Below are 279,772 nucleotides of genomic sequence, written 5' to 3' on the forward strand. Positions count from 1 at the left end.
TTGGAAGGAATGATGCTAAAGCTGAAACTCCAGTACTCTGGCCACCTCATGCGAAGAGTTGACTCATTGGAAAAGACTCTGATGCTGGGAGGGATTGGGGGCAGGAGGAGAAGGGGACGACTGAGGATGAGATGGCTGGATGGCATCACGGACTCGATGGACGTGAGTCTGAGTGAACTCCGGGAGATGGTGATGGACAGGGAGGCCTGGCGTGCTGTGATTCATGGGGTCACAAAGAGTCGGACACAACTGAGCAACTGAACTGACCTGGGGGGCTCATCTTCTAGTGTCATGTTTTTGCCTTTTCTACTGTTCATAGGGTTCTCAAGGCAAGAGTACTGGAGTGGTTTGCTATTCCCTTCTCCAGGGGGCAACAAAGGATGAGATGGTTGGATGGCATCACTGACTCAATGCACATTAGTTTGAGCAGTCCACGGGGTCACAAAGAATCAGACACAACTTAGCAACTGAACAGCATACATGCAGTATGTAACAGTATATCTGTGACATTAAGATTTTATTGGGGTGTGGAGTAATAATGAAAAATAAAAGGTTGAGACATTCTGGACTAGAAAGATAAAGCAACCTAGGTCCTGCCCTTGTGAAGCCTACATTCTATCTAAGGAAACTGTATTTTGAAGTCATGCATGATCTGCCTTCCCTACCTCACGAACTGCAAGCCACCCCCCACATCTCTGACCCTCCAGTCTTGTTTTTTTTTTTTGACCCTCCAGTCTCGCACTGTCCTAGTCAATTGCTGTTCTGATTATTCACTATCTCTTCCTATGGAAAAATTTAATTTCCTGTCCCGCTAATGTCAGCCTCGGCCACATAACCTGATTTGATTTGGTTGGTGAAATGTGAGTGGAAGGGACGTGAGCCATTCCCAAGCTTTAAGTATCAGCTTGTAGTTTAACCCCCCAACTTTTTCCTCCACGATGAGCCCAACATATTCTAGACAGGGGCTACTTCTTTGGTCTAGATTCTAGAATGAAGAGGACATGGAGCAGAGCCAAAACATGGCACGTGTCCACAGTGGACACAGAGCTTGAACAAAAAGTACAACTTGGCTTTTGTGAGCCCCTGAGATTTTGGAGATTGGTTGTTAACCTCATCATAACTCACCAATAGATGACTAATGGACGTACTGATGTATCCTGCTTTTTCTTCACCTCCAGACCTCCTCTAGGCTTAGGACACTTTCCTTCTTGGTTCCTGGCCTTTCCTGCTGTTAGTTTAGATGCCTCTTTCTCTATTAAGTCAGAGTTCCTCCCTTCCCCTCCCCAGCAAAAAAATACCAGGCTGAGTGTCTCCAGTGGGCAGATTAATGGCCCCCTGTAAAGTACGTCCATGTCTTAATTCCCAAAACGTATAAATATGTTATGGCAAAAGGGACGTTGCAGATGTGACTAAGGATTATAACAAAAGAAGATTATCTTAAATTAACCAGCTGTGCCTGAGTATAAACATAATGATCTTTAAAACATGGAAGAAGAAAGCAACAGAGTCAGAGATGCCATGTCAGAAGCAGAAGTCAGAAGGACTGAATTGCTGGCTTTGAAGATGGAGGAAGGAATGCAGGCAGTCTCTAGAAGCTAGAAAAGGTGAGGAAACAGATTCTTCCCTTGAGTCTCTACTAAGGAAGAAAGCCCTGCCAAGACCTTGATTTAGACCCAATGAGACCCACTTCAAACTTCTGACCTCCAAGACTATAAGAGAGTAAATTTGTGTTGCCTTTAGGCACTAAGTTTCTAGTAATTTGCTATAGCAGTGTCCTTCTCTAGTTATGAACCCCAATAGCACAGTAGTTCCCTAAGCATGATACTGATGTTGACTTGAACTGTCTCTTCACTTTCCATCACACCATCATTCTGGAATGAACAAACAACCAGGACTAATGAGGAACAGCGATGGGTGGCAAAGAAGTATAAACCTAAGGCTGGACGCTCCTACTTTCTGGTTTGCTTAAATCAGCTCTCCTGGGCAAGGCACTAAACGTTTATGATCCTCAGTATCCTCATCTTTAAGAATGGAGAAGCTGAAGAGAAGCACAAAGAATTTTCCCTAGGTAAAAGAGCATTTTCTAAGTTGAAAGTGTATACAAATGTTCATTTGTTTTTTTTTTTAATCTGATGCTGTTTATTTTAAAGATGGATGGGACTGAGAAAATGGAAGACAGCCCTACTGACATCCAGTCAGCCATGTTCCCAGCCAAACATGAACAGTGCTCAGAACAAGACACTGGCAAAGTCACTCTGGTCAGCCCCCAGATTCCCAAACACCCCAACACACTCTGACACGCATTCCTCCTTTCTGAGAAATTGCTGCTATTTCAGCCAGTAACAAATCAAGCCCCATTAAATCTCCTTTTAGATGACAATCACTTAAGTACTCAGTCACCCAGTTGCCCCTGCTTCTTGACAGCATTCAGCAAAGGGTGACCCACTCCAGTGTTCTGGCCTGGAAAACTTCATGGACAGAGGAGCCTGGCAGGCCACAGCCCATGGGATTGCAAACAGAAGGGCGCAACTAAGTGTACACACACACACACACACATACAAACCCAGAGGAGGCCCCTGGTCTTTAACATGCCTTTGAATCATTGAATACAAACCCTGGAAGAAGCCCCTTTCATCTCCCCTGCTGGGACACTCCCGAGGACACCTTCTCCTTGGCTACAGCAAGTTCGGTAAACCTAAATTTGGGAGTCTGTGTTTTGTTTATATGTTTTGACTTCAGGTGTGGTCTTTGGTCCATTGGAAGCTCTTCATAATTAATTTTAAATTCACAGACAAGCAAACAGATTAGGAGACCCATCACGGTCCTGCAATTAGCTACAAAAATGAGATCAAACTTGTCTTGTGTTTGTTTTCATATCACCATGAACTTGGGCTATTTGATTACTGAACACGTCAACTCACCAGATCTGTCTGGCACCCAGGCTCCTATTTCTCATTGTGGCTAGAACCTTCCAGTAGCTTTTAGTCACTGGAGAAAACCTGCCGTATTTTTTTCAAATAATGCTTAGTCCTGGGCCAAAGCCAGATATTCTGATGAGAGTTAATTGTTCTTTATCTGCATGAGAGGAAACAGGTGTGTGTTCCCCGCTGCCATCTGATTTCTTCCGTTGAGATCTAGAAGCAGACACTCCATCAGCTGCCCCAGCAGGAAATTACCCTTCTGTAGAAGGTAAACAAGAGGGTTTGCTTTATTTTTAGTCAGAATATTGGACCTAAAAAACATTTCCAATCACTTGTTTTTTTTAAAAATCTGATTATTTGAGTAATATTCCCGTTGTGAAAAATACAGAAAGGTGTAAAGAAGAGGGTAAACAAGTAAGTCTTCATATTTGGGCCGTTTCCTTCCAGTCTTTTTTTGTTGTTGTTGTGTATGTGTGTGTACATGGAGTGATCCAGAAGTGGAGAAAAAACAGCTTATAGTGGAATTTACAGCCTATATACAATTTTCAATTTTAATCATATTTCTAAAATATTTATTACATGCTCATTATAAAAATTATAAGCAATACCGTGTGTGTGTGTGTGTGTGTGTGTGTGTGTGTGTGTGTTGCTCAGTCATGTCCAACTCTTTGCAACCCCATGGACTATAGCCTATTAAACAATTCTGTCTGTGAGATTTTCCAGGCAAGAATACTGGAATGGGTGGCCATTCCCTTCTCCAGGGCATCTTCCAGACCCAGGGACTGAACCCAGGTCTCCTGCATTGCAGGAGGATTCTTTACCATCTGAGCCACCAGGGAAGCTCAAAGCAATACCATAGGCAGAGCAAAAAGCTCTAGTACACTTTTAGCACTTTGCCATCCAGCCACTTCCCAAGGATAACTCCTCTTAAATTAGGAAGGAATGGTTTCTACTGCTCAATTGTAAACACTCAGTAATGAGGATTTAGGGGTGGGTAAGGGTAGGTGTGGCACTTGTATTTATTTATTTTATTTTATTTTGGCCACAGCATGTGGCATGCAGAATCTTAAGTTTCTCCGCGAGGGATCGAACCCAAGCCCCCTGTGAGGGAAGCACAGAGTCTCAACCACCAGACCGCCAGGGAAGTCTCAGTGTGGCAGTTTCAGAATGGATTCTTCTCATTCCTCTTGTGGCAGACAGACCATAAGTTGACCAATGATTTCCTGTCTCCTGGTGCCCATGCCTTTGTGTAATTCTCTCCTCGTGAGTACAGATGGGATCCATGACCTGCTTCTAACAAATAGAATATGGCAAATGTAACAGGATGTCCATCCCTTGATTTGATTACATGATAAGGCAAAGATGGTTGGGTGTGTCAGCCGCATGATTACATTACATTATATGAGATTCCAATTTAGCAGACTGGATTCTCCTTGTTGTCTTGATGAGGTGAGTGTCTGTACTGAGGAAGCCCATGTGTTAACAGACAGTGTGTAACTCACGTAACCTTTATGACCCGATGGCAGCCTCCCAGCTAACAGCCAGCAAAAAGCCAGGTCCTAGATAATACAACTGCAAGGAAATGAATCCTGCTCCCAGCTTGCACAGACTTGGAAGCAGATTCTTCCCCAGTCAAGCCTCCCAATTAGCCTGGCCAACATCTTGATTATAGCCTTGTAAGACCCAGATCAGAGCGCAACTAATGTCCTGACCCACAGACATTTGGGGATAATAAATGCATATTGTCTGAAGGTGCTAGAATTGTGGTAATTTGTTACACAGTGATAGGAGAGAAATACACCTCATCTATGCATTTCCAGATCATAGGGCTAGGACTCCTTGGTTGCAAGCAACAGGTACCAGTTCAAACTGGTAAAAGGAAAATCTAAATGTTCACCCACTTGATGCCAAGAGCCGATGCCCTGGAAAAGACCATGATGCTGGGAAAGATTGAAGGCAAAAGGAGAACTGGGCAGCAGAGGATGAAATGATTTGATGGCATCACCAACACAATGGACATGAATTTGAGCAAACTCTGGGAGATAGTGAAGGACAGTGGAGCCTGGCATGCTGCAGTCCATGGGGTCCCAAAGAGTCAGACATGACTTAGTGACTATACCACCACCACCATTAACACAGCCAATAAATTTAGCACTGTGCAAGGATATTATTTAATATCCAGTCCATATAGACATGTTTATAATAGTCCGAAACATGTTCTTTGTAAGCTGTTTAAAATTTTTTCCTGATTCAGAATCCAAAATCCAATGCAACCTTGCACAGAATTTCCCCAATCCCTTTAATCTGGAACAGCCCCCTGTCCTGTCCTCTCCTTTGGTCCTTCTTGCATTGATATCTTGAAGAGAGTGGTATGGTTTTCTTGTCGAAGGACCTACAACATAGATGTATGTTTCTTCCCAGTTGGATTCAGGTTTAACATTTCAGGGAGGAATTCTTAAGCAGATGATGTCAGGTCAATATATCAGTTCAGGAGGCACCAAATGTCAGTGATGCTAAGTTTGATCACTTAGTTAAAATGTTTCCTGACAGGTCTATCATAAAAGCATATTTTGCCTTTTTTGTTGTTGTTAATAGGTATTTGGTGGAGTGATACGTTAGACCATGCAAAGATCTTATTCACCAACAAACTTTCAATAGTTATAGAATGCACCAGCAAAAAGAAAAGACAAAGCAAAAAAGAATGTGCTGGCAATCCTTACCTGAATTATTATATTAGTGGTTACAAAATGGCGATTTTTATTAATATATCACCATTTTTCATACCATTGTGTGCTGATCTTTTTCTTTCCCACACTTTTTAAAATACTATTATTGTATACTTATGAATTCCTTTTTCTAAAAAGGTATTAAAATCCAATGTTGTCATTCTTGTTGATATTTAAACTACCCCAGGTTTGGCCAGTGGGAGCCCCTCCAAGCCAATTCCCATGTCCTTTCCACCTGTCCCCTTCATCTTGGAGCACATCTTTGCTTTGCAGCATGCCAAGATGTTCCAGTCTAACACAGAACATTCCCTGCCCTTGACCTGAAATCAGTCATTTCTGCAAAAAGCGTTCCTTTTTGAGGAGAATGATAGAAACCAAGATCTCAACATTAAGACCTCTGAGACAATTTTTCAAGTTGCTAACCCTAATGGCAGGAAGCAAAGAGGAACTAAACAGCCTCTTGATGAAGGTGAAAAGGCTGGCTTAAACCTCAACTCTTAGCTCTTAGAAAGCTAAGATCATGGCATCTGGTCCCATCACTTTATGGCAAATAGGGGAAAGAATGAAAAGAGTGACAAACTTTATTTTCCTGGGCTCCAAAGTCACTGCGGACAGTGACTGCAGCCATGAAATTAAAAGATGTTTGCTCCTTGGAAGAACAGCTATGACAAACCTAGACAGCACATTAAAAAACAGAGACATCACTTTACTGACAAAGGTCCATATAGTCAAAGCTATGGTGTTTCCAATAGTCATGTATGGATGTGAGAGTTGGACCATAAAGAAGGCTGAACACCAATTCAGTGCTTTCGAATTGCGATGCTGGAGAAGACACTTGAAAGTCCCTCAGACTGCAAAAAGATTAAACTAGTCAATTCTAAAGGAAGTCAACTCTGAATATTCACTAGAAGAACTGATGCTGAAGCTGAAGCTCCAATGCTTTGGCCACCTGATGTGAAGAGCTGACTCGCTGTGGAAAAAGACTGATGCTGGAAAAGATGGAAACTCAATGGACATGAGTTTGAGTAAGCTCTGGGAAATGGTGAAGGGAAGCCTGGGTTACTGCAGTCCATGGGGTTGCAAAGACACAGACACAACTTAGTGACTGAGCAACAACAACCACATAATATTTCCAGCAATGATTATATTATCATTTAACTATTCCATTAATACTGGACACTTTGAAGAGAAAAAATCTTTCACTATTTAAAATAACACTGCGATGAAACAACTTGGACACAAATACATTTTTTGAACTAAGAATGAGTGACTGAGGACATACCCCAGAGGGGAGTCATTGGGTTAGAGGGAGTGGCACTTTTCAGATTCGCTTTGCAAATTGCCCAAGTGCCCTCCAGAGAGACAGTGGCCAGCTTGCCGCCCGCCAGCAGTGGATCAGATTTTTAGTGCACTCTCACCTGCAGCAAGTGTTAGACTAGGAAAGCGGGGGACTTCCCTGATGGTCCAGTGGTTAGGACTTGCCCTTCCAAAGCAGGGGGTGCAGGTTCGGCCCCTGGTTGGGGAGTGAAGGTCCCATGTGCCTCTCAGTCAAAAAACCAAAACATAAAACATCTTTCCAAATTCAATAGAGACTTTAAAAATGGTCCTCATAAAAAAGATATATATCTAAAAAAGAGAGAGCAGTTCTTTAAATCTGATGGAGAGCATGGTATCTCATTGGTTTTCTATTCATTGATTACTGGTTAGGCTGAATATAATCCGGTAGGATATTTTTCATGTTTATTATTTGAATGCGTTGTATAAAATCAGGCCATTTTAATAGGAAGAGCTGACTCATTAGAAAAGACCCTGATGCTGGGAAAGATTGAAGGCAGGAGGAGAAGGGGGTGACAGAGGACAGGATGGTTGGGTGGCATCATCAGCTCAATGGATATGAGTTTGAGCAAGCTCTGGGAGATGGTGAAGGACAGGGAAGCCTGACGTGCTGCAGTCCATGGGGTCGCAAAGAGGTGGACACAACTGAGTGACTGGACAACAAGTCATCCAGCAATAGGCCAGCTGCTTCCAACCAAGCCTCTATAGACAGAAAGGCTTTGATCACATGCAACATAGTGTACCTTTAATGCCACCATTGTTTCAGAACTTCTGTAGTGGTCTAGTGGTTAAGACTCTGTGATTCCACAGCAAGGGGCATGGCTTTGATTCTGGGTCGGGGAGCTAATATCCTGCATGCTATGCAGTGCAGCCCAACATTCCTTTAAAATGTGGATTAAAGACCTAAATGTGAGACTGGATACTATAAAACTCCTAGATGAAAACATAGGCAGAACACCCTCTGGCATAAATCACAGCAGTATCTTTTTTTGGTCAATCTCCCAGAATAATGGAAATAAAAACAAAAATAAACAAATGGGACCTACTTAAAAGCTTTTGCACATCAAAGTAAACAATAAACAAAATGAAAAGTCAGCCCACAGATTGGGAAAAAACATTTGCAAATGATGTGACTGACAGTGGATTAGTCTCTAAAATTTACAAACAGCTCATGACACTTACCAGCATCAAAACAGACAACCCACTCAAGAAATGAGCAGAAGACCCAAATAAACATTTCTCCAAAGAAGATGTACATATGGCCAACAGGCACATGAAAAGATGTTCAACATTGCTAATTGTTACAGAAATCCAAATCAAAACTACAATGAGATATCACCTCACACCAGCCAGAATAGCTATCATCAAAAAAATATCCACAAACAATAAATGCTGGAGAGGGCATGGAGAGAAGGGAACCCTCCTACACTGTTGGTGGGAATGTAAAATGGTACAGCCACTATGGAGAGCAGTATGGAGATTCTTTAAAAAGCTAAAACTAGAGCTATCATATGCCCCTGCAATCCCACTCCTGGGCATATATCCAGGGAGAAATATGATCTGAAGGATACACGCATTCCAACGTTCATTGGAGCACTGTTTACAATAGCCAAGACATGGAAGCAACCTAAATGTCCATCAACAGAGGAATGGATAAAGATGTGGTACGTATTTACAATGGAATATTACTCAGCTATTAATAAGAATGAAATCATGCCATTTGCAGCAACATGGATGGACTTAGAGAGTGTCATACTGAGGGAAATAAGTCAGACAGAGTAGGAGAATTATCATATAACATCCCTTATATGTAAATCCAAAAAGAAATTATGTAAATGAACTTGCTTACAAAATAGAAACAGACTTGCACACTTGGAGAATGAACTTACAGTTTCTGGAGGGGGAGGATGGGGGGAAAGGATACTTAGGGAGTTTGGAACGGACATGTATACATTGCTGTATTTTAAATGGATAACTAACAAGGACTTACTGTACAGCAAAAAGCCCAAGACAACCCACCACTGTTTCAAAGTAGTGAAGGAGTGTAAACAATAATTCAAGATATCTGCAGCAATTAATACAATATCAAAATATCTGTGAATCTCGTTGGCAACAGATTCACAGGTATAAATTTGTGGTTGGTTGTCTATTTTCATAATTAAAGGAAAAGGCTAAATTTAATTCAAAAATAAATGATGTAACTTTCCCCATTTAAGTCCATGGGTCCCCTGAATTCTATGCATAGACCTCTCAAGGGTCCAACAGCGGTTAACAACTTCCGCGTGGATGGAAGGACCCCAGATCCCTGGGCCCCTGCTAAGGCCACCTGATGACCACCCACTTGCTTTGAGTGAATGATAAATGAATTCTTTTCCTATTGGGCCACTGAGATTTGGAAGTTGTCTGTTACAGCAGCTAGCATTGCTTGTTCTGGTGGTGGTTTAGTTGCTAAATTGTGTCCAACTCTTTGCAACCCCATGGACTGTAGCTCGCCGGGCTCATCTCTCCATGAGATTCTCCAGGCAAGAATCCTGGCATGGGTTGCCATTTCCTTCTCTGGGGGATCTTCCCCACCCAGGGGTCAAGCCCAGGTCTCCTGCATCACAAGCAGATTCTTGACTGACTGAGCCACCAGGGAAGCTAGCATTCAGTTCAGTTCAGTTCAGTCGCTCAGTCGTGTCCGACTCTTTGCGACCCCATGAACCACAGCACGCCAGGCCTCCCTGTCCATCACCAATTCCTGGAGTCCACCCAAACCCATGTCCATTGAGTTGGTGATGCCATCCAACCATCTCATCCTCTGTCATCCCCTTCTCCTCCTGCCCTCAATCTTTCCCAGCATCAGGGTCTTCTCAAATGAGTCAGCTCTTGGCATCAGGTGGCCAAAGTATTGGAATTTCAGCTTCAACATCAGTCCTTCCAATGAACACCCAGGACTGATCTCCTTTAGGATGGACTAGTTGGATCTCCTTGCAGTCCAAGGGACTTCTCAAGAGTCTTTGAACACCGCAGTTTAAAAGCATCAATTCCTCGGCACTCAGCTTTCTTTATAGTACAACTCTCACATCCATACATGACCACTGGAAAAACCATAGCCTTGACTAGACAGACCTTTGTTAACAAAGTAATGTCTCTGCTTTTTAATATGCTCTCTAGGTTGGTCATAACTTTCCTTCCAAGGAGTAAGCGTCCTTTAATTTTATGGCTGCAATCACTATCTGCAGTGATTTTGGAGCCCAGAAAAATAAAGTCAACCATGGTTTCCACTGTTTCCCCATTTATTTTCCATGAAGTGATGGGACCAGATGCCATATCGTAGTTTTCTGAATGATGAGCTTTAAGCCAACTTTTTCACTCTCCTCTTTCACTTTCATCAAGAGGCTTTTTAGTTCCTCTTCACTTTCTGCCATAAGGGTGGTGTCATCTGCATATCTGAGGTGCTTGAAACTTCTCCCGGCAATGTTGATTCCAGCTCGTGCTTCTGCCAGCCCAGCGTTTCTCATGATGTACTCTGCATATAAGTTAAATAAGCAGGGCAACAATATACAGCCTTGACGTACTCCTTTTCCTATTTGGAACCAGTCTGTTGTTCCATGTCCAGTTCTAACTGTCACTTCCTGACCTGCATACAGGTTTCTCAAGAGGCACTTATTCTAACTACCACAGAAATCAAGCCTTAGATTCAAGAAGTTTAATGAACCTCAGAAAGATGTGCCGGGATGAGAACCTGGCGGTCGTATGTGGGGGCCAGTCATTTAATGCCCCCCCACCCCATTATCTTCCTGGCTGTGACCCTGGGAGTATGAGGCCTGGGTGTGTGGCTTTGTGCCCATCGTGATCTTTCTGAGCTTCAGATAGGTTAGCCTTCTGTTCTCTTAATAAACTAATATAAGACTAAGACAAAACGGTACTTGGAAATGTGTTGGAGAAATAAAAAGCACAAGTTCAAGGTTAGAGTAAAAAATAATATCATTAAGACCATTCCTCCAGAAACAAGTCGTGGGAATTCTGGGCCTGCAACTCAGGCACACCTGGCTCTGCCACTTACTCAGCGAGTCACTAGGACTCTCTGAGCCTCTGTATTCTCATCTGTAAAATGGAGACCCAGCCCCCGCAGTGAGTGCAAAGATTAGATGAGATGGTGTAGGCGACTGGATCTGATTCTGCCTGGCATACAGCAGGCCATGGGTATCCTCCAGTGTCTCTTGTTCACTGGGAAAACCCCAGGGCTTGGAGATAGGAAGGCTTGGAGCAGTTTCGCCAGGCCACCTGATGAAAAGAGGGCATCTTCGCAAGCTCCGCTTCCTCACTCAGTCTATGTGGACTGCTATTTTCTGCCAAGGCTTAATTAAATCCTGGAGCAGTGAGCACAGATAATTAACGGTGAGGCTCGTTGGGCGTGACTTTGGTTAATGTCTATGACTGTGGAAGATCCTAGTCATGGGCAATTAGTATTTATCATATAATTAGAGAATGTTCAGTTGGCAGGAAGAGGGTGAGCAGCTTGTCTGTCTGCGGTGGCAGATGGAGGCATGGGCCTCGCCTGGGCATAGCAGGCCGGAAACGGGCCGGACTGGGGCAGGAGTCCTGGGAGAGGCTGTGGCCAAGCTGCTGTCTGTGCATGGAGGCCACACAGACAGTTCAAACCCTGAGCAGCTCTGCCTTCAGCTGGCAGCTTTCAGCTCAGGGTGTCAACAGTAGAAGCTGGATGGGATGCATATGAACTTTGAACTTTGAGTTACGATAAAGTGGAAAAAATTATATACTGTTTAAAATTTACATTGCATTTATTTACATTCTGAATAGGTAATACAGTCACACAACATTAAAATGTATGAAAAGACCAACTGCAGAAACCTTCTTCCCCCAGCCCCTATCTGCCCAGTCTCCACCCATCCACACCAAGGGTGACACTGGTCTCTACTGATCCTTGGATTCTGATCCTGGGATTTCTTTTCCAATGTGGTGCTTTGCATGTATAAGTGAATCCAAATACTCTCTTCCCATTTGAAAAAATGTTAGCATATAAATATATTGTTTTGATTCTTGCTTTTTTTTTTTAACACTAAAACTTTTCTTTGGGGCAGTGAAACTGCTCTGTGTGACACTGTAATGGTAGATAAGTGTCACTAGAAACACGTCCAAACCATGGAACGTACTGTAGACTCTGGTTGATGATGATGTATCAGTGTAAGCTCATCAACTGTAATAAACATACTGCTCTGTGTGGGTATGGATGGTGGAGGAGACTGTAGACTACGGGAAATATCTGTCCCTTTGGCGCAGTTTTGCTATAAACCTAGAACTGCTCAGTGGCACCCCACTCCAGTACTCTTGCCTGGAAAGTCCCATGGACGGAGGAGCCTGGTAGGCTGCAGTCCATGGGGTCGCGAAGAGTCGGACAAGACTGAGCAATTTCACTTTAACTTTTCACTTTCATGCATTGGAGAAGGAAATGGCAACCCACTCCAGTGTTCTTGCCTAGAGAATCCCAGGGATGGGGGAGCCTGGTGGGCTGCCATCTATGGGGTTGCACAGAGTCGGACACAACTGAAGCAACTCAGCGGCAGCAGCAGCTCTAAAATATAGTTTATTACATTTTTTTAACTGCTTTTTATTTTTAAGCTGCATAGAATTCTACTGGGCATGCTGTATCAAAGGATTGGTTATTGTTCAATTGCTAAGTTGTATCCAACTCTCTGTGACCCCACAGACTGCAGCACACAAGGCTTCCATGTCCTTCACTACCTCCCAGAGTTTGCTCAAACTCATGTCCACTGAATCAAAGATGTCATCCAACCATCTCATCCTCTGTTGCTACCTTCTCCTCCTGCCTTCAATCTTTCCCAGCATCAGGGTCATTTCTAATGAGTCAGCTCTTCACATCAGGTAGCCAAAGCACTGGGTCTTTGTGCTTTGATCAGCATCAGTCCTTCCAATGAATATTCAGGGTTGATTTCCTTTAGGATTGACAGGTTTGTTATCCAAGAGACTCTCAAGAGTCTTCTCCAGCACCACAGTTCGAAAGCATCAATTCTTCGATGCTCAGCCTTCTTTATGCTTCAACTCTCACATCCATACGTGACTACTGGAGAAACCATAGCTTTGACTATACAGACCTTTGTCAGCAAAGTGACATCTCTGCTTCTTAATATACTGTCTAGGTTTGTCACAGCTTTTTTCCGAGGAGCAAGTGTCTTTTAATTTCATGGTTGCGGTCACTACCCGCAGTGATTTGCAGACTGCGCCTGCAGACATGAAAGCACCAAAGGATAGAGAAGGGAAAATAGCGAGTACTTAGTAAAATGTGCTGGATAGACAAGTATCTCTTGAAGCAAGAGTTCAAAAGAAAGACACGAAATTTGGGAGGACTGACCAGATTCCAGCTCTTAAAAATAAATTTCAAAAACAAAACAAAACAAAAAAAACCCACAAAACACAAGACAACCCAGGAAAACACCAAGCATTGGCAAGGATGTAGAGAAATCAGAACATTTTGTGCACTGTTGGTAGTATTTAAAATGGTCCTATTGCTACTAAAATAGATGACTGTATGATCCAACAACCCCACTTCAGGTATATATTCAAAAGAATTGAAAGCAGGGACTCAGATATTGTTTGTGTGTTCATTGCTGTATGTTGCCAGCAGTATTATTCACAATAGCTAAGAAATGGAAGCAACCCAGATGTCCATCAGCGCATGAGTGGATAAGCAAAATGTGGTATAAAAATACAAGCAATATTATTCAGCCTTAAAACAGAAACTCTGACACATGCCGCAGCTTGACTGTATACTTAAATGAAACAAGCCAGTCACAAGAGATAAATACTGTATGATTTTACTTACATATGGTATCTTAAATCATCAAATTCTTAAATACAGAAAGTAGAATGGTGGTTGCCAAGGGCTGGGGGAGGAGGGAGATGAGAGAGGAATGGTGAGTTGATGTTCAATGGATATAAATTAGATTTGCAGGATGAAAAAGATCTGGAGATCTGTTTCGTAACAATGTAAATATACTTAATACTACTGAACTGTATTAAAAACAGTTAAGATGGTAAAATTTACATGTTTTTCACCACAATAAAATTGTATTAACATACACTTAAAACTAACACAACATTGTAAATCAACTATAATAAAAAGTTAGTTTTGAAAAAATGTTTTAATGCATTAAAAAAGAAAGAGAGAAGTGTCTGGGATATCTTTAAAACATTCACTCTCTCTAAATTAAGGCTTCCCAGGTGGTGCTAGTGGGAAGGTATCTGCTGTCAATGCAGAAGAAAAAAGAGATGCAGGTTCAATCCCTGATTCAGGAAGATCCCCTGGAGAAGGGAATGGCAACCCACTCCAGCATTCTTCCCTGGAGAATCCCATGGACAGAGAAGCCTGGAGATCTATAGTCGATGGGGTCACAAAAAGTCGGACACGACTGAGCAACTGAACACACACATCCCTCTCTAACTTAGCTGCTCCATTTCTTAGCAAGTGGGAGGAGGACCTATACAATTATTAAAGGGTCAACAGTTCAAGGAAGGCTTAGCATAAAATTGAAAATGTGAGAAATGAAGGCATAGTTAAGAAATGGTGACATTCCCAATCCATGGAAAAATACTGCAGACTTTTAAAACAATGCACAAGAAAAAATGCTGACCGAGAATTTGTGAACATGAACAAAGCAAAGTCACAACTAATTAAAAGAAGAGGAATCAAAATGCTATGTGCCATGCTATGTCAAACCAAAAATGACGGCGGTGCAGTGGGAAAGAATCTGCCTGCCAATGCAAGAGTTTGATCCCTGGATCAGGAAGATCCCTTGGAGGAGGAAATAGCAACCCAGTATTCTTCAGTATTCTTGCCTGGAAAATCCCATGTACAGAGGAGCCTGGCGGGCTACAACCCATGAGGTTGCAGAGTCGGACACGACTGGGTGACTGAGCACGCTTGCACGCCCACAGTCTCTCTCTCTCTCTCTCTCACACACACACACACACACACACATGCACAAACATGGGAAATGACAGCAGAAGGCACACAGCATAACCCCTATAAGGGGTAACAAGAAAATGTTTTTCTTCCTTTTCTCTTGGCTTCCCTCAGTTTTCAAAAGTTGGTATACAAGTTTTTATCATGACTAACTCCCCATTTGTGGATAAACAAACTGCAGTACCTTCAGACGATGGAATGTTATTCATCACTAATGAGAAACGCCTCATTAGCCCCTCAGATGACAAGGAGGAGTCTGAAAGTCAGATGCTGAGTGAAAGGAGCCAGTCTGAAAAGGTCACAACTTTTTTGCTTGTATGATTCCAACTACACGACTTTCTAGAAAGGGCAAAAAATGATGGCGACAATAAAAAAAAAAAAGAGCAGCTGCCAGGGGTTAGGAAGGTGGGGGAGAAGGACTAGATGAGGGGCACAGGATATGTTTAGGGCAGGGAAATGATTCTGTATAACCCTGTGATGGTGGCTCCACGTCATTATACATTTGTCCAAAACCCCAGAATGTGCAACACGAGTCAGCTCTGCGGGGAGGTGCTGCTGAACAGGTGCAAGAGTTTCAGTTCGGGAGATGGACAGTAGGGATGGTTGCACAAGAATGTGAAAGTACTTTATGTCATGGAACTGGGCACTTGAAAATGGTTAGAATGGTCAGGACTTCCCTGGTGGTCCAGCGGTTAGGCCTCTGAGGCTGCAGTGGGCACAGGTTCGATTCCTGGTCAGGAAACTGTGATCCCACATGCTGCGCAGTGCGGCCAAACTAAATACTTTTAAAAAAAGGAACAGTAAATTCTATGTTTTGTGTATTTTACCACAACTGAAAAAAATCGTGAACACTGCAAACTCTGGACTTTAGGAATAGTAGTAACTCACTGATTTTAACTCACATGTCACACGAAGTCAAGGGGTATGTAGGGGAGCCTGTGGGGTCTGGAGTCAGGGGCTTAACAGGAACTCTCTGTACTTTCTGCTCAATTTTTCTATAAACTGAAAATTGCTTAAAAAAAAAACTATTTATTAAAAAAAAAATCCTCACTTTGCTTTAGCCTGGATTTTGTCAACAGCCGTCTCGCAGGCTGTGTGTCTTCCCAGTGGGTCTGGACAGGCTCGTGCTGGGAGAGCAGGGTCAGCAATAAATCACTCCTTGGGTCAGAGAGGCAACTAGTCTCAGCCTGGCCTTGAGAGCAGACATTTGTCATCCTGGTGGGACACTGCTATCTCCAGGGACACTCAAGGGATGGGGGACATTTGCGAGCGTCCCCCGCCCTGGGGAGGTCAGCGCTCAGACAGGGTCTGATCTGAGCTGGCGGGGTGGGGGGCATGTTCCCAGATATCGGGCCCAGGGGTGGAGGGACAGAGACCATGAACCCACCACTCCCCTCACTGAGGTTCCAATTCCAGCCTCCAGACCTCCAACACCTCATCTGCAAACAGGACAATAACCATCTTTTGCTCTTGCCCCTGCCAAATCTCCCACAGTCTGTGGGGTGCTTGGAGGGGTCCAGCCCTGTGCCGGATGCTACAAAGGTCCTTCCCCTGCTCCACAGGGGAGAAGGCAGGGGCCACAGAGAAGGCTAACACTCTGCTTCAGGGCACAACTCCCTCCTGATTCTGTGAGACTGGGCATGGGAGCACTGATGCACTCTGAGCATTGGCTGGAGTGATTTCCAGAGGTTTAAGGTCACCTTGAACCTTCTTCCAGAAAGATCCTGTATCCAACAGCCCTGAGATTAAGGCTGCTTTTTTTTTTTCCCTGCTCTGTGTTTATTGTTTTTAAATAATTTACCATTGTTTAAGTAATTGCATTTATTGTTGTAAATAATTTACAAGAAAATGAATCAATGTTCTGGGTGGAACATTTAGACTATACAGACACACGGGAGAGAAGAAAATTAACTCGAGTCACACCACCCAGAAATTCTGCTCTGTACATTGTGAAGGACACCTTTTATGTTCCTTTACGTCATTTGGCTCTTTACTCACTCATTAAATAAACTCTTATTACCACGTTCTGGTTGTCAGGTAGAGTCCTAGGCTCTGGGAACACAATATAAAAAACAAAACTGGGGGACTTCCCTGGTGGTCTAGCGGTTAAGAATGTACCTGCCAATCCAGGGGATCTGGGGTTCAATCCCTGGTCTGGGAGGATCCCACTTGCCTTGGGGGCAACTAAGCCTGCAAGCTGCAACTACTGAAGCCCTCGAGCCTATAGCCCGTGCTCCCCAATGAGGGAAGCCACAGAGAACAGAAGCCCTCACATCACTGTTACCAAGTGCGAGCTCACTCTGCTCGCCTCACTACAGGCCAATGAATCCGAGAGACAAGGGGCCGAGCCAAGGAAGAGACTTTAATCGGGAAGCCGGCAGACCAAGAAGATGGCAGGCTAGCACCTCAAAATAACCATCTTATTGGGGTCTGGATGCCAGGTTCTTTTATAGAGCAGAGAGAAAGAGGCAATGAGAAACTAAAGTCAAAAGGCAGAATAGACAGGGAGATGTGGTGGGGAATAAAGTGAAAGGGTCTTCAGTCTGGTGAAACATCTCCAAGGGAATGTCCAGCCTTCAGAAGGGGTGTGTGAATCTCTCCTATTCACAGGTGGGCAGGGACAAACCTCTCTCCACGAGCTAAACAAAGGCACTTTAGCTTACAGTCAAGCAGAGGGGCAGGGTCCCCCAGGCAAGCCACTGGGTCTGCTTATAATAATAAAAGCAAGTCAGAGAAACAGTTTCCAACACGGAGTCAGAATTGGTTTCCTCCCTGCAACACGAGGACTACAGAGTAGCCCCCGCTTGCCCCGACTAGAAAGACCCAGGCAGCCGAAAATGAGCTGGAAAAAGAAATTTTTAAAAATAAAATAGACTTTGGTTCCTGACCTCAAGGAGATTTAAATGAAGACACACACCACACCACACACACACGCACACGCACACACACACACATGCACACACACTCAGTTTGGTTTGGCTTTGACTAGCTTTCAGCATAATGATAATCAAGAACAGGATGTCTTGGGACCTTTTTCCCCCCAGTTAATGTATTACGAAAATTATGAACACTTTCCCATGTGACTAAATATAGTTTCAAAGAATCATCTAAATGGCTACACAGTGTTCTATTCTGCAAATGTTACCATCATTAATTTCACCAATCTATTGTTGAACATTTCGTGCTTCAGTGAAAACCTGATCACCGCACCTTTGTGCGCAGCCATGGTTCTTTCTTTAGGCTAACTACATAGAAGAGGACCAGCTGGGGCAAAAGTCACATCATTATTTATTACCTGAGTCTCCTCCAGAACACAAAACTGCCTTCCCCTCTTTTGCTTGGACAAATGCCCTCCTGCAGCACCGAGCACCGTCAAGTACTCTGAGTCATCTCTCTTTTTTTTTTTTTTTTCACTTTTTGATGTAATTTTAAATTTACAGACAGATTAAAAGAATGGTGCAAAGAAATTCCCCCTTACCCAGATTTACCGCATTTGTTCATCTTCTCCCTTTTTCTCTGAACAATTTGAGAGTATCATGACCATTTACCCCCATATATTTCACTGTGTGTTTCCTAATAACCTCCTACATGGAGAAACCTCCTACTGGACAATGATAAAAATCAGTAATTTACCCTTGATACAATGCGGTGCTGTGCTTTTTCACTCAGTCGTGTTTGGCCCTTTGTGACCCCATGGACCGTACCCTGCCAAGCTCCTCTGTCCATAAGGATTCTCCAGGCAAGAACACTGCAGTGGGTTGCCATGCCCTCCTCCAGGCGATCTCCCCAACCCAAAGACAGAACCCAGGTCTCCCACAATGCAGGCAGATTCTTTACCATCTGAGCCATTTCTAATCCATAATCCATATTCAAAATCTACCAATTATTCTAATAATATCCCTCCCATCCAGGGTCGATCCAAATGCAGGATTGATTGTACATTCGGTTTAGTCGTCACGTCTCTGGTCACCTGTTATCTGGACCACCATACGTTTAAAAAAAATCAGTCAACTTATTCTTTTATTTATATAATTTTTGGTTGCTCTAAGCGGGGGCTACTTTTCGTTGTGGTGCAAGGGCTTCTCACTGAGGTGGCTTCTCTTGTTGTGGAGCACAGGGTCTAGAGTGTCAGCTTAGTGTTGTGGCTCACGGGCTTAGTTGCCCCAAGGCACAGTGGATCTTCCCAGACCAGGGATCGAGCCCTTGTCCCCCACACTGGCAGGCAGATTCCTAACCACTGGACCACCATGGAAGCACACATCATATATTTTTAATACTTTTGCCAACATGACAGGTCCAACTAGGCCCCTGCTGTAATTTTCACGAATTTGATTTCTGGTGATGCTGCACACTTCTGGTGTGAGTTGTTGGTTTGTCCTTTTCCTTTCATGCACTGAGTGGTGGTGTCGCTATGCCTAGGGGTGTCCTCTCTCTCTCATGGATTTAAATGAATGCTTTAGGAATCAGACATAATCTTTCACAAGCAGCCCCTGGCCTGGAGAAAGGGTAGACCTACCACCTCCAGCTCCTCCCAGCGCCCTATCCCTGGGTTAGCCTTTGGCCAGGGTTTTGAAATAGTGCAGTTGTCTGATCGGAGCAAGGACACTCCATCCATCCTTCTAAACTCGGGAGGACGAATGTGATTCCTGTTTGGGTTGGACATTTCCTGTGGGATCTGACCCTCCGCCAGGCTGGGCTCTGTTTCTGAGAGGCCACCTGCTAAGCCTCATCTGCCCCCAGGGTTGCTATTGATCAATGGTTCCTGGAAACCCAGGCTGCTCTTTGTCCTGGGAGGAAGAACTGTGCGCATTGGAAAGCCCCCCAGGGCGCGCAGCAGAGACTGCACCCTGACCAGCACGGGGCTGCCCCTGCCCAAGATGGACAAGCCCTTAACCCAGCTGAGCCCTTTCCTCTTCTGGGAAGAGCGTGAATGCCAAGGTTCATGGACTCTGAGACATCAGCCAGGGCACCACTGCCACTGCCAGCACCACTCCAGGGTACCTCGGCACTTACAAACGTTACTTTGTATGTGTGTGGTATGTGTGCTGTGCTAAGTTGCTTCAGTTGTCTTAGACTCTTTGTGACCCCATGGACTGTAGCCCTCCAGGCTCCTCTGTCCATGGGATTCTCCAGGCAAGAATACTGAAGTGAGTTGCCATGCCCTCCCCAGGGGATCTTCCCAACCCAGGGATCGAATCCTAGTTTCTTATGTCTCCTGCATCGGCAGGTGGGTTCTTTATCACTAGCCACCTGGGAAGCCCTACTTTATATACAGATTTTATTAAACCAGTTATCTCTCTTTTGAGGAGTCATAAAAAATAAACAATAAGAAAAAGAAACTTCAGTATTCATGATCTGACTCTTCCGAACCACATTGTCCCCCTTCTTTCATGTAGTGATTTTTTTAATAAGGGAAATTTTAAACACATAAAATTTTAAGGAAATAGGATAATGAATCTCCAGGCAATTGTCATCATCTCTGGTCTCACCCACAGTCCCCTCCTGGATTAGTACACAATTGAATTCAAGACAGCATATAATTTTCTCTGTGAACAGTTCAGTTTTTGTCTGCAGAAGATAAGGCCCTTTTGTTTTCAACATCATCCTAATATCATATCATACTTAAAAAATAACAATGACTTCTTAATGCCTTGAATATATCAAGTCAGTGATAAATGTTATTTTTCTACAGTTGGTTTGTTCCAGTCAGGACCCAAAAGAAGCTTACATATTCATGTCTCTATTTTGTTGACCCATCTCTTACAAGTCTCTCTGTTATCCCATCCTCACTTCCCCCCTTACATTTGTTTGTGCAAGAAACTAGGTCTCTGAGATTTTGCATTTTTCTGATTACATTTCATAGTGTCATTGAACATCCCTCTCTCCCTTATAAGTCCAGAAAATTGACAGTTAGAGGGTTGTTTTTTTTTTTTAACACTCCAAAGAAAGGCTGTCTCTCAGGTGCCTCTCTTGGTCAATGTGAATTTCTCTTAAAGGGGGTTTGGAAAGCATTAGAAATGACTAAAGATGTCGGGACGGTAGGGTGAAGACCCCACTCGGGGTAAGCCATTTGGGGTGGGACAGGTCCCCCTCTGGCCTCACTGCTCCTCCCTGGTGTGGACTTTCTGGAATCATATGGGTGAGAAGTCCTCCCGGGTGCATCTCTGATGGGGAGCGATGAGCTTGACCCCGGCTCCTCCAGCCTGAGACCTGAAGACAGCTGATTGACCTGGTGCGAGATGATCCCAGCCCCCCGTGCAGCTGCTGACACACCCTGAGCACGGTGCCCAGGAGCGGCGGCTGGGAAGCCTGCCTCTTTGCAGATGTCCCGGTGGTGGTTTGAGCCACCTGCCTCCTGGTAACGTTTACTGGAACATTTATTCCCAAGACTCTGAGTATTGCTCCTTCCTTAACTAACCCAAAGAGGGCACCAGTGGGTCTTCTTGTGCACAAGTCACAGCTCCTAGAAACAGTTCCAGAAGGTTCCAAAGCTTTCTCCCCTTTCATTTTCTTTTCTTCTTTTTCCTTTTCCCCTTCCTTCTCACCTCCCACCTTCTTCCTATTCTGTTTTTCTCTCTCCTCTTTTAAAAACTTAATTTTTATTGGAGTACAGTTTATTTACAATGTGCTAGAGTCTGCTGCACAGCAAAGTGAATCAGTTATACACACGTATACATTGTTTTATATTCTTTTCCCATATAGGCCATTACAGAGTGTTGAGTAGCAGTCCCTGTACATTAAGTTCTCATTAGCTATCTAGCCCCTATTTTATATACAACAGTATGTATAAATTAATCCCAACCTCCCAGTTTATCACTCCCCCCATCCCCCTTTAATAATCAACTCAGTCATTTCTCAGTGCGCTAGAGGGAGCTGGTATTTAACAAACCCTGCCGTGCAGGGGGATCGCGCGAGGCTGAGTTGCGTGAAGCAGAGCCTTAATACCCACAGAACACGGATAGGAGGCGGGATAAGTTCAAGTCCTGCTCTGTCATCTCCTGGAAGACCTCCTTTTCATCCTCCAACGGTCCTACATCCTGACTGCCACTTAGCCCCTGTGTGAACTTGGGCAAGTGGCCTGACCTCTCTGAGCTTTCCTCATGAGGACTGTGTATCAGTCTCTCAGTCCTGTAAAACTCTTGCAAGCCCCTGGAATGTAGCCCACCAGGCTCCTCTGTCCACGGGATTCTCCAGGCAAGAATACTGGAGTGGGTTGCCATGCCCTCCTCCAGGGCATCTTCCCGACCCAGGGATCGAACCCAGTTCTTCTGCACTGCAGGCAGATTCTTCACCCTCTGAGCCGCCAGGGAAGCCCCAGGAGTACTGTAAGGCAGATAGCAGATCCCCACATCACAAGATTAAATAAGGTAACGCTCTGAGCACAGAGTCCGATGTATAGAAAGTGCTCCGCAGCTTTACAATTTATAAAGACAGAAACGGGCTCAGAACCTGTTTTCCCTCTCAGGTCTGAGGGTCTGGGAAACGCTAGTCTGTTCGTGCTTGCAACCTGTGAACGTTCATGGCTGGGGGTGTAGTTTTATTGTGGGTTGAAGCTGTATTTCCCCTGTAGAGCAACCTCTTCCTCCTGAGGTGACGCAGACCCAACGGGCCCCTGGGAGGTGGCGCTGACATTCTGCTGAAGGCAGGATTATCTCAGGGTCTGCTCTCCTCGTGGCCCCATAGGCCACACTGAGTCCCCCCTTCCCCCTGTACCCCCACTCCAGCCCTTTCAGCAGCGGAGGGAGGGCTTCTCTGTCGAGGCCCCACCCCGAGTGTCTGAAGGAACCTGGGGGTTTCCAGGCAGGCTCGGAGCACCTGGGCGGGGGTCTTCATGGGCTCCTGCGGGTGGGGAGGAGGACATGAGTCGGGGTAACAGAAGTGAGAGCAAGCAGGCCTGAGAGCCCAGCCCAGACTCGAATAAAGCGAGGGGAACCGGTCTATGTGGCAGGACCGATGCTTCACTCGGGGTCACGGCTAGTGGGTTCTGATGTTTTCATTAGCGTAGGAGGTACGGGGCTCAGGAGGCCCTTATCACGCCTCCAGAGGAACCTTTCTCCCAGTCTCTGTTGGGCTGGGACCTTCTGAGCCCACCCCACAGGCGAGGTTTGAGGCAGCTTGGAAGAAAGGGTCTTAACTCCAGATTCTGGAGTCTCCCGTAAACCCAGAGCAGCCTGTCCGCAGGATTCCAGCTTCTCGGGTACTGCTGACCGATCAACTGGGGCTGGGCTTGGAGAGACCTTACCCTGCTTGAGGCGGGTAGCTGGGGAAGGTAGTTGGGGGGCAGGAAGGATGCTCATCTTTATACAACAGGAATATCTTCTCCATTAGAAAAAGATGACAATGGAGGAGAGTTCATCCTCCCTTCTTCCTTCCAATGGAAGAAATAGTGGCTGAGAATTTTCCATCACAGAGGAAAGCTCTGAATCCTTAAGTTGAGGAAGCACTGCGAGTCTTGAGCAGGGTTAAAATAAATGATCCTACAACTAGAAACACCGCAGAGAAACTTCAGAATCCTAAAGCAGAAGAAAAGAGCTTAGAAGCTCAAAGAGAAAAGACAAACTGCTTACAAAGGAACAACAGACTGTTAACCATAGCAACGGAATCTAGAAGATAATGAAATGCTATTTTAACAATAGTTTGAAGTGATGGGGGAAAAACAAGCATTAATTTAAGAATGAGAGATACAGAGATTGAGAACGCTATAAGAAGGAATCTTGATCATATCAGTTGAGAAACCTGGATACATTTAAACAAATATTCACTGTAGGAAACAACAATCACAAAAATGATTCATTTGAGGAAGCTAAAAAATAGAAATATTGATCAATGAAGACACTTAAGACAACACATAGGGCAGAATCGGAGGGAAAACACTTGAAGGTCTTTTTATTATTTGGAATAAAAGATAAATTCTGGCTAGCCTTAGACTTTATTTAAATCAAGTGGGTTAAAACCTTAAGAGTAACCACTGGGGAAGGAAAATAGGATGCATAACTTTGTTCTGGTAGAAGAACAAAGCAGAAAAAGAAAATTTGATCAATCCAATGAAAGACACAAAGGAAAGAAAAAAGATGAAATAGTCAGGTAAATAGACCATTGGAAATAAAGCATTATATATAAATCTAAACCATCACTAGTCTCAATAAATGTAAATGAACTAAACTGCAGTTTAAAGGGTAAGGACTGCATTTCAGGAAAATCCACTTCCTGCTGATAACAAGAACTCAGACTCCTTTTAACCTCACAGACTCAGACCCCGACTTCAAGATACTCGTCATTTGTCACAAACCATTTTTTTCTTTTCAACATTTAAAGTGCTTTTATCATCTTCCAACAATAAGGTATGTTTAGATCATTTATACAGATGAGGAAATCAAGTCTGTGATAAATTGCATAACATCCCAGTTTTCTCAGCTAGAATGTGATAGGATTTCAACCCAGGTCAAGAGGACTCCAAGCTTAATGGCCCTTTAAAGCCCTAAATCCGTACTCCCTTCTTCTTTACCCTGTTCAAATGTCTCCCTTGGGTCCCTTACGGTTACAGACCATCCATTAGAGTTACTACAGTAATGTCTGTACAGGCCACTGATCTTCTTGGTCTCCTGTGCTAGAACAACATTGTCTTAATTCTTGTCCTTTTATATTTTCATACTAGGTAAGACTCATTTCTCTTTTCAACTTATTAAACCATATTTTTACATTTATTTTCCCATGTTAACTTTAAAATAATTATGCCAAAAGTTAAAGACACAGAACTTTACTGGTATTTCATTCAATTCATTCACTACTCACATTTTAAAAATAATTTCCCTCATTCAGTATTCTTAAATGACATTTATTCTCCACAGATTCTGCAATAACCTTCTAAGGAGTTCCCATTCCCACAGAGATTCACTGAACTTGGGTTTTCTAAGTAATTAAATTGTATGTTCTTCAGATAATGCTACTGTGTCTATTCCTTTCTGGGAATTATACCTCTTATTACTGTTTATGTTTTTTGGATTGGTCAGAACCTCCAAAACACTGTCAGATAACAATGGTGACTGCAGTAGACCCTGTTGAATCACTTACCCCAACCTCCATTCTCTGCTTCCTATTTGATTATAGAACCCTAACGTTTAGCTGAATACATTGCTTCTCAGCATTCCTTGCAGCTACATGGGACTGTGTGTCTAAATTCTGATCAATGAGATGCCAGCATACGTGTTGTGTGTAACTCCTTCACAGTCCCTGTCTTCTGCTCCCTTCTATCTGCTCTTGACTGGAAATGTTGATGTGATGGCTGGCACTCTGGCTGCCATCTTGGGCCACTTGGCAGACAGAATAATGACCTTTAAAGATGTCCATGTCCTAATCCTTAGAACTTGTGAATTTGTTAGTTACATGGCAGAAAGAGTTTTGCTGGTATGACTAAGTTAAAGATCTTGAGATGGGAAGATTATTCTGGCTTATCAAGATGGATTTAATCAGAATCACCAGGGTCCTTATGAAGAAAAAAAGAAGGCAGGAGAGTCAGAACGAGAAAAAGCAGTGTGAAGATGACAAGTTGGAATGATGCAGCTATGATCCAAATGCCTCTAGAAGCTGGAAGAGGCAAGGAAATGGGTTCTCACATAAAGGCTTCAGAGGGAAGGTAGCCCTGCTGACACACTGATTTGTGCCCAGTGAGACCTGCTAGGACTTCCGACCTCCAGAACTACAAGGTCATAAATTTGTGTTGATTTAAGCCTCTGAGTTTGACGCATTTTGTTAAAGCAGCAATAAGAGACTCGTGCAGACCTAAGGCTGGAAGGCAAGCACCAAGATGCTGGAAAATATAGCAGAAATTTTGTTCCCTAATTCCAGGGGAGTTGCCCTGGATTTCCTACCTCCAGGCTTCTTTTGCCTGACAAAAAAATTCTTTTCTTGTATAAGACATTATTTTTCAGGTCTTTGTTAATTTGCAAGCATATTACTTGATAGAGGGATAGAGACCACTTCATTTTAATCTTGATTTTAATGAGAATTACTTTAGTCAATCATCATAAAATATGATACAAGCATGTAAATTAAACTGCTTATTCTTTATTGTGTTAAGACAATTTCCTTATACTTTTAATTTTTAGTTTCTAAAATAAAGACTAATTTTTATTGAATGCTCTTGAGGTATCCACTAAAATATTGTACAGTATACTTTTTCTTGTATGTATTTAATACTGATATACTTTATAGATTTCAATTTTTGAGATAAATCCTACTTGGTTATCTCATAATATTCTTTTAATGTATAATTGAATCGTAACTACTGAGAGATGTCGACATTTATTCCAGACATTGATGTTGTTTTTGTTGTTTAGTTGCTAAGTTGTGTCAGACTATTTTGTGACCCCATGGACTAGTCCACTAGACTCCCTGTCCAGGGGATTTCCCAGGCAAAAATACTGGAGTGGGTTGCCATTTCCTCCTCCAGGAGATCTTCCCTACTGAGGGATCAAACTCGCTTTCCTGCATGGCAGGTGGATTCTTTACCACTGAGCACCAGGGAAACCCCCCAGACATCAAAATGATCAGCTAAAAAATCTACTATAAAGGGGGGAGGAAAAGTGAATATATTTCTCTAGATTCTTGACCAGTCTATAGATTTTGCTTTGTCTACTTCAGATATCATCTAGGGTTATGTTAGGGCTTCCCTGGTGGCTCAGAGGTTAAAGTGTCTGCCTGCAATGCAGGAGACCTGGGTTCGATCCCTGGGTCGGGAAGATGGCCTTGTAAAATAAACTCTCTATTCTTCAATGTTTCCAGCAAGTGTACATATTCCTTGGGATTTTGTTCTTTGACAGTTTGGAAGAATTCATCCATAAGAACATCTACAGTGAAAGCATTTTTATTTATTTATTTATTTAATTTTTATTTTTACTTAATTTTACTTTACAATACTGTATTGGTTTTGCCATACATTGACATGAATCCGCCACAGGTGTACATGAGTTCCCAATCCTGAACCCCCCTCCCACCTCCCACCCCATATCATCTCTCTGGATCATCCCCGTGCGCCAGCCCCAAGCATCCTGTATCCTGTATCGAACATAGACTGGCGATTCGTTTCTTACATGCTAGTATACATGTTTCAGTGCCATTCTCCCAAATCATCCCACCCTCTCCCTCTCCCTCAGAGTCCAAAAGTCCGTTCTATACATCTGTGTTTCTTTTGCTGTCTCACATACAGGGTTATCATTACCATCTTTCTAAATTCCATATATATGTGTTAGTATACTGTATTGGTGTTTTTCTTTCTGGCTTACCTCACTCCGTATAATCGGCTCCAGTTTCATCCGTATCATTAGAACTGATTCAAATGTATTCTTTTTAATGGCTGAGTAATACTCCATTGTGTATATGTACCACAGCTTTCTTATCCATTCATCTGCTGATGGACATCTAGGTTGTTTCCATGTCCTGGCTATTATAAACAGTGCTGCAATGAACATTGGGGTACACGTGTCTCTTTCAATTCTGCTTTCCTTGGTGTGTATGCCCAGCAGTGGGATTCCTGCGTAGTATGGCAGTTCTATTTCTAGTTCCAGTTTTTAAAGGAATCTCCACACTGTTCTCCATAGTGGCTGTACTAGTTTGCATTCCCACCAACAGTGTAAGAGGGTTCCCTTTTCTCCACACCCTCTCCAGCATTTATTGCTTGCAGATTTTAGATCGCAGCCATTCTGACTGGTGTGAAATGTGAAATTGTGGTCTTGATTTGCATTTCTCTGATAATGAGTGATGTTGAGCATCTTTTCATGTGTTTGTTAGCCATCCGTATGTCTTCTTTGGAGAAATGTCTATTTAGTTCTTTGGCCCATTTTTTGATTGGGTCATTTATTTTTCTGGAATTGAGCTGCATAAGTTGCTTGTATATTTTTGAGATTAGTTGTTTGTCAGTTGCTTCATTTGCTATTATTTTCTCCCATTCAGAAGGCTGTCTTTTCACCTTGCTTATAGTTTCCTTTGTTGTGCAGAAGCTTTTACTTTTAATTAGATCCCATTTGTTTAATTTTGCTTTTATTTCCAGTATTCTGGGAGGTGGATCATAGAGGATCCTGCTGTGATTTATGTCGGAGAGTGTTTTGCCTATGTTCTCCTCTAGGAGTTTTATAGGTTCTGGTCTTACGTTTAGATCTTTAGTCCATTTTGAGTTTTTTTGTTTGTTTTTTTTTTAAAATAATAACTTCGCCAGTTTCTTTCCTCTCCACGAGTCCACTCAGGTTGCCTTTTTCTCGAGTGGAGTCCTGAATTGGGGTACAAGCTTTATCACTGATTGCCTGTGTTTGTTCCTTCATTCACTCATTCTATCACCACCTTTTAACACTAACGGGGCTTCCCAGTTGGCACTAATGGCAAAGAACCCACCTGCCAGTGCAGGAGATGTAAGAGACACGGGTTCAATCCCTGGGTCAGGAAGATCCCTGGAGGAGGGCATGGCAACCCACACCAGTATTCTTGCCTGGAGAATCCCATGGACAGATGAACCTGGTGGGCTACAGTCCATGGGGTTGCAAAGAGTTGGACATGACTGAAGTGACTTCACACAGGCACGCATGCACATGCTGAGTGCTGGAGATAGAATTATGGGCAAAATAAACAGAATCTCTGCCCTCAAGGCCGTCACAGTCTTCAGGGGGTGAGAGACCGCAAACAGGCTAAGAAATGAGACAAGAAAATGCAAATGAAGACAGTTCCCTGGTGGTGCAGTGGTTAGGACTCTGTGTTTCTACTGCAGGGGGTCTGGGTTCCGTCTCTGGTTAGGGGGACTAAGATCCTGTAACCCATGTAGTAAGGCCAAAAAAAAGAAGAAAGAAAGAAATGCAAATGATTATTAAAAAGAAGAAATGAAAGAAAGAGAGAGAGAAAGGATGGAAGGAAAGAAGAAAGAAAGAAGCAAAGGGGCTGAGACTATGAATAGGGGAAGGCCTGTTTCTGGATAGGAGTTGAGGATAACCTCTTGGGCAAACACTGTGCCCAGACACCCTCAGATCCCATCTGCTGGTCTGTGGCCCATCCCTGTGCATGGACACTGCTTCTCAAGGCTTCCACAAGCTTTTTTTTAAGGAAATGCCTTTGGGTTATTGAAATGGAAAGGGTCTGGGGTTTACGTTCCTCCCCCAGGGGACTCAACCTGAGACTGTAGGAGCAGAAAGCCAGACCCCTTGCCTGGAGTCAAGGGAAACTCTGCTGGGTAAACAGCTCTGCTACGTGTCACTCCAAGAAGAAGCCACTGTTACAAGCCAAAGGGTGTAATTTACTCTCCAGGGGCCCCCGTGGGGTCAGGCCTGAGATCACACGCTCACTCAGCATCTCCCCTTTGCCCGGCCTGTATCCCCAGCTCCATTCAGTCTCCTTTCCCCACTCCAGCATTGCTTGGTTAATTGCTCACCCGTGCCGTCCCATCTCAGGGCTTGCTCTCTGTGAACCTGAATTATGACAGCCCCTGTGAGCAGATGATTCTGAAGCCAAGACATAAGGTGTGAGAAGCAGCTGATCCCGGCGAGACAGCAGTGAGTGGTGGCATGTATTGAGATCTTAATTCCCTGCCCAGGAATCGAACCTGGGTAGCCTGGATGAGAACCAGGAATCCTAGCCACCAGACCAGCAAGGGCTAGAGGCTAGAAGCAATTTTTTCCAGGATCTTTGCCCCCAGTGAAGAATGCATTTATCATGGAGGCAGAAATTGCAAATGCAGGTACAAAGTTTATTATTAGAGACACAATGTAGCAACAAGTGGGAGAGCACACACAGAAATGGTTTCTTAGGTAACATAGAAGCAAGGCAGAGACACACACCTGGAGAGAAAGGCTGTGGGTGTCCCCCCTAGTGAGGAGGAGCTCAGTAAAGGGGTGGTTAACTCATTTATGTGTCAGTTCTTCCAGGTCTTTGCTTATTTTAGGCCAATTTTCTTTTAGGCCTAAAGGTAAGCTTATTTTTTTTCCCACACCTGACCTACCTTGCGGCCCTCAGCTAAGATGGATCTTGAAGTGAAGGCTTCTGGGAGGAGCAAGATTCATTATTGTTACAGTGAAAAGGAAAAAAGAGGAACGAATTTTTTTTTTCTTTCCCTTTCCTGAGAACAAAGAAAGCAAAGAGAATAGTGAGCAGGCCTGATCATTCCCAGCTTTTATTGTAACTGTTGCTAATCTGTAGTTTGTAACTACGTTTGCCTCTCTGCCCCCTAACTCTGCACAAGTGACATTTCACACCTATTGTGGTTTGACTCTATGTTAATTACAGCCTGTATCTGGTGTTCACCTTTAATGCACTCTCTTTGCAAACCAACCCTTGTAGTTTTTCTCTTTTTGCTTTACAGAAAGAAGACCCCAGGGCTACCAAACTGCCAGACTCAACTACTGGACTATCTGACGCCAGCCTTTGACTGTTTTTGAGACAATGCAAGCAGAAGAAAGAATGCAAGACCCTTTCTTCCTTCTCACTGAGCCCTGACTGCAAGCCCTCATCTTATATAAGCCCCTAGACCTCTCATGGAAGTAGGAAACAGTTCTTGAGGCACAATCCTCTCCCCTCCATGAGCTGAGGATTAAAGCCACCTTTCTATTTCCTCCAAACTCTGTTTCCGTATTTTTCTATTCTGCTTTGGTGAGCAGAAAACACCAAGATTTTGGCCAGCAACATTATGGCCTGGCATTATTCCTTGAGGAATAATGCCACAAGGATCCTTTCTGTGTAGTGTCTCCCTTGTCCCAGAAGAAGAGGGAGCAGAGATCTCTTGATCTTTTACTCAAACAGGGTTTTGCCTCTCTTTGTCCTTGCCATAACTGTTACCTTGACTAATTACCATGACTATTACCTTAAGGTGTTTACAAGAGACAAACACTGGCTACATACCCTGTTTCTGTTGTTACTTCCATTTCGAAAGGCAAGCAGAAGGCTGATTGCAAATGCCTTAACTGGAGCCTGCCTATCTCTTCTCTCAGGAAATGTTACAGTTATTAAGTATCCAGCCTGAAGGCACTTCTTCATGCCCCATGAAATGCAAACAGGAGGCCAATTTGTAACCTGGAATGCATCTATCTCCTGCCTCATAGTCAGTTAGGGAAAGAAAACAGAGAGGGAGGGGATGAGAAAGGCTGAACTGTGGGAGGGGGAAGGGACTAGCATGTGCAAAGGCCCTGAGGTAGGAAGAGGCTTGCTAAATCTGAGGCTTGAAAATGAGATTTGTTTGAGAAATGGTGGGCGGGAAGACAGGGCACCGTCCTGTACCAGTATCCTTAGAGCTTATCTTGTAGGTGGTGGGAGCTGAGGAAGAATTCTGAGCCAGGAAGAGGCAGGATGAGGGTGGTGTGCTATGCTGTGAACCTGAGAGCTGAGCAGGCAGCGCAAGCGTGGAGGATATCAAGACTGGGGAAGGAGATCATAGGGGCGAGTGGGGGTGGCAATGCTTTTGGCACAAAGTTATGTGGGCCTGAACTTGGTGGCTGGGGGGAGGAGAGGGGAGAAGATTACAAAGAGTGATTAGGAGATAAAATGGAAGAGGCTCAGGAACTTGAGTAGTATAATGGGAAAAGTTGCGATTGCAAAAATAATACATGAAGATGCAGTTTTACAGAAATGACTCCAATGAACAGGAAGTGAAGGCTTAGGAATAAAGCATTCTTGAATTTGAACTCAGGCAGGGAGGTTCACCTCTCTGGGCGACAGTTTCAGCATCTGTGAGAGGAAGGTGTACCTGGGCCCTGATGACTGTTGGGAGGAATAGATGAGAAACACAGGGTTCATCATGTTTCTGCTCTCTCATCCTTTCAAACTGGAAGGGCAGAACTAGAAAGACGTTCCTGGAGCTGCCTTTCAGCTCCAACATTCTGTTTTTCTAATCTGACAAACCAGGAGCTGAGAGTACAAAAGCCATGTGTTTAAAGAAGTGTGCTTTCCAGGTAAGGAGGGCACGATTGCCGTCAAAGGCGTTAAGTGGTTTCTGAATGGCTGCAGTGTGATTAAATTCACCACTTAACCAAATTGCTTTCTCTTGCCTTGATGGATGCAATTGCTCTGAGATGAAGGAGCTTAATGTGCAAAGCTCCGCTTGCCTGCATAACTAATGAATTAACTATTCCTCTCCCTGCAGCCTCCTGCCTGCTGGCACCCAGGCTGTTTGCTTGCCCCTAGCTGGTCCCCTGGACAGAGGTCTCTGGTGTTGTAGACCACCACGAGGATGATCTCATTGTGTGAAGTCCTGGCCCCCCAGTTAGCATGTTCTCCCTAGAGCTGACAGGGTTCAGGGAAGTCTTTCAGGAAAGAGGCAGCAAGGTAGGGTAAGAAGAATACTTATAGTTGAGCTCTGGAGCCAGTGCCCCCACTTACTAGTGTGGGACCTCCAGCAAGTGACTTAATCATAGGGAGAGCTCCAACTTCTAAGCATGTACATGCACCAGGAGCCTTGCTGGGTGCCTTCCCGCACTCGCATATTACACTTCTTTCTCGAGGCTCTCAGCAGCTCCAAAGGTAGAGGGTCCGTTGATCTCCACCCAGTGTTAGCGCAACAGCAGAGCCTCAGGAAATGATCTGTGTCAAATGGTGACAGTAAGAAAGAATGCATAGCTGAGGAGATGACTGGGTTCACGGCTTTCCTGGTGGTTCAGATGGTAAAAGAATCCACCTTCAATGCAGGAGACTCAGATTCTGTCCTTGGGTTGGGAAGATCCCCTGGAGAAGGGAATGGCTAGCTACCCCAGTATTCTTGTCTGGAGAATTCTATGGATAGAGAGGCCTAGTGGGCTATAATCCTTGGGATTGCAAAGAGCCAGACGTGACTGAACAAGTAACAGTTTCACTTTTTTCACGTTGGGTGGATAGATGGATGAAAGAAGGGATGGAGGATAAATAGATGAGTGGGAAGGTTAATGGATTTGACAGATGGTAAGAAGAAAGGATGAATAGGTAGAGAGGGAAAGGATGGATGGGTAGATGGATCGAAGGATACATGATGGTGGGCTGGAAGGATGGACGGAAGGAAGAAAAATAAAAGGAGGGGTGGAAGGAGGAAAGAACTGAAAGATGGATGGATGCCTGTAAACTGGCCCTCCCAGGGAGGGAGGTCAGTCCCTAATTTTTTTGTCCGGAGTCATTCAACATGTGCCTAAAAGTGACCAGGAGTCCTGAACTCTCCCTGGAAAACAATGGGTTAGACTAGTTGATCCCTGAGGTCTTCATTTTAGTTCTTTCCCTTGTGACATTAATTCTTAAGAGAAGAGGAGATATGATAATAGTCAACACAGTTGGAAAGAACACTCACTCACAAACATCATTTCATACGAGCCCCAAACAACCTGTAGCAACTTCAGGGCAGCTGTGTTATTATCTTCCCCATTTGACAGACGGAAACACTGAGGCTCAGAATAGTTGCACCTGGTATTTAGAATGTATACTGAGGTCAGGTGGCCAAGATTATTAATTAACCTCCCTGTGCTTCTGCTTCCTCATTCAAAAAATAAGGAGAAGTGCATGGCAAGATAGAAGACAAGAGGAGAAGGGGACAACAGAGAATGAGATGGTTGGATGGCATCACTGACTCAATGGACTTAAGTTTGAGCAAGCTCCAGAGACAGTGAAGGACAGGGAAGCCTGATGTGCTGCAGTTCATGGGGTTGCAAAGAGTCAAACATGACTTAGCAATTGAACAACACCAATGGTAAAGATTTATAAAATTATTTATTCATTCATACTCACTTATAAGGAAACCACCATGTGCTGTGACATGTTCTAGGCACCAAGGAAGCAGCGGGGAACAAAAATCCCCAACCTCTACCCTGATGGAGCTAGTATTCTGATGGAGGGAGAAAACAACATATGACAAAGGAGAGTAAGTTACAGAGGATTACAGAAGCAAAATGTTTGGAATCCCTGGAGTGTTTAGAAGGCTTCACAGTGGAGGTTGTTGACCTTTGGGCTGAGTCTTAAAGAAAAAATAGGAGTTTGTCATGTAGACAAAGGAAAGTTAGCTTTGTAGACACAGAGAGGAACCCCAGGCATAGAAGTGGGGAGGGCTTGGATTAGAGCCAGATTTGAAGGGCCTTGCATCCCTTCTTGGCAGACACAAGGAAGTCCATGAAAGACCTTGAGCAAGGGAGTGACATGATAAAGCATAGCTTTCAGGAGAGAGGGCAGCCTGGAGGGTGGGCTCAGGTGTGGAGAAGATGACATGGTCCCTGGCCAGGAGGGGGTTGAAGGCACAGGTGTGAATGAGACCATCAAGAAGGGTGTCAACCGCCAAGCTAAGAAGGACCCAAGGGGATGCCAGCCTGGAGAGAGGATGAGGTGGACGAATGGTCAAAGGAGGTGGGTCCTCTGCTGCCTCGAGACCTGGTCCCGCTGGTCTCAGCCTGGGGTCCACACCCTCTCGCTCCTTCTCGGTGAGTCAGTTCAACCTTCCTCTCTTCCTGGAATCCAGAAAGCATCGGGCTTAGCCTCCATCCCTGCAGAGACCTCCCCCATTCCCCAGCATCCAGCTTCAGCCTGGACCACCAGGAGACCAGAGAGGGGAACTCATTACAAGGAAGGGTCTCATCACCCTGGTGGGGTGCGTCCATCTCCTTCCCTCTCCTGCTGGCCTGCCCTGACGAGGCCCTGCCCTTGCTAACCAAGGCATCTCAACCCCCTTGGGCCTTTGAAGATTCCTGAGCCCCAGAGTGGGAATTCTCCACGTTCAAAAAGAAATGAGATTCATTTTTTATTTACAGTTTGAAAAAGTCAAAAAGTGCTTGTTTTACTTTCTAAATCAAATAACCCAGAAAGATAGAAAAGAAATTTAAATTCTTTACAGTCCTATTCCCCGGAAAGTCACAGTTACCATCTTGCTGCGCATCCTTCCAGAATGTTTTCACTGATAGGCCCATGTGGACGCCCACACACACCTTTTTTTGTGTGTGTGAAACAATAACAGCAGCACAGCACACAGTCTGTTCTGTGAACTGCTTGTTATTTTTCAGTTACATCGTGAAACTAGTCAGCACACCTAGATCTCCAGCAGCGTTGTTTCTCAAGGGAAGACTATTCTGTGTTGGGAAAGGGCCTTGACTGAATCTCATCCCCGCTGACAGATATTTAGGGTCACCCCCAAGACACTTTTCCCATATAAATAAAGCTCTGTGTACATCCTTGCTCATAAAGCTTTGAGCAATAAAACGGGACTGTTCAAACTTGGGGGTTAATATGGCCTCTCTGACTCAGGTCATGAAGGAAATTGATTTTGATTTTCACAGTCGGTGGGGATTAAATGAACAATGGTTGCCAGGCAACCTGTGAGAGGGGGGCCTCAGAGAGGAGGCCAGAGCAAATGGTAGCCTCCACCCCCACCCCTCTCAGGCTCTGTTTCTAGGTAATAAGCCCCCTCTCACACTGCCCAGAGAATCCTCTGTGGCTCAATGGTAAAGAATCCACCTGTTAATGCAGGAGACTCCAGAGATATGGGTTTGATCTCTGAGTTGGGAAGATCTGGAGAAGGAAAAGACTACCCTCTCTAGCATTCTTGCCTGGAAAATCCCACGGACAGAGGAGCCTGGTGCACTACAGTCCATGGGGTTGCAAAAGTTGGATATGACTTAGTGATTAAACCACCATCCACCACCCACACTGCCCGGAGCCCCCATCCACGGTCCCTTCCCCACCTTTCCCTCCCGTTGCCATGGTGTTAACCTTGAACCTGAAGCTATTATCAGGGTCCTCCTGGCTGTGGTTCTGGGGAAGGGATGGAGCAGCCACCTGCAGGGGTGGGAGAGATGGTGCAACTTCCTACTGGATGAGATTCACTCTCGCAGGGTAAGGTGGGGCTGGTCTTTCTCTCCAGAACAGCCCGGGTGCTAGAAAGTTGCCCTAGTCACAGCCACCAGATGGCCTGGTTCTGTACCCCTCAATAAAAAGTTAGTCACATAGTCGTGTCCAACTCTTAGCGATCCCATGGTCTGTAACCTGCCGGGCTCCTCTGTCCGTGGACTTCTCTGGGCAAGAGTACTGGAGTGGGTTGCCATTTCCTTCTCCAGGGTACTTCCTGACCCACGGATTGAACCCGGGTCTCCTGCACTGCAGGCAGATTCTTTACCAACTGAGCTATCAGGGAAGTACATACCCCTCAAAAGAGTCCCCAGTAATTCTCACCTGCATGTGCAGACCTCCTTAGGCTGAATAAGCCAACCTGTACGAACCATAGGACATTGCAAAAGGTCCAGTGAATGGCTTCTGAGGCCAGGTCAAAATTAGAAGCCAGCTGCATGTCAGGAGGACATTCAAGCAGCTCTGTGAGAGACCTAGGGAGTGAGGAACTGAGGCCTCCCATCAACACGCGTGCATGTGTGGTAAGTCGCTTCAGTCGTGTCCGACCCTTTGCAACTCTATGGACCATAGCCCAACGAGCTCCTCTGTCCATGGGGATTCTCCAGGCAAGAATACTGGAGTGGGTTGCTGTGCCCTCCTCCAGGGGATCTCCCTGACCCAGGGACTGAACCTGCATCTCTTGCGCCTCCTGGATTGGCAGGTGGGTCCTTTACCACTAGTGCCACCTGGGAAGCTCCTCCTCCCAACAGCCAGCATCAATGTTCCATCTGTGTGAAGGAGCCACCTTGTAAGCGGATCCTCCAGCGCCTGTCAAGTCTTCGGATAAATCTTCTGACCTGGTTGCCATCTTGTCTGCAACCTCAAGAGAGACCCTGGGCCAGAACTATTCTGGGATTCCTAGCCCTTAGACACTGTGAGACAATAAATGTTTATTGTTGTTTGAAGCCACTACATGTTGAACTAATTAGTTACACAGTAATAAAAGACTAATACTAACAAATCAGTCAATCCTAAAGAAAATCAACCCTGAATATTCTTTGGAAGGACTAATACTGAAGCTGAATCTCCAATAATTTGGTCACCTGATGCAAAGAGCTGACTCATTGGAAAAGACCTTGATGCTGGGAAAGATAGAAGGCAAAAGGAGATGCGGGTGACAGATGATGAGATGGTTAGAGAGTGTCACCAACTCAATGGATACAAACTTCAGCAAACTCCAGGAGATGGTGGAAGACAGAGGAGCCTGGAGTGCCACAGTCCATAGGGTTGCAGAGAGTTGGACATGACTTCCCGACTGAACAACAAAAACTCAGAATTCCTTAGGGAAACTGCTGTAGTCCAGGGACTGTAAGTGTCTGGGTCATCCTGGAAAAATCTTTAAAACAAAGTTTTTACATCAGAATTCAGGAATGGCACCCAAGAGACACTAACCTTGGTAGATGTATTAGAGAGAATTCTTTCTGTTACAAAAGACGGAAACTTGGGACTTCCCTGGAAGTTCAATGGGTAAGGCTCTGTGTTCCTAGTGCAGGGGTCCTGGGTTTGATCCCTGGCCAGGGAACTAGATCCCACAAGATTCCACGTGCTGCTACTAAGACCCAACACAGTCACATACATAAATACATTTTTTTAATATAGAAAATTAACTGAGTTTATGCAAATAGAAAATGTAAGTGAGGACTTATCATTAGATGGCGTGACTTGGAAGAATGGAGTAGTTAGCCGTAGGCATGGTGGGATTTGGGTTTACACACGTCCAGGCTCCCACAAGTGCCAGGGCGTGAGTGGAGAGTGGGCTGATGGTCAGGGAACCAGAATCTCCAGTCAGCATCCTCTGGACTCAGAAAACGATGGCACGTTGGTGTCAGAGGCCCCTCTCCAAGGTCAGGAGAATGGAGGTCTTCTCCAACATACCTGTGGGCTGTCCCCACCTATTCCTTAAATCTCCATGTTCTCAAGCTTCCACTGTCCATCTCCCGGGCTCACTCCACCTCTCCCCCTTAGCATCAGTACCTCCTGTGTCCAGCATCTCTGGACATCTCCACCCAGCCCAGGGTCACTGGCCCTTATCCTTGCCATGACCAACACTTCCCTCATTTACCCCAAGCCTTTTGGATTGCAGCAAAAGGCAACACCATCCACCCGGCCATCTGAGTCTGAATCATCACTTCTTCCCCACCTCCTCCTTCTCCCTCCATCCCCGCCCCATCCGATCTGTCCACACTCTGCCCCACTGCCTCCATCCTGCTCCAAGCCATCACTTCTTCCCTCCCAGATTACCATAACCATCTCCCAGCTCGTCTCCCCGCTGCCCGTTGTACCTCCCTGCCTCTCCCCTCTCCCTGCCACACAGCACTCTGCCACTTCCTACTTCTGCCTCATCACTTGGCCAGAGCTATGTACTCCACCTGACATCTACGTATTTATTTTTGGCTGTGCTGGGTCTTCCTTGCTTTATGGGCTTTTCTCCAGTTGCACCGAGCGGGGGCTACTGTCTAGTTGTGATACGTGAGCTTCTCATTGCGGCGGCTTTTCTTGTTGTAGAGCATGGGCTCTAGGGTGCTCGGCCTTCAGGAGCTGTGACTTCTGGGCTCGAGAGCACAGGCCTAAATAGTTGCGGCATGCATGGGCTTAGTTGCTCCACATCATGTGGCATCCTCCCAGGTCAGGGATTGAACCCATGTCTCCTGCGTCGGCAGGGCTTCCCAGGTAGTGCTAGTGGTAAAGAACCCTCCTGCCAATGCAGGAGACACAGAAGATGTGGGTTCGATCCCTGGGTCAGGAAGATCCCCTAAAGAAGAGAATGGCAGCCCACTCCAGTATTCTTGCTTGGAGAATCCCATGGACAGAGGAGCCTGGTGGGCTGCAGTCCATTGGATCACATAGAATCAGACATGACTGAAGCAGCTTAGCACACTCCTGCACTGGCAGGCGGATTCTTTACCACTGAGCCACTAGGAAAGCCTCTATTTATTTTTAAAATATTTTTAATCTATTTGGCTGCATCGGGTCTTAGTTGCAGCATGTGGGATCTTTAGTTGTGGCATTCAAACTCTTGGTGGCAGCATGTGGGATCTAGTTCCCTGACCAGGGATCGAACCCGGCCCCACTGAATTGAAAACTTGGAGTCTTAGCTGCTGGACCACCAAGGAAGTCCCTCCACCTGAAATTTAATTCCCCACTCTCATCTGTCAATGGCACTCCCCCTTATTCTTTAGATCTCTGCTCTGGAGTCCCCTCCTCCAAGAAGTCCTCCTGGATGCCCCAGAGTTCATCATTCCCTCCTAGGTGCTGTTGCTGAATCTACCACAGGCTGGTTTTTAGAGTGGTTATGAACACAGTGTCCTGAGTCAGAAATGGGATGTTAGCCCCGCTACTCAGCAGCTGTAGGATGGCCTGGGCAGGGACAGAGTAGGGCTGGCAGCCAGGGGAAGCCCTGATGATGGAAAAAGATGGTGTTACCTACTTTAGGCAACAGACAGGGAGAGAAGTGCAAGTAGGCTGTGGGCAGAGAGTAAGTCTGGCCCAGAACGGAGGGGTGAGGAATGGAACTGATACTTGTGGGGCACCTGTCTGTGCCAGGCACTGGGCTAGACTATTTACATTACCTCCCTTAATCTTTGCGATAGGAAGTGAGTATTATCACGCACATTATTTACATTTAGAAAGTGAAGCTCAGAGAGTTTTTGACTTGATGGAGACAGAATCCAAACTCCACGTCCAAACTCCAAACGCTTTCAGCTCTGACACACGAAGTCTGTGTAGACCTAGCTGAAGTGTCCTGGGTTTCTCAGGAGGGTAGCAAAGTGAGAGTTTAATCAGCCTGGCCCACTGTGGAATATCCCTTCCCCTGTGTTTGATGATAGAATTCTAGTAATACAACCCAAGATGGCCCTGAATTTGAAGTTTCCTCTTCCCAGCTGTGGAATCAGTTCAACCACTTACCTCTAGGTCAAAACAGGACAGCTTCCCCGATCCAGAGCCTAGTCTCCACATCATACTTTGAATTTATCCTGTATTTGCAACGTGAAGTCCCAGTTGATCCTGCCCTCCCCGCCACCTCCAGTTGGTGCAACATAAACATTGTCAAGGCCAACAGCTTACAGCTCCTGGTGTTGAGTGAAGGGTGTGACACGGGGTGGGGTGTACTCTTCCCTTTCTGGGGATAATTTCCTTCTGTTTCTCTGCTCAGCTCAACAACCAGCCACCTTTAGCCTCCCCAGCTAATTAACCCTGCACTTTTCATCAGCCCTGATTAGATTCATCTAAGCCAGTCCAAGCAACAGGAAGTCGAGCTTGGACTCCAGCTGAGAGGAAGTGGCTGACTCAAGGGGGGAAGAAGGAACACAGAGTTTTCGGCAGCAGGAGAGGCAGAGAGAAATCAGTGGACTCCCTTGGAAGCCACACGGGCCAAATTTAATCATTTAATAAATATTTAGTGAGCACCTACTGTGTACCACCTCTGTTCTTGACGTGACAGCGAACAAAACACACGAGGTCCCTACCTGTCCTCACGGCACTGACAGTCTAGATAAACACATAGAAAACATTGTTTGGTGCTGATAATTGCTATGATGAAAAATAATGTCTGACCCACCTTCCTGTTCAAGTCTCATGGAGCTCTGAAGCCTGTTCTCACCCTGTCTCTGACTTCTCCTGCAGGCAAAAGCCCTCAACCTTCCCTTTTCCACTCCTCTTGACCATGGCCCATCACCTGCTTAGCATGGTGCTGACTCTTTGTTATTATTCTTTTACAGAAAAGGAAGCTGAGCTGCACAGTGAGAGGGTGATGGAGCTGGGATTAGAGACCAGATCTCCAGGCCACCCCAGTTCCATGCGCCTCACCCACAGAGAGGGGATAGAGCTAATAGGTGAAGGGGAGGCTCTGTGTTTGGCTGACATAGCAGGAGCCACGCAGGTGTCTGGTGGCTCACACACCCTGGACACACAGGTCATGTCCACAGGAAGTGTCCTTATTGTACTGTTCTCACTGAGGATCTGAGGGTGACTGGGAGTCAGGGGTGCGGGCCCCGGAATTTCATATTTAGACAGAGTTGAGTGGAATAGTTGAATTCAGGTATCTGCAGGTCAAATGCCCTCATCTTGAAGTCACAGATCCTCCAGCCTGCATTTATCCAACTGCTCTCAGTGGATTCTCTCTAATGTGAAAGCGCACAAACGCAAAACGGAAACCAGAGGAGCTGCTTTGTTCAAAGCATGGCCACTGTCCACCAGCCCTGACCCGCGACACTTCTGTGCAGCCAGGGCCTCAACAGAGTGCAGTTTCAGAACCACTGAGCTCATCCAAACTCTTCTTTGGAGAAATGGGTAACTCGAGGCCAGACGGTGGACTAGGGGCAGAAAATTAAGGAGCTCACTTGAGATTGGCCCCAAGGAATAGGATGGGAATGGCTTCCCTTTTGGCCACACTGCCCTGCTTCTAAACATAGGGAAGTGAGTAGAGCACTCTATCAAGGACAAGAGTTACCTGGATGAGAAGAAATGCCTGGGTTTCAGGCTCCCAGACCAATTCACTCTGGGTTTGGTTTGTGTCTGTCAGGATGAGCCAGGTTATGCTGCAATAACAAACATCCCCCAAATCTCTGCTCAAAACATCAAAAGTTTATTTCTCTCTAATACACAAAAATCCACTGCCAGTCTGGGCAACTCTGGGGTCACTGTCCCCTGTGAAGCGACTCAGCAATTAAGTCGCTTTAATCTTCGGGCACTTCCTTCTCAACACTCGACTGCAGGGTTGGTGGGGGCTGGGAAGAAAATAGGGAGACTGGCCCTGAACTGCTTTCATTCAGAAGTAAAATTTAATGTCCCTTCTGCTCACATTTCATTGGCCAAAGAAAGTCACATGGTCACACAATTCAAGAAGGGAGACTGGGATCATAGAAGGATGATAGCGTACATCCAGAAATGGTTGGTGAGCCCTAAACCTGCCAACCACTGTTTCCAGATCAACAAAAAATAGGCAGAATAATATCTACCATCATTCCTTCACTCACTCATTCATACATCTATGTGTTCAATCCACTGACTTTTATTGTGCAAAGTGCTGGTGAAACAGAGATACAAGGTTGGAACTCAGGTCTCCTGGCTCCTAAGCCAGGTCTTCACCCTCCTCCTAGTCATGCTCTCTGCCAACCTGGCTCACATTTTGGTCTCAGTCTGGCTTCTCCCTAAAGCAGAGCCTGAGACAAGGATTTGGGGAGAGGAAATTTACTTGAGAAGTGAGCCTGGGAGGCTACAGTGAGGGAGTGAGAAAGAGACAAGGCAGGAAGGACTCCAACACATGTCCATGTGATAGCTAGTCATCGGCGTGGGCTCCATCCCACCAGCGATTCTCTGAGGACCTGCATAAAGGGCACCTCGGAACTGTCCTGAGTTGGAGGAGGCTGGGGCTTGGTCCCACTGACTGCCATTCCCCCCTGCAGAGGGAGGGCTGTTTCTGGGGTAGTGAACCCCCAATTCACTGGGGACAGCGCTGCTGCTGAGGTCCGATCGGGGCTGCAGTGACAAGGTTCAGGGCACCAACAGCAGCCACTATAGATGCTGACGGAAAAGCCATGCCTATCATGAAGCCATATGGAAACCCAACACAAACAGCCTTGCATTGGCCAAACAATGGGGGAGAGCACAGCTCAGGCCAGCTGCTGAGATATTTTCTTCTAACCTCCTTTCCCAATTTGGAAGGAGGTAACTCCTCCACATGAAAACAACCAGGAGAAACAGCAGCACTGTGGTGCCAACTGGCTCGGGCACAGGGACAAGACGGCGGGCAGCCACAGGTGCCCTGTATTTCAGGCTGGCTTGGACACAGCCTGTCCAGGAGTCAGGAAGATGTGAGTAGGACACACAAGGGCCCAGAAACAGGTCTATTAGGGCACTTCCCGTGGTTAGCATGTCTGGGAGTCAGAAGACACCGCCCCTGTGTTTGAAGCCTCCAGCTCCTTTGAGAGCCTTCTATGGGGAGAGTCCATGTGGTCCAGGCAGTAGAGCTCCAGCCTTGGGAGCAGATGCTCCAGGTTCAAGTCTTGAGACCACCATTAACCACACACTCGCCGAGACAGATGGACAGATCAGAAGATTGTGTGTGAAGCACCCTGTTGAGAGCAACAGTGGGAGTTGCCATTGATCCTTGCCAGAGCAAGGCTCAGTTTCCACTCTACAGAGGAGGCGCTTGAGATCAGAGGCAAGTTCCAGGTCTTGTCCTTCAGAGCAGGCATCCCTAAGTCCCTCTGAATCCAAAGTTCTTCTGATCCCGTGGTTCTGGAACAAGCTCAAAGGCAGCTCTCCAGGTGGGGACATCTCAGGAAGACCCCTGCACTGGCGACATAACCCCAGGATAAGGTTAGGCAGGTGTGGTGATCACATGACCAGGCCGTGTTCCTGGAAAAGTGCAGAAAACTCGAGGGGTCTCAGAAAGAGTCAGGGAGTGAAGGTCAGGGCCATGGAGAGCAAAAGAAGTCTTATTCTTGGGCTGGTCTTGGTTTTCCCATCAAGGTGGTCTTTGGGGCCCATGGGAGTCCATGATCTTATTGTTGATGAGGTCTGAGGTCAGTAGGGCAGGAGATTCAGGGGAGGAGTTGACCAAGAGGAGTTGACCTTTGGATTTGATGGGTAGGGGGAGGGAAGACATCTTTGTGCCCAGGGCTCCAGAGAAACTAGAGGAAATGGAAAGAGCCCAGGCCCATTTCAGCAGCGCAGGCCCGCCAGCTCTGTCTTCTCACTTCCACCACATCTGGATTTCGAGAAGTGGGCTTTCCTGGCATGCCATCCTGCTCACATCCTACGACCCTCTCACCCAGCTCAGCACCTACCTTCCATACAACTGTGTAGGAGCGAAGGGGCGTGCTGTGTGGTGGGACAAGGCTGGCGGAGAAGGGAGCCACAGGTCCACCCTGAATGTTTCTCAGAGACCTCCACCTGTCCCGGGGCTGCTGGGGGGGCCCCCCAGAGCCACATGCCTCAATCCTGAGCACTTAATCCTGTGCTTTGGAGCCAGGCAGCAGGCCTCAGGTCTATGAACCCATGCTTGTTTTTGTGGTTGCTGTTGCTTAATCACTGCAGTCGTGTCCAATTCTGTGCAGTCCTATGGATTGTAGTCCACCAGGCTCCTCTGTCTATGGGGTTTTCTAGGCAAGAATCCTGGAGTGGGTTTCCAATTCCTTCTCCAGGGGATCTTCCCGACCCAGGGATTGAACCCAAGTCTCCTGCATTGCAGGCAGATTCTTTACCACTGAGCCAAGGCAATGTGTTTGTGGAGCCTTATACAAAAGACATAAAGTTGTGAAAGACTGATGCTGGAGTCGGGGACCAGGGAAAGGAGGAGGTGACCTTCCCTGGGGAAGGGTCTTAACTCTCAGATCAGGTCATATTTGGATGAGCCAGAGATCCAGTGATGACTCACAGCTGTCCAGTACGACCCCTAGCACACAAAATCTTCATCCTTTCTCTGTCTCCTTTTCCTCATCCTGTACAGAGAATAATAACAGTACCTTCCTCCAAAGGCTGTTGTGGGATGAATGAACAAATACACGTGACGTGCATAAAACAGTGTTTGGCATGTAATAAATTCTCAATGGATGTTAGTTGTTTTTTGATGGTTGTTATGATGATTAATAACACATTCATTCAAGTCCAGAGCCTTATAGGTATTTGATTTGTGTTGGATGAATGATTGAAATAAATGTAAATGGATAAAATGTTAGCAGCAAATGACATCAAAGATTGAAATAGACACTGATTTGGTCTGATTACTTATTATGATCCGGTATCCATGGAAACTGCTGAATAGTGAGGCTCAGAATAGAGGGTTTTGCTCTGTACTGAATACACCAAGGTACACGTGTGGCTTCTGCACTTTGCAACCCACAAAAGGGGCAGATTCCTTACCCGCCTTGCTCATCTCTCTCCTTACCAAACAGTAAACTCTTCCACAGCAAGGACCACAACTCATGGGCACTCCAAATCTAAGTGCTGACATGGTTGCTGGAACACAGTACTGCTTATGAATTTGTGTTAAATGAATGAATGAATGTTGCCTGATTAACTCAGAAAATGACAGGACTAAACCTTGAACAAAGGATTTCAGATCCTGGCCCTGGAAGGGGCTGGGAAAGGTAGGGGTTAATTGCTACCCCTTGAATTGTATTAGATTAGATGTTAGAATGATTCCAGTTACTGAAACTGGGGTAGGCTGTGTTTCAGTTCAATTCCAAAGTGATGAAGAGCTTGGACTTTGGAGTCCATCAAATCTAGGAGGAAATATTGTCTCAGCCATGCCCCAGCTTTGTAAAACTTAAGCAAGTTATTTAATTTCTCTGGGACTCAGTTTCACCATCTATAAACTAGGCTTGAAGATACTTGCTTCTCAGGGATGCTGTGCAAAGCCACTGGTCCCCTTGGGAAGGGAATCATATCTTTTTTTTTTTTCTCCCCTTTAAAATTGTTTTATTCAATACAAATTATGTCAGTAGTATAAGTGGTTAAAAGAAGCAAGCTTTGAGTGAATTGGTCAATTTGCCCAATAGGCTATTTGGCAAATGATTCTTAGCAAGTTGATTTTTGGCAAAGCAGAACTAGTGTTCTCATACTCCTGTGACCATCTCCACCAGGGGTGGGGGTGATGACACTTGATTATAGATCCCATGAAGGAGAAAGCAAATCTGCTTTCTCAAGGGATTTGGAACCACTTATGGTGTGTGTGATGGCAGAATTCTTTGCAGAGTGTGGTGCACACGTGAGGATCGTAAAGATGGCTGGAGTAGCAGAGAGAACCCGAGGCTGAAGCCTGGCTGAAGCAAGCTGCCCAGCCAACGGGCACAGGACTCAGCAAAGGAAAAACCCGGAACCCCAGGGGGAGCTTCATCCGCAAGGCCATGAACTCAGGAGGCGGACAGCCTGGTTTCAGGGCCTGCCTCTGCCTCTGCCTCTCTCTACGGTCTGTGACCCTGGCAGTGACTTCACCTCACTAGGCCCTGGTGCCCTTCCCTTGTTGATGAGGTGGTGTGACAGCGAGTACTTGATGGGGCTGGGGTTGGGACAAGCCTGTGAAGTACTCAGTCCCCCCTGGTCCTGGGGCACAGCAGCACCCAGCAAGTGTGGCAGGCTCCCCCTGCCCAGCTCCCCACAACTGCTCCCTCTCCCACCTGGTCTGGGGGAGCAGGGAGTCCTCCTGTCTCAGCCGGTCCAGTCTTAGTTTGCACAGTGTGTGGAGAGAACACACCAGAAGGACAGCAAGGGAAGGGGGAGCAGGGTGACCCCCCCTTACCGAGGCGGTCGCTATTGTTATCGTGACCCCCATTTCACAGGTGGGGTCACGGAGGCCCTGCTGGCACCGGGCTTCACATCCAGGCCCATTTGTGCTCAAAGCCGGTGCTTGTTCGGCTCAACCAGGATCCCTCTTTTGTTCTGCCTCCAAATGCAGTGTGGGTCCCCCTGGGCCTGGAGGAGAACACACGGACAGAAGCCAAGTGGGTGCTCGGCCCCGCCTAGTACCCCCTCCCTACCCCACCCTGACTCATCCCCTGCTCCTTCCACCCCCCAACTATGACCTCTTGCCCCGGGGTGCTCTCCTGGGGTGGTGTTCCTGTCAGCCTCTCCAGGACACTGGGACGGGGGTGGGAATCACTGGCTTGGCCTGCGTCTTCTCAGCACAGATAACAGCAGCATTAGGTAATTGCATTTGGCCCTTATCTCCCTCTCACTCTTTATTACTTCCCCAGGGAGGTGCTGTAACCATGGCCTCTCTGCCGATTAAGCCAGTCTCCAGGCTGCGAGTACAAGCCAAGGGACCACTGTCAGGGAGGGGAGATGACATCTTCAGGTGGTAGGGACACCCTGTCCCTCGGGTCAGGACGTGCTGACAGGCCCTGGGTGACTACTGGGAGCATGGCCAGAGCCCTGCCAAAGAAGCGCTGGATCCAGAGGAGGAAGTGTGCATCGTGCCGTGGGTTCTGCCCCGGGCTTTGCTGTGTGACTTCAAGCACAGCATTTAACCTCTCTGAGCTCTAGGTTTTTCATGGGTCAAATGGGACAATAACTCTTTCCTACACGATAATCAAGCCATCTTGGAACTGGAAGACCTCGTGTATTCCATGTATTCTCAGTGCGTTCCGGATTCTTGTGGCAGCTTCTTCCTTTAAAACAGCTTTATTGACATGCATATTTAAACTGTACGGTTTGGTAAGTTTTGACATGTGTGTACCCCCAGGAAGCCATCACTTCAGTAAGATGAACATATCCATTTCCTCCCCGCATCTCCTCTCAGCCCTTTGTGACCCCTCCTTCCCCTCCCCACCTCCACATCCCAGGCAACCCACCACTCATCTGCCTCTTATCACTAGAGATTCATTTGCATGTCCTAGAATTTTATAGAAACGGAATTATACACTATGCACTTTTTTGGGTCTGGCTTCTATTTTGAGATTCATCCATATTGTGTATTTCAACAGTTCATTTCTTTTTATTGCTAAGTCATACCCCATTAATGGATCAGCTACGACACTTTTCTTCATTTATCTGTTGATAGATACTTGAGTTGTTTCCAGTTTGGGGTGATTACAAATAGAGCTGCTATGAATATTCATCTATGAGTGTTGGATGCTTTCGTTCCTCTTGGGTAAATACCTAGGAGTGGAATGGCTAGTCATATGGTAGATGTTTGTTTAATTTTTCAAGAAATGACAAATTGTTTTCCAAAGCCGTCGTACCATTTTACATTCCCAAAAGCAGTGTATGAGTTCAGGTTCTTCCACATCTTCACAAACACTTGGCGCAATCAGTCTTTTTAATTTTAGGTGTTCCAGAAGGCATGTGGTGGCATCTTACTGCAGTAAGATGTTCCCAGAGAAACACCCAGGTTCCCAGGCCCCCTGCCAAAGGCCAAGTTCTCTTTCTTAGTTGGGAGGTGAGGCATGGCGTGGAGACCCCGGGAGTTCTCTGTTTGCGCCTTTCATTCTTCCCTTCTGCCAGTGAAGAGGCTGTGGGGGACGTTAGGTGACCTCCCAAGTACCTTGGGATTCCGGAAAAATGCATTTGAGACCAAACTCTCATCTTTGATAAAGTTCTCTGGCCTCTCAGTATCATTGCCCTGTGTCCAGTTGGGCATTTATTATTTATTGGCATTCAATGCCTCAGGAATAAGATCTCTTGCTGGGATTCCAGGTTGAGGTGGTGGAGTAGCTTGAACCACCTGGCCTGGACCCAAGAGGTCTGGGTTTGTGGTGGGCTTGTGGCTTCTTCAGAGTACCCTCGTCATGGGTATGAGAGCAGCTGAAGGCGTCTGATGCTCTCCAAGCAGGGAGGCTTCCTGGTTCAAGGCCAAGTTAGTAGGCTTTTGCCCCTGAGACCTGTCCAGGTACAGATCTTCTCCAGAAGAGCTGGCAGGTGTGGAACAAAATTCATTGTTTACATTTCAGCCCAAATGCTTCTCACCAAGGGCCTTCCACTTGAAAGAAAGCTGAGATGTTGTTAACGTCACCTGGAAATAAGAGTGGAAGAACGGGAGGTTTCAAATGTCCTTCTAAGGTGCAGGGGGCCATAGGAAGCAGACTTGTGCACACAGAGAGGGAAGGAAAGGCTGGGATGAATTGAGAGAGTAGCATGTTCATCACCCTATGTCAAATTGGTTAGCTGGGCAGAATTTGCTATATGACTCAGGGACCTCAATCTGGGGCTCTGTGACAACCTAGAGGGGTGGGATGGGGTGGGAGGGAGCTTCAAGAAGGAGGGGACACATGTATATCTATGACTGATTCGTGCTGACATATGGCAGAAACCAACACAATATTGTAAAGCAATTATCCTCCAATTAAAAATAAATAAATTTAAAAAATATGATACAGTAGCTATCACAGACTGAACCCTCCCATTATTCTTAGCAATCGGAAGTGAGGCCACCCACAAAAAAACTGTCTTGAGTTTCATGTGTGAAATGTCCTAGATTTTCTTGGTTATTTTAAAGAGCTTGGGAGGAATGGGAGACATAGCCAGTGACTCAGGAGCCACCATTTCAGCAAAGAAAGCGATTGCTCAGAAAATCAAGTCCAAAGCCCTCTCTCCATCATTTCAACCATTTATAGAGGGAAAAATGGAGGCCCAGACAGGGGGGTGGGCCTTCCTCACCCAGTCATTATGAGAAAGCGCTTGGACAATGTCTCTTAAAATGAGGCAAGATGTGGGAGTGCACTAGTCCCATGAAGTAAGGAGGGCCCTTAACCACAAAAATATCATTGCCAGGGACTTGACGGAGTGTGCACGTGAATCCCCTACCATCCAGCTTCTCGGAGCTGGAAAATGTCTGACTATTCAGAAATGAGACTCCATGAGACAAAGCAACTACATCAATTAAGAAAGAAAACAGAAATTCTAATTATTCCATGGTTGTCTAAAAATTTCAAGTTTGAACAAGCTTGGGGAAAAAAACTTTAAAAAGTATGACCCCCTGCGGCGTGTCAAACAAAAATCCTTAACCAGTGTCCTGGGTTCCCTGGAGGGAGTTGACTCTTCAGGACCATAGACAGCGGCCAGGAAGCTGCCCTTGTTACAGTATTCCTCTAAGAAAACTCCTGGGCTTCCCTGGTAGCTCAGACGGTAAAGCGTCTGCCTGCAGTGCAGGAGACCCGGGTTCGATCTCTGGGGAGAAAGAAATGGCAACCCACTCCAGTGCTCTTCCCTGGAAAATTCTGTGGACTGAGGAGCCTGGTAGGCTACAGTCCATGGGGTTGCAAAGAGTCGGACATGACTGAGCAACTTCACTTAAAGAAAACACCTTTCATCCACAGCAGTAGCGCAAATCAGAGTTTGTAGAGCATCATTCGAATTCAAGTGCCTCTACATGAAGAGTCGGGACAAGCATATTCACAGGGTGGCATACTCGCAAGAGCCCCAGGAGGTAGGAATGATCATCAACACACCCATTTTAGAGATGGGAAGACGGAGGCACTCCAGACATCTATGGGGTTCTTACAGCTCCCAGGCCACCCAGACATCTCTCCCCAACCAATATTCCACCTTGTGAGAAATTCCACCATCATCTAGTATTTGAGTTAAACTATTTTTCATCTCTATAAACACACACACAGGTCATGTTCCTATGACTGTAATGTTGAGGGTGATTTGAAGTAATGTCTTTCTCTTCCATAGGTTTGAAATCCAGTTGAGCAGAGATATATTTGCCTATGAAGTTAATTCTCTGGCTAATGTGGTAGCTGATAATGGTCAAAATAGCGGTGCCTACAGTAAGGGCTAAAAGATCTTCCTGGAGTGGAAGGTGTTGAGAGGAGGTGATCTGAGTCTGAAAGTCTGGGAAAAACAAGCAAGAGCAGAAGGCATTCTTGGCAACAGCGCAGGGGAGCATGTGACACAGGGGAGGTGGAGAGGCGTCAGGGCAGTATTAGGGCAGTGCGGCAGACGGGGGTGGGAGCAGAATAATAAAAGAGAAGCCAAAGAAATATGAGGGGACCTTTCTGAGGGTGCGAATTCCTTCCTTTTCTGGAAGGTGAAACTTCAGCATACCATCAATATTCTTAGTTCCTGTCTTCCTTGAGTGATACATCGTCCCTCCCCTGGGGGTGTCCCATCACCCCACTTCCATGCATCCCCCAAACTGTAGAGTATGCTCGGCTGCCAGAGCAGAGTCTTTGGCACCTCCTCTCAGGGAGTGAAGGTTGGGGAGCAGAGCTTTGAGTGCAGGGGGAAAAGCACAGAAGTGGAATCCAGCTGGAGAAGGACTGGAGAAGTGTTGACGGCTTGTGGTCTCTGAGTGAACAGCCTCTGCTACTTGAATCTGGAAAAGCTCTGGGCAGCAAAGAAGTGGCTCGAGTGGCCTGCAGGCCCCAGCCAGCTAGGTGCTCCTTGGGCATCTATCCAGGCCAGTGTTCCCAGGAGCCCCTCTGCTGGAGCCCCCTGTTCCCAGCTGAGCTGCCTGGGGAGCGGCAGGGCCTGATGCTGGGGCATCTGCTCACCACCTGCCTGTCTCTGGAGGGCAGAATCAGCACCACTCATGTCTCCAGTGCCCCCACTGCCAACACTCCTTTTCCGGGCCCCCACTTTGTAGAGCTTTAGATGCAGCTGTGGGGAGATTGAGAAACTCAGTCACCTGATGGAAGACGTCCCAAAATTACAATGACAGGCTGAGTGACTTGGCACTTATTGCGGGCAGACCCTGTGTCAAAACACCCAGCATACAGCAACTCTGTGAGCCTCGCAAGAGCCCCAGGAGGTAGGAATGATCATCAACACACCCATTTTACAGATGAGAAGACAGAGGCACTCCAGACATTGAGCTGCCCAGCCCTGCTGATGCCGAAGCTTGAAGGACGTGGCTCATTTACTCAATCAAATACAAAATGGAACCACACGAACCAAGTGCTCCCCCAGAGGATAGAGCCCGAGGCCAAGAGCTATGACAGCCACCTGGAGTCCCTAGGAACTGTGCTGGGGCTTTCCCTCTTGTTTTCAGCAATCCCAAGACACTCCAGACCCAGGTAGCACTGATAGATGTTGGTGGATGAATTCTCTCAGTTTGTTTCAGAAAAATCATGCCAAAAATTATTTTGGCCATTTTGTAGAATAGGAACAAGAGCTCAGCAAAGTTAAGTGACTTTTGCAACGTGACACAGGAGAAACAGGCAGAGCCAGGATTCAAACCCAGGCAGGACTCTGAAGTATAGTCCTTTCAACCATCCTAAGCAACTTCTGGAAGTTGGTCAGGAGCTCTAGGGACCAGGATCACCCCCAAATCACCTGAAGACTCTTTCCTGAAAAGCCCTAGAGGTCAACCTTTTGGGGGCCTATAGAATTGAGAAGTTGGGCATCTCCGATCTCGAGGCATCACCCTAAAAAAACATCCTGCTTGGAGTCAGGTGCTGCAGGGGCTCCCTGTGGCAGCATGGTTGCAGAAAGGATGTGGGTTACGGGGAAGCCCTCTAGGGTCTCAGTTTGGCCCAGGCAAGGTCCTTCTTTTCAACTTCCTCTGTGTGCCTTGAGCCCCCAGGGCTTGGCCCCCATGGTGCCCTGCCCTTGCCTTGCCCACCACCCTCTTGGGCTGGAGCCCACCAAACCCCTCGTTCACCTATGAGGCCTGTAAACCACTTTATTAGATCAAAACTAACATCTGCCACAGAAGAAAAGCAAAACCTTAATTAGAGGCCGCTGGAGATGTTTGCAGAGACAGATGGGAGAGGATCTAATGAAATCACCTTGTACCAGCCCCTGTGCAGACCTCACAGATAAAACACCATTGCCCAGCAACGGAGCTTTGCTACCTGGAGGCCCGATAAGGGGCTTGGAGGAGCTGCGTGCTTGGAAAATATGATTTTGTAAGCAGGGCCCAGGGTATGTTGACTCTGCCCAATGCGCTGCACCCCCCATAAGATGAGCAGCTGCCACTTTCCCTGGGGTGCAGGCAGGAAGCTGCTCCTAAGGACCCCCTGGCAGGGACTCCCAGGTGCACGTGTCCCGAGCTCCAGCCAGAGGAACAGTCGGTCACTCCCTGGGATCTGGTGTTTAACAAAGGGGACATTTCGGAGCACCTGGGGCGGATAGTGGCAACAGCTTTCTCTTCCTTCCCTGATGCCTGGTTCAGAAGCATCTCTGTAGGCACCTTGGGATGAAGCGGAGGGTTAGGGCTGCCAGGAGCCTGTGAGGCTTGGCAGGCACATCAGCACAATGCCTGGTAGCCTCTGGGCAACTCCCACCTTCTGCTGCACATCTTCTCCCAGGGACTCCCACTTTCCCCCAAGTAAAAGTCAAAATCCTCACCAAGGTTCCCTAGGCCCTGCATGAACTGGCTCAACACTCTTTCTCATCCTCAACTACTCTCTGCCTCAGTCACTTCCTTCCAGCCGCCTTGGCCTCTTTGATCTGCCTCAAACCTACCAGGTGTACTCCTGCCCCAGGGCCTTTGCACTGGCTATTCATTCTGCCTAGAATGTTCTCCCAGATATCCACAAGGCTCTCTCCCTTGAAGTCCTCAATCAAGTTACCATCTCAATGGGGCCTACCCTCCCACCCAGCTTTTCCTAAGCCCCTTCCTCTGCTCTGCTTCTTCATTTTCCCCAGCATCACTACTTTCTAATCTACTGTATAATGTGCTTATTTACATTTTATTGTTTTGTAACTATTTAAAAAAATTGAAGCATAGTTGATTTACAATGCTGGGTTAGTTCAGGTGTACAGCAAAGTGATTCAACTATTCATCAATCTATATCTGTTTATTTTTAGATTATTTTCCATTATAAGCTATTATAAGATATTGACTATAACTCCTAGTGCTATACAGTAGTTCCTTGCTATTTATCTACTTTATATAGAATGAGAAACACTAGAGATATCGTCAAGAAAATTGGATCAATCAAGGGAACATTTCATGCAAGGATGAGCACAGTAAAGGACAGAAACAGTAAGGACCTAACAGAAGCAGAAGAGATTAGGAAGAGGTGGCAAGAATACACAGAAGAACTATACAAAAAAGGTCTTAATGACCCAGATAACCATGGTGGTCACTTACCTAGAGCCAAACATCCTGGAGTGTGAAGTCAAGTGGACTTTAGGAAGCATTACTACAAATAAAGCTGGCTGAGGTGATAGAATTCCAGCTGAGTTATTTAAAATCCTAAGAGATGATGCTGTGAAAGTGCTACAGTCAATATGCCAGCAAATTTAGAAAACTCAGCAGTGGCCACAGGACTGGAAAAGGTCAGTTTTCATTCCAATCCCGAAGAAGAGCAATGCCAAAGAATGCTCAAACTATCGTACAATCATGTTCATTTCACATGCACAAGGTAATCCTCAAAATCCTTCAAGCTAGGCTTCAGCAGTACTTGAACCGAGAATTTCCAGATGTACAAGATGGGTTTATAAAAGGGAGAGGAACCAGAAATCAAACTGCCATCATTCACGGATCGCGGAGAAAGGAAGGGAGTTCGAGAAAAGCATCTGTTTCTGATTCGTTGACTACACTAAAACCTTTGACTGTGTGGATCACAACAAACTGTGGAAAATTCCTAAAGAGATGGGAGTACCAGACCACTTTACCTGTCTCCTGACAAGTCTACACGCAGGTCAAGAAGCAACAGTTAGAACCAGACATGGAAGAACTGACTGGTTCCAAATTGGAAAAGGAGTACAACAAGGCTGTATACTGTCACCCTGCTTATTTAGCTTATATGCAGAGTACATCATGCAAAATTCTAGATGAATCCCAAGCTGGAATCAAGATTGCTGGGAGAAATACCAACAGCCTCAGATAGGCAGATGATACCATTCTAACGGCAGAAAGCAAAGAGGAACTAAAGAGCCGCTTGATGAGGGTGAAGGAGGAGAGTGAAAAAGTTGGCTTAAAACTCAACATTCAAGAAACTAAGATCATGACATCCAATCCCATCACTTCACTGCAAATAGTAGGGGGGGAAATGTAAGTGGTGACAGGTTTTATTTTCTTGGACTCCAAAATCACTGTAGTGACCACAGTCATGAAATTAAAAGATGCTTGATGATCGGAAGAAAAGCTATGACAAACCTAGGCAGTGTATTAAAAGCAGAGACATCACTTTGCCAACAAAAGTCCATATAGTCAAAGCTATGGTCATGTATGAATGTCAGACCATAAAGAAGACTGAATGCCAAAGAACTGATGCTTTCAAATTGTGTGCTGGAGAAGACTTTTGAGAGTCTCTTGGCCAGCAAAGAGATTAAACTAGGCAATCCTAAAGGAAATCAACCCTGAATATTCATTGGAAGGACTGATGCTGAAGCTGAAGCTCTAGTACTTTGGCCACCTGATGTGAAGGACTGACTCATTGGAGAAGACCCTGATGCTGGGAAAGATTGAAGGCAAAAGGAGAAGGGAATGTCAGAGGATAAGATGGTTAGATAGCATCACCGACTCAATGGATATGAGTTTGAGCAACCTCCAGGAGATAGTGCAGAGGAGCCTGGCGTGCTCCATGGGGTTGCAACCAGTCAGACGTGACTTAACAACTGAACAGGTCACATCCAGGTCCTTAGCTGCAAGGGGATCTGGGAAATGTAGTTTTTAGTTTTCCTACCTCTACCCCCCCAACCCCTAGCCGAGAGGGTTGGAATGGAAATTGAACAGTCTAATCCACAGTGCTCGCCATATGCTCACAAGGTAAAGAGTTCCTGACTTTGCTTTGCCCCCTGCCTCTTGCTATCAGTGAGCTATATTACAGCTCCCACCACCCACTCAGCTCACTGCTTCATCTAACATACAAAACCAAGGCAGTATATATACTTAGCTATAATCATAACACATTCTGTGCGTGGATCAAAATTTGGCAGCAAATCTGGGAAACTGTCATGGGAAGCCACGAGCAGTGGGTAGATTGAGAAATACTGGTTCCCTGGTGCTCCAACATGAGCCTAAGATGGGCTGCTAAGCCCACCTTCAGAGCAGATCCCCCTCCTCTCTGATTCCCTCTTACTGCATAACTGATGGAGAGTTAACCACATCTTGGCTTTCTGTCCCAGGTCTTTGCATTTCAGCAGGAGTGATTCACAGAGAGAAGATTTGTCTAGGGGAAAAGACGAAGACTTGACCATGGGCATCCGATGAGAGATATTTGCTTTAACCAGAAGCAGTTCCAGAAAATCAAGACAAGAGGCGCTCAGGAGCACTGATCTGATTAGAAATCAGATTGCTGGCTAGAGAACTTGTTCGAAGATTTAGATATAAAGCCATGACCTGCTTTTTATGGAGATTGCATGTATAGACTTGGAGCAATAAAAAAGAGCCTTTCTCCACGCTTCATCCACTGGAAAAACATCAATCGCCTCTCTCAAACCTGAGAAGCCTTAGAAAGCCTGGAGGAAGTACTTTGGGGTGGGGGTTGCTGAAGACCAGTTAAATATAAGGCTGCTGAAGGGCATAAGGCATGGCAAAGGGAGGGTGGGTGGCACAAGACAGATGGCTGGTCCCCACACTCTACCATTTCCTAGCTGTGTGACCTTGGAAGAGTTCCTCTATCTCTCTGAGCTTCAGCTTCTGCATATGAGAAGCAGAGATGTTGATATCTTAGCCACAGGTTTATTGCAAACATGAAATAAAATGACATGCATAAAACCCTATAGCAGATGTCAGTGTCCCACCTCTGAGCCACTTTGGAGGCTACCTGTAGACAATTCCCATACATGCCAACAGCTTCCAGTGTTTCTCTGCCTGAAGGTATTCTTTGGCAGTGGTGGTTTGCCTGGGCCTTTCTTAGAGCAAATAGGAAGTCAGCATCTCCAGGAGAGGCCCTCGGTGAGGGAAAGGAATCAACAGGTAATATCCCAACATCCTCGCCCCAGTGGAAAAATCCTGGGGTATGCCCTACACAGTTTCTCAAGAAGTCCCAGCTAGACTGAGTCTCTACTGCACTCAGCGGTAACTTGCTTATCAATACCGATTTCATTGTCTTTGTTTTTTTTTTTTTTTCTTTTCCTTGTCTCACTTTCCTTCTCCCTTATTGATGAAATCATTTCCAAATAATGCATTCTCAGATTGTGGTCTTAGGGTCTGCTTTTGGGGAAACCCAAACAAAGACGAGCATCAAACCCAGTGCCTGGCTCCTTAAAAGGGACCCATCACCAGCACCCTACAGGGTTCCTCCTAAGAACCACAGCCCAGAAATTATTTGAGTGGTTATTTTCTCAATCCTCCCAATGGAAGTGCATAATTCATATCATTCTAGATGTATGCAAGAGACACTAATTCATGAGGAATGCCTTAGGGTATTTGGGTTCCTCCTGCTGCTGCTGCTAAGTCACTTCAGTTGTGTCTGACTCTGTGCGACCCCATAGATGGCCTCCCACCAGGCTCTCCCATCCCTGGGCTCCATTCTGTTGTTAAAACTCCATCTGTAGGGCTGCTGTGTAAAACTCTTAGAACAGTGCCTGGTTCTAAATTTTCAGCAATGGTGAGGTGTTGGCATCACCCCCATGGGTTTGTTGGTAGAGAATGCAAATTGTCCTCCAGTATCCCAGCTTCCTTTAGTAATCAGAACCTGTGGCTGCCAAGTCTCCCTGAAAACTAGGTGTGTCCATGTGCCCAAGTCCTAGCCAAAGGATTGTGAGAAGTGATACAGGCAGGGTCTGCATCAGAACCTTACAAAGAAGCTGCTTGGCCTCCATCTACCCTTTGCCTGCTTTGAGATGGCAGAGAAATAATGGCAACTGGAACAGCTGTCTTGATATCAAAATGTATGTTGAGGATAACAGAGCCACCCCGCAAATCCTAACTGTTCACTTCAGGGCTGTTGTGGGAGGGATAAATAAGACCCCATCTTATTTCATAGTATTTTAGGGTTTTTCCTTCCAGTCGCTTCTCCTCACTTAACCGACCAGCCCAAAGACAAACATGGGGTCAACGGATGTGAATTTTTGTCTTCTTTCAATTACCCATTGTGTTGACCATGTGCCCAGCACTGTGCAGGAAACTGAAATCACAAGATGAGCAGTATGCAGACCAAACCCCAAGGAATTCAACATGTAATTAGATAGAAGGATCGAGAGACAAAAAAAAAAAAAAAAAAATGCCAGCCTTCTGTGATAAACGCTCACACAAGTGTTGTGGAGGCAGAGAGGAGGGAGCAATTACTTCAGGTCCTAAAAAGGATGGAAGCATTTGCCAGGCTATAGGGGAGGGAGTGGGATGGTAATGGGAGGCATTCCAGGGAGTGGTAACAGCATGTGAGGAATCATGAGAGATGGTGGTGGTGCGGGCAAACATGGACATTGGAGCGAAACAAGCTCTAGGTCCAACTTTATCATTCACTGGCCGTATAGCACCCTGGAAGCTCATGCTAATATCCTGGGTCAGTTTGCATGTCTGCAAAGAAGAATAAAAAAGTCCTGCTCTAATTTAGGCTTAGGGGTACTGTAAGGGCTCAATGATGGAACGTTTTGAAGAGCTTATAAAGAATGGTGCAAATGCTAATTACTGGCATCGTCACTTGTAAAGCCTAGTTTGGGACATTTTTGCAGGTTGGTTATGCTCAGCTTCAGGGAGGCAAATAGGCTCTGGGAGAACTAGTGCTCCGAGGAAGGTGGCAGGGGCTCTGAAACTTCCCAAGAGAAAAACCCACTTTTTGGAGAGTGGTTCAACTTTCTTCATGGCTTTTGGGCAATGCACATCAAGTATCCTAAAATGTCCATTTTCTTTGACCAAGAAGCTCTATTACATAAAATGAAACAAAAGAATTGCAGACGCTACAGAGGTTCCTGCACAAGGTTGCATGCCGCAAACCTCTGCACCACGTTCAGGATGACCTATATCTGAAGGGCCTGAGGTCCTTAGGCTTTCAGAGTGTTCAGCCGACGTTTTCCACTGGGAATTGCCCTTCACCAATGGAACAGACTAAACAGAGACTATAGAACATACACTTTGTTTATTTTTGGCATTATTATTTCCAATGGCTGAGTAACTTTCCATTATGTAAACATATCACATCTTCTTTATCCATTCATCTGTCAGTGGACATTTATTTCCATGTCTCGGCTATTTTAAATAGTGCTGCTATGAACACAGGAAGGTATGTATCTTTTCAAATTATATAATTTTGCCTGGGTATATGCCTAGGAGCTGGGTTGCTGGATCATATGGCAACTCTATGTTTTAGTTTTTTGAAGAACTCTCCAGAGTGGCTGCACCAATTTACATTCCCATCAGCAGTCATAGATCAAAAGTTTGTTAAAATTTATTTGTATTGGAGTATAGTTGCTTTACAATGTTGCATTAGTTTCTGTTGCACAACAAATTGAATCAGTTGTACATATGCACATATCCCCTCTTTTTTTAGGTTTCCCTCCCATTTAGGTCACCACAGAGCACTGAGTAGAAGTCCCTGTGCTACACAGTAGGTTCTTATTTGTTATGTATTTTATACACAGTAGTTATCTACTTTATACACAGTAGTGTATAGAACCCTGAGAAGGGAATGGCAACCCACTCCAGTATTCTTGCCTGGAGAATTCCATAGACAGAGGAGCCTTGCAGGCTACAGTCCATGGGATCGCAAAGAGGTGGACACAACTGAGTGACTAACACTTACTTATTTAGTGTAGAGAACATATACTTTAAAATGATCAATACTGCCTGGGTCGTGGGAGCACCAGTGATGTTCTGTATTTGTGTGCATTTCCAAGTTTTTGAGACAGACTCCACATTACTGGTCAGCTCTGGTTTCCAGGCCATTTGCCCTCTGTCTCCCTCCGATTCCTCCCTCTGGGCATTTGGACCTGCGGTCCTTCTACCTGGAGCCCTCTGCCCCGGAACACGAAACCCTTCCCCCACCAACTTCAGGGCTTTGCTGAAATGTCACTTCTTTGGTGAGGCCTCCTTAGATCCACCTTATTTAAATATAAGCTAACTCCTCCCTCAGCTCACAGTCCCCACTTCCCTGCTTCATTTTTGTCCATAGCATTTGTTCCCACCTGACACACTTTGCATACCTACAACAGCTGCTGCTGCTGCTGCTAAGTCGATTCAGTTGTGTCCGACTCTGCGCGACCCCATGGACTGCAGCCCCCCAGGCTCCTCCGGCCATTGGAGTCTCCAGGCAAGAACACTGGAATGGGTTGCCATTTCATTCTCCAATGCATGAAAGTGAAAAGTGAAAGTGAAGTCGCTCAGTCTTCTCTAAGGTGTTCTAAGCATGTGTGTGCTAGTCTATGTGTTTGTGCACAGAGTCTTTGCAACCCCAGGGACTGTAGCTCACCAGGCTCTAAGCGTGTAGTAGGTGACTAACAAGTAGTAGTTAAATGGATGACTAAATGCATGAACAGGACCATTTCAGTTTCTTCTGGTTTCTGCCAGGTTCTCCTTTGGGGTGGGAGTGGGCATAGGCGTGGGGCAAGTGGTGGGAAGTAGCAGCAGCAGATGGAAGGGGAGGGTTACAGGAAGAAGAAGGGGCTCTTAAATGATGTCACACTGAAGGCCAGATACCAGCTTCTCTATATTGGCGGGGGGGTGGGGGGTGGGGAGGGACAGGTGGCAAAGGGCTCTCAGTGTGGCCCTCAGGTTGAGAGCAATATTTGCGGCAAGAACATAAGGGCCCCAGGGCAGAGAGAACTAAACCAGGAAACTAGCCTTACACACAAAGCATCCGGGTTTTGAGAACACTCAAGAAAAGGTAGCAGCTTCCGCGGTGGCTCAGTGGTAAAGCATCTGCCTGCAATGCAGGAAATACAGGAGACTCGGGTTCAATCCCTGGGTCGGGAAGATCCCCTGGAGGAGGGCATGGCAACCCACTCCAGTATTCTTGCGTGAAGAATCCCATGGAAGAGGAACCTGGTGGGCTACAGTCCATGGGGTTACAAAAAGTCGGGCACAACTGAGCAGGCACACAAGAGCATACACACAAGAGAAGATAAGAGCTGTTCTCAAACACACAAATGGGTAACCAGCCCCAAGAAGGTGACCCTAGGAGGTTGCACTGGGTCTCCTGAGTAGAAGTTACAAGGGCTCCTATTTTGTTTTGGTGTCAAGAACTGTTCCCTTCTCCGCCCTTGCACCCTCCATGAGTGCTGTCCACCAACGGCCAGAGTCCAGGCTTCACTTGTTCCTGGGATGAACTTTTAATCAGTGCCTTCAACAGTTACCAATTAAGTGGATTTACTCTGTGTCAAGGGTCCTGCTCAGGACTTTGAAAGCAATGAAGACTAAACATTATTCAAATAAATAAATACATATACAACTAGAAACTGTGAAAGTACAAACTGGGTTGCCAGAGAGAGATCTAATTCAGACAAGGGGTCAGGGACCTCTAGGGGACCTCCTAGATTTTTGAGGGAGCCCAGAATGGTGAGCACGCCTCCAGCCAGTGAGATGGAGAAAGGGAGCCCCCCTCCAAAGGCCCTCAGAAGCAAGGAGTGACGTGTTAGAATTGGTGGGGACCTCAGCGCACTTTGGAGGAACAGGAGGTCCAGAGACTTGAAGTGACTTGCCCACGGACACACAGCAGGTCGGTGGAGCCGTCGAGAGTTGGACTATCAGCTGAATCTCCTGTGCCACCTCCTGAAGTCACGTGTCCGCCTGGGTGCCTCACCCAAGAACTGTGTGCAATGGGGGCCACCCGCAACGGGGACAGGGGTGAGGGGGTGGGAGTGGAGGTTGGGGGGGGCGGGGCGAGCTGCTGCCAGACCCCCGGAGAGATGGGGAAAGGGGTAGGGGCGGATCCGATGACGTCATTTCCGGGGTCAGGGTATATAAGCGGGGCGCGAGCATGCCCCAGTGCTGCAGTGCCCGAGCCCAGTGCGGAGGGCGGGTCGACAGACAGACGCACACGGAGACCTTGCACCACCAAACCCCATCCCCGCGCCGGTGTCGCCGCAGCCCGCCCGGAGCGAGCAGTCCAGCCGGCCCTCGCCCGAGCGCGCGCCGTGGCCGGCCCCAGACCGCCAGCTGCTCGGCGCCCCGGCTTCGCCATGCGCTCCGCCGCGGTCCTGGCGCTTCTGCTCTGCGCGGGGCAAGGTGAGCGAGCGCGGGCCCTTGGGGGAGAGGGTCCTGGACGCCCCTGACGGCCCTGAGGTCCAGGCACCGCGCCGCGCCGCGTGCCCCTTCATGCCTTCCCTCCGGCGCGGCGAGTTTTCAGCGCCACGGACAGCGCCCCGCCTCCCACCTGACCCCGCAGAGTGGCCTCAGCGCAGAACCCGCAGACCTGACTCTGACTCCGACTCTCGACCCCGCGGGACAGGGCTCCCTATCGCCCCCACCCCACGTCTGGGCTGCTTTGTGGCCAGCGCCGGCTCTGCGCTGTGGCTGGCCAAGGTCATCTGGGGAGATGGGAGGACCGCTGTTGGCTCCCCTTTCTCTCCCTTCTTCCTCCTGCTCCCCACCGTCTGTCTGCCCTTGACTTCTACCCCTCCCAGTCCTCCTCCTCCATCTCTTCCGCTCACCTCACCCTCTTTTCCATCACCTCTGGGGTCTCTCTGCCTCAGCCTTACCCTACTTCAGTCCCACCCAGCCACTGGCCTGTTTTCATAGCTCTTGGCTTCTGCCCCCACAGCCCCTCCAGAGCATAGCTTTCACAAAGGGAAGGGTTAAGGCTCTCAGTGCAGCCTGTGGGAGCCACCCCCATGAGGGTAGCAGTTGGGAAGGGAAATAAAATCAGCTCCGCATCTCATTTGAGTAGGGATGGTCTTAGGGAGGAGCGTTGGGGTGAACAGGCCCCTGATGAACCCAGTCTGGAAGGACTGGGTTCTCCCTTCAGAGCAGAAGAGTGACCCCCGCTCTCTTTTTCTTCCTAGTCATTGCCCTGCCTGTGAACAGCCCCATGAATAAAGGGGACACTGAGGTAAGAAGGGGGATGGGGATGCCCCAGGATGGGGGGGCAGAAGACCCCAGTGGACCCCTCACAGCCAGTTCTTGGGCAGCTGCAGGAGTCTGGCATCAATCCAGGAGCCAGCACTGCGGCTGCTGAGCCTGGGGACAGCTTGCAAAAGAAGATATCAAAGTCTGCTAGATTTTCCTGCTTGCCTGCTGCGGGGCCGTCCCTGGCCTCCTGTGAATTGGGTGTGCAACCTGGTGGGACCTGTGTCCTACCCACTGGGCCCAGGAGCCAGGCCCACTGTCTTGAACACTCCAAATCTTGTAGGCCTACCACAGGCTGGTGGGGGTGACTGCTCTGAGGTTGTGGTTGTCCACTGTCCTGCGAGAACAGTCTTCATCTGCCTGGCTCTGGCCTCCCCCTTTGCTCTTCCCCAAGGCTCTGCCAGCAATACACCTACCCCATCCCACAGTTGCTAAAGCCTTGGCTCTCTCAAAGGTCCACAACGAAAACATTCTTGATCATGGCTCCAGCACCCAGGCCAGCTGGGGCTTCTGGTGGAGGTCACCCAGGAAAGGACTTGGAAGACATTGATGGGGGCTTCTGTAGCTAGCAAGAGACACTGTGTTGGGCATATACCCAAAATTGATTCAAGTCTGAGTTGGGGCTGTTTTTCCAGCTTCTGATGTTCACAGATATCTTCAGTTGTGAATTAGAGAAATTCTACTCCCTGCCTTTTTAGGAACTATTTTCTTTAGAGAGGCTATAGTTGAAACCCAAAGCATCAAAGAGATTTCAACCTCAATGTGCTCATTTAAAATTTCCTATTCACTAGTTACAGACAGACCTAAATTGAAAAATCCGCTGCCACTCATTGTAGCTGTGTCATCTTGAGACAAATCCCTTGAATTATCTGAGCTTTCCCTTTTCTTGCTATAATGACATTTCCTTTGAGGGAAGTTGTAAGGAATGAAAAGAAGAAAAGTCACTCAGTTGTGTCTGACTCTTTGCGACCCCATGGACTATACAGTCCACGGAATTCTCCAGGCCAGAATACTGGAGTGGGTAGCCTTTCCCTTCTCCAGGGGATCTTCCGAACCTAGGGATCGAACCCAGGTCTCCTGCATTGCAGGCAGGTTCTTTACCAGCTGAGCCACCAGGGAAGCCCTGGTAAGGAATAGGACTCCTGCGAATTGCTGACACATAGTTGGTCCTCAGTAAATAAGCATTTTTAGTCCTAGCCTAGAGCTTCCTTTCCTGACCTCCCCATCATTCTTGGGACCCATACCCAATTCGTCTCTCCCAGAATCTGTCCTCATGGACTTGTGGTTATCTGATATTCCCAGTGCAAGGTTTGTGGTTGCAGGAAGGGGGCAGGCTTTAAGCCGTTCCTTGCCAGGCTCCTTATGGGAGACACTTAGGCCATCATATTGTTTGCAGCAGCCTAGGTCAGAGACACCAGAGCAGCTGGTGAAGACCCGTGTGTTCTATCTAGGATGCCATGACTACCGTAGAGCCTGTCTGCCAGTTTGCTATCCTGGATCCTTGAACGGGTTGCCTTGGCATCCCATAGACATAGCCTTCCACCCCCTCACTCCTCACTGTGTTGCCTGATGCTTGTCTGACACTTCCTGCTCCTCTGCCCAGCTCTAGGCAGCTGAAGCAGGCTGGAAATTGCGAATCCATCCCTGACTGTGTGTGGCACTCCATGCGTTACAGAGTATTTTCCCATCTGTGCCCCATCACCCTGGGAGGGGAGTCAGATCTTCTCACTCACATTTTATAGAGGAGGAAATTGAGGCTCAGAGAGGTCAAGTCACTTGCCCAAGATCACACAGCTAGGATGTCACCCTACAGTTGGCACCATCTTCAGATATCATCCATTTATCAGATGTCTGATTATCCACAGCACCTTGCTGGGCCCTGGACACGATTTTCAGAGAAATGGCTGCTGTAGGCTTGGGATGGGCACCCAAATGTAGTAGATGTATGCCCACATTCAGCCAGGGAATTCAGCCGGTGAATATGGAGCCAGGCTGTGAGGCTGTCACTCCCTGCCTGGGACAACCCCGTAGATATTTAGAGACAGTTTTCCAAGTCTTGTTTCCAGTAGGAAAGAGCCAGGAAAGGCATTTTGTTCTCCTCTGGGTGGTCCAGAAAGGCTTCCTGGCAATAGCTGACCTTTGGGGCATCTGCAAGACTGAAGTACTTTTGTGGGACTACATCTCTAATGCCCAGGAGCAGCTTCCCCATCTGTAGAGAAACACTTGGGGTGAGAGGGTGCGGGGTACCCACCCCCACCTTAGAGGGGCTCCTGCTGGCCAAGTGGTTGGCGTGCCTGGCACCTGGTAAGCACTGTATGTGGATTTTTAGTATTACTGCTATTATTGTCCAGCTTAGGAAGCACAGCTGTGCCCCTGAGCTAGGCATCCATGGAGTCCTGAAAACAAAAGTGAGCATCCTCATGTCCTCCTTAGAAATTTGCCTTGGAACTTCCAGGGGCTGAGCCCCACACCCAAACCAGCCCCAACTGGCCCCATTCTGTTCCCAGGTGATGAAGTGTATCGTCGAGGTCATCTCTGACACACTCTCCAAGCCCAGCCCCATGCCGGTCAGCAAGGAGTGTTTTGAGACGCTCCGAGGAGGTATGGGCCAAGCTCGGGATGAGGGGCTGCTGCCTGCTGGGCTGGGAGGCAAGGACATGGGTGTGTGGCTTTTGATGGAAATCAACAATTCAGTAGTCACTGACCAAGTGCCCACCTCAGCCAGGTCTGTGCTGAGCTCTGAGTGGTACTGAGAGATGAAGCGCGAACAGCCCTGTGTGCCTGGAGCTTACAGTCTAGCAGAGGGGAGTGATATGAACAGTTAACTAGAATTCTGGGAAGAATGAAACCAGGGCTGGGAACAGCAAGCCCCCAGAATGTGAGCTCCCTGTGGGTGAAGATTTTGTGTGCTAAATCCCCAGTGTTGAGGACAACCACTGGCACCTGGTAGGTGCCCCTGTGTGATGAATAAAGGAATACTGGGGGTGGATGAGCATGAGAAGGGAAAAGCTTTTGCAAGGAGGCAGTCAGTGTTGGCTGGATCCAACATTAGCATTAGGGTTGGGATTTAAGAGAAAAGTGGGAAACCAATAGGTAGAAAAATGAAAAAGAGGGTACTCCAGGTGAAGTAGACAGCTCAAGCAAAGGCATGGAGATGGGAAAACAGGTTGTGTTTAGAGACACTCCTGTATCACTGCAGGAGATGCCATCTTTTGGCAGAAGTCTAGGTGCAGGGACAGTGGCTGACCTTCCTGATACAATAGCAAACTTGGAAAGGAAGTCGTTTCAGAAGTGTTATCTCCAGACCCAATCTTGCTGCTACCACCAGGGTTTTGAGTTTCCAGAATAAGTTCCTTGTGCTCAGCTGAAAATATTGATGGCAATCTCTTTCTCGGCTGTCTTCTGGAAACCACCCGTAACGACTCCCCTTCATTGCAGATGAACGGATCCTCTCAATCCTGCGACATCAGAATTTGCTGAAAGAGCTCCAAGACCTCGCTCTCCAAGGTATTTTCCAACCACTGCACATGAATCTGGGTGAATTCCAGTAACTGAGAGTCAGAAAAATCATGATGGAAGGTTGAGCAAGGTCTTGTTTCTGATCCTCACTTACCACCTTTTCGTTATAGGGTGGTAAGGTTGGGTCCTCTGTGCCACTTGGCCCAGTCTATCATTCATGCACTTACAGAGATCAAGGCCCAGAGAGGTTGAGTAACCTGACCAAGATCACACAATAAGTTAAGGACATCCCAAGACCAGATGCAGCTCTTCTAAAAACCTGTAGTCTCTGGAGTTCAGCCATGTTAGAGGGGGCACTTTCAAGACTAGGTTACAGAGAGGACTTCTATTCTGTTTAATGGGAAAGAAATTGGTCTCCAGGAGAGAGGAGGGGCCCCTTTCCCCTTGTGAGCTTCCGCTCAAAGGGGAGATGGGAGAAGCAGGATCTTGCTTGCCCCAAAACACAGCCAAGACTTCCAGTGTGCTCTCAGAGTGAGGTGTGTCTTTCTCCAAGAGGTTAACAAAAATCCACTGATGCTCTTGGGAATGGAGTGATTTTTGTGAGGTAGTGAGCTCCTTATCACTGAGGATATTCAAGCAGAGCCCAGATAGGATACTGGGAGTGGAGGGTTAGGCTGATGTCATCCCATGGAGTTAGCTACTTTGCCCAGCCTCAGGCTCCTTCCTGGGTTCCTGTGAGGCATAGAAGGCCTCCTGGAAAATTGGAAGAAATGGGTCCTGACCCTGCACCTCCTGTTTACTTGGGGGTTTACTTGGCTGTTTATGTGGGGGTGGGGGCATGGGCACCCTTGTGCCTCTCTCTGAGAATGGGCCCTCGAGCAGGAGTCTCGTATCTCCCAGCAAAGGAAGTAAAGGCTCATCTTCAGGGCTTGGCTTGGATGGGGTGGGCTGGGGCACAAGGCTGCACAGGCACAGAGAAGGCCCCTATTCTGAGGCCTCTGGGGCAGACTGGGCCACATGTACGAATGGAAAGCAATTTGGGGGAAGAGGTGAGTGAAAATAATCACAGCTGGAAGGCTCCCTGAGGCCCTCCCCAAGTTAGCACACTGTTGTTCCTCTCCCTCACTTGTCCTGGAGGAGATATCCACTGCATGTGGTTGCTAGGATACAATATGGTAATTTTTAAATTAATTATTGAATGACATTATATTTAAATAATTAAATGTAATGTCAATGAAGACTATGATAGGAAGATGTGTCCCAAAACATCTGTTTACACATATACACACACGTATGTGTATTCAGTATAAACGGTGTCCAGTATACAGGTACATTGTTGTTCTCTGTTAAAAGAGGATGACATAGATCTACATGTCTGTCCATCCATCCACCCATCTACCTATCCACCCACTCCCTCTTCTGCATCCTCATAATGCCTTCTGCACACCTCTGTCCTAGCATTTACGATGCAGCTACCCTGTTTTATGGATGAGCACCCAAGTCTTGGATTGCCCAGGTCACCCAAGGTCACAGGGCAAAGGATTAACCAGGAGGTGTGAAGCTTGCTCGGCCAGGGGCCAGATCTGGGCATAATCCCTGGTCCACAGCCACTATGTCAGGCACCTCTGGCCACCCCAGAAATTCCCATCATAGGGAAACCAGCACTGGCTGCAGAGTTGGCCTGGCCAGGGCCACCGTCAAGAACCAGAGGTGGGTGGAGACAGTCAGAGGAGGCAGCGCAGCCTGGGTTGATGCAGACAGGTGTTCTGCCTGGGCTTATGGGGGTCCATGAGGGCAGGTGTTGCCTGAATCAAGAGCCGCCACTAGGGGACAAGCAGTCACTGTTACCTCCTACTACAGGGTCCTTTAGCCCAGAGGTCCCTAATCTCTGGGCTGCACAGCAGGAAGTGAGCAGCGGGTGAGCGAGTGAAGCTTCACCTGTATTTACAGCTGCTCCCCATCGCTCATGTTACCGTCCGAGCTCCACCTCCTGTCAGATCAGTGGCGGCATTTGATCCTCCTTAAAGCTCGAACCCTACTGAGCTTGAATCATCCCCAAACCATCCTCCCGTCGACCCGATCTATGGAAACATTGTCTTCCACGAAATCAATCCTTGGTGCCGAAAAGGTTGGGGACCACTGACCTAGCTACCAGCCAGGTCCTAAGGGTCCCCCACTCCCTGCTCCTGCCCCTGGAGCCCTCGACTCTGAGTCTTCACTACTCTGTGAGGCAGCAGGCAGGGCGTGTTCTTACCTCGCAGGTGAGAAGCAGAGAGGTGGTGGGGTCGTGTGATGGGCCCTAGCTGGGAGAGGGCAGCCAGCCTTCCCCACCACCCCCACCAGCTCCTGCCCCCTCATTCTCTCACTGGGCAGGCCCAGAACAGGACGTGCCCAGTTTTACGAATGAGGAAACAGAGGCCTCCATTCTCACAGCCAGCCGTGCGGGGCTCAGACCAAATGGGACGCTGTTCTCGTCTTCTTATCCAGGAGCCAGGGAGCGGACGCAGCAGCAGAAGCAGCGCAGCAGTTATGAGGATGGACCCTCAGAGGGGCTCGAGAAGCCAGACGACCAGGCCGAGCCGAAAGGTCAGTGCCAACCCGTCTGGCCAGAGACCAGGGGCGGGAGAATGAAGAGAACAGAAGTTACAATAGACCGAGGCTCCCGAGCAGTCAGAAGCCCCTCCTTTGGGTCCTGTAAGGAAGCTGTTATTGCCTTCTCTTTCCGAATGGGGAAACTGAGACCCAGGGAGGTTGAAGTACCTTTCCAAGGCATAACTGGAGATGGAACGTCTCACTCCGCAGCCCTTGATGGGTCCCATCTGCCCACCCCAGGTGCTGGCACTCTCGGGCAGGAGGCCTGGCAGGTGGGCAGCTTCAACTCTTCCCAGTGGCCACTGAGGCAGGGCCCCTGCCCCCAGTGCCTGTCCTCTGGGGAATTTAGTGGTGCCCTGGCATAGCCTAGGGGCAGCAAGATCCCAGAGGAGTAGGTTTAAAATACTAGCTGAATCTGGATCTTTTTTTTTTTTTTTTTTTTTGCCCGCGTCTGGTCTTTGTTGCTGCGTGCGGGCTTTCTCCAGGTGGGGTCAGTGGCGGCCTCTCTCAAGTTGCCGTGTGCAGTAGTTTTAGTGCGTGGACTTAGTTGCATCACAGCATGTGGGATCTTCTTGGACCAGGGATTGAACCCCTGTTCCCTGCACTGGTAGGCAGTTTCTTAACCACTGGACCACCAGGAAAGTCCTGGATCATCCTTCTTGAGAACAGAGAGCTTTTAGGGGTCACAGAGATCATGGCTTAGGTCAGAGGGATGCTCTGTTAAACTCACCTTTCTGTCTAGAAACAGTCACACACTTATCCTCACAGCCCTGCTCTTTGCACGTGGAAGGTGAGTGAACAGGGCCAGTTCCTAGAAGCAGGGACCTCAGCGGTCATCCGTTGGGGCTGAGAGGGGAAACCTGCCAATGTGCCCTCACATGGGCCAGGGCTGTCACCCTAGTGGCTGCTTGAGGCTCGGCAGGGACTCACACATTTTGGTTCCATGGAAACGAGTGTCTGGCTGACTCTGATTATCTGCCATGGGCTGTAGGAGGGGGAATAGTGTAGCATTCATTGGGGAGACAGCCACATGTCAGTGCAAAGGGCACCCTGTACTTGGCATTCGGAGGTTTGGGTTCAAGGCTCAGCTCTGCCATCTGTGAGCACAGACAAGTCACCCTACCTTTCTAAGGATTAGTTTGAGTTTCTGTAAAGTGGGCATGGGAGGACTTCCACCTGGAGTCCTGGAGTCAAATGGTGGAATGTACTTGGTAGTGACTTGTTTGACAGTAATCATTTCTAGCAATGGGAGGGATTTTTACTAGATGAAAAGCTGTCTTAAAAGCAGGTACAAGTAAATACCTTTAAATGAAAGCTGACAAATACTAAGGAATAGAATACTTTCACAGGACGCTCAAGATAGAATGCTTGCAGAAGGGAGAAGGAAGTCACAGTAATGGTGCCCATTACACAGAGAGGTTAACTTGCCCAAGATCAGACCGCAGTTCAACTGCTGTCTTAATTTTAAATTCAGGGCTCTATCTTCTGGGGTCATTTTCAAGGGGTCATCACATCCTCCTTCGAGAAGCAGAATTACAAAGAAAGAAACACAGTCCCGTTGTGCTGAGGTCAAACCCATACGTGGAGAGGGCAACCCTAATTCTCTTATGTGTGTTTTGGGTTGGGGTTGCTGGAAGCCTAGGGATACAGTGACTAAGATCTGAAATTGGGCCCCGGGGAGATCCGATGTGCAGCCTGGTCCTCAGGGCCTGACTTTGCTCTGTTGTTTCTGTAGAGGGGATGGAAGAGGTGTCCTCCAAGGATGCTGCAGAAAAAAGAGACGATTCTAAAGAGGTGGAGAAGAGTGATGAAGACTCGGACGGAGACAGGCCTCAGGCCTCCCCAGAGCTTGGGCCGGGGTTCAAGGTTGAGGAGGACAAGCAGGCCCCTGGGGAGGAGGAGGAGGAGGCCCCCTCCAATGCCCACCCCCTAGCCAGCCTCCCCAGCCCGAAACACCCAGGCCCACAGGCCAAGGAGGACAGCGAGGGCCCCTCCCAAGGTCCAGCCGGCAGGGAGAAGGGCCTGAGAGCAGAGCAAGGGAGGCAGACAGAGAGAGAAGAGGAGGAGGAGAAGGGGGAGGAGGCCGAGGCTGGAGAGAAGGCCGTCCCGGAGGAAGAAAGCCCCACCACCGCAGCATTTAAACCACCCCCAAGCCTCGGCAACAAGGAGACGCAGAGGGGTGAGACTGTGTATGATGTCTGAGACTTCAGCGGATGCGTTGGGGAGAGGGGGATGGGTGGAGGGAGGTGCCCTGATCCATAATCTCATTCTGCCTTCTCAACAACCCTGAAAGGTAGGTATTATTCCCATCTGCCAGATGGGAAACCAAGGCTCAGAGAGGTTAAGTAATCTGCCCATGGTCACACAGCTGATTTGTAGTACACGCAGAGATTCCATCCCCAGGTTTGTCTGGTTCCAAAACCCTGCACCTCCCACTAGTCCACATAGCCCCTCTCCACCCCCAGGAGGGGAGAGGGGCTTTGCAGGGTGAGTGGGTGGGATTTGGGAACTGAGGGGCAGCATGATGGCAGGGAACAGGCTGGTCTGGGGACACTGCTAGCTTCAACCAGGGCTTAGGAAAAGGTCCTGGCTCCTCTTGAGGGCCTGATCAGGGTCTTTCCTTCCTCCCCAGCTGGGCCATCCCTGGGTTGGGTCTCCTGGGATGAGAGGGCTAAAGGAAGAGATGACTTGGAGCTTTAGAGGGTCTTGTAAAGCATGGTGTCGAGGTGGCCTTTCCCTCCAAGGGGTGTCTGTTGTGAGAGGCTGAGCTGGATCTGGTGTACGGGGTCTATGGTCGCAACAGTGGCCACAGAGAGACCTAAGGGAGCGGCAGGGACCCAGAAAGGTGGCAGCCACTCCCTTATTCTCCCGCTCTTGTCTACCAGCTGCTCCAGGTTGGCCCGAGGCTCTGGCCGTGGATGGAGCCAGGAAGATGGGGGCTGAGGAGGCCAAGTCCCGTGAGGGGAAGGGGGAGTGGGCACACTCCCGGCAGGAGGAAGAGGAGATGGCAGGGGCCCAAGTCCTCTTCCGAGGTGGGAAGAGCGGGGAGCCCAAGCAGGAGGAGCAGCTCTCCAAGGAGTGGGAGGACGCCAAGCGATGGAGCAAGATGGACCAGCTGGCCAAGGAGCTGACGGCCGAGAAGCGGCTGGAGGGGGAGGAAGAAGAGGAAGACCCTGACCGCTCAATGAGGCTCTCCTTCCAGGCCCGGGGCTACGGCTTCAGGGGCCCCGGGCTGCAGCTGCGGCGAGGCTGGAGGCCAAACTCCCGGGAGGACAGCGTGGAGGCCGGCCTGCCCCTCCAGGTGCGCGGCTACCCAGAGGAGAAGAAGGAGGAGGAGGGCAGTGCCAACCGCAGGCCAGAGGTTGGTATGGGGTGGGAGCCAGCCCTGGGCCCTGCTGTGGGGCAGCTGCACCCAGACGTGCTGCCCTACATCACAGAGGAGACACTGTCCCCTTGGAGTCGGGACTGGAGAGGCGCCTGGACAGGGGGCGCTCAGGAGACTGGGAAGGCCAAGGAGAAAGGGCGTGTCGGGGAGGGGGCACCCAGGAAAGCTGGCAGACAGGCAGACAGGAGACAAAAACATTCAGATCAGCACACAGAAGCTGAAGAGCTGGCGAGTAAAGCAGATCCCAGAGGCCCTGGGAGGGACCTTTGTCCGAAAGGCGTAGGGAGCCTCTGCAGGTTTGGAAGCGGGACAAGAATGGATGGATGTTGCTTGGAGTTTTAAATAGAGAGAGTCTGGAAACTAAAGGACCTGGCGGGGGCTGACCTGGGAGGGCCACTTGCTGCCTGGGGGAATCCAGGCTCGGGGTACCACTGGCCTTGCGAGCTGGGAGGGCAGAACAGGAGGGGGCATCAAGGGACAGGTGGTGTCTGGGGAGGCCCTACCATTGGTCCAGCTGTGTCCTCCTGACCTCCAGGCAGTCCAACCACACCCTCTTCCCAGGTTCAGTCCCTGCTTCCCACCCCAATGGCAAAGTGGGGAGGGTCTGGTGGTGGCTGGTGGGGGAGGCATGGGCGTGTGCCAGAAGACCCGGGGTCTACCTCCTCCTAGCTGGGTGACCTTGGGCAGGTCGCTCCCCTTCTCTGAGCCTCATCGGTTCCCTCATTTGTGAAATGGGGGTAAGAAGTCCTCTCTGCCCACCTCATTATCATGATCAGAACGCACGCGAGCTTTGAAACCCTAGCCGTGCCCAGGCTACTTGGGAAACTCAGAGGGGTGTGGAGACATGTTACCATGGGAGGGTATGGGATGGGACTTTGGGGCAGGCTGGCAACACCACCTTGGAGCTGGGGGAGGCCTTGTGGGGGTGGTCCATGGTTCAGGCTTTAGTTCTCAGAGGAGCATCAGGGCCTTATGGGGGCTGGGACGTATCCAAAGCCCTGGCCCCAGTGCTCTTCTCTGCCCACCCAGAAGACAATACGGCCCTTTCCTCAGGTCCCCAACCCATTCTCTGGGCCTGAGACTGGGTCTCAGCAGTCTGAGGGAGAAGATGACTCCTTGGCAGCTGGCGCTGAGAGTTCATCTGCCTGTGTCCCCAGGGGCTGAGGGGACAGGGCTTTGGGAAGCAGCTGCTTGCCTCCCAGCCCTCCCCAAGGCTGGTACCTTTCATCACTGCCTTCCCCACCCACAGAAGCTGGGGAGAGCCAGGGGCCCTGAGGGACTGACTGGCTTCCCTTCTCCATGGGCAGAGGGGCCCTTGGACCACAGGCAGGAGAAATAGGGACCTGAGTCCTGAGGACTGGACAGGGCAGGGCCCTCCAACTCAGCCCAAAGGTCTTAGAAAAAATGACCCCAGAATCATAGAACTCCTGCCTGGTGGGTTACTCCAAGATGGGAGCCACTAGGGCCCCCATTTCATTGGCAACCATTATCTGTCTCTTCTCACTGGGCCTCAGGCAGGGACTCCTGGAAAACCACCCCTCTCGGTCAAAGCTGGGGTCTGGCTGACTCCTGCTGTGACTCTGAGGGCATGCTCCTGTGGGCGTCAGTCCCAGAGAGTCCCCGGCTGCCCTGGACCACCCTGGTAGCCAGAGCTTGGGGACCCAGTGACGGGGACAGAGGATGGAGGCCCCGTCCAGGCAGTGCTCACATCCCTACCCTGCCCCTCAGGTAGGGAGGCCTGCAGCAGACAGGACACCCAGGCATGGCCTCACCCTGGAAGCCACTGTCACAGCCTTAGCCTGGGGTTGGGGGACTTGAAGCAGCTCTGAAAGGCACCAGAGGCTTGGTTTCCCACATGCCTGCCCAGAGCCGTTGAGGAGGAGGTGGGCCTGAATAAGAGTCCACCAGGGAAAGTATGGGGTCAGGGCACACACTCCTGCAGGCCAGCTTCTCAGAGCGGTGCAGCAGGGCAGCTTCACTGTCCCCATGAAATAGATGAGGCTCAGAGAGGCAAAGCCACACATCCAAGGTCACACAGCTGGGCCAGGAGCCACCAGGCTGACTGTGCACTCCACACTCCAGCGCCCGGGTGACTCTGGGGGTTCTCTCCTAGGACCAGGAGCTGGAGAGCTTGTCAGCCATCGAGGCGGAGCTGGAGAAGGTGTCCAACCAGCTGGAGGAGCTGCGGCGGGGCTGAGGCGACAACTGGCCCCAGTAGCCAGGGCCCCAAGAAACCCCGTGGTCCCGGCTCTGTTGTCCCCCCTGCGGGTCCTGGCCAGACGGCCCTGGGCACTGCTTCCGGGAGGGAGGCTGCCCCCAGCCTGCCCAAGCCCAGCCCACCCCATTGCCCCCATGCTCTTTTCCTCCTGCTCCTGACCCCTGCCCCAGTGCGCCCCGCTGCAGGGCAGACCCCTTGCCTTTCAACGATTATCCTGTCTCTGAACACAGGCAGCCTTCTCAAAGTTTCCTAGAACCACTGGGCCTAACTGCAATAAGTACTGACCTTTAGGTGAAAGCTGAGGACTCCTGACTATATTGTGTATGACATTTATCTAAGGGAAATAAATCTGCTCTGGGCTCTTTCCTGTTTCTCTGAACTTGCCCCATCTTGACTCAAAGTAGGGTGGGATGGATGGATTCAGGCAGAAGGACAAGGGGAGGTTCAGTCCCCCTGGGGTGACTCTGGGCCAGTTTCCAGCCCGGTGATTGGGGAGCAAGAGACACTGCTGCTTGGGACATCAGTTTCCTCATCTGTGAAGTAGGGGTGCTGACACCTGCCCCAAAGTGCGTATGGGATTAAATAACACTTCCCCCATCTCCCCAGCCACACGTGAGCCAGGCCAGGCAGGGACGGGGCTGGTTTGGGAAACAGCCTCTGCTCTGTGCTGGATAGATCCTGACAGTCCCAGGTTAGTACCCGCCAGCAAGGCCACAGGCCCAGCCAGCTCTGGACTTCCTGACTCAGGCCTCTGAGCTGCAGGCCCCCTCTCGGCACAAATCTGTCATCTCCTCTGACCTGAACATGCACAGGGCTCTGGGGCATTTGAAGTTCTTGAACTTAACAGTTCACTATAGCACTGTAGTCTTGGTCTCAGCTTGGAGAACAAGGAAACAGGCTCAGAGGATGAGTTGAGTCATCAAAGTCTCAGCAAGAGTGATGCCCCAGACATGTAAACACGGGGCTGTAGAATTATGAATCAGAACAGACAGGCTATTCTGCTGGACCGGAGTGGACTAGCTGAATATCAGGGCCAATTGTTCAGTCATTCATCAAACACTTGTGAGCCGCTGCCTTGAGCCTGGCAGGCCTGGGCACACAGAAATGACCTGGACAAGCCCTGACTTCAAGAAATCCACTGCCTGCAGAACGTGGGTTTTGACATCAGACTGCAGTTGGAATCCCCAGCCTAGCTAGAGAGCTTGGATGAGCATTTCTGGTGCTCTTGCAGCCTCAGTTTCCTCATCTACAAAATTGGGATAATACTTTTTAGCTTCTCACCAGATCATGGCAAGGATTCGAGGGGTCTAGAGAGCCTGGACCAAAAAACCATTGCAGTGATGACACAAGTCGTTTGAGGGGGTCTTGGCAAGTCTGGGCCTCTCCTAACCTGGTGAGCGGGCCCACTGCTGTTGACACCCATCCGTGAAGCACAGAGGGACTCTCCAACGAGCTGGTACCATGAGGTGTTTATTCACATTTCAATGAGACAGGTTTATAAATCCCCCCACAACTCTGACAGTTATCGAAATGACAAACACGACACTAAATGTATTCCACTAGTCAACGGTCACAACATCCACCTCCAGGAACAGTTAACAAATAGAACACGGGACACCTCGTCCCTGAAATACCCCTTCCTGGAGACGGGCCACCTGTGCCATCATCACATGGGGCAAACATGCAGCCGAATCAAAAGAGCCAGTGGTTCTTGGTTTTTACAGAAGCGATGATTTTATAGACAGTATGTATAGATTCATATAAACGTTATATACATACATATGTACACAAATGAAGTACAAGCCAGCTTGGGGTTCTGACAAGCATGGCTCATGAACGGGATCAAAACAAGTAGCGTTTGTCAGAAAGCACAGGTGTTACCACTGAAATTGGAGCTGCCAGTGTCTTGGGAGAAGCTTTCCCAAAGAAAGCCTGCTGCAGAGAACTGGGATCCACACCAGAAGCCTAGGTGGGTTCGGCTGTGGGAAGGAGACAGTGCCTTCCAAGTCACCAGATTGTGGACAACTGGATGTAGAGCGAAATTGCGACCATTTCCGGAAAAGGCCCCAGGTGGCCTGGGTGGGACCTGGTGGTGGAAACCGGAAGGAAGAGGGCCTGGTGCTTCCATGCCAACAGGCAGCTCTCCAGTGAACTGTGTGTCGGGGGAGGGCCATTCCGAGGCGGGGCACCAAGCCTGTGTTGCAGAAGGTATGACTGATGGGAGAACCACCTTTCTGGAGGCCTCTGTTGCAGCATCTTAGACTCAGGCTCTGGCCTGGGTAGGACTATGCCTGCAGCACAGGGCGTGGCCAGGCTCCCCAAGGGCGTGGACAAGCTCCCTGAGGAGGCAGAAGCCCAGAACCTTCAAGGCTGGATGCACTCCTCTGTCTCGTGGTAAGCCATGTGCAGGGGGTGTGTTCCTTCAGGACACTCTGCTCAGGGTCTCTGGAGCATGGGGGCCCTTGAGCCATGGCCCAGGAAGGGAGAGGAGCTATCGGGGGTCCCACCGGGTGAAGGGTCAGTTTCTAGCAGGAGAAGAGAGGGCAGATGCAAACCCCAGGGACACCAGAGGAGCCATTCAGTGGGTTCTCTGTGGATAGTGTGATTCCCTGAGCCAAGGCCCAGGCCCCCCAACAAGGACAATACATACAGTCTCCCTTGGTCTCAGAGGGGCCACCTGGCAGACAACAGCTGCTCTTCCCAGCTGGCTTGAAAACTACAGCTTCCTGCCAGGATCCTTCAATCTGCCATAAACCGTATTTGGCAGTCCTCTGGATAGAAAAGAATCCTTTCTCAAGGTTGTTTTCTCCCTCACTGATGAGATTAACTTAAACAATGCCCCCACATAACTCCTTGGGAGACAAACCTAGACAGCATATTAAAAAGCAGAGACATTACTTTGCCAACAGAGGTCTGTATAGTCAAAGCTATGGTTTTTCCAGTAGTTACATATGGATGTGAGAGTTGGAACATAAAGAAGGCTGAGCACTGAAGGACTGATGCTTTTGAACTGTGGTGTTGGAGAAGACTCTTGAGAGTCCCTTGGACTGCAAGATAAAACCAGTCAGTTCTAAAGGAGATCAGTCCTGAATATTCACTGGAAGGACTGATGCTGAAGCTAAAGCTCCAATACTTTGGCCACCTGATGCGAAGAACTAACTCCTTGGAAAAGACCCTGGTGCTGGGAAAGATTGAAAGCAGGAGAAAGGGACGACAGAGGATGAGATGGTTGGATGGCATCACTGATTTGATGGACATGAGAGTTTGAGCAAGCTCCGGGAGATGGTGAAGAACAGGGAGGCCTGGCGTGCTGCAGTCCATGGGATTGCAAAGAGTTGGACACGAATGAGCGACTGAACAACAAACTCCTCGGGAACTCCAGCTGTGTCCGCCTCCTGCAAGTGATACTGCGGGACCTCTCGCCCAACCCTATTCACCCCCGCTACCCCGCCTCCTTCCGCAAACTCAGACACCTTCATGCCAATGGCAACTCCTGCCCCCAGGCTCTCTTGGGGAAGACGGACAGACATCCAGCACCCCCACTCAGTTGGGGCTTGAGCGCGTCAAACCACATTACACTATAACCTGCTAGTAGAACTCGGCCTGTGGCCACTGCTCCAGGCTGCCCAGGGTAGAGACCTTGCAAGCGACCCTCTGAACCTACCCGAGGCCTCAGGCAAAACGTGGTCCTGCACTTGCTCCTGAAGCCCTTTGAGTCAAGAGGGCCTTCAGCAACCCCGGCTATGGACCACACCCAGAGAGATGCCACAGGGCCAAGGCCCCAGCAAGCCCATCGACTAGCAAACAAGCTGGGAAGGAGAGTCCCACCACCCCTGGTTTACCAGCAGGTGTGTGCGCTCATCAGAGCAGTCCCTCCCCACGGCCCTTGAAGGCTCTGAGACTGATCAGAGGTGGCAGCACAAGCCGTGGCGAAGGAGAGGCTGCAAAGGCAGAGAGCATTCTCGAGGGGTTTGTCTTCCCCTGACAGGAAGCCCCAAGGCCAGGGACACTGAGGCTTGGGGGAGGCCAGCTTCATGGCGTGTGTCCTGGGACCCAGTCAGTGTGCATCTGGTGACACTGAGTGGGGGGGGTCGCTTGGTGAGGCCTCATTGCGGCCCACAGCCCCTCTCCTTGTCTCTGCTCCCTGATGCAGATCCCTTCACCCCTGCAGAGTCAGCGGCCCACAGCCCCTCTCCTAGTCTCTGCTCCCTGATGCAGATCCCTTCACCCCTGCAGAGTCAGCGGCCCACAGCCCCTCTCCTAGTCTCTGCTCCCTGATGCAGATCCCTTCACCCCTGCAGAGTCAGCGGCCCACAGCCCCTCTCCTAGTCTCTGCTCCCTGATGCAGATCCCTTCACCCCTGCAGAGTCAGCGGCCCACAGCCCCTCTCCTAGTCTCTGCTCCCTGATGCAGATCCCTTCACCCCCTGCAGAGTCAGCGGCCCACAGCCCCTCTCCTAGTCTCTGCTCCCTGATGCAGATCCCTTCACCCCTGCAGAGTCAGCGGCCCACAGCCCCTCTCCTATTCTCTGCTCCCTGATGCAGATTCCTTCACCCTTGCAGAGTCAGCTACTCTTTGTTGGACGGGGTTCGCCAGCTGGGGAGAGGCCCGCACACGCTCTCGAGTGGACCGGTCCCTTCTCCACTGCTGTGCGGCTCCTGGGCCTTTATGAAGCGGACCCCCATCCTTGGTTTCCACTCCTGGGAAAGGCGGTAGTCACCCTGCTGGCCACCCGCATCGAGGCTGGTGGAAAGCGCCACGTCACTGGGAAAGTTCCTCAGTATCTGGGCCCTGGACGCTAACATGTGAGACCCTGTGGGGGAGGCATCAGTTAATCTGGACATGACATGACCAGGGGCCCCACCAGGCACAGGGGGTCACCCTGCACTCCTGACCTGTCCTAAGGCGATCGGGACTGGAATTTTATTCCAAAAGGTAAAGTTGTTTTATTAAAAGACGGCAGGAGGACAGAAACTTTCAGCAACGTTTTGTAAACACGTGTGAAATGCAGTTTGATTTCAGTAGTTTATTTTGGAGACAAAGCAGTGCAAGAGGCCGGCCACGCTTTCCTGCTTCCCCTGGAGCTCGGGGGCCAGACGAGGAAAGGCGACGCACAGACATTATAATCGGGGTTCAACACTCAAGTCGTGTAAACACGGTTGTCGGCGGGCCCTTGGTTTCTAGGACAAGCCGGCCAGTTCTGAGGGCAGCACCCCTCACCCCAGCCCTTCCTCTCCTAGAGGCAGGTGACCCCCACGTCCCCGCTGACCAGGCCTGAAAATGCCTCCGAACGCCAGGCTCAGCAGCTTCTTTCGTGGCACCCTCTCTGGGCCTCGCAGGATGGCCCAGAGGCCTGTTCCCCTCCCTCTGAGTGCCTGATATCTGAAGACACACGCTCATGCTTCAGGGGGTCTGCTGTTTTCCACCAGTGGTCCCACTGACAGAGGGCTGACCAGGCCCCTCACTGGTCCCCTTGGGCCGCCTGGACTGAGGGACTGGACTGATTAGCCGGTGGTCGGTTGGTCTGCTGCCATCAGGGGCTGGGGGACTCAGACGGGAGAAGCAGGTAATGTTTTCTCACCTCTGGGGCTGCAGCCTGCTCTCACCTGGCTGGCTCAGTGCTTGGGGTGGGCAGTGAACACGGGAGGGGTGTGGATCAGGCCTTCTGCGCAGGTATGGAGCAACCGGCAGCCTCGTCTGGCCTGGGAAGAGGGCCCCCCAGTCGCCTGGATGCCAAGGGGAGGCTCATCTGGGTGGGCTTCACAGAGGGACAGGCTGCGCTGCAGGGGTACGGCGCCGAGCCTGCCCTTGACTTCTCGGTCGTGAGTGCCCAGCGACTCTCGGAATGATTTGCCCAAAGTCACAGCACAAATCCTTGGCACAGGCAGGATCAGCCCAGAGGCTCTCGGCCGGGCAGCCTCCTCCCAGGTCCGGGGAGCGGCGGCCCCTGGTCAGGGAAGGGCGGACCCTTTGCATGGCGGCACAGGACATGTGTTGACAGGCCCAGTGGACTCCGGGGAGCGGGACGTGGAAAGAGGCAGCCAGCCTGGGGCTGTGGCCTTCCCGGAGAAGCATCCTCCTCCCTGCCTTTCACGAGCGGCAGCAGGTGGATCACAGACCTGCTGCATGGACTTCCCTAAGGAAAGGGAAACTGAGGCCTCTGGCTTCCTCGGGGTCACGCATTTGGGAGGGGTGGCTGCACGCCTGACGGAGCTTGAGGCCATCAGTAAGAGAAACGGGCTGGGCCGGGAGGGAAGAGACAGGGAACCGTTTACTCTCTCTGCTCAGCCACCAATGACCTGACCCGGGACGGCCTGCTCCAGGGTCCCCGAGGCCCGGCCCACAGCAGCCATTGAGAAAGACAGATGTGGGCGTACCCAGGCACTCACACACACATACACACACACAACCACACACACGCACGCCCCACCTCACATTCAGACCTAGTGTTGAAAACACAGCGTGTGTAAACTCGGTGAAGACATCTGCACAGCAGGAACCAGGAGGGATCGTCCCTTTGCCGCGAGGCTGGACCACTTGAGGTTCCTTTCCATCCCCACCCCCACCCCTCATTTAGATCATGACATCAGAAAATCAGGTTAAAAATTAAGAAAAAAAGAAGTAGAAGGAGAAGAATCAGATGGTTGGGAATCCTTAGTAGTAGCGTCACCGTCGTCAGGAGCTGCTCGCCCAGCGGCCGCACTCTGCGGCCTGCGCCGTCTCTCTGGGTCCCGGGCTCCGAGGCTACTGGGAGGAGGCCTTAGTGGCCAGCGAGGCCACGCAGTGCTGCTGGAAGCTGGGCGACACGCCGGCGGTACAGCCGAGTCTCTGGTGCGGCAGCTTGGCGGTGCTGCCGGCGCCCACACCACCCACTTCGGCCTCGGGAGTCCAGGGCGGCTCCTGGCCCATCATGCTGCTGCAGCAGCCGGGGCTGGCGCTGCACGTCCTCTCGGCCGCCAGGCCGCCCGCCTGCTCCGCCAGGAGCCTGCTGTGCCTTAGCGGGGCCACGTCCCCCGTGCCCGCCGCGCCCGCGCTCTGGCCCTGCAGCACGCTGGCGATGTGGTTCAGGAGGTCGGTGAAGAACTCGCTCACACCCTCGTAGCCTGCGGATGGGAGAGACAGACGGCAGGCTTAGCCAGGTGGGTGGGGGTGGGAGGTGCGCTCAGGGGCTCCTGGGACCCGGGGTGGGGTTGGGGGGAGCTGGTGGAGCACACACAGCCCAGACCCCAAGTGTGTGTGGCCCCAAGGGCCAATCCTTGAATTCTGGCTGCACCCCCGGGGTATGAGCATCTATAGAGAGGAGGCTGATGAGAAAGCACCCTGCACCCTGTCCCTCTCGGTACAGCTTCAGGGTCTCATTTGATTACCCTCCCTACGTGGTCTGGTGGGCTTCCCAGATGCCGCACATGGTCAAGAATCCGAGTGCCAAAGCAGGAAAAGAAGACATGTGAGTTCGACCCCTGGGTTGGGAAGATCCCCTGGAGAAGGAAATGGCAACCCATTCCGGTACTGTTGCCTGGGAAATCCCATGGACAGAGGAGCCTGGTGGGCTACAGTCCACAGGGTCGCAAAAGAGTCAGACACGACTGAGTGATGGAGCACATGTGGTTTGATGCCCTTGAGTGGGGATGTGGGGTGGCTGCAGGGGCAGGACCAAAGGCCCACTCCTCCAGGTCTGAATCATAAACGCCTCTTGTCTCCACGTGGCCTGGCCCCAGCTTCCTCGTGTGTAAACTGAGGATTCGGGTTTGGGGGCTCCTGTTGGGCCAGAAGGGGCTGGAACATGAGTGAGACCTGATCAACAGCAGCTGCTCCTGGAACTGAGCCCCTTCCACCTCCCCTCCCCCAAGCACCTGCAAGGAGGCCCCCAGTGCTGCGTCCTGACCCGCGAAGCCGAGGGACAGAGATTGGGCAGCCCGGACAAGGCCATCGAATGGACACCGCTTCCCTCACAAGCGGGCCTGGGTCTCCTGAACAGAAACTGCCAGGGGCCTGCATTTCCCATCACAGACTCAATTGTGATTGTCAGCAAACAGTCCTCGGAGCCTCCCACCAAGCACGTTTCAGATCTAGGGCGAGGATTTTGCCGACTTTTGAAAACGGCTTCAAAAGAAATTCAATGAGGGGTGGGTGCCCCACACCATGCCTGCTCAAATCAATTCGCAGGGATGCGAACCAGGCACACAGCTGCAAGAACAATGATCGGGACAGGAAGTATGTCCTCAAATGGGACGGTGTGCCTGCATCGGGAGGGGCCGCAGGGACCACCCTCTGGATGTGACCCCGTCACTGACACCAGGCCCGGTGCTGAGAGGCACTGACCCCTCCCTCACACGGCCTCTGGGATGGGCTTCACAGCTATTGGTACAAGCAGTGGGGGGTTCAGACATGCACTATCGCGTACAGCAATGGCTGCCCAGGGGCCGGTCGGATGGGGCTGCCTCATTGCCCATGCTCTTATATGTTCAGCAAACAATGCTGTGGTTTTGAGGGAGCCCGAGGCTGAGAGGGACAAGCGGAGGTGCCCAGAGTAAAAACAAGAGTGGGCAAGATAGCTGGCATGCACCATACTTGCCCTGCTCAACGTGTTCTCACTTAATCATCACAACCCTCTGTCCCCATTTTACAGATGAGGAAGTGGAGGCACAGAGTTAAGTGACCAGCCCTGAACACCCAAGAGCCATCAGCAGGTGGATACGTGTCCACTGGAGGGCGAATGGGGTGACAGCATCCACGGCTGGGGTCCATCCAGGCTAAGTGCTGCCCCTGGCCACGTGCTTCACAATCCTTCCTCGTGGCATCCTTGGAAGGGTATGTTCCAGGGAGTGGGGCCCGAGGGTTGGCCCCATCCTACAGATAGGGATATTCATTGGAGGGACTAATGCTGAAGCTGAAGCTCCAGTACTTTGCCACCTGATGCGAAGAGCCAACTCACTGGAAAAGACCCTGATGCTGGGAAAGACTGAAGGCAGGAGGAGAAGGGGGTGACAGAGGATGAGGTGGTTGGATGGCATCACTAGCTTGATGGATGTGAGTTTGAGCAAGCTCCAGGAGTTAGTGATGGACAGGGAAGCCTGGTGTGCTACAATCCATGGGGTCGCAAAGAGTCGGACACGACTGAGCGACTGAACAAGAGCAATAGAAACACTCAGCACTGGATCTGCAGGCCCTTTGGTGCCAGCTGTGCCTTGAACACGCGTGATGCGGGGGCCCCCGGGGGTGAACAGCAGGGCAGCCTGTAGCCCCTCGGGGGCCATCAGCAGACATGCTGCTGGGTTTCCAGGGTCAGGAGGCAAGCAGGGAGGAGAGCTGAGACCCGCTGATGGGCCGCCAGGGAACATCAGCTGTTCCCTCAGCAACGACTCTGCCGTCCCCAGACGAGGCCTGGCCCATGGCCCCATGCAGCCTGGGGAGGGTGGGCTGGGGCATGAAGAGCTCCGTGGGGCTGAGTGCTGTGCACACATCATCTCCCCTGCGAGGAGGGGAGTGTTCTTCCCACTGCGCACGAGCGAACACTGAGGCTGCCTGGTCAGGAGGCTCGTCTCGTCAGGGGGCAGAGCCAGGATTTGAACCCACAACTCAAGCAGAAAAGCACGAAGCCTCAGGTCAGGCCCCCAGATCCAGCCCTGCTACTGGGACATGACCTAGGACGTGTCGTCCAACCTCCTGGCTCCATTCACATCAGTAAATGGAGATCCTAACAGTCCTCTGCACGTTGTGTGGCTGTGAGGATGAGATGAGGTGCTGGGGACAAAGGTCCCCAGGCAGGCTGGGCACCAAAGGCGGACACGACTGTCCAACCTGCAGGCTGGCTGGCAGGGGCACTGTAGGACACCCACAGTCTGAGGCACAGGGTGAACAAACCAGGACCAGTGGGCACCCCAGACCCAGGCTCATAAATCGAGCAGGGAGAGAGCCGGGCCCCAGGCAGCTGTCTCCTGGACACCGCCTGCCCTGGGGCCCTGGGCTGCACGCCCTCCCCGGAGCCTTCCTCCACGTGGGCCAGGCGCCCTTCCATAGTCTCTGGGGGGCTCAGCCTTGTCACTCAGGCCTGGCCTGCTGTGCAGGGGGGGGGTGGGGGGGTGCTTGCTCATGGCTTCCTGTCCATGCCGGTCCACTGTCACTGTCCCTCCTCTGAACACCCGGGAGGCCTGGCCCGAGTTGCACAGGCCCTGGTGGGGTGGGCAGACTCAGGACTCAGCACAGACCCACAGCTCAGTGGTTTGTGAGTTCTTCTCTGTCCCTCCTTCTAGAACCTCCATCCCAACAGCGCGGTGCTGCCCCGCCCTGCCCCCCGAGTCCATTAACCTGGCGACCTTTTTGCCTTCATCCCCTCCATCTCCTCCCTGGTTTAGATCCTCCGATTTGTTATAATTGTTCCCCTGACGCAGCCGCAGTTCCCTTGTGTTCTCTCATTCTCACCTGCATTCATCAAAAACCTACCTCTCCATCCAGGCTGCACCTAGGGTGACTACAGAAAAACAGGCCACTGTCCCACAGGATCCCAATATTCACAAACAGCCCTCAGATGGCTGCCCCACCTTGCTCGGAGTGAATGGCCATGTGCTGGGCTCCCCTCTGACCTCTGACCTCTCTGCTGAACAGGAAACCTCGGGCCACAGGGCCCCTCTGCAGGCCCTTGCGTGGCTCCCTCTCTCCCTGCCAGCCCTGCCCCCACGCTTGCTTCCCAGAGGAGCCCCTGTCCTCTGAAGGCAGGACCCCAGCCGCCGTGCGCACGCCACCCAGTGTCTGCAGCAGCTGGGACATGCAGGGGGCCTCAGATAAACCGCATGGCTGAGGGAGCCAGGGGCCTGCCCTGAGCCCGGGCTTCCCTGGCTGTGAACGGCGGTGCTGGCTGGGCCCGGCCTGCATGCCCTCCATGCAGGGGACACATGTCAAGCACCCAGTCTGGTGGCCCGTGAGCGCACCCCACACATGGGGGATCCCGGCCCCTGCAAACCCCAGGGGAGCAGTCCCCTCCGGCAAGCCAGGCTCTCACACTCAGGAATGGCTTCCTGCCTTCTTAACAGTCCACTGAGCAGGGCTGCTGCCCTACCTCCAGGGCGGGCGCTTGACAGAGGTGAGAGCCGAGGCCTCGAGACAGGGACGACCGCTGAGAAGTAACTGCCCAGGCTGCTTCGGGCTGGGGCTGCCAAGTGTCACTCTGTCCCTGACCTGCTGTGAGGAGTCGCCCAGCCTCAGCACATGCCTCTGTGAAGGAGCCCAGCCCAGGACCGCCCCCTGCCCCACAGTCATCACTGTGGCTAATGGTCCCGCTGAGGGGTCTCTGTGATGACTCCTATGGAGCCATCGCTGAGTGGGGATCAGAGGGGTGCTGGGCAGAGCCTGGTCATGCCAGCAGGCCCAGACGGCCTGGCATGTGCTTCCCGCCTCAAGGCTGCAGCAGACAGCATGCAGCAGGCCCCCCAGCCGGCCGGATCTGAGTGTGTCCCCCACACGGTGGCTCAGGGCGGGGAAGGAGCAAGGCCTTGCCACCACCCTGCAGTGTGACCTGGGACAATTTCTCCCTCCCTTCCTTCGTGGAAACTGGGCTTTGTAGTCCCTCCAGAATCCTCCCAGCTCTTTAAGTAAATCTACAAGGGCCCAAGAGGTCAGCTGAGATTTGGCCAAGAAAGGCTACTGCTGATGGCCCAGGGTCAGGAGAGTTCAGTCGCTCAGTCGTGTCTGACTCTTTGGGTCGGGAGAAGCGGGGTAAAGGACACGCGTTGAGGAGCGGGCCCACTGTGGGCGCTGTAAATCCACTGGCAGGTGGGCGAAGGCTCAGCGGGCGCTGCTCCGACCCCAGGCCCCGGACAGTGAGGGATGGGGTCGGTCAGGCCGGCTACCCTGCCCCGCCACCCACCCACCAGTCTCCAGGCGGGGGAGGGCAGCCCCGGCCGCGCCGCTCACCAGGGAAGGCATTGATGTCGATGACGGCATGCTGCCCCGTCTGGTTGTTGATGATGATGTCGATCCCGAAGAGAGACACGCCCAGCGCCTGCCGCAGGGCCCGCGACAGCTCCCGGATGACCTCGTCGCTCGGCCGCTCGAACACGCCCTCGATCTTGTCCAGCTGCCAACACATACACACCACACACACAGCCAGGAGTCAGACCTCGGGCAGGGAGACGCGACACTAGCCCATAGAGACCCCCGCTGCGGTGCCACGAGGCTGGGTCTTATTTCCAGGCAAGAGGCAGGACAGACCCACTAGAGTCAGCCCAAGGATGGCCATTTCCAAGTCCTGCCACTGGCTGGGCAGGCACTGGGGCAGGTATGGCATCTGTGACCCCTAGTCCTCATGCCCACCGGGGAGACGGGCATCATTACCAGCATTTTACAGAGAGGAGCTGACGCTCAGGGTCAAGGTTGATTCACGGCCACACAGCTTAGGGCTGCATTTGGACCCAGGGATTTAGCCTGTAAAAGCCATGAGCTTCCCAGGTGGCACTAGTGGTAAAGAACCCGCCTGCCAGTGTAGGAGACATGAGAGACACGTGTTCGATCCCTGGGTTGGGAAGATGCCCTGGAGGAGGGCATGGCAACCAACTCCAGTATTCTTGCCTGGAGAATCCCCAGGAACACAGGAGCCTGGTGGGCTACGGTCCATGGGGTTGCAGAGAGTCAGACACAACTGAAGTGACTTAGTACACAGGTATTGAGCCTGTAAAAGACAAGGCTCTTAGCAGGAAGGAAGGAGAGGGAGAGTCTGCTATGACCCCAGGAAGACTCTGTGGTTCAGGACACCTAAGAGCTGCACCTTGAAGAAGGGAAGACTGCAGTGGCTGGGCCAAGGGACCCAGGTGAGAGCACAGTGGAAGCAAAGGTGCGAGGCAACCATCCGTGGAAGAGAGCTGGGAGTGGCTGGAAAAGTCGGGGAGGATGTGGGCAGTGGGGGGAGCTTTTGTTAGCATCACTGCACTGGCCCATTGTTGGCAGAACCTCAAGGCTGTGAGGCGGTGGGTTCCATGGACCAGCCTTCATTTACTAGCTGGTACTGGGTGGGGAGAGGTTTGGACACAGGGCTCCTGGGTAGGACTCGTTGTTCTCCCCTTCCAGACAAGTTGCTAACCTTGGTGTTTCCACCCTAACTCCCCATGCTCAGCAAGCTTCTCCAGAGTCTACTCGGCCACTCCTGCCCAGCTCCTGGGTCTGAGCTCAGCCTTTGGCGACGCAGAGCTGGGGGGCTGGCCCTGGGACCCCACCATGACACTGCTCACGTTCTGCTCTAATCACAGCTGGCCTGGGACAGGCAAGTCTTCATGGGCTCAAGCTTGGCCCCTGGAAGGAAGCAGCACATCACCCTGGGAAGGACTGAGGTAGATGGCTCTGGATTTGAATCCGGACTGTGACTTCCTAGCTCTGTGGTCTTAGAGAGAAGTGCTTGGCCTCTCTGCACCTCAGTCTGCCCATCTGCCAATCAGGGCCATCGAGGCCTCCACCCCAGACAGCTGGGAGGAGTCACAAGGTCGTCTAAGCGGTGGGGACAGCACAGGTCTGGCTGCAGGAGCTGCCTCACCTGCATTTAAGGCACAGATGGCAGCGTGTCAGCCCTAGGTCAGCCAGAATAGGGCTCATACGTGGTACTCAGTAGATACCAGCATCCTAAGGCTGCTGGGATGGGGTCAAAGGGGAAGCACAGGGGCTGATCCACCAGAAATAAAAAAAAGAAGCTGGGTCAAAAAGTTAAATGGAGAATTATCACACGGCCCAGCAGTTCCACCCTAGGTGCGTAACTTGTACACCAGTGTTCACAGCTGCATTATTCACAACAGGCAAAAGGCAGCAACAACCCGAATGTCCATCAACAGATGACTGGATAAACAGAATGGGTTACCCAGACTGTTCTGCCACCCTTTCCTACAATGTGGAGGAACCTTGAAAATATTAGGCCAGGTGAAAAAAGCCAGATGCAATAGGTCACCTTCTGTATGATTCCCTTAAAAGGAAAAGTCCAGAAGAGGTAAATCCATAGAGACAAAAAGCAGATTAGTGGTTGTCAGGGGCCAGGAGGGGGCGGGGGGGGGGCGGGGTGAGGAGGGAGGCTCAGTGGGTATGGGATTCTCTTTCGGGTGATGAAAATGCCTGAAAGGAAAATCGTCTCTGGAACTAGACAAAAGGTGGTGGTTGTACAACGCTGTGAATGTGCTTACTACCATTGAACTGTCCACACTAAAATAACTAACCAGAGAGAAACTTCCTGGCAGTCCAGTGGTTAAGACTCCATGCTCCCAATTTCAGGGGGCCCAGGTTCAATCCCTTGTCAGGGAACTAGATTCCACATGCTGCAGTGAAGATCTGGTGCAGCCAAGTAAATAAATATTTTAAAAAACCCACAAACAATTGTATGTTATATGACTTTCACCTGGATTTAAAAAAAAAGAAGTGAGGCTGGGTCAGCCAGGCTGGGACAGAGCCTGGACAGCACCCACAGGACACGTGGCCCTCACCCCTGGCACAGGAAGCCAAGTGGCCGATGGGGAGCTTCCAGACATGCACAGAGCAGGGAGCCCACCCCTGGGCACCATGATTCTCTACCATGAGAGCCGTCTGTCCCAGCTCTGCAGGTTCCCCTGCCCATGGCCCTGCTGCCTCGGCGTCCCACCCTGGGGAGCCACGTTCTAGGGGGCAGCATCAGCCTAGCTGTGACAGGCACTTGCCCGCTTGGCACCTGCTGAGGTCGCCCCGTGCGTGCCTCCCACTCGTGTTCAGTGGTGCAGGCTCAGCAGCTCAGCCACTGGTCCTGGGGATGCCTGGCACTGCCCAGTCTCCGCCACATGCTCTGAGCTGTAATGGTCCCTGCCAGGTCCTGCTTTCTCGCCTCGGTAAACAGAATACTAAAAACACTGCTGCTGAGGGACTGTGGTGAGGATCCACAAAGCTCCTGAGTCAGGCCCGCGGCACAGGCCCGGCAGCAAGGGGACCCGTGGCCGCTGCTCCGTCACAAAAGCCACATGACCGACTGTTTATAAAAGCGCGTTCTCAGCTCAGCGAAGGGACCTCAGACATCCTTTTGCAGCCCTCTGCCTCTCTGCGACGAGGAGGCGACAGAGGTGCTGAGGTGAACCCCTGGGGACCCCCATCAGCGACACTGACTGAGCCTGACATGGTGTGGGGTGCTTTCATCCAGGGACTCCCTGAGTCCCAGGACCATTCTAGGGGCATGTTGGGGAAACAGGCTCAGAAAGATGACTCGACTCGCCACAGCTGGAAGGCTGTGGAGCTTCTGACTCCAGGCTGTCTCATTCAGTGTTGCTCTCAACTAGGAGCCCGTACTGGTGTGGGGGCCTGCCAGGCGGGTGGGAGCGGTGTCCACCCTTGGGGGCATCTGGCCAGGGAGGGAGGCAGGGCTCCCTGCACCTGCATGAGGCCACAAAGGGGACTGGAGGGACCCCACGGGGCGGGAGGATGCTAAAGGCTCATCTGGACACCCGTACCTGGGAACGCACGTGTCTGTGCAGGAGGGCCCACCATCCCGAATGGAAAGGGGATGGCCGACTGCGTTTCCCTTTCCTCGTTTATGTGTTACCAGCCCTGGAGGACCCCCACACAGCAGTCACGAGCTGAGGGGAAGGGAGAGATGACAGCAGGGCTGGAAGGTAGAGAGAAGGCCTTGCGAAAGGTCTCCAGGCTGACTTTTCCCATGTAGCAGATGGAGACACGGGCTGAGTCACAGGCGGGTGATAAACCAGGAAGACAACTTTGCTTCCAGCCCTCACGGTGACCCTCTGGCCTCTGTTAACAACCCAGTGGTGATGAGGGCCACACTGTGCTGGGGGGTGGGGGGGGGGGGGTGGGCGGCAGGGACAGATTCTCCGTGAGGCTGTGGAATGCTGACCCCCTCCAAGAGTCACTGGCTAAATAAGGTCTGGGAGCCTTGCAGGGAGGAACCCTGAGGTTTCTGAGCTTTCATGAGACCAGGACATTCTTTCGCACAGAATACCTATCTCAGTCTTAGAATATGCACGCCAGGCGCCGAGGGGTTCTCTTTAGAATCTGGTTGTTCTCTAAGCGTCCCTGACCACAGGGCTTATTCCCGGGTTACGTCTATCAACATCCCGAGGGAGGGTGGTGCTCACTCCAGGTCCCTGCCGTGCCTGTGCTCCGTTGAACCTTCGGTACACGGCTGGCTCCTCAAAGGAACCAGGAACAAACGAGAAATGGGACCGGTGGCCTGGGTCGGGGGACAGTGGGTCATGGGCAAGCACAGGCCCTAGCATGGAACAGAGGGGAATGAGGCCCAGAGGCAGGGGTCCGCTGCAGAGGAGACAGGGGCGAACCCTTCCAGAACGGCCGGGAGGGCTGTGGCATACGGGAGCTGGAGACCAGGCGGAGGGCTCGGTTCAGAGGCAGTGGCGGCAGAGGCCACCGGCTCTGGGGACATGGAAGAACAGCAGGGCATGGCGCAGTGTTGATTTCTCAAGTGCCAGGGAGGTAAGAAACCCTGAATTCCTGCAAGACCCAGCTTTGAAATCAGACTAATCTGGGGTCAGCTCTCATCTGTGTCCTTGCATGAGGAGCCCTGTGGGTTTAGACAAGTTATCTAACCTGGCTGAGCGTAGCTCTCCCCTCAGGAAAGCAGGGACATCTGTCCACCCCTGCAAGGCTGTTTCAGGCCAGAGGATGGAGCCTGATGCCCAGCACCATTGACAGAACGGCAGCCCAGAGCCCACTCCCCACCGTGAGCCACCCCGGCAGCTGCAGCAGTACACAGCAGGAGCTCAGCAAGCGCCTACTGGACTCATACGGACAAGGAAAGAAAAAAGGGAAACTGACGCGCTGCTGTCTCTTGCCTCCTTTTTTTTTTTTTTTTTTTTTGAGTAAATCAGGACAAGGCAGCTTAGAAAGCAGGTCTTCAAATTCCTCACAACTGGGGGGCTTCCTCACATGGGAGAAGTTAGACAACCGTCCGCCTGAGTGAGGGGTGAGCGGGCACGGCTGTGACGGCTGCTGCCACGGAGGCGCAAAGCAAGCAAGGAAGAGGGGGTCTCTGGAGCCCCCGGGGGTCCCCGGCCTGGCGGGGAAGGTCCTGCCACCCTGCCCCGCTGGAGAGCCAACGTCACCCCACCCCCAGGCTCAGCGGGAGGGACATACCGCGGTCAGGACCGATGAGGACTCTGGCTTCGACACATTGTGGCTGTTGAAGAAGATGGACTCTCGGTCTGAAACGCAAAGACGGGAAGGAGCCAGGGTTAGAAGCTCGAGGCAGAGACAGCAATTCCAGCATCTGACACCAGGGGGCAGCACCACCCCAGCCACAGGCCGTGGTGCCTTAGGGCTCAGGGTCCAGCAGCAGCCACCTGGGCCCCCTCCCACCCCGAAGAGACAGGACACCATGGAACTACACGCGCCGAGTCAGGGCTCCTGTTTCAATTTTTCTTCCCATATAACAACGAATGGCTTGATGAGCCCACCTCCCCTCCACTCTCATCTTACAGTATCATACCTGGTTTTCCCCAATACCTAGGCCCCTTCCCCAGAGTGTCCAGCGCATCTTATAGACGTGGCACCAGAAAGGGGGGCTGAGTGAGAAAGGGGAAATGCTGCATATGCGAACATCAAAGGCCCAGAGAAAAGAGGTCGACTGATGCCACTTAATCCAGCATCCCCAACCCCTCCTGGTTCTGCCCATGGAATGCCTTTTCAGGCACGTTTAGGCTGCCACAGGGCATGTGAATGTTTAAAACACAAAGGGTTCTGCTGTTTCCCAGTTATTTAGGGGAAAAAAATAGGAAATCAGAACTTGGGCTTTGGTAGGATCCATCCAAGAGAGCATAGAGAATAATTTCTGCCTGGCTTTGGAAACAGGCACAGCCACCTGAAGTCCCCTCCACATCTTCCTGCACATCTCTCCCAGCTCCCACTGCCCCCGGGGCCCCCTCAGTCCCATGGAGAGGCAGAGTAATCATCTCAATCCCAGGACTATTAGAGTGATGAGCAGTAGGGTTGTTCATTCATGCCCTGCAGAGTAGAGGCACACCAGTTGGTCAGAAACATGCTCTCTAGCACGTGGAAGTGTGCAAATGCACGGATCACAAAACCAGGAGCCTCAGGGCTGAGAGTCCTGGTAAAGACCATCATCACACTAGGACCCCACCCCACCTCACCCCGAGAAGGACACGGGCCACAAGCCCCCACGTGGCCCCAGCAGCCTCTGCTTTGGTCCTTCCGGGTGAGGCGTTGCGGCTCCCGTTCCCCCAGGACACACTGCTCAGCCCTGAGACCCAGGACAGGAACGGCCCCGCTGGGCGCCGCTGAGTGCCGGGGGCTGAACTGCGGGGGCACCTGCTCTGGCTGCAACGCCCCCACCGCCAGCTCCAGGGTTACAGCGCCGCAACAATCATGCATGAGGAAGTGATTCGGGCGGAGGCCAAGCAGGCAGGCGCTGAGATGTACCTGGCATCTTTCCCGCTAGCGGGGCACGCAGGCCCCTTGCCGCCCCGGTGTGCCCGACAGTCCTCCTACCGCTCCGACCAGAGCCAGTCCAGACGGGGGGCACGAGAGACGGTCCTGGGGAGGAGCCTGGGGAAAATAAACACCCTGCAGGACTTGCGCCAAGCAGCCACACTGACCTCTACTCTTGAGCGCCGACAAACAAGAAGATTGAGCCTTCGGGGGTAGCAAGCCCCATGGGCCAGAGGTAAGAGCAGGGCTTAAGCAGCTGGGATGGGCCTTCCAGACTCTGCAGGCACTGCCCACCTTCTCAGCCTGTAGCCCAGCCTGGCCCCGCTGAGCTCAGGGCGCCTCCCACCCACCAGGTGGGACCCAAGGGCAATGGCCAGAGTGGCAGAGTAGGCCTGGGGAGAGAAGGGCCACCCAGAGCAAGTGGACACAGCCAGTTCAGGGAGGCTTGGAAGCCACAGAGAACAACGTGGATGCTTAGCTATGCAAGAAAGGGAAAGAACTGGGTGCTCAGAGGGGTGTACCCAGCGCCGACTGAACTGGACAGACCATGTCACCCGGCAGCTTCTTGGGGCAAGATCCGAAGTGGACCATTTCAAAGGGGACTTGTTTCTCCTCCTGGCTAACTCTGAACTGGGGGCTCCAGCCAGAGGACTGTTCAGCAGGGTGATGGGAGCTGCCCTTCGCTCAGAACCCTCCCCACGTGCAGCTTGAGCAGCCCAGGTGGAGAGGGAGCAGCTTCCAGCCATTTGGTGATCCAGGAAGATTGTGGAAGCCGAGACATGTCAGGCAGGATTGGAGCATCCCATGGCGCCAGCTTCTCGGGCAGCTTCAAGATCCCCTGCTGATAAACCTGGCTGGGCCTTTGCACCTTGATCACAGGAGTACCCTGGACGTGGGGAGCTCGTCCCTTCTCTGTTCCTGGGCTAGTCCCGCGACACATAGAGCCCAGCGAAGAACCACCACGAATGTCCACAGGAGAGGGGAGACAATAAGTGGAATATGGGTGTCTTTGTGCCCAATTTACAGATGAGGAAAACAGGTTCAAGAGAGGAAGAGTAGGGCACACGTCTAGCCCCCAAATATCCCCGCGACTCTAGTGCAGCTGTGAACTGCGGCCACACCTTCTTAGCTTAATTTGCTTCATCTTCACATGTCTCCTTGGGGGAGGGGGCGGGCAGCATGTCACGGCGCCACAGACAGTGGTCCACACCTCCTCCCAGACCTCCAGCCCCGGCTGCCCTGCTCGAGTGGTCCCCTCATCCAGCGGTGTCCCAGGACCCCCCGCTTCCTCCGGGGCCCCTCATCTGTGCACAGTTCATCCTTTCACGACTTCTTCCCTGGGCAGTTTCTCCCACTAGAATCTAAGTGGGACACCTGGCTGACTATCCAGTCCCCTGCTGGATCCTCACTCCTGCACAGGGCTGGGAACGAGGCAGGTTCAAGGAAATACAGCCTCTGCTACACCTGCAGGGCTCTCGATGATGAAAGATCACCAGATCTGGCCCCGCCATCTGCGACTGTAAACAGAGGTTTATTGGAACGCAGCCCCGCCCATTCACTTACGTGTTGTCTACAGGGGCTCTTAGGCAACATGACTGATGACGCAGCTAGAAATACTTCTTCTGGACTTTTCCAGCAAAAAAGCCTGGTGACCCCTGCCCTATATGGTCATCGGTATCCTTCCTTTATGTACATACCCCCAGGGGAAAAAAGGCCCAGGAAGCGGAGGCAACAAAGGCGCTGTGTCTGAAGGGGAAAAGAAACGGAAATATTTCTCCCACTGTACTGGGGGGAGGGGGACGGGGGCGGGGGGAGGCGGCACAGAGAAACATGGCCAGGGGTTGGCACAGGCCAGCCTCAACTCTCTCGGTAAAAACGTCACTTTGGTTCCAGCCAAGGCAACTGCGAGATGTTGGCTGTCTGACCTGACTTCAGAGGTGCTAACAGATGCAAACCGAAAGGACACCTGAAAACCAAAAGAACACAGCTGTGGAGGGAGAGGTGGTATCCTCATAATGACTGCAGGTCAAAAGAACCCCACTCTAGGAGCCCCCACCTCCCTGCGCGGACGGGGAGCCTGGAGGGCCTGCCATGCAGGACAGCAGGGACCAGAGAGATGGGAGAGGGCTGGAAACAGCCAGAGGCCCAAAGCCCCCTGCTCAGCTGGTCCAGCTTAAAGGGCCACTGGTACATTGTGCTTTTCATCTGTTAAGAGAACACACGTGTGAAAAGGACAAAACCCAGACCAGCTGGATGGCCTGATGCCCTGAAGATGGTGGCCACGGAATCAGCTTTGGGGATGGAGGGATGGACACACAGAAAGCCACTCAGCTTCCCTGAGCATAGTAAACACTCCTCCGCTAGCCCTGTGTTTCTCCACTGATCTGCTCAGTCCCGGTCAACGCATTTGGGCTTTCCCAGGGGCTCAGCGGTAAAGAACCAGCCTGCAATGCAGAAGTCACAGGAGATGCAGGTTCGATCCCTGGGTCGGGAAGATCCCCTGGCAACCCACTACAGTATTCTTGCCTGGGAAATCTCGTGGACGGAGAAGCCTGGCTACAGTCCCTAGGGTTGCAAAGAGTCACATATGACTGAGCACGCAGCCTGCGTATTACGGTAAACTGGCAGCCCAGAATGGCCACGAGAAGACACAGATGTGGAGCCCTCGTTCTGAGACAGCACTCAGAGCTCACGGCCTGCCACTGGTGGTTCCCAGACGGAAACTAGCCAGCCCTTAGCAACCAGGGGAAAGGGGGGGACAACTGTTGCATGGAAAGGAAGGAAACCAGGTGGTATGTTTCTTTAAGAGATGGAGTGATTTAGGGTAAAATAAGAAAAAAGGGAAACAATTGCATAAGGTAAACTTATTCTTCCCTTAATACATTTGCTGTAGATTTAAACATATTCTCAAAAACCAGGAAATAATATAAAGAGGATTAAAAAATATTGGCCTTATCCTGCCCACAACTGCTAACAATGTTTCTTGCTAATATACAGTCACATACAGAAAGACCCTTCCCGACACTGGTCCCCCACCCCCAATCATTCCATCACCCCAGTGCGTGGGAGCAGGGACTGGTATGTGGACGCCCTAAAAGCCCCGCCCAGCAGGGAGAGCCGCCTGCACTCAGAAGGTCAGGGGAGAGAGACACACGTTTCCGAAGCGTCTGCTCTCTGGGCTGTGTTAACGGGAAGAATGGCTGAGAGGGGACGGGAACAGCTGGACTTGATCCAAGAGGGGTGGCTTGCAGCCACGAGGAGCGGACGGTGACAGGCAGTCCCGGGCGGAGGGATTTCAGACGGACACGTCTGTCTGCTCAGCAGCCCGGGACCGCGTCTGCTGACGGCGGGTTTTCCGTGCAGAGAGAAGCGCACAGTGACTGAGAGCAAACCAGGGGTGACCCATGTCCTCCGTCCAGGAGATCACCAGGCTTATTCCAGAGACGCTGCCCCTGTTCCAAAGGTTCCTGGAACTGGCCTTGAGGAAGCCTCCAGAACCACTAGAGCAGTCTTTTGAGCGGCCCCAATACCACCAAATCCTTAAGTGTCAGTTTTTGCGATAGCCAAGGATCACCCGGAGCTGGTGAGCAGCTGAAGAAAAGCTGAGGGCCTGGAGCCCCTTGGCCTCCTGAGAGGACACCCTCAGATGGGGCAGCTCCCTGCAAATGCCACCACTGTGTGACAGCTGAGGGACACTTGGGGCCATCATTCACTGGTCCAGAATATGCTCACCAATATGGTCCCCACCCATGTCCACTCCTGACCCGCCCGGGGCCCACAGCTGGCAAGTCCCGTGCCCCCAGCATAACTCCTAACAGAGCTCGCGTCCACCTCAGCGGCTGCAGAGGCAGCAGGTGACTCAGTGTTTCCCAGCTGGAAAAAGGAGACACGGTAAAGCGGCCAGTGCTCTGGCCCTCAAAACACCGGGCCCCCTCCCTTCCCGGCTGCCCTGAAGAGCCCGTCACCCAGTCCAGCGTGTTCTTGGTGAGCCTCCTTATCATGAGCGGCCCCGGGAAGCGGCCTGGGTACAGAAAGCTCTCAAGTTCTTCCCCGAGCTTATGGTAGCTGAGGTGCACAGAGCCCCTTCGACGGACCTGGTTGGGACACGGGTTTCCCACTCATGCTCCAACAACTCTTCACCTACTGGACACAACTCTGCCAACCTTCAGATCACCTCTCCTCCCTCCAGACATAACCCAGGGCGACCAGGGTCAGTGCCGAAGGACAGGAGGCCGGTGCCGTGTCCCAGCCGCGCCCCTGAGCACAGGCATCCCGGACAGTGTGAGGCCCACTTACCTGACGTGCCCGCGGAGAAGTTCTTCAGTGAGGGCCTCTGGACCACGGTGTAGGACTCACCAACCACAAATACCTTGTACAGGACAGCATTGTGGTTGATGAAATTCTGGACCACGCAGGGCGGCTGGATGGCGCTCAGGCCCTCCTGGTTGAACACGATGGCCATCTGGGGAGAGAGAGGGCCAAGGGCTTGGTCAGAGTCTACCGCCTCCTCGGCCTTATCACTGTCCAAAGCATCACCTCCAAGGGCCATCCCAGCCCGGTGCACGAGGCCTCCCCAGGAAGAGTCTCAACCCAGAGTGAGTGGGGTGGGCCTCGAGCAGAACACCTGGGCATCCATCCACTCCTGCTGTGGGGGGTTTGGAAATCCTGCACTGTCAGGCCTGCCATGTACAGTTGAGCTGGCTGTGCACTGCACAATCCCACTACTCACACTGCATCCATGGAACGGGTCCCCCTGGGCTGTGTACTACTCACCCCTTAGGACCTCTTTGTAGAGATCCCTCTACAAAGACTTTGGCGGTGGGAGGTGGGCTACCGAGGGGGTGCGGGCAAGAAGCGGAGGACAAGGGATCAGGGGTTGGGAGGCCTTGGGTTCAAAGCCTGTACAATGACAACAGCTGCCTCTTGAGAACTCATGACATGCCTGGCCCTGGTATGATCACTTTACCTGAGTCACCTGGTATCATCCTCACATCCTGCCCCGAGGTGGGCATGGACATCATGCCCCTTTTACAGATGAGGAAACTGAGGCCCTGAGGCACTTAGAGGCTGCTGGCAAGTGACAGAGCCCAGAAAGGGATGGAGTCCAGCAGCCCCCAGCCCCAGACACATTACACACGAGCTCTTAAGGAATGGGAACATTCCACTCTTGGGTCCTGACTCCTCTTGGAACAAAGGCCTCCAACAGAAGGATCTGGCAGGGGACAGAGGTCAAGGTGGGTGGGGGAGGGGAGGGGCGATTGGACAAAACCTCCCTGTGTTGGGCTGAGGCTGGGTCTGCCCAGGGCCCACCACAGCCAGCAGCCAGTGCTGGGGCCATGATGAATGTTTCATCCAGGCCTCGGGGCCACAGCAAAGAGCCACCAGCTGCCCAGGGCTACTGCCCAGGGAGGGGATAACAGGCCTGAACAGCTGGCTGCCCACACTAGCTGTCGCCTCTCAACAAACTGTCACAGAGCACCACCCCAACATGCCTGGTGCCCAGCTGGGTGGGGCAGGGGTAGAGATCCAGGCCACATGGGGAAACAAATGTGTGTGTATATACCATAGTGAAACAAGTGTGTGCGTGTGTATGCGCGCACACGTGCGCACCACAGTGAATAGCTCCCTAGCCTGCCGATGAGAGTGGAGAGCCAGATGTGAGCTCAAGTCCCGTACCTGGCACTTGCTGCGCAAGCCATTTAAGCTCCATTTTTATCCCCTGTAAAATAGCATCAGGAGCCACCACGGGGTAGCTTTGGGGGTCCTCTGAGCTTTGGGCTCAATATTTTTTTTTAAGGAGTATTTCACTGTGGAACAAACTCAAGCGCTTACACCAAAACAATAAATCAAATCATGAACATAAACTAAAAACAAAACGTCCTGATTTTGGTTGACTGAGCTAGGGGCTGAGCAATCAGAAGCAGGGCTCAGCAGGCTGGGGTCCGGGTGAGGACCCCAATCGGAAAGCCCCCTTTCCAGTGTAAAGCTAACCATGTGCACAGAGGTGTCCTCCGTCCTCACTGCACTCAACATCCCCAAGCACCCCTGAGGTGGGATGGAGCCTGGCCCCCTCTGGGCTCATGCCACGGAGGGCGCCCCACCAGAGGGGGCAGTCCTCGGATGCTGCCAGCCTCCCAGGAACCTGCAGCACTCCAGACCCCAATCTTGGAGCTCTGTTCTTGACACCCACCCAGCAGAGGAACCCCCTCCTCCCAGAAAGAGCACACAGTGGGCTGGGGAGCCCCAGGGATGGGGAAAGGGGAGAAGGGGCCATGGCACATGTGTACATCTACGAGCCAGACCCGGAGAGCTGAACTGAGGGGTGAAACACCTTAAGTCAAGCTGACCCCATGGAGTCAAGACTCTCCTGAAGGAAGCAGACCCCTGCCCCTTCTGCAAAGACCTAGCAGGCTGCAGGGAAACTGGCTACACCGCTTCAGTCACTTCAGTTATGTGTGACTCTTGGACTGTAGCCTGCCAGGCTCCTCTGCCCATGGGATTTTTCAGGCAAGAATACTGGAGTGGGCTGCCATTTCCTCCTCCAGGAGATCTTCCCTAAGCAGGGATTGAGCTCCTGTCTCCTGCATGGCAGGCAGATTCTTTACTACTGAGCTACTTGGGAAGCCGCTGCTGCTGCTGCTGCTGCTGCTGCTGCTGCTGCTGCTGCTGCTGCTGCTGCTGCTGCTGCTAACTACAATGCATCAAATATTGCCTGGCCCAGAGCCCAGGGCAGCACAGCAGTACTGGCAACTCCCTTACCCTTCATATCAGCCATCACATCCCCAGTTACAAGTGCAGGACAGAAACTCAGAGAGGCTGGATCATCTGCCCAAAGTCACATAGCTGGCAGTGCACACAGCCAGACCCGGTCCCAGGTAGGAGTGACTCTAAAGCTGTTGTGTCAACAGCAGAAGCAGTTCCCTCCCAGCAGGCTGACCTGCTCTGCATTTGAATGGTCTACTCACACTAATGACTGCAGTTGCCCTTCTGTCCTGAACAACCCCAAGGCACTGACCAACAGAGGGATTGTCCAGTGGTGTGATGGGTCAGGCGGAAGGCTGGGGGTCCGGTGCTGGCGAGAGGACTGTGGGTTCCAGGGCCATGGTCTGGCTGCTCTGAAGCCTTCCTGTCCCCCCACCCCTGGGTCTGGCCCAGGAGCAAGTCCCAGGCACGGAGCCCAGGCAGGCCCAGACGGGGAGGCTCCACGAGGGCTCCAGACCTCAGGAGACAGCCGACCTCGGCCGCAGGCAGGGATTTCCTGCCCCCACCTTCCTGCCCACAAGCAAAGGGACCCCTCGGCTTCGTCACAGCATATACCACACCACTCGGACACATATTCTGTTTAGAGTCGTTTCCCCATAGATACACGCCAGGGACAAAGACACGACCTAAATCTACAAGCCGCTGCTGGGTTTGTCCACGTTTCGTCATAAGGTCATGGGGGAGCATTTCTGATGGTGGGGCTGCCCAGGATAGGCTCTCCCACAGGGTCTTCCAGGAGGGTCAAACAACTACCGCCCACGCGCCTCACAAAGGGGTCCCCAGGCTGGGCTGTGCCCCTGGAGGCAACGTCCCAGACGTGACTCCCCAAGACGGTGACAGACTCAGCCGAACCCCTGCTTGGCCACCGGCTCCACTTGCCCCGAGAAGGCCTCCTCCGCCCGGCCTCCCACACCATACCCGCTGGCACTCTCTGCCTCTGGGACCCTGTCTTCCCCACTGGGGCAGGACTCTCATCTCAGGCGTCTTTCCCTCAGCACCCAAGGTGAATGGCCACTGGGTGAGTACAAGAATGAACGTGAGGGTGGGGGGATCACATGCACAGCAGGTCGAGAGCCCCTTCCTCCTCCCACCCCCTTCCCCGATTCAGCAGGACCTGCAGACTTAGGGGCAGTGACGGGATCTTTTTTGGGGTTGGGGGGCGGGCAGGCCTGTGCCCGGCCCAGAGCAGGAAGTGACCGACACTGATGGGCCAGAGGAAGGTCAGATGGTGGTGTGGCTCGCATGGGCTCAAAGAGGGCAGGCACGCCCATCCCAGACTTGGAGCAGGAGAGGCCCAAGGTGCAGGTGGAGACAGGGTACCGAGCCACCAGCTGGTGCGGTGGGATCTAGCAGCAGGGCTGTCAGGCTCCCAGAGAGACACTGTGAGCTGAAAGGAGCGGGGTGGAGCGGGGAGGCAGGGGCAGGGGAGCCAGGGGGCTGGAGGGGGACGGGGCTATCAAGTCGTCAACTCCTCCACTCACCTCATGAGAGTTGGTGCCATGAGCCACTCTGGTTTTGCAAACTGTGGGTGGGGGAGAGAAAAACAGGAGTTAGCAAGGTTACTCACCTACAAAGCCCAGCCTGGCAGATACAGAGAGAAACTCTCAAAACCTCCTGCGGCCCCTGGGCTAGGGAGGGGGCTCGTGGGGAGCTGAGGAGACAGGCTGACTCCACCAGGGCCAGCATCTGCCCTCAGGGGCTCTAGATGGTCACCATCAGGCCAGGCCCTTACCACCCAGGGACCGGGGCTGTGCCCTCCCCAGGCGGCCGAGGCCTCCCTCCACCCCCAGGAGTTCAGGTGCTCACTGAATGGGAAGGCCAGGCCGTTCTCCTCCAGGAGTCGCATGGTGTCATCCCCGCACAGGCTCGTGAGCTCCATGAAGGGCGGCGAGCAGATCCTGTCGTCTGGGGACGGAGGAGAAGCCCGCGTCAGCACTGTCTGCTCCGTGGGGCCCCTCAACACCCCTGCCCACCCCATCCAGCAGCCCACACCCCGAAGTCACCCGTGGGCGTGCAGACACACACGCGCACACGTGCCCCAGGAACGAGGGCACAGTCATTAACTACTGTCAACAGCATTCCCATAAGGACGGGACCGACGCGTGATAACAGCAAAGCCTAAAGATCAAAGAAAAGTGAAAACCAGACTGACTCAACTCTACCTCCTCAGTCCGCACTTGGGCTTGTGAGCACGCACACACACAGCGCTTGACAACAGGATGCTGTTTTGTGACTCGAATTTGCACTCCATCAACTATGAACACTTTCCGGGGGCAGTGAAGACGCCCCTCCATACACAGTACTGGCTTAATGATCATCGGAGGATGACGCCAGCCCTTCAGCTCTTAGCCTAAAGCCCGCACCGCTGAAGGCTTTGCATACATCACATCTGCAGTCTGCAAATAATCCTATGGGGACGGGAGGGCCAGGGGCGGAAGAGATGCTGAGGCTGGGTAGGGATTGAAGAGGGGCTCGCTGTCACACAGGGACCCCTCTCCTAGAGCCTCTCGTGCCTAACAGAGGGGCTTCTGCCACCGCCGTCACATGGATGGGCCACGGACAAGCACACACTCCCGACCTCCCCTGGCTGCCAGACTCCAGCCCCGCCCAGCCCCCACCCAGATCCCCTGCCTCTGCTTTCCTAAGTCCTCAGTCTCAGGGGGCTGCCCGCCTTCTCTGCACATCCACCCGGTGGGTTCCTGGCATGTTCAGTTTTCTGATAACCTCTGGAAGATGGGTGTGCTCTGTCAGGACGATCCTGGAGCCAGGGGCACCAAGTGAAGGTAGAAAAAACCATCCGTGGGGAAACAAAATGCATTCTGAATCTCTGCGGATTGCTAAATCGCACCACTGGCTTATTATTACTACTCTGTCTACCTCCGTCCCCAGTCAGGGCACCGGCTCCTCAGGAGGTAAGACCACCCTGTATTTCTGGGCACAGGGGCCGGGAAAGGCTGAGCATTAGTGAGATGGGGGGTGACCCCACACACACACACCCACAAACTTGGAAACCAAACAACAAAGCAGCTTGTCTCCAACAGCTTCTAGCTACTTGGCTGGCTAGCAGGTCAGTACATTAAAACATTAAAACCAAGGTACGATCCAGCTTCACATATCTCATAAAAAGCAAGTGCCAAGAATTACACAGGGTATATTAAACGTGCTTTCATTTCCCTCCTCGCCCCCCACCAGCAAAGTCCAAAGTCCAAACAGGCACAGAGTGACTGCAGATTTTGGGGTGGGCAGAGTTTCTCGGGGACCCAGGGAAGGGAGGAGGCCTGGTGGACGGCAAGGTGGGCCCTCTGCTTGGAGCACTCATATTCCTCACAGAGGCTGAAACAGAGGCAGTCCTTGCCTAAGGTCACTGGACAGTCACATCCAGGGTAGGACAAGGAGCTGGGCTCACACGGCAGGTCAGGAAGAGAGAAGCCAGGAAAATCAGAGCATCGAGGGAGGGAGTGGGTGGGGTGTCCTGGCTCTTAGCTCTAAGCCATTATCTAAATGGGGCCCTGTTTCTGCACCCCCTGCCCAGAGTCAGAGCCGGGGTGGAAACACTGGTGAGGGGCTGGCAGGCAGGGAGGGAGGCAGTGATCTGTGCAAAGGCTCCCTGCTGTATACCCTCTAGCCAGGCCCTAACGGGGTGTGAGACTCCAGGCCAAACAAACTGAAGGGTGTGGCAGCAGACGGGCTTGCGGCAGCACCCAGCTGGTCTGGCAGGGGACCCATCCTGGCCCCAGCCCTCCCACGGGAAGGCTCAGAGATCCCTGGAGGCAAACAGACGGCGTCCTGTTAAGAGCTTCCAGATTTTTTGGAGCAGGTGAATCCTTTATCATTTGTTGTTTAGTCACTAAGTCATGTATAACTCTTTGCAACCCCATGGACTACAGCACGCCAGGTTTTCCTGTCCATCACCATCTCCCGGAGCTTGCTCAAACTCATGTCCCTTGAGTCAGGGATGCCACCTAACCATCTCATCCTCTCTCGCCCTCTTCTCCTCTTGCCCTCCATCTTTCCCAGCATCAGGATCTTTTCCAATGAACTGACTCATTGCGTCAGGTGGCCAAAGAATTGAAGCTTCAGCATCAGTCCTTCCAATGAACAGTCAGGGCTGACTTCCTTTAGGATGGACTGGTTGGATCTCCTTACCGTCCAAGGGACTCTCAAGGGTCTTCTCCAGCACCACAGTTCAAAAGCATCAATTCTTCGGCGCTCAGCCTCCTTTATGGTCCAACTCTCACATCCATACATGACCACTGGAAAAACTATAGCTTTGACTATACGGACCTTTGTCGGCAAAGTGATGTCTCTGCTTTTTAGTACGCTGTCTAGGCTTTTATTATAGATTCGCCTTCAATGCCCTCCCCACCCCAGGTCATCAAAGCTTTCCACCTAATGTCACGGCTAACGGCCAACAGTCAAGAAACCCCACTTGTTAACATGCCAGAACTGTTCCACGTAGTCTGCAAAACAATCATTTACCTTCATGAGAGCCCCATAAGGAGGTGCTGTCACTCCCATTTTAAAGATATGGGAAATGAGGCACAGAGAGGTGAAGTTCCCTGTCCAGAGTCACACAGTGAGTAAGGGGTGTGGTTGGGGGGCTCATCCCTGGGCAGCTGGATCCCAAGTTCAGGCTACTGACCACGGCCTCCCTAGCAGAAAAGTGCCTGCTCCTATTAACAGAATAAAAGGACAAAACTCACACAATCCTATCAATAGATGCAGCAAAAGCATTTCAGCTAAAACTATAAAACACTTGGAAGAACACACAGGTGTAGGTCTTTATGACCTTGGATTAGACATGGTTTCTTAGACACCAGAAGCACAAGCAACCAAAGTAAAAAATAGACACATTTGACATTGTCAAAATTTAAAACTTCTGTGCTTTGAAGGACACTATCAAGAAAACAACTCAAAGAACGGAGGAAAATATTTGGAAATCATGTATCTGCCAAGAGTCTAGTATCCAAAATACATGAAAAACTGTTAACAACCAAACAATAAAGAAGACCAGTAACCCAAGTTAAAAATGGGCCAAGGGCCCCAAATGGACAGTTCTCAAAATAAAGACACACAAAAGGCCAGCAAACACAGGGAGGAATGCTCAACACCATGCGGCATCAGAGAAATGGAGATTAAAACCACACGTGCGAGGCTGGCTACAACCAAATAAGACAGACAGTAACAAGTGTCCTGCCACTTGCTGGTGGGGACGTGAGATGGCCCAGCTGCTCTGAGAAACACTCTGGCAGTTCTCCACACAGTTAAACATAGTACCAGCAGTCCACACCTAGCTGTTTCCAAGAGGACGGAAACACATGTCCACACAAAAGCCTGTCTGGGAATATTCACAGCAGTGTTATTCATAACAGCCAGAAAGTGGCAGCAACCCAAGTGTCCATCAACTGATGAGCTGGTAAACACAAGGCGCTATAGCCACACAATGGAATATTATTCAGGCATAAAAAGGAATGAAGTTCTCATGCATGCTACAACATAGATGAACCCTGAAAACATCATGCTGAGTTGAAGGAAGCCAGTTAGAAAAGCCACAGAATACATGACTTCATTTATCTGAAACGTCCCGAACAGGCAGCTCCGTTGAGACGGAAAGGAGACGGGCAGCTGCCAAGGCCTGGGGGGCAGGTGGAATGGGGAGTGACTGCAGGCGGGTCCATTTCTTTTTGGAGTGATGAAAATGCTCTGGGATTAGATAGTTGTGATGGTTGCACAACTTTCTGAATATATTCAAAACTACTGAACTGTATCTACACTTAAAAAAGGTGGATTTTATGGTATGTAATTATACCAATTGGAAAAAAAAAAAAAAGGAAAACACCCCAGCGGCACCAGCTGAGATCCATCAGGTGCGAACACTTGACCTGTTCAAGAAACTGGGCTAAAGAAATGCTTTAGGTATAGCGTCTCCTTCAGTTTTCCAGCAAACCTGCAGAGTCCCGTCCCCCACCACCGACCCCGCTGAGTGCCGGGTGAATCAGAGGAGGATGAAGGCAGCGTTCCCCCAGAGATGTTTGGGGTCCAGATGAAATACAGAGACGAGACATTCCTAATGAACGGGCCGCAGTGAGCATTAGACCAGACACTCGCACCTTTCCGGAATCTCAGGCTCTGGTGTCAGAGGTGGTAGCAGGGCCCAGCAGAGATGACAAAGGACTGAGTGCCTCAAGAAAGGGGGGCCCATGCACGGCGCCACATTCTTCTTCCCTTATCCTAACTTGAAGCTGGCTGACCACACCCTGAGCAGCAGGCGTGACCAGCTGCTGACCCCACGCCCTCTCCAGGGTGGGCCCAGGACTGGAGACCATCCAGGTCATGCTGCCTGAAAGGCCCACAGTTCAAGCTTGGTCACCCTCCGATGCGTCAGGCTTGAGGGAAGGCAGTCCTGAGCCCCACAGGGCAGAGGCTGGAAGGGACCCATGTCCCTTGCTGGGCTGCCAGCTGCTCCACGCCCAGGGCTTGTCCCAACTTGACTCACAGACTGTAGACCATGATGACTGTAGCTTGACCCAATTTCTGGTGGCTTATAGCTAAAATCATCCTGTGACACCTGTGAGATTGCAGTAAATTAGGAGCTACAACTGTTCCTATTTTGGTCCTCAACCACCAGTCACCAACGACAACAACAAAAATGTGTCTTGTTCTAGAAGCCCAAGATCCAGCTCCAGGAACACGAGGCGTGCTGCTTCGTGGAGCCCACGCTCCAGGTGCAGGGACCAGGCCACAGCCAGACGGAGGAGTAGAATGGACAGCCCGACAGGGCTGGCGGGTGACCTGGGGATCATGAGGGGCTGTCTGTGGAGGTGGGGTGTGCCCAGGAAGTGCCTTGCGGAGCCCAGACACGGCATGACGAGCAGGCAGGCTGGGCATCTGGGGCACGCGTACTCCCGGCAGACAGAATGGCCGCTGCAAAGGCCCTGCTTGAGGACACGGTGTTCCCCGGGTGCACACACTGACCCAGCCTTGGAGAGGAGGATGGTGACATCTGTGTAGCCTGTGGACTCAGATGTCACCTGAGTGGGAGGACTGAGGAAGGGGCCAAACCCTGCAGCAGTTGAGCCAGCGTCTTGGTGGCACGGGACACATTGGCCCTGTCCCATGTGAGGGTTGGTGACAGCAGCAGTCTCTGCAGCTGTCCCCTGACTCCCCAGGAAAATCCCAACAGTGCCAGCAGCTCTTCTCCCCCAAATAGCATAAAGACTCTTCCTATCAGTCAGCACTGGGAGCCCAGGAAGCTATTTCTGGTTCCCCAAAAAAGGCTACTTATTTATCTGTCATCGTATTTCTGGATGGGAGTTGGAAAGGAAGCCTTTTTTAGTTAGGTGGTGGGTTGTATTCAGTTAACAGCTGAAGCAGCAGCCCCTGGGAACCTGAAACACCCCCCTCTTCCCTGTCCGCCACCCTCATCAGAGAATGTGAAGTCAGAGGTCCTGAGAGATGGCAAGTCCCATCACGTCCAGAAAGGGGAAGAGAAGAGTTCAAGGTCACGCACAAGTTATGGCCAGGCCCAGGGTGAGGGCCCAGATGTCCGAGGCACACCCCGGCCTTGCCCACTGCACCAGGTGGCCACTCTCCCAGGCCACTGGGGGCAGACGCTACAGAGCCAGCAAGAGGAGCGAAGGCAGTGGCGAAGAGGAGCCACAAGGGGACCGCTGGGGGAGGCGGAGACGGCACTTTGAAGATGCAGCTCTGCAGCCTGGCTTTGAGCTTGGGGTAAACTAGCTGCAACTTTTGGCGAATGACTGAACGATGCTGGGCCTTGCTCTTCTCATCTGTAAAATGGGAACAAGGCCCCCCCACAGGGTTGTTGGGAGGCCTGGCGCATAACAGCAGTGGTGATTTCTCTTACTACACTGATCGAGGCCAGCTGGGCGGCCCACGGGAGAGCAGGCAGGTTCTAAATGGTGGCTTGCGACCCACGTCCAGTTTCTGGGGATGACAGTGCCGGGTCTCCCACTCCATGGCTTCCTGGCTGCGTCCAGCATGGTGCCGACACCAGGCTGTGAAGGAAGCCTTGGCGGGGCTCTGGCAGGGCCCGGGCACAGCTGTGACAGGACTCTGCCTCAGTCCATTTCTTCCAGATGATACTCGAGAGAAACAAAACCTAGGGGCAGGGACGGTCCCCGGGGACACACAAAGGCTGGAATCCTCTGACGTTTCCGTGAAGGATGGGACCCCAGAGAACAACGCCCACGAGTGAGGGCCGTGCTGAGGCGAGAGGAGCCTAAGACAGGCCAGGGAAAGAGCTCGCGGGGCCCGGAGCTGGCTGCGTGGTCCTGGGCAGCAGGGAGGACCTGCCTGGCACGTGTCGGGAGCAGTCACTACATTCGAGGGCTCTGTCTCCCTCTCTAGAATGCTGGTTCCATGAGGGCAGGGACCGGTGCGTTTTTTCACCCCTGTGGGCCCAGCACCTAGAACACTGCAGGCACACAGTAGGCACTCAACAGGGGCTTGCTGAGTGAACGGACTGACCCTTGACGGCACCCTGTGCACAAGGCCGGCTCCTCAGGTATCTTGGACACATCTGGTAGGATGCAGAGTCCGTGGTCAGCGTGCCTGGGCGCCGCCGACCCACATTCTGGGCCAGGCTGCCGGCATCCGGCCCTCTGGCCACTGCCGGGCCCCCACACCCCGCTCCCCCCGAGGCCCGCCCCGCCCCCGCCCGCCCCCAATTTGTTCCGTCTGAAAACACAACAGCCCTCACAGCTGACCCCGCTCAGCCTGGCCACCGGCTTCTCTGGAGGACTTTCCCCTGCAGAAGCACCTTGTTTATCGGCTTTGCTGTAACCGTGACTGGACTTTCCTTTTTAATTGTTTTCCACTGAACGCTGCTGCCACTATTTTCCCATGATTCTGCATTTCCTGGTAACCCAACTGCCGACGTTTCCCCTCAGGTCAGATACTTATGTTTGTGCTAATTTTCCTCCACCGTAGACAGGGCTAAACATCTCTCATGCATGATAAGGCTTGGGGCTTGTGATAAATCATTTTCAGCAGCCATGTGCCCAGGAGCTGGGGGTCCGGGGCCCCCTGGAATCAGCATTTCTGTGGCTCTTGCCACAGAGCCATGCTGCTCCCCAGAGGGACCACGGGTGAGTTTCCTGGGGAACCAGCTATGAGGGGTCTTGACCATGCTTTTCCAGCCCTGCGGAGCCCTGCTTTCAGGAACTTGGGCAGAACTTTCATGAGGGAGGGTGACCGGTGACATAGTGAGTGATCCCATCCCCCACACACGTCACTCTGGGGCCTGCAGGCCCCGTGGCAGAGGGAGCGAGGCACAGAGAACCAGGCTAGTCGGGGGGAGCCCTGGGCAAGGCCCGTGCATTACCCAGGGAGCAAAAACCCAGAGACCTGCATGCAAGTTCCAACAGCTCTCCCCTGAGCCTGGGCAAGACCCAACCTTTCGGGTTTTGGGTTCCTGATCAGTAGTAGACTGACGGTCATGATTAATCACTCCTGTCTACTTGCTGGAGTTGCAAGGAAGAGGAAAAAGCACTGTGGAGTCTGTACCCACTAAAGAAGCCAACTCCTGCACTTCCCTGGCGGTCCAGCTGTTGAGAATCCGCCTGCCAATGCAGGGGACACCGGTTCGATCCCTGGTCTTGGAAGATTCCACATGCCGAGGGGCAACTAACGAAGCCTAACACACTGATTTCACAGGCCCTGAAGCCTCTGCACACACCGGGCCCTCAGCCCTGCAAGCTAGCCCCTCTTGGCATCAGAAGCTCTGGCTTGTCCTCCAAGCCTTGGGTCAGGCCACCTCCCTCCTCTAAGCATCACCTTCCCCGCACCTGGTAGGAGCCCTTCCTCCCACCCCCCAGTGGGCTCACCAGGCCCCTGTGTGCCTGGGGTTTGAATCTTGGCTCTAACTCATATCAGCCACGTGACCCCAGCCAAGTAACTCTACTTCTGCCTCAGCTTCCTCACTGAAAAGAGAACAAGAGCAATAGTATCTACTGGTGACTCAGTGGTAAAGAATATGCTTTCAATGCAGAAGATGTGGGTTTGATCCCTGAGTTGGGAAGAAGCCCTGGAGAAGAAAATGGCAACCCACTCCAGTATTCTCACCTAGGAAATCTCACGGACAGAGGAGCCTGGTGGGCTACAGTTCATGGGGTTGCAGGAGTCGGACATGACTTAGTAACTAAACAACAACAGATATTTTAATGATGAAATAATTCCTTAATACAGTTTCCTCTGGGAGGAGCAGTCCCACCCCAAGGGTCTGGGTAGCAGTATCGGCCTCAGCAGTATCGCCCAACACAACCCATCCCAGGATCAAGGTTGGATGATCCCCTGGGACAGACAGAAAAAAATCAGTGGCCCAGCGCCAGGGTTTCTTCCTAGCTGCTGGGGTTTGTTAACCAAGGGACCCCCTTCTTGACACTCTCACCCCTGAACCATCTCCACTGTGGCTGCTCTAACCACACACCACCAGAGTCCTGGTGTTCTGCTCACCTCACCAACCGAGCCCGCCACCGAGCCTGCGCTGCGCACAGCGGCTGGATCCTGGATTGTCTTCTTAAAGTTCCCACCTATATACTGAGGCAGCCCTTGGCTCAATAATCAACCAAGTCAGATGAGAGTGAAGGTTTGAAGCCTTTCCAGGTCGCGGAAACCTGTATTACAGGCTGCACTGCATGTGTGCGTGCCCAGTCACTTCAGTCTGCCTGACTCCTTGCGACCCCAGGGACTGTAGCCCCCAGGCTCCTCTGTCCATGGGATTCTCCAGGCAAGAATACTAGAGTGGGTTGCCATGCCCTCCCCCAGGGGATCTTCCTGACCCAGGGATCAAACTCGCATTTCCTGTGTTGCACTCAGATTCTTTCCCACTGAGTCACCTGGGAAGCCCATGGGCAGCACTGTGTCCCCCTAAATTCACATGCTGAAGGCCTGACTCACAGGATCTCAGAACATGCCTCTTATTTGCAGACAGTACCTTCCAAGAGGTGATTAAGTGAAGATGAGGTCACACAGGTGACTAGTGTCCTTGAGAAGAGGAGACAGGACGCAGACGGAAGACTATGAGTCAAGGAGAGAGGCCTCGGAGGAAACCAGCCCTGCCAGCACCTTGGTCTTGGACTCCAGCCTCCAGAACTGTGAGAAAATTAACTTCTCTAATTTAAGCCATCCAGTCCGGGGTGCTCTGATGAAGTGGCCCCGGCAATTACACTTCCCGCCTCCTCTCAGAAGGCAGAACCAAGTTCACTTCCAGCCAAACCCCGACGCCAAGCAGAGTGGTCTCCCTGTCATCCCCCGGCACAACCCCTGGGACTCCTCTCTTCCTCACCAGTTGGCAACAACCTACCCAGCCAGCATTGCCCAACCCCTTGAGAACAAGCTGTCTCATCACAATGATACCTCCCAACAGACGCCCCAGCATCTTCTACCCACAGTCCCGCCTGTTCCACCATCATCTCTCTCCTGCATCGCTACCTTGCTCAGTTGCTCATCTCTGGTACCCTACTAAATGCCCACATGTTTGGGTTCTGACTCTGCAACCAGATGGTATATTGCTTGGGGTTGGGACCTGGCCTGACCTCTAGCCCAGTGCTGCTCAGAGGAGGCAGCCCTCAGAAAAAACTCTCTGACAAGTGCACATGTGTGAGATGAACTGAAGATGGAATAAAAGTGAGCTGAGCCTGGAAACGAAAGGAGAAGGGGACCACAGAGGGGCACAACTGACCAGCACAGGGTAAGAAAGGCAGCAGTGGCCTGCAACTCCTCAACTGGCCGCCGTGTGGCGCTGTCAGCCTGGCACAGCCCTGGTGACTGTGGCCACCGGACTTGCGGGCTGGGCCTGGCCTGCCAACCTGCGGATTCCAGTCTTCATGACTCATCCAGTGCCAGACTGTCCAAAGTCACCTCCCCCCACCGCCGTTATGCTGTTAGAGGGCAGGAGCCCCGTGCTCTTGAACCCTAGATGGGGAAAGACGCTCTCTGTACATTCTGGGAGAACCAAGTTTCAGCCTGACAGCAGCTCTGAAGACAACTGATGGTCTTTTGGGCCTGTGGCGATGGCAGCCGCCCAGTAATTCAGGACAGTCAGGTGGGAGGTGGGAAAGCACCACAGGCCTGGGCCAGGAGGAGGCGGTCAGGAAGGGCAGGGATGACAGGCCCACAGACGAGAGGAGACAGAAGTGAGATCTCTGATGGGGAGCCAGGCCTGGGCATCAAGAGGGCACTGCCTGTCCTGACCTTGATTCTCCTGCACCCGCTGTCCACTTATAATGTCCCGGCCACTGGCCTGGCCAGGAAGGGCTCCAGTGTCCAGTCACTGCACCCCACATGCCTCCCCAGGCAGGGCTCCATCCTCACCTTGCTCTCTTCAGGAGGCGTGCTTCCTGGGATGACCCCCATGACCCCCCTCCCACCCCCGACTAAACCAATCTCTGCTGATTCCCTCCAGCGACACTCAGGAACTATTCCCTGCTCTGACCCAGCACGACCCCTAGCACCTACTCCAGTTCACTCTGCATTCCCTTTACCGAAGGTGACTCAGCTCTGCCTGTAGCCCGAGGGCCCCTGGAGGCGCAGGGGCCAGGATCTGTGTGGGGATTTGTCAGGCTTCAAAAGGCTGGAAATACCTGGACGATGGTGACATCATCACACCTCTTCAGACCCATCCATAGCCCCAGGTGAGATGAGACTGAAATAATACGTTTTAAGACAGTAAAGTTCCAGCCACGTGCCCTGGGGATGCGGGGACTGGGGAGCCTGACTCATGAGAACCACATGGAAATCTGCCAGGGCTTTGGGCTGGATCCCAGGAGAGGCCCACCCTCATCCACAGAGCCCCTCGCAGGTCATGGATATACACAGTGGTGGGCAGGGTGCCTGGGTCCCGATCCTAGGTCTAATCTCTCCCTGGGCTAGCCGCCTGTTTGTGCCTCTGTTTCCATATCTCCAAGAATGGGGTGGTGAATAACACTGGTACCTACTCCCCAGGCTGCCGGTGAAGATGTGAGGACCAGCTGAGTCACCGTGAGTGGCCATGCAGGGAGAAGCGCCACGTAAGGCTTGACTGCTGTGAGTCTGCGTTGGGTCTGTTCCTCCTTGGGCACTGAGGTCCAGCCTGGGCATCCCTTCTGAACCCACAATGGGGTTGAGGGTCCCTCTGGAGCGAGGGCTATCTCAGGTGCTGCTTGCGGTTACCCCCTCTGGTAAAAGGGAGGAGAGAGGCCCTGTCCACTGCTCAGGCCCCGAGGGGCTCAGACAGAGCTGGAGGGTGAGCAAGGCTCACGGCCAGCCCTGCAAGGGAGCTGGGTCCCGAGGCAGCCTGGGGAGAGCCTTCCCCAGGCACGCCTGGGCACTGCTCACTGTCCGGTTCACCTGGCATGTCTGAGGGGAAGAAGGGTCTGACACCTTGGAAGGTCACATGAGGACAGTGCGTGTGAGGAAGGGCCTGGGCTCTGTCCACTCGGGTCCCTGGTCACGCAGACCAGGCAGTGACCCTGGGGCCTCAGGGCCCAGAACCAGCTCCGACGGTGCCCCTACCCAGAGCCCTCTGAGGGGAGGCAGAGAGAAGCGGCATGTCCCAGGCGTAGACAGGCTCACACTGTCTCCCTGCTACTTACACAGGACAGGGGGCGAGGGGATGAGAGGGGGCCCAGCAGGACTGCTGTGCGGGGGCCCCGCCTGGGGCTGCCTGAGGCACCAGGATGGCTGGACACACCAAGTCCGTGTGAAGGTGGAGGGGACCACGAGAAGGATCGTGGGGGCCTGTATTCTTTCAGAGAGTGCCCCCTGATGACAGCCGGCAGGGACACTGCACCTCAGTCCTGCAGCCGCAAGGAACTGGGTGCTCACAGCCAAGAAGCACAAGCCCGGGCGCAGGTTCTTCCTCAGGGTGTTTGGATGAGAACTCAGCCCTGCTGACACCTTGATTCCCATCTGTGACTTCCTGAGACCAGAGACCAACCATGCCAGGTAGAATTCTCACCTACCAAACTGTGAGATAGCAAAGTGCAGGCTGGGGGCAGGCCGGGGTGAAGCTACTGAAAGTCACTCAGCTTGCAGTGACCTGTCATGCAGCAATAGGAAACACATAGGCTTGGTCACTAAGAGTTTGCAAAGAGGGACCTTCATGGTGCTATTTGGAGATACTAGGTAGTGGGTGGGGGCATTTCAATAGTGGCTACAGTCCCTACCCTGCTCCCTGGAGGCTTCTGAAGGGCCTCCCTTAGGCCCAGCTGTGGCTGCCACCTCCCTGCTAACAGCCTGATCCTTGGCTCGCCAGCTACAGGCTTGCTGTGGGGAACCAGCTTGAAATTATTGGAGGGGGTGGCTTCTGGGCATAGATAGACGGGAACAAAGGCCACAGGTCTGACAGACCCTGTCTGATATGGTCCTGGTCAGCTGGACAAGCAGTCTCCCTCCCGTCTGACTCAGCTAATGACCTGTTTCATCTTGAGGGGACACAGTGATACTTGCCCCGGGTATGCTTGAGGCCAGGATCGAGGAAGCCAGACACGGGCTGGCGGAGACAGGGACATTCCTGAGTCCCGTTCCAGCTTATGGAAATGGCTGCTGGAAACGCGGATTAACTCTGTGGCAGCTGTTTGCTCTGATTTATGGCCCCTTCCGGACCCAAAGGCTTGCTGCCCCACTCAGCTCTGACTCCCAAAACGCAGCAGCCTTTTTCATTTTCAAACCATTTAAAAAAATATTTGAAGTGCTCTCTCTGGCTATACACATTCTAAAAGCAGAACAGAAAACGTTAGCTTGGCCCAGTGCAAAGATGAAGCTGCCAGCAACGAAACAGTCCATATTTTAAAACAATGACACATGGGACTTCCCCAGTGGTCCACTAGTTAAGGCTTCACCTTCCAATGCAGGAGGTGCGGGTTCGATCCTTGGTTGGGGAGTTAAGATCTCACATACCTCCTGGCCAAAAAACCGTAACATAACACAGAAGCAACATTGTGACAAATTCAATAAAGACTTTATATATGGTCCACATAAAAAAAATATTAAAAAATGAGACAATATCCTTAATCCCAAAAGTGGCTCTAATCAATGAATAAGAAAAAGACTACCAACCCAAGAGAAAAATGGGCAATTTAACGTGAAAAGATTCATACCTGGAAGAAACACAAAGGGCCAAAAGACCCATGAAGCAATGTGCAATCTTGTCAATAACAGAAAAAATGTAAATGAAAGTCAGACAGCTATCATTTCTCCAGCAGCCGTGTACAATGGGGTGAAAAATTTGTTCAAACGTTTTGAAGAACAATCCAGCAATATCCACAAGGTGAGAGATGTTTACAGTAGACTTTGGGAAATTCCACTTCTAGGGATTAATTTTACAGAACTCTGCAGAGACCTGCGTTGACTGCAGCTCAGTCGGTTAGAAGAAAAAATCCAAATATAATTGAATAAACTATGATTTTTTTTCCTATTCACATGCTGAAATATGATGTTGCCATCAAAAAGGGCAGATCAGACCTACTTCTCTTCATTTTTGTGTGCTGACATGGAAAGAAGCCAAGACATATATTCAGTGGAGAAAAAGCAAGTTATATGAGAACACATAGGATGCTGTTTCTTTTTTTTTCTTTTCAAAGCACACATGTATTTGCACATATATGAGAAGGGCCTGGAAGGATGGATTCCATTTTTAAGATGGGCGGCCTCTGAGAAGAAAGGAGGGGGATCAACAGGTGTGAGAGTCACTGACAACCAGGGCCCTGCCTACTGACAAAGGGGACTCAGGGCTAGTTACTGCGCAGGCCTGGGGGAGAGCGGCCTTCCAGTCCAGCAATTCCTGGGGTGTGCTGCGTGGGGCAGGCCTCTTCTCAGAAGCACAACAGAAACAAGGAAGGGGACCCATAACCCACGAGGTGGAAAGGGCTAAACACTGGAGGTGTGGCTCCCCCAGAAAGAGCCCTGGACTGAGCTGGAGGTTCCCTGGCACCAGACCCCAGTCCTGCCGGGTGGGCAGGCCGACACTTGGAGGGCAGGGCAGGTAGCTGTCTCAGGGGTCAGCTCCTCACAAGCCCACTCTCGAGGTGTTGTGTGAAGCATTTTCCTGGCGGGTTCATCCAAAACTCCAGCCTCCTGCACAAAAGCAGGGCTGATCCTGACTCGGAAGCAACGGTCCTCAGGGGCTGCACCGCTCTCCTCTTCGTCCTCCAAGACTCCAGGCCCTCCTACTAACCACCAGCTCTGCCACGTGCCTCCCACCCAAGCCCCGGGCGCCCTGTGGGACCAAGGAGAGGAGGGGAGAGCACCTGGGCGCCAGCTCTGGGCCGGACCCCCTGCAGCAGGCAGGGAGGGCCAGGCCTTCCTCATGCCCCCCCGCTGCCACCACCACCCCTACTTGAAGGGAAGGCAACCCCCGCATCACAGATGAGCAGACGACTCAGAAAGGCCCGGTGACTGCCCAGGCCACACGGGGAGGGCTGAGATTTGAGCCCAGGCTTGTCAGTGCCAAACCCTGTTTTTTTCCACTACCATGTGTCACTAACCTCAAAAAGGACAGGACTTTTGTTTCCTCAATAAACTGTAGGAGGCAGAGACTCCATGACCGAAGCAGGGACCCCGTCTGGACAATGCCATCGCCTGGACACCAGGGGGCGCCCGGGAGCGGGGCCAGAGAGTCCTCAACCCAAGTAAAGGTGAAGAGAGGCAGTCCACGGAGGGGCCAGGAGCCGGATTCAGGAACCACTGGCCAAGACGATACCTCAAGGCCGTGGGTTCAGATTCCAGCCCTGCACGCAGCAGCTCTGTGGCCTTAGCCAATTAGACTCAAGGGACACCAGTAACCTCACTGCTCTGGGGGGTAACCGTAGTGTCTTTCTCACGGGGGTCATCGTGAGGATTAAATTAGCTAATACAGTGCCTGGCATGCACCCAGTGCTGTCAGGCTCAGCTACCTGAGCGCTGACAAAGTGGCCCCAGAGGAATAGGGACCTGCAAGCCACACAACACAGGGGTTTCAGGCAGACCCGGGGCCTGGGCCTCGACTCCAAGGCCTCTCTCGCTGTCTCCTCTCCCACCAACAGCCCTGTGCAGCTCCCCAAGGGTGGACAGCCAGCCTCCAACCCTGAGTGAGAGCCCCCCGGCTTGACCACACACACCCACCCGAGGCAGCTGCTCTGCAGGGATCATTTTTCTAGGCTCTTCAGCAAGTTATTTTCTCTTTGCTTGGTGTCTAGATTATTCCAATTTAACCTAGCCCCTAAATGGCCTCCAAGATGAGTCCTGATTAAATTCCCACAAAACCCACAAGCAGAGACGCTCGATCTGCAGAGGGCACCCCCTTCCCCGGGGAGGCCCTTCATCCGATGGCCATCTGTCACCCCCCAGAGTATGCGTATGTGGGAGATGCCGGGGGAGCTGCCTTGTACCCACAGCCATCTCGGAAGGGCCTCTGCGCCCTCCACTAGGTGGTCTGAGACCTTCCACTGCCTGCTGCCCCCGGGGCCAAGGACACACACCCACCTCATCAGTCACAGCCCAGCTTTCTCAGCCATCGCTCCAGCCAGTTTAGGAGCCGGCGAGAGCCTTGCCTGGGATTGTGTGGCCTGGGGCGGTAGGGCCAGGCCTTGGGCTCTGGACTTCCGCCTCAAAACCCCAGCCCTGGGCAGCAAAGCAGGTGCCCGTGAGAGACAACGCCTGCAGATGCGAGTCTAGCAATCCTGGCTGGTGACTCAGCCTCCCCACCTCCCCTCAGGCCTGCAGCAGGCAATGTTCAACCTCCAGGAAGCTCCTGTCCTTGGCTTGAACTGGATCCAAGTTCAAGGCCATCTGTGCCTCTGGTAAAGGGTGTGGGTGCAGCCGCACCCAGAAGGCATCATCCATGTGGGAAACCCCAAGAACTCTGGGGTGGGTCCCTCTGTAAGCCTACCGACCTCATGCTGTAATGTTAGCTGGGCACATGGTTGCCCAGAATAAAGACCACAGTTCCCAGTTCCTTTGCACCTCAGTAGGTAACTCAGTTCTGGCCACTGAGATATGAACAGAGCATCACCATAGCTTCCGGAACTTTCCCTTCAAAGATACCCAGAGCTGTTTCCCTTTGCTTCCTCTTTCTTAGTCCCTCTCTATCCTAATGTCTAGATTGTGGGTGTGGCTGGTAGAGTTTCAGCACCACCCTGGACCAGGAGGGGCCACACCAGAAGAACAAAGGGGCTGGGGAAACTTGGGCTTTTACAGGAGAGAGAAACGAAGCCCCTCTCATTTAATCCACCCTCCCCCAGGTCTCTACTGTGGCAGCAACTGTCTGTGGGTTTGGGACAGACAGGTCAGAGGCCGAAGGAGCCAGCCTCCACCGGCAAGCTCTGAATTAGAAATGAACTCTGGGAGCATGGAACTGAGATGGTGTGAACCATGCCGAGGTCCTCAGACAGGTGAGGCTGGGAGCTCCCCACAGCTGATGCTCTGCATGGAGAGGGATGGCCGCCTCAGTCCAGGGCTCTGTCCGCTCTCCCCAGGGGACCCTGCCCACGTGTGTCAGCCCACTGGGCCACCCCCACTGCAGAGCAGGGGACCTTGGTCCCTCCCTGCAGCGCCTCCTCCATACCGCCCTGTCTTCTGTGCCGCCATCCGGGCTCTCTGAGGACAGGGAGAGCCACCTTGGCACAGGGGGGTAGTGACAACTCCCAGGAGCCTCTGCCAAGCCCCTTCTCCCAACACAAAAGCGGTGTCACTTGGACAGCTGCAATTGAGGAACTTAGAAGGTAATTACAGCCCTTTGCTGCAGGGCCTCCAAGAATAGTGGGAGCAGGGTGGGGGCGGCCGGGGATGCACTTCCCAGAGAAGGTGCTCTGCATCTCACAGACGCAGCCTCGCCTTGGAGAACGGGACGTGGGAGCCAGCAGTGAACCGCCCCGGGTGGGCAGGAAAAGGCTCCAGGAAGCCCCAGCCACTGCCTACCCTCCTGGAAGAACACCAGCCCGGGGCTTGGCGCGCACGATAAGGAAAACCTCGGGTGCAGCGGTCACGGCCCACCCACACAATTCCTGCTGGCCCAGGACCAAGCCGGTCTTGAGACTTGGGTCAACAAGTTCTTGCTGGGCCCTCTAGCGGGACACCCCCGCGCTGACCTCTCTTGTGTTTGAGCTGAGTGGGGTCTGTCCTGTGTCCCCACTGGGAGCCAGTCACCCACCCCTCACACCTGTGGGGGTCGCCCTCCACAACAGGATACAGGTGATGGTCATCAAGATCCATCCCTAGGCCATGTCTGCACTGCCTGTCTAACATGCATCCTCATCTCACTCACCAGCTCACATACCTTCAAAGGCTGCTCATGAATGGGGTCCCCCACTGCCCGAGGTGTTCCAAGTCCCCCGACCCCTGGCCGGTGGTCCACAAGTTGACACAAGTACCCACTTCAGCTCCTCCCCTGCTCTGCTCACACCTCTGCCCTGTCTGGGAGGCCCAGGCTGTCACCCCCTCAATGCTCGCCCTCCCGAGAGTTAGACCTGCCTCCTGTGCGCCCTGCAGTCTCACGCCCAAACTCACGTGCTCACACACTAGATCCAGGCTCACTTTGACCCCCAGCCCTGTTTCTCTGCTCATAAAAACAGAGACAGACTCTTAAGAGCCAATCCAGTCAGCTCAGCCCTTTCCAGTGTAACAGGAGCAGGAAGAGTGGACCCTACTGCTGGGTGACCCCATGGGCTAAGGCCCAAGCTAAGAGCACTTCAGACATCATCCCAGGTACTCCAACCTTGGGCCCTGTGGATAAACTACTTTTTATCCATCTTACAGAAAACAGGCAAGGTCAGGGCAAGTGACTTGGCCAAGACCACAAGGCAGCAAGATTTGTAACCAACCTTAGTCTGTCCCCTCCTCAAAGTCTGAGCATTTTGCTCTAAAAAAGCCCTCTCAGCGGTACCCTCCCTAATCCCATCAGAAAGCATCACTCTTCTAATGGATGTGTTGCCTCTGCTGACCTGCAACTCTGCCCATTAACTGGGCCTTCTCATCTTTTACGGTCATCTCCTGTCCCTTCACAAATAGTTGGCATCCAATGTACACTCTTCCTAGGAAGAGGCAGATTTCCTTTCTAGCATTGTTTGGCCAAGACATCACTATGGATCTTCCTTCTCCTCTAGTAGTACTGGTTGGACCCAGGGAAAGAACGCAAAGAGAACAGAAATTGACACGGTCACTGATCACTCCAGACCCAAGGATGGAAGGATGCTAGTGTGCTGAAGAAGTCTGACTGCTTTGGGGCCTTCTAGGAAGTCACGTCCACGCTCTGTGTTGTTCAGTTGCCCAGCCATGTCCGACTCTTCACGACCCCACGGACTGCAGCAACGCCAGGTCGCCCTGTCCCTCACCATCTCCCGGCGTTTGCCCAAGCTCATGCCCATGCCCTGTGCTTCCTGGCAAAGGCCAGCCACCCAGAGCAAGGGGCCTTAAGACCTCTTCCAGGATGCCCAGGTCCAGCATCTAGCTCCCGCACAGAGCAGAGAACCAAGCGGGCATTGATTCCCCTGGCCAGGGTCCACGACTGCACCCATGCCAGGGGCTTAGTAGATCCAGGGCCCTCTGACTACAGACACGGAAGTCAAGCTTAGGTGTTAGGAGCCGGGAAGCCTGAGGGGGAGAGGCCTGGCTAGATTCTGACTGGGAGGTTTCCAGGCTGTGTGATGCTGGTACATCAGCGAACCTCTCAGGACCTCCTCTGCCACCCAGGGAGGATGACCCAGCCCACCCTGATGAGCACCAGCAGGGAGAAGGTAAGAGGAAGGCTAAGCCCAGTGCTGGGCACTCAGGACATACCCAAAAGACGCTGCTCCTATCTGCCACGCTGGTCCTGTGAGCCAAGGCACCCAGCATCACATGAACAACACACACCTCGGGGCAAGTCACCACCCTGGTCAGGGTTCAAGGCAGCCCCTTGAGGCCACACACACGGAACCTAGATAGCAGGAGCGGGGGCTGCCTCTCCCTCCTCAGAGATGAATCCTCACCCAGCCCCAGGGCCCAGGAAAAGCACTTAAAAAAAAGAAATTTTTTTTTTTTTTTAAGAACTCTATGCAGGGACTGTGCGGACCAGGCGGAGAATTAAGAGCTTACTGAGTGTGAATCTTTCTGAAACGCCTTTCTCACATAAACAGACACCTTGGGAAAGCGGTCTGACATTTCTGGCGCTGCCCTGCCCGGGGACGCGGGGAGCGTGAGTCCTCTGGGGCAGGAGCCGGCAGCTGGCAGGAGACACTCTCGCAGCTAAGAGGGAGGTTCCGGCCTGCGAGAACAACACGTACCCCCGAGAGGTCCAGCCGCCACATGACATATCTCCACGCGTTTGATTAAAGGCCTCTAATTTCTCTGTTTGTCTCTCTTGCCCGGTTACATAACTCCCCTTGCCTGTCTGCCGCTGAGCTGTTCACACGCTTCTGCTCTCTAACCACTGTGTTATCTGGATATTTCATCACACACATGGGTTTAAGACAACAAAACAAATCTGTCTTGAAGTGGCTGGAGCTACTCTCCCAAAAAGCACCCTGGGGCTTTCACTACCTAACTCTGCCAGTCAGAGGAAGGAGGAAAAAGGAAAGGCCCTCCCCAGAATGTACAACTGCTTCCTGTGTCAAAGTGCTTAAAACAACCAGACCCCATCTCTCACCCATACAAGGACCACCTTATGTCCACGAGGTGGGCCGACTGCCATCAGGGCCAAGCCACTCGAGTACGTACCTTTCATGTAGGCCTCGATCTTCCGGATGAGCTCATAGGATTTGGACCGGTCAAGCAGGGTCCTGATGGCGGGAAGAGGGTCCAGGACAATGGTCTCCGGGTGCGCATCAATGTATTCCTGGAAGGAAAACACACTTTTTCTGGTTAGAGAAGGGAGACTGATGCTGAAACGGGTGATAAGCAGGATTTCATCCCGTGTGCCCTCCCGCATCTATCCCTCTGTTCTCCGTCCTCCCACCAGGCCTGACTTCTGGCTGAGGCATCACCTGGTCTCAGGACACAGGCTCCATCCACTTAGCCCCACTGGGATCACATGACTTTGATTAGACCAATCAGCGCTTTCTCCCTCCTGCGGCTGCTGTCTCAGGAGAGGACATGTGACGAGAGTCCGTCCAATCAGAGGTAGGCTCAGCACTCTTGTTGGGAATGCTGGGACACGCTCCCTCCTGGAGGACAAGAGGAAGCTGGGAGACTGGGCAACTGGGAGCAGTCATCTAAGATCTGAAGGAGACAGGCCTGATGGAGCCAAGCTCAAAACAGAGCCCAAACTGAGAAACCAGAGCTGAGAAAAGGAGAACCACTGGGTTCTGATCAGCTGGGAAACCAGACCTGCTCCCAGGGTGGGTTACGCTCATTGAGAGTGGCCAGGACCCTGCCCTGATAAGGCTTCTGAGGCAGGGCCGGGGGAGTAGGATGCCAGGATTCTGTAGGTCTGTGAGAAGGTGATGAGACACGTGACATGGGCCAGCCACCTCACCCTCGGGCGCCCACTTCAACAAGTGCTTATTAGTACCCACTAGCTTCACAGTAGACCATTGACAGGCAAGCAGAACTGTGATAAGATTAGTCTCTACAGTCTTTATTAGTCTTTACAGTCTTCTCGGGGAAATAACATTAAGGCACATGAGGAACAAGAAACCGTTATCTGTAACAGGAATTCAACAAAAGACACAGGAAGATGTTTCCAGGAAAAAAAAAAAACAAAAACACAGGGATCATGGCCCTGCCATGGGGCACCTCTATGACTTGAGGAGCCCCAAGTCAGTGGGGGAGAGCAGCTTGTCAGGCAGACAAAGTAGAAGAGACCATCCCTCTGGCTCTAAAACTATGATGCTAAAGACAAAAGTGGGGGACACTGGCATAACAGGAGATGGGCTCAGAGAGGAGGCTGGGTGTAAGGAAGGCCATTCACCAGCTGTTGTTACTGTGGGTTGAACTATGCACGCCCACCCCCAGATCTGTTCAAGTCCTAACCCCTGCTCCCTGTGAACGTGACCGTGTCTGGAAAGAATGTCTTCGGAGATGGAATCAAGTTAATGAAAGTGAAAGTCGCTCAGTCACGTCCGACTCTGAGACCCCATGGACTATACAGCCCATGGAATTCTCAGGCCAGAATACTGGAGTGGGTAGCCTTTCCCTTCTCCAGGGGATCTTCCCAAACCAGGCATCGAACCCAGGTCTCCTGCATTGTAGGCGGCTTCTTTACCAGCTGAGCCACAAGGGAATCAAGTTAACGTGAGGTCATGCTGGATTCAGATGGACCCTCATCCATCGACTGGTATCTTCAAGTCAAGGAAAGTGGGGACACAAAGACACAGAGGGAGGGGGCTGTGTGAAGACGGAGACCATGAGTGAGGTCAGCGGCAAGGCAAGGATGGCCACAGCCACCACGACCCTCGCCCTCAGGCCCTTCAGAAGGAACCAACCCCACAGACACCTTGACTTCAGACTTCCAGCCTCCTTACCTGAGAGAATAACCTTCTGTTGTTTTAGGCCGCTCGGTCTGTGGTACTTTGTTGTGGGATCCCCAGGGAATAAACACACCAGCTTAATTCACCCTCCCCTCCAACTCCACAAGCTCCCTCTGTGAGGTCAGCAGGGGCCAGGGGAAAAGCCATAATGCTTCTTTTCTAGCAAACCTTATCAGCAAAGAGTGCGCATTGGGATTATTCTTTATTTTTTCCCAGTGAACCTATTTTGGTGCCTAGGCATCATTTTTAAGAGCTCTCAACACAAAAGCCAGAGATTCATATCTCCCTCTCTGCAACCTGCTCCCGCCTGGTGTGCCAGAGTATCTGGTGATGGGCTCATTGGTGTCTTTGAATTTTTTTTTTTTTTTAATGTCTCTGCTTCCGAGGGGTGGCCAGTACACACATCTGAGGAGGCCGTCTTTCCATCCTCACACCTGTGAGGTCCACAGGGCCTATACACTCTTGCCCTGGGAAGGTCCTCTCCAGCATGCATCTGCAGACCCAACTGCAGAAGAGAAGCTGCCTTCATGCCTCTTCTTTCTGAGAGCCTGGCCCACTGCCTGGCTCACACAGACGGGCCAGCACTGGAAAGGCAGAGCCCACGTCTGGACCCAGAGGGAACAGGGGGACGAGCTCAGAGGTGTCCTTCAGGAAGGTCTATCCAGGGCTGTCCTCAGGCCAAGGGGCCATTCTCTCTCCTACGGCCGCGGCCTCACCCGTGCGCCGGTACCTCTCTGCTGCCGGATCCCCAGAGACAACTCTCCCTGTCGGCACGTTTCCTTCCCCAGAGTGTGTCCCTCAGAACTAGGCCTATACTGACACCAGAGCCTGTCACTCGGGAGACACCAAGACTGACATACATGATAGCAATCAGACCAGTGTCCTTAAGGTCATCCACTCAAGTAAAGCAACTACATAGACTCCAATACAATTTAATTCTGAAAATAAATAAAAATGAAATGCTGAAATATTTTTTAAAAAAATACAGTTTGATGGGTAAATCTAAGAGAATAACATAAGTAAACTGAGAGATTACTTGGAATTAGATTATGGTGAACTTTATGATCAGGGCTTCCCAGGAGGCGCTAGCAGTAGAGAACCTGCCTGCCGACGCAAGGAGACATACGAGACGCTGGTTCAATCCCTGGGCCGGGAAGATCCCCTAGAGGAGGGCATGGCAACCCACTCCAGTGTTCTTGTCTGGAGAATCCCATGGACAGAGGAGCCTGGAGGGCTACGTTCCCTAGGGTCACAAAGAGTCAGACATGACTGAAGCGACTTAACAGGCATACACACAAACTTTATGATTCAATTAAAGCAGATTAAACTCTACACTAAGGATTAAAGAAAAAGAAAAGGTTATCCACTCAACAAACTTCGCATCACCCACAGCAGCATCCTGTCCTGCAAACAACAATGGACAAATGACAGCCTTCGAGGGTTTCCCCTACTCGATCTGGCTGACGTATTCATGTTCTGAGTTATGAACTAAAAGTTCGTGATGCCCCCACCACCACTGCCCACCTCCCCATCCCCAAACCTGCAGGGAGCAGCCTGGCACAGACGGAAGAGTAAGGGACTGAGAAACCCCGGCCCCCGGTTTCTGCCATCTCCCACCGTCACCCTGGACGAGCCACTTGGCATCTCTCGTCTCGATTTCCTCATCTGTGACTTGCGAGTCTAAGCTGCAGAAGCCCAGAAGCAGTGTTTATGTGGCATGCTTCAAGGCCACACGTGAGGCTGTTCTGCAACAAGACGGGCAGTCACATCTGTTACCTGTAGAGACACTACAGGTAACAGCAGGGACACACAGGCTCTCTGCCTTCCTTCAAAGGGGAGGCAGCATCGGAGACGTTGCTCCCGCCAGTCTGGCCCACTTCTCCCCCAACCACCAAGGTCCAGTAAACCATGATCCCTCTCCCCTCAAATGTCCCCACTGCAGTACCAAGAAGACTTGTCCGCACAGTTGCCAGATAACACAAGGCTTGTTCTGGTCCCACTTTTGTTCATTTAGGGCAGTGGCCTCTATAGAGAGAACTCGGGCTCATTAAGACGAGAACCGAAGCCAAAGACGCTGCAAGAAACCGAAGTGGGAAAGATCTGACAAGCAGGCGCCGGCAAGCTTTGGACCCGGGATGAAAGCGTCAGGATTAACAGAAGAATTATTCCTGAACACGATCTCTTTCAGGACAAAGAAGGAGTTTTCTCCAATCACTCCACTATCCACAAGCGGATTTTCTTCCAAGGCTTTCAGCTTATCTATTGTATCACGGGCCTCATGCATTTTTCACAAGTCTCTTAGAATTACCAAACAAACTGCTGGAAGGGTGAGCGCTCAGTATCATTTTATCACCACTTGGAGGAATAAAGGCCCAAACCATCTCCATGGCAAATGGTAAACACATTTCTGTTAGAAGGCCTGTCTCGAACACCTAGAAAGGGATTCTGGAAATTAACTAGGGGGAGCCTGGCTTTGAGAAGCCAAGGCAAAAGAAACGCAGAAATACACAGCCTGGGGTCAGCAGGGCCAGGAGGAGGTTTAGATAATACCGACAAAGGGGCGCAGACCAGCCAGAAGCCCCCCAAGGCCCAAGGGGCTGTGAAGCTGAGAGGGGCACCTGGCCCTCTGCTGGGCTGGGGAGGAGGCAGGCTGGGGTCGAGCTTTCCCCACAGAGAATCTGAGCCGCATGAGAGGACTGAGATGAGCTCCTGTTTCCTCCGCATATACAGCCTGGAAAGGAGCAGAAGTGCAACACGAGGATTTGCTCTTCTCTGAAGACAAAATGCAGGTGGGAATCCTGAGTTCAAATCCCGCCTCTGCCACTCTATGTCCGTGAAGAAGAACCTGGAATTACATCTCTGATGTTCCGTTTCCTGTGGGTAAATGTACATTCTGAATAAAACCTCTCTCAGGAAACTGCGTGGACAACAAGGAGATGACAGATATGAAAAGGATACGGGGAGTTCCCCGGGGTCTAATTGTTAGGACACGGTGCTTTCACTGCCGTGGCCAAGGTTCAGTCCCTGGTGGGAGAACTGAGACCCTGCAAGCTACATGGTGCAACCAAAATAAATAAAAATTCAAAAAAACAACAAAAAAAAGAGTTGGTAGATATAAAACAAAAAGGATGCTCATGACTCTGAGGCATAGGGACTCTTAGAGCCCAACCTGATTGGAGGCCTCTGGGACTGCTGTGCCCTGCCCCGTCCTGCAGACTGAGGGGCCAGGTCAGCTCTGCACTTGGGGGTGAGCAACTGGGCTGCCCAGGCTGGCCCCATGGACACTCGGGACACGACACAATCCCCCACCCACGGCAGCCACCCTCCACGGGCAGCTCGGGTCCTGATGGAGCCCAGCTGCCTGCTCCTCACAGGGCAGCAGGCGAGGCGCCCAGTACCCGCCCCCAGGATGGGCAGGAGGTAACAGGTCTCTGGGCCACTTCTCCCAAATGACACAGGTCTCTTTAGAGAGTGGCAGCACAGGGAATTGGGGCTTCCCTGGAGGCTCAGATGATAAAGAATCTGCCTGCAATGCAGGAGACCCAGGTTCAATCCCTGGATCAGGAAGGTCCCCTGCAGAAGGGAATGGCAACTCACTCCAGTATTCCTGCCTGGAGAATCCCATGGACAGAGGAGCCTGGCGGGTTAGAGTCCATGGGGATGCAAAGAATCAGATACGACTGAAGCGACTTAGCAGCAGGGGCACAGGGAACTATATTCAATATCCTGTGATAAGCCATAATGGAAAAAAATATTTAAAAAGAATATATATATATATATATGTTTAACATCATGTATGGATGTGAGAGTTGGACTGTGAAGAAGGCTGAGCACCGAAGAATTGAGGCTTTTGAACTGTGGTGTTGGAGAAGACTCTTGAGAGTTCCTTGGACTGCAAGGAGATCCAACCAGTCCATTCTGAAGGAGATCAACCCTGGGATTTCTTTGGAAGGAATGATGCTAAAGCTGAAGCTCCAGTACTTTGGCCACCTCATGCGAAGAGATGACTCATTGGAAAAGACTCTGATGCTGGGAGGGTTTGGGGGCAGGAGGAGAAGGGGACGACGGAGGATGAGATGGCTGGATGGCATCACCGACTAGATGGACGTGAGTCTGAGTGAGCTCCGGGAGTTGGTGATGGACAGGGAGGCCTGGCGTGCTGTGATTCATGGGGTCGCAAAGAGTCGGACACGACTGAGCGACTGAACTGAACTGAACTGAACATCTACACATATGCTCTACATTGTGCTGTAGAGCAGAAATCAACACACTGAAAATAAACTCTAGCTCAGTGAAAAAAGAAAATAAAAGTGGTGACTCATATTTTAGAGATGTGCACTAAAACAATTTACAGATTAAACACGATGTCTGGGATTTGCTTCTCAATGACCAGGTGCAGGGGGGAGGGGAGGGAAGCAGGAGAGACACAGGTGAGAGCGGAGTGCCCACAAGCCGCTGGCCCACCGATGAAGCCAGGGATGGACGGGGGAGGACACTGCCACAGCCTCTCAAGCATTTTTAAATTTTCCAAAACAGAATGTTTAGGGGTGGGTAGGGAGGTGGGAGGGAGGCTCAAGGGGGAGGGGACATGTGTACACGTGGCTGATTCATGTTGAGGTATGGCAGAAACCACCATAATACTGTAAAGCAATTATCCTCCAATTAAAAATAAATCAACTTGAAAAAAAGGAAAAAAAAACATTTAGGGGGACATGGGGGGAGTGGGGGAAGTAATGAAATCCTCCAACTCCCCATCCCCCTAACTGTGCCAGAAATGAGTTCAAACAGCAACACAAACTTTCAGGAAGGAGAGGGAGGCAGCCACCCAGATGGGAAACACAATGAGAGATGACAGGGTAAAGATGATAATCAATAAAATAATTGATCATAATTCGAAATGCTAGCAACTCCTCTTTGCCCAGGACTGGCTACATGCAGGCCACTGGATAAAGCGGTTCACAAGTATCATTTCTTTACATAAAAAATCGTATGAGGTAAGAGCTAAAACTATAAATCTCTTTGAAGAACACATCTGTGTAAATCTTTGAGACTTTGGATCAGACAATGGTTTCCGAGATATGATACGAAAAGTACAGGCAAAAAAACCCACAAAACATGATGGACAGGTGGAAATCTACGCCTCTGAGGGTTGGGGGAGCTGGGATGCAGGAAGGGCCACCGCACAGCAAGTTGGGCATCCCGGCTCTTCTCTGGGCCTCAGCTTCCTTCTCTGTCAAGCAAAGGTCACTGCTGGGAAGAGGTTACACATGTTAAGAGAGCTGAAGCTGCCAGACTCAGTACAATCCTGCCTTCCCCACTTGCGAGGCTGGGCTTCCGTAAGCCTCGGTCCTCATCTGTGCACAGCTGAGTTGGGCAGTTCTAGAACAGCAGACAGACCAAAGCCTGGGGCCAGCGAGGGGGAGGAGCATGGAGAGGCTGGGAGTTGCCCAGACCTCCCACGAACGAGCAGTCTCCTACTGGGTCTCCAGGTGGCTGGCTGTTTGAAAGATGATTTCCTGGGCAGTCACATCCAGCAGACACTGAGGCAAGCCCCACAGCGGGAGAAGCCGGAGGCCCTGTCCTCGGGGTGCTCTCAACCTCCACGGAGGCTGGACAGAGGACAGCACGTGGATGCTAACAGGGGAGGACGTGCAGAGCTGGGTGAGTTAAGTGCCCGCTCCCTCACTAAGCACTCTGCACGTTAACCTGCAGCCTGGAGGGAGAGACAGAGGAGCTTTTTAGGAGAATTTCAGAAAAATTCCTGCTGGCCAGGAAAAGTGGCCGGCTCGGGAGCGGGGGTGGGAGGTGGAACCAGGTTGGAAGCCATTCCTGAAACAAGGGATTTGACAGCACCCAGTTGGCTGGAGAAAGTCCATCTCTTGGTTTGGTAATCAGCCTCCTTCCCTCCAGTGGCCCTGTCCCCCACCCTGGGAAGAGGATGTCACGTGGGAGGACAGGAGCTCTGCACCGTGAGTAGGAAGGGAGCTCACTGCCCAAGGCTGAGGACAGAGAGGGCAGAGCCGGGCAGGGCTAGGCTGGACCAGGCTCAGGGGAGTGGCACTGCTCTTCTGCTTGATGGGGTGCTAGGTACACGGCCTATCTCTGGGGCAAAAAGTCATCAAAGTGCTCACAACATATACACTTTTCTCTATGTGTGATATACTTCAGTTCCTAAGGGGGCGTGGGTGAGCTGGGAAGCAAGCATTGGACTCAACAGCAAGGCTCTGGCTGCAATTCTTGCTCTGCACTGTGGCCCGCCTGGTGCTCACCCTGTCTAGGACTCCACTTCCCACGTGAAGTGGATCAAAAAGGGAAAATGGGACCCACCATGGCCCTGGCAGCTATCAACCGATAGTGGCGGTGACCCCTTGAGAGGGACAATAACGTTCTGTGCTGACCCCAGGGGGATTTCAGAATCCGGATCATCACGTGGTTCCAGAAGCAGATAAGCATCGGCATCAGAGAGACTCAACATGCCACGCACAGAACACACTCTCTAGGCAGACTCCCAGTATCCCAGGAGTCAAGGTCTGCGTTTCGGTTAACAGCCACCAAACGAACACTGAGGAAGAACTGAAATTACTTCCTTGTGGCTGTTAAAAATTACTTGTGGGGGTTTTTACGGGAACGGAGGTGACCTTGGGCTTACTCAGCATAATCTCACTCCTTCTGGCTCTTCCTGAGAGCATGACCCGAGCCCAGATGGTTGAGCTGATGCCACAAAGCCTGGCCGTTTAGCGGGCTCCTTCCACACCAAGTGGTGGGTGAAAGCCAGGAAGCTTCTGGTTCCTCTGGTCTTGATATCATGATGGGGGTCCTGGCAGGATGCTAGGATGTGTTACTATTATTGACAGTTACAACAGTAATCGTGATAGCGGCTAACTTTTCCTAAACACTCGGCAAGTGCAGGGCAATGTACTACACCTTGCAGGAACTGACCTTTTATTCGTCACAACAACCCTATGCAGTAGGTCCTATGAGCAGCCCCATTGGACAGACAGAGAAACTGAGGCTCAGAGACCCTCAGTACTTTGCCCAGGCTCTCCCAGCTAGGAAGTAGCCAAGCTAGGATCTGAATCCATGCTCTTTGGCTCTAGAGCTCTCCCAGTCAGTGAAACAAGGCTGGGTAAACAAAAAGAAGCATCTCAGTTCTAGCTGCAAGCCCGAGTCACTCAGGTTCATTAATTTTTTTAGATTTTTTTTTAGAATTTTCCATTATTTATTTATTTACATAAAACAGAAAAGACTGGGCACTCTTAACATGGGCCCACAGATAACCAGGAGGTGAGGCAGAACCTTTCCTTAAGTATCAAGTCATGATGGTTTAGTGGAAAGAAAACTATACTGGGAATCGAGGGCCCCAGGGTCTTCGACTCTTGGTGTCAGGAACTAATTCTGTGACTTGCAAAAAACAAATTACATTTTCTCAGATCTGAAAACTTTCTTTTAAAATTTATGTTTAAAGGAAAAAAGTAATAAGCCTTTCTCATGTTCTGCCAAGCCAAGCTGAGGCCTTTAGCCTGGTGGTTCCGCCGTGAGGCCGGGCACCTGCACGTGGGGTCAGCTCAGGGAAACGCTAAAAAAAAAGAGGAAAGGCTGTGGGCTCACCTGCTCCTCCTACCACCCCGGGGACTGCACCCCGGCTCGCCCTGCTTCCAATGGCCCCCAGGGACCCGGGCAGTCTGCATCTGTCCCCAACCCTGGGTCCAGACAAACTGACACAACTGAAGACAGACCCTTCCTGGGAGAGCAGGCAAATGACACAGCCGGACGCCAGAGTCCACCGCGGCCTCTGTGAGGAGGAGCTGCGTGGCACCGAGGGAAGGACTCGCTCTGGGTGCACAGGCAGGTGGCTATGGGCGCTGCAGGGCTGAGGGAATGGGCCCCCAGAGGAAGGTCTAAGACTACAGCGGCGTCAGCAGCAACGCCCCCTTCAGAGGCACACACGCGCTTCTGCAGAGAGTGAGACCTGTCCCTGGGAGGGTGGCTCCAGGTGACGATGAGATCATGAGCCGGGCTGAGCAGAGCTTTCTGGGAGAACCACCAACCAATCCTCTGGGCAAACCACTGACACCTGTCATCAGCCGAGGCCAGGACCTGAGGTCCCCCCAGGCAAAGCCTTCTGACACCACTCCGAATACCTTCCTGTTCATTAGAGCTTACAGAAAACCACGTATCAAACATAGCTCCTGAAGAATCCACACTAGGCCCCAGTGCTGTGATGTCACACAACGTGCCAGGCAGCCATGGCCCTAGCTAAACCCTAGCATGAGAAGCTGCTCAACAATCATATGCTGAGGGTCTAAAGAGGCAGTGGGATCTGGAACAAGGCTGGGTCTGACTCCTGCAGCTAAGCCTTGAGAGTGGGCTCCCAGGAGCCAAGAGAAGGTTGTGGCAGCATCCAGAATAAACCAGAATATATGTATACCAGAATATACAATGGACTACCAAGTCCAGTCACGCAGTGTCATTTTCAATCTACTGTGCGTGCAGTGCCCAACCTGTGCGACTGTCCCTGACAGTCGGCCAAGGTTTGTCCCTTCCAATCACTGGCAGAGCACTCCCATCAGGCCAGCCACAGCACTGGGACAGTCCTGATCTCAGCACCAGGACTCTGAGACACTGTGAAAGTTAAGGTACAGGCAGAGTCTAGAAATTTGGGTTCAGGTCCTAGAATCACCATTAATTTTACATATGCTTCTGAAGGTCATAAGCTATTTGGACCTCAGTTTTCTCATCTAGAAACCAAAGAGTCAGAATAACATTTAAAACATCCGTTCTGACTCTTAAGTTCTAGGATTTGTTGGTTCCACGATGTGATAAACAAAGAAGACAGCTCTTCAGGTACTGAATGGAGCCAGACTGGTACACAGGGGCCCCGGGCCTGCTGCCCTTGAGCTGTGCACAGCACGGTGACCGTATAGGACAACCTTGCCGGGGCGGTGGGACAGAGCAGACGGAAGAAAGCCAGAGGGACGGCACACGAGCGCCAGATGACGGCTCCAGGTGGGGGACAGATGCCCACCCGCTAGCTTAGCTGAGCCCACGTGCACCCCGAGACTGTTCTGTGCCATCACCAGATGCCTCTCCACTCCCCCCGCAAGCTAGCCGGGCATCTAGATGGCACCCTGCGCCCACTGCTGCTTCTCTAACTCTTCCCGAATGGCTTCCGGGGAGAGCAGGGCTTCCCACCAGCAGGCGCCTCGGTCTTAGTGAAACCTCGTTTGTATTCCAGAGAGCTCTCGAGTGTCTGAGCGCCCAGCCTGAGGCCTCCCAGAGAGCACAAGACCAGGGAGAGTGACAGCCCGTGTGTGTTGGGCAAGGGGGGAGGTGTGTGTGTGTGGTGTGTTGGGTATGTGTGTGTGTGTGTGTGTGTGTGTGTGTGATGTGGTGTGTGGGCTGTGTGTGTGTGTGTGTGGGGTGTGTATATGGTGTGTGTGTGTGGTGTATGTGTGGTGTGTGGGGTGTGTGGGGGGTGTGTGTGGGGAGGGGTGTGTGTGGTGTGTGTGGGGTGTGTGGGGGGTGTGTGTGGGCTGTGTGTGTGTGTGGTTTGTGTGTGTGGTATGTGGTGTGTGTGTGTGGTGTGTGTGTGGTGTGGTTTACGTGGTGTGTGCTGTGAGGGTAGTGTGTGTGTGTGGTATGTGCAATGTGTGTGTGGGGGCTGTGTGTGTGGGGGTGTGTGGGGGCTGTGTGTGGGGGGGTGTGGTGTGTGTGGGGGGTGTGGTGTGTGTGGGGGGTGTGTGTGTGGTGTAGTGTATGTGGTGTGTGGTGTGAGGGGTGTGTGTGGGGTGTGTGTAGGGTGTGTGTGGGGGGTTGTGTGTGTGTGGGTGTGGGCTGTGTGTGGGGTGTGTGGTGTGTGTGTGTGGTATGTGTGTGGGTGTGTGTGGTGTCTGTGTGTGGTGTGTGTGGTGTGTGTGTGTGTGGTGTATGTGTGTGTGGTGTGTGTGTGGTGTGTGCAGGGTGTGGGTGTGTGTGGTTTGTGTGTGTGGTGTGTGGTGTGTGTGTGTGGTGTGTGTGTGTGGTGTGGTTACGTGGTGTGTGGTGTGAGGGTGGTGTGTGTGTGGTGTGTGTGTGGTGTGTGCAGTGTGTGTGTGTGGGGTGTGTGTGTGGGGTGTGTGTGGGCTGTGTGTGTGGGGGTGTGGTGTGTGGGGGGGTGTGTGTGTGGTGTAGTGTATGTGGTGTGTGGTGTGAGGGGTGTGTGTGTGGTGTGTGGGGTATGTGTAGGGTGTGTGTGGGGGTTGTGTGTGGGGGGTGTGGGCTGTGTGTGGGGGTGTGTGGTGTGTGTGTGTGTGTGTGTGTGTGGTGTGTGTGGGGGTGTGTTGGGGGTGTGTGTGTGGTGTGTGGTGTGTGTGTGGGGGGTGTGTGTGGTGTGTGTGTGTGGGCTGTGTGCGGGGGTGTGTGTGTGTGGGCTGTGTGCGGGGGTGTGGTGTGTGTGGGGGGTGTGGGGTGTGTGTAGGGTGTGTGTGGGGGGTTGTGTGTGTGGGGGTGTGGGCTGTGTGTGTGGGGGTGTGGTGTGTGTGTGGGGGGGGTGTGCGGGGGTGTGGTGTGTGTGGTGTGTGTGGGGGGTGTGGGGTGTGTGTAGGGTGTGTGTGTGGGGTTGTGTGTGGGGGGGTGTGGGCTGTGTGTGTGGGGGTGTGGTGTGTGTGTGTGGGGGGTGTGTGGGGGGGTGTGTGTGCGGTGTGTGTGGTGTGTCGGGGGTGTGTGTGTGGGGGGGGTGTGGGGTGTGTGGGTATGTGTGGGTATGTGGTGTGTGTGTGGTGTCTTCAGCCACAGAGCAGCCACACCCCACCCCCTCTCACTGGGGGCTCATAAGTGGACAGAGATGTGGGGTGACTGGTGATGATAAAGTAGGGCAGTGCTCCCATGTGGGGGTGTGGGTAGGGGGAGTAATCCGGCTATAGGGGAGAGGGGAAGAGGGGAGGAGAGAGGGTTTCTGGAAGCTGGTGACACCATGGGTCACAGGCATGGGACACACGAAAAGACATTCCAAGCAGAGGAGACAGCAAAAACAGAGGCATGGGGTGAGGCCGCCCACGTGGTTGGGTGGACAAAGCTCTCAAAGGGGAGGTTACGTGAAGACAGCAGGGAGAGACAGCTGGAGACGGACCAGCCACGGGGTTTGGACTTGATCCTAAAGCAACAGGTTCTGGGCCCGGGAGTGACGAGCCAGCCCTGAGCTTGGCGGTGACCCGTCCAGCGGTGTGCAAGGCTAAGCGGCTAAGCTTGGAAGGGACACGTCCTGGGCAGCACGTCAGGCGAAGCACTGGCCTTGGGGGCACGTGCGCCAGGCTTTGCTGGGCAGGAAGAACTGAGATGCTGCCTGACCTTTGGCACAATATCGTGTCTGATCTGGCAGAGGTACTGAAAGGAAAACGCGGTGCAATTTACCCCTCGGCCTATTTTGCTCTTCAGACCTGTTATTTAAACCTGGGAGCTCAGGCCAGGTGGCCAAGCCCTTCCCACACAGGGAGTACGGAGGAGAAAGGCCGGGTGTACACGAGCACTAGACAGGAGCAAGGTGAGCAGGTTCAAGGCCCAGGCAGGCTGAGTGAGCCTGGCTCACACACTGCCCTTCCCAGGACCCTGAGTGCCCGGCAGGAAAAAAACAACAGGATGAGGAGGTGAGTACTAGGTCCCGGCACGCTTGGATTCTCTCTGACTTGGTGCCAAATGAAACTGATTAGAAACACCTCCCAAAGGGGTGGAACAGGGGCCAGGACTTGCTTGGTGGGAATGCTGCTGGCACAACTTCTATGGAGAGACATTGGGCAATGGCCAAAATTAAGAAGACATAAACTCAGCATTTCTATTTCTAGGTATTTTCCCCATATAATTCCCCACATGGGCACGCAAAGATGTATGTTCGAGGATATTTACTCTGCAGCATTTCCAAAACATGATGGGAAACGTTCTAAGTGTCCAGCAGTAGAGGATGCGTTAAGAAAAGAATTTAAGGCTATTCGGTGGAATACTATGCAGCCGTTAAAAAGAATACGGCAGCCTGAAGGAAGGACTGCTATAGAATCATTTCCAAAACAGACCACACAGAACAGTGGCTTTGTGAGGGGATGGGATGACCACCTTTGCTCCTGAACACAGAACTCCCCAAAAAGGCTCTGGGTTGCTGCCCCACAGCCGCCAGACGGGGACTGGATGGCTGGGTAGCAGGGGGAGGAAAAAACTCCTTAAATTTGCTGCACATGCTAGCTACATCAGATGGTGGAGAGCCAGACAGAGAGGACACAGGGAAAGCCACACCTAAGGAACCCACCAGAGCCACTGTGCATGGACAAACTGGTAGCACTCACCATCCCAGGGGGAGAAGGTGGGAGAAACACTGGAGTGTTCAGGAGGCTTCCTGGCAACAGAACGCCAGCCATAACCCCCACCTGTCCCTCCTGGGGAACGAGCCCCAGAACAAGGGTTTCAGAAAGGGCAAGACACTGGAGGAGTCCAGGCTGAACTGTACGTGACCCGTGCCACGGACAGAGCTGAGAGAAATCCCTTCTAGATGGGGAGAGGGGAGGCAGGTGGGGGGTTAGAGGAAGACTGCCTGATGGGGCGAGATGGGCCTGAACATCTTGGGTGTGCCAAGTGCCCACCAGTGGCCTCCAGATCACAGGCCCTCATCCCATCCCATCCCAAAGCCGGATGCCACCCACAACCATCCACCCCCCCGGTCATCTTCCCAGACGGTCAGCAGCGTCACGCGCCTCACTTAGCCATCAGAGAGAAAACCGTGGTCCCCATGGTGGGGACACTGCTGTTCATAAAACTGATGGAAAGTCCATGAAGAAAAGTGATCCCACCAACGGATAACCCCTGAACGCTGAGGAAGAGAGGGCGGGAAGGAAACGGAACACTTTACCATCTGAGACAACAAACACCCTCTCCCCTCCTTCCCAGGCTCCGGACTAGAACAATACCCCTCTTTCTGCCCCTGGACCTCAGCACCAAATCTGTAGGCGTCCTCTACCTCCCGTCTGCGGGAGGCTGGCAAGGTGGGCTGTGCACCTGACCAACGCCACATGCCCTGTCACAGTGCCAGGGCACTGCTCAGGCCCTCGAGCAAGCAGAGACTGCAGCCACACACCAGCTTTGGGACCAGTGGGGGATGTGCAGGGCTGGGTGCGGCCGGGAGAAGGCACCTCTTCAGGGGCTGACTCTCAACCAGGACAGGCTGGCATTTCCGCTCAGCGGCCACTGGTGGGACTGGAGGGGGTCCCAGCGGCATCACAGCTGAGCACAGTGAGCACCAGAGAGGGGCCGCCTGGTCCCAGGAGCTCTGTGTCACCCCAGCTTAGCAGCGGCCCCCTTACTCCCGAAGCACCTGTCCTAACCCTGAACGCCTTCTCCACCCACCTGTTCAGGTGAGCCGCTGGAGCAGACCCAGCCCTCGGGCTGCATCCCAGGAACCAGGCCACAGGCCAGCTCTGCCCACCCCACCCAAGACTGCGGCCTCCAGCCAGAGTCGGACTCTTGGCTCACCGAGGCCTGCGGGATCCCTGGCCTGCTCTGCTGGGTGTGCCAGGTTACAGCCAGGACTTGGGATGCCCGTGCCACTGTCAGTGGGGAGACAGGGGTTGCCTGGAATCACAGCAGAGTTTGCAGGGTGCCACTGAACTCTGGGACCCGGGGCCACTCAGGCCAGGGAGGCCCCTCACCCCTGCACTCAGCTGCCTTCCCAGCCCCTGGATGCAGGAGAACAGAGACGGCTGTGGCTGCCAGCCGTGACCCTGGCAGTGCCCCCGGGTGCTGCAGACCACTGTCTCACTTCCGCTGCACATCTCCGCCCTCTCCTGAGCAGTGGCCATCGCAGGCCTGGGCTGCACACTCTCGCCCGCCGCTGTGCTGGGCTGCATCAGCTTATTCCAGGCCCACAGGCCTCCGTGCCGTCCTGCAACACAGCCCCTAGGCCTGCTCCACAACCTCTCCCTGCTTACCAGGCTTCTAGGCCCCGGCTCAAGTGTTACCTCCTCAGAGAGGCGGGAAGAATCTCCAGGTTATGACAGGCCTTGATTTTTCTTCTTCCGAGAACTTGCCACAGGCTTCCCCAGGTGGCACAGTGGTAAAGAATCCACCTGCCAACGCAGGAGATGCAAGAGACACAGGTTCGATCCCTGGGTCAGGAAGGTTCGCTGGAGGAGGGCATGGCAACCCACTCCAGTACTCTTGCCTGGAGAATCCCATGGACAGAGAAGCCCGGCAGGCTACGGTCCACAGGGTCACAAAGAGCCAGACAGGACCGAGCAACTGAACACACACACAGCACAGAACTTAATCATGACTGGAGACTATATTACTTTTCCTCCATTTGCTTATGTTTTGTTAGTATGAACCCTTGCCTCACCTATAGCAATAAACACACACACACGTGTGCGTGTGAGCTAAGTCGCTTCAGTCATAGACTATAGCCCACCAAGCTCCTCTGTCCATGGGATTCTCCAAGCAAGAATACTGGAATGCCATGCCCTTCTTCAGGGAATCTTCTAATCCAGGGATCAAGCCCACGTCTCTTATGTCTCCTGCATTGGCAGGGGGGTTCTTTACCAGTAGTGGCACCTGGGAAGCTCCCCACACACACACACCAAATACAAATCTGTGCGGATAGGGGTTGTGTCCACCTGATCTGTCTTATTTTTTGTATCTGTGATGTCTTTTAAGATTCTTGACACACAGTAAGTGCTTAATTGAGGCTTGTGGAATAAATGACATTATGGTTATTTGACAAATGCTCTCACGGATCAATGGAGAGACAGAGATACAGGCCAGGACAGGGACTGGAAGCCAGCGGGTGTGCGAGGCCTGAGGCAGGGACCTGGACCCGAGCCAGCATGGGAAGGTCCTCCTGCCCCACTCTGTCTGTCCCCAGAGGACAGAGGTCAGCAGCCCCAGCATGTGGCCACCACAGCAGCTTTACTCTTGGCTGGTGAGAGGCTTTGTGATTTATTACATGAAGCTGAAAGAAACCACACAGGCCTTAATCGTGGGCACACAGACCACACGGGTTGCACAGAAGCGAGTCAGCAGGTCATGGCCCCCACCAGGCCAGGAGGAGCATGGAAGAGGCCTTCCTGCCCTAGCTGTTCCTGAAATGACGAACCCACCAGACTACAAACCTCTTAGTTGGAGGTCTCGATTTCCAAAACCCAAAACTCAGGAGCCCGTCACATCCACAGGGCCAAGCTAAGGAACCCTGAAATGATGTGTACATCACATCACGTGTACACAAACACAAAACGTGTACACGCTTGTACACATCACAAAACTTGTACACAAGTTTTCCTTACCATTTGGGGAAAATGTACTATTAGCAAACCTAAAAGCCAGCACACCGCCAACCCTGTGCTGTGAAAAAACTGTCTACACACAGAGAGGGAAGGCGGCCAGCTCCCGGAGTGAGCTCAGGCCCTGGGGCGGTGTCCCTTCCCCTGCTGTACAAAGTCCAGCTCTGCTCTGGGCAGGTAACAGGGTCATAAAGTTGAGCGTCTTCCTAGAGGGCCGGCCTCCCTCTCCGCAGAGAAAGGCGCTGCAGACAGTTAACGGCCCCAAAGGGCACCACGCTCCCCGGGGCAGAAAGAGCGATTCACAGCCGCAGCCTGGCAGCCTGGCCTGGGTGCACAATGGCCAGACTGTGTGGCCACCTCCGCCACGGGAAGAGGGGCCTCTTGACCTGGGATAGATGTCACGGGGAGGCTGACCTCACAGCCACCCCAGGAATCCCGTCCTGGGGTCAGGGCTACCAGATCCACCCGGCTCTGCCTCCCTGGCCTCCATCCAGCCAACATTTATTGCATCATTGGGTGGCACCAGCAGGGTCAGAGTCTGGCACAGCCAGACAGTGACCCGGCATCACTGGCCCTCAGCCCCCAGGGGTCTGTCAGTGGACAGCCAAGGCCCCTCTGAGGCATCTCTGAAAAGAACATAAGCTACCTTCTTTCTCAGTGACTGCAAGCAAGTGTTTTAATAACTTTCTTGGGCCTCAGCTTTGTCACATGAAAAATGGGGAAGTAATTCCATTTTTCTATGGATTGATGTAAGTACCAAACAAGATATGAGATGTGCAATGCCCACAGGCGAGAGGGCCCCTTGGGGATGTGCTCAAGAAACTGTGGCCTCTTCCGTGGCTCCATGGTGACTGCCTAAACCCTTCACTGGTGCTCAGGGTTCCTATTCTGAGCCCCCTCCTGAAGGTCCACAGGTCACCAGGTCCTGCCCCCAAAATGGACAGAAACTCACTTAACCTTTGATCGGTTCAGATGCTGTCTTCTTCATCAGACTAGAAGGCCGCCAACAGTAAAATCTGCTGCTTCTGCTACTTCCAGTGGGTGCCCACCACACACAGTACACAGCCCCGTGCTGGCGGCGGCTCGGTGAACGTCTGAGGGTGACAGGCTTGGAGTCAACACAGCTGTGAATCATTTCAGAGCCACAGGGGCCAGAGGAGAACGGAGCTGGGGTCTTAGAGGTGATCGCCGCTGTTCACAGCAACAGCCTTTCGGCTTGCACCCCTGTTCTCAGGTCACGTATTCTGCTGCCGTTCTGGCATCTTCCCGGTGCGGCCAGGGGGCAACCGAGGCCCCGGTGGGTCAGCTGGTAAAGAGTGGAGCCTAGCACAGTACCCAGAGTCCCCCTGAAGCCCACCTGGCCCTGCCTCGAAGGCTACAATCAGTCCACTCTTTCGCTCTGCTGTCACAGAGCTCAGCTTCCATTTGGGGACACTTTCATAATCACGGTCTCATTGACTCCAATTACAGTTAAGAGCTCTCAAGCTGGCTGGGACCGACAGTCACAGATAAGGCTGCTAGAGCAGTACTACTGCCGTGGAATAATAATAATGATAACAGGGATGTCCCTGGCAGTCCAGTGGTTAAGACTTCGCCTTCCAATGCAGGGGTTGCGGGTTTGATCCCTGGTTGGGGAGCTAAGATACCACATGCCTCTCGGCCAAAGCACCAAAACGTAAAACAGAAGCAGTATTGTAACAAATTCAATACAGACTTTAAGAAGGGGCCGCATTAAAAAAAAAAAAAAAAAAACCTTAAAAGATGCATTTAAAAAATACCTTTAAAAGAAATAAATTATATAAAAATTTTAAAAGGAATAGTAATAGCAATAATAATAAGCCTATGTGACTCAGGGGTCTCTAAAGGCTCCACCTGGGCAGACGGCCTTACACCTGCTCTCACACACCAGGTGCTAACAATAAGGATGGTGAACGCTTCCACACGCTCACGACTGGCACCCGTCTTGAGGGCATCATGCCTGTTAACATGTTTCAGCGCCTTTCTTATTTTTTCAAAGAAAAGGCCCCCGGGTATTGTTGCTCGCCGTGTTCGGCTCCTGGGCCTACAGGCGGCTCTTACTCCTCTGATCCCAGCAGGCCCTCACGGGCCTGGAGGATCCGAGTGTCCACTGAACTGTCAAGAGTCCCGGGCACCTGTCACTTTGCGGTAGAGACTAACAGCCAGGACGAGCCTCTCTGAGGTGTTCTAGGCAGTGAAAAATGCGTAGTCCTAACCACTGGGCCACCAGGAAGCTCCCAAAGATGGTGTCTTATATGATTCCATGAATATCAAAGTCCAGAACAGGGAAAGAGAGCATCGGAGGTGTGGGTGAGTGCAGGGACCTCTGGAGGGAGAAAGAGGCCCTGGGGGTCAGCTGGGAGCGGGCATGAGGAGGGAGGGGGCTGGACGGGTGAAAACTGAGACAGAGACAGAAGCTGGTGGCTGTCTAGGACTGGGAGCATGCGGGCTGCGCTGGCCTAGGCTGCTCAGAGGCTGGCCAGTCATGGCTGAGCAAGGCATGCCGAGGACGGTGGGGCCCCAGGGTGAGGAGGGGGCACTGCTAAGCCTCGGATGGCATGCCCTCTCCGTCTCAGAAAACCGCCAGGTTCCAACGACTGCAGGGTCCCTACTGCCCCGAGCTCATCCTGCACTGGCAGTTTCCCCTCCCAAGCAGGGCTTCTCTTTCCACTTAAATCTGATCTTATCACTCCCCTCCCAGTCTGCAGGATAGTCTAAGCCCTGCAGCCTGGTGTGAAACGCTGCGCACTCTTCTCCACTCTTCTCTGCCACCGTGCAGGTCCGAGGGCACGCCCACATGCAGCCAACAGAGCCTGGTGAGCCGGCCCAAGCCCCCTCCCTCCTCGGGCCTGCTCCCAGCTGCCCCCCTGGAGCCGCTTTCTCCCTCCAGGGACCCGCCAGGGTGCCCTGTGCGGCCCACACCCACGATGCTCTTCAATTTCACAGACACGTGGCTGAGTGCAGCAAAGGGGAGACCAGGGGAGCTTGAAGCAGATCCCCAAATGGAGAAACTGGCCAGAACAACCCATAAAGAATTACAAACCTCCAAATAGATGGACGGAAAAGTGCAAAGTTTTGAGGGCCTCAGGGAATGTGCCTGCAGTCGGCTAATCGGAGAGACTTACTCCAGGAAAGGGCACCTGATCCTGGGGGTGGGGACGAATTCCACCCCAGGGAACAGCCTGTGCAGAGGCACTGAGGTGGAAAAGAGCTCAGAGCTTGAGCAAGGAAGGGACAGGTGGGACAAGATGAAGCTGGGGAGGGGGAAGGGAGGCCGTGGCCAGACTGCAGCCCCCACGGGCCACGACAGAGCCTACAGTCTTTATTATCATCACTGCAGTGAGATAGCTTCTAGCTAGGGCTTTCAGGGACCAGGTCGGGGTGTCTCCTAGCTCATCACTCGGGGGGCTACAAAGGCAGTTCCTGGCTTGCCCAGACCTCTCCTCCAGGCGGGAGGGCAGGGTTGGAGGGTGGATGGGCTCAGCAAGTAGTAGCGTGCCGCTGTGGAGAAAGCAGTCCTTGAGTCCACGCTGGGGGTCTGGGGGCCATTAGAAGGACTTAACGTCCTCCCAGCTAGTGAGTAGAAAAGGTGACAGTTCAAACTCAAACCTCTTCCCCGCAAGCTCGTTCAGGGAAAACCCCAGGTAGCTCTACCTGGCCGGAGTCACCTGCCCTGAGGAAGATGATCGCTCGCCATAATGCTTCATCCATTCCAGGAGGGCAGCAGAACCATGCCCCAGGCGACAGCTGACAGCCGGCCCTGGATGCCGAGGTGAGTCGGTTCTCGCTGCTCCCCTGAGGCAGCCGCTCTGGATGCCAGGAGACCCCTGAGCGCTGGGACCAGGACCTTCACACCACCCTAACCCCACTCATCCATGTGGACGCGGCCCCCGAGGGCCCTCTGCCCAGGTCGGTTCACTGATAACTGAATCTCGGGGCAGGGCCTCGGCGGCACCAGGCTGCTGGCTCCAGGAGAACCTTGGCACAGAAAAACAACTGAATCATCCCCATGATTCTCCAAGCCAAGCCCTCTTGAGGCCAGTATTTTTTTTTAAAGGAGGGGGATGGTGAGGAGGCAGGCAGCAGCTTGGGAGCTGGTTTCTATGGCAACCAGCTTCTGTGATCTGTATAAACCCCAGACCCCCAGTCCCCAACCTGTCCTCAAGGGCAGCCAAAAAAAAAAAAAGCATAACCTCTCAGCTCTGAGAATTCCTTTCAATCCCTGGGCCCTGGAGGCTTAGTAGGAGCATCCCACAAGCAGAATGCTCTAGAGTTGTCCAAAAACATCTCAGAAACGTATCTATCTTGACCTATGCAGCCCCAGGCCACTTCCCCAGGGACCTGAGCTGTGCCTTTGGAGGAGGCCCTTTGAGCTTCGCCCCTTCTGAGCCATATCACCTTTCTCTGTTTTCTTATGACAAAATGCAGAAAGGCCAGGGTTGCAAACCCCAGCCCCAGGGCCCTGCTTCCCGGCTGCTGAAGTCTGAACATTCCTCTGCCTCTACTGGCCCTGGGCCCCTCCCCCCATGCCTCCTCATCATGTCTCAAGAATAAGCATTAAAACAGGTGTCTGAAAACAACGGCATGGTCAAGGTCAAGTCTGTCAGTCTACGGCCTGGCTCTGAACTTGAACCTCATATCTCGTGCAGGGTGGGATGACCAGGGCAGTGCCGACAGCACTGGGCCCCATGATGCTGAGTGGCCTCACCTGGCACCCCTCAGCCCTCCTCTCCACCAGCCCCTGCCCATCTCCTCTCCTCTCTGGGCCTGGACGAAGCATGGCCTGTCATCCTTCTCCCCAAAGGACTGTTCTCTTCACAAAAGAGGAAACGGCCCGGCCTTATCAGATATCCGCTTCATGCTCAAGCACAGATGGCAGTGAAAACTTATCCCAGAGATACCCAGGCTGGAAGGTTATCCTGAGGTCACCCCAGGCATCTGAGGGCAGCTGTTCTGTGTGCCCTGGGTGAGACAGACTCCCGAGACCAGCTGAGACCCGCCCCGGGACATGCAGCTGTTGGCTGAAACCCTTGAAGCGGCATGTCCCCACGTCCCCCACGATGTGCTCGCTCACCTTCTTCACACCAGAACGGGAACTCAGGGCACCCAGTTCCCCTTTACTGTTCACCACCACCTGCCCTGGGCTGTGGGCTGTGTGTCTGCTTGTGGGGAGCAGGGGATGGGAGGTCCCCCAGGGTTGGTCGTTCTATAACCCCCCAGGGCAATGGGCTGAGCTGGGGGCTGCGGTCCTTTACCTAAGAAAGTAATGACAGTGGTGGAGCTGCCGGAAGAACTCAGCAAACATCAGACCCGTCTATGTACTCAGACACTTTCTGCTCACAGCAACCTTCTCATAGCATCCTAAGAAATAGGAACTAGCAGCAACCCCATTTCACAGAAGAGGAGACAAAGGCTGAAGGTCATATGCTCACACTGGCCTTGACCTTCCAACCAAGCACTCACTGGGCCCCGAGCACTGTGCGAAGCACTTTCATGGGCATGGTGTTGTTCACTCCTCCCAACACAGTACCGACACCACCGTGCAAATACAAAAACTGAGGCTTCGGAGGAGCCCAAACACCTTTCTCCACGGCCCCCAGCCCTTTGGGAGAGGCGGGGGGAGTGGATCATGTCAGGCTGCTGGCCAAAGTCACTGCAGGGCGCCACTTTACAGCACACCTCTGCAGGTGCGTGCAGGAGGGAAGGGGACACCAGCGGGGCCACACATGGGCCCCTGGGGCTCCCGGGAGCCTGACACAGCCGGTCCAGGCGGGAGCAAGGGTGGCTGAGGTCACCAACCCGGGACACAAGGGCAAAAGAAAATGCTGTCAGCAGGAGGGCTGCTGTGCGGCGGTGAGATTCCCCTTTGTCCTGATAAGGAAGGACAGGATGTCACCCCTCCAGTCATCACGCTCTGAAAAGTGCTGGTTTGAGCATCCTTCCCACTGGGAAGGCCCTGGATCTCAAGTGCATTTTTCACTGATAACATGACCTTGTTTTTCATGACCCCAAGCCGCTTTCCTGAGGAATGAATCATGCTCTTGTCCACAACAGAGAAAACACAGGGCAAGTCTGTGGGGGCGACGGCAGCGGCGCTCAAGGCGGCGAGCAGGTCACTGTGGGGTCAGGGCCCAGGACAATGGGGAACAGGGGGAAGGGAGGAGCGAAGAGCCAGGGAGACTTGGTCGGAGCTCAGAGACGCGCCTACAGGTTCAAAGCCATGAGCACACAGAGGGGGTTCTCCACCGGGGCAGGACTCATGGGCCCAAGGGTGGCTGTTGCAGCTCAAACACCCTCGGAGAGACCTTTTCTTCAAGGGTGGTAAGAGGGTTCCCACCTCTATGCCAACACAGCACCTGCAGCTGTGGCCAGGTGTGCATGGAGGAGGCAAGGGCCTGATTGGACTGGGCAGCACCCTGATCAGTAAATCATATCTCTAAGGGTAGACGGCGGATGGGGGCGGCTACAAGCGGGCCCATCTCACCTCCAAAAACAGAGACCCCGGGAGGGAAGGGCCCGACCACAGGCCCACGTCTTGGCAGTGGCAGAGCCATGTCTACGGGTAACCCAGCAGGACAGCTCCACGGCTTCAGATAGGCACAGAGCTGTTCCCAGCCCCCCCCCCACCGCCCTGACCCCCTCCCCCACGCACCTGGAACCTGCGCACCAGCTCCAGGGCCTGGCTGTCGTTCTGATCGGCTTCAAGGATGACATCAGTCAGCTTGTGGATGATGACGTCCAGGGGCCCCTGCTCCTCGATCGGCCGGCTCAGGTTCAGCTGCGAGAGGGAGACACAGAGAGAGAAAGAACTTGAGCCCATGAGCCCGCTGCCTCATCCATCCCATCCCCTCTGCACGTCCCCAGGGCACGGAGCGCGAGGAGGGCCAGCACTTGCGGGACAGGATGGGACAGGACCCGCTGAGGCCCTGGAACTCCTCCAGGGCAGGCCCCGTGTTTGTGCTTCTGGCCCCGAGTGCCAGGCTACCCAGGACACAAAAGACACACAGGTGGAGTCGGGGTGACGAAGGACCTACGGGTCGAGCGAGAGTCACTGTGAGAGCGCTTACTGGCCACCCTACAGCTGCCCCACCACCCAGGGCCTCTCAGGTGGGGACACCAGGGTCCGGCAAGGTCAAGTTCAATGACTGAAGTCACAAGGCCAGACCAGAACTGAGATCCAAGCAGACACTCTCCCCATGAAACTATCCACGGTCTCGGCAAAGCTGTGATCTGTGTGAATCTAAGAGCCGCCACTCTGTGAGGCTGGCCGCTGGCACTTCACACTGAGATCAGGGCTGGCCTTTGACAACAAAGCGAGGGATGCAGGGCCACCTGGAGTCCCCAAGTCCCCGGCTCGCCCTGCTCCACTGGGGGAACGTGTTTATTTTTTCAAGAGCATGGGTTTTGGAAGATTGGGTCCCGGGGGAGCCAGGGCTGCTGGCTGACAGCCGGCATCCCAGACCCCCAAGACGGGAGCACCTACCAACAGCCGGGGCCTTCTGACACCACGCTTCCTGGCCGCCAGATGTCTACCGCCTGGCACGCGGCCGCCACCACCTGCATGGCCTGTGCTCTTGGAGGCGGCAGCGCCAGCCGATCACCTGGCTGACCCCTCGAGTGGCCTCAGCGGAGGCCAGGGAAGGCCACCAGCCCCACCCCTGCCCTCCGTCCCACTCCCCCAGTGGGGCTCCCTCCAGGATTCCAGGCTGTTTGTTTCAAAGTCATTAGGGAGGAGATCGTGATGACAGCTCTAGGGAGGCTCGGTGCTAAAAACATATGTCCATTTGTTTCTTTTTATTTTCCAGCCACACAGTGAGAGGCAATTCCACACATGACAGTGGAAAACACAGACTTCTGGAACCTGCCAAGGATTTCACAGGGAGAAAGCAGAGCCAGAACTGAAGCTGGGCCGGCCACCCAGCCCCCAGCCCGAGGCCCGTGCCCGCACTGTGGCCCAGAGCCACGACCGCCTGGGTGCCTTGCCCTCTGGCAGCTGGCCACGTCTGGCCTTTTAGAGGCACCAGCAGTAGATGGGAGAGAGGATGGGACAGGAGTCTGGGTGCTTGTCCCCACCATCCTCACGGCCCCAACATCTCCCTTGAGCAAGCCTGCCCCTCTCCCAAGACCACCACTGTCTCTAGGCTCTTCCCTCCCCTCATCCCCTTGGGCCTGGGGTGGTGACACCACCTCCTGCCAGCTCCTTTGACCCCTCCCATGCCATGTCATGCTCCTGATTCAAACTCTTTTTCCATTAAATCTTCAGAATGCACCAGGCCTTTCCTGCTGATAGCCTTAACTCCTCTTTTTTATTGTCTGCCAGGAAAGATGTTAAGGGATTTTCCCTACTAAAAAAAAAAAAAATTTCATGGACTTCACAAAAGGAAAATACTGAAGAACACTGATCCCTCGATGTTCTAGCCTGTGTACAAAACAGAATAGCAAAAATCAGACCAGCTGAGCAGCTGCCCATCTTCCAAGACTCCTAGAAGGGGAAGAGATGTGGTACTTGTCCTCACAGGAGGGCCAGGAGCTAGAGGTGACAGCTACGCCTTCACAGACCAGGACCCCAAGAGCCGAGGAGAAAAAATGGCTGGGTAAGGCCTCATGGTTGGGAAATGATCCACTGGGACCTGGACAAAAAGCAACACAGATAAGCTTAGCCTGCAGCCAAGCTGCCCATGTCTTGGGGCCTGTGCCAAAGCCTAGCAGCATCCCAGGGCCTCAGTTTCCCCTTCGATAAAAACAGGAAACACCAAGAATCTTTCCGGTTCTGTCGATACATTCATTATTAATTTCCATCCAATGCCACTTCCCAAGAAGACAAAATAAAAAGACAAAACACAGGATTGGAAGGAAAGCAGAGCAGCCAGTGGCAAGTGGGAACACGGGCAAGGAACAGCTCATTCTCAGAGGTGCCCATCTGCCCTGTAACCAGCGGCTCCACTGTGACAGGCACCGAAGCAAGAGGCCAACATTTTCAGACCGAAACGGCTACGGGCGGAAGAGCCTGGGTCACGTGGCAGGCTGGGCAGGGCGCCCCAGGCCTCAGAAACCCCATCCCAGAGAGAATGTTTCCTGTGCAGCAAGAAGGGACAGAAGCCAGCCACTGAAGGACTCTGGGGTCCACGTGCCTCTGGGGAAGGAGGTGGGCAGGAAAGGCCCCGGGCTCGAGCTCGCCCTGCATCACCCAAGGTCTGTAGACCTGACAACTGTGGGCTGTTTGCAAAATAAGCTCCCTGCGCTCCCGGCCACTCTGCTGAAGGTAAACAGTTGAGTTTTGGAAGCTGGCCACTGTCCTTTGTGTATTTTCCAAGCGTTTTTGTGCCAGTGAAACCCTTTCACGAGAGCCGCGGCTCTGGACACACATCAGGCCTGGCTAGTCCCCGCTCCCCATCCTCACTGGGGCCTGAGCAGAGCTGTCCGTGGCTTCAAAAGGCCCTCCTGTACCAGCCTTCCTCAGAGGACCAGAGGAGCCGCGGAAGCCCTGAGGGGGTCTATCCCAAGGAGCCAGCGGTCCCTCCCCACTGGCTGGGAAGGGGGAAGGTTATCTGGGGCTGCACCCTCAGATCCCAGGGGAGCCAAAACTGCTGTCGGTCAGCAGGCCCCGGGCACACGTGGGAGAAAATCTAGGACCCTGCAGAGGAGGGGACCCTCAGAGGGGGCTGCGGGTGCCACAAAGGAGGGGACCCCTCACAGAGGGAGGGGGTCCCAGAAGAGGGGCCCTTGGGTGGGGGGTGGGTGCTGCAGAGAATGGGATTCTGGGACCAGCAGGGTCAGGGGGTGGGGGGAGGCACCTCAGAAGCTTCCTTTCCCAGATGGGGCGGGACTGGGGGCCAGGGCGGAAGTGAACTCACTTCAAGTGTGTCTTTCGGTTTTTCTGACCACAGTCTGCTCACAGAAAAGGAAACTCTCCCAGGGGACCTGTCCTCCTCCTCAGAGAGGGTCCGACTGGGCCCCCTCAGCCAGTCACAGGGTGTCTGGATGAAGGGCCCCCCTGCGGTGGCTGCAGGCACCACGTTTCCAAGTCACGCCGCCCTGAGTGCTCGGGATTCGGAGTAAACAAGGGCCCACTGTTTCCTCGGTGATGAAGGCAATGAGGCAGACGAGGGTGGAGCGAGGCCCAGGAGGAGATGCGACAGAGGCCTGCAGACCCCAGAGGCCCAACAGCCACCTCTGACCTTGGGAACAAGCAACCCCGTCGTGATCCAAGGGGAGCTGGGCGCTTGCCTCCCACCCACCAGCTGGCTGAGGAGGACAGGACGTGACAGTGGGCACCTGGAGGCCCCTCCTGGCTCAGCTGCCTTGTGCCTCGGTTTCCCCTTTCATAAAATGAGGATGTCAGGACTACGCCTTCCAGGACTGGTCTGTGAGTTAGAACATTCCGCTTATAGATGTGGCACCTAAGCCCTCTAGACAACTTCCCGCTTCAGCTTGATCCCTCGCTAACTTGACAAGTATCTTCCGGGCCCCTCCTGTGCACCAAGCACACACACCCCCTGCCCTCTCATCGCAGGGCCTCAGGGGGACTGTTCACCCTGGACACAGCCCCTGCTGCCCCAGACCTGCACGGGGCCGTGCTCCCCTGCCACACTGAGTCCTCTGCCTGGAGTGCCCACCCACACAGCCTGTAGCCTCTTGTCCACACATGAGCTCTTACTAGTCTCCCAAGTCCCAGGATAGAAGTTTGATCCTTTTCCAGACTTCTGAACTCCTCGTTTCCCAAACAGGAAGCATTAGTGGCTGCTTCTTCTCACCGGTGCCCCTGAAATGCTATGCACATCCCTCCAAGATAGCACCGTAACTTCCAGGCATGAAGTCGTTTCTTTAACCTTCTGTCTCTTCCACAAGATCCTGAGATTCCCCAACGACCAGGGCTGCAGCCTGTCCTCCCCAGGACCTGGAACCAGGCCCCAGGCAAGAACTAGGCTGCTGCTGTCGTTCAGTCACTAAAGTTACATCCAAGTCTTTGAGACGGCATGGACTGTAGCCTGCCAGGCTCCTCTGTCCATGGGATTTCCCAGGCAAGAATAATGGAGTGGGTTGCCATTTCCTCCTCCAGAGGACCTTCCTGACCCAGGGATTGAACCCGGGTCTCCTGTGCTGGCAGGTGGATTCTTTACCAGTGTGCCACCGAGGAAGCCTAAGAGCTCAGCAGATGTCTGCTAAGCACACTGGCAGCTTCGAAGAACAGAGTGAGCAATGCAGACCCAGAAGGGACCTGCCACGGAGCAGGGTAACTCTTTCCTGCAAAGGGGGTTGAAACGGCCTCCCGGAGGAGGTGTCCAGACCAAGCCACAGAAGGGAGAGGGAAGAATGGGACCTCCAGAGATGGGCAGGGGAAGGAAGGTTTAATCCAAGTAGAGCGGCAGCTGCAAAGATGCAGGATGCGCCATCTGCATTAAACCCTCTCCTTTATCTATCAGTTCCAAATGCCTCAGGTGCCCTAAGCTACCGCCTCTGTAGAAAGAGCTTCTCCCACAGCACTGACCGCTGACTAGCCCCTTGCAGGGGGTGGCCCATCACCGCCTCCCCTTCTCATGCTTCATCTGTGGGCTGGAAGCGGAGGAGCCTGTAGAAGATTCCAATGCCTAGGGGACCGGGATTCGGCTGTGGTATAAACAATGAGCAAATCTTGAGTGCATTAAGCCACTAAGAGTTTGGGGTTGTCTGTGAGCCTACGCGAAGGCAGTCCCCACAGGAGAGATCATGGATGGGGGGAGGGCGGGGGTGGGGGGATGCCAAGATGAGATGAGAGGCAGAGGGTTCCAGCTTTCTGGGGGGTTCTCTGGGCTGTACTTCCAGCTATCCCTTTGCTCCCAAACTCCCACACGCGCTTCCCTGAAGTGATCAACAACCAGCTAGATGTGAAAGAAGCATGTGCATCGGGAAGGCTGGGGACTCAGAAAAACTGGCTTCCATCCCCCACCCCACGATGGGGGCCACTCATCCTCTCTGGCTGCAACACGCAAGGTATGCTAGCAGAAACCTGGGCTGCTGAGAAAAACCTACGCTTTTCTGAACAGCCAGACAGGTTGCAATGGCCCTCTCTACTGCAAAGGCTGCAAGTGAAGCCAGTGAGGACATCAGGCAGGTGTGGTTACTATTCCACAACCATGCTCGGTGGCCGGGTCCTCTAGGAGTGGCTGTGAAGCTGTGAGGCCTGGCATGTTATTTAGCCTCTGTGTCTCTCTCACTGGTCCCCACCTCAGGCTTCTGTGAGAACTGAGTTAATGTGTATAATTACTCAGGACAGAGCCTGACACAGAGCGGGGGGTGCTGGAGCCGTGCACTCATGCCAGACCATGGCTGCTAGCCTGAAAATGCGGGGTCCGAAGTAGGGTGACCACACAGGCTTGTCCTCAAATGGGATCTTCCTGGGTGACGGGGATGTCTTTTATTTGAACGAGACAGTGCTTGGTGAGCTGGATTGGGGTGGGTCACCAGCAAGATCAAGGCATGATTAGAAGCTTGGAACTTGCAGCCCCACTCCCTATCCTTGAGTGGGTAGGGTGCTGGAAAATGAGTGAGTGACAGACCATGCCTTTGTGGTGAAGCCTTCATAGGAAATCCCATGAGGACAGGTTCAGGGAGCGTCCTGGCTGGTGAGCACAAGGAGGAGCTGGGAGAGTGGGTCGCCCGGAGGGTGCAGAAGCTCTTCCCAACATCTCTTGCCTGATACACCTGGATGTTCAACTGTACCCTTTCCCATAGTCCTTTATAATGAGCTGGTAAATACTAAGTAAACTGTTTTCCCAAGTTCCAGAAGCCAATGCATCAAATTAATCAAACTAGAGGAGGGGATTGTGGGAACCTGTGATTTACCGCTGATGGCTCATGTGCACGGATACGAATCTAAACTTGCAACTGGCATCTGATGGGGCAGGGATGGGGAGTCCTTAACCTGCAGAGCTGATGTTCATCTCCAGGTGGTCAGTGTCAGAACTGTGTTACACTGTAGGACTCCCAGCCTGGTGTTGCGGGTTTATGTGGTATGGGAAAAGCCCCCAGCCAACTGCCATCAGACATGGCGAGTGTGCAGAAGTGTGAGAGTAAAGGTGAATCCCAGGAGGTGTGTTTTTCCTACAACTGTGCACTCAAAAAGCTCAGCTATTGTTTCTCTATTCTTACTCTTTATATTATTACTGCCCAGTGAAATCTCCCCTGAGTTTTGTTAACAAGGCACTTGCTTCCCTGGTGGCTCAAGTGGTAAAAACTCTGCCTGCAATGTGGAAGACCTGGGTTCGATTCCCTGGGTCGAGAAGATCTCCTGGAGGAGGGCATGGCAACCCACTCCAGTATTCTTGCCTGGAGAATCCCATGGACAGAGGAGCCTGGCAGGCTGCAGTCCATGGGGTCGCAGAGAGTCAGACACGACGGAAGCAACTTAGCATGCAGCACACAGGCACTGTTAACCAGACACACCAGAATCTGCATTTCGCAGAGCAAGGTCACTTGTCCTGGCTCCTATTAGGCCTCTCAGCACATCTGCTGCCACATTAAAATGGACCGTCCCTGTTAATAACAGTAAGTAACACAGAGTTCTGACTTTGGCTCATGTACCAGCTAACAAGCAGTGACCGCAGCAGGTGCACGTGAGGACACCAGGTCACAAGACAGGTTAAGTAGCCTGTCCAGGGTCATCCTGTCATAGCTGCATGGGAACCTGCACTCTCTCCTGCCAAAGTCAACTGCCCGCTAAGCCAAAGGGTGTCCCAGGCACCCGGGGCTTTCCCTCTGTTCCTTTTCTCCCTCAGTTCACACCATGTCGATGGCGTGTTTTCAGCTGGAAGTCACTAGATGAAGAGTTTTTTGTCTCAACTAAGGTCCTGACTCAATGGCCCCAATGAAAAGCAAGTGGGCAGAAGATCCAATTTATTCTCTAGACTCTCCAAGGTCTGAAGATGGAACAGAACTGCCATCTCCAACACTGAAAGGCCCCAGCAGGCAGGAGCAGCGCTCTCCTGAAAGTCAAGTCTGAGCTGGTGCCTTGGGGACAGGCTGCAACAAGGCGCCTGGCCTTGGAGGATGCTGCCCCGGTCTTGCGCTTCTTGGTGGGACTGGATCCAAAACTTGACGGGCAAGCAGTCCTTCCCTGGCAAGAGTGACTCTCCCTCCCGAAGGAGTGCCAAGTGGCCCTCAGAGGGGTCAGGAGCTAAACATCACATGGGGCTGATCCCCCAAAAACCGCAGGCTGGGCCAAGCACGGTACGGGTCGCCCCCGCAGCCTCTGCCCCAGAACTCCCTGACTCAATGCCCCAAATTCTCAGTAGTTGGTTTCCAATAATGAACATAATAAACCATCATCTGGTTAAGGCAGAGCGTGGATAACCTTTCTCCCCCAGAAGATGAGGGGTGCACTCGAGTCAACAGCCCGAAGATGAAAGTCCCTTGTGTGCAGCTCCAAAGTTCTGGGAATTTGCAAGTCAACTTTGGTTCAGAGAGCCAGAAAAGTCACTGCCTCCAGGACTTGACGAGGGTCTTAGTACAGCCTTGGCCCCATGCCAGGCCCACCAGCGGCCCTCGGGCAGTCATGGTTCCAAAGAGCAGTGTCAGCCCTCCCTTCCTAGAGTCTTCTCCGCTCTCGGAGCCTACAGACCCCCATCAGTCTCAGGTCTGGCTGGACCCTCTTCCTCTGACACCAACAGGTAACTGCGCTTCAGGCTCAGGTTGCTCTTTCCTGGGTCCCAGGCAGGACGCTTACCCACCTGGTTAGTTGCAGAAAGAGAGTTCTCAGCCAGTGCACCCTCACTGAGGTCGGGGACTGCCTTCTGTTCCAGAGCCCAGCTAGCCTGTGCAGAAATTCCTCTTGGAGGCTAAAGACTCAGACCATCCACCCGTCCACCTACCCACCCATTCACACGAGGTTTTTTGAGCACTTACACATCCACCCCTCCAAGTCAATGTCATCCCCAATCTGCAGGGAGAAAATGGAGACAGTGGGGGGCAAGGTGAGCTGCCCAAGGGCACCGCCAGTGGGGGGCAGGCCCAAGGGATTTCTGACCCCAAACTTACGTGCTCCTTTCCCCACAGCCACCACCTTCGTTCTGTTTTTAGCATCTGTCCCCCATGGCAGGGGCTGGGACCCCCAAGGGCCCCAAGCGTATTATGCCTACATTGGATTCAGGGAGGCAGTGTTCCACATGGCTCACTGGAAGCCCCAATCAAAGTCCCTGCTGAAAAGTCCCAAGTGGCCTCAGGAACACGCTGCAGATACCCTGCCGGGGAGGGTGAAAAAGTCAAGGGTGCCTTGGGGCCACAGAGCAGACAAGGTCACAAGCCCAGGAGACAAGCAGGGTGACGCAGTTCATAGTGCTAGGACATGTACCCTCCAGAGGGGAAGCCCGGCCTCCACAGGGAGCCCAGGAGGCCCGAGGTCTTACCGCAGCTGTGTTCTCAGCCAGGCTAGCAGGGGGGCTCTCGAGAGGCCAGTCTCCACCCACAACACAAGAGCACAGAGGAGGAACCGCCCCTCAGCCACCCGCAATGGCTTCCCAGGCTTGAGTCCTGCACGCCCCTCCCCCACCAGCAGCCCGTGAGCATCCAGAGGGCCCCTGCCTCAGGGTGTCTGTCTACAGCCAAGGAGAATATAGTATTAGAGTCATCAGACATGTGCCTGCTAGGACACTTCAGTCGTGTCCGACTCTTTGCGACCCCCTGGACTCTAGCCCACCAGGCTCCTCTGTCCATGGGATTCTCCAGGCAAGAATACTGGAGTGGGTAGCCATGCCCTTCTCCAGGGGATCTTCCCAGAAATCGAAGCTGTGTCTCTTGTGTCTCCTGTACTGGCAGGTGGGTTAACGCTAGCACCACGGGAAAGCTAGTCACCAGACACTGACCCTCAACAATCCAAGAGGGTAAATGAGGAAAAGAGGCACAGGGACAACAGTCCCCCCACAGAGGCTCCCGTTTACTTCCCTTGACCTTCCCAAAGCTAAAGCCTGGGCTGAGACGAAGCGAGCCGCTCCACCCGAGCTTCCAGCCAGCTGAATTCAAATGCCACCACCCCTCTTCCAGACAGTTCCCCACCCACCCTATACACAAGTTGGCTCTCAGCTTCCTCCCTGCACTTCCTACTGAGAATTTTAGATCAAGCGTGAACTGACCTGGACCCCAGCTTCCCTTCTAGATGGTAAACTTGAAGTCGATACCCAAAGCGTGGCCAATGAGGTTAAGCAGGTGTGAGAGCACGGCACCCCAGAGGCCACAAGGGTGAGCGTCTGCAGGGAGCAGGACAGGACTGCAGGAAGTGCAAAAGCAAATGGGCTGAAGTGTGTCTCATCTGACAAACCCTCAACACATTTAGAAGGTACTAACACCGATCTGTTCTTCTGCTCTTTTAAGATTTAAATAGAAGAGAAACCACCACTGCTTTACGAACCCGACACAAAAGACTGTTCTTTATTCTGGGCTTGTTTTCTCGATATCTCAGCATGCGGGGGTGGGGAGTAGGGATGACAAGAGTACCTGCTTTGTAGGCTGTTTTCAGCCACTCACTCCACTCCTCCTCTCACCCACCCACCCCTGCATCCAGCCGGGCACTCATCCACTCACTCAGCAGTTCCTGTGAGTGGATGCTCTGTGCCTGGCTTTGCTCAAGCGCTGAAGAGACAACAGTGGACAAGATGGCCAAGGTCCCTGTCTCAAGACCTCATATTCTAATGGGGGAAGACAGACAATAAACAAATAGAGCATCGCAACATGAATAAAATCAGTGTAGAGAGCATGATGCGGAGGCAGGGGGCACTCAGCAGAGAAAGCCCATTATGAGTTGAATTTTGTCCCTCCAAATAGGTTACAGGGCTCCCCTTGTGGCTCAGCTGGTGAAGAATCTGCCTGCAATGCAGGAGACCTGGGTTCGGTCCTCGGGTTTGGAAGATCCCCTGGAGAAGGGAAAGGCTTCCCACTCCAGTATTCTGGCCTGGAGAATTTCATGGACTGTATAGTCCATGGGGTCGCAAAGATCGGACATGACTGAGCGACTTTCACTTTCGCAAATAGGTCACATGGAAGTCCTAACCCTCAGTACCGTAGAATGTGACCTTATTTGGGAATGGGGTCATTGCAGATGTAATTCGCTAAGTGGACATCATACAGGAGTAAGGTGGGCCCCTAACCCCACATGACTGGCATCATTTTAAAAAGGAGAAATCTGGGTGCTGACACACGAGGAGACTGTCACGTGAAGATGAAGGCGGAGATCAGGGTGCTGCACCTACCAGCATAGGACGCCGAAGATCACCAGCCACACGGAAGCGAGGAGAGGGGCCTGGGGCAGACCCTTGCTCACAGCCTCAGAAGGAACCAACCCCGCTGACACTCTGGTCTCGACTTCCGGCCTCCAGAGCTGGGCGACAATACGTTTGTTGTGTAAGCCGCACCGTCCTGAATTCATTTCGGCAGCCAAGGGAACTCATGAGAGGCCTGAGGATGCACCATCTGAGCTGGGACCCGACCAAGGAGAAGGAACGGGGAAAGCCAGGTGGGGCCCCCAGCACAGGCTGCATTCAGCGGGTCCCGGGGAAGGGTGACAAGGACGTGGGGCAGGTTGTGCAGAGCCTCCAAAGGCGGGAAGGAATTGGGAAGATGTCCCCTGGGGGAGGGGAAGCCCCTGGAGGGTGCTGGGCAGGGAGTCAGGTCTCAGATCTCTCTGAAGATACCACTCTGGACGTTAACACGTATGAGGTGTCAGTGTCCCACCTCATACATGTTGTAAGCACTTAATATGCCCTGTTGTCATTTCTGTGGCCTCACCGAATAGCTGGCTTAAGAAAGAACTTCCAAAACCAGGATGCTCTGAAGAGGGCAGGTCAGGAGCCTGGCGCTGACTGGCCAGGTGACATAGGCCGTCACTCTCCTTGTGTGTAACCTGGGGGCCCTGTCTTTATTAAGTTTTTTTTTTTTTTTTTAACTTTTTACTTTGTATTGAGGTATGGCCCATTAACAAACAGTGTTGTGAGAGTTTCAGGTGATCAGCAAAGGGACTCAGCTGTATATATGCATGTATCCACTGTCCCCCAAACTCCCCTCCCATCCAGGCTGCTGCATAACAGTAAGCAAAGTTCACGTGCTATACAATAGGACCTTGTTGGTTATCCATTTTAAACGTAGCAGTGTGTACATCCACTCCAAACTCCCTGACTATCCCTTCCTCCCATCCTTCCCCGCCCCCGCCAGCAACCATGAGTTCATTCTGTGAGTTTCTTTCTGTTTTGTAAATAAGTTCACTTGTATCATTTTAAAGATTTTTTAAGGTTTTTTTAATGTGGACTATTTTTTAAGTCTTTATTGAATTTGTTACAATGCTGCTTCTGTTTTCAGTTCTGGTTTTTTGGCCAGGAGGTATGTAACCCACACCTCCTGCATTGGAAGGCGAAGTCTTAACCACTGGCCACCAGGGAAGCTCCAGGGCCCCGTCTTTAATATGAGACCCCCACGTGGGCATCTAGAGCTGGTGGGATGAGACTGGCTGCCCATCCCAGCTGGGATCCCCAAGCCAGGCTCCCTCCTTCCCTGCACAGCCCTGGCTCCTGGCCCTGGAGGGTTTTTTCCCTGCTGACAATGGAAAACACATCTCAATGTTGCTTTTATCTCCACTTTCCTCCCGGAATGACAACTGGAAGCCATGTCACAAGTGGCTAAGAATTCTCCAGGCCAAAAATGCATCTTCTTTGTGCATCCTTCTTAACAAAAAGGAAGGAAAACTTTGAGTCAAACTTCTGCAAAGCCTGCAAAGATTATTTTTCAAGCCCTGAAGCAGTTCCCTTTCTACAGTCATTTATTTCCAGCCCAGAGAGCATTCCTATCCCTTGAGGCAGTTTCTAAACCGGTATTTGATATAATGTTAATGAAGGAGTTTTTTTAAAAAAATTAAACACATCCCATTTAAAAGAAAAGTTCAGTATTCCAAATTGCTTGAAAAGGAGCTGGGTTGTGTCAAGTCAAACTGGAGTCTTTGGTGCAGGGCTCAGGTATTTTTAAATGCTTATGTGGTGACTTCCCTGCTAGTCTGGTGGCTAAGACACTGCACTCCCAAGAGCCCAGGGTTCGATCCCTGGTCAGGGAACTAGACCCCACATGTGGCAACGAAGACCAGGCGCAACTACATACATACATACACAAAATACTCATGTGCACTGGTGAGGGACAAAGGGAGACGCTGGCGCTGGAACCCTTCCTGAACTGGCTTGGAGAGCTCTGAGAATAACGGCAGGCCACAGAAATGTAGAAACTTGATCAAACCACCATGGGACATCCTAACCAACACGTCCACCCAGCCCCTCTGTGCAATGGAAAGAAGTCCCCAAGGGCCACGTGAGGGGCAGCTTGATGCACCTGTGATGAGCAGTGTCCCGAGGGGCACGTGGTGACCTTGATGGGGAGACTGCAATGCAGTTACTCCATGGCTCTGAGCACTGCTTTTAAGCTCAGGTCAACGAGTGACAGCGGTGGGTGACAGGGCGGCTCACGCAGCCTGCGAAGCCAGCCCTCCTGTGCAGGGGAGGGTCTGGACCCGGGCCTTCCACAAAGGGCCTGGTGGTTCCATCTCACTGTGGTACCAGCCACTCAGAGGCGCTCGACACAGAGACACCCAGGGACTCAGCGCGAAAGCGGGGAGATGGGAACGCCCGCCAGCATGGAAAGGTGCTGCTCTCTGAGGTGGGGTGGAGGAATGAAATCCCCAGTGGGTTTTTCCCCCCGGGGTTTACAGATTAAATCAGCAAATGCAAACATACTATCACAACTTCTGCTCAGAGGTTGATGACTAAGTGGACTCCAGGATTCCTGTGGTTCTAGAGGCGAGGGGGGAACCCAAGGGTCCCCCACATGAAACTTGGGGGTGTAGCAACCAGGTTCAGGAAGGCCCCAGAGGAGGTGACATCGAGCTCAGACTGTGTTAGCACAGCTGCACCTCAGGGGAACTGGGAGGAACAGCCTCGTATCTACTCACGGGGTTGCCAAACCTAAAGCACAGTTCCTTTTTCTCATCTTAGCAGGAGCCTTTATAAATGTTCCACAGAGAAGCCTGGGCTTCCCAGGTGTCACAGAGGTAAAGAACCCACCTGGCAACGCAGGAGACGTGGGTTTGATCCCTAAGTTGGGAAGATCCCCTGGAGGAGGAAATGGTAACCCACTCTTCTTCCACTGTTCTTCCCTGGGAAACCCATGGAGAGAGGAGTCTGCAGGCTACACGGGGTCACAAAGAGTCTGATATGAGTGAGCATGCACACAAGCACACAGAGGCCACTGTGCCCATCAAACATCCCCCAGCATCTCCTCTGGGCCTGGTCCCTTCTGGGTCCTGGCACAAGGACCAAAGCCGAGAGCAGAGAGAAAATGGACCAGGAATTAGGACCCAGTGACCACAGGGGTAGACAGGGCAGGAGTGCAGGGCTGTGCAAGGGATCAGATCAGGAGAGGTGGGGGTGGGGAGGTGTAACCCGAAAGAGAGTGAGCTTTGTCAGGGCAGAGGCCACATCAGAAGCCATCCTGAGCAGGGGACACTGGGCCAGTGTGTGTGAGGGGCCAAGGTCAGACAGCCTGGGGACAGAGGAGAAGCTGGAAAGAGGTCACACAGATCCCCAGGGGCCTCAGGAGCCAGTTGTTCAGTTGCTAAGTCATATCTGACTCGGCGACCCCATGGACTGCAGCACACCAGGCTTCCATGTCCTTCACTATCTCCCAGAGTTTGCTCAAACTCATGTCCATTGAGTCAGTGATGTCATCCAAACATCTCATCCTCTGTCATCCCCTTCTCCTCCTGCCTTCAATCTTTCCCAATATCAGGGTCTTTTCCAATGAGTCGGCTTTTCTCATCACGTGGCCAAAGTACTGAAGCTTCAGCTTTAGCATCAGCCCTTCCAATGAGCAGTATTCCAGCAGTATTCCAATGATTTTCTTTAGGATTGACTGGTTTGATCTCCTTGCAGTTCAAAGGACTCATGAGCCAAGGAGGGTTTTTAATGTGAGGGAGAGTGTGTGTGTGTGTGTGTCTGTGTAGAACAGGGTAAGACCAGGGCACTGTGTGTGTGTGTGTGTGTGTGTGTGTAGCAGGCTAAGACCAGGGCACAGGAGGGCTCCTGGGCAGCATGGGGGTAAAGACAATGGTGTGGAACTAGGACCGTGATGGAGCAGGGAGGGAGGAAGCAGGACTATGCCATGACCTAGCGGCCAGGGATTGAGGATGGGGTGGGAATGTGCACAAAGGACAGATCCCGGCAAGCAACGGGGTAGGGGCTGCCGGCCCCAGACTTTCTCCAAAGCCAGAAGTGGGGAGGAAAGAGTGGGCTCTGACGTCAGGATCTCAGCCCCCCAAACAAGGTGTGAGCCCCCCAAAATGATCTAATATTCTGCCCATGGATCCCCCCAAGCCTCTGATCCAACACCTGGTCACAGTGCCTTCCCTCAGCATCCTGCCCCAGAGGCTGGCTGATGCAGGAGGGAGATCCAGCGGTTCCTATGGCAACCACCCCTCCCTCGCTGCAGGAGGGGGAAACTCTGGAATACCCACAGGCGGGGATGTCCTAGAAGGCAAGGAGACTCCTGAGTTCCTCGATCCTGACCCAGAAAACTCCTTCCCTGGGGAGCCGACAAGCGTCCTCAGAAGGTGACTCTGGTCCATCTGCCTGGCTGTGCCTCCGCTCATTTATTTGTGTGCATTTCCAGAACCTTCCACCAGGAATGGACTCTGGAAAGGTAGGCTCTGCCACAGCTCTGACTGTCCTGGGTGGGGAGGATCTGTCTACTCCGCTTCCCCCTCAGAAAGCGGGTGTGTCCCGGTCACCTGAGTGAGGTGGGGGGACTTGGCGAATGTCCGTGCTGCTTGAATGGATGCACGCTGACCCACTCAGCAAGGTCAAGTCAGAAAGTGAGGCGACAGCCGTTAGGAGTGGGCTTACCCAGGATAGAGGACAAGTCACACCTGCAGCAGAGGCGGCTAAACGGCTCCGACACAGGCAAGGTGGGCCCTCACCGCGGGGCCCTCACCCTTCTGCCTGGACATCCCCGCCCTCCTGCAAACCCCTCACCCCTCAGGCCCAGCAGCTCCTCCGCCGGCCTTTCCCTCCCCACCCCAGCCCAGGCAGTGCTGAGGGGCTGGTTCTCTGAGGGCCCGCGGCCTTCAGGGCAGTCTGGGGAGGGCACACGCCCGTCTCCCCTGGGCCTTAGGTCTCCCAGGACAATGCCCTGCTCGCCTCTGAGCATCACCCCCTGTCTCATCCACTCACTGATTCCTGGGACCTGCTCAGGCCACTTCACCATCATTCAATCAACACACAGGAACCGGGCACTTGGCGTGTGTGCCTTGGAGCCCACGCCAGGGCAGTGGGGAGGGCGCTCGGGGGCAGACGTGGTCGCCAGGGGGCCGTGAGGAGGACGAGAACAGCAGCTCTTCCAGACTGACCAAGAGTGTGGCAGGGACGCCAAGGAAGATGCGGTTGTTCAAGGGGGCGCTCAGGAAGTCCACTCGGAGGAGGTGGCTGGTGAGCTGAGCCGTGAAGGCAGACCTGGGGGTGCACACCTGCACACGTGTACCAAGGAGTCCCAAACCAGCAGCGCAGAGCACAGGGCTACGGAAAGCCTGCATCTTGAGTCCAGGAGGAATGGGAGGTCAGCAGCTGGCTTAGGCGCTGCTGCCTTGGACACAGGGTTTGCAGAGCAGGGCCGTCAGCAAAGGGGATGAAGCAGAAACCGGCACAGCTGACCTTGCCACCAGAACTGGGAAGCAGTAGTCTAGTAGGCACCACCGAGGCCACCCAGGACAGCGGTAATCGCTGGTTGAGTGGTAACTGGCGCCCCCAGCACCCCACCACACCCGTCTCGCCCTCCTTGATACTAGAAGACAACAGAGCCAGAATTCACTCAGGTCAGTCTGGGACCTGAACGCCAGGATCCAGAGTGTGGCCCAGCCAGGGGTCCCTACGAGTCTGGGGCCCTTGGCGTTGAACCGTGGGCCTGGGTGTCCCAGACAAAATCTGGGGGGAACAGGCCTTTGGTGCCAGGTGTCTGTCCCTTCCCAGCCTTGACCTGAGCATCTGATGACCAGTTCATGGTTCTCTGGGTCCCGAGAAGCCTCCTAAGAGAGAATGGAGACGGGTGGCAGGGGGTGTTCACCGAGGCCACCCCTTCCCCAAGCCTCAATCACGAAATCAGTGAGATCTGCCCCCTCCCCAAAGAGCTCACCGTCAGCAACCTGGTGGGCCGCAGGGAGCCGATGGGTCACAAGACGGACACTGTCTCCATCCTGCTGGGAGCCCCGCCCCAGGACGCAGGCGGGGTGCGGAGGACTGCTGGGTCAAAGGGCACGTGGTCAAGGCCACAGTGAGAAAACCTGCAAAGGGCTCACTGAGGTTTAAAATAAACTCAAAGGCACAGAGAGAACAGAAATGGAGCTCAGGTTCTTCTTTAAGCAGCTGATTACATGCTCTTCTGACATTGCCAACAATTAATAAACACAATTTCCTTGGAGATGATGCTCAGCGGGGCGGGGTGGGGGGGGCATCGCAAGGCCCATCTGACCCTCCAAACTTGTTCCGTTCACCACTGGCCCCCTCCTCCCCCACAGGTTGCTGAGCCCCCACCACCTGGAGAGGGAGTGGTGTGACCCCTGGAGTTCAGCCCTAACTGTGTGGTGGAGGACTCCCTGTCCAGCTCTGTACTACCCCCTCCCCCACCAACACCCCCACGTTCAGACCCAACGCCTGAGAACACTGAACCTATTCTCTCTGGTCCGGGATCACGACCAAAAACACGAGCTGCCTTCTCTCCCACTCATCTCAGCACCAAGGGGCAGGGGGAGGACAGCTCTCAGAACAGGGACATGCTAAGAAAAATCTCCCCGGAGTAGAGCCAGGGGAGCTGGGAGAGATGGGCAGCTACTGGAGCAAGGCGACCACAAAGGGAAAACAAGGCTGTACCTGCCAGGGGTGAGGCCCAGACCACAGTGGGGATGGCTGGGGAGTGGGAAAATCCTTGGGCTAGTGATGACTCGACACTCTCCCCACCCTCCTCCACCCAACCACGCTCCTTTTCTCGGGCAGTGACCCCACTTGTCAGGGCTGTTCTTGGACAAGGCTGGCCCTGAGGTCGGGTCCTGGCTCCCGGGTAGCTCCCTACTCTGGGACAGAGTCCCGCTGAGTCAGTCCCAATCCCTGGGGGCCGTAAAGCCTTCCCCAACCTCAGCACACCTCCATGCCAAGCCCCTGGTCCCAAGACAACGCCACCTCTATGTCCCCTGCACGGTCAGCGGGGCAAGAATGACAGGGAAACAAACGCAGAGCGCTTCTTTACCCCAGAGGTCAGACCCCCCTGCCTACGTGGGCGGGGAGGGGGCGCCTGCCTTTATTTCAGACACAGCTGGGGGTCAAACTCATACTGACTTAAAAATTTAAAATTTAGTGAGGATTCTTTAAGATATTTCAAGAAATATAAAGGCCGGGTCTCAATGTTGGAACGAAATGGCAGCTGCAAGTGAAAGCCCACCTCAGGCTTCTGTCTAGCCCCAGAATGGAGACACACACACACACACACACACACACACACACACACACACGCCCCTGAACTTTGCAGCCACCTGTGGGCTCGGTCCCTTCACGCAAGGGAGCCAGGTCTGGGACTCAAGAACAGCAACTACAGGTGCCGAGGCCACACACACACACATACACGGACATCTTCCAGAAGGGTGTGGTCTGAAAGTTCAAGACAGTAATGCCACTTGGCACCCCATGAAGCTCAAATGGGATGCGGAGCCTCTGCCTGCCAAAAGCTCAGATTCTAGAGTGTTCCACCATGAAGACGGAAAAAAAGCAGACAGGCTAGAAAGTTACCAGGTGTGGCTGTAAAGTAACGCAACTTCCTGATCAAATTAATATCTGCTCGTTGTAAGAGATGTTTAAGTTCCAAGTTACTTATTCACATCAGAAAATTTGTCCTTGATTTCAGAGGTAACTGATTCTATTTTGGTATACATCCCTCCAATTCTTAGATCTATTTTCCCAAAGCTGGGATCATACTACATAAGCAGGTTCGGATACTACTTTTTAATAAAGCATGCTGTAATGAACGCTTTCCGATGGCATTACCTGTTCTTCTAAGTCACTGTCATTTAAAAACCAATAAAGCATCATTTACTTCACCAACTCCCTATCACTGAACATCTGGTTGTTTCTAATTGTACAATAATGATCCCTGGATCGGGAAGATCCCCTGGAGAAGGAAACAGCCACCCACTCCATGGAAAATTCCATGAACAGAGGAGCCCGGCAGTCTACAGTCCATAGGGTAGCAAAGAGTCAGACAGAACTTAGTGACTAAACAACAACACAACAACAAACATAAGAAAAAGGATTAAACGGCATCCCATATACTCTCTTTCTAAAAGGAAAAGAGGGGTGGAATAGATGGTTAAACCTGCAAAACCACTTTTTGGAAGACAAAAGGAAGACAAAGCTCCAAGCAACTACCTAAGAAATGGAATTAGTGGAAAGCCTCATTTCTTGGTCCTGCCAGAAAATAAGAAGTTTGGCAACTATGATGCCTGGTACCTGTGACCTATTTCTTGCTCAACTCTTCTCTGAACTGAGCCCCAGAAGATGTGCCCCAAGCTCTATAGTAAGTTCCCTGGGCTACCACTGATCTGTGTCCAACCCCATCAGCGGGCTACGGCATCTTCTCACGTGCAGCTCCTGCGGGGGTGGGGCGGGGGGCACCACCAAACAAAAGGTCGGCAGTGCCCAGGCTGGTGTGTGGCCTCAATATCACTGGACGGGCTGCCCCACTGCCATCCACAAAGCTGGGGGTAAAAGGAAAGGGGGCATTTTCACTTCTCTTCCAGAACCTCCTCCTCTGCCCTCAGCAAGTTCTCTGGAGGGGGCCCTGCTCTGCAGACCCACCACCTCTCCACCCAGCTCCCCAGACCCCGAGCTGAACACTCTCTGGATGGGGTGAGAGCAGATACTGGTGTCCCCTGCTCCAACCATGCTGGGAAGCACCTCCCCTCCAAGGCAGGCTGCCCAAGAAATGCCCAGCGCATTTCCCATAGGTCCAGGAAATGATTTGAACTTTGGGGGTTAAACTGACTTAATTTTATTTATCTTAACATTCATTTATTTGACTGCACCTTGTATGGATGTGAGAGTTGGACTATAAAGAAAGCTGAGCACCCAAGAATTGACGCTTTTGAACTGTGGTGTTGGAGAAGGAGATCTCCAGTCCATCCTAAATGATGGAGATCCAACCAGTCCATCCTAAAGGAAATCAGTCCTGAATATTCATTGGAAGGACTGATGCTGAAGCTGAAACTCCAATACTTTGGCCACCGGGTGCAAAGAACTACCTCCTTGGAAAAGACTTTGTTGCTGGGAAAGATTGAAGGCAGGACAACAGAGGATGAGATGGTTGGACGGCATCACCGACTCAATGGACATGAGTCTGAATAAACTCCGGGAGTTGGTGATGGACAGGGAGGCCTGGTGTGCTGCAGTCCATGGGGTCGCAAAAAGTTGGACATACTCAGCGACTGAACTGACAGCCTGAGGTCTTAGCTACAGCATGTGGAATCTTAGTTGCGGCATGTGGGATCTAGTTTCCTGACCAGGGATTGAACCTAGGTCCCCCTAGCACAGTCTCAGCCACTGGACCACCAGGTAAGTCCCCAGGCCAGGTGGACTTCGGAAGGAAGGAGGGTCAGCAGGAAAGCACAACACAAGTCGGGGTAGAGGTCACAAAAGCCCATGTGCTCCCTGGGGTCACTGCAGGAAACACTGAACACATGCATGGCTCAACCCACTGACCATTCTTCCTTTTGGGGCTGCTACCACCAGGCAATTGCCCACAGCCCTGTCAAGCAGGGGAAAAGCCATCCTGGGTCCTAGCCAGCAGCCCCACCCACCTAGCCCTACCCACTTGGAAGAGCAAAGTACAAGACACACCAGTGGGGAACATGCACCCCAGGCTGGGAGAGGCCACTTCTTATCTGTACCCTGATTAAAACCAAACTGGATGTCCAAGATCTTTAAGCCCTAAGGCCAGGGGTGCTATAATCAGGTGCCTCTTTCTGGAGCGTATCAAGACTCAGGGGGCCAGGTGCAAACCACAATCTCTTCTTGACCTGGCGGGGCAGGCCTGGCACCGGCCTAGGATCCTGCAGGGAGTGGCCCAGGGCATCCCCTGCACAGCCCCCACCCCCGAGAGCCCACGCACACCTGCCTAGCCCTGTGGTCTCAACTCTGCCCCTGAGACAGTCAGTGACTAAGAGCCCAGCGCACAGACACCATCCCCACCCTGAGTGCTGAGCCCACGGAGAAGCTTCTCCCCTCCCCCAGGGCCCTCTGCTTCCATCATTCTGGAATCCGTCTTGTGGACGACCAGCCTGCTGCCTCTCCCCTCTTTGGCCCCATCGCCCAAGAAGGTCAGAGCCAGAGGCCACAGGGCAGTTTCCGTGGAGACAGGCCTGGGGCCAAATGGAGGAGCACAGACGAAATGCCCCACAGAGGACACGTAAACAGCCAACCAGGTGGCCACGTGGGGCAATAGGGAGCCGTGGGGTCTGCTGGGCAAGTGGTTTAGATCCTGGCAACAAATTCCAAGAGAAGAACGTAAAAATTCCTGTGTGGGCAAAGTGTATTGCTTGCAGGCCAAGTCCACCAGCCCACCCCCCTCTGCAGAGACACGGAGGCAGAGAGGCCACAGAGAGGACAAAGGCCCGGCAGTTAATTACTCCCGATGACACTTAGCCTGAAGCCTGGGCCAGGGCTAATTAACCACCTTCCCCCTTCCACCTGCCGAGCTGCGGCATAAAGCTGGCAGCAGGTGGAAACTCCAGGGTGTGGGTGATCCACGGGGCCTCCACGTAAAGGACTGAAAGCTGCCACCCAGGGCCTGGGGTTCAACACATGTGACAGGGAATCGATGCCGCCCATCCCCCCACTCCATGGTGGGTGTGTCACAGATTCTGGAAGAAGAAAAGCAGGGGTTGGGGGAGGCAAGCACTGTGGAGTGAGAAGAGGGGTGTGGTCTCACACCATTTGGAAGGACTGCCCGGGGCACACAGGCTGGTTGAGAAGGAAGCGGGGGCGGGGGGCGGGTTGGGCTTCCCTGGTGGCTCAGTGGCTAAGAATCCACCTTGCAATGCTGGGGACACAGGTTTAATCCCTGGTTCGGGAAGATCCCACGAGCCATGGGACACTAAGCCCATGCGCCACAATTATGGAGTCTGCGCTCTAAAGTGTGCACGCTGCAACCACTGATACCTGGGCACCCTAGAGCCCGTGCTCGGCAACGAGACGCCCACACACGGCAACCAGAGAGGAGCCCCCAACTGCAACAACTCGAGAAAGCCTGCAGAGCAGCAAAGACCCAGCATGGCCAAGAATTAAATAAGTATTTTTTTAAAAAAGAGGAAGAAAGAAGATTCACACTGTGCCAGCTGGGTCCAGCCCTGAGGACCATGGCCAGGGCAGGCTCTAGAGCTCTGGGGCTGGAACTGGTCCAGCTATGGAGGCCAGCAGGTGGGGGAAGGCACAGTTAAGGCTCCCATCTCTGCAAGTTGTCCTATAAAGAACCCTGAGTTCACAGCTCTGGCCACCTGGCCTTTCAGCCCCAGATGACAGTGCAGCTGAAGTCCCAGGTCTGATGACGATGATTCACCAGGCACTGGGTCCTCGCCTCGGCACGCACGGTGTTTCAAGATCAGATCAAATCTCTAAGCCTCGCCTTTCAGAAGTAAGAGGAGAGGCCTGGCACATCTCTGGGCAAACCCTCAGGCTCCTCTGTCCTTGCAGCCAGCATCCACCTCCCACAGCTCCTTACGGGCCTGGGCCAGCCAAGAAACAGGGTATGTGTGTTGGGGGTGGGGGGGTGGGGGCAGATTTCAGTGCAGCCTCTGAATTCAACTCCTCTAATGACCCCAAAGAACACTGCTAGAGACCTCAAGGCTTGAAGAAGCTGTGCTGCCTGTTGGCCAAGGCTCTTCAACCAGTCACCATGAGCGGGGGAAAGGTCAGAGGAAGGGAGACAGGGCCTCTTCTCGAAACATATGACAGCACTTAAGGGCCAATTAGGGACCCTGGTTACAGGCGAATCCGGGAACTGATTAACAAGAGCCCGTAATTAAAATTAAATTATATTTTCACTACAGTTCATTAAACTCTCTAATTCAGACTGTTTACTGTTGTGGAACTAAACTCTGAGTCCAGTCTCTAGGCTGGGGGTAACCAGGTCCACCTTGGGCCTGAACTGCCAGGGTCCCCTTCCACAGCTCCCTAGGGTCCCTAAACAAAGAGCCACACTGCCTTCAGCTTCCTGTCCACACTTCCCCCTCACTGCCTCCCACAGCAGCTCCCGACTCTGGCTAGACGGGACCCCCTCCTGGTCCTTGAACCCAGCCCCAAGCCCCAGCCTGCACACACAGTCTCTCTGACCCTCACTCCCCACCAGGCTCTTTTCTGCCTGTGTCTGGTCTGAACACAACTCACGGTCCTAACTCTCAGGTCGTCTTGATCTCATCTCCCAGGCTGACCATAAGCTCAACCTAACGCCTCTCTGTGAGCTCTGCTCAGGGTCCCAGACACGCATAGGCTTGCTCACAGGAAGTCGCTCACAGGAAAGCCACAATCTTCGAGCAAAACCACGGCTCATTCCTTTCCTATTTGGTGGAGGAGGAATCATGCTAACCCAGGGCCCCAGGGCGGGGGCACCGGGACCCGAGCTGGGTCCTCCTGGCTAAAATTTCCTCCCCCACGCGTCCTCTACTGGGTGCCCTCGATAAAAGGAAACCATGAACCATGTCCCTGTCATAAAAGAGATAAGCCCAGCGTACAGGAAGTGGTGAAACGGCTGGACGCGATTTAGTGCCCAGAGGCTCCTGGGTGCTCTGCAGCTCTGGGACCTTTGGGGAAGGGCCAGGTTGGGAGGGACAAGCCTGACAGGCTGGGGGGGAGCGGGGGAAAGAGCACAAAACAAAGGAGCTCTAAGTGAGTGGTCACCCGGAAAGCAAGGGGCAGAGTCAGAGGTTCGGTACTTTTCCATTTCTCTGTGGACGGAACATCCCAACCACCTTCTGCCCCATGACTTGGCCTCTCAAGGGAGCTGACAAACCCTCAAGCAAATGAAAGCAGCAATCGGATGGTTCATTGCCATCAAAGTCCAACTGCTGGCAGGTCCCCACGTCAGTAACTCCTGTCAAGGAAAAAAGCTCAAAGCATGGACAGGCAAGCAGTGTAGAGCGCCCAGTATCCAGCCACCCGATGCCGTGAGATGTCCACTGTGAGCCTCGGTCCAGGGTGAACGGCGAGTAGAGAGATCACTGTGGCCTCTGCACGGCGCCTCTGCCTCCTCTCTCCAACCTCCCCGCAACTGAACTAACCACCCCCTCCCTGAGGCCAGAAAACGGAAGGGCAGAGACAGGTACTGAAATGGGCAAGAAAACACGGAGGAAAAAGTCTGGGTCCTCAGAAGAAGCAGGCGGCTGGTGAGCCAGCCTCCACATAGTCCCAGGAGAACCTCTCTCTCCCACTTTGACGCCACCTAATTCCGGGGGATTGACCCCAACTCACTGTCAGGATGGGCGTGGGACTCAGGCCTGGCCAATTTACAGCATCACTTCATCCAGACCCAAGTGTCTGATTCAAGAACAGGTGTGACAGGTTGAACTGTGCCCCCTAAAAAAACAGGTTGAGTCCTAATCCCCATATTGTGACTGCGGCCTCATTTGTTACAGGGTCTTTACAGACATCATCAGGTTGAGATGAGCTCATTAGGGTGGGCCCCAGTCCGACATGATGGCATTCTTCTACGAGGAGGAAATATGCCATACGAAGGCGCAGGCCCCCGGGGGCAGGAGGGGCACATGGAGATGGAGGCAGAGATTGGAGGGACCCTGCCATCAGCCAGGGATCTCCTAGCCACTACAAGAGGCAAGGAGGGGCCAGAGGGATGGCCCTGCCGACAGTTGGGATTCCCAACTCCTCGTCTCCAGAACTGAGAATACATTTCTGTTTTAATCTGTTATGGTAGCCCCAGGTAAGGAACATAATAGGTACGTAACTCAAGTCCAACTAATCAGAATCAGCAAACAGCAGCCAGGCCTGGGAGCTCTGCCAGAACTCAGGGCAAAAGGAAAGTCATACTTGCTTCCTATGAGGTTGTTGAGCTTATGGGATGGAGTTGCTGGCAATCTTTCTCACACGTCTTGGCAAAGTCTGTCTTAAAAGAACCTACACAAAGAGCCTGAAAAGTGAAGAAATACTTCTGATGACGTAAATTTGAGTCCTTGATGGCCTAACCCCCCTCACACCTGGATCTTTTGAGACATCCAACGCTAATAAACTCTGGGTTGGTCAAAAAGTTTGTTCAGGTTTTTTTGTAAGATGTAATGAGAAAACTCAAAATTTTTGGCCAACCCAATATTCATTCACATTTTCTTAAGTCTCTTTTCAAGTTGAAAATCTGTTGCTTAACAACCTAAAGAGCCTTTAAATTTTATCATACACAGAGGACAATTTGTTTGTTTTTTTAACATATGTCCAAATGTACACAAGTCCCAACAGTCAACCCCCAAGGCATCCAAATTTTCAACACTAACAGCACTGGTATCCTTCTCCTTGGCACATGCCTTCAGCCCTCAAAGTTTTGTTTCAACAATGGCCATTCCTTATCCCAAAGGTGCACTTGATCTTAGGTAACAAAATACAGTTCAGCCAAGTTCAGAATAAACAGTGAAGATACGTTTGATTTTAAGAAATGTTGACTAAAATGGCTTGAATCCTAAAGACAGAAAATTTAGAGGAAGGTGGGTCTCTAGAGGGTTTCAACAGTTTGACGTCAGCAAGAACCCAAGCTCTTTTCAGGTTTTTATTCCGCCATGCTTCTTATGACAGACATATCTGTCCTCATGCCTTTTACCTCATGGTCACAAATTTGCTGCCACAGCTCTAGGTATCCTGTTCCCAGAGAAAATCTGGGAGGCAGGAGAAGGGAAACAAAGGTCAAACAGCTACCATTTTGTAAGACAGAAAATACTTCCCCCCCCCTTACATCTTACTGGTCAAAACTGCAAGACGTGGGTGCCTCTAGCTGCAAGAGAAGCTTGGGATGCAAGTCTTGGGCAAAGGGAACTATGTTGTCGTGACAGACCTAGGTTAATCACCAACGCCACCTGCGTGGAAGCCAGAGAGTGAAAATGTGCCAAGAAGGCAACTTGCCAGATGCTAAAGAAAAATGGAGTCCACAGACCCCTCACAAGTCCTAAGAAACCACTTCTGTGGCTTCCAAGTGACCTTAGGGTAAAATCAACAAATAGAATCATTCATCAAGCCTCTCCCCATGCCCACACATGCCAAGTTCTTCACTAAGTACTAAGATGAGTCCCCTTGAGGACCTCAGGGGTAAGGTGGTGGCGGGGCGGGGGGTGGTGTTGGTCAACCTTAGACGGCTAAGGGTCCAGAGAGAGACCAGGGATTCTGGGCCAGGCCAGCAGCCATCCCCAGAAGTAAACGGGGGGGAGCGGTGCACAGAAGTCACACCTGACTTACATCTGAAGGATGTAAACAGGTGTGCCGAGGTAGGCCACAACAGGTGTGTGCAGGCACAGAGATGGGGCTGTTAAGGGTTTGCTGCGTGTGACTTGGGGAGTGGCAGAGGCAACACTGGGAAGAGCGTGGTAAGCGGTTCTTGAGGGCTAGACTTTCACCCGAAGACGAGGAGACCAGGGGTGTGACACAGGCAGGGCTTGATGAGTGATGACTCCACAGGTAAGGGCTTGGCCAAGCGGCAGGGACGCCCGTCAGAGGGGCGGCAGTGCTGGCTGAGGGGCGACAGGGGACCCGCGAGTGAAGGATGGAGGTGGGGATGGGCGAGAAAACACGCAAAGGGAGAAATCAACAGGGCCTGAAACTGCCGAGCTGTAGGACATGGAGGGACAGAGGGACCTGGGCTGGCTGCCTGGGTGGGAGACAGGAGGCAGCGCCTTCGTGACAATCCAAGAAAACAGGAGAGGAAGCAAGTTTGGAAGGGACGGTGGGGAGTCGAGATACAACAAATGTGCCTCCAAACAGAGATACTCCCCAGACATTCTAGGCCTGCTCGGGTGGGGGCAGACAAGTGCATCCCCACTCAGCTTCCCCCGGGTGCAAAGGAGCATGTGAGGACCAGCCTTCCTGGGGCAAAGCAGAAGCCAGGGAGACAGCCAAACTGGAGGAGAGCCTCTCACTGCCTTAAATAGAAGCAAACTGCTCTGGCTGATCTGCAAGTTTATGCAAGTTTATACGAGGAGGGCTGGGCTGCACTGGGGGCCCCCACAAAGCACATTTTAAAGAAAGCCCAGTGGTTATGCTAGGTTTCCCATCTTTGCTGCCAGCGTGTAAAATCAAAACTGAACTGCCGTTTATAAACGCCTTGTCTTCCAAAAGCCTCGAGCACGCAGGATATGGCCCCCTCTATCTGGGCCATGTCTGTGCAGTGGGATGGCACGTCCTTCCACGGCAGCTTGCCCTGTTATCCACCAGGTCCCTGTCCTGCACACGGAGCCCTGCGCTCATGAGCACCACTCGTTCCAGACGGTTCTCCAAGATTCCCAAGTGGCCCCTGCAGCCAGGTCCACCACAGGAGAACCAAAGGCTGACACCAGGAGTTGGGGTCTCCGGGGGTTATCTCCTGCAGCTGGTCTCTGAAAGCTTTCACTCCATTCATACTGCGAGGTCCTACTTGGCTCCCGTGCCCCTCCTCGTATGGATAACACTTCCACCTTTTATTCCCTCTCCCATTCAGAAAGATGGCAAATCAAAGTCCTGGAGAGGTTTGGCAAGTGTAATTCTTGGAAGATGGGGTTAGGTCGGGACAGACTCCACAGCAGACCCTGCTGCAGAGCCACCATGACCAGCAGCGTCCAGTAGGTGGTGTCACCATGGTCTTGGATGAAGTTAAGTGATGGTGACCTGTCAGCAGACATGAGACCTGCAAAAGTACCTGCACAGGAGATTAAAACGCTCGGCTCTTGGACAATGGTGCTGAGAGGTGCTGAAAGAGATTCAGGGTCTCCCAAAGCCAGGTTCTGTCTTCCCACTGACAGGAAGCTCCCCGAGAACTGTCAATTACATCCCAGTGCCTGGCACAGTGCCCGCTGGCCCAGGACACAGATGAATGAATGCTGGATGGATGGATCAAGCCAACAACGGCCAGACTCCATGCCCCGGGCCTCACTGTCCTGGCCGTGGCGCTCCACCTCACCGCTCAACAGCACTCTGCACACACAGTACCTGAAAGCCTGAGGCCTGAGGGAGAGGGCTACCGGTTCCAGCGCCCTGGCTCTGCTGCACCCTAACCTCCAAACTCCCCCACCCTGCTCCCTGTACCCGTGGTTTTCAAACCTTCCCTGACCTGCGATGTCTTGCTTGAAAGAAAAGCCCCCTCAAATAAAAAACAGATAAGAGTTGCATCTAGGACTACAGGGAGCCTGTTGAGTATGGGGGTCAGAAACGCCGCCCTCAAAAAAGTAGGTGCTCCTTTGAGGTTCTTGAGGGTTCTACTCAAACTGCTGGGCTGTATCCCTGCTTGCCAGCCCTAATCCAATGAGTTTAGAAACCACCCTGGGCCTCAGAATTCCTCAGCGTGGGAAATGGAAAATTTCCATCTGAGAGCTTTCCATCTGAGAGCTGAGTAACCTGCCAGTGTCTGCCATTGTCGCACATGTGGGGTGGTGGTTTCTATACTTTTTGAGTGAGGACTGTCAGGAATAAGCCTGTTACGAGAAATTCTAGTGCACTCCTCTCCTGAGACCACTAGTATCTTCAGTTTACCCTTTCGGTCACTGGAGCTTGCTGGGCAGGAGCCTTCCTCTATGCCTGGGGGTTCATATGGAGGTGGGGGAGGGCTGAGAGAGCAGAAAGCACCACGGGTTCAGGCCCCAGCTCTGCCAGTTAGCAGCTCTGTGAGTCTGAAGTCTCCACATCTGACAGCATAATTAATCACCTCCACGGCTTGTAAGACTGACTTGGGGTTTACATGAGGGATTTTTTTCAAGTGCTTTATAAACCACTCCCAAATGTTAGTTATATTTACATTGATTTTATTGCTGGGCTTCTAGAAGGCCAAGCAGAGCAGACTGAGTTTCTCCTGAAGGTCTTTTATTACAGATGCCAAGCAGATTTATGGCAGGTTGCTTCTCCCACCAGGATCCTGGGATCCTGGACTCTGTACAAAGTCTATGCCTTGGTGTCAGATACTGGCTGACACCCCCACCCAGGGAGGCTTGATCTGGGGTATCCTTACTCTGGGTGGGGGTCCCATCTATCCTGGTGGAAGTACAAAAAGAAACCCCCAGGGCTTGCCTGAGAGTAGTCCAGAGAGCTAGAAGTAACCGAGCAACCCACCCCTTCCCCTGGCCCACCCCGCACTCAACATAATGCCTGCCTGCATCACCACGTTCCTCCCAAACCCAGGATCTCCACGGGGCTGATGGCAGGAGCAAGTGAGCTCAGGCACAGAGCAAATGCCCAGAGTCTCCCACTCTGGCAGCAGACACACAGTCTAGGAAAGGGCCTTGGGCACAGACGCCCCCAAAAGACTCGGAGCTTCTGAGGCCTCATCACATCCTTTGCCACCACTGCTTAAAACCAGCGGTTCCCAGATGGGGATCCTCAGACCAGCAGCATCAGCATCACCAGGAAGCTTATCAGAGACGCAAATTCTCAGCCCTTCAGACTTGCTGGTTCAGAGACTCTGGAATGTGGCCAGCTGTATGTGGAAGACACTCTCTTGGGGATTCTGGCCACATTCAAGTTTGAGAATCACAGCCAGCCTCAAGCCTCAACCTGGCTGCCTTTCAGAATCACCTCCAGGGGACACTGAAGGACAGGGAAGCCTGGCGTGCTGCAGTTCACGGGGCTGCGAAGAGTCGGACACAACTGAGCAACTGAACCACAAACATACAGGACCCAGCCCGAGATCTTGATTTAGTTAACGCTGCCTCATCAGTATCCGTGTGAATTTTTTTTTTTCCTTAAATACTTTAAAATAAATACCTGTGGTGAGAGGAGCCCCTTCTCCCAAGGGAACCCCGGCGGGACGCCCACGTCCCTGCTCCTTCACCAACGTTCTAGAGAGGACGTTCTTAGGGCAGTGAAGCGACGTGACAGCATATAGCATCTGATACTCTGGCAACACCGTAAGGGTGGATACGTGCCACTGTGTTGATACTGCTGTTCAGTCGCTTCACTCGTGTCCAGCTCTTGCTGTGACCCCATGGCCCGTAGCCCGCCAGGCTCCTCTGTCCATGATATCTCCCAGGCAAAAATACTGGAGTGGGGTTGCCATTCCCTACTCCAGGGGATCTTCCCAACCCAGGGATCAAACCCAAGTCTCCTGTATATCCTGCACTGGCCGGAGGACTCTTTCCCACTGAGCCACCTGGGAACCCCGTATGTCACTATACCTTTGTCAAAACCCACTGAATGCGCCACATCAAGAGAGGACCCCAGTGTGAACTGTGGACTTTGGGAGACAATGACTGTGGTGAGAGGAGCCCCTTCTCCCAAGGGAACCCCCACAGGGACACCCATGTCCCTGCTCCTTCACCAACGTTCTAGAGAGAACCCAAGGGTGCATGTTACAGAAAACAGCACAGCCTCTGTCTCCCATCATTTGTTTTTTGCCTTTTATGTTTTATAAGCTTTTATAAGCCTTTTACTGAAGTATAATATATGATAAGGAAAAAAGCGTTATCACAGCGAGCAGCCTGGTGAATATTCACAGGATGACCAAGGTCAAGGCTGAGAAGAGAACATTTGCAAGATCCCAGCAGCCCCGTTAGGTCCCCAACCGGTCCCTGTCCCCAGAGGTCACTAGTCTGCCTACCACCCCTCCCCTCCCACCCCCAGGAGTATTGCCGGTTCAGGAATTTACCAGCAGTGCTCTACCGGGTCTGAGCTGCACATCCGTGGGACCCCTGTGTTCTGCATGTGGTGGCCTTTGGTTCCTCGTCATCACTGCACAGGATTCCACCACGTGACTGTGATGCCCACTCTCCAGTGCGTGGACACTGAGGCTGCTTCCACTTTGAGGCTGTTATGACTGCTGCTGCTTTGAACAGCCTATGCCTGTCCTTTGATGGGCACAGTGGTCCTTCCTCTTGGGGAGATATCTGGGCTGGAACTGGGGGAGTCAAAGGGCAGGCACATGCTTAGCTTTAAGCAAGCCATGCTCCAAAATCCTACACCAATCCCCAGCACCTGACCCTGCTTTCTCTCTCTCCCTGTCGCTCTGCGCCATCTCACGCACTTCATATGTTTTATCTGTTTCCAGTCTCTCAGCCTTCTGGACGTGGACGCTCCAAGAGGGCAGGGACTGTTCACTGCTGAGTGATACTCAATGAAAGCAGATCCTCAAATGAACGCACACAGGCCATCCCCTGAGTCCCCATCTGCACGTGGGCGTCGGGACATCTGTCAGCTGTCCCTCTGTCTTTCCTCCTGCAGGAACCCTTCTGTTCTCACCCAGGCCTCAGCCCCAGATGTCAATCAGGCCTCAACTAAAGGCCAAGAGCCCTCAGAAACTCAAGATATGCCACGGCCCTTCCTCAGGACAGAGCACCCAGGCTCCTGGGAGAAGTCCAGCCTCACATCTCGGCCGCGTGAAGGCGGCTGACTGCAGGGCATTCCTGAGTGCTGGCTGCAGGCCCAGCCCCTAGGAGAAGGCGCAGTCAGAGCACCCAGAATGAGGGGAGAGAGCCGGGCAAGCAGGTCAAGCAGCCCTTGGGGCTGGGGCAGCTCTGCCCTTTGGATCACAACAGGTCCGGAGAAGCTGGACATGACCCAGTCTGGGGAAAGCAGAGAGAGCTTCAAGGAGGCGATGTCTCAGGAGCTGTCAGTTCCAAGATGCCTGTAATTCCCCAGAGAGAGAAGGCTGGGTAGGCATGGCAAGTGGAGATGGGTGTGTGCAGAGCCAGGGACAGGGGTGCTGGGGTGGGTACGGGGGGAGAGATGCAGCAGGGCACAGGGGAGTGGGGGAGATAGAGTTGGAAAGATCTCAGGCTAGGGTGGTGGTAGAGGCAAAGAACTGCCAAGCTAAGGCCTCTGGGCTCTGTCCTAAGGACTGGAACCCCGGGGGTGCCCCAAGGAGGTCATGCAATGACACTGTGGTGGGCACAGGTGAGGGGGCCCCTGCTGTCTTGCTGCCCTGTAGACGGCAACCCGGCAGGTCTGGGGAGCGTGTGCATTTGTTCCCCTCAGGTGCCCCGCCAGGGCAGGCGCTGCCCGTCCCCAGACCCACTCGGAGCAGCAAGGACCAGGGGGCACAGCTAAGAGGCTGGAGAAGCACACCCCCAGGGGAAGGGGCGGCCAGCGGTGGGCAGGTAAAGTTGGCATGGAACCCGCAATCTTGACCACCTCGCCTGACCCAAGTGCAGCAGCCATGGCTCCACCTCACACCGCCCACCCTTCCAGAACCTTCCACGCCACCTTGGGGGCAGGGCCTCCCCTCCGGAGCTTCAGACCCTGGTGTCGTCAGGGCAACGGCCCACAAACACGGGAGCCCAGGCCTCAGAGCCATAAACAACTCTGACAGATTCAATAAATATAGACATACTACAGCAATTTGTGGGGAGTTTATGAGAAATTAAAAATTCAAGTTGGACAATAAACAACCCATTTCAGAATGTGCCCCCTCTTAAAGTTGAATAAACCATGTGCGAGCATTTTTTGAGCATGATGCCACGAGGCTGAAAATCAGGCTTTGCCAGGAGTGCTTCCTGAGCCTCCGAAGCTGGATGCTGTTGGAAAAAGTGCATCCGCACGTCCGCTCACCTCACAGGGTGCTTTACAGTTTATATAGCACCTGATCCTCCCAAAGGGGTGAGTCTGACCGACACCATCACAATGATGAGCCTTGCTGTCGGCACAAAGCCTGAAGCACAGTGACTTGCCCAAAGGTCACCCAGCTGGTCACAGTCAGAGAGGCTGGGAACCTGGGGCAGCTGACTCCAGACCACTGCGCACACAGAAGCAGCCGCAAGTGCATTTGCTACACACAACAGCAGTTGCACCCAAGTGAGGCCTGATGTGGGGAGCTGGCTGAATTCTTGAGAAAGCTGCCCTATTTAAAGAGCATCAAAGGGGCCTGCTTCAAACAGATCAACACATTCTCATTCACACACTCGTGCACCACCCAGGAGGGCTCAGCTCTCCGCCTCTGCAAGGCAGGCGCGGCAACCCCGGCAGGCTGACTTCCAGATGAAAGGCTGAGAAGTGAGGAGACAGAAATGGAGAGGATGACTGCGAGGTTTTCTACCCCCTGCTTTCTGAAGAGTCAGAGATTCACAGAAGGGAGAGTGAGATCCCATCAGGGCCAGCAGCCCATTCCATAGAGGAGGAACTTAAGCCAGCCCAGCCTCCTGGGGGGAATGGGCCCAGGGTCCCCGCTGCCCAGGCCTGGGGCCTCTGGTGCCAGCCACCCTGACTTCAGGCATCACCCGAGGCGAGGATGCCCGTGGGTGCCACCTGGTCAGACTCTCCAAGTCACCGAACATTATAGGATTAGAACAACAGGAACAAACGTGGGTGGGAGAGATGAGCTCAGAACCACCACGCAGGGTGGGCAGGCGCGGGCCTTCTCAGCAGGAAGGGGTGACAGGCTAGAATCGGCGAGCAGCAGCATGGGGCACGGTGGACCAAGCTCAGGAGCAGGGGGACTGCTTTGCTGCAAAAACCCTTGCAAGACACTGGGGCTGGGTTCGTAGCACCCTTGGAAAATTCACGAAAGGCACAATAGGTTTTTAAAGGGAAACCAGGGAGGTCCAGTGGGCACTGGGGAGGGTGGGGAGTGTGGTTAGAGCAACCCAGGCCCATAAAGTTCAGGTCGATCTGGGTTCAGAGACCCCAGTGGGTGATACTTGCGAGCTCTGTGACCTTAGATATGTCCTTAAGCAAGTGACATAACTGAGCCTCCAGTTTCCTCATCTGCAAAATGGGGAGAAGGGTAAATCGATCCCACGTCACAGAACTACCAAGATAAAAGTGTAAATGCCCAAGAAGGACAGGGACCCAGGCTCAGCGACGAGAAGGAACTGGTTCAAAGTCACATAGCCAGGATTCCCTAGGACACTGACCCATATCCACACCGGAAAAGTCCAGGCTGGACCCCTTCCACCAGGGAAGCACTGCAGGGTTTGCCTCAGGGCTGCACTCAACTCGCCCACCCTGAAGTGAACCTGACATGCATGTGGGTGTTTGATATTCTTGTTCAGGAACTAACTTTCCAGTCCTCAGTTCCCCAAAAACACGCTGGCCGCCAAAGGACAGGGGTGAATCCTGACACACGGCCACCAGCCACAGATTTCTAAACACAGACTCAGTGCCGGGCTGTGCAGCAGATGCCCTGATTCCAGCTCAATGAATCTTCTCGACCTCCGAGGTAGGCACCATGAAAACCCCATTCCACATGAGGAGTCTGGAGTCAGAGGCCAAATATCTCACACACAGCCTTGCGGCTAAAGGGGCCACCAGCACATGCGAGGATAAGGCTGTGCCCTTGACCAGGATCCTCGCCGCCTCTGAGCGGGGTGAGGTTAGGGAGACAGGAGCTCTGCTCTCAGAAGTGGTCTGAACCTCCCCTTGGATAGAGAACTGCAAGCACACTCAAAGAGGAGCAGAGCGCCTGCAAGCAAGAGGGGCGGCGGAGGTGGCGGGAGGACCCTGGTGTAGACGGACAGGCCCAGGGAAGCCGCCTGCGGCCGGCGGTGCTGGAGGGCACCCACCCAGAGGCCAACGCCTCTGCACTGGGCCCCGCTCTCTGTGTGTTTCCCCAGATCAGGAACATGCACAGGGCAAACTGCCTGTGAGCAGGGCTGCAGTCCTACCCCAACCTCCAGCTGCGGAGGGCAGGGGTGGGGGGTTGCTCCAGGCATGGATGGGTGAGAAATGAAAGGAGGGGAGAGAGGAGATGCATGAGAGAGAAGCAGAACCTAAGTGCAACCAAAAATCCAGAAGGACACACTCCAAACACAGTCCCTTTCTACACTTCCCGAGGATGTTTGGCTTTTTTTTCCTCCCCCAGGCATACACACTACTTTCCATAAGCTGTAAAAAAACAACAAATAAGATTTATTTTTTCATATAGCCCAAAGAAATAATCACCGACTTGCCCCAACAATATCAGAACCAGATGTTCACCACAGCACTATTTACAATAGTGACAAACCAGAACCATGGCCAGCATCCACCAGGAGAATTCAGAAACTTCGCTGACAGACAGAATATTATGCAGCCATCAAGAAAGCAAGCCTAAGCAGAATGTTTAACAAAAGGGGAAACGTCAACAGAAAACAATTTTGTTTAAAGTGTATAAACACATTCCATTTCTACACGGGGAGAAAAAAAAACTCAAAGGATGTTCAGGAAGGTGCCTGCCGGTTATCTCTGGGCCACGGGTAAATACATTTTGCTTCTACCAGCCACAAAGGAGGCTCTTCTGGACCATTTTTCTTTTTTTTGCGCTGGACCGTTTTGAAAGACATTTTCAAGCCACTTCTAGAGGATCAGAGAGTCACGTGGGATGGAGGTGCTGCCCTGGCAGGTGGCCCAGGTCCCACGGCAGACTCGTGTTCTTTGAGGCAGCAAACAGGTCCAGAAGGGCTTAGTTATAGAAAGTTCCTGGACTGGGCTGTGGACAGACCGGCATGGCCTCATCACACCTCGGCGTGTTTCATCTTCTCCCTATCAGGGGTCCTCGTCCTCATCAGACAAATGATAGCACTGAGACTTCAGACAGCAAAGGAAGAAAGCAGAGCCCCAGAGGTGGCCTGGGGACACCCCTGTCCTTACTGCAGTGGGGGCCAGGAACGGGCAGCCTGGGATATTCACTCAAACATAATCTTATTAAGCCCTGGGCTTAGAGGAGGGCTGGACCTCATATTTATCAAGTTCAAGGAATGGGTGCCCTCACCCCCATCACGCATCTCCCCCTCCTCTTGCGCCAGGCTGCCTTCCCCTCAGGCCACACTCCCAGGCCATTAGCTCAGTCCCAGAGGCATCCTTTCTCATCCAGCCTTCTGGAGCTCCTGTCAAAACACTGTAAATAACGTATTTCCACTTGGCAGGGCCTGCAGCAAAAATACTGCCCGGGGCAGGGAGCACGCAGTGAGCCAAGGGCCACTTCCATGCCAGGAAATCCACACCCTACCCACTCAGGGACCCAGCAGACCCACCCCCCGGGAATGGGAGAGCCTCCGAGTCCAGGCCAATTTCTGCCCCAACGGACAAAGGGATGGGCTTCAAAAGACCCCTCAAGTAATCTCAGGAGCAAGAAAACTGGTGAGCTGTGGGAAGGTCCTTACCAGCGCCCAACCTGGCCTCAGGGTGCTCACGGCTCTCCTGCAGCAAGGCCTTCCTACCTACTCTGGTCTCATCACATTCATCATCTGGCAGCTGAGCCTCAGAGAGGTTTTGCCACTTGCCTAGGGCTGCACAGCTACAGAGGGGAGGAGCTGGTCGGAGTAGGGGGTGGGGCCTGTCACTGAGTTCTCAGTCCAGGGGGAGGCAAGGGGGAACAGAGCAGGTGCTGGCTTTGCCACTGCGCTCCCTAGAATCCAGTCCCAGCTCTGCGGCCCACCCTCTGGGCAGCATAGGGTAAAGACCCGCCACCCGCTTAAACCTCGGTGCTCTTGCCAGGCAAGTGGGAACGCAGGCAAGGCCCAGACTATCGCTGCGGCAGCCCGGGCTGGTTCAGAGAGGCCCAGCGCAGAGACATCGGGGCACTGTGGGAATCATTCTATGACCATCTCAGAGCTCCGGAGCAATCTCCCTGGTTGATCGCTGCCCAAGTGCCCAGGCTGGTGGCCCTAAATGATCCCCCCGGGACACCTGATGAAGGCCACGCCACCAGCCTCCCACGCCCACTGGACCGCTGAGCGCTTCCCAAGGGGCTTCCATGGAAGTGGTGAGTGAGCCCCGCTCCACGCCAAGTTCCCGGGCCACAGCGTGAGCTGGAATCTCCTTATAGGGTATGCTCTGAGGGCACTTGAGAACGTTCAAAGAGAGCAAGACTCAGGCAGCTCGTCGGTCTGGAAAACCGGCCTGCGGGAAGGGGATAGGAAAGCCAGACCCACTGGGTCCCTGGAAGGGCGGCCCCTGCCTGTCACTCATACAGGACCATCAGAGACCTTGGGAGAGAGGCGCAGGGACCACGGGGTTCCCAGGGGCCTTCTTGAGGTTGGGGTGGCTGAAAGGGAGCCAAGCTGTAGCTCTGGGTTGACAAACTTTGGGACAGCCATGAAATCTCATCAGTGTGCGTGCCTCCTGGGGCTTCCCCCAGCCAGTGGGAAGCTAGCACACAGGATTGGGGAAGCTGGTGGGGTTGAGGGGGGGGGGGTGGGTCAGGAGTCAGAGGTGATGCCTTCACCCGACGATGGCTGAATGGAAGGAGATCTAGAGAGAGGAAGTAAGTCAGCCTGCTCCCAGCCAGGGCAAACTCAGCTCCAAGCTCAGAGGACACCCCATCCCAGCACCAAGAAGACACCTTGGGCTGCCGTGTCCAGGACAGCACCCCGAGCAGAGACCCCACAGGACCCCAGCAGGAAAAACATCCCCGTCAGCCCTGCTCTAAGCAAACCAGACAAATGGGACTTACACTGTAGATATTTCTGGCTTCTGTCTCTTTCTTTACTTGTGATAACAAATCAAACAAGAGAGATCCTTCTATTCTGGCTCATCTACCAATCCAGTCGCTCACCTTCACAACATTCAGACTCGTATTAATTTCCATGGGCCCCAAGGATGACAAGGATGACAGTTCTAATAAATAATAACGAACAGCTGCTTCCGAGGACGGCTGCGTACCAGGCTCTGCGCTGTTCTCTGGCGGCACTAGCTCAGTCTTACAACAACTCCCTGAGGCTGGTTCCAGTACTACAGTAAGCCCCCTACGTATGAACCTTCAAGTTGCGAACTTTCAGAGATACGAGCGTGCGTTCCATCAATGTCAGACGTGGGTGAATCAGCAGCTGGCCCTCAGCTCCTATTGCTGACGACCCTTCACCTCCACCGTCTCCCACCTCCTCTCCCTCCTCCTGCCAGTACCTCCTCTTGCCTGCTCACTCGATGCCAGCCCCTGTATGCCAGCTGTTGTACTATACTAGTGTACTGTAAGATTAACAGTGTTTTCTTTGCTTTTGTTTTTTTATGTATTATTTGTGCAAAAAGAATTATCAGCCTGTTCCAGTATGGTACTATATAGCCAATTCTGTTAGTTGGGTACCTAGGTTAACTGTATTGGACTCTCTCGGAATGGAACTCATTCGTATGTAGGGGACTTACTGTATTGCCTTTTGGTCAATGTCTCTTTGAGGGTAACTTGTCCAGTTTGAGGGTAACTAATTCCAGAGCCTGAGAAAGCTGGCAGAGCCAGCTGCAGCCCAACATCCAGGCCCACTCTCCTCTCCGAGTTCATGCGAGGTGACAGCGTGCCCAGCAAAAAGGCCGCCAGGATCGAGTGCCTGTTAGAACACTCCTGACCCAGGCGATATAGGCAGCAGTGTAACGCAGGACTTCTGGGGAGGTCACCGAGGGGAAACAGACTGAGGTACGAGGCAGCGTGCCCTACTCCCTGACCACTTTCCTACAGCCTGGAATGTAAATGAAAAGGCAGAAGCCCCAGCAGCCGTTTTCAGCAAGGAGGTGATCTGGAGCCTAAAGGTCAGAGCAGAGGACGGTGTGGCACAAAAGGAACAGGGATCCGGGCAACGTTATGGAGCCCCCACACCAGCCCCAGGTCCCTACATCCAGCTTCTTTGACACAGAGAGAAATAAACATGGTACTGAGTTGGCCAAAAGAGTTTGTTAGGATTTTTCCATAGGATAGTACCCAATATTCCATTTTAGCCCGGGGTCCCCAACCTCTGGGCCATGGACCAGTACTTCCTGACAGATCAGTGGCAGCATCAGATTAGTAAAAGAGTGCACAATAAATAGAATGTGCTTGAATCACCCCCGAACCATCCGCGCGCCGCCCCCCCCCCCAGTCTGTGGAAAAATTGTCTTCCACGAAACCGGTCCCTGGTGCCAAAAAGATTGAAATAAATATATTTTAAGCCACTGTTATTTTCAACCTGCTACTGGCAGCTGAATGCCAATCCCGATGGGTCCAGAATGAAGCTGCAGGTGGACAGGGTGCTGGAGAATGGGCACTGGCCAGGCAGAGGGAGTGGGGAAGTGGGGTCCAGGAGAGCCCCCCAAAAAAGGACAATGACCCTGCACCAGGGACTCATGGAGGATGTACTTAGGACACCAAACTTCTGCTTCTCTTTAATTCCCCTTTCTGTCCAGGGCAAGAGAAAAATTTCCTATTTGAGACACTGACAAGGCTCTTCAACATTTTAGGAAGGAAGGGTCAGTCCTCTGCACGGCTTTCTACTCCCCTCCCAGGGACTCAGAGTCCCCCTCCTCCTTGGCAGCCAATCTCATTTCCTTGCCTGCTCTCACTACCAGGAACCTCAGAACCGCCCCGGTGTACCCTCACAGCAGTGGGCTTGACCGTCAACACAGATCCTCCTCCATTCCTCAGCCTTGACTTAATCCGGTCTTACTAAACTGTGTGATGCGGACAGAACAATAAATGGCAGGAACACCCCCAGGCTACGGAAGCAATGAGAGAAGCCCAGCTTTCTCTTTCTGGGGATAGTTAAAATGGCAAACCAGTAAAAACTAGCGCTTCATGAGTGTAAGGGCGAATTCTCTGGCTTACGTATACTTTCTGACCTTTCAAAGTGGTGCCATGTAATACAGCAGCCTTACTGGAAAAAGAGAAAAAAAAAAAACAACCAAGCCCTCTCACCTGGCCTCAGCCTTCACACACTATCAAGCCCAGGTGAAGAGCCCTCCACAGTGTACAAATATGTTATTACACTACCTCCTCCACTCAAAGGCACATTAAATGTTCACATCCCAATTTCAAATGCATTAGATTTTTAATTAGGCGTTAGAGAACAAAAAGAGCAAAAAAGGAGGTGGGGGGCAAACTCCAGGAGATAATAGGGGACGGGGAGGCCTGGTACGCTGCTGTCCACGGGGTCGCAGAGAGTCAGACACGACTTGAAGACCGAACAAGTTAGTATAGGCATATGGAGGGAGGGGAAAAAAATGGAATAGTTAGCAGTGCTTGTTTCTGGAGAATAAGACGATAGGGAATTTTTCTATTTCACATATTTCTATGTTACTGAATTATTTTCCACTGGCTTCCAAAGATTCCTTGATAAGTAGTGTCTGCAAGCCAGACTGCGTGCCAGGCTGGCACAGCCCCCAGAAGACATGGTCCACGGCATTAAGGAGCCTCTGAAGAAAAGGAAAAGCTGCCAGATATGTAATTACGCCATGAAATGGGAGCTTCTGTGCCTACGAGGTTGGGACCACAGGGCAGAGGTGGGCAGAGATGAGGGAGAGACTCTCTAGGCCTGGTAGGGTGGTCCATGAAGGCTTTGAGGACCTAGTAGCTGTGAGCTTGGTCACACAGAGGAAAGACTGTCTACAAGAGACTGAACAGGAGGAGAGGTAAGGCAGGCTGCCGGGACAGGGTACACAGAGGAGCAGGCTAAGGGTCTGCACAGGGTGCGCTGGGATGGACCTGAGGGTTGTGGCCCAGTTTGGAATCCTGGAGTAGGAACCAACTGCCAAGGGCTCCATGGACCCCTCCAAGGAAGGGTCTTCCCCTGCAGCCTGGGCACTGCAGCCACGCTGTGACAAGATGTGACTTGTCTGAGAAAGAGCATGTGGGCATCAGACGCATCAGAGCAGAAGAGAGCAAGACACCAGGGCAAAGGAGCTGCAAGGAGGCACTGGTTTCAGAAAAGATCCACAGCCAGCAGCGGGGTTGTGGAGGTTAAGAGAGGGACCAGGGCGCCAGTAAGCTGGGCTCAGCTCTGCCTCATGCCAGCTGCGAGGCCAGGGCGAGCTCTCCTGGACTCGGTTTCCTCAGCTGTAAAGTACGGAGAATAAAAGTTGATCCGTTGGGAATTTCCTGGTGGTCCGGTGGTTAGGATTCTGCGCTTTCACTGCCACGGCCTAGGTTCAATCCCTGGTCATGCAACTAAGATCCTGCAAGCTACACGGCACAGCCAAAATCAGAACACCAAAAAAAATAAAGTTTATCCATCAAATAAAGCTAATAATGGCGCTAATAACAGTCCTTCTCTGGATTGTTGTAGGGATTAAATTAGTTAACGTAAGCGCTGAGAGAACTTCCCGGAACACAGTGACGCTGTGTCCACATTGCTTTGAACAACTCCCCACTCTGGTGGCTCAGACAGTAAAGAATCCGCCTGCAATGCAGGAGACGTGGGTTCAATCCCTGGTTTGGGAAAATGCTCTGGAGAAGGAAATGGCAATCCACTCCAGTATTCTTGCCTGGGAAATTCCACAGACAGAGGAGTCTGGTGGGCTATAGTCCCCATAAGGTTGCAAAGAGTTGGACACGACTGAGCGACTTTCACTTTCTTTTCACTTTCTCACTCCCTTATAATGAACACTCCTAGGGAGGCACCAATTTGAACAATTCCTGGGACCCAATCAATTCATACACATCCCAGACTTTAAGATTTTTTTTTTTAATGTGGACCATTTTTAAAGTCTTTATTGAACGTGTTAAAATACTGCTTCTGTTTTGTTTTGTTTTCTGGGGGGCCACGAGGCATGTGGAATCTAAGCTCCCCAACCAGGGACTGAACCCGCACCCCCTGCATTAGAAGGCAAAATCTTAACCACTAGACCACCAGGGAAAACCCACGTCTCAGATTTCTAACAGTCAACCTCGGCCCAGAGGTCAGAGGAAGATAGCGCTGCCCCCACTTGCCTCCCAGAGGCCAGGGAACTGCCACAGTACAGGGACCAGACCCATCACCTGGCAGCACCCCAACCCACCCCTGAATGGCCCGCCCAGAGGTTAAGAATAAGGGCTGGTCCTTACTTTGCAGAGACACATTCACGGATGAGCTGACAGAATGATGAGCCTGGCTTCAGATCATCCAGTGGGAACAAGGTCTCCAGGAAGTGATACTGGCCAGGAGGTCATGGACACCAAGCTGAGCGACAGGTCCACAGAGATGCCCTATACTCCCCTCCCTACTCTGCTAGGTCACGTGAGCTTCCCTAATAGCAAGTTCTCAGCTCAGTGCAGCAAACCCAGAGCACACATAGGGCCTGGTGCTGCGCTTCTCAGAGACGCAGGGTCTGGCCCAGGAAGACAGGTCCGCAGGCAGCTCCAGCTTGGGGAAAGGAGGTCTGCTGGGGAGCAGGGGACGGGTCTAACCCCATAAACGGAAGCATGAGATTGGGGAGGGGGCTGGAGAGGGAGATGCCAGCTTCTTAGACGCAAGGATGCTCTGTGGTCTGTGATACTGAGCAGAAGACAACACCCGTCTCCACTCCTCCCAGAGCCAGTTGTGCGCCTGGGACCTTCACGTCAACTCACCATCTCACAGAGTCTCAGCCCCAGCAGGCGCCTCCTCCCCAACTCAAACGGGCGCCACTTGTTTGCACTGGAGCTTCTGCAACTATAATGTGCATTCTGCTCAATGAGGGGTGCTGATTCGGGTTCAGCAGCTCCAGGCTGGCATTCTAACCCAGTCCCGGGCGATGGCCGATGGCTGGTGGATCACACTTTTGAGTAACACTCTATAGACAACTTCACTCCAGAACAACCTAGATACAGGTGGCTACTTTCAAAGCGGAATCTTAGCTTCTGGCTTTCTCTAACCCTTTTAACCCCTTCCTATTTCCCCATGTTGCTCCTTGCGTCTCTTTGCTTTTATGTGCTTGTTACATCCCCAAAGTGGCCAGAGAAATCAGAAAGCCAGCCAACGGGACCCTGACTTGTGGAGCAGTGTGGAGGGGCTGGCTCCCCCAGAGCCCAGCTTCCCTGACTGGAGTGCTTTCTATTTAAAGGACTTACGCAAGTTGACTCAGAGAGTCAAAGGCCAGGAAAGAACACCCCAGAACTGAGGTTCACAGCCCTCTGAAGCCACACAGGACTGCTCTGATGTTGGAGATGGTTTCTATTTGTAACAGCAAGCCTGAAAAGCTCAAGAATAAAAATAAAACTGGCAGAACTGAAACCATTCAGCAGACGTTGACAGCACTTACATCGACTTGTGAACATTTTCCCACGCGGCCCTCCAAAATGTGGTCTCTGTTTCATGGCTACTAAAAACATCTGACATGCTCAGACCCCAACACATGCTTCCCCAGGCCCGTGTATCATGATTATATATTTAAAAAAAAAACACTTTTGATAATCATGCTTACAGATAAATGTGTCTAACTTCGTTCATTAAATGTATGTTAAGTAAAATGAGAATAAAAATAATTTTCAGTGTCTTGAAAATGATACAAATATCTGTGTCTCACATTTTTAACAACAAAATCTATCTTTTAAAAAGGAATTAAGTTAAAAATCCACAAAACTTAAAAACCCAAAAGTGTTAACTTAGGTGAGGGGACAAAAATCCCACCCTTTTGCACAAGACAACATATTTTTCTAAGCAGCACAGCTTCACCTGTAGCCATATCCCTACCACACACACACATAGACCACATCATTCCCTCAAGGATGAGGGAAAATAAGCCCATAATCCTTGAGCTTCTATTAGGCATCTTAGGTCCTGTGTGCTAAGGGTCATCCCATTCCAAAGATGAGGAAATTGAGATCACACACAGTCAGAAAACAGACTAATGGCAACTCAGACCCAGACCTCTTGGCTCCACGGAAGGTTGTGCTCAGCCAAGAACAATTGCAGTCTGTTCAGTTGCTAGGTCATGTACAACTCTTTGCAACCCCATGGATTGTAGCAAGCCAGGCCTCCCTGTCCCTCACCAACTCCCGAAGTTTACTCAAACTCATGTCCATTGAGTCAGTGATGCCATCCAACCGTCTCATCCTCTGTCATCCCCTTCTCCCACCTTCAATCTTTCCCAGCATCAGGGTCTTTTCCAATGAGTTGGCTCTTCGCATCAGGTGGTCAGAGTACTGGAGCTTCAGCTTCAGCATCAGTCCTTCCAATGAATATTCAGGGTTGATTTCCTTTAGGACTGACTGGTTTGATCTCCTTGCTGTCCAAGGGACTCTCAAGAGTCCTCTCCAGCACCACATATATCCCAACAATGGACCCAAACAGCCATGTGAAAACATGGCTATGCAGAACCAACTTCCCAGCCCTATGGCCACTCTCCCCAGAGGTGCTGGGGTCTGCTGTCAGAGGTCGAGGTCACACTCAGGTGGCCTTCAGGAAGTCCCTGCCCATGAGGAGCTGGCCAGCTGGGTGCCCTGGGCTCTCCCGGGATGTCAGGACTCCAAGAAACACCAAGGCAACCGATATTCCCCACGCCACTTACAGGGGCTCCAGAGAGTCCAGGAGAGGGAGCAGCTGGAAGTAAGGATGTTCACAGGTGTCCAACCCTACCTGGGCCCCAATTACCAGGAAATAAAACCAGGAGGTGCCAAGGTCAGCCAGCTGGGCCACCCTGGAGAGAGTGTGGGTGGCGAAGGGAACCCAGCTAGGGATTAATCACTGGACACCTTTAACTCCATGCTTTTTAAAACAATTTTTACATCATGTGAATCATAAATCATGTGAAACTATTAACTAAATAACATACTTTTTTTTTTTTTTTAAGCTGAATGGAGAATTCCACAAGTCTAATCCTTGGAGGCAAGCTCACCACTCTCCCAGCCATGTGACCCCTCCCAGCTCTCCGTGGGAGAGGCGCTGCTGACCTGAGCCGCCTTCATTGAGCACAACTGTCTGAACCAGCAACCCCTCCCCACGGCTCCGCCTCCTGCACGGCCCACACCCCCACCCCCAGTCTAAGGACTGACCCCTCACTCTCCGGCACCCCCCACACACACCCACCCAGGCACCACACCCTGCCATCTGTCTCCCCTGCCATCCACTACTGCGTCCGTTCTGGCCGGACCCCAGCACCCCCGATAAGGCCTGGCCCCAGCCTCTGACCAGAAGACCCAGCTCTTCTGCTCCAGTCTGGCCATGTCTAATTGCCCCCCTCCATCATATGTCCTCCCAGAGGGACCCTCCCCCATCACCTCTCCCATGGAGAAGCCCTCTGATGCTCCCTGACCCAGCGGCCCATGAACAGCTCACCTGGCCTTCCTCTGGCCCTACCACCCCTCTCTGATTTAACTGCTTGCCATCTCCTTTGTGGCCAAGGCCTCGGTGCTTTCAAACCACTCCACCGCCAGACAAACAAGCCCCTCTCTCAGCCCCAGGCTCCTTGTACAGGTTGTGCTCCCTGCCCAGAATGACATTCAAATATCTCACCTCCCCACCCACACCTGCACCTGGTTTATCCTGTATCCAGAAGCCTCAACTTCCCTATAAGGCCTCCCCCAGCCCCTGCCCACTCCCCTCTTTCCATGCCCACAGCCCCCTGCCCCATGTCCTCACAGGCCCCCACGAAGGCACAGACAAGTCCTCCCACCTTCCAGGCTTGCCCGTGAGCTTGGGGCCACTGTCACGGTACCCCTTCAACTTCAGATGCCCAGCGCCCAGTCCTCCATGTGCCCTGGGCACCTGGCCTGATCTTGGCATCGATCTCTCTTAGTCTTTCCTTTCTGCTGCTTCTTCTGCCGCCCAACCTCCTGCCCTGAATGGTTTGTGCAGAAAAAGGGAAAGGAACACACAAAGAGCTCCAACATCTCAGGCAGCAACAACTCTGGAGAAACCTCCAGGAAGAACCTGCCGCCCGCCCTTCACTCCTGCAAGCTGGGAAAACATATTTACTTCCTCAACCTGCTTGAGAAAGAACGGCTGCTCCAGAGACGGGGGGTTTCGTAATGTCTGAATTCTCAAGGAATTTGGAAGGAGGACCATGAATCTACAATCAGCAACTGTACTTCTCACACTTACAGCCTGCTCATTTGCATTTTAAAATAAGACTCCAACCCCTCTCCTGCTAACACCCATCTCCTGCTCCCCCCTGCACTTTGAAAATAACTGGTGAAAGACAGCACTCGGAACCTGGCGGGGCAGACGGTGGGATGCAAAATACATTTTCCTGAGGATGCTGAGGCTGAAGGCGGGTGGGAGCACATAGGCACGACATTCCCACCGGAACTTCTTCCACTAAATTCAAGGTTGCCCTTGAAAAGGGAGATGGGGTCCAGGGACGGAAAACTCAACAGCTTCCCTCCCAAGCCTTCCCCGTGGATCAGGTCAGAGTGAAAAATGTTCCCTGGAAGGGCGTCTTGCAAGGCTGACGTTTTAGCCCCAGGCCACAGATGACTCAAGTGTCGTGGCATGTTTTCTCCCGACAAAGGCTCACTGAGTGGAAAGGCCGTGATAATGTGCTGTGCTCAGCCCTAGGTCACTCAACACCTAGAAGTTTTGGGAGCAGAAGGGGCTGTGAGCAAACCCTACCTCTCAGCCAGGCTCTGTCAGGTGGATGAGGCTCATCGCCACTAGCCAGGCTCACCCTGCCTTCCTCCAGGAAGCCTTCCTGATTTACAAAAGTAGGGTAAGGACCCTCCTCCATGCCTGTGCCCACAATCCATGCCCACGATCCCTACCCTCTTTGGGTCTGAATGCCAACGGTAGGCTTCAGAGAGCTGAAGAGATGTGGCCTGGGCCTATGCGAGTCCCCAGCACCTACAGCCTGGGACCCAGCAGGGAAAGGTTTGCTGAATCCTATTGCAAGGGGTGGGGGAGAGGGGCAGTCTTCCCATCCAGCATTTGCCGGCTATGAGGGACCCTCACGCTCACTGGGGCTTCCCCTGTGTCTCAGCTGGTAAAGAATTCGCCGGCAATGCAGGAGACCTGGGTTCAATCCCTGGGCTGGGAAGATCCCCTGGAGAAGGGAAAGGCTACCCACTCCAGTATTCTGGCCTGGAGAATTCCATGGACTGTGTAGTCCAAGGGGTCGCAAAGAGTCGGACACGACTGAGCAACTTTCACTTCACTTCACGCTCATTGGCTCAGTGAGGCCACCTGTCAACACCTGAAATGGAGAAGTCAACAGGGTCTGTATATCCAGCACCCTCATTACAACAGTACAGAGGGGGAAACTGAGACAAATAGGGACCTGCAACCATCACCATCACGACAGGCACCCCCTGAGGACACGGGGTGGCCGGCCTCTTGACCCATTCTCCCCACCGTGCTCTAGCCGAGTCCCAGCACTGATCACAGGACGGGACTCCCAGCCCTCCCAGCCCTGCTGGACTCGGGCTCACCTGGGGCTTCTCAGGCTTCCTGAGCAGGTAACAGCAGGCGATCATTATTATCAAGCATCTCTTGGCCTAACAGACCCAGTCAGGGGAGGCCAGTTACCCTGCAGACGAGCCCACTGCCAAGGCCTTTCTGAGTCTCAGCGGAGGCCCGGACCCCAGGGTCCAAGTGGGGCAGGGCTGCTGATGGCCTGAGAGCCGGGCTGCTGACCCTGCTCTCTGGGGCTGTGTCCACCTCAGGGCCCGATTCTGGGAAGCAAACGGGGTAACACTCTAAAGCATGGGCCTTCAATCCAAACCCCCCAAAATAAATGTTTAAAACTCTGTATCTATTTGTACATTTTCAAGCTGACATCTAAATTTCTCATCATAAGTTTAAATACTTGTAGAGGATGTAATTTCCAACATATTGTAAATATTAACATTTCAAAATAAAACTGTTACTATGTCTCTTTCAAATGGACCCAGTGGAATTCTAAATACCATAGCAATTCAAGATCCACCATCATCCATCTTAAAATTACAGAATTGGACGCTTCTTAAACACTTGGAAAGATAGCAAGGCTCCTTCTGCCTCCTCAAACTCCAATTTCCAATCCACATCCCTGAGACATTTCTACTTTCAGTGTATTTCATGTTTGAAGGCCTTTTTCACTGATTAGTCTAACATACTATGAGATAAAAAAGAAAAATGTATATAAATGTCAATTTTTAAATTTCATGTAACCATAAAGCTCTAAGTGTCAAAATTTTTCTTCTGGACTGAATTATTATTACAACTACTATTAGCACATAATTGATCAATATAGCAGAAATATAAATCTATATAGGTAATAATCATAAAAATTAAACTTTATTAGAAATAAATCTTAGAAGAGATGAATGGTAATGCTTTTAAATTATTTCACAAACCCACAGATGACTATTACCTACTGCCAGAATAAAGCAGAGTTTATTATCAATTCTATCTCCATTTTTCAAATTTTATAGTGCTGAAAACACCTAGTCAAATAAATAGATGGAAAGAGATTTACCATAGCAAATTCTCTGAATTCCTTCAGAATTATATGGCAAGAATTACAGTAATTTATTATCAAAACTCAATTTTTTTTTTCCAATCTGGATGCCATTTGTTTCTCTTCTTGTCCTTGCTGCACTAGTTAGGACCTGCAATATAATATTGGATATAAGGAGTGAAAGCATCAGCCGCTCAGTCGTGTCCGACTCTGTGATCCCACGGACTATACCCTGCCAGGCTCCTCTGTCCATGGCATTCTCCAGGCAAGAATGCCATTTCCTTCTCCAGGGGCTCTTCCCAACCCGGGGGGGCAGGCGGGGGGGGGATGTTTTTTCACCATTCCCGACCCAGGGAAAAAAGTTTATTTTTTCACCATTACATATGATATGAGCTGTAGAATTTTTTGCACAGTGCCCTTTATCAGACTAGGGAAGTTTCCTTCCACTAGACTGCTTAGGATTTTATGCTGAATAGACGCCGGACTTTGTCAAACGTTTTTTCTGCATCTAAGGACTTGTACCTAGAATACAGAAAGTTCCTAAAATTTAATTTTTTAAAAAAACCCAACTTTTAAGTGGGCAAAAGATTTGAATAGACACTTCACAGAAGATATACATGGATGGACAAGAAGGACATGAAGAAGTATTGAGCGTCATTAATTTTCAGGGAGATGAAAATGGAAACCACAAGGTCATACCGAAATACAAGTACTAAAATGTCTAAAATTGAAAAGACAAAGGATACAAAGTGCTGGCTGGAATGTGGAAGAACCAAAAGCCATGAGATCAGCTGTGGGAACAAACAGATGAGAAGGCTGAGGGTCTGCAAAGCTAACTTTCATCAGTGTGTTCCCACCCCTGCCTTGGAGAGGTCACACACAAATGCTTCCTTCTAGCAAATGGCATCACTGCCTGGTAGACAGTGGTGCCCAATAAATGTTAGCACTCATAGTGTTACTACTGCTGTTCAACAGCAGGAAGAACAACTCTTGTGACCAGGACACACTGCAGGTCTCATTTTACAGTCTTGGTTCCTGAACCTAGGTCCCAACATACTTTTTTTAAAAAAAATATTAACAGGAGCCAAAGCCCAGGTAACAACAGGTATGAAAGCATGTAGTAAGCAGAGCAATCTATAGACATGCAGGAGAGACCTGCAGAAAGTCCAGAAAAACCATGTGCTTTACAGACAAATCAACCGCACTCAAATTCAACTCCACAAACTTAACCAATCCAGTTCCTTGAAGGGAAAATTCTGAGCCTCAGTTTCCTAATCTCTAAAATGGACATGAAAACACCATTCACATCACTGAGTGGCTGCACAAAGTGGGACCATGCCCTTCAGAGCACTTGACGCAGGAAATACTGAGTGGCAGCTGTGGCATGCTCACTCTGCTCCTTCCTCTTCAATCACTGCCACCCAGTGACTGGCAAACGCCCATCGCCAGCATCCAGGGGCCCACCAGCCTGGGGTCTGCTGCACAGAGGCTTGGCTGATTTTGAAAAAAAAAAAAAAAACAAGTGGCTTGGTTTCCAATTTCTTCAAAGAGTTTTTACTCTGTATCCTGAAATTTCAAGTTCTCCAAACATGCAGGGATGCCAGGAGGAGGTGAACAGAGAGGCGTCGTGGTAGGTTTTATTTTTAGATGCTGGCGCGGAAAGCGTCCAGCCTGCCTTCATGCTGGTCCCCAGCCGCCACTTCCTCCCCCCAAGTCATCGCCCAAATGAACAGCAGACCCATCAAGAAAGATTTCACAACTCTTCTTCTGCCTGGTACATTCTAAAACAATGGCTCCAGTTTCCCGTTCCACCCAGAGACTAAGTGGATTAAAGGTCTTGGTCTTCCCGGGAAGCCATGCAACGCAAACACACTGACCCCTGGGTTGGCTCTCACATCATGAAGCTCCAGGGGCTCCCTCCGCCTGCCCCGCTCCTGTCCCTTCCCATGGGAGAGGTGGCATCACACTGGGTTATAGTCTGGGATCTGGTATGAACAGGGATCAGGGACTGGGGACAGAGCCTACTTCTTCACCTTTTAAGCAGCGACTGTTCATGAGCACATGAATTCATTGCCTCTAAAAACGGCTCCCGAGAGAAATTTCCGAGTGGACCCTGATGGAGGCTGTAGCTAACCTCCAGGAAGTACCTGGCCCTTCACAGTGACCTCCAGCTATAGCTTCAACTACGGGTCTAGGCTTTGGTGGTGAGTACACAGCATCTACAAAGGTTCGGGGGCTTCCAAGGAAACCATCAAAGATGACTAAGAGAAGAAATGAAGCCAAAGTGTCCTGGAGCAGGAGACACCAGGCTCCAGAGGGACATGAATAGAGCTGCACCTGCTCTGCCCGCTGCTGGACCCCAGGCAGGCATTACCGATCCACCCCTGTCCTCAGCCATTTACAGGCTTTAAAATCCTCCAGCAGACACTACTAATCAATCAAAAATGGCACTGAAAGCATTACTTTTGAGTATCCTTTGGACCTCTCCCTTTCGATAGATGGAGAAACTGAGGTCCACAGAAGCGTTCGGCGCAGATCATGGAACAGCAGAGCCAAGATGAGGCAGGATGAAAAACACACAGCTGCTAAGAAGCTTTCAGAAACTACCTCCTCTTCCAAAACAAACCTCAGCCTTGGGGTGACAAGTTCAACCCACAAGCTATGAAGAGGGAGGCCAGAAGGAAGAATTCAGCAGCCGGCCACCACAGCGGCCAGACAGAGGTGCCCAGCCCCACCCCACCCACCACCCACACCCTGTGGGTCCCAGGGGCAGAGCGGCTTGAGGGCACCACCCCCTGAATCTGCCAGGTGTGGGGAGGGGGATGGGGGCTGAAGTTAACAAGGCGGATTCTGAGAACTTCTCAGCAGCCTGTATAAAAGCCTTCCTCAGATATTCTAGTGGGTGTGCAGGCTCCCATCAGCCCTGATGAAGCCCTAGTCTGGGCTCCCCTCTCTGCAGCCCCAGGTGGAAGAAGGGCCACCAGCCAAGCTGCACACACAGGCAGACTCACCCTGGGCAGGGACAGGAAGCCCAGCCAGGATACCTCAGGACTCACCAAGTACCTGTTAGGTGCCAGGCAGAACCTCTGGTGCAAACATCACAGCCTGCCCCTCATGAAGGGTCTGAGGGCATCTTCATGTCCCCTCAGAGAGAAACGGCCCCCTTCTCATCCCCCCACGAGTCATAACTGTCAGGACAAACGGAGCTGGCCAGCAGGCACCCCTGGCATGTCCCTACCCCTCCCCACTCTCAGACAGACCCAGCCTCCTGGCATCACTGCTGCTGTCCGAGCTTGTCATCCATTTGGGGCCCACCGGGCAAGCTCCACACCCCAGGAGAGCTTCTCTCTCCAACCATCGTTCCTTCTTCAGCTAATGAGCTCATCTCACGTGTGTGTATGTGTGTGTGCTCAGTCATGTCCAACTCTTTGCAATGCCAGGGATTGTAGCCCGCCAGGCTCCTCTGTCCATGGGGTTCTCCAGGCAAGAATACTGCAGTGGGTTGCCATTTCCTCCTCCAAAAGATCTTCCTGACCCAAGAATCAAACCAGCATGTCCTGCGAATCCTGCATTGCAGGCAGGTTCTTCACCGCAGAGCCATCAGGGACGCCCCAGTGAGCTCGTGACCCAAGTCCAACCCAGAGTGAGGCGACACGGGGGGTCAGGAGCCCCTACTGGCTCAGTCCATGCCCCAGGGGCCAGGGGAACATCTCGAAGATCAGATGCGGCCACTGAGAGCAGAGGAGGACTGACAAGGGGGAGGGGATGCACCCTGGGGCAGGGAGAAGAAAGGTCTATGGAGATGACACCTCTTGGGTCATGATACAAGGATGGTCCAGGTAGGAGAAGGCTCATCCCCAGAGGGCTAACAGCTGAGGCAGACACCCAGGGGCTGGGGTTCCCCTGAGGATGGCACAGACAGGCCACAATAGCACCCAGGACCGGGACGTGGGGCTATGCCCCCTCACGCTGCCCACCCCAACCCAGGGTCCCACTGCTCCCCCACCGACAATTCCTCAACCCCTCCAAACAGCCAGCCCCAACTCCTGTCCACCCTGGGCAGCAATCATGTTGATTCCACAGAAAGAGAAGTTAAAACAAGAGCAGGTGGAGAGAGGCCAAGCGCCCAGACTCCTCCAAGAGCAGGAAAGGCAAGTGCTGCAGGCCCTTCCACCTGCACAGCGTCGAGGGCACGGTCTGTACTCACCTGCACGACTTCTATGCCTCGCTTCCTGTGGAGAAAATCAAAGAAAACACAGGTTACTCCGGCAGGGATTAAGTACCCTTCCAGCACCTCCACCACAGCCAGCTGGAGGCAGGGCGGCGGCCACACCTCCCGGGATGACCTCGCTCTCAAGGGGGACACTTATGAACCCCCAGCCAGTCCTCGGAGCCACCTTCTGGCTGAGAGAGAGGGCTGGGTGCCCAGAGGAGGCTGGCTGGCGTCTGCCCATCTGGCCCACAGCCAGCCGTCCCCCACTCCAATCCCGGAGCCTGGGCCTCGTGGGCACAGCTCCAGCCTGAACCACCAGAAGAAGACCCTCCGCCCACCGATGGCCTTAAGCCAACCACCCAACCCCACTCCCACCTGGGCAGCCCCAGGTCTGCCTCAGCCCATCCCACTCCAGCCCACCCACCCTCCCACAAGGACCAGGCTCCCAGGCCCTCCAGTCCTGCCCGGCTGCTAATCCACCACTGGCCATCTCAGCCCCCTGACACCCCGCCCACCCTCTGACCCTGGTTCAACCACCACGGCCCTCACCAGTATCCTCCCAGGCCTGGACCTTGTCCCCCTGCCCCTGACGTCTCCCTCACAATCCAGGACTGCGTGCCCTGACTCACCCCACCCCACAGAGCCAGGGTTGGGGTCCAGATCCCCACAGAAGCACACAAAGGCTCCCTGCTCACTCGCCCACCCACATTCCTTACTGCAAGCAGTTAGGGGCACACAGGATCGGCTGGCTACTCTAAGCCTCAGGCCTCACTCTCCATCCCAGCCCTTCGGGCTCGGTTCCGAAAGATACCGTCCCGGGAAGCCTTCCCTGACTCGCAATGCCCTCTCCCCGCCCGTGCATGCAGGGTGAACTTGGGGCACCCTTCCCTCCCAGTCTGTGGTTATGGAGCAGCAATGGGTTGTCACCTGGGGGGGAGGAGCCCACATGGATCTCAGACACCACAACAGCCAGGCCTGTGTGCACTTTCCTGAGAAGAGAGGCTGGGCCCCTCTCCCCACCACCGCACACCCCCGTGATGCTCAGAGGAGGCTGTGACCAGGTAAGGTCAGGATCTGCGGTTCCCTTGCCCACATTGCCTCCTTGGAGCAGGGTTGGGGTCAAGTTCACTAACTGCACCTGCCCAGCATCCAGACGCCCCCTGAACTTTAGCACATGAGGTCGGTTCCTGTGCCCAGCCTGGCCTGCAGGGGATAACGCAAATGAAACAGCCATGGCTCGGGTCACCAAGGGGCTCACTGCCTGAGGGAGGCACAAAGCCCTGGGGAAACCTCTGGGCCACGGTAAGCAGACCCATCACCTCACACAGCACAGCGGAGGGGACACCTGCCAATCCTGGCATCTGTCATTTAACGGCTCCCACAAGCATTGCCCAGCATCTTCCAAGCACCAGGCACCAAGCAGCAGTGCACGAGGAGGCCCCCACGTGAGATGGTAAGATGCAGCAGAGGCGTGACCGAGTCACACGGCGGGATACGCCTGCCGCCCACCCCTCCACCCACAGCATCTCCCGGGGCCCGGGGCGCCGAGCAACCCCAGCTGAAAACCACAGTGGCCGATGCTTTCAGGGTCCCCACTGCCAGCTGCTCTGCAGTCCTGGAAGGAACTGCAGCCGAAGCTCATCTGTCTCCCTGATTTCATGAGGGGTCGGGCTGGACACGGCAGCAGGGACCAAGGGAGGGGGACGGATGGTGTCACGCGGAACCTGCGCCGCCTCCAGGCATCAGCTTGCAACCTGCACCGTTCCTTTCTGAGTCCCAGCATCCCCGCCTCCATCCCCGACAGTCCTGGCCCCCCGGAAGCACCGGGAACAGTAACTTGCCACTGTCACTTGCCACGTGACTGTGACTGGCCAGGTTAGGCTCTGAGTCTCCTCGCCTGGCTCAGCCCCTGCCCCCAGCCTGGACGGAAACCTCCAACAGCTGAGGGAGAAAGAAGCCTCAGGTGATGAGACTCCAGACAGACAGACGGACAGCCTGGAGGAGACGGGCTCCTGTGCACATAACCTGCACCAGGTGGACGGGGTTTCTCCAGGCACCGGCCCGGCCTGGCTTCTCCCTCTGAGGGGATTCTCTCCACATCCAGATTACCCCGGCACGCGGCTCTCACGTCCTTAGGAAGCCAGCTGCTACGGTCACTTCCAATCTGTCCACATCACACAGCCCAGAAGGTGCCCACCCTCCTCCCCTGCCCTAAGAAACAAACAGGACTCCAATTTTGAAAACGGATGGAACACATAAAAGAAACAAACCACAACAAAAAAAGTGGTCTTGAGGACAGGCTGAAAGCCTCAAGCGGGGCCGAGCTCCCAGGAGCCGACGCAGTTTCTCTGCAGCTTAAAGTGTTAGAAACAGGATAAACGGCGCTTCTGGCAGAAAGAGGGGGCTCGGCTCCCCTTTCCACATGCACCCAGCCACACGTACACCAGACACGCTCACGGTGTGAGGAGGGAAGGCCCACCGAGCACTCTCAGCGCCTTCCACAGCGATCGCCCATTACTCTGACCGGCAAGCTGAGACCCAGCAGCCTCCGGAGAACAGCCGGTCTCCCCACACCGTGTGGTCACGGCACAGCTGGTTCAGAGGCACCAAGGGGGGCAAGTCTCGTCTCCATGCCCCAGGGCCTCAGCGTAACAGGGGGGCCTAAGGAGGCGAGCGGAAAACCACGTCCCTACGGTGGTGGCACGCCTCACACTCAGAAGAACAAGGTCTAAGCCTGCCGGGTCAGGCTTCTGCACCTGGAATTTCTGCAGCACAAAGGTATCAATAGCCCTGTTTCCCAAGCAGCAGGCTCCTGAAATCTGGTCCTAATCAGAAAGTTCAGAAATTAAATTGTGACACCAAAGGAGAAGTGGGAGGAGGCGGGGCAGGAGGGAGGGAGACAGGAGTTAGAGAAGGGAAGACAAAGCAAGCCTGCCGCCAACTGAGGAAACTGCTTCTCCTGAAAACCCCATGGCCTCACCCCACAGACACTCTTGGACAAGCAAAGCATTTGGGGCTGCAAATGTTAACTGCCACACTGGCCCAAGAGAGCAAAAGCTCGCAGCAGCTAAACCCCCTAAGAGGGGCCGCTATCAAATAGCAAGCGGTCAAAGGAGTACCACGCAGCAGTTTAAAAGAACGAGGAAGTGCTCCGGGCCCTGGAAGGCCTGCATTCTCTCCAAGATACTGCTATCAGAAAGCAAGATGCAAACCCTGTGGGCCGCACATGGTTACTTGGGTTCAGAACAACATCCTGGCATGCTTGTGTCCATGCAGAATGAATCTGAAAGAACAACCAGAAAACAGCTGTGGCCCGGCCTCTGGTCAAGAGCAAGGACAAAGGTGTCTGAGAGGTGAGGGGAAGGAGACCTCCTTCTCACTGTGCAGCCTCATGCTGCTTGAGTTTTGTGCCATGCGCCTCTAAGGCTTGCCCCCAAACTAGAGAACAGCACGTTTTCAATGAAAAAACACAACAGTTGCCAGCATTCCAAGGTCTGGCATAAAGATGCCTGATGTAGACACGGGTCAATCAACCAGTGGATGAAGCGGAATAGAGGAGCTCAGGATTTATCTAGAAAAGCTTCCCAGTGCTGCTCAAAGGGGAGCTGCCGTGTCACCCTCTCCAGGGCCTGCCAGGCATCAGAGCATCCAGTTAACTGGACGTCTAAGCCCACTTAACTACTTGGGTGTCTGAGAAACAGATATGGAGGGAACTGCAACGTTAAGGTGGTGCCAGCTATAAAGAACCAGCCTGCCAAAGCAGGAAATGTAAGAAACACGGGTGCGATCCCTGGGTGGGAAAGATCCCCTGGAGGAGGGGATGGCAACCCACTCCAGTATTCTTGTTTCGAGAATCCCACAGACAGAGAAGTCTGGTGGACTACTGTCCATAGGGTCGCAAAAAGTCAGACACGACCGAAGTGACTTAGCGTGCACACACACAGCGGTAAAGTGACGTGTGCTTCTTTTTATTTTCCGGTAGTTTCTAAGTTTTCGACAAGGAGCATAGATACTATGAGTACTTCTAAACTTATAGGAAAAAGTAACAATAAAAAATAGTAAAAGAATTTTACCTAAAACCTGTACCTCAAGAAAATCCCAGCTCTAAAACTGTCATTTCCTTGGTAAACACTGGATTAAGTTTTGGACAGAGGCCTGCCTCACCACTCATAAACTTGCTTTCCCAAAAGCTGGCTATCCAATGAAGGGAGAATCTGCTTTGCAAAAGGGACCTACGTTCCCAGACATCCAAGGAGAGCATACTCTTGAGGAATTTCAAATCCTTCCAGACGTTTCCAGGGCAGGTATAAGACCCAGGGCTGCAGGCAAGAGAAGCACAAGCAAGGGAGAAAAATCAGCAAGGGAGAGGGGATGACACCCCATCAGAGGTGTCCTCTGCCCAACAAGGAAAGAAAAGTCCTGTGATAGCTAGGAGAATTTCAGAAGCTCCGAGAGAACAGAGCAGCGGCCGAAGAAGAGCGAAGTTTGCCTAACAGGGGAGCCCTCAGGTTCATCAAAAAACACTTTCTCACAACAGGCGCGGCCACAGCCACCGGCCTACCCCCCAGGCATGGCAGAGGCTGGAGAACCCCGCTGCGGAGGGAGGCTGGCCAGGCCGCCCGGCAGCGATCTCACAGCAGAGGGGATCAACCCGGAAACAGGGGCTTCCCCCACCACCCCCAGTGGGCATGGAGAAAGAGCTAAAAACCACTTGGAGATGGGAAGTGTGTAATTATGTAAGTGCAAAGCCAGGCATCACTCGCACCCCAGCCAGCTCGGTAATTATCCAGATTTCAGGATCCCCGAATAACACGCCCTTTAGCACTACGAGGCCAGCAGGCAAACCCCCCCACACCCCCATCTCTCCCTGGCCAGCAGAAGGCAGGGTCCTCGAAATGTCTCCTGAGGACTCGGGGCTCCCCCAACGGGTGGCCGGGCCTCCTCTCTCACCTGTGCGTGGAGGCACACTCTGGTCCCACGGCCCCAAATGCCACGCCAGCATCACCACCTAACCCACGACCCAGGTCAGCTCCTGAGGGTCCCTCCTGGGCTCCCACCCTCCTCGGAGCCCCCACGCCCCAGCATGGTGCACTGACATGGAGGCTGCCTGGCTCTGGGCCGCTGACCCCTACTAGGCTAACAGCTAGTAAGGCGGATATTAATGGTGTCCACCAGTACGACAGTTCTCCTGGGCACTCACTCCCTTGGACACACACACACACTCACCAGGCTAGGCATAGCTACATGGCTTGCTTTGGCCAAGGAAATGTGCACCAAAGTGACCCATGTCACTCCCAAATAGAACCATTTGATGGCTGGTGGTTGGCTCTCCAGCCTATCCTTCTATTGCTCAGAAACTGTGGGAGCATGGAGGCACAGATGGCCCCCAAAGCCATCCCAGATGCACTTGGAGAGAAACCTGGCTGGGTGGCTGTGAAGACAGTCTGGGAACCAGGGGGGAAAAAAAACACTTTTTTTTAAGACTTTTTATTAAGAAGACTTTCAGCTTAGGAGTAGTTCTCAACCAGGGCAATTTTGCCCTCCAGGGGACATTTAGCAACACCTGAAGGCATTTTTGATTGTCACACCTGGTGCAAGTGTGCCTGGCATGTAGAAGGCAGAGGCCCTACAATGTACAGAACAGCCTCTGAAACGAAGAACCATCTGGCCATGGTGCTGAGAATATGAGAGATGCCGAGATGCAGAGGACCAGCGCTGAGCGCCCCCAGGGAGGCCACACCCCAGGAAGGCCCCCAGCCCTGGAGAGTCACCGGGGCCCAGAGTGGACTCTGAATGAGTTATAAATAAACCTGCTGTCACCAACCTCTCCGGAGGCTTGTTACTGCAGCCTAACCAGGCCTATCCCGACAGACAAACGCTCCTTGAGGAAACAGGGCTTGTATCCTCTATCTGCACCCCAGATCCCTAGCACAGGCATTTGGAGGTACCATACACAAGGGTTGGGAGAGTAGCGCAAGCCCCTCCTTTCATCAAACTCTCCCAAGAGAGACCCTGTGCTGTAAAAACACCCAGGCCTGACCTAACTCTGAGTCTGCACAAGCTGGTCCCACTGTGAAACTCCCATCCTTAGGCAAACTCCTGCTCGTCCATCAGGGGCAGCTCAAACATCATACATGCTGAGAGGCTGTTCCTGGCCCCTTCCCTGGGCAGAAACGATGGCCTTTTGGCCACAAGGCCATGGACACTTAAGGCCACTCTGTGCTCAGTCTGGGGCCATGAGCCCCTGAAATCTGAGTCTGTGCTTTATTCCAGCCGCTCCTGCCCACCACTGACCCCTCCCCGACACGCCCGGCAGGCGCTGGCAAGTACTTCCCGAATGAGGGTGCCAGGCTCCACTCCATCCCTGAGCACCCCTGCCTGTCTGCTTCCGCGGCTGCAGCCTGGTTCACTCACCGATGGTTTCATAATTTGGATTTCCCTTCTCTTAGCAGCGCCAGAAACTGAAATGGCCCAATACAAAGGCAACATACGAAGAGAATTTTACAGCCAGGACAAACACTGGAATTGTTTGGACAGCTCCAAGAAAGAAGCAGATAAACTGAAAGCTAGCATTCGTCTTTTTACTTGGGGGGCAGTGGGGGTGGGGGGGCGGGGAGTGGTAAGGGGGAGTATAAAACCGTTCTCAAGACTGGACAGTCACCTACTCTGGTAACTGAAGCCCTTCCCCAATACGAGGTGCCCCACCTGGAGGAGGCAGGCAGGCCAGAGGGTCCTCGCAGAGGCATGAATGAGTCAGCATGCTCCTTCAGACCTAGAACAAGCCCACGGGATCCCCAGAAGTGGCTTTTCCTCGTGAACCCAGGAGATGGGCGAGAGGCAGGGTTAGTGACTCACTTTCCCTCACCTCCAGGAAGAAAGCAGAACGGCCCGGGCCCAAAGGGCTTAGCTACAGAGACACATGACAGTATGGAGCCAAGACGCTCTAAACGCCCACTCCTCAATTTGCAGGGTCAGGAAGTTGAGGCAGGGGCGGAGACAACCCAAGAATGTGCCCCGCTGCCTCCAAACCATCTTTGCTTCAGATTGGGAACAGCCCTGACTTTTCATCTGAAAACAAATGTTGAAATTCCCTTAATGGCGCTTGACACACCTTCACTTTTCAGTGTAAAAATCCTCTACTTGAAATTCTTTTCAGATCTTTGACTACCCCCTTGCACGCAGGTGCTATAATTTTTCCTTCTCATAATCAGGGAGGGGCCCTAAATTGCAGGCAGGAGGGTGTTACCAGGAACAGGAGACCCACAGGGGCATCAGGAAGGGTTGGTTCCAGCGCCTTCCGCCACCCCCAGCTCTGGGCCGGCAGTCACTTGCCGTGGGGCTAATAATGACTCAGTCGGTTCTCTGCTGAGCAGTTTCTTATTTCCAAGAATGCAAAGTCATTTTAACATCAGCCCAGTGATCAAGGTAAGCTCCAGCAGGAAGGGAGGCAAGAATCCCTGCGTCATATTTCTGTCCTTTGGACTCACTTTGGGAAGGAGAAGCCTGCCCAAGGTCTGGATTGTTTTCAGCAACTCTCCTCAAGGTACCACACACGCTCAAAATAACTGCACAAGCTTGAGCCAGACCTGCTTCTGGGATGCCGACACTTTTAAAAGCTGCATTCCACAGCAGATTAAGTATCTCCATCTACCCAGATCCTGCTGCTAGTATTCCCTTACCACTGAAAGCTCCCTCCAGGCCTGAGGGCTGGAATCCAAGACCAAGAGAAGGGTTCTTTGAGCCACCTTCTGTGGCTGGAGGTGGGGGGAGGGTTGGGGGGAGGGGGGAGGACGGGGAGGTATCTGTGCCCTGTGCTGTCCTGAGCCTCCAAGCACAGGGGCGCAGAGTTCCCTGTCATTAAACATTTGCTGACCTTCTCCACCCAGCTCTGGGCTGGCCTGGGAACAGAGGGGCCCCCCCTCCCCGCAAGCCACAAGCCCTGCCTAGAGATGCTGGGAGCCACAGGGCCCTTGAACAGAGCAAGCCTCTGGGAGATGGCAGTGACAGGGGAAGGTTTCTGAAGACTGCCGCTTGAGCTGAGCTCCAGGCGCAGCCAGGAGGGCAGCTGCAAAGCACCAACACCAGCTAGGGCAACCCCAGGGCCTCTGGACACTGGGGTTCCCTGGGCCCCTCTGCCTCAAGCACAAGGCTGCTATCACATCAAAGCAACGGTGAGGTTGGCCCCACCCCCAATCCCTGAAAACTTAAACCACAGCACCTGAATCAAATATTTTCCCAACCCCTATCTACTTGCAGGATGGGGAGTGGGAAAGCAGGCCCTGGGGGTCAAATATCAACCTTACCCATGGGTCTGTGACTAAGGGTAGGGAGCCAAAGCCTGGCTCTGACCTTGACCCAGTCCCTCCCAGCAGGAGGTTCCGGAAAAAGCAGTGCATTGGAACACTGCACTCATTTCCCATTACTGTTGTAACAAATTACAACAAAGTAGAGCTGAGAACAACCCAAGTGTGTTCGCTTGCAGCTCTGGAGATCAGGCGTCTAAAATGGGTCAGCAGCTGAGCCATGTTCCTTCCTGAAGCTTGGGGAGAAATCACGCCTTTGCGGTTTCCAGTTCTAGAGGCTGTCTGCATTCCTTGGCTTGTGGCCACATCATTCCGATCTCTGTTTCCACTGTCACATCTCCCTCTGACCCTCCTCTTATAAGGACCCATGAGATTACACCGGGCCCTCCCAGGTAATCCAGGATTCTCTCCCACCTCAGAGTCCCTCTGCAACATAAGGGACCATATTCACAGGTTCTGAGGACACCTGAGGGTAGCCGGACATTATTCTGTCCGGACATTACCCCAACATCAAGGCTCTTGCAGCTCTGCCATCCCCTGCATCCCAGACACCCCCTCAAAGTGTCCATGTGTGGGCTGTGGCAAACTGACATTTGTCCAGAGGTTCACTGGGGGCCTCGACAGTCACCAAGGGGGAAACGAGCTAAGCCCCTACACTGCCCATGGGACTCTAAAGGGGGCACTGGGTATAACCAAATATCGATACAGGGGTTCCTGATAAGAAGAAGGCCCAGGCCCTGGGTGTCAGAGACCTCAAGCCCCAGGCCTGGAAGTCTTAGCTGTATAAACTGGGGGAAGGGATGACATTCCTGACCTTGGGGTCCACCTCTAGGCCTAAGAGAGGTGCTCAAATCACCGAGGCTTTCCTACCCCCAACGCTGAGGCCACCTGGCTCCACTGAAGGCCACAGCTTCAAGCTGCCGAGAAAAGACTCGGCAGACAGAAGCTGGAACTGGAGCCTAGCACCTAGGCACACTGGGGCCAGCAGGGGCCTCCCCAGCACCTATTTACAGGCCCCGGGGGTACCAGGCCCTGCTCCTTGGCCCCTTCAGATGCCCTGAGCACCCAACTCTAGAAACAGGTAGGGGCTTCATCTGGGGCCTCTGAGACCCTCAAATTTCAGGGAAGGCTCCAAGGGGTTGGATACAACCCAAACAAAGGACTGGCAACACGAGTAATTCCTGAGCCCCTCACTCCCCACTCAGGGGAAAAGGGGGAGAGTGGGGGGAGAGGCAGGGGAAGAGGTGGGGGCCAGGAGGTGCCTAAGAGACGCCCAATGACGGCCACTGAGCAGAACTTTCAAAGCTGCATGAGGGGCTGTGACCGTCCTGTTTCTGCAAGTGCGGACATTGAAAAAGGTCAAGAAACTCACCCAAAACATCATGCTAGGTGAAAAAAGTCAGACAGAGAGACAAATAGTGCAGAGTATCACTTCTAAGTGGAATCTTGCCAGGGGAAGGGGGGCAGGGGGCGGGGGGGGGGGGGGGCGGGGAGGCGGGAATCAAACTCAAAGAAACAGAGAATAGAATAATGGTTGCCAGGGGCTGGCAGGATGAGGCAAATGGGCGAGGTTGGTAAAGAGACAAAGTGTCCGTTCAAAGAAAACGGACTGAGGATCTAATGAATAATGCGGTGATGGCAGTTGACAACCACTATATGACTGAAACCTCCCGGAGCAGAACTTAGCTGCTCTCACCCAGCAAAGGAAGAGGAGGAGCGAATAAACAGGTGAGGGGCAGGCCCGGTCCATCCTTCCAGTGTGCACACACGCCGAGTCACCACACCAGAGACTTCAGATACATCACAATTTCTACTCTGGGTTTTGTTTTTTGTTTTTTTTTCAGGTCATATCGCCTTTTAAAAAATATATTACAATTTTATTTGTCAACTATAGTGATGAAAAAAAAATACATTATGTGTTAAAAAGAAAAAAGAAAAGGAACTCATCCAAAGACCCATAGGAAATCAGCCACAGCGGAACCACAATCTCAAGCCTGGTCTGTCAGCAAAGACCATACCCGTCCAGTGACCTGTGAGGGTGGAGTCCAGCCAGGTCTGTCGGGGGTGAAGCTTCTGGGATTTCCAGGGGGAGGAATTGTTCTGGACGGACCTGCCTCTCACCTGTGCCCCCCACCACCACCCAGCCACTGCCCCAAGTCTGGGGTATACTCCCTCCTCAGACCCCTGACCCCCAAGAGGCTGGAGGAGGGGGTGCCATCTCCCCTGAGAGGCCTGCGGGTCAACAGCCCAGAAGGGGCTTCCTGGGTAGCTGCAGGCATCCCGAGACCTCTGCGCAGTGGGGACTGGACATGCCTGGGTCTCCCGAGGCCCCAGGAGCAAGGGGAGGCCTGCATTCCCCTCTCCAAGGGGCTGACGCCTCCTTCTGACCACAAGGTCAGCTCAAAGCCACGCTTCCCGAGCAGGAGGGAGCCGGTTTAGGCTCAGCTGCTGAAGGGGCGGCCAGCCTCCCAAGGAAAGCTGTCCAGGCAGGTAGGTAGGTGGTGACTGCCCAGGGGTGGGAGGGATTCAAGCCGAGGCTGGATGCCAGAGCCACGGAAGGGAGACGGGTACATGCGGGAGGGGACGGGCTAACATCTCAGGAGGTCTTCCCCATCTTTAAGCATTTCTAACCCCCAGTGAAAAGAAGCAATTGGTCCTCTGGGCCTCCCAGGGAGGAGAAGACGAGCCTGGGGCCTTAGCGGACCCCAGCACCAAAAGCTGAAGCCCCAGAGCCTCCTCCCAGACGGCAGGCATGCATCACACCTCCTTCCTGCCTGGTCTCCCACCCAGCCAGGCCCTGCAGCTGGCAGCCATAGCAACAGGCCCCAAACAGCCCAAGAAATCCCTCAGTCAGCCCCACGCAGAATGTCACGGCAGTGGCCAATCTGAGGCTAAGGGGAGCTGGGCCCCGGGCAGAAGTGAGAAACTCTGAAAAGAGGAAGCCCATCCGGCCATAGGGGAAGAAGGCTCCTGGGTCAGCAAAGGGTAGCCTCCCCACCCCAGACACAGGCCTGGGTCCTGAGGGCCGCCGTGGACCCACCGACCCTGCCCACCCCCAGGGGTCTGGCTTGTGACCCTCTACATCTAGGCTGTGACTCATCCCTGCCCCCTAGCATTCAAGACCTCTGCAGCAGGTGCCCACTCCTCACCCACCCCATCTGCTCCTAGCACAGCTGGCTCCGTGCCCTCCCCCCAACCTGCCCTCGCTGTCAGCCTCCTCGTGTGAACACCCCACCCCTTGCCCACCATCCACAGCAGCCGAAGCCTCTTGCCTCACACGGCCCCTCTCCGAGGGCAGCCCACGAGGAAGGCAGCAGAGGTGCTGAGGAGTCAAACCCCGACTGCAAGGGCCAGGAAACAGTGTCTTCTCCTGACCTGGGTGCCCCTGGAACTAAAGTCCATGCTAACAACCCACCCTGTGCCAACCCTGGCAGGGTGGCTTGAGCTGGGGCGGGGGGGGGCGGCCCACTTCCCTAACTCAGGATGTTAACCTGCTGGACAATTCTCCAGGGATGACCTTAATTTGCAGGGTAAGAACTCAGGATGGAGAAGAATGGGTCTAAGCTGCAGGAGGTAGGGAGACGAAGCCTTTTCTTAGCCAAGATTTTTCTTAAACTAAATTCCTCCCAATGGCTTGCTTTCTCAAGAACCCCCCTTTCCATCCAAGGTGGCCTTTTCCTCATTCGTTTATTTCATGCCTGTTTCTTGAGCCCCTAGCATGGTGGACACATCACAGTGAGGACAACAGAAATGGCTCCTGTCTTCAAGGCGCTCCAGCACAGAGGAGTGGCTGAACAAGCAAACCACAGAATTAAGTACAACGAGGTGTGACGCGTTCTGAAAGGAAGGCTCGAGGGACTGACAGAGAAGGGGGGACTATGCGGAGGTCAAAACGCTGAGGAGCAGCCAGACGTGGTGGGTAGGAAGCCTGTGAGGCAGCAGGAATAGCATATGCAAAGGTCCTGAGGTAGGAAGGAATTTAGAGCAGCTAAAGAACTCAGCAGACATCATGGAGGCTGATCATCGGTGAGGAGCGAGAAGGGCAGGAGGCACGTCTGGGGCCTGGAGGGCCTGTTTCTGTGCCATTTGTTCGCCTGGTCCAAGAAATTTTCACTTTGCTTAAGCTCGTCGCAACTGGGTTTTCCTGTCATTTGCACCCACAAGAATTCTGGCTCCTACAACACCCAAACCAAAGCATCATATTCTCTCACCTTCTCCGACAACCTGGGCCTCACTCTTGGAAGCAAACACTCCCACCCATCCAGCTACCCAACCCAGAGCCCACAGCACCCTCCACTTCTCTTCCATCAGTCACCAAAGAAAGGTTTCACTTGGGTCTCCAGGCAGCCAAGGGCTGGGGGTCCCCCTCCCAGGGAGGCAGGCGGCTGCATGATAGAAGGCGGGGCAGGAAGAGAAACGCAGATGGTCTCTTGGCTGAGGGAAAAAGAGAACCCCCATCAACACTGGCTGGCTGATTGCATATAATTATGAAGGAAAAACGCTCTTTAAAATTAGCTTCCCAAATGCGAACGCAATTTCAAGTGTCCCTTGCAGTGTGATTACAGCATCAACCGAGGAATGTTTTATCGCCGGCACAGATCATGCAGGCCCCTGCAGGCAAAAAATAACGAAGCCAACCAGGGCACCAGGGCCAGGCAGCTCCCCGAGAAGGGCCTGCAGCTGCCCAGGGGAAGCACCAGCCCAGGAAACCCAGCCCAGAACTAGCCTGGCTCCCCTCCGCAGCTGGCTCAGGGCCTTTCCCAAGAAAGCCAGAGGCACATCTTTTCCTTTCATCTTTCTCTGTCTTTCGTCTTTGATGTTCAGACTCAAATCCCAGGAAGAGCCAGTTCATAATAACCTGGACGGCTTCAGTCTTTGCACGCCTCCTACAGCCAGGAGCTGTACTCTGTGCCTCAGTTTCCCCACCTGTAAATCGGGCATGATGATGGAGTGTAACCCATAGCGTGCTGGGGACTGAATGATGACCAGGCAGTCAGTCAACAGGTATCCGCCTCCCATGAAGCCTCAGAACAGCACTGCTGGCTCTAAAGACGTGGACCCTGACCTCAGAAAGGCCCCACGAGCCATTCGGCTAGTGGGAGAGGAGCAGGGATGCAAACCCAGCTGGCCTGGGTCCGAACTCCACACTCTTGCCCCCTGGGGGCTTAGCTGGGCTTGGGAGGCTATGGTGGAGAAGGGGCCACTCCGAGCTTCTCGGTGTGCCCCTCCTGGCATAGTTGCCAGGCCTGTGTGCACTGTGGCCTCAGCCTGCAGCCCGGCCCTCCCCATCCTCAGCCCATGACCCTCTCGGGGACTCAGGGTTTTAAAACACTGCAGGCTCCAACCGAAGCTGACCCCCACTATTCCCCTCTCCCCTCAGGCGGTGCCTTCTAGCCCTGGGCCCTCTGCCTCTGATGGTCCTCCCATTTTATACATGAGAACCTAGGCCTGGAACTGAGAGGGACTTGAGGTCACATGGAGGTCTCACCCAGGATGAGCCTGGCGCAGGGGGGCAGGGGCATCACACTCTGGCCTCCCCAGTCTGCACCGGCACCCAAGGAAGGAAAAGGCTGTGTCAGCCCCATTTCAAAGATGAGAAAATCGAGGTCTTCAGAAGCATAAAAGGACAGGTTCAGGGTCTCCATCAAGGGAACAGGAGAGCCATGGCCCCCAGGCCAGAGAACCAGCCACGTGAAGTGCCCACAAGCACACTGCCACGTGGGCCTCGACTGTGTGTGTGTGAGGACAGGGAGCCCCCAGAGGGGCCACCAGGGCAGGCCAGACCCACCCCTGGTGGCTGGGGGGCCACAAAGCCAGCCGAGCAGTGCTTCTCACTGGAAGCGATTTTGCCCCTGGGGACATGTGCCCATGCCTGGAAACATCCTTGGTTGTCACAAGGGGGAAGGGGGTGGCACCCAGTGGGTGGAGGCCAAGAACACCGCTACCTCCCATGATGCACTGGACAGCCCCTAACAGAAGGGGATCAGAAGGGAAGCCCCTAGCAGAAGGATCCAGCCTGAAATGACAACCATGCCAAGGCCGAGGAACCCTGAGCTACAGAAATCTGAGAACAAGGATTTGGATCTGCCTAGACATGGGTTGGGTCAAAACAACAAGACTTTCAAATAAATAAATATGTACAGCAAATTTCAGTTGCTAAGTCGTGTCCAACTCTTTGCATCCCCATGGACTACAGCACACCAGGCTTCCCTGTCCTTCACTATCTCCCAGAGTTTGCTCAAGCTCATGTCCACTGAGTCGGTGATGCCATCCAACCATCTTATCCTCTGCCACCCTCTTCTCCTTTTGCCCTCAATCTCTCCCCGGGTCTTTTCATAGTCGGCTCTTTACATCAGGTGGCCAACATATTGGAGCTTCAGCTTCAGCATCAGTCCTTCCGATGAATACTCAGGGTTGATTTCCTTTAGGATTGACTGGTTTGATCTCCTTGCAGTTCAAGTACACAAATGTAAATATGGATATAGGTATGCAAACGTGTTTGCTTGCATTTGCTGAAAAATCCTGGAAACAAAAACTAGTAACAATTCCAAGAGAAAAGATAGGGCTGAAAGGGCACGGCTAGGACCAGACCTTTTCGCTTGCCTCTTGATTTGAATTGTGACTATACTGGCTGTTTCAGTACATTTATATTCTCTGAAGATTTAAAAAAAAAAAAAAAAAAAGATACTTCCCTGCATGTCCTCCAGGCGAGCTGGCCTCCACCTGCCCAGCTCACACGCCTACTACGGCTCTCACAGTCCTCAGGACAAGCCCAAACCGCCACAGCGGGGCTCACCGGGTCCTGAGCCACTTGGTCTGAACTCAAGCCCACCCCAAATTCCAAGGTCCAGACGGACTGGACTGCACTGGGTTCCTAGGACGCCCCCTCCAGCATCCACGACCTTCCTCCATCCCTCCAGGGGTGGCTCTGGGGGTCACCAGCTCTCACATTAGAGCAGAGGCCACAACCTCGGCGAGGGCCTCCTTGTTTCAGGTCTGAGGGCCTGGGGGGGTGGTCCCTTCTCTCTCCACTGGCTGGTGGGGTGGGGGTGGGGGTGGGGGGCTGCTAGGCAAGGGACTGAGGCAGACAGAGGAAGGGAGCTGCCCTGTAGCTGCTTGAGAACAAGGAAGAAAGGAAACAAGGAGCAGAGCTGTATCAGCTCTGTGCCCACAGCTCAGGAGGCTGAGAGGGATGTCCCTCCACCCCGCGCACCACCCCTCCCCTAAACCAACAAGAGGCTGTCAGACAGGCTCGGCTTCAAGGACTCCGTTTAAAAGCCACGTTTCATCATCAAGAGCCTGCCGTGTGCTAAGTACCATTCAAGAACCTCTCATCCCCCCGCTGGCCCTGCAAGAGGGGCGCTCTCACCAACCCCGAGTGAAGCTCAGAGATGTGCAGTGACCTCCCAGAGGGGCAGCCAGGCTCCGCGTGTAAGGGGGCATCGCCAGGTTCCAACTTGCACACCTATACTGCCATACATACCTGCCACTCAGAGAGAGGAGAATGAGGGTGCTCCCTCCCCATACCCCATCTCAGCGCTCTCCAGATGCTCAGCCCGGCTTCCAGGGGCTCCCTGCAGCCCTCTCTGTCCCCAGCCCAACACGTCCAGAGCCCCTGTGTGAGAACCCTTGATCTTACAGCATCACACCCTCCCACATGCCAGCTCACTCATCTGTCCACTGAGCTTGCCCCGACCCTCAAAGGTCATCTGCAGGGTCAAGCCTTCCGGGTCTTCCAAGATGGAGAAAGCTGTTCCCCACCACCACCACCATTCCAAACTTGAACGTGACTAGTCTAACCCTTCAACGTTCCCATCTCCCCCACCCAACTGAGCTCCGGTGCTCCCAGCTCTGAGTATGGGCTCTGACCCAGACCCACAGCACCACCTGTTAACCCCACCCCCACAATAATAACACCATCCACCTCCCATTTGTTAAGGACCTGTGATGGGGTATTGCTGATATTTATAAATAAATAAACGTGCCCGGCCATGAACGATGGGGCTTTATACCCATTACTTCAACTGATACACCAGTCTTGAAGGTTAAAAAGTGCTCTGTTTATCCAACAGATGTAGAAACTGAGGCTCAGAGAAGGTCAACAACTTGCCCCAAATCACAGAGCTGGACAGGGCGAGAAGCAGCTTGAAATCGAAGTCCCTCCTTCCCAAAGCCGACTCTGGATATTTTGTTATTCAGTTGGAGGGAGAGGAGCCCAGGCTGCCCCCAACCACACAGATGGGTCCCTGTGACCAACCAGCCAGAACTACAGCCTGCTCCAGGACACAGTTACACACGCAGGCCATCACCCACTTGAGGACGGAGCACAGCCCCAGGGCCCCTGCAAGCGATGCTTTGCAGCTGACATTTAACATCCTCAAGTTGACGTGCACAGACAACCTCAACACCTTGGCCTGGAGCTCGGAACACTTGCCGAAGCTTTTAAAGGGGTTCAAGGACTATTTTGTGGGGTGATTTGATGGGTGCCTTCCCTCTCACATAAACAAAAGTCAAACTGCACCCCATGCATGGCCTGGGCAGCCCTGAAGAATGTGGCCCCCCCCTCCCTCCCTATCGTTCACAAACCTAGCTCTGGCCAGCCCTCCTCCCCATTGCCCTGAGGCATCCCAGGGCCTTTGTGCTTGATTCTCCCCTGGCCTGAGATGCTCCGGCCTCTCTGCAGCTATTATAACTCGTCTCTGATCAGTCACGTCATAGGAGGAGTCTCTCTTTTAGAAAGGCCCTCTCTGACCTCTCTGGGGACAGTCCCCGCACCCCTTCACATCACTGCTCTCACTTCGTTTCCTGTTCACCCCTGGACTGACCCCTTTAACTCACTGGTTGATATGCCTGTTACCCACACAGACCTCCCCTCATAGACCAGAGCTCAAAGGACGGGGTCCTGTCCACCCTGGCCACAGACAGATTCGCACACTTGTGGTCTCCCACGAGGCCTGGCATGTTTGCGAACACACTCTTGACTTGGGGGTGGGGCGGGGGGACCACAGGAGCTGTCCTGGTGAAGATACACAGAAGCAGGCCAACAATAGGCAAGTGGCCTGGAAGCACTCCGGAAGTGACCGACCCCAGCAGTGCAGGGGCGGGGTGGGGTGGCAAGAGCCTCAGCCTGATTCACTCCAGTTTCCCCTTGGGACATCCCGAGGGTGCTCCCAGGTGGAACGTTCAAGAACCTTGTTTTGAACAAGGTTCAAACCTTGTTTTCTTCCAGCTGAGACAAGAAGCTCATCAGGTGGAAGGCCAGGTCTCCGAAAGGGGCCCAGACGCCCCCCACCCACACCCTGCAGTCCTGCCTGCAGGGCTCCCCAGGTCAGCAAGCCACACCAGCCTCACCTCCTTATACGAACGTTGTGTTCCCAGAGGACCAGGCCTCAGAATGCCTGGCTTGAGCTGGGCATAAAGTGGGCACTCATAAAGGGTGAATGAAGGATACTTTCATTCCTCAGAGAGTCTACTCCAGACTGAGCACCCTGAGGGCCCCCAAGCTAGCTGCCACCCCTCACCCCGCCTAGCACAGCGCAGCTTGGACCTCCTGGGTCCTAAACAAGGGTCCACGGCCTGCCTGGTTGACACTAAGGCCAGATCATACCCTCATCTGCACAAAGGTTCCCAGTCCATGACCCCTCCCGGTATCTACATCCTTTGCAAGGATTCTGCTGCCCTGACCAGGCCAATGGAGTGGCATTCATATCACTGTCCCCATTTCACAGATTGGAAAACCAAGGGTCACACACACCATGAAGCTCTCTGTCAAAGGTCACACAGCTAATAAGTCACAGAGTGGATACTGGACCACGTTGTGTCTCCTAAAATGTCTTCTCTGATGTCGAGTGCAATTAAGTCAAACGAAGACAAAAGGTTTCTTTCTGGCAAGACATCTTAGGATGTTTCATACACTCTTGTGTATTTTAAATCTCCAGGAATTCACTGCTCCCCAAATTCATGTGACCCCGGAATTGCTCCCTGGAGGATTAGCTTGTAGAAACCATGTTCTAAAGGATGCTCACATGCCATCTCTCCTGAACACCCAGGCCACAGGTGTGGAACAAGGAGCTCTCACCTGGGATCCATAGGACCTCTGCTTCGGAGAACCTGTGGCCTTCTCTGAATTTTGGTGGATGTACATTAGTGCACAGTGGCTCTACAACTTTCATCAGGACCTCAAAGGTCTGCACAACCTCCAACAAAAGTTAAGAAGCAACCATTTCACAGAAACAGGTTTACGTGACAGCCTCAAATAAAAAAAATAAAAAAAAGAGAGAACTTCACCTCTTTTTTTTTTTATTTTTTTATTTGAGGCTGTCACGTAAACCTGTTTCTGTGAAATGAAGTTCACTTTCTCACCCCTTGAACCTGGGTGGGCCTTGAGCCTTGTTTTGGTCAACAGACCACGGTAGAGAGACCATGCCTCCGGGGCCTCAGACGCACCCACTGCCCTGGACCTCTGCCCACCAGAGCGTACCCAGGCAGCCTGCTAGGGGATCAGACACACGTGGCCAGGTCACTCCCACCACCCTGGCTGACCAGCGGTCAAGCTCCAGGAGCAGAGATCCTGACTGACCGGCTGCTGACCGCAGACACACAAGGGAAGCCTGGCCCAAACCGCCACCCCACCGCACAGTGAGCTCACAGTGGTTACTCTGGGGACGGTCTGTTATTCAATGATAACTGATAAGACTCTTACACGTAATGGAATTGATAAAAATCTTAACTACACATACGAAGTAGGAAGGCAATTATATTCACAATGATATCCATCGCAGCATTATCTACATCAGCAAGAAAACTGGAAATAATCTAAATAGTCAATCATAAGATTACAGCTCAATATATCACAGCATAGACGCCCAACAGAGCTATCACGAAGCAATGAAAAAGGATCATCCTCTATCGTACTTTACTTTCAGGTGTGATAGCATCACCGGGATTATGTTCTAAGTCCCTATCTTTTTTTCCAGCACGGGTAGGGTAGAGTGGATGGTGGTGAGCTGACACTTTTATCATCTTTTAAGATATTTGATGTACGAAAAGGAAAACGAAACTATAAATATATAATCATATGGATTATGTAAGTCCTTAGCTTTTAAAGATCATACTGAATTATTTACATAAGAAATACGTCTGAGATTTTTCTCCTAAATAATAATACATAAAACAAGAGAAGTCATAACTTATGGTTAATACTTGGTATGGGGGGGTCATTTTATTATTCTTTTACACATGTTGGAAATGGTCATAATAAAAGTTCACAAAATTTTGTTAAAGATCACTCTAAAGACTGTAGCAACATGGAATTTGTTTAGCTATAAGGCTGCCTGCAGAAAGCAAAAAGCAAAATGCTACCCATACAGTGTTTTAAACTCTGCAACTTTAGATACAAAAAGGAACTAGAGGTGGTTGGGTTTGGAGTAGAGGAATGATCTGTCTCTTCAAATTTTGCTTTCATGATGTTACACGGTCTTTACAGAGGACCAAAAATTCCAAGAAAAAAGATGACATGCTTTCATTTCCTTCAGCTGGGGCTCAGCATGAGTGAGGGGCTGGCTGGTGGGGGGCTCTTCCCAGAAGCACATGGGAGGGCTCTGCAGAAAGACACAGGAGGAAACCCAGACTCGGCCAGGCCGTCGACAGGACCCTCACCTGCTCTCAACGTGCCCCCAGCAAGAGTGCTGGGCCGGGAGTTTATCATCCAAGAGAGGTCCTTCCCAGTTTAAGGAACCACACCAGACATCCTTTTCTTTGACCAATTTTGAAGTCAAAGATGATTTCCAGCTATTTATCTACCAGCAGAAAAAAAAATTATTTGGAGAAGAGATTATTTATAATCAGACCCCCCATTATGTGTCAAAGACCACCTCCATCAATTCAGCTGTCACTGCCTCTGATCCCCTAAACTGCCCAATTAGATGCTCACCCATTTTACAGGTGAGGAAAGGGAGGTCCATCACCTGCCCAGGTCAGTCATGCCCGGGGCACTGGGACTGGGCTCAGAAGCCAGCTGGCGGGCTTGGCGCAGCACACCTGTCAGCATCCTTCCCCAGTAGCATCTGCACTAAGGGCCACATACATGCACAGGTGGATGTGCCCCTGTACAACCCCTGCCAGGAGGGGTGCTACTGGCTCAGTGCTTGTGTTCCCAACAAAATTCATGTCAAAGCCCTAACCCCCAAAGTGAGGGTACAATAAGTCCCCTACATATGAACTTTCAAGTTGCAGATCTTCTAAGATGCAAGCGTGTTCCATCAGCGTCAGGTGTGAGTGAAGCTGCGGCTTGCCCTCCGTCTCCTACTGCTGACGATCCTTCAGCTCTATCATCGCTCTCCTCCCCTCCCCCCTCCAGTCACATTGAGCGTAGGAAAGCATGGATAATGGATCATCTCTGTTTCAGAAACAAAAAAGAGGGCTGTGCGTGTGTGTGTGTGTGCACGCATAAACATAGGCTTGTATAGACACAACACACGTCTCAGAGGACAGGCGAGAACAAGGCAACATGGCTGCCTCGAGGGCCTGGGGTGAGACCTAAGGGAGACTGGCTTTCCACGGCACGCTCCCTGCTGTGGTTTAAATTTTGATCAGGTTTGTTATTCCTTCGTAATAAGAGTGTTTTAGTGGTATTCACAAATCAGATGCGAACCTGCCCAAGAGAGACTGCGGAATTTCATGCAGACGACCGACCTTCTTGAGCTTAGCTTGTTTTCAAGTGCTGTTTTTATCAGCTGATAAACTGAAATGACCCCTCCTCGCTGCCTCATGTAACAAACCTGCCGAGCTGTCAGCTCGGGCTGGTAGTCCCGCCAGCTAAACCGGACGCTTCGGGTCAAAAATTCGCTCGCCAGGGCCTCTGAGCTGGGGCCCGCAGAAGGGGACTCTGGTGAAGGCCAAACAGCTCACAGTGAAAATGAATGAGATCTGAGCTTCCTGACCCCGCTCCCTCCTTGCACAGTCTCGGAAAGCCCTGCTGACAAAAGTCAGGCCAGGCCTGCAGCCCACAGTGGCCAGGGCAAAGGGGAGGGCCCGGGACAGCCCTCTTTCCCCTGCGTTCCCACCCGCATCGCCACTATCTACCCGCCACCAAAGGCTACGCCCCGAGAAAGAACCACCGGCCCACGAGAATTCGCAACAGCCAAGAAGAGGGCCTGGGGGTAGGACAAGGGCTCTGAGCAGGGTGGCTGCTGGTTTTTCAAGGGTCCTTCCAGAAAGGAACCATGTGGAACCAAAACCAGACCCTCACCAGACCCCCTCCCCCAGAACCTGAGCCTTCTCCCAGTCTCTGGCCCAGCCCCTTCACTGGGGGCCCTCGGGACTGAAGGGCCTGGGTGTGGGACCACCAACCAGTCACCAGTCAACCCCTCTCCTTCCCAGTGGAACTCCTCCCGCCAGGCCTGCTGGGACGTGATGGGCCCGGCAGGGGGCCCTGTCCTGCACTGACGCGCCCCTCAGCAGGAGGACTGACCCCCCACCCACCCACTAATTCACAGGGGCGAAGTCCTACAGGCTCCCCGGGTGAAAGACAGCTCAATGCTCCCCGGTGAGTGTGGGACAGGGCCAAGCGGCAAGAGGGTGACAACATGTTTACATAACACAAGACTGTTTCACCCCAAATACTCGGTGTCAAAACCCCACAGTTCCTCCCGATGGGGACGGTTGGAACAGGGAAGACACCAGCCCTCGCCCTGGACTCCAGGCAGCTCTGCCCCACACCCTGAACTCCATCCCTCAAGGAAGGGTTACATAAGCCCTTCCTCCAGGACGACCCAGTGTGACCCTGGGCCCAGGGCCCTCAGAATCTGCCTGGGTCCAACCGACCGTGGAGATAAATCAAGCTCAGGTTTATATGAAGGGAAAGCGGAAGCCAGGGGCCCACTTGCAGGGATACTTGTCACCCCGCTCTTGGGAACAGAGCCCTGACCCTGGAGTCTGAGTGCAAACTCTCGGGCAGGCAGAAAGCCCCTACCCTCCCACCAGCCGCCCTGGAGCCCAGAACCAGGGAGCACCTCCACCTCCACTGGTTGCCCAGTGGCCAGCCCGCTGTCTTCAAGGAAGTACCCAGCTTCCTATGTGGGGTCCACCCTGCCCACACGCCAACCATGGGGTCAGGAACCGGGCATTCCCCGGCCCCCACAACTGGTTGAGGGATGAGGGTGTGCCCCAGGCTGACCCTTCTGAGGTGGAGGGGAGGCCCCCAAGCCCCCAGCCCAGGTTCGCACCCCAGCCCCACCACCCACTAGCTGTGACCCTGAGCTAGTTCCTTAACCCCTCGGGGCCTCCACTCCTTCTATTAGGCAACAGGGGCACTCCAAGCCCACACCCCCAAGGGGTGTAATGTAGATCAAAGGTGATACCACAGAGGACCTCGGCACTCAGAATAAAGGTCAGCTGTGAGGACTCATCTTGCATCACTTGGGCCTCAGAATGAAGCCACACGAGGGAGACTGGGGAGGAGAGAGACCAGGTCCTGCAGGACGCCATGAGAGCCCCCGGATCCACCTGGACCTGAGGCCACCTCTGCACGGTGCTAACACTTACAGGAGCTGCTTTATGACTGAACCTGGTCGGCCCTGAGGTTTTTACTGAAACCCAGACACTGCTGCGACTCGTAGGAATCAGTCAGAGAGCTGCTTTTCTGCTCAGATCATTAATTCACCCCAATAACTCTCCACGTCCGTCGGCTGATGGAGAAAGAAGAGTGCCCTGTGGTGTCCTCCACCAATGCAGACAGACGTGCAGGCACCTGGCCAGTCCTCCAGGCTCACCCCCAGGGGAGTCCCCATCCTTCCCCCTCCCCTCAGAACCATCTGTGTCCCACCTGGCCACCCCCCTACCCTTCCCAGTGGAGCATCTCAAAGAGCTCGCCCCTTTGGCATTCCTGGCAAGGTTGGAGGAAAGACCACCAGGATGGCGGCAGGGGGACACCAACTACCTGGACCTGTGGACAAAGGAATTCATCCTGGTCAAGGAGAGATCCGCCAACTAAGACCCAGAACAGAACAGAACACACTCTGGCCTCGCATTGGATCTGCACTTCCCTGGGGGCCAAAGGAAGCCAGTTCGTGAAGGGCCCAGCACGCTGGGCTGACCCCCTGTGTGCTCGAACCTGCATGGCCTGGCGCTCTGAGCTGCAAATCCTCACCTGCAAGGGCCCCTTCTGGCTCCGAGGGGCAGGGAGACTGCTACTCTACGATGGTGAACCACTGCATCTCAGCAGCAAGGGAGGCGTTTCTCTCCATCACCGGGCAACACAGACGGCCTGACTACAGCTCAGGGAGCGAAAAGCAGCCCTCCCTGCTTCTGTCAGGGATGGTCTCTGGCCCAAACAAGAAAGGAGAAACTTGTGTGCTGAGCCCCTCCTATGCACAAGCATCAGGCTGACTCCTATCAAGGAGGAAATCAAGGCCCAACTGTTGTTTGTTAAATCACTAAGCCATGTCCAACTCTTTTCGACCCCATGGACTGCAGCACACCAGGCTAACCTGTCCTCCACTATCTTCCAGAGTTTGCTCAAACTCATGTCCCTTGAGTCAATGATGCCATCCAACCAGCTCATCCTCTGTCACCCCCTTCTCCTCCTGCCCTCAATCTTTCCCAGCATCACGGTCTTTTCCAACGAGTCAGCTCTTCGCATCAGGTGGCCAAAGTGTTGGCGCTTCAGCTTCAGCATCAGTTCTTCCAATGAATAGTCAGGGTTGATTTCCTTTATGAAACCAGGGAGGGGCCACCCAGGCAGTAAAAGTTTGTGTCAACATTCACATCCCATCACTGACCAAGACACACACTGTCCCTGGGACATCATAAGCAATCTAGCACGGCCCCACCTAAGAGGCTTCTGGAACTCGGCTTGCCCATCTTCTTCCCAGATATGAGGGCCGCTCACACATAAGCTCAAACATAAGGTCCATCAACTTTCAATGGCTGACTCTAACACAAAACACAGTATTTACCATTTGCCCACCAGGGGCCAGGCTTGCTAAAAAGGACTCAAGCTGCCTCAGCTCACCCAATCTGTTATTCCGCTGCAAGCTGGTACTAAAATTCCCATTTCGGGTATAGAAATGAAAGGCTCCGAGAGATTAAGTGGTTTGGCCCAAAGTCACAGAGACAGGACCTCTGCCTGTTCTTGAAGCTCCTTCACAAGCATTTCCCACTTCTGAAGCCAAGGATTGGCTCCAACAAGAATGTTCCCAAGAGCCTTCCAGGGCTTTGGAGATCTTTCCAAGGTGCTTCTGAAACCCTTGAGCTTCAGTGAAAAAAGAGCACCAAGGTTCCCCAAGGCGACCCCAGAAAGGGACACGCATGGCAACTTAAACAGAAGCATAAGTCAATTTGCTGACAAAGGTCCGTCTAGTCAAAGCTATGGTTTTTCCAGTAGTCATGTACGGATGTGGGAAGTGAAGTCGCTCAGTCGTGTCCGACCCTTTGCGGCCCCATGGACTGTAGCCTACCAGGCTCCTCCATCCATGGGATTTTCCAGGCAAGAATACTGGAGTGGGTTACCATTTCCTTCTCCAGGGGATCTTCCCGACCCAGGGGTTGAACCTGGGTCTCCTGCATTGCAGGCAGATGCTTTACCCTCTAAGCCAGAGTCAACATCATAAGCAATGGATGTGAGAGGTGGACCATAAAGAAGGCTGAGCACCTAAGAACTGATGCTTTCAAACTGTGGTGTTGGAGAAGACTCTGCAGAGTCCCTTGGACAGCAAGGAGATCAAACCAGTCAATCCTAAAGAAAATCAATCCTGAATACTCATTGGAAGGATTGATGCTGAAGCTGAAGCTCCAATACTTTGGCCACCTGATGCAAAGAGCCAACTCATTGGAAAAGACTCTGATGCTGGGAAAGATTGAGGGCAGGAGGAGAAGGGGGTGACAGAGGATGAGCTGGTTGGATGGCATCATTGACTCAATGGACATGAGTTTGAGCAAATCTGAGAAATGAAAATAACAAGGCCATGGGGCCTCATCCACATGGGCTCAAAGCATTTCAAGGAAGGAGTTTGAGAGGCAGGAATGGGGGGATCCTGGGAATCTGAGTGACACTGTCTGGACAGAGCACATCACATACTGGGAGACCCAAACTCAACATCCACAGACAGATGACAGTGCTGCTGAAAGGTGTTTCAGTTGAGGCCCAGCCTGAATGAACATCACCCGAGCCGACACCTAAATTTCCTGATTCCCAGCAAGCCATGCATCCAAATGAAACTGAAAATGAAAAGGAGAAAAGTTAAAAACTGAGGGGTGCTAAGGACAGGTCATTAGAAAAGAACTCAGACAAAAGGAAAGCCATCATCTCATCCTCTGCCTGTACTTACAAAGAAAATAAACTCTAATGGTCAAGAGTCTGGGCTCTGGATTCACAGGAAGTACTGTTCACCTCACACCCCTAGGAGGGACCAGCTATAAAATGCTGGGAAGGTCAGTTACTCTCTGAGATTGTTTCCACATGTGGAATGACAGCCTTAAAGTACAGGATCAGGTTGGTGACTGGAGCTCCAGGATAGGGAGCTACTGTTATTCTGAGGGTTTAGCTATTCTCATAACACTGGAAACAATGCCATGATGTCCACAGCCTCACGCAAAGGAGCCCACTGTCCCCTCCCCACCAGGGCAGCCACAGCAGCACCTCCAAAGAAATAAGAAAAATAAGTACATTTCTCACCAGCAGGGGCTCTGATGCCCAGAGGGTCAGGCAGCAAAGGTCTGAGCACCCACAATCTCGTGAGCACAGGCCGCAACATGCCTGCGTGCAGGTCAAGGTGAGGGTGGGGGGCTTGCGGGCTGATTTCGAAAGAAGCAGAACTCTTTCCTGATAGGATCCTGGTGTCCCTGCCCAGACCTGCCTACGCGGAGGCAGGAAAAGATCTCTGATGAAATGGCCAGCATTCTTTTTCTGTTCAAGAAGCCCTCGAAACGGGCTTGAGTGCTAGGACTTTTAGGATAAAATCTTAAAGAAAATATGCTTTAGTGTCAGCAAGGCAAGGTTCAAATCCAAGCTGCCCCATCTACTGGGTCTAAAACTCAAGGCTCACTCTGCATCTTTCTGGGCCTTCGTAACCCGGGCTGCGGTGCAAAGAGGAAACTCCATCCAGAGAGAACCCAAGAGGCCCACAGCACTGAATGGTCCTCAGAAAGATGCCCAGGGCCCCGGGAGGATGAGAGCCAACCCAACAGCCTCCGGGGACTCACAAATACCCCGACATGTGCCAACATGCCCCCGTTCTCTCCAAGGGTCCCCAATCCCCTCTGGGAGAACGGAAGAGAGCCCCACACAACCTGCACGCCCCTCCCTCCCACACACTTCCCTCCCTCAGACCCAGCCCAGTGCACAGAAAGGAAGAGCCTTCCACAGCCCCAGGCTGCCCTGGGAAGCTCACTGCTGCATGGATCCTAGCGCCCAAGAGTGTCCAGCATTCAACAGGCACTCAATAAATACATACCGTGTGACTGCACAAAGGAATGAATGGGGTGCTCTGCAAAGAGAAGACACCCAGGGCAACCCAGACTCACCCTCTGGGAAGGGGACACCCAGCAACCTACACTGGGACGGGTGCCCCAGGGAGGGGCCCCAGGGTTTTCCACACCCCGGCCCTCGACTGTTGGATAGATAAGGGTTTGAGGTAGAAATGAAAGCAAAACTCCCATGGCGGCCTCCACTCAGCACCCACCTACCACTCCCAGCCCCTCCCAGGAAGCAGACAGCTGAGAGGCTGTGTTCTGGTCACAGGTGCTGGAGGACCCCCACATCAGAAAAGGAGGGAGGAGCGGGCAGAGGGCTACCTTGTCTGCCCTGGGCTGGGGGCTCTGGCCAGACACGTGTCAGAGGCCCCAGACCCTGGCCTGGTTGGATAGGGGGGCCAGTGGGGAGGGCGCGTCCCAGCACGTATGAAGCACGCCATGCTCAGTAGCCCTGGAGGTCGGTGTACTAATGCCCCCCTTTACAGAGGGAAGCACAGAGGCTCAGGGAGGTGGAATGACTCGCCAGTCATCCACAGCCAACTGGGCAAGTCTTGTTGCTCTGACTGTACAGTCATCTCACCACCCGCCACGCCTAGGGCCCAACCATTACACTCAGAGGATGCTCAGAAAAGAACGCCTCAATTTTCTTCTGAAACTGGGTTTCAAGCCAGTGGTACCCGGATGAGATGAATGCCAACTGGCAGGGTGGAAACAGCATGGTTTCAGGAGTCAGTGGGCCCCGAGGCTGAGTCCCAGCCCTGCCACTCACAGCCGGGTGATCGGGCAAGTCATCTCGCCTCTCCCCATGCCCCCGTGTTCTCATCCAGCGTATGGAGACACACTACCCGTCTTGGAGAGGAGATTCCCCATCTTCAACAGTGCCCGGCCTGTGGCAGGCTTCACCTCTGCTCGGAAATTGGGTGTGAGTCACTGGAGGGAGCAGGAGGCATTGAACACAGCCCTTCTGCAGCATCGGGGCATCCTGGATGAGCCCCCAGTTCTGGTTTCATGTCTCAGGCTCCAAGACCCGAGCAGGCTGATGAGGAGCCAGTGGGTTTGCAGACAACACTGCAGAGCAAGGGGCTCTGCAGACCAGGGGCTGCGCCACCCCACAACCCACCTCTGCTCCCGGCCCCCTGCCTGATAATCTGCACGCACCTGGAGGAGCGAGTCCCCAGGAATGTCTCCTGAGCAAAGACCATAGCAGCTCCTCCCCAGCCCCGGGATCCGCCTCTAAGGAATTTCAGTGCAAAACAGGCGCCGGAGGCAAGACATTTTTAAAAGGGGAGAGCTGTTGCTGTTCAGTTGCTCAGTCGTGTCCAACTCTTTGTGATCCCATGCACTGCAGCTCGCCAGGCTTCCCTGTCCATCACCAACTCCCGGAGCTTGCTCAAACTCATGTCCATTGAGTCGATGATGCCATCCAACCATCTCATCCCCTGTGGTCCCCTTCTCCTCCTGCCCTCAATCTTTCCCAGCATCGGGGGGAGAGAACACTGCCCACAAGGTAGCAATCAGCAGGTAGGGTCGCTGGCAGGCAGCCTGGTGCCACCACCCCGTTCCTCCTCCCACATGATGAGGATCAGACAAGGCAGTGAATGGCAGGTGCCACACCAGAGCTACCCAGGTGGGCTCCAGGGAACACGAGTCCCACACAGCCGTTCTAAGGACAAACCAGCCCAAGAACCTTTACATCCCAGACGCCCTCTTGGAGGCCCCTTTCCCAGAGAAGCCCCACAGTAAAGAGGCTGCTCTAGCCTGTTTAACTCAGCGCCAAACATGCCTGATGGCTCTGGGGTGAGGCCTAGTAACACCCTTCGGGAAGTGACAGTGTCTGCTTCCCAGAAGAATCGTCAGGGCACTTGTTAAGAGAAGGCTCCCAGGCCCTTTCCCTGGAGGCTTTTAAGCAGGGGACGGGTGGACTCAAGGATATGCTCTTCACTGGTGCCCCAAGTGCTTCTTCTGTTGGGCAAGGTCAGCAAACACTGGCCTGGAGGAAGATGCTGTGATCAGTCCCTCAGTTCTGCGTCCGACTCCATGTGACCCTATGGACTGCAGCCCCCTGGGCTTCTCTGTCCATGGAATTCTCCAGGCAGGAATACTGGAGTGAGTTGCCATGCCCTCCTCCAGGGGATCTTCCTGACTCTGGAATCGAACCCATGTCTCTTACGTCTCCTGCACTGCAGGGAGATTCTTTACCCCTTGAGCCATCAGGGAAACCCCTAGAGGAAGGTAAATGAGTGTGAAAGAGAACAAGCATCCTTTCCCCTGCTCCCTGGGGACCCAAGGCCTAAGCTGATCCTCAGGAAAGCTCGGCTGGCCTAGGGCCTACCCCCAAGGGTTCCCCATGATCCCTCACCCCAGCCCACCCTCAAGGCCCAGAAGAGCTCATTCCCAAACACAAAGGCTGGACTGAACCAGGCCAGAGGGGAGCATCTGTCCTCCTGTCCAGCCCCCAGAGCACAGCCTCAGGTGGAGGAAGGTCCCAGGGCCACCCACCTGGTCCCTTTTGACACTGTCAGGGAACAAGGCCACTGGAGGAAACACTGCTGCCTCCTCTGACCACCACCGACCTGCCCTTACCTAGATGGCTGCCCTTGGTCCTCAGGGCACCCAGGGCCACAGCAGAGGCAGGCCAGGCAAGTGACCTCCAGGCAGCAGACCCCACCCGCCCTGTAGCTCTTTACCTCCCAGAGGAGTGGGCACTCGCTCTTACTAAACGTCACCTCCTCAGAGAGGCCTTCTCTAGCCACACAGGGCTGAAGTGGCTGCAGCTGCTCCTGCCGCGGCTCCCCCATCTGCAGGCTTCCTGGCTCTAGCTCCACCCTGCAGCACTTCAAATGTGTCTGCACTGGTTTCCCTTCATCTCCTTACCAAGCCTCTAGGCACAGGAGGGCAGGGACCAGCACTAGCACAGGGCGGGCCAGGGTGGAGGCTCAGGACTTGCTGAGTGAATGAAAGAATGAGGGAATAAGGTGTGCCTGGTGGCTCAGTGGTAAAGAATCCACCTGCCAATGCAAGAGACGGATTTGGTCCCTGATCCAGGAAGATCTCACATGCCGCAAAACAGCTAAGCCCGTGCACCACAATTATTGAGCCTGTGCTCTAAAGCCTGAACTCCTGAGCCCGCGGGCGGCAAGTATTGAAGCCCTCGCGGCCTAGAGCCCACACTCCACAACAGGAGACGCCACGCAATAAGAGGCCTCCTGCACCCCGTAAATAGAGGGGAGACCCCACTCGCTACAACTAGAGGAAAGCCCATGCCGCAAAGAAGACCCAGCACAGCCAAGTAAATAAATAAAACTTTTTTTTTTTAATGAAGGAGTACCATACATAAAATAGATAGCCAACGGGAATTTGCTGTATGGCTCAGGAAACTCAAACAGGAGTTCTGTATCAACCTAGAGGGGTGGGATGGGGCGGGAGATGGGAGGGAGGTTCAAAAGGGAGGAGATATATGTATACCTATGACTGATTCATTTGAGGTTTGACAGAAAACAAAATTCTGTAAAGCAATTACTCTCCAATTAAAAGATAAATTAAACGAAAAAAAAAATGAAGGAATAAAGCCGATGACTTGACCTGGGACCCACCACCTTCACCCTGGGGTTTCCTTCCTGGCCCAGGGCACTCCAGAGTCACAAGCAACTCTGGCTGAGTCACAGCGGCCTGGAAAAGGGTTCAAAACCCACCGGTTGGTTCCCTCATCCACTAACAGACGCCCTCTCTGAGCCCCTACTGTGCGCACTGGTACAAGCAAGCATTGGGGGGCTTCACCAGGGAACAGAACTGCCCAAGTCTCGACCTTTATGGAATCCACCTGCCAAAGGAGGAGAGGGACAAGGAGCGGAGAGAAATAATGAGGCCAGTCAGGAGGCACTAAGGGTTGGAGATCCTAAGTGAAGGGAAAAGAAAACCAAGCATCTCTCAGAAGCTGTCCTTGGGAGGACTTTGGCCTGTGTGTCCCACTGCTCCCCCAGGACAGCTGGTGGCTGTGCAGAGTGGACCCAGCGGGTTCTGCCAGCAGGGACCTCCAAGGCCGGTTAACAGGGTGGGCACCCCACACTCATGGGCCTGGGAGGGAAGGGGCAGGAGTTGTGGGGTGGGAGGGTCCTTCACGGGAGTGGTTCTCAAATCCCCACAGCCAGCGTCAGATCCACCCCAGAGCCCTCAGGATGGGCGGTGGAGGTGCAAGGCACCCCCAGGGGCTGTCACGATCCTCTGCCCCACCACCACAATGGGTGGGCCCGGCTGGAGGGAGAGGCCCTGGGCCTCAGGGGCAGCTGCCTTCTCAGGGCTGCTGGGAGCCAGCAAGACAAAGCAGCAGGGGAAATTCAAACAGCCCAGTGGGAATGGCCTCATTCACAGCCCTGGAGGAAGCGTTGTTTGAAAGCAGGCGGTGGGGAGAGGGCTCTGGTCTAGGAGTGAGACGACCCCCGCCCCCCACCCCCACATCCCACAGTGGGACCTGGGACCAGCCGCCCCACCCTGCCTGGGCTCCCCTCCCAGCAAGGCCACACACACCCAGGCCGGCCAGCAGAGCAGGAACGGCCGTGTGGACCGGATTCCCGCACCCAGAGGGATGGTGTTTGAGACCCACACAGTGGCTCTGCCAGGCAAGGAGTAGGTGCTCAGCTCCTGGATGACCACGTGCTTTCTAAATGAATCTGGCTTTCTAAAAAAGGTACCAGAATATTCCCACTAAAAGCCGGCTTACCAACTGAACTCAAAACACAACGAGGAACAAACTCTCTTTAACAGCCAACTCTCATGCGCCACTTCGCTACATGGGCCTTTGCTGAATGCCCCAAGCCTGCTAAACCTCCAGGAGAAATAACCCGTGGAGTGGAGGCAGGAGGGCCCAGGGGTTGGGAGGGAGGCCCCAGCCTGATGCACAAGTGAGCAGAGCTCTGCCCGAGCAAGCACGGCCACCCCTGCTGACAGGAACTCAGTCCTCCCGTCATAAGAGAAACGCAAACCAACAGTATCATTTCTCACCCATGCGTGTGGCTGAGATCAAAAATGTCCACACACTGTGCCGGGGAGGGAGTGGGTGACAGGCCCTTCCGCTCGCTCTCACTGGTGAGCAGCACCCTGTCCTGGTGAGTGGTTTCAAACCTGCCCCGAAAGAGTCAAACGCCTGTACCCCCTCACTTATCTGACAATGAGCACCTAGGCCAGGGGGTGGAGCACGCCTGCCTACCATCTACACCAGCAGACGCCAAGCACAGGGCAAGAAATAGGGTCCATTGTTTTAACACCTGGAACCCCCAGCCCTAAAGAAAGGAGGTAAGTGATACAGAAGTGTCCTCAGAGAAGCAGTGCCAGGCAGTTTCTCTAAGATGCAGCGATTCATGAAAGGAGCCAAGAGCAGAACAGTATGTGTGGGCGAGATCCATACATGCAGGCCCTGTGTTTTGCACAAAACCCTTGGGGTTGAGGGGGGGCGGAGGGCAACATAGGAATAGGGGATTTTTTAAAAAGGTTATTATATTATTAAACAAGATCATGTGGGGCTTCCCTGATGGCTCAGACGGTAAAGAATCTGCCTGCAATGCAGAAGACCCAGGTTCTAGCCCTGGGTCGGGAAGATCCCCTGGAGGAGGGCATGGCAACCCACTCCAGTATTCTTGCCTGGAGAACCCCATGGACAGAGGAGCCTGGCTGGCTACAGTCCATAGGGTCGCAAGAGTCAGACATGACCTAGCGACTGTCATACACATACAAAATCACATGTGTGAAACTCTGGAAAACTGTAAAGTACCACAGAATTTCAAAAATCATTCAATTTTTTTTTTAAGTTAAAAAAAAAAGAAAAAAACACCTCGAGAGAGAGAGACTGCCGACAGCGCGTGTCCCTGAGTGACCGGAACTCAAGAACAAGAAGGAAATGGACTGACTTTTCATTGTGTATTTTGAGTCCTTTTCACTATGTATTTTGAGTCCTCTAGGTTGTAACATAGGCATGTATTAAATATTCAAAAAGATAAAACAATAAATGTGAGCTAATAATAACAGTAGCATGATTGGCATGGAGACTCTTGGCATTTTCAGGAAACCCAGTACAAACTCCTCTTGAATCTCCAAACTTGAAAAAACAAAAGTATCATCTTGCGTTAACATAATTTCTTCAGGCTCCGCATCCATAAAACAGGTGAAGACAGAAGCCCTGTCTTCCAAGGGGCTGTAAGATCCCCAAGGGCTGGGTGTGTAGGGAGATGCTGGCAGGGCAGCAGGCAGGGTAGGCTCCCCCACCCCGCACCCCCAGCCTTGCCCCAGACCCACACCCAGGCAGGATGAGCAGTCAGCCTCCCTCCCAGACTTCAGGGTTGCTCTAAAACTGCCCCAACCAGGAACACTCAATCTGCAAATGCCCAAGATCCAGGAATAGACAGACATTTGCGGGCAGATGCCCACTCACTCACCCACTCCCCAAGGACCAACTAAAAAGTAACAGCAGCAACCACCACCCACAGAGTTCCAGGCACAGTCCGGGTCCCCCAGAAACCCTGAGCGAATACTGTCATCGGCCTCACTTTACAAATGAGGACACCGAGGCACGAGCCCAGGTCACATGGGTGGCCCGCTGTCGAGGCAGGCCTGGCACCCGGGCAGGCTCATCAACAGACAGCAGCGGTCCTGGCGGTCCATCTTCTCCCACAGGAAGCCCACTTCGCCCCCGCAGCAGGCTGGTGGAACGTGTTTATTTGAAAGGCTAAGTATGGACAGTCCCAGTGTGCAGCTGCAAAGGATACTTAAGTCAGTACCTCCCCCCACCCCCATGCCCTCAAAGTGGTGCCAGATCCAATCATTAAGAGAAACGGGAGAAAAAAAAAAACCCACTCACAGACCAGCATCACTTAACCCTGGAAACGATTCTCCTTCCTCCCCACTATGAATCTCCCCAAAGAATCCCAGTACAGAACCACACTAAATCCTCCCAGCAAAAAGAACGAACCTAGAGTCCTTCATTTAAAGAAAGGAATGAGGACTTCCCTGGCAGTCCAATGGATAAGACACAGCGCTTCCACCACAGGGGGCGTAGGTTTGATCCCTGGTTAGGGAACTAACATCCCACATGCCTCGTGGCATGGCCAGAAATCAAAAAATTTTAAACATTAAAAAAATTAAAAATAAAGGTATATAGGCCCTGAGGGTATGGGCCACCCGAGAGGCCAGGTTCTTATCAACAGCAAACTCCCAGCTCCCTCCTCCTGCAGCCTCCCAGAACCCCCGGCCTAACCTGGGCAAAGAACTTATTAATAAACAAGGCAGCCACATCCTCAGGTGTAAAGGCCTGGGGTCCGGGCTCAGGGAAGCCCTTCACTTGGAATCCAGGTCCTTCATATGGCCTGAGCCTCAGCTTCCTCCCCATTCTGCCACCCTGGGCTGCTGGGAGGATGATGTGAGATGAGGTTCCAGGAAGGAAAGCGTTCGGGTCAGCTGACGTGACGGTAAAGATGGACAGAGGACACATTTTACACCAAAATGCTTCGCGACGTCGTGTGTCTTTCCACCACAGCCTGTACCACAGGTTCAGCTGCAGGAAAGAGGAACGGTGAGACGAGGCGCTGCAGGGCTGACACAGAAAACGTGGACACAGCGAACCAGGTCAGCCAGCACGTCCGCAAGGGCCACCGTGGAGAACCGAGAGCATTAAAAAAAAAAAAAATCACCCGACATTTTCAACTAACAGCTTTACTTCTCGGCTTCCCCTCTGAAGTCGCTTCTGCGTGCGAGGAAGCCTTGAGGCTGCTCCAGGGTGAGGGGAAGGGGCCGGCAGGCGGGAGGCCGAGGGGACACAAGCAGAGCCATCCCTGTGGAGAGGGGGAGACTCACAGGCAAAAGTCGGGAACGAACAATCCCGCAAGAAACAAGCCAAGTCAAGGCCCATCTGTCAAGGAGCCAGAGGGACGTTCCTTAAGACACAGTGCTTCCACTGCAGGGGGCGCAGGTTCGATCCCCGGTCTGGCAACTGACATCCCACATGTCTTGCTGCGCAGTCAAAAAGTTAGAATTTTTAAAATTAAAAGAAATTAAAATAAAGGAATGTAGGCCCTGAAGGTGTGGGCTACCCTAGAGGCCAACTTGCTGTTAACAGGAAACTCTCAGCTCCCTCCTTCTGGAGCCTCCCAGAGCCCTGGCCTAATGTGGGCAAAGAACTTATTAACCAACAAGGCAGGACCAGGCTGTGAAGGGGCGGCCCTCCCCCCTGCTAAGGTGTCCTGGTGGAACCTGCTCCAACGGTCCACGGTCCACAAACACCTGCAGGGGGCGATGCTCCTTGGAGAGCAGACAGGACGCTTGCTGAGGCCACAGCTCAGGACCGCAAGGAAGAATCTCCGAGACAAAACGGCAGCACTCCCGTGACGATGATGAGGGGGTCCACCCATTCTAGCAGCTGAACAAAAGGAACAGAAGTATGGAGCCTGCCCATCTAGTGCCTGTGAAACAAAGGGGCTGGGCAGAGAAGATCTCCCTTCCGGTCCTAAGATTTTTTTTTTTTACAAGGCCTGACATTTGGCTAAACAGCTCATCCCGCTGCGTTCAAGTCATCCTCTCCAGCGCTGATACTGCCCCAAACATTCGCAGCAGGGCCTCAAGCCGTTTTCAAACATCTCTGGACTTTTTCACTATGGAACTCGAGGTTGATTCATCACCCATCCAAATGGGAACCCCACGTGACAATGTCCATCCACAGCCCCTCTGGGCCACTGAAACTGCACCAGCATTCACATCACACCCACCAGCGGGCAAAGGACTCTGGCCACTCTAGGTGGGAGTACTTTGCACCCAGTACAGAAACGTGGCCACCAGGGGGCGCCACCCTGAAAGTATCCATAATAAAGGAGAGAAGAAACAGAAAAATTCTTTTCGGTGTTTTCTATTCCTTCCTAAGCTTAAGCGACAAAATAGCTAAAGCTCCCCTGATGAAAACACAAAGTGGGTTTCCTGAGGTTCTCGAATGACCCAGATATTTCCCTTCCTCTCTTTGAAGTCAATATTTTGGCCAGAAGAAGGCAACTAGACTTTGAACGCAATCACTCTTTCAGAGAAATGAACACTCCATGCTGGAGCTTCCCCAGAACGGCTGACATCACAGCTTGCCCTGAACCCCCCAGTGTTTAAGGGCAGGAGGGTCTCTGGGGAGGGAAAGGCAGTCTGCAAGTCCAGCCTGAGGACCCAGCCACGAGTCTAGTCTCGGTTGGAACTGTGTTGCGAGAGTCTCCTAATTACCAAGCAAAACATACCAACCAGATGACAAGCCTCGTGCTTCAGCTGCAGGCACAGGACGACACAAATAGAGAAAGACCTCAGGAAAAAGGGTGCAAGGTATCAGTGGGGATTTCCCAAGTCTCAGATGACTGCAGGGGGAGCTCGGGCACCTACCACCAAACCAGGTTTCAAGAACACGTCAAAGGGGTTTCTGCACATGTCTTCAGTGTCTAGGGCACATCGTCCACATGTGTGTGTTCAAGCGCCCCTTTCTAATGCTGCAAAGTCCTCACACTTCCAAGGCTCTGGCTGCAAGTTCCTCCCCGTTTCCTTGTGAATTCCCCGGTCATTTGGCATGCCCTCCTGAAAATGAAAAGCGTGCTTTCTCCCAGGGAAGCCAGCAGGAGAGAAGGCAGCCAACTCCATACCCAGACCGAGGGATGCGCAACCAGGAGCTGTTTTAGACAAGGTGTGCCCCTCTGGCTGCGGGGAGCAGAGCGCCTGCAGGGCTGGAACAGGCCAAAGAGCAGCAGGCCCTGGGGACAGGCATGAGAGGGGCACAGAGGTGCTGTGCCAGCCTGCACAGGCCAGCTCAGACCAGCCACTCACTCCGTATGCCAGGAGATAAGGAAACTCAATTGTTCAATTCATCATTATGTTTGGTGACCCAAAAGGGACAAAAATGCAAGGGGGGCCCATTTTTGAGAATCAAATCTGCCAAGTGGAGACACGGCATAACAAAAGGTTTTCCACCTGGAGTTTGCAAAAGGCTTGGGAAGCCAGATTCTCTTAGGCTTTCACTGAGAACCGGATTTAACTACGGGCTTCTCAGAGGCAAAGCCACCATAGGAGAACAAGGTGAGGCAAAGCCGACCCAAGACTGGATGCATCTGAAATGGACTAAGAATGTGATCCCATCTTATTAAAACACCTGGAGTCTCCACCACTAAGGAACTGCATGGGGTGGGGGGTGGGGACCTCGAGGGAAGAAGGCCATTCTACACAAGCGTTTACATTCTGCACCAGCCACTCCCTGGCTGTGGGACCCCGGGTCAGGTACCCAACGTCTCTGCGGATGGATTCCCCCCTCTCAGACACGTGGCCCAGAATCACCAACCCAACCAATTCTCAAGGCTGGTGCGAGGCTCTAATGAGACAGCAAATCACCTACACGCCAAGTATTGCTACTCGCTTCAAAGAGGCTTAATCCAGTGACATGCAATGACAGACTCTTGCAAAGAGAGCTGCGCCGGCGGGGCACCGAGTAGGTGGTCCGCAAACACACAAACATGGGTGCCCTCCTCCACGAAGAGAAGGGGGACGAAGAAAGAGGGCCACTCCAGTCCAAAAGTAACCTACAGCCACAGGCAGACAGCGCGGATTCCCCCCATTTCCCTGGTCCCTCTGCCACCTTCAGCAGCGCTCCCATCACGCCCGGGGGAGCCAGGGGTCTCCCCACCCGGGGTCCCTGTGCACCTGAGAGCCCTGGTCCATGCCACACCGCTCGTACTGCCCACCGCTTCCCTCGAACACAGCCAGCGGCCACCACAGCCACCTGGCTACTCGGACTCAGGGTCCCCACGCACCGTTTCTTCCCGTTTCGCTCTAACCTCCGGAAACAGCCCCCCGCCCCCCGAGGCTGAACCTGGGGCTCAGGCCGGGGGTCCCCGGGGGGTGGGGGGGCCGGAGCCCCGTCCCTCCTTACCTGCACAGCTCGGCGAAGGCCTGGAAATTCAGCTTCTTTATTTTCTTCTCGCTCAGCCAGTAGCCAACTCTCTTCCCTTTCAGAAAGGTCTGCATCTTCCTCTTCGGGCGGGGAGCTCGGGTCCGGAGGAAATCGCCCACAGGCCGAGTCTGGCGGCCCGGCGCGCGCCGCGAGCGTGCGGGCACCTCCTCCCGGCGGCGGGGACGCGGAACGGGGCTCCGAGCGCGCAGTCCTGCCGGGAGGGGCGGGCCGGGGCGGGGCGGGCGCCCGGGCGGAGGGAGCGGCGCTCAGCGCGGCATTCCACTGGCTGCCACCGTGCCGGGGGCCGCCCGCGCCGCCGCCGCCCACGCCCCCGCAGCCTGCGGGGCTCCGGGCGCGCAAGTTCGCGAGCGCCGGGCCGGGCCGGGGAGGAGAGGAGGCAGGCCCTCCCTCGCCGGCGCCGCCCTCCCGGCGCTCGGAGCCGAGCCGCACGCCCTCCAGCGGCGGCCACCGACGATCGGCCCCCGCGCTCGGGCTGCGCGCCGCCCCCAAGTCCCTCCTCCCGGCCCTCCCTCTGGCTCACGATCGCGGGGGGCCCTCCCGTCCGAGCCCCCAGCGGCGCGTTCGGCCGATCCGAGCCGAGCGCGTGCCCTTCCCGACGCGCTCGGACCCCGGCAGGGCGCACGCGGCCGCCCGCGCCCCGCGCCGTCCTCACCCGCCGCCGCCGCCGCCACTTCCTCCTTGTCCCGGTCCTCGCCCCGGCGCGCGGCACGCCGCCGTCGCCACCGCCGCGCTGACCCGGCCAGCCGGCCCGCTGGACCCCGCCGGGGCGGAGGAAGCGCGAGCGCGTCGGCCGCCAGGGGGCAGCACTGCCCGCCGCCTCTTAAAGGCGCCGCGCCTTTCCCCCCGGGTCTGGTTCTTTGGTGCGTGTTTGTGTGAAAGGCTCAGCGGTGAAGATTGGGGGATGGAGGGAAGCAGGGCTGGATTTAGGGCGATCCTTGCCAAGTGCTTTTACTTTTTAAAGGGACGAGAGGAGTCGCGGTGTGGGCACTCTCTGCCTGTCCTTTCGGAGTGATCGAGCCACTTGAATTTCATTCATCAAAAGCGTCTCAGTACCCTGAGCAGTATTCAGCCCCAACTGCAGCAGAGGGCGCGAGAAAAGCGGGGGGCGGGCGGGGGTTGGCGCGGCAGATGCAGACACTCGATGAGATCATCTGTCTTCCCCGGAGGAGACAGACCCAGGCCCAGGATGGGGGCCCCTAGGGTTGGGGACATAAACACCCAGGGGCCTTCTCAGGCTTAAGGAGGTTAACCACTAGATACACTCTGGGTTCCCTCCAATGGAGAAGCAAGGAGGAGAGAAACTAGCAGCTCAAGCATCAGGGTGGCTAGCACCCTTGATTCCCCTGTAGGGCCCTAGGGGAGCATCCTACCTTCAAAGAGTTTGGGCAAAGTGGCGGCCACCGCAGGAAAAATGAATGCGGTGGGGTGGAGTGGAAAGGGTCTCCAATTTTCAGGGAAGACATTTAAGCTGACCTTGGAAAATAAGGATGAGGTTGACAGGCCTGAGAATTGGGGGTGGCTTGAATAGAGGCAGGGAGAACTGGAAGAACCAAGTTGTTAGGGGTGACCAGACTGGAGCCTATTCTCTAAGGCCCAGCCCTAAGGGCCTGCCTTCTTCCCCTAATTACAGCTTCCCCATCCCTCTTCCTGCAAGCCTTCCCAGCTGCAACTAGGTGAAGCTTGTCCACACCAGATTCCAGGAGGAAGCACAGAGGTCTTCTGTCTCCACTCTCAGCTAGCTCCACCCTTCACCCATCTCCCCTCCCCTTACACCCTGGCTGGGTGACCTTGCAGGCCACTTAGCCTCTCTGGGCCTCAGGTCCTCCCTGTTACCTTAGGAGGTAAGCCCTGCCTCCTGAAAGCACCTCAGAAGAGCAGCGGCTCTGAGGCCTAGAGTGTGTGGTGTTATGAGAGGGTCTGCGCAGAGTGGGGACAGAAGGGACAATGCTGCTCACTATATTGGGAAGAACAGTCTGGCTTCGGAAAGACCTGGCTTGGGGGGGTCCTAGTTCAGTTCCTCCCAGCTTGGACAAGTCACTTAAGTTTTGCCTCTGATCTCCGGGTTGAAAATGTAATGCTTGCCTTAAAAGATTGTGGGGAGGATCAGGACAGGGTATTAGACTGGTCCTTCCAGCAGGTCATCAGAAATGGAGCTTGTTACTGTCTCATCAAGAACTCTTGTTTTTTTTAATTGAAGTATAATTGACTTGCGGTATTATATTAGCTTCAGGTGTACAACATAATGACTCAATGCATTATGAAATGATCACCACAATAACTCTAGTTACCATCTGTCACCACACAAAGTGATTACAATATTATCAGCTGTATTATTGACTATATTCCCTGTGCTGTTCATTACAGCCCTGTTACTTATTTATTTTATAGCTAGAAGTTTGTCCCTCTTAATCTCCCTCACCTTTTTTGCCCATTCCTGCCCCTCACCCCCACCCCACAACCACAGTTTGTTCTATCTCTGAGTCTGTTTCTAGTTTTGTTCATTTGTTTTTTAGATTCAGCATATAAGTAAAATCACATGGTATTTGCCTTTCTCTGACTTATTTCACTTACATAATAACCCTTAAAGTTAAAGTGAAGTCGCTCAGTCGTGTCCAACCCTTTGCAGCCCCATGGACTGTAGCCTACCAGGCTCCTCCGTCCATGGGATTTTCCAGGCAAGAATACTGGAGTGGGTTGCCATTTCCTTCGCCCGGGGATCTTCCTGACCCAGGGGTCTAACCCGGGTCTCCTGCATTGCAGGAAGATGCTTTACCCTCTAAGCCAGAGTCAACTCTTCACCTGTGTTGTCATAAATGGTAGGATTCTTCCTTGTGACTGAGCAATGTTTGTGTATGTGGGTCTGTACCACACCTTGACCCTTTGATCTGTGACTCTTCGGCTGCTTCATGCAAGGATTCTTTTTTTAATTTAATTTTTATTTTATATTAGAGTATAATTGATTTACAGGTTTGTGTTAGTTTCAGGTGTACAGCAAAGTGATTCGGTTATACTATTAATATGCCTTTTTTTTTAGATTCTTTCCCCAGATAGGTTATTACAGAATATTGAGGAGAATTCTCTGTGTTATACAGTAGGTCCTTTTTGATTGTTTTATATATAGTAGTGTGTATATGTAAGGATTCTTAACTTGAGGTCCAATTAAGTCCCCTCCTTGCCCCACCCCAGGACTTCAGGAACCCCTGAAGCTGCCAGAAATCACATGCATCATGACCATAGCTTTCAACAAACCCTCAAAGTCTGAGTCACTGATTACTCCAACTTCCTGTCTTATCAATGAAGCAATGGACCCAGAGAAGGAAAGGGATTTGGCCAAGGTCACAAAGCAGATAAGTGGAAAAGCCTGAACCAGCATTCCAAGGTCAAGAGTTCCCTCACGCCCATGACCCACCACCATTCTTGAGATGAGAGGGATGTGAGAGGAGAGGAATGTGTTTGGAGGGCCAGGCCCCCTGCCCAGGGAAAATCAAGATCCTCCCATGCGTTGGTAAGACGTCTCTGGAACCCTGGGCAGATCCTGGCCTCAAACCTCCTCTCCACGAGAATGGGAAATTATGCATTTATACCTCTGTTTTAAGATCTTGGTCATCCCCCAGGGAGCTCTAGGGTTGGAACCATCCTTCAGAGCTGTCCCGCCTTGACCAAGGCAGTGTGCCTTTCTGCTGTCCCCACCCCTGCTCAGTCAACCAGACTTTGAGTATGGCTGACCCCAGGGAGGGGCAAGACCTCAGACCAAATATTCCTCAGATTCACTCCTTGCTCCTTTCTTTCAGTGCCATGGAGCCCGTCAACCCTTCCCCCAAACCCTTGCCCACGTATCTGTCCCCTCAGTTCGGCCAGTCTGTTTGCTGCACTTCAGCCAGGAGAGACTTCAGACTGCAAGGCAGATTTGATCAGTCCAATCAGGCTCCTAACTGCCCTCCCCCTACCCCATCCAGCTGACTTCCCACTGTGCTTGGGATAAAATCAAAACTCCTTGAGACGGTCAAGACCTCCCACCCTTATCTCCCACCGCCTTCCTCTCACCCTTCCCCTCCCACCCTGGCCTCTTGTGGTCCCTGCAGTCCCTGGAGCCTTTAGTCATGCAGTCGTTTTTCCTGCAGTGTTCTTCCCTCTCTTTGCTTATTAACTCACCCAGCAGCTTTCAGCCCAGGTGTCCCTTCCTAGCATCTCAGCCATCCAGCTGCCCCTTTGAGTGGCTGCTGCTGCTGCTGCTAAGTCGCTTCGGTCATGTCCGACTCTGTGCGACCCCGTAGACGGCTGCCCACCAGGCTCCGCCGTCCCTGGGATTCTCCAGGCAAAACAGTGGAGTGGGTTGCCATTTCCTTCTCCAATGCATGAAAGTGAAAAGTGAAAGTGAAGTTGCTCAGTTGTGTCCAACAGTGACCCCATGGATTGCAGCCTACCAGGCTCCCCCGTCCATGGGATTTTCCGGGCAAGAGTACTGGAGTGGGGTGCCATCACCTTCTCAGCCCTTTGAGTGGAGTGCTTGACTAATGTGAGCCCCTTGAGGGCAGGGACTGTGTTTTTCTCTGCTCACCATTGTTCCCGTAACCCAGCAGTAGATAATACTGGCTGGTGCTTTCTGGATTCTAAAGGAAGCCAAAGTGCCTCCAGCAGTGCCCTACGCAGATGTGCTCAATAAAAGTGACTAAATGAACATCAGGTAAGGCCCTCCAGATGGTCCCTGACCTCTCTGAAGTGTCCCACTCCAGAATGGAGGCCTAGAATCATCTACGTTCCCTTTGGGAGGCAGACGAGCCAATAAGAGAGATTAAATGTGTGTTCATGGCCTAGGGCCATCAGGGAGAGGATTTCAGAGCTGGGAGAGGAACTGCAGGAGACTGCCTTGGGGAGAAGACTGCCAAGAGGCAGAAGCTGGCCAACGCCCTTGTTGCTGTTCAGTTGTTCCATTATGTCCGACTCTTTGAGACCGCATGGATGGCAGCACGCCAGGCTCCCCTGTCCTTCACTAACTCCCTGAGTTTGCTCCAGCTCATGTCCATTGAGTCAGTGATGCCATCCAACCATCTTATCCTCTGTTGCTCCCTTCTCCTCTCGCCCTCAATCTTTCCCAGCATCAGGGTCTCCTCCAATGAGTCAGCTCTTCACATCAGGTGGCCAAAGTATTGGAGTTTCAGCTTCAGTCCTTCCAATGAATATTCAGGGTCGATTTCCTTTAGAATTAACTGGTTGGAGCTCCTTGCTGTCCAAGGGACTCTCAAGAGTCTTCTCCAGCACCACAGTTCGAAAGCATCAACTCTTTAGCGCCCAGCCTTCATGACTCCTAGAAAAAACATAACTTTGGCTATACAGACTTTTGTCTACAAAGTGATATCTTTACTATTGAATATGCTGTAGGACTGCCCTCCTAACCCCAATCCTTTTCCTCAGGGAGAAGGTGACTTTGGGAGGTGAGACAGTGTAGTGATTGAGAGTTCCAACCCAGGATTCAACTGATGGACTTAAATTCTAGCTGTATGACCTTGTGCAAGCTTCTTAACCTCTCTGAGCTTTGCTTGCCTCTCTGAGAACCAAAAGATGGTGTCCATTTGTAGGAAACTGGTTAAGTAAACCCATTCTGCAACAGTCTGGCACAGAAATTAAATGTGCTATTCAAGACAGCCAGAAGGGCATCATCACGTATTATCCCATCATGTGGGACTGGGGGAATAGACGATAAAACTGTCTAAACCTCAGTTTCATCATCTATTAAGTGGAAGTGATTATCAAACCTAGCTCACAAGGTTGGTGAGAAGTATAAATGAGTCTGAATTCATAAAGGACCTTATCAGACATGCCTTGTGAGTATTAGCCACCACTGTGCTGTCATTACATCATCCATATAGTGGACTCCTGGGGCCATTTAAGCAATCAAATAGAATGATATCTGTTCCATCATTCAATCAGTAAATATTCATCAAGCATCTACTATGTGTGGGGAACTATGCTAGGCATTAGGGATACTGCAATGATGAAAACAGGGCAAAAGTGGGAGGCAGATGGATGCCTCCCCCTGACTCCCGCCTGTCCTTGTGGAGCTTATATTCTTATAAATGACCTACTATGTTAGTAAGTGATGCATGCTACAAAAAATTAATAATAAAGCATACAAGAAAGATGGGAAATGGCAGATCACCATCTTAAGCCACTAGTCAGTAAATCCCACTGGAAGGTCACATTTAGCAAAAAGGTGACAAAGGTGAGCAAGTAAATCCATGCAAATATCTGAGGTAAGAGCTCACAAGCAGAGGAACGGCAAATAGTCTAAGACAAGGTGTTGACAAGGGGCAGTCAGGAGGCGAGGCAGGCTGGAGCAGAAGCAGCAGCCAGGAGGAACAGGTGGCAAGTCCACCAAGAGATCACATAGGGCTCCCGGACCACTGCAAAGACGTCACCTTTCACTGTAAGAGAGACAGCATTCCTCAGAGGAATACAGGACCTCATTTGCTTAACCAGGACTATTCTGCTGCTGTATGGAGGAGAGACTGGGCAGGGGAGCAAGGCTACAGGACAGAAGGACCAGTTAGGGTGCTATTGCAATAATCTAGGTAATGACTGATGGTGGCTCAGACCCAGGTAGCAGCGAAGATGGTGAGAATTGGTCAGATATTGCTTGAAGGAAGAGTCAATGGGATTTTCTCTTGGGTGGGATATGAGATTTGAGAGCAAGAAAGAGCTCATGGATGTCTGAGGTTTGGGGTCTGAATAACTGGAAAAAAAATGGAGTTGAAATGGGGAAGATGGCAGGAGGTGACGAGGTAGGGGCTTAAGTCAGGAGTTCCATTTTGGACAGTTTCCATTTGAGTCATTGGTCAAACATCTGATGGTGATTCAAGCAGGCAATCTGATAAGAAACCTGGGGTTCAGGGCATGACTCGGGCTAGAGATATAAAATCAGGAGTTGTCAGTATAGGGGTGATACCAAGCCCGGATGAGATCATCCAGGGTGTGAGTGTAGGCAGGGAAAAGTTCAAGGATGCAGCCAGTAGTATGACGTTCGGAGGTCAGGGAGGCGTGAAGGAGCCAGCAAAAGAGCTGAGGAGGTAGGAGGAAACCCAGGAGAGTACCAGCCCTGGAAGTCGTGGGGTAAGGGAGGGCTGACAGGTGGCCTTGGATCTGACCACAGGGAGACCATCGGTGGCCTTCATAAAAGCAAATATGTAAGAGTCTCAGATGTATTGAGTCAAAGCACCCAGGTATAATACACCACTGATATAGGAACCACAATTCATAGAGATACTTGTGTGAATTCTGAAAAGATACACAAGAAACGAATAATAGTTGCTGCCTTTTGGAAGAGGAACTGGGAAGAAGAGTTTCCTGCAGGGAGGGGAATCATGTTTCATTGCCTATTTGTTAAGTGATTAAAATATTTTTCATCAAATTTATGTTGCTTTTTAAAAAATTTATATTACTTTTCCACTAAACCTAATTATAAAAAGGAAAAACACATGGCTATTATGAAATGAGAAAATGCATAAAGTGCTGGCATAAACAGAAGTCCAGTAAACGTCCATTTCCTTGTTGAAATGTTTATTTACAGAAAGGGAAATTTCCAAGGCAGTCCTATGGGTTGACTTGCCTTCACCAACCTGAAAATGAATCCTAATTTTTTGCCAGTAAACATCTTTCGAACTATGGTGCTGGAGAAGATTCTTAAGAGTCCCCTGGACAGCAACGAAATCAAACCAGTCCATCCTAAAGGAAATCAACCCTGAATATTCATTGGAAGGACTGAAGCTGAAGCCCCAATACTTTGGCCACCTGATGTAAACATCCTGCTCATTGGAAAAGTTCTGATCCTGGGAAAGATTGAGGGCAGGAGGAGAAGGGGATTACATAGGATAAGATGCTTGGATGGCATCAATGACTCAATGAACATGAGTTGGAGCAAACTCCAGGATATAGTGAAGGACAGGGAAGCCTGGTGTGCTACAGTCCCATGGGGGTGGTAAAGAGTCACATGACTAAGTGACTGAACAAAACAAAAATCTTTTGAAACTAACATTTTCCAATAGAACCAAATTAGCATTATCATACTTTAAAACATGAAAAACAAAACCAGGGAAAAAAATTCCTTAAGGACATCAAAAAACTTGATCCATATCTAGACAGCATATTAAGAAGCAGAGACATTACTTTGCCAACAAAGGTCCATCTAGTCACTACTAAGTCGCTTCAGTCGTGTCCGACTCTGTGCAACACCATAGACAGCAGCCCACCAGGCTCCCCCGTCCCTGGGATTCTCCAGGCAAGAACACTGGAGTGGGTTGCCATTTCCTTCTCCAATGCATGAAAGTGAAAAGTGAAAGTGAAGTCGCTCAGTCGTGTTCGACTCTTAGCGACCCCATGGACTACAGCCTACCAGGCTCCTCCGTCCATGGGATTTTCCAGGCAAGAGTACTGGAGTGGGGTGCCATAAGGCTATGGTTTTTCCAGTAGTCATGTATGGATGTGAGAGTTGGACTATAAAGAAAGCTGAGCACCAAAGAATTGATGTTTTTGAACTGTGGTGTTGGAGAAGACTCTTGAGTGTCCCTTGGACTGCAAGGAACCAGTCCATTCTAAAGGAGATCAGTCCTGGGTGTTCATTGGAAGGACTGATGTTGAAGCTGAAACTCCAATCCTTTGGCCACTTGATGCGAAGAGCTGAGTCATTGGAAAAGACCCTGATGCTGGGAAAGATTGAGGGCAGGAGGAGAAGGGGACGACAGAGGATGAGATGGTTGGATGGCATCACTGACTCAGTGGACATGGGTTTGGGTGGACTCCGGGAGCTGGTGATGGACAGGGAGGCCTGGCATGTTCATGAGGTCACAAAGAGTTGGACATGACTGAGCCTTTGATGTGCCTCTATGCGTATGAGCTGAATTGTTACAATTTCCATAGAAGGTAAACTGTAATCTCTATCAAAAAATTAACAGATTTTTCTTTTAGAAAAAATTTCAACAGATATTGATATTTTAATTAATTGTATACTCTAAAGCAGGCTTCCTAGGTGGCTCAGACGGTAAAGAATCCACTTGCAATCCAGGAGACCTGGGTTCAATCCTTGGGTTGGGAAGACCCCCTGGAGGAGGTCATGGCAACCCACTCCAGTATTCTTGCCTGGAGAATCCCCACGGACAGAGGAAACTGACGGGCTACAATCCATGAGATGGCAAAGAGTCAGACACGACTGAACAACTAAACCCAGCACACAGCATGCGCCTCTGAAAGTTTCCTTTACAACTGGTTTGTCCAAACCAGGATCCAGACCAAGGCCATTGGTCGTGATGTTTCTTGAGCTCTTCTGACCTCAACTAACTACCCTCGAGAAAGATACTGCACTGATTGTCCTGCAGAAGGGCCAGCCTTCTGGAATTGTCCAGTTGCTTCCTCGAGGTACCATTTAGCTCGTCCATCTGTCCCTACATTTCTCAGAAACCAGAAGTTAGATCTAAAGTCTTGATAAGACTCGTTAAAAGCTTTCAACTAAATTACATAATAGAGAGTGTTATGTTTATCAGAAAATGCATGAAGTTCCTGCTGTGCCAAGACATTGATGTATGTTTCCACTCACATAATCACAACTCAAAGGAAGACTGAGGACGTTCCTAGTTCCCCAGCAGGCTCCCTCTCAGATAATAGCCCCCAAGCAAAGGAAAACCCTTCTGACTTTCTTCACACAGGTAAGTTTTGCCCCTTCTGTACTTCGTATCAGTTCAGTCACTCGGTCATGTCCGACTCTTTGCGACCCCATGAACCACAGCACGCCAGGCCTCCATGTCCCTCACCAACTCCCAGAGTCCACCCAAACCCATGTCCACTGAGTCGGTGATGCCATCCAACCATCTCATCCTCTGTCGTTCCCTTCTCCTCCTGCCCTCAATCTTTCCCAGCATCAGGGTCTTTTCCAATGACTCAGCTCTTCGCATGAGGTGGCCAAAGGATTGGAGTTTCAGCTTCAACATCAGTCCTTCCAATGAACACCCAGGACTGATCTCCTTTAGAATGGACTGGTTGGATCTCCTTGCAGTCCAAGGGACTCTCAAGAGTCTTCACCAACACCACAGTTCAAAAGCATCAATTCTTCTGCACTCAGCTTTCTTTATCCAACTCTCACATCCATACATGACCACTGGAAAAACCATAGCATTGACTAGATGGACCTTTGTTGCAAAGTAATATCTCTGCTTTTTAATATGCCGTCTAGGTTGATCATAACTTTCCTTCCAAGGAGTAAGTGTCTTTTAATTTCATGGCTGCAATCACCATCTGCAGTGATTTTGGAGTCCAGAAAAATAAAGTCAGCCACTGTTTCCACTGTTTCCCCATCTATTTGCCATGAAGCGATGGGACCAGATGCCATGATCTTAGTTTTCTGAATGTTGAGCTTTAAGCCAACTTTTTCACTCTCCTCTTTCACTTTCATCAAGAGGCTCTTTAGTTCTTCTTCACTTTCTGCCCTAAGGGTGGTGTCATCTGCATATCTCATGTCCGAGGTTATTGATATTTCTCCCGGCAATCTTGATGTATTTCGTATAATCAGCACCTTATAGTATGAGCTCTTTCGCTCAGCGTTGTCTGTGAGATGCACGCATATAGTTATGGGCATCAGGGTTTTTCCCCATGATTGTCTTATTTCAGCAGATGAATATGCCACAGTTGTGCTGTCCATTCCCTTGCTGATAGACTTCCTAATAGTTTTAACACCAATAAGTAATCTTGCCTGAGCTGATTTCCTTGAAGACTGCAGAACTGATCAGACTCTAAAGTCAGCTGTCATTCCCAGAAAAAGAAAAGTGGCATGGAAGAGATTTAAGCTGACATCGCAGGTCTTGTTGGAGAGAGATGATTCAATCCAAGAGATGATCATTTGGACTACGCACAGCTACTGAAACCATGAACCTGGTTTTCAAAGAAGTTTCAAAAAAATTATATATTTATTTGGCTGCAACAAGTCTTAGTTCCTTGCGGCATGTGGGATCTTTCATTGCAGAGCCCGGCAAGCTGTGGCTTGCCAGCTCAGTAGTTGCTCCGTGGCATGTAGGATCTTAGTTCCCTAACCAGGGGTCAAACCCTCATCCCCTGCACTGCAAGGCAGATTCTTAGCCACCAGGGAAGTCCCCAAAGAAACTCTTCAATACATTGCTTTACAGACTTCTATAGCCACCTACAAAAAGGGATGTGTTCTTCCCATTTTCATATTGAATGAGGACTCGGATGGGCAAAATGCTTAGCCGAAGGTCACAGGGTAAGGGCAGCGTGCGACCTGCCGCCTCCTGCTGTGCTCTCCCCCCATTCCCTGTTTCCCTGGGAAGAGGCAGGGAGGTCTAGGACAGGAAGCCTCTTCTCAAGACCTCAGGTGGAAAGAAGGAAGGAAATGCCCAGAAAAACAAGGCTATACTATCGAGTTTTGCAACACGGCTGGCTGCAGCAACGTGCCCTTTGTACAGGCCAATAAACCGAGGAAAGAGAAGAAAGCCAGCAGCGTTCAGCTCTTCCTTTGACAGGAGAAAGGCCAAGTTCCAAGGACTGCAAGGTCAAAGTCTCCTTGGGTGATGCCAGCTCTCTGCTCACACCATTACACTCATGCCCAGAGCCAAAGTGGTGAAAAAGCAGTGACCAGGCCTGAGCACAGGGCTCTGTCTCCATGACGGCCCCTTCTGTGACATCTGTTCTCCTTCTAAGGCCTGGGAAATGTCCCTCTCAAAGTCATCAGTAACCTCCACGCCAGACATTTAAGTGACATTCTTTTAGTCCTCTGTGGCACTTAGAAAACACAGCTATTGACTAACTATATTAAGAAATGCCACCCACAGCCCACCCCTGACAGCCCCATGAGCCCCGGTGACGTCCACCCTCTGGGGTCATGGGGAAAGAGGCCCCTGGTGGCCTCTTGGGTCCTAAATTGCTTTTCCTGGCACAGTCCCGCCCCCTGCACTCTGCCAGACAGAGGACGACAAAGGGACCTCGCTTTACGAGAAACCAAGATTTAAAAAGGAAAAAAATAAACAAGCACAAAACCCATGTGCCTCAGCAGTTGACGTTTTCCCAGCCCCACCTCGGATCTAGAACACAAATCCGTCTACAGCATCGAGCCTTAGACACCACTTCCAAGTATACATCCGTTACTTAAAGGGAGGCATACACGCACGACACAAGAGCTGTGTGCTTCTTAACTTATTAGTAACTGAGCCGACGATCCCCTGGAATCTTGTTCAAGTGTGTGTTCTGGTTCAGGGGGCCCAGGGTGGTGCCTGAGACCCTGCAGGTCTAGCCCCTGATGCTGGCCCCCAGGCCACTGAGAGGAGCAAGACATTAGAAACTGTAATAAAAGGCAGACCAGTGGGTCCCTGACTGCACTTAGAATCACTGAGGAGCTTTAAAAAACAAATACCTCTGTCTGTTCCCCACCCCAGACCAATGGATCAGAATTCTTGATGAGGGAGAGAGGAACATGGAGAGAGAGTGAGACCAAAAGATAAATGAGTGGCACCTAACGTGGGTGATACTATGCGATGACACGGAGAGTATACTTTTATTTTTTAAGTATTAATTGATGTATGTGCTTGGCTGCATCGATCTTAGTTGCTGCACGTAGGATCTTCGTTTCATCATGCAGGATCTTTTGTGGTGCACGGGTTCTCGAGTTGTGGTTCTGGGGCTCATGGGCTTAGCTGCCCCACGGCACACGGGATCTTAGTTCCCTGACAAGGGATCAAACCTACATCCTCTGCATTGCAAGGCGGATTCTTAACCACTGGACCACCAGGGAAGTCCTGAAATGAAGAATATACTTTTAAAATCATCTGCCTCTAAGACCAACATAAAGAAACGCTAGAAATAAGAGTCTTCCTGAGAGGCAGGGAGAGAAAGAGAGAGAGACAGAGAAAGGGTCTTCTTCCAAATATTTGGATGCATGTGGGGACTTAGCACTATATCAAAATACAGGACAGACATGAATCACAATATTATCATCATTCTTTATAATCAGGTACAGTTAACAGTTTAAATCAGGTATTCTTCACAGTTTAAAAGAACAATAGCTACCAAGCATGTGCTTATAGGCTCCTACAGTGCGCAGGCGGAATCACAGTCCATCCTCATCACAGCCCTAGGCTAGGCTCACATTTCTTTTCTCCCATTTTACACCCAAGGAAGGTGAGCAGTGGAAAGTTTAAGAAATTGCCCTGAGGTCAGTGTAGGGACTTCCCTGGTGGTCCACTGGTTAAGACTCTGAGCTCCCAGTACAGGGGGCCCAGGTTCAATCCCTGATCAGGGAACTACATCCCACATGCCTCAACTAACAGTTTGCATGCCACAGTGAAGACCAGATGCAACCAAATAAAATATATTTTTTTTTAAAGGTCAGGGTGGAAGGTGAGAGGGAGGAAACATATGTATACCTATGACTGATCCATGTTGATGTATGGCAGAAACCAATACAATATTGTAATTATCCTTCAATTAAAAACAAATAACTTAAGGAGAGGAAAAAAAAAAAAAGATAAGCATAAGTGACTGATGAGGCTGGAGCTGAACTCAAGGCCCATGCAGTAAACCCGCCACTGGTCTTTGTACAGCCCATGAGCTGAGAATGGTTCTTTCATTTTTAAATGTTTGGTAGGGGGCAGGGGAGGGAGAAATCCAAAGAAGAACTCATGACATGTGAAAATGACACAGAATTCAGATCTCAGCGCGCACACACCAAGGTTTCTCGGCACACCCACGCTTCTCTGTCTTGTCCGTGCCTGCCTTCTTGCAACAATGGAGTTGAGTGATTGTGACAGAGACCGCATGGCCAGCAAAGCCAAAAATGTTTACATCTGGCCTTTTCCAGAAAAGGTTTGCTGACCCCTGCTCTAAACAGTTACACAGTTTATAAATTCTCCACTTTTCTTTTTTATACTTAAACAAGCACTGTTTTTATCCCCAAAATCGCTAAATTTGAGCATGTATAAAGTTGTTTTTATAGAGTCATATAACAATAAACTAATTGTCTGAGATTTCTGGTGGATCCATTCAAGCAAATGAATGAAAAGGCACCGAGTGTTCAGATGTGTGAGGCCATAAAAACATTTACAACAAAAGGAAGTCTTAACCTTTCTCATATTTGGATAGGTAGCAACTGGAGGCTAGACCAGGCCTGGAAGAGGCAAGCAGCTAAGAAAATCAAAATGACAAACCAAAAAGGGTGAAGTACGCTCCAGGTCATCTCCGTGCATTTGTAGGATACAGGAAACATTCATTTAGCACACATATGCTGCTGCTAAGTTGCTTCAGTTGTGTCCAGCTCTTTGCGACTCTGTGGACCGTAACCAACCAGACTCCTCTGTCCAAGGGATTCTCCAGGCAAAAATACTGGAGTGGATTGCCATGCCCTCCTCCAGGGGATCTTCCTGGCCCAGGGATTGAACTCACATCTCAGGCAGGTTCTTTACCACTAGCGCCACCTGGGAAGCCCTACTCATACCTATCTTGAGGCCAATTACAGGGGAGCCTGGTGGGCTGCCGTCTATGGGGTCACACAGAGTGGGACACGACTGAAGCGACTTAGCAACAGCAGCAGCAGCAGCAGCAGCAGCAGGGAGTCAGCAGAAAGAGACACAGCCTTTGACCTTAAGAAGCTCATGATCTTCACCGGGGCAATCAGGTGAGGACGTAGAGCCCTGAGAGAGTATAGGAAGAGGGTATCCTGGCAGGTATTCTGGAGGAGGCAAATCTAGGGGTTAATTAGCAGGTGCTGCATAACAGTGTGGCTGTTAAGCCCCTCAAGGGCAGGCTTTAGGTGTTCTCAGCTCAATATTCCAACTACTCTGTTTGCAAGGCTGTGCCCAAGAGGCATTTCTTAAGTACTCCTGATTCACTGGAAGGTAGGGAGGAAAGACAAGAGAATCACAGCATAGACCTTTGTGAGATAACCTTGGGTAGATTCTGGATTCTTCCTGTCTATCTGGGAAGACAGGGAGGATCCTGGAAGACTTTTCAGTTTTGTTTTGTTTTAATGATAAAATGAACTGTTGTTGCTGTTCAGCCACTCAGTCTTGTCCAACTCTTTGTGACCCCGTGGACTACAGCACGCCAGGCTTCCCTGTCCTTCACCATCTCCCGGAGCTTGCTCAAATTTAGGTCCACTGAGTCGGTGATGCCATTCAACCATCTCATCCTCTGTCATCCCCTTCTCCTCCTGCCTTCCCCAGCATCAGGGTCTTTTTTAATGAGATAAAATGAATACACTCTTTAAAGGGCATTTAGGAAAAAGAAACTATGGAAGAAAAAATTACCTGACAATCACTAACAAATTAGCAATCCTATAAATCCTATAAAACAATCCTAATAAATTAGCATTATTTCCTTCCAGTGTCTTTTCTCTCGACAAGTAACAAGATTTTATTTTAATTTCATGTTCTGTTTTGGCCCCTCTCACCATCAAATTTTAAGCACCCTCTGTGTTGTAACAGCTTTAATAAGCATTGGTTTTGAGGACTGCCTAATTGTCTAGAATTAGGCACAATGAAACTCACATAACTGGTCCCCGGGTATTGGACCTGAGTTATTCTCTGGTTTTCAATCTTTCTGGGAGGATTTGGCAATTCTCTTATGTACAGCACTGCTATGAACATGTTACAATTATTATAGATAGTGCTGGGTCCCTACAGCTTACTTATGATTTCGTCCTTGGAAATGACTCCTCAGAGGGCAATGACGGGTTCAAACTCCTTCTGTAATAAAAGTCAAACATATTTCCCAAAGGCTGACACTGACTTCAAACTTCCAGGGTAGGTTTTAAAATGGTGAAAGCTATTTTTAGTGCAAAGAGGCTGAGTTTTCATATGTAAATGACATCAGGTACTAACTCTCAGTTACCTGCAGGAAGTCCTTCTTTGACAGGGGCTTCTTCCATTACAAATGAACTTATTTACAGAACAGAAAGAGACTCAGACTTACAAACTCATGGTTGCTGGCAGGAAGAGATAGTTAAGGACTTTGGGAAGATCATGGACACACTGTTACATTTTAAATGGATAACCAACAAAAACCTATTGTATGAACTCTGCTCCATGTTATGTGCCAGCCTGGATGGGAGAGAGTTTGGGGGAGAATGGATACATGTATGGGCTTCCCTTGTGGCTCAGCTGGTAAAGAATCTGCCTGCAATGTGGGAGACCTGGATTTGATCCCTGGGTTGGGAAGATCCCCTGAAGAAGGGAAAGGCTCCAGTGTTCTGGCCTGGAGAATTCCATGGACTGTATAGCCTATGGGGGACTGAGTGTGTTATGTGTGGCTGAGTCCCTTTGCTGTTTACCTGAAACGATCCCAACATTGTTAATTGGCTATATCCCAATACAAAATGTTTTTGGTGTTTTGTTTGTTTTTTAAGACACCAGTCAGACCCCAGTTTTCTTCTTCACTGTATTTACATGCAGCCCCAAAATGTTGCCGGATCCAGCAAATAAAAATGCTGGAAGCCAATTAAATTTGAATCTCTGACAAACAATGGATAAGTGTTTGGTATAAGTATGTCCCAAATGGCCTGTGAGATGTACTTATAATTTATTTATTATTATTATTTTACTCTCGGTGGCTCTGGGTCTTCATTGCTGCGTGTGGGCTTTCTCTGGGTGGGGCGGACAGGGGCTACTCTTCATGGTGGCGTGACGGCTTCTCATTGTGATGGCTTCTCTTGTTGCGGAACACAGGCTCTAGGCTTGCAGGCTTTAGTAGCTGCCGAGCTGGGCTCAGTAGGCGTGGTACACGGGCTAAACAGCTCTGCAGCATGTGGGATCTTCCCAGACCACGGATCAAACCTGTGTCCCCTGCACTGGCAGGTGAATCCTTATCATCTGTACCACCAGGGCAGTCCATACTTCTAAAAAAGTGTCTGTAGTTGAGATTCAAATTTAACTCAGCCCCCTGTATCTCATCCAGGTATGTTGAACCCTACCCGTGAAGAGCCCATCCAACCTTGGAAGCCAACCCAGTGTGAATGTGGCTTTTTATCTGGCACCTGGGGATAGTTCCTTTTTTTTTCTCCTGGGAGTGGGACTATCCATGTTGATCAGATGCCAAGGGTCCTATCCCAGATGCCATATTAGGAAGGCTGGGCATGGCCTAGAGGAACTGGGTTTGTTTGTTTTGTTGGGTAAAGATTTTTGCCTGCTTATATTATTGGGCAAGAGCTTGTTTTCTTTTGGGAGAGCCAGAAATATCCAGGCAGGCCTGGCCCCAGAAGGGCTGATGGGCTAGATCAGAGCAGCTTCTTCCACGTTGTCCTTGAGGAAAGCCTCTCGTGGATTTTCAAGGCCCGGTGGCAAGAGAAAAGAAGAGACAGGAGCAGTTTTGCCTTAAGAGCAGACAGTCAGGGGCCACGGGAGGGGGGTGTCCAAGCTTAAAGACAAGTCAGGGACCGTCTCTCCAACATGTTGGTATGAAAATACTCTTAAAAATCTGCCAGAAGCTCTCTGGACCCCTTTCCTGCTGCCTTTTGCTCATTCACAGTGCCCAAGTTCCATCTGGGCTTCCCTGAGAGTTCAGTTGGTAAAGAATCTGCCTGCAATGCAGGAGACCCTGGTTCGATTCCTGGGTTGGGAAGATCCCCTGGAGAAGGGAAAGGCTACCCACTCCAGTATTCTGGCCTGGAGAATTCTGTATAGTCCATGAATCCTATATAGTCCATGGGGTCACAAAGAGTCTTTCATGTTACATCCACACCCCAACTTCCAGAAAGCCCTCCTGTCTTTAGTACCCAGCCTCAGTCCCTCTGACTCCCTCTGTAGAAGTTTTCATCTTTAACCTAAGACAGAGGTCACCATGAGGAGTCCCTCTGAGTACTGCAGTGTGGACATCAGCCTCCCCTCCAGTTCCTGACCCTTGGTGAGGAGTACCAGGCACCCCTGGGACACCCAACAGGACTCTGGGCTCTGACTGCCCTTCGGAGAGGAGCGGATGGTCATCACACCCTGGCTGGATGTTCTTAGAATTTGCTCCAGGCTCTCCCGGGCCCACCTGGGTCCTCCTGGCTGCCTCAAGGCAGAGTCGAAATCTCTTGCCTTGAGGCAGACAATAATATGTCTGTTTACCTGCCCTGGCATCAAATTAGCTTTTTTGACTGGTTCCACCACTTCCTTTGATAGATACAGGGGCTGAGGCCAAGTGGCCTGCTCAATGTCACACAGCAAGTGGGTGGCCAAACAACAGCTTGAACCTGGATCTCTGGCTCCTAAGCGAGACTCCTTTCTGCTGTCACACACGCAGCCCTGCCCAGAGTGTATCAGGAGGGGTACACAGCCGGAGGAGGGCAAGAGGAGAAGCAGGCAGCAGAAGATGAGATGGTTAGATAACATCACTGATTCAATGGACGTGAAGCTGAGCAAGCTCCGGGAGATGGTGAAGGACAGGCGAGCCTGGCGCTGCAGTCCATGAGGTCGCAAAGAGTCGGACACAGCTCAGTGAGTGACCAGCACAGCCTGGCAGTTCTGCGTGTGGACAGAGAGAGCCTGCTTTTCAAAACCCAGGCCTTGCGCTTGGTGGATGTGTGACAGCTTGCCCAGCCTCTCTCCGGAGCCGATTGTGCACCCACTTTAATGTCGAATTCCAGAGATGGAAATTAGAGTGGTCTGGGGCAGCGCTCATGTACCCACTCCCTCCCTGAGTGCCCTCCACGTGCCAGCCACTGCTCTGGGCATTGGGGATGCAGCGTCGAAAAACACAAGCCCTGCCCTCCCGCAGCTCCTACCCTAGCCTCAGACACAGACCAAAAACAGAGACCACAGTTCAAGATAAGGGGGTGGTGCTTGAGGAGAGGAAAAATCAAAATGGTGGGGCGGGGGGCGGGGGCCCACCTATGGGTCTCACCCTGGATTATAGCGCCACCTAGTGGACATTTTGACAATTTCCCGGGCTTTTTCTGCCAGTCACAGTAACGGGGGAGCGGGCAGCTTGCACACCAGGTGTTTAGCTGGCCAGTGCAGGCGCACCAACATTCACTGGATCACGCAGAGAGCCAGGGAGTTCCAGAAAAACGTGTACTTCTGCCTCATTGACTACACTAAAACATTTGACTGTGTGGATCATAACAAACTGGAAAATCCTTAAAGAGATGGGACTACCAGACCACCTTACCTGTCTCCTGAGAAACCTGCATGCAGGTCAAGAAGCAACAGTTAGAACCGGACATGGAATAATGGACTGGTTCAGATTGGGAAGGGAGTATGTCAAGGCTGTCTATTGTCACCCTGCTTACTTAACTTACATGCAGAGTACATCATGTGAAATGCCGGCTGGATGAAGCACAAGCTGGAATCAAGATTGCCGGGAGAAATATCAACAACCTCAGATATGCAGATGATACCACTCTAATGGCAGAAAGTGAAGAGGAACTGAAGAGCCTCTTGATGAGGGTGAACGAGGAGAGTGGAAAAAGTTGGCTTGAAACTCAACATTAAAAAAAAAAAATCAGATCGGGCTTCCCTGGTGGCTCAGCAGTAAAGAATTCACCAGCCAATGCAGGAGACACAGGTTCAATCCCTGACCCAGGAAGATCCCACAGGTCTCAGAGCAACAAAGCCCGTGAACCACAACTACTGAGCGTGTGCTCTAGAGCTGAAATCCGCAGCTACTGCAGCCGCACACTCTACAGAGCCCATGCTCTGCAACAGGAGAAGCCGCCACAGTGAGAAGCCCAGGCACCGCAGCTAGAAAGTAGCCGCCCCACTCGCCACAACTAGAGAGAAGCCCTCCTGGCAACAAAGACCCAGAACATCCAAAAATAGAAATAAATACATAAAATTAATATTAAAAAAACTAAGGTCATAACATCCAGTCCCATCACTTCATGGCAAATGGAGGAAAAGTGGAAGCAACGACATATTTTCTTTGCTTAGACTCCAAAATCATGGTGACGGTGACTGCAGCCATAAAATTAAGATACTTGATCCTTGGAAGGAAAGGCATGACAAACCTAGACAGTGTATTAGAAAGCAGAGACATCAGTTTGCCCACAAAGTTCTATATAGTAAAAGCTACGGTTTTTCCAGTGGTCATGTACAGATGTGAGAGTTGGACCGTAAAGAAGGCTGAGTGCCAAAGAATTGATGCTTTCAAGCTGTGATGTTGGAGAAGACGCTTGAGAATCCCTTCAATAGCAAGGAGATCAAACCACTGAGTTCTAAAGGAAATCAACCCTGAATATTCATTGGAAGGACTGATGCTGAAGCTGAAGCTCCAATACTTTGGCCACCTGATGTGAAGAACGGACTCCTTGGAAAAGACCATGATGCAGGGAAAGACTGAGGACAGGAGCCGGGGGTGGACAGAGGATGAGATGGTTGGATGGCATCGCTGACTCAATGGATGTGAATCTGAGCAAACTCTGGGAGTTGGTGACAGACAGGGAAGCCTGGAGTGCTGCAGTCAGTGGGTTCACAGAGTCAGACACGACTTAGCAACTGAAGAACAAGCAGGCATGCCAGACATCCTGCAGTGCACAAGACAAATGTAAGAATGAGAGATTGAAAACCAGCTTCCTTTGTGCAACCCTGGAATGTCCCAGGAGACATCTATGTAGCTGAAAACTCTGCTTATAATTATATGAGCCTAGAACCTAAAATGGTTTTATAAATAAGCAGAAAGTATTTTGTACACAGATTTATCACTCACTGCATCTTCAGGAATTCAAGAACTATGTATCTAATACACAGAGAGAAGGTTACATTTTGGCCTTGCTTGGGACTCCACCAAGAATTGTTCACTGTTTTAAGAAATCACATCTCTGTGGAATTTGAGTCAACACATTGCATCTTTGTGGTTGTCACGTTTATAAGAACTCTAGGTATAAGTGCAGAGAGCTGCCAGAAGATCTACTTGTTAAAATACATATTAAATGATTAAACATTCATTTTCTTTAATTTCCCCTTTATGTTATAGTACATCCTATTAATTTTTTTTTTTAAGTATGTGCTTAGGTAGGTTTTATTTTCTGTGAATTTATCTTATGCTTATAAAATGTGATAAAAGGCGGTGCTTCTTGGCGGTCCAGTGGTTAAGACTCTACCCTTCCAGTGCAGGGGGTGCAGGTTCAATCCCTGGTCGGGGAACTAAGATCCCCCATGCCGTTCGGCCAAAAATAAAAAGTGATCAAAGGAAGCAAAGATGCCAGTGAGCAGCGGCCCTATAGGAGGAAGGAAGGAGCCGTGCTCAAAGCTGGGGAAAAGCATTCCAGACAGAAGGAACAGGGGGTCATGTGTGCAGATATCAGAGTTGGGGGTGGGGGGTGAAGGGGAACGCATGGAAGTAAGCCTTGTGAGCCTTGGCAAAGACCATGGCTCTGACCCTATCTCTAGGTCAGTGCAAGGACTCAGGATTGAGTCGGCAGGCAAACATGTCCCAGGGGCAGGGACCAAGCAGGAAAGAGACATAATCTGATTCCTTTTTTTTTAAAAAAGCTCACTGTGGTTACCTGACAGACAGTAGCTAAGAGGCTACTGCCAGGATTCAGCCTTGCCCGTGGCTTGGATTAGGGAAGGAGGCTAGAGGTGGCCAGATTTGTGATGTATCCGAAAGTAAAGTTGGACAAGACCTATAGGACTTGTTGTCTGAAATGTGATTGAAAAACACACAGCAGCCAAGGACTCACCCCTCAGAGAAAAGATGACAGAGGGAGGGACCCGGCTAATCCACAGGGGATATGCAGCTTTGCAGTGAGGAGATTAAATTGAAAAAGCTTTTGCATTTTGAAAACACAAAGGCTCTCTAAAAATATAAAAGATTAAGCCTAATTAAAAAGCATTTGTTAGTGTATGTTTAAGTTGGCAGTAGGTTTGGGGCATGGGGATTCTTTTATTACTGTCTTATGACTTACACAGGCAGGTTACATCGGGCTTCCCAGGTGGTGCTAGTGGTAAAGAACCACCTACTGATGCAGGAAGATCCTTGGAGGTGGGCATGGCAACCCACTCCTGTATTCTTGCCTGGAGAACCCCATGGACAGAGGGGCCTGGCAGGCTACAGTCCATGGGGTCACAAAGAGTCAGACACAATGAAAGCAACTTAGCACACACACATGTATGTTACATATTTGGGGAAGCACTTGTTAAATATCACACAGTGGTATTTTTTTAAAAGCTTGGCACTGACAGCTTTTGTGCACCCAGGACTCAATTTCCTGGACAAAGCTAGAACTAGCCAGAGCATGGGCAGCGTCAGAACGACAGGTGGAGGTCAAGAGAAGACTGAAGCGCGAGGTCAAGGGCTCAGGGCAGGACAGTGGCGCTGGCGGAGCTGGACTTCAAGGGCTCAAGTAATGACCCTGATGCTTGTCACGTGACCTTGGGCAGGTTCCCTCGCTTTTCCAAGACTTATCCTCATCTGTAAAATACGGACCATTATGGTGCCTCCCCCTAATATTACTGTGAGGACTGAAAAGAAATAATACACACAAAGCTGCCAGCATGATACTGGCAGGGATGCTGTTTGCGTGGTGGTGATGGTACTTGAGGATAGCTGGATGCTCTTGAAGAGAGCCCGTCTGCCCAGTAGGACTCAGGCTAGAGAAGCTTCCAGGCTTTGTGCTTCCAGTGTCCTCCTTCAAAGGCGTCCTGCAGTCCAATCCTTTTGATGAGCACCTTCTTTCTTCATGCAGAAGGCAAATCCAATCTCAGCTTCCCTGTGGCCTAGAGATTACTTTCTTCTGTACCTATGTGTGTGCGTGTGTGTGTGTGCGTGTGTGTGTGTGTGTGTGAGCTAAACTGTTTCAGCTGTGTCAGACTCTTTGTGACCCCATGGACTATAGCTTGCCAGACTCCCCTGTCCATGGGATTCCCCAGGCAAGAATGCTGGAGTGGGTTGCCATTTCCTCCTCCAGGGGATCTTCCTCCAGGGATCGAATCCGAGTATCTTATGTCTCCTGCGTTAGTAGGTAGGTTCTTTACCACTAGTGCCACCTGGGAAATAAGTACCTATAAGCAAGCTAAACGGAGCCCAAATTGTTACAAGGAGGCTATTTGATGGGGAGGGGGGTGGGGGGAGGAAAGCAAAGGGATTGATAATATTTTTAGATGTGCATCTGGTCTATCCCCATTTCGCTCGGCCAAGCTGAGAACATAGCAGGGCCGGGGAGTTCTAGTGGTCAAGGAATTGGTACCAACAGGGGAGCAAGCAAACACGGAAACAGAGTGAAGATAATGGGATCCAGCTGCTTACCACCAGAGACGAGAGTAATGTCCTATTGGAAAAGAGGGCGTGCTCACTTCAGCAGCACACACACTGAAATTGCGACAATAGAGAGAAAATTAGCATGGCTCCTATGCGAGGATGATATGGCAGTTCAGGAAGCACTCCATATTTAAAAAGAAAATAAAAGAAGGAAAGACTAAATGCTGAGTGTTGAATTGGATTTAGAAATGCTGGTATAAATTCATGGTTTTTAAAAGGATGTATAGATGGAAGAGTTGGCATTAGATGTGTGTATTAACCTATACATGCCTACACACACACATATACATGTATATTGCCTAGTTTGGTCTGCCAGAAAGCCAAGAAGCAGTGTCAGCTTGGTATCAATAAGCGTACAGAACACCCAGGTCATGGTTTCTAATCACCATTCTGCACTAAACCACTGAAAACTCATTGTTCAAATGAAGAAGTCCAAGGCTAAGGCATGGAAATTACAAGAAGAGCCTGGACTATCTTGTGCCAAATGTTAGGATATACTAAAAACAAACAAAACGATGTGTGTGTATCAAAGTAACACAAAAGTCAACTGAGTAGTCGCAAAGACAACTGTCACAAAGACAACCGTCAAACCGACAATAGTTAAAGTCAAAACCAGGTAAACATTTGTCTGGCTCTTTTTTGGATACCATGAGTTCCTTATGGTTTACTGAGTATCTTAGTCCATTTGGCTGCTAAGACAAAATTACCATAGTGTGAGTGTCCTGCAAACAACAGACGTTTCTGTCTCACAGTTTTGGAGGTTGGGAAGTCCAAGATCAAGTTTCTGGCCAATTCTGTCTCTAGCAAGAAACTACTTTCTGTCTTCTCACTGTGTTCTTACATGATGGAAGGGGCCAGGGAGCTCTCTGAGGTCTGTTTTATAAGGACGCTAATCCCATTCATGAAAGCTCTGTCCTCATGACCCAATCACCTCCCAAAGGCCACCCCCCTTCAAATGCTACCATATTGGAGTTAGCATTTAACATACAAATTTTAGGGGTATACAGTCTAAAGCACTGAGTATTAGATAGAGTATAGGTTTGGCTGCTATAACAAAATCCAAAGATTGACGATGGCTGAACAAATAACAGTTTAATTCTCTTGCCCTTAAAAGTCTGAGCTGGCGCGTTGCCTCCCTCCAATAACTCATTAGCAACCCAGGCTCTTTCTGTCTTTTTTCTCTGCATCCTCAACACTCAGCTGCTACCTCGTAGGTCAGTATGGCTGCTCTGCCTCCTGCCAGCACATCCCTGAAGGACAGAAGAAATGAGGAAAGAGGTGAGCATGTGTCTTCCCTTTAAGGACATGACCTAGAAATTGTACAAATCACTTCCGGTCACATCGCATTCTCTAGAGAGTACTGTCACCGGGTCACGCCAATCTGCAAGGGAGGTTGGGAGAGAAAATGCAGTATTCAGCCAAGCAACTATGTTCCTAGCTAAAAATTACTTTACCATGTGAGAAAGGGGTAATAGAAATTGGGGAACAGTAAGCAGTCTCCTGGACTGCAAGGAGATCCAACCAGTCCATTCTGAAGGAGATCAGCCCTGGGATTTCTTTGGAAGGAATGATGCTAAAGCTGAAGCTCCAGTACTTTGGCCACCTCATGCGAAGAGTTGATTCATTGGAAAAGACTCTGATGCTGGGAGGGATCGGGGGCAGGAGGAGAAGGGGACGACAGAGGATGAGATGGCTGGATGGCATCACGGACTCGATAGACATGAGTCTGAGTGAACTCCGGGAGATGGTGATGGACAGGGAGGCCTGGCGTGCTGCGATTCATGGGGTCGCAAAGAGTCGGACACGACTGAACTGAACTGAACTGAACTGAAGCAGTCTCTGCCACAGTTACAAATAAATTCCTCGTTTGGCTTTAGTTAAGAGTTGATTTCTACTACATATGACCAACGTGACAGAAACACAGTAAAGGAGGACACTAACTTTTATTGACCAACTCCTGTGTCCCAGGCACAACCTACAGACCATCTCTTTTTATCTCAGCAGTGACTCAGTCAAATAGGGTTTGACAGGTGAGAAAACAGGCTCAGAGAGACAAAGTGACCTGCTCATGGCCAAAAGCCATGAGCGACAGAGCTAGAATCTGAACGCGGATCTCTGAGGCCCAGAGTTCAGGCTCTCCCCGTGGGACCACACTTGAGGTGCCCTTCCTTTGCCCAAGGCATGCCCCCAGAGCCCTGGTTGCTGGGAATACACCAGCCACAGAGACACCTGGTTTCCACCCTCCACGGGTGCCTTGGCCTGACTCTTGTTGGCATCTTCTCCCTTTAGCAGTTTTGACACCAGCCTCAAAGGACACACGATTGTGCTTAGGCAGGGGGCTGTGTCCGTAGCGACACCCTGATCTCATGATTAGAACTCGGTGTCAGGGCACACCTCAGGCATCCCCCGGTCACTCATGTACTCTAAATAAGACGGGGACAGATGCTTCCCCGAGGAGCAGCCAGTGAAGCACCAGACTCCAAGTTAAATATAAGTGGGACTTCCCTGGTGGTTGGCCCAGTGGTTAAGACTCGGTACTTCTGATGAGGGGGGCTGGGGTTCGATCCCTGCCCAGGGAACTAGATCCCACAAGCCACAAGTAAGAGTTCTCATACTGCAATAAAGATAAAGATCCTGTGTGCCACAGATAAGACACAGCACAGGCAAAGAAGTAAATATTTTTTTAAAACATAAATGTTAGTTTAAGAGCGCTGAAGGTGCTAACATAGAGCTATGTTTGGGATAAGTTGGAGCACGTGGGGTGTAGGAGTGAGGAAAGGCTTCAGAGGAAAGGGGCTTTCCTCGGGGCTCAGTGGTAAAGAATCTGCCTGCCAGTGCAGGAGACATGGGTTCGATCCTTGGATCTGGGATGACCCCACATTGCACGGAGCACGTAAGCCCGTGCGCCACAACTACGGAGCCTGCGCTCTAGAGTTTAAGGGCTGCAACTACTGAAGCTTTGCACCTTAGAGTCTGTGTTCTGCAACAAGAGAAGCCTGAACACCACTGTCCAAAAGCAGAAAAAAATCTGTGCAGCAACGAAGACCCAGCACAGCCAAAATTAAATAAACAACCACATAAAATTTTTTAAAAGGGAAAGAAGCTGTTTGGTCCATGAAGCCCTGAAATTATAGGCAAATCTTTGTGTCTGTATGCATGCTTCCTTCAAAGCGAAGGTCTGTGATCTTTATCATATTCTCCAGCTGGCTGACAGCTCATAGGATAGAGACTCTACGCTGCTACTGCTGCTGCTGCTGCTGCTGAGTCGCTTCAGTCGTGTCCGACTCTGTGCGACCCCAGAGAAGACAGCCCACCAGGCTCCCCTGTCCCTGGGATTCTCCAGGCAGGAACACTGGAGTGGATTGCCATTTCCTTTTCCAAGAGACTCTATGCTAGAGGTTGAGAAAGCTGAGGAGGCCAGGGCGCGGTGAAGGGGTGGGGATGGAGTGGGCAGGAATGAAATGCGAGGAGGGCAAGGGCCACGGCTTAGAGGAACAGTCGGCCTTGCTGGGGAGCCTGGACTTCACTCCAAGGGCAATAGGCGATTATTGCCTAGGTGGGGTGTCTGTCTCATGCCTGGCCTGTGTCACGTAGCCCTCAGAGTTCTGGATAGTCTCAAAGTGTCTCCTAGGCTCTGGGAATACACGGAGAACCAGCTTGCCACAAACACCAGAAGAGGCTTCGCACTGGAGATGCACTGGGCCACAGAGCCTGAGTCGGAGCTTGTCCAGCAGAGGCTTTAGTCAGAAAGACTGTTTGGGCTATACCTTACAGAAGCCCCCTGGAATTATCTTAAACCCAGTGATGTGCTTGTTAATATTTAATAACCAGTTTTTATTACTGCAGAATTCTATTTGTAGCATCTTCTGATTGCTATGGTGTGACTATTGTGGCTATGGTCTATGCCAAGCTCCCCAGGTGCTCCCATGGAGAAAGATGTACAATTAGCTTTCAGGAGCCAGTGTGAACCAGCTCTAGCACACCATTGCTTGAGCCCCATTTATTATAAGAATACAAGTGGAGGAGAGCAATCTAGGGATGGGAGAGTATTGGGTGTAAGATAGGCTTAAGGATGTATTTGTAACACAGGGACTACAGTCAATATCTTATAATACCTGCAAATAGAAAGTAACCTTTAAAAGTATATACAAATTTTTAAAATATATACGTGTGTCTCATGGGGATCAAGCTGGAGCTGCAGCCAGGTTCAGATTGGACAGGAAGCAGGAACTGTGGGCTTTTGCAAACTCGGCTACCCTTCCCCTCTCTCTTCCTTCTCACTCTCCTATTGGGGCAGACTGGCTTTCTCTGCTCCCCAGTCCACGGATCAAAGAACTGCTACTGCCAACAGTTTCCAGATTTCCAGGACCCTTTTGGCAAGGAAGCAGCCAGACTGAAGCTTGGCCTCTCTTAGTCCCATTTCAAGTTCCTTGGAGCCCATTGGCCCATCTTGGGTCAGGTGCTTGGCCCTGATCCAATCAGCTGTTATGAGAGGCGAACCATTGTTACAGCAAGATGTTGAGCAAGCCCTCTGATGCTGTAACCATAAGGTGTTGGGGAAGGAGAAGTAACCAGAGGAAAAGAAAGCAAGCTCTAAGCAACCAACATCTTAGGTATCTTGTGGCAGAAAACGGGGGAAATTAATCACATGTTCATGCCGTCCCTTCTAGTCTTTTGAATTAACCATCCAGAGAGTTACTAAGTCATTCATTTATTCATCTATGCATGCCTTCAGGATTAAGTTGACATTTTTTGAATGTGTACTCTATGTTAGAGAATATGTGGGCCTAAAAAGGAAGGGGAAGATAAATACGGTTTAGTAACTGTCCCCCAAGAGTTTGCCATCTGGGAGTGAGACTGGTGTGTGCGTGGTAAGTCACCTCAGTCGTGTCCAACTCTTTGTGACCCCATGGACTGGAGCCCTCCAGGCTTCTCTGTCCACAGGATTCTCCAGGCAAAAAATAGTGGAGCGGGTTGCCATGGCCTCCTCCAGGGGATCTTCTAGAGCCAGGGATCAAACCCGCGTCCCTCACATGTTCTGGATTAGCAGGCGGGTTCTTTACCACTAGTGCCACCATCCACAACACAAGCTTCACAGAAGCCTATTCAAAGTGCCAATCGCCCGAGGACCACATGGGAGAGCTGAGGCCGGCGGCCTCCGAGAAGCCCCCAGTGAGCCTCGCTTCCTGATATCCACACCCCCCTGTAGCTCCCTCCCACACGGCATTGGGGTTGGTCTGTGAGACCGATAGCATAAAGTGGAGGTGATGATAGGAAACTTCTGAGCACAGGTTATGGAAGATCGTGGCTTCCATGCTGGGTCCCCTCTGTCTTGCTCTCTTGGATCGCTCGCTCGAGAGGAAGCCGGCTGGCAGGTCGTGAGCAGCCCTGAGGAAAGGACCCAGGACCCATGGCTGTCTGCCGACAGCCAGTCAAGTGTGGCAGGCAGTCAGGCCCTCAGCGGAGACCACAGCCCTGTCAACAGCTTGACTACCACCTCATGGGAGACCCTGAGCCAGAATCACCCAGCTAAGCCACTCTCAGATCTGACCCTCACAAGTGGAGGGGAGATAATAAACACTTATTGTTTTAAGCTACAAAGTTTTAGGGTGATTCGTTACAATGTGATAGATGACCGGACTTCCCCCGTGGCTCAGTTGGTAAAGACTCCACCTGCCAATGCAGGAGGCATAAGAGGGGCGTGTTCCATCCCTGGGTCAGGAAGGTGCCCTGGAGGAGGGCATGGCAACCCACTCCACTACTCTTGCCTGGAGAATCTCATGAACAGAGGAGCCTGGAGGGCTACAGTCCATGGGGTTGCACAGAGTCGAGCATGGACTGAGGTGACAGACGACTAATGCAGGAGGTGATATTTGAGCTGGATCTTAAAGGATGAACTCACCAAGCAGAGACAAAGTCATTCCGGCAATGCCATGTGCAAAGCGGTAGAGAAGAAAGCGCAGGGCATGAATGGGGGAGAGTCCCTCAGTGCGGCTGAATGTGAGTTGATGGGAAGGGGGCCCACTGGCTGTAAAGGAGGACCAGGCAGGGGAAGGGCTGCTGTGTCAGTTTAGCCAGTGACTTCCAACCTTATTTTAGCACTAGGAACCCCTTCTTCAAATAAAATCTTATAGAACAGGCCAAGCTATAAAGAAGATAAAACAGAGCTCCCCTGGTTAGAGGAAGGTAGGGTAGGGGATGGAGCAGAAGGTCTTGCCTTTCCTCCACTGTTCCTATTTGCTTCTATTGTACACTTAGACCGGCTCTGAGAGGATACTAGGTAGAGTGCAGGCCTCCATGCAGGAACCCAGTGGCTGAATGGCAGGGAGAATCACCTGTTTTTTGGCCGTGCCGTGTGGCTTGTGGGATATTAATTCCCCGACCAGGGATTGGGGATTCCCTGTAGTAAAAGTGCCGAGTCCTAACCACTGGACTATGAAGGAATTCCCAGGGAGAATCATTTTTTACTGTATTTTCTGCAAATTTTTTTCTTGTCATTATTTGAATTTTAAATTGTGTGCATTATTCTATATCCAGAGAAGTACGTATATCCATGGAAGTATGGATACATAGATATTGTATATCCAGAGAAGTATGGATATATAGGTGCTCATTGTACTCTTATCTCTACTTTTCTGTACATATGAACATTTCATAATAAAAAACAAAAAATTGGGGGACTTCCCTGGTGGCTCAGACAGTAATCTACCTGCAATGCAGGAGACCTAGGTTCAATCCCTAGGTCGGGAAGATCCTATGGAGAAGGGAATAGCTACCCACTCCAGTATTCTCGCCTGGAAAATTCCATGGACAAAGGAGCCTAGCAGGCTACAGTTCAGAAAAGTCCCTCTGGCTGCCCTGTGGAAAACTGTTAGGAGGCTAGGAGTTTGGTAGGAGCCTAGTCAATCCAGAGGCCACTTGGAAAGCTCTGGATGTGTGACCTGGGACCCAAGGTAGAACATGCATTCCAGGAACACATCTGAGGTGGAACAGCCCAAACCCTAAAGACCACTGTTGTAACAAATATTTATCAAACATGAGCATGCATCATTGTGTTGAGAAACACGGTGTGTGAGGCGGGGCTTAATTCCAGCTCAGCCACTCTCTACCTGACCTCTCCATGCCTCAGCTTTCTCATCTGTAAAATGAGATTACTAATTACCTCCTATTTTAAAAAATGTTTTAATACTTATTTATTTGTCTACGTCAGGTTTTAGTTGCAGCAAACAGGATCTTTCACTGTGGTTTGCTGATTCACGTGCCCCGCCTTCGGCATGTGGGATTTTAGTTCCCTGACCAGGGATCCAACCCACATCCCCTGCATTGGAAGGCAGATTCTTAACCACTGGGCCATTAGGGAAGTACCACCAAGTTTTTTTTATTATAAAATGTTCAAATGTGCAGAAAAGTAGAGATAAGTATAATAAACACCCATATACCACTATAGGCTATGGTTTTTCCTGTGGTCATGTATGGTTTTGAGAGTTGGACTGTGAAGAAGGCTGAGCGCCAAAGAATTGATGCTTTTGAACTGTGGTGTTGGAGAAGACTCTTGAGAGTCCCTTGGACTGCAAGGAGATCCAACCAGTCCATTCTGAAGGAGATCAGCCCTGGGATTTCTTTGGAAGGAATGATGCTAAAGCTGAAACTCCAGTACTTTGGCCACCTCATGCGAAGAGTTGACTCATTGGAAAAGACTCTGATGCTGGGAGGGATTGGGGGCAGGAGGAGAAGGGGACGACAGAGGATGAGATGGCTGGATGGCATCACTGATTCAATGGACTCGAGTCTGAGTGAACTCCAGGAGCTGGTGATGGACAGGGAGGCCTGGCATGCTGCGATTCACGGGGTTGCAAAGAGTTGGACACGACTGAGCGACTGAACTGAACTGAACTGAACTGAATCACTATCCCAGATTTAACAGTCTTTAATATTTTGCCATATTTGTTTCACTTAATTGTCATCTAATTGAATTTTTAAAGTAAAGCATAGACGTCATCAAATTTTACCTCTAAGTGATTTGTTATGCTAAAAAATGACTTTTTTCTCCTACAGAAATCACAACATTATTATCATATCTCACAAAAGTAACAATAATTCTTTACATCATCTAACCCTCAGTTAATATTGGCCTAAAGGTCACCAAAATGTCTTTTGCTGATCTCTTTCTTCAAATTGGTTTCCAGTCACGGTCAATATACATTGTTCTCAGGGTCTTCCCATAAGGGTGAAATGAATCCATAATCATGAAGTTCTTAGACGGTTCCTGGGGTGGTAAGCGCTCTGAGTGTTGACACTTCTCAGCAGGCACCAGGGGCTGAGAACCAACTCCACAGGGCCCCAGTGTCTACTGTATTCACAGTGGGAATAACAGTGTCTAGAGATGCAGCACTGAGGCCCAGAAGGCTCTCATGATGGAGGGTGATGACCCCATGACTGAGCAGACAGCCCAGAAGGAGCCTCTGGCCTGGTGTCTGGAAAGTCCTGGCTGACCTCTAGAAGGAGACTTCTCTAGGATGGTGTCTCCCCAAGGGGAAGGGGAGGGTTTACCTGGCTGAAAGCTTGTAGTAAATGAGGAGCCTCCAGACTGCTTCTACCTGGGGTCCACAACCCTGCGTGAACTCAGCCCTTGTTGGAGGCATGTCTGGGTCCCTGGGAAGCCTCCAATCTGAGAGTTTTAGGGCAGACAGGCCCTGATGCTGCTTTGGAGAATACAGACCACCAGTGCCAGCTTGGACCTTATGGTTGGGGGCAGGGGCCTGAGCTATATTCAAGGGCCCCAACAGCAGAGGCTGCCCTGGGGAGAGCCCGCTGTAGAAGTGAGCCTGTCTACCCCAGCTCTGGCCTCCCGTCCTGACTGCTTGGGGACCTAATCACTCAGATCTCTTCTCCTTCTCCCCTGGGTGTGTACTGGATGAGGGAGAGGGAGTGGGTCATAGACTCCTTGCCATCCGCATCTGTGGTGCTCCCTTCTCCACTGCCACAGCCCATACGGTATTTTACGGAACTTATCTTGCCCCTTCTGCCACGTTATCCCTGCTCCGGAAACTTAAAAGGAGAGGATACCCAGAGAAAGATCTTGGTCCTTACCCACCATAGTGATTGGGTCAGAGGAAAACTCGTGACCCTACCTGGGCCCATCCCAGACCATGAGGGTCAACTCTGGTCTCAGCCTGAAGCCAGGAGGTAAGAGAAGCACTCTTATGCATGAGAATGAGCAGGAGCTGCAGGCGGCAACCTTGCCTCCATTCAGAGAAATCTTGAATAAGCAGAAAACTAAGGAGTTCCCTGGCAGTCCAGTGGTTAGGACACTGAGCTCCTGCTGCAGGGGGCACAGGATCCATCCCTTTGTAGGGGGACTAAGATCCGTGCTGCGTGGCCAAAAGGAAAAAAAAAAACAACTAAAATGGAGAAAAGCAGGGCCTAGGGATGGAGCCGGTGGGATTTCTGAAACTTTGTTTAAGCACTGTGCTAACCAAAGGCCACTACACTTAATTTTCGCATGTATGCCAGCTAGAGCTAGCCATGTAGCCTGAGTTCCCCAGAAAGCAGAGCCTGAGGGGAAGGCTTTGGCTACTAGTTCAAAAGGGAGTGACATTCCAGAGAGTGGAAATCCTTGTCCCTTCACAGGAGAGGTGGGTAAGGAGGAAACACTGTCAACGTGAGGGTACTTAATCTTCCAGGGCCATCCTCTCAAAAGCTACACACATTTCATCTCAGGATGGCCCATGGAAGGTAAAAGGGCAAGAATGTATTCACTTCTCCCACCTCCCATGGGTCAGAGGTTTGCTTAACAACAGGGCATGAACGCCCCTGCTGCCCCCACTTCCAAGCTGCGGGGCTGTCCATTGGGCCAGGAGCTATTGGGACCTCTGGGAACACTGGGACTTACAATCTTGGGGGTTGGGGGGAGGGCAGGAATTAAATAAGTCACTGCAAGGTGTTGAGTGTTCTAAAGAAATAGAGCAGGATACTCTGGGCGGGGTCAGGAAAGACCATCTAATGAAGAAGCGGCGAACCCGAATCTAGATAAAGAGCAGGAGCTGGAGTTAGCGAGGCCACGGGGATGGCGGTGAGAAAGAGCCATCCGGAAGCCCGGCATCCAAAAAGAGCTCCGCAGGCTTGAGGAGCTAGAAGCCCAGCGTTCCGCTACGTTTAGAGCCAGGCGGATCGGTAAGCATTTATAGAGCATCGGGTGTATACCGAGATGAGGCCCCCGACTGTTACTTTTTTTTTTTTTCAGGAAACTGTGTCTTGTTCCTTCCTGCCTCTACCAAGCGCCTTGCCATGCCAACCATCTCCTTCCTAGATTGGACCACACCCCTCTGGCTGCGGTTGATTGGGCTAGAAGTGAATATGTCGCCAAGGCTGGACCAATGAGAGTCTTGACTTCTGGAGACAGGTGAGGTTGGGACAGGGTGGTAAGGCTCTTGGTTCAGGACTGGACAAGTTACACCACCACTCTGGAGATGCTGGCAGCCAGGTTCTCAGCCAAGGAACCAGGAAGGAGTGAAAGGTACTTCTTCAAAGAGGAGGTGTTACTGAGGCAAGAGATGAGGAATAGCCAGAGAGCCTGATTCCTGTTAGGCCAAGCAGTGTTTGTCCACCTACCCTGGGGCGCCTTGAAACAAAGCCCCCCTTTAACTTAAATTGCATCCAGTGTGTTTCTATCTTTTGCAATGAAACAAGCCCTAACTAGGGCTTCCCAGATGGCTCAGTGGTAAAGAATGCGCCTGCCAATGCAGGAGATGCAGGTTCTCGATCTCTGGGTTGGGAAGATTCACTGGAGTAGGAAATGGCAACTCACTCCAGTATTCTTGCCTGGAAAATTCCGTGGACAAAGGAGCCTGGCGTGCTACAGTGTATGGGGTCACAAAGAGTCAGATGCGACTGAGCACGCACAAGCCCTAACTAATACTTTGCCAAGTGCTCGAGCTATTTAGATGCATAAATCCAGCAGGGTCTGTGCCCTGAAGAAGGTCATAAACCAGCAAGATAGATGGACATAAACACTAAACATTAACTACAGGGTGATAAGTGCTATAATAAGTGTGTTCAAGGCAAGGATGTTGTGCAGAGATAAATTAAGATAACAGATATAAAAGCATTTTGAGAAGAAAAACGTGTTATGTACATCCCCCTATGATCATACTTACGAGAATCAATTGCATTTCTACTTTCAGTTCAATCAGGAACACAGCCACCCCAGTTTTAGAATGATGCTGTTTTTATAAGGCATGTGCTGGCTTGTGATCAGGCAATGAGTAAATTATCCAGGGTCGCATGCTTTCTCTTTCCTCATCTGTGTTTGGTGAATGGATGGAAAAAAATAACATTACAATTTCCCAAAGAGTGGGGAAGCATTTGCAGTTTCAGCCCTTGCTGCTGCGTCACAATCTTCTACCCCTTCTGCCCCGCCTACATCAACCTCTCCTTGACTCCAGGAAACTAAAAGGCTGCTGACTTCACTAAAATAAAATCTCACAAGTGACCTAGAGGTTTGCTGACAGACATACCATTGCTATGATAACTACAGATGGTAGCATTACGTTTGGAGAAGAGAAGTGACCGCTTCCGCCTAAACAGTCGTCAAAATCATTCCGTCCAAGGACACGTGGCACATTGAAATAGATTACGAAAGAGCAATGATATCTCACTGAGAAATACTTTCCCTCCACCTCCGTCACAGACAGACAACCTGTTTATTCCTGCTGAATTTTTGCTGGTGGAGGTAACCGCACAAACACGGCGTAGAGGCACCATGTGGTACAGGAACAAAGGCTTTGGCATCACCTGTTCAGTTCAGTTCAGTCGCTCAGTCGTGTCCAACTCTTTGCAACCCTATGAATCGCAGCATGGCAGGCCTCCCTGTCCATCACCAACTCCCGGAGTTCATTCAGACTCACGTCCGTCGAGTCAGTGATGCCAACCAGCCATCTCATCCTCTGTCGTCCCCTTCTCCTCCTGCCCCCAATCCCTCCCAGCATCAGAGTCTTTTCCAATGAGTCAACTCTTCACATGAGGTGGCCAAAGTACTGGAGTTTCAGCTTTAGCATCACTCCTTCCAAAGAACACCCAGAACTGATCTTTAGAATGGACTGGTTGGATCTTGTTGCAGTTCAAGGGACTCTCAAGAGTCTTCTCCAACACCACAGTTCAAAAGCATCAATTCTTGGTGCTCAGCTTACTTAGGTTCAATTCCAACTCTACTGATTGCCAGCTGTGAGATCTTCAGGAAATTACTTAACCTCTCTGAGCCTCAGTTTCCTCATTATTGAGGTAAGGAAAAGACTGACAGAAGATCGGTCATGGAGGTGGATGGGTGGGTGGGAATCAGAACCAGGTAGAGGGAAGGGGGATAAGCGCAAAATGGAGCGAAAACCTGTTTCTTCTCGTGTGGTCTTTAGGCTTTTTGTTTTTCTTCTGGTTTTGTGGCTTTCAAGATCTTAGTTCCCTGACCAGGAATCAAACCCATGGCCCCTGCAGTAGAAGCATAGGGTCCCAACCACTGGAATTCCTTGCTTCTTCTCTTGTATCTTGAAGGGAATTAGGTTTTCTGGGACAGGCTCCAACTTCCCTTCTAGCTGAGCTGATCCACACTTAGGTATTAGAATCTGATCTATCACATTTCCTAAGAATGATGGGTTGCTAAAGACTCACATCACTTAACACTCAGCACTCGAAGAATTATTTCCCCACATAAGTCATTCTAAAGTTGGGGGCATGGTTCTCAGAAAACAAATTTTACGACCATTGTAGCCTTGTGCTCTCATTGGACCTTTGCTCTCCGCACCGTTTCTATTATTGTGCAGAACGCTGGCCCATAAACTGGGGCTTCCCAGGTGGCGCTAGCGGTACCTGCCTGCCAATTCAGGAGACAGAGACGCGGGTTCAGTTTCTGGGTCGGGAAGATCCCTCGGAGAAGGGAACGGCTACCCACTCCAGTATCCTTGCCTGGAGAATCCGATGGACAGAGGAGCCTGGCCGGCTAGAGTCCGTGGGGACGCAGAGAGTCGGACACGACTGAAGCGATTTAGCACGCACGCACACACACAGTGACTGGCCTTCTTCATAGCAATCTATCTCAGCTAACCTTTCCACAAAAGTGATTACAACATCAATGTATTGTTCAGCTTCAGCCCTTTTAAGACCACTTGAACCCAAAGTCCCAATACACTACACCCGCACACACCGCGGTGGTCTCTACGCTGGTAACCCAGACCATGCGTTTGCTTACCCGTTGAAGTGGCGCCACCCTGTGGCCAAGTCATGAATGGTGTACAATCTCCAGTCCCATCCGTTTTGAAATGAAGGGATTCTTGGCTAATACTAATATTTTAATTGGGTGGGATTCTGTATTTCTACTATGGGACATAGAATCAGGCTTTACTTCATATTCTTCCATTATTTCAGATTTCCACAATCCGAATTCACATCAAATGTAACCGTACTATAATCAATTTACTTAAACCTCTTAACTCCAGACTCAGGAGTTTCTATTAAAATTTTTCCATCCAGAACATTTTTAGGAGGGCTACGATGTTTAGGGATTAAAATAACTGTGTGTGTGTGAGTGTGTTTGTGTGTGTGTGAGATACACTTGTCCTTCTGTGGGCATCGTATCTATCTTACAACAGCTCACGACCAGAACCCTGAAGCCTAAGAAATTTAGTTTTCCCCAAATCTTACAGTTAGTGGTAGAACCAAGCCTGGATCTCCTTGTTACTAAGACCAATTCTGAGATGCCGTTTAAGTTTTCAGTGCCTCAGCTGCTAAAAATTATCTGTCTCATGATGCTCCCTCTACTCCTCAGAATAAGTGAGAAATATGCAGACTTCCAGTCAGACAGACCTAGGTTTATAGGCCAGCTTCAGGAGCAGGGCAGCTCGGGAAGATGCTAAACCAGTCTGAGTCTTGGTTTTCTCTGTCAAATAAAATTGAGGTAATAACACGCACATGAAAAAAACTGGTTAAATCTGAGTAAGTTCTGTAGATTTGTACCAATGTCAATATATTTCCTGATATCGTCTGGTAGTTACATAAGATATCAACTTTAGAGAAAGTTAGTGAAGAGTACATGGGACGCTCTGTGCTGTTTTTCAACTTCTTGTGCGATGATGATTATTTCTCAATGAAAACATTTTTTGGCATTTACGTAATGAACTGACAAAGATAGAATCTCCAAAATCTATTTTCAAATGTGAGTGCTTTCCTAGTGAATCATAGGAGAAACGCTTATGTCATAATAGTGCTTGGTGGGGGTAGGAGGACGTTCTATCGAATGGTACTCATGGTATGATTTATAACTATATTCTAGGAAAGGAAATTCATACCACAAAGGAGTGGAGGAACATACTTTGGAAAGTTAGTGGTATCCGCACATGTATGGTCAATTAATCGTCAACGAAGGAGGCGAGGATATACAATGTACGAGAGACAGTGACATTAGCAAGCGGTATTGGGAAAGCTGGACATCCCACACATAAATCAGTAAAGTTAGAGTACTCCCTCACACCATATACACACACAAAAATTCAAAATGGCTTAAAGACTTAAATATAATACCATAAAACTCCTAGACGAAAACATGGGCAAAACACTTTCTGAGACAAGTCGTAGCAATGTTCTCTTAGGTCAGTCTCCCAAGTCAATAAGAAATAAATAGACAAGTGGAATCTAATTCAACACACAAGCTTTTGCACAACAAAGGAAACAATAAATAAAATGAAAAGACAACTTATAGACAGGGAAAAAATATTTGCAAATGATGCGACTGACAAGGGCCTACTTTCCAAAATATACAAACAGCTCGGTAACAACAAAGCAAACAACCCAATGGGAAAATGGGCAGAAGACTTAAGTAGACATTTCTCTGAAGAAGGCATCCAACAGGCACATGAAAAGATGCTCAACATTCACTAATTATTAGAGAAATGCAAATCAAAACTGCAATGTGGTATCACCTCCAAACAGTCAGAATGACCATCATCAAAAAGTCTATAAGTGATAAAGGCTGGAGAGGGTGTGGAGAAAAGGGAACCCTCTTATAACGTTGGTGGGAAGGTAATTGGGTACAGCCACTGTGGAAAACACCCCACCCTGGTGGCTCAGAGGTTAAAGCGTCTACCTTCAGTGCGGGAGACCCGGGTTCGATCCCTGAGTCGGGAAGATCCCCTGGAGAAGGAAGTGGCAATCCACTCCAGTATTCTTGCCTGGAGAATCCCATGGACGGAGGAGCCTAGTTGGTCACAGTCCACGGGGTCGCAAAGAATCAGACACGACTGAGCAACTTCACCTTCACTGTGGAAAACAGTATTGAGATTCCTCAGAAAACTAAAATTCGAGTTACCAAATTACCCAGCAATCCCACTCCTGGGCCCATATCTGGAGAACACTTTAATTTTAAAAGATACACGCACCCTGGTGTTCATTGCAGTACTATTTACAATAGCCAAGACATGGAAATGGTAGCAACCTACATGTCCACTGACAACTGAACAGATAAAAAGAAAATGTGAGATATATATTATATATATATACATGCCTGCAAGCATGCTCAGTTGTGTCCGACTCTTTGCGACCCCATGAACTATAGCCGCCAGGCTCTTCTGTCCATGACATTCTCCAGACAGGAATACTGGAGTGGGTAGCCGTTCCCTTCTCCAGGGGATCTTCCCAATCAGGGATCGGATCTGTGTCTCCTGCTTTGGCAGGTGGATTCTTTACCACTGAGCCACCTGGGAAGCCCTATAACGGACTATTACTCAGCCATTAAAAAAAAAAGAAATAATACCATTTACTGCACCATGAATGGACCTGAGGCAAGTCACACAGAGAAAGGCAAATATCATATGACATCACTCTTGTATGTGAATTCTAAAAATTATACAACTGAACTTATTTGATAAACAGAAACAGACTCACAGACATAGAAAACAAACTTATAGTTACCAAAGGGGAAAAGGGCAGGGGAGGGATGAATTAGGAGTTTGGGATTAGCAGATACAAACTACTATATGTAAAATAGATAAACAGGATCTACTGTATAGTACAGGGAAATATATTCAATATCTTGTAATAAACTGTAATGGAAAAGAATCCAAAAAAAGAAGATATACATGTGCATAACTGAATCACTTGACTGTACACCAGAAACGAATGTTGTAAATCAACTGTACTTCAAGTAAAAAGAAATTTTTTAAGTTGGTGATGATTATCTCTGAGCTGCGGAAATGTTTGATTCCTATCCACTTTATTGTGTTTTCCAGATTTTTTATGATGAATCTGACTTTTCTAATCAAGGAGAAGTATTTTTCAATTTTTTTTTTGGCTGCACGACTTATGGGATCTTAGCTCCTCAACCAGAGGAACTTGGCAGTGAATGCACGGAGTCATAACCGCTGGACCGTCGGGGAATTCCTGGGAGGACACTTCATAGAAGGAAGAACGAACCGGAGCTGAACCAGAAAATCTGACATATGTGTTTGCCTGTCATTCTGGAAAGTATTGGTCATGGAGAGTCAAAGCAGTCTTTATTATTTACTGTTTATTTTCCTTCTTTTTTTTTCAGACCATACTCATTTCAGCCTTCTTGGGGAAATTTACAGCTCGAGTTTCGAGGAAGGACAGTGGAAAGGCAATCGTGTATCTTATGTTGTTTACTTCCACAAGGAACGTTACTCTGGCCAGGATTGCAGCGGGCTTTCTGGAGGAGGCTGCCTCCTCCTCAGAGGTATAGAGGTGTCCGCACGTGTGGCTGGAAACTCACCCCCACATCATTCCACCTACTGGGCGCTTCCCAACCTGTTTCTGCTGGTCAGCAGAGAGAATCTCCCAGGCTCATGCACACAGCCACTGAGCAATCCCTCTTTTCTTTCCCCTATGGAATTCTGGGTGGTGCTTTTCAACTTGGGGTCCACAGGCATATTCCTGGGGGTTTATCAGTTCTACCAAAAGTTTTGAATGTTCTGTTTTCACTTTTGGATCGCCTAGATGGCCACACCAGAACCACCTGCTGCTTCACCATATTAAACCTGCTTTTCCATTTGGATTAAGGTCATGTTCATGGCAGATGAATCAGTGTGCTATATCATTGAAGACAAATGCTTCACCAGAGTTCAAAGATGGCAAGAGAATTGTGCGGTCTTACAAGATGATGGACTTTGCAGCTCTCATCTTCTTCCCACCCAACTTGCAACAATATGCATTAGCAGTTAAATGTAGTAAAAACAATAAAAGAATTTCGTTAAATACTTTAAAAAATATTTTCTGATTATATTTGGCAGAGTGCACAATTAAATTGATTGACTCATTAAAATAATAGATAGGTGGTTAAAAAGGAGTTTATTATTCAAAGCAAAAAAAAAAAATCGACAGTGAAAATGTCAGTGACTCAAATAATGGCCCATTATCCAAAAAAAAAAGTCAAGTTGAAAAAACAGCTTTCTCCCAGTAAACCACACCAGTGACTCACAGTAATCTAGTGTTGGTAAAGCATCATCCATCACGTTGATTTAATGTTAATTTGAAGTTCATGATTTTTTGTTTGTATTTTTAAGTTTATTTTCGTTTAAAAGCTGGGGCAGCATATGAACTTTCTAAATAGGAAAATTTAACAGTTTTGTTTTTCTTCCCTGCTTTGAAAGGATTCAACACAGTCTAGGAAGGGAGTCTCCCCCACCCCTACCCCAAGCATATTCCCTCGGGGCAAATATTTCTGAATATTTCCCTTCCCTTTCCAGTAGTAGATGAAGAATGAGTCCTTCCAGCCCCCAGGGCAAGGGAAACTAGTTTTTCAGTGGATAATGATTTACTGTCCAGTTTTATTGGCCCATCAAGGCTATATCAGGAAAGGGAGAAAGACTAGGGCTTTTGTGCAAAGGGATTAAGTGGGAAGGGATGCATGTGAAGCCCTGTTGAATCCCCTGGGGCCTTGCTGGAAACTCACCAGCTTCTCCTGGGAGATTCTGGATACAGATGCCTCTGTGGTCTGCACGCAGGACCGATCAGGGTCCCGGCAGGGACAACGCCCAGCAATGCCACAGGACTGCGTTCTGTCCCTGATGACTACGCACTGCTGAAGCCTCCTTGAAATGCTCCTGGACTCTGGAGGCCCCAAGGGCATGCCTGGCCACCCAGAGGCAGGGCTTGGAAGAAGGTCCAGGGCTGTACTTAGTTGGGACATGACAAACTTGAGTGGAGGCTTGCAACGTGGAGCAATGATTAGAGATGATCCAAGCACCAATAAACTGCATCAGAAAACACCCCCCAGGAGGGGGCACTGCCCCACCACTTCTGGAACACAGCACAGGACACAAGGGAGCAGGCTCGGAGATGTTGGAGAAATCTGGAGGCTGGGACAAATTGCAGTTCCAAGACAACTCGGACAAGGGCTTCAAGCAGTAGGAAAGATACCCCTCTTCTCTTCCTCCCTGCCAACCTTTCTCTAGATGGGCTGGACCCAGCAGAAAATCAGCTGGCAAGGTCTGCAATTTGGTTTTCAGAGTTCCATCCCCAGAGTGGGCAGATGAGTGGGCTTGGGACTGAGAAACACTAGGCTGGTGACCACCAAGCCATGTTTAAGGCCAGGGAGGAGTTAACTGGATGTTCATCCAGTACCCTGAGCCACAAGCCACAGACGCCATTGATTGAACGTGAAGAGGAACCGACCAGAGGCTCACAGAACTGGCTTGAGAACCAAAATTAGAAGTTGGTCCAGAAATGCTGGCAGGATCACAGCCCAGAACCAGACCGGAAAGGACACTGCTGCCATCTAGCATCTTATGTTGCTGCCCTGGTGTGGTAGATTCTGTTATTTTCTTTTCTTGGTTGTGCTGGGTCTTCATTGCTTCATGCAGACTTTTTCTAGTTACAGAGAGCTGGGGGCTACTCTTTGGTTGCAGTGCGCAGGCTTCTCATTGTTATGGAGCACAGGCTTCAGGCACATGAATTTTAGAAGCTCAGCATGCAGGCTACGTAGCTGCAGCACACAGGCTCAGTAGTTGTGGTGAAAGCAAAGTGTTAGTCGCTCAGTCATGTCCGACTCTTTACAACCCCACGGACTGTAGCCCGCCAGGCTCCTCTGTCCATGGGATTCTCCAGGCAAAAACACTGGAGTGGGTTGCCATTCCCTTCTCCAGGGGGTCCTCCCTACTCAGGGATGAAACCCGGTCTCCTGCATTGCAGGCAGACTCTTTACTGTTTGAGCCAGCAGAGAAGCTCTCAGCAGTTGTGGTACACAGGCTTAGTTGCTCTGCAGCACGTGGAATCTTCCCAGACCAGGAATTGAACCCGTGACCCCTGCATTGGCAGGTGGATTCTCATCCACTGTACCGCCAGGGAAGTCCAATTCTGTTCTTTTCCAGGAAGAATTCCTTCACCCCTCTTCCGCCCTATGCCTGCCTGCCCTGCTGACTTGGGGCTTGGTTGTACGACCTGCACTGATGCATGGAATTTGGGAAAGTTGACTGTGTGCCCTTCTGAGCAGTGTGTCTGCCCTGCTCTTGAGCTCCTGCCTTCTTGTAGAGAAGAGCTTACTCCAGGGAGCTGCTGTTCCTCCAGCCCAAGCTCTGGAAAAACATGGAGTACTCCTGATCCCAGCAAACATCTTGGAGCCCAGCCCGTGGGCTCCCGGGAGAAACCAGCCAAAGCACAGTCTACCAACAGTCCAGCCACAGAACCATGAATGAGAAACCCATGTTTGGGGCTGTTGGAAACCACTGAGATTAATTGGGTGGGGGTGGTACTTGTTGAGGCTTTCCTGGTGGCTCAGACAGTAAAGAATCTGCCTGCAATGCAGGAGACCTGGGTTCGATCCCTGGGTTGGGAAGATCCCCTACCCATGGAGGAGGGCATGGCAACCCACTCCATTATTCTTGCCTAGAGACTCCCCATGGACAGAGGAGGTGGTGGGCTACAGTCCACGGGGTCACAAAAGGTCAGACACTTCTGAGGTACTAAGCACAGGTACTTGTTACCCGTGCCTTTGTGCTTGCTCACTTGCTCAGTCGTGTTCAACTCTTTTTGATCCCATGGACTGTAGCCCACCAGGCTCCTCTGTCCATGGAATTTCCCAGGCAAGAATACTGGAGTGGGCTGCCATTTCCTCCTCCAGGGGATCTTCCCGACCCAGGGATCAAATCTGCATCTCCTGCATTGGCAGGTGGATGCTTTACCACAGAGCCACCTGGGAAGCCCAATATTTGTTACCTATAGAAGCTGACAAATACACATGACCAGCTAGAAGAATTTCTCTTCCTGTGATTCTTTACAGAAGAACTCCAGCTCCAGATACAAAATCCTCTGTGGGGATGTCCACTGGCAAAGCCCTGCCCAGGCACATGTGTGCCTGACAGGAAGACTGGACAAGTGCATATCAGGTGTTCTGAGACTCTGTAAAAGTGGGTGGGTTCCATTTATTTTGCATTCTAATCAGACTCAGGGTCAGGGCTCTGAACTGAATAAGGTCTTCCAAGGATTCTTGTTCACCTGGAACCACAGAATGTGATCTTACTTGAAATAGTGATTTTGCAGATATAAAGGAAAAGGGGGCGACAGAGGATGAGATGGTTGGAAGGCATCATCAGCTCAATGGACATGAGTTTGAGCAAATTCAGGGAGATACTGAAGGACAGGGAAGCCTGGCGTGCTGCAGTCCATGGGGTTGCAAAGAGTTGGGCATGACTTAGTGACTGAACAACAACAAGAAGATGTAATTGGTTAGAATAAGGTCATAGTGGAGTAGGGTGGGCCCTAATCCAATGACTGGCGTTCTTATAAGAAAAGAAAACTGAGAAATATATGGAGAGAAGGCCGTGTGATGACAGAGGCAGAGACTGGGTGATGTGTCTACAAGCAAGGACCGCCGAAGATTGCTGGACACCACCAGAAGCTAAAGAGAGGCATGGGGCTTCCCTGGTGGCTCGGTGGTAAAGAATCCACAGGAGACACCGGTTCGATTCCTGGTCTGGGAAGATCCTACAAGCTGTGGAGCAACTAAGCCCAATTAAGCCACACCTACCGAGCCAGTGCTCTCGGCCTGAGAACAGCAACTACTGAAGCCCACGCACCCTGGAGCCTGTGCTCCACAGCAAGAGAAGCGCACGCACCACGGCTAGAGAGCAGCCTTCACTTTGCGAAACCAGAGAAAGCCCGCACAGCACCAAAGACCCAGCACAACCAAAAATAAAAATAAATGCAATTTTTTTTTTTTTAAAAGAGAGCGCATGGCATGCAACTGATCCTTCTCTGGAGCCTTCAGAGAGCTGGCAGTACAGACTCCTTGCTTTTGACTTTTCGCCTCCAGACTGTGAGAGAATCTGTTTCTGTTGTTTTAGGACATTGTTCCAGCTGTCCTAGGAAACTAAGTGAAGTGAAAGTCGCTCAGTCGTGTCCGACTCTTTGAGACCCCATGGACTATACAGTCCATGGAATTCTCCAGGCCAGAATACTGGAGTGGGTAGCCTTTCCCTTCTCCAGGGGATCTTCCCAACCCAGGGACCCCAACCTAGGGATCTTCCCAACCCAGGGATCGAACTCAGGTCTCCTACATTGCAGGCGGATTCTTTACCAACTGAGCCACAAGGGAAGCCCAAGAATACTGGAGTGGGTAGCCTATTCTTTCTCCAGTGGATCTTCCTGACCCAGGAACCAAACCAGGGTCTCCTGCATTGCAGGAGGATTCTTTACTAACTGAGCTTTCAGGGAATGCAGTGGGCAAATCCTCATATAAGAAGGAGGTACAAGGCTCCCCACCAAAGTATGATAAATCCCCTTTTATCATACTTACCTCAGTAATATTCTGAAACAATAATTCAAGCAGAGAATTCTGCAGCCTTTTTGCTTTAGAAGCACTTTACATGTCAGCTTAAGGGAGTGTCGCAGGGCGTCCCCTGGGCACCATGGCCCCTGCAAAGAATTCAGTATTTTGGGTTCCTGCCTTCTCCTGGATCTCATTTGATCCAAAGATAACTTTGCATGGATAGGGTTACTCAAAAGTCTGGGAGGAAAACATGTCTCTATCAAAAGTCTGTATTTCAGAGTACAGGGGTTGCTGTGGGGATGAAACATCAAAGGCTGCAGTCTGACATCTGAGGATGACCTAAGGCCACTCCACTAGACTTCAAGTCACATCTGCAGCCTTTCTAGCAAAGACTAGTGCCACCTGTTAGACTCTCTACAAGCCATGCTGAAATAGTCTAGGGAATATAAAAGCGTTTCTTATGCGTCTTTCTAACCTTCGAGATTCAACAAGGCCATGGCATGGAGAAAACGGAGAGGGTACTTTAATTAAGAAAATTCAGAGGCTTCATGTTGATATATGGCAAAACCCAGCACAATATTGTAATCACCTTCCAATTAAAATAAATATTTTTTTAAATAGTTTTAAAAAATATAGAGAGAGACTTCAGAGGCATAACAACCAAGGGTCGTATGTGGTCTTGTCTGGGGTTCTGATTCCCATTTCGAGGAAGTGCACCTGGAAAGGCCTGGCAGACAAAATGCTGTGTTCTGGCAGATACCAGCCACCACCTGCCCATGGGTCCCTGAGCTGACCTCAGTGTCATTGGCCAGACAAGGGCGTGATGAGACTTCAGATGATTCTAGGTCCCCAGCCTCAGGGTCTTTCTGCCGAGGCCCCAGACATCATGTAAAAGAGACAAGCCATTACTGCTCAGCCCTGTCTGAGTTCCTAACCCAAGGAAAGCGAGAAAGATAATATGTGATCTATATT

General features: G+C 51.8%; 2 protein-coding genes, 1 long non-coding RNA gene and 1 other non-coding gene across 6 annotated transcripts; 3 read left to right on the top strand and 1 right to left on the bottom strand.

Annotated features, from left to right (window-relative positions):
* Positions 1-60,519: 60,519 nt before the first annotated feature.
* CHGA (chromogranin A) lies at positions 60,520-74,136 on the top strand. Its single transcript, XM_069560243.1, has 8 exons — positions 60,520-61,263; positions 62,040-62,086; positions 64,611-64,704; positions 65,542-65,610; positions 68,050-68,148; positions 69,890-70,333; positions 71,040-71,515; positions 73,653-74,136. The coding sequence occupies exons 1-8, from the start codon at positions 60,855-60,857 to the stop codon at positions 73,734-73,736; spliced, it is 1,722 nt and encodes a 573-aa protein (XP_069416344.1). The 5' UTR covers positions 60,520-60,854; the 3' UTR covers positions 73,737-74,136.
* Positions 74,137-78,763: 4,627 nt separating this feature from the next.
* Positions 78,764-234,639, bottom strand: ITPK1 (inositol-tetrakisphosphate 1-kinase). 2 transcript variants are annotated; one of them, XM_069559514.1, is made up of 11 exons: positions 234,476-234,639; positions 233,782-234,013; positions 196,081-196,105; positions 144,305-144,430; positions 120,597-120,714; positions 100,731-100,829; positions 100,406-100,446; positions 96,459-96,624; positions 90,852-90,919; positions 85,668-85,830; positions 78,764-80,860 (listed from the first exon to the last, which is right to left on the bottom strand). In XM_069559514.1, the coding sequence occupies exons 2-11, from the start codon at positions 233,874-233,876 to the stop codon at positions 80,502-80,504; spliced, it is 1,260 nt and encodes a 419-aa protein (XP_069415615.1). In that variant the 5' UTR covers positions 233,877-234,013; positions 234,476-234,639; the 3' UTR covers positions 78,764-80,501. The 2 variants fall into 2 exon arrangements, with proteins under 2 accessions (XP_069415615.1, XP_069415617.1); XM_069559516.1 differs by lacking the exons at positions 196,081-196,105; positions 233,782-234,013; positions 234,476-234,639 and adding an exon at positions 154,869-155,736.
* On the top strand, positions 145,821-150,417 carry LOC138423530 (uncharacterized). 2 transcript variants are annotated; one of them, XR_011250305.1, is made up of 5 exons: positions 145,821-146,914; positions 147,540-148,018; positions 148,501-148,673; positions 148,760-149,622; positions 150,207-150,417. It is a non-coding gene; the product is annotated as an uncharacterized lncRNA (long non-coding RNA). The 2 variants fall into 2 exon arrangements; XR_011250304.1 differs by lacking the exons at positions 148,501-148,673; positions 148,760-149,622; positions 150,207-150,417 and having other exon boundaries at positions 147,540-148,459.
* A 22,428-nt stretch (positions 234,640-257,067) lies between the features above and the next one.
* LOC138424065 (U6 spliceosomal RNA) lies at positions 257,068-257,174 on the top strand. The gene has a single exon (XR_011250634.1). It is a non-coding gene; the product is annotated as a U6 spliceosomal RNA (small nuclear RNA).
* The last annotated feature ends 22,598 nt before the right edge of the window (positions 257,175-279,772 follow it).

Source organism: Ovis canadensis, chromosome 18 (assembly GCF_042477335.2).
Source record: "Ovis canadensis isolate MfBH-ARS-UI-01 breed Bighorn chromosome 18, ARS-UI_OviCan_v2, whole genome shotgun sequence".
Classification (NCBI taxonomy): Eukaryota; Metazoa; Chordata; class Mammalia; order Artiodactyla; family Bovidae; genus Ovis; species Ovis canadensis.

Excerpts from the sequence above, each read along its gene's own strand:
- CHGA (XM_069560243.1), top strand. The coding sequence starts at position 60,855 with ATGGGGGCCACCCGCAACGGGGACAGGGGTGAGGGGGTGGGAGTGGAG. Across the intron at positions 61,264-62,039 it reads TCTGCTCTGCGCGGGGCAAG|TCATTGCCCTGCCTGTGAAC; the intron begins GTGAGCGAGCGC and ends TTTTCTTCCTAG. Across the intron at positions 71,516-73,652 it reads GTGCCAACCGCAGGCCAGAG|GACCAGGAGCTGGAGAGCTT; the intron begins GTTGGTATGGGG and ends GTTCTCTCCTAG.
- ITPK1 (XM_069559514.1), bottom strand. The coding sequence starts at position 233,876 with ATGCAGACCTTTCTGAAAGGGAAGAGAGTTGGCTACTGGCTGAGCGAG. Across the intron at positions 90,920-96,458 it reads CTTCTCCGCGGGCACGTCAG|ACCGAGAGTCCATCTTCTTC; the intron begins GTAAGTGGGCCT and ends TTTGCGTTTCAG. Across the intron at positions 85,831-90,851 it reads CCTCATCGGTCCTGACCGCG|CTGGACAAGATCGAGGGCGT; the intron begins GTATGTCCCTCC and ends ATGTGTTGGCAG.